A 237,078-nucleotide genomic window follows, 5' to 3' on the forward strand; every position below is an offset into this window, starting at 1 on the left:
ACAAATACAGATCTCTGCTTGGGATACGGTGTGTGTGTGTGTGTGTGTGTGTGTGTGTGTGTGTGTGTGTCTGTGATTGTTTAAAAACAAACTCGGGCACCTGGGTGGCTCAGTCAGTTGAGCGTCCGACTTTGGCTCAGGTCATGATCTCCTGGTTCACGAGTCTGAGCCCCGCATCGGGCTCTTAACTCTCAGGGTGGAGCCTGCTTCCCATCCTCTGTCCCCCTCTCTCACTGCCCCTCCTCCATCCCTCGCTTGCATGTGTGTGCTCTCTCTCTCTCAAAAATAAACATTTTAAAAAATTGAAATAAATAAATAAAAACTCCCAGCATAAAGTCCGTAAAATTTTTCGAATGAGGGCAAATTAACATTAATAATAAAGCGATTGTATTCAGGGGAAACTTGTACTCAGAGCTGTAGAATGCCAGGAGGGCCGTTATGAAGCTATAGAAAGACCCCTTACCTAGGCTTCAAAGCTTTGAGTTTGGGTTCTGGATCCACAAAGTTTGGCTGTGAGACCTCTAGCTATTGGCTTAATTTCTCTGAGTTTTGCACTTTCCTTACTCAACAAAACCAAACTTAATATGTTTTGCCAGCCTTCGGGGCTGCTAGGGGAATGAACGGACAAATGTGTAGGGAAACGATTTACCGCTAACAGAGTACCACACAAAAGTCAGGGGATTAACGCTGGGACCATCTAGTATCTTCCACTCCCTCTACTCACGGCTGAGAAAGTCTCCCCAGGCAAAAAGCATAAGGTCTTGCTCCCATCCCCCTCGTGAAGCATTTCTTCCGCTCGTCCCCGGGAGGGTTTACTCACAGATGCTCCCTGCCGTGGACAGAGACGCCGTGGGTGGTGGGAGCGGGGAGAAGAGCGAGGGCTCCGCCCGACCTTGGGGAAAAGCCGCACTTCCAACCCTCTGACTTTGCTCGTTTCAGGGGCAGAGAATGAAAGAAGGCATGTCGAATAACAGCACCACTAGCATCTCCCAAGCGCGGAAGGCCGTCGAGCAGCTTAAGATGGAAGCCTGTATGGACAGGGTGAAGGTGAGCACGCCCGAGCCGGCCTCACCCCCTGCCCCAAACCCAGCTCGGAACGGTCCTCCCATTTCCTTGCGAGAGTTAACACGCTACCCGGCAGAGCGGCCAGCCGGCCTTGGCAGCTGTAACATTTACAAATGAGTGTTTGCCTCAGAGTTCCAAGTGTGCTCAAGGATCGAAATGATGCAGAATACACAGTGTGCATGAATTCCGTAAGGAATGGCCAAAAATAGACTCATATTCGTCTCAGCTCTATTTAGCCCTGTTGTCATGCCAATAAGCGAGAGAGTTTAACGGTGAGATCAATCAGAGTTCTCCTGCCTGATCCAGTGACTTCGAGGTTAGGCAGTGTCGGGTGTTTTGACAGGGGCGCTGTTGAGAGTGGAGCACTGAACCGTGCATCGTGTTTGTCAAACGTTCCTTTGGGGAAAGTGAGGGAAGGTGCCAGTCGCCTCCTACCATGTTCATTTCGCTGCTCAGCGTAGGTCTGTTCGTGCTGGGAGAGCTGGAGCAGGATGAAGCCACCTATTCTCCAGATGTCACTTAGATTTGCAGGAGGCCGGGCAGAGCACGTCGCTCTGAAATAGCATTCGGGTCCATTGACTGTGATAGAGCTGGAACCCCGCCAGGAGTCTGACACTAGGAGGCTCAAGTCCAGCGGCCTTTGGGCACCTGGAATCAGGGGTCTCGCCCAGGCATCTGGGATTCAAAGAAGACAGGTTGCAAGGGGGCAACGGGTGACTCCTAAAGCCTTCTGCTGGCAGAGCAGACAGTCCGTCCCCAAGGTTCCCATCACCAAGACCCCCTCCCCCCCACCTCATGCTGCAGTTATGGCCAGCTAGCACCAGCTCCTGCCTCCATCGCGACAATTATTCCCTCCCCTGGGGCCTTGGGGTTCGAGCTATCCAAGGAGGCAGCGGCTTGCACAGAAAGTGACGTAATGATAGAAGACGAGGGGAGGGGGTCCAGCGTGATGCAAATTGGCATAAGTGGACCAGTATTATGGGCCACCTTGCACATTCTTTTTTTTTTTAATGTTTATTTATTTTTGAAAGACAGAGTGCAAGTGGGGGAGAGGTGAGGGAGGGGCAGAGAGAGAGGGAGACACAGAATCGGAAGCAGGCTCCAGACTCTGGGCTGTCAGCACCGAGCCCGACGCGGGGCTCGAGCTCGTGAAGCGTGAGATCGTGACCTGAGCCGAAGTCGGACGTTCAACCTACTGAGCCACCCAGGCGCCCCGCCGTGCACATTCTCGTACCAGCTACAGATGAGGCATCGCCCCTTAAAGTCTAGGCTAGAGGAGGGAGCGAGAAAACAAACCACCGGAAAGGAGGGAGAGCCCCGCCAGTGTAGAGATGGATGTGACAATGAGCGCCGCAGACAGTGAGTGCTCCGCAGGGACAGACATTTGCTGAGAGGAGGGGGGGGTGTTGGTGAGCCTCGCTCTTCTGATGAACGTGCCTGAATACCTGCTCTGCACGAGGCGTGGTGCGGGGATACGAACACGAGCGGAATGATGCCCCCGTCCTATCGCTCAGAGAGGCCTTTGCGGGGCTGGGAGCTGGTTCTGAGGGGATACCCGAGAAGGGAGCTCACCGGCGCTCATTTCCAGCAGCCGCACTTGGCAGAGAGCTGCGGGTCGTGCCGGGGAAGGCCGCTTTGGGCAGCTCGGGGGTGCCGGGTCCGCAGGCGCGGGTCACACAGCCGAGTGAGTGGGAAGCCTGGGCCGGGAGGTGAACTGACCTGTCAGCAGCAGAGGCGGTCGTCAGAGGCCAGGGGGCAGCCGGAGCTGCAGAAGCAGGTGCAGCGTGGAGCAAAGAGCAAAGGTGGAGGCCGAGAAGCAGACACCCAAGAATTGGGTGCGGAAGTCAGGCAGTCGAAATAGGAGACGCCAGGGAGCAAGACGTTATAACCCACCTGCAGAGCTCCGTGGCCAGAGACCGGAAAGACCGCGGGCACCGGTTTGGGCAAAGGGACGGTGGCCACGCCAGGGAGTCCGACCCCGGCAAGGAAGACAAATTCTGTAATAACAGATCCTCACTTGCGACAGTCACCAGATGTCCCCGCCATGAAGGGTCTCACTGGAGACCCATGTGCAGTCTCTGAAAGAATGAAGAGAAACCATAGGCCAACTCAAAGTCAAGTCTGTTAGATGGTGTTCAGGGGGGCAGGTCGTCCGGCTCCTGGGGTGACGACGCTGTGGAAATGTGGTCCCGGATCCCAGGAGGGGGCTTCCTGGAGGGCATCTTCAGACTCTGTGGTAACTCCAGGCGGGGGGCCACCGACTTTGCTTCAGAGGTGGCAGAGTTGTGTCATTGAGATGATGCAGGTCTTCCTGAGGGGAGAGGTGGCCCCGAAGAACCACATCCCTGCTGTGCAACCACGTGTGTTTTCTTGCTCATAAAACCTTCAACATTTATTATTTTTTTAACGTTTATTTATTTTTGAGACAGAGAGAGAGACAGAGCATGAACGGGGGAAGGGCAGAGAGAGAGGGAGACACAGAATCGGAAGCAGGCTCCAGGCTCTGAGCTGTCAGCACAGAGCACGACGCGGGGCTCGAAGTCACAAACTGTGAGACCATGACCTGAGCCGAAGTTGGATGCTCAACCGACTGAGCCACCCAGGCGCCCCTTCACACATGGTTTTAAGCACTAGACCCCCCCTTGCTTCTGAACACAGCTATGGCTTTGAGGAAAAATCTAGTTAATGCAAGTCCTGGCAAAATGAGGTGCGTATTGTTATCAATTAGCCAGACAATAAAGATGGAATCTGGAGAGAAAGAGAAGCCATCAAGGACACTCCAAACTGACCTCGATAAGGGCTTTGAGGAGGGAGGAAAGAGGAAGAGAGTCACCAGGGAAAAGAAGTGGCCTTTCTAGAATGGACAAGAGGTCACTGCAGGAGGGGGGAAGGAAAAGGGGAGCCTGGATGGTAAATGACAGAGGGAAGCCCCAGGGAAGCAGATGAGCAGGTCATAGAATTCGCTGAACTCATACAGAAAGGGACGGGAATTCCAGGTCCACGTGAAGGAGGAAAGGACAGGCTGAGTGTGTGGGGAGAACGCGGAAGAGGTGACTGGGCAGTGCCTTTCACGGGGCCCTGGAGAGAGGAAAGAACACGCTGGAGGGAAACCTCTGAAGGCTTCATGCAACTGCCATGCGACTGGGAAATCATTGCAACTGCCATCCCACAGAGCTGGCCCCCAGGTGGAAGCCTCCGATGACGACCGGAGGACAGCGTGAGCTCGGGCAGGTGTCGGGCACGAAGCAGGAAAGGACACGGCTGCCAAGGCACATAGGCAACTGTGGAGCCCACCTCTGGGCTGTGTGGTTTTACCGTGTTTGGGGGAGTGTCTTATGTGGAAGGAGAGGAAGGCGCGCTCGCGGTTCATGAGAATAAAGGAGAGGAGAGAAGAGAAAGTAACTGCATTAAGCAGCTGTTTGGGTTGCAAAGGTAAGAAAATGTAATAGCGTGAATTCAGGTCTGGGCAGTTCGTGGTGGAAAAATGCAGCCAAAATACCCACTATGGTCTCGAAGTCCTGTTTGTCCCCTAAAAACATCACCTGCATAAGAGCACTTGTGCGGGTGTCGGCTTTGTCCTAAATGATGCAGGGGACATAGGAGGGACGCTTTATAAAGGCCACAGCCGGGCCTCAGGCCCTCACACAGTTGGGTTCAGAGACCCCCTCCCCACCACGTCAGCGCCCTGTCTACCTTCATTTAATGTTTATTGAGTTCCTCCCCCCACTCAGCCCTGCTTCCCAGCATCCGTGGGATTCTTCTCTGTCCAACCTAGGAGCTCATCAGGGCATTTCTCAACAAACACGGGTGCTGTCTTTGAGAACCTGTATCAGCTACTAAGATTCCCCATGTATCACAAGAGCAAAGACGATTCACCGTAGAAGATCCAGCATAGCTTTTTGCCTCCCAAAAAGCGAAAGTCTTGGAAAATAATACTCGGGATCCTACAAAAGAAGTAAAGAACACATACAGATGACATCCTGGAGACTATTTTGGTCCTAAGGAAAAGAATACCCCATAGCCTTATTCTTTCGCTCACCCGTTAGAGGCTTACGCTATACAAAATTCTACCAGGAAGGTACATAAATGACATTGGTCACCAAACAGTGAGAATTTGTCGAACAGTTGGGGCAGATACAAGCTGAGCAAAGCATAAAAGGTTTAAGTGGAGAAAGTGGTCTCTGGAGCTGGCCGGTCAGCCCGAGAGGAGAGCAGCTGGGGAGAAGGTGTTGTCCCATGGGGAAAATACAGAGGTCCTGAGCAGGCTGGGTCACAGGCTCCCAGGAAGGCTTGTGGAAGCTGTCTCTCCACTGGGCACTGCTGAGGGTGCTTTGATTTCCCTGGTCCCGGGGGGAAAAGGAATTGCCAGGGGCTGTGACTTGGTGGGATCTGGAGGTAGACGACACCCTTTAGCAAACCTAACTCTCCAACGGGACCAGGAGGAAACAGCTGACCGACTTGCCGAGTGACGATATGCTCAATTGTCTGTCTGTCTGTCTCTCCCTTATTTGCCCTAAGGCCTGTGGCAGATGATTTTAAGAGCGATGGGATGTACTCACCATCCCTAAGGGGGCTGTCATTAGACTGAGATTAATTTTGTCAACACAAGCTTGATGTGCAGATTGCTGACAGATCAACGGGTTTTATGTCAACTTGCGTTCCATAGATGACTAAAAACAGGGCAGCGAGAACGTTGTCGGTTGATGAACGGTCCAAAAGACGACAGCAGGAGTAGATTAGTGTGGGAGGTTATTGACATGGAAGAAGAGAGAGTATATCATGACAGGTGATGACAGTCCTTCTCCATATCAGCGAGACTGTGAGGAAGTAGATGTAAGTGGCCTGTGCGGGAGGCCGTAGTTCCTATTTCGAAAAGAACAGCATTTTACTGTTCATGAAAATGGTATTCATTTACTTGCGAGAGTTTTGGAAGATAAAAGTATAAGGAAGAAAATGTGAATAATTTATAACCACTACATTTCCATATTCTTCCATCTACCTGTTGGCCTAGTTTTCTTTTTATAAAATTGCGGTTGTCTGGGGCGCCTGGGTGGCTCAGTCGGTTGAGCGTCCGACTTCGGCTCAGGTCATGATCTCACAGTCCGTGGGTTTGAGCCCTGCATCGGGCTCTGTGCTGACAGCTCAGAGCCTGGAGCCTGTTTCAGATTCTGTGTCTCCCTCTTTCTCTGACCCTCCCTGTTCATGCTCTCTCTCGCTCTCTCTGTCTCAAAAATAAATAAATGTTAAAAAAAATTTTTTTTTAAATAAATAAATAAAATTGTGGCTGTTACCTTTTGCAACCTGGTTTATCACCAAACAGTATATTGTGATGATACATCCAGGTCAGTAAATACTCTCCTAAAATGTCATTTTTTACTGTCTCTTCTCTTCCTCACCTGATGTACAATCATTTATTTAACTGGTCTCCTATCCTTGGACATTTCCCTTATTTCCAATTTTGCAGTATTTCTTTTTAAACAACACTGCAGCAACCACACTGGTAGATAAAATTTGCACGTTTCATTGTCTCTTTAGGATAAACTCCTATGGGCTGAAATTGCTCAGTCAAAGGATATGTTCTATTCTAAAGTGTTTGAATCCATATCAGATTTCCCCATGAAAAGTGGTACCAGTTTAGGAGCCCCTGAGTGGCCCAGTGGGTTGAGTTTCCAACCCTTGATTTCAGCTCAGGTCATGATCTCGTGGTTCATGGGATCGAGCCCCATGCCAGGCTCCAAGCTGACAGCTCAGAGCCTGCTTGGGTGGGATTCTCCCTCTCTCTCTCTCTCTCTCTCTCTCTCTCTCTCTCCCCTCTCCCTGCCCCTCCCCTGCTCCTTCTTTCTCTCTCTCTGCCCCACCCTGCATTCAAGTTCTCTCTCTGTCTCTCAAAATAAATAAATAAACATTAAAAAATAAAAAGAAAAGTGGTACCAGTTTAAAATCTTACCAGCAATGAAGTCTGTTCCCCAGACTCTCCTAGCACCAGACCATTTTGATTATGGCTACATATTCCCTTCATCTGCATTCCCCCCCTGCCCCCGCCACATTCAGAGAGCTAGGGAGTCAGTGGAGGAGGGGAGGGAAGCCTCCAAGTAGCCTCAGTTTATGCTTTTGCACACTACTCTGGAAATACATTTCTGTTTCAAACAAAATTTTTTGAAGATTTTATTTCCATTTTTTTAAGTTATTTATTTTGAGAGAAGGAGAGAGTGAATGAGAGAGGAAGGGACAGAGATAGAGGGAGAGAGAGAATCCCAAGCAGGCTCTGCACCCACGCGGGGTTCAATCTCACAAACTGCGAGATCTAAGTATTTCATTTCTAAGTAATCTCTACACCCAATGTGGGGTCGAATTTACAACCCCGAGATTAAGAGTCACACGCTCTACAGACTGAGCCATCCAGGCGCCCCCAAAGAATTTTCTTTAAATCTCATATTCAAATCTTTACTCCATTTTGAGTTAATTTTTATGGATGTTATGAAATAACTGTCCAGTTTCATTTTTTTTACATGTGGCTGTCTGCTCCACTTTAAGAGCACATTTTCTGTTGTGGTGCTTACTTTCTTATTGATTATACCATCAAGGTCTTATTGATTATACCATCAATAAGGTCCATTGATGTTGTTGCAAATGGCAAAATTTCATTGTGTGTGTGGGGGGGGCAGGCTGGGTAATATTCCATTGTACATAAATACCGTATCTTCTTCATCCACTTATCAGTGGAAACTTGGCTGCTTCCCTATCTTGACTATTATAAATAATGCTGCTGTAAGTATAAGGGTGCATATATCTTTTCAAATTTGTGTTTTGTTTTCTTGGGGTAAATACCCAGTGATGAAATTGCTGGATCATATGGTGTTTCTATTTTTAACTTTTTGAGGAGCCTCCGTACCGTTTTCCACAGTGGCTACGGCAATTTGCAGTCCCACCAACAGTGCGTGAGGGTTCTTTTTTCTCCACATCCTCACCAACACTTTGATTCTAGCCACTCTCACAGGTGTGAAGTGTGACATCTCACTGTGGTTTTAATTCCCATTTCCCTGATGATGAGTGATGTTAAGCATCTTTTCATGTGTCGGTTGGCATCTGGATGTCTTCTTTGGAGAAATGTCTAGTTAGGTCCTCTGCCCATTTTTTAATTGGATTATTTGTTTTTTGGTGTTGAGTTGTACAAGCTCTTTATGTATTTTGGATACTAATCCCTTATCAGATAAATCATTTGCAAATATCTTCTCCCATTTAGTAGAGTGCCTTTTAGTTTAATTTTGCTTTTTGTTTCTCTTGCCTTAGAAGACCTATCTTGAACAATGTTTCTATGGCTGATGCCAAAGAAATTACTGCCAATGTTTTCTTCCAGGAGTTTTATGGTTTCGTTTTCACATTTAGGGCTTTAATCCATTTTGAGTTTATTTTTATGTATGCTGTAACAAAGTGACCTGTTTCATTCTTTTGCGTGTAGCTGTCCAGATTTCCTGGCACCATTTGTTGAAGAAACTGTGTTTTCTCCATTGTATGTTCTTGCCTCCTTTGTCATAGATTAGCTGACTATATAAGCATGGGTTTGTGTTTTTAATTTTTTTAAGTTTATTTATTTATTATGAGAGAGAGAGAGTGAGAGCAGGCGGGGGACGGAGAGAGAGAGAGAATCCCCAGCAGGTTCTGCACTGTGAGTGTGGAGGCCAATGTGGGGCTCGGTCCCACAAACCATGATATCACCACGTGAGCCGAAATCAGGAGTCGGATGTTTAATTGACTGAGTCCCCCAGGTGCCCCAAGTGTGGGTTTATGTCTGGGCTCTTTATTCTGTTCTACTGATCTATGTGTCTATCTTTGTGCCAGTACCATACTGTTTTAATTACTACAGCTTTATAGTATATCCTGAACTCTGGCATTGTGATTCCTCCCTGTATCAAAAAACCTCCAGCTTTGTTCTTCTTCTTCAAGATTGCCTTGGCTATTCGGGGTCTTTCAGGGACCTATATTTACATAGCTCCATACAAATTTTATGGACCTATGTAAATATACTGCCAGAAAACGTCAGACTAGGCTATGGCATATAAAGGACCAATAAAGTATTCACGTAAGAAAAAGTTTTCTTCCAGAAAACCAAAGAAAACTTTAGGTAACTGTGTTATAGTCAAAAAATGTAAAACAAATAAAGAATCTATGAAACCCTAGCTCAAAGAAGAGAAAAAAGAATGAGTTGGAAAAGGAGGAGGTGGAAAAACTAAGGAAAAAGTTGACAGGGGAGAGGGAACACCATTAAACGCAGCAAAGAGTGTAACACACACTATAGAAAACCAAATTATTGACACAGAGCACAGGCTTAGGAAATGCCTACATAATGCAAAAGAAAAAGATGAACAGTCAGATAAAAGCAGTTAGAGAGAGAGTGATACAAATAAAGACTGACAGGAACGTTCCAAGATTTGAATGCTGGTGTTCCCGGCAGAGAGAACAAATGGCATAGAAAATACTCTTAAGGGTAGAATATAAAAAGGTTTCATTAGGGGCGCCTGGGTGGCTCAGTCAGTTGGACGTCCGACTTCGGCTCAGGTCATGATCTCGCGGTTCATAAGTTCAAGCCCCCCATCGGGCTCTGTGCTGTCAGCTCGGAGCCTGGAGCTGCTTCGGATTCTGTGTGTGTGTGTGTGTGTGTGTGTGTGTGTGTCTTTCTCTGCCCCTCCCTGCTCACACTCTGCCTCTCTCTCTCAAAATTAAACAATAAAACATTTAAAAATATATAAATAAATAAAAAGCTTTCATTAAATAAAGGAAGGCTTGACTCTGCATATGCAAACAGCTCATCGTGTTCCGGGAAAGACGATAATAGGAGATAATAAGCCCATAAACACATATACTGCTGAGGTTACTTAATCTCAACAGTAAAGAAAAAGCCCATTAAGTGTACAGGCAGAGTAAGCGATCATTTAGGACAAGTACCCCTAATTTCATATGTATTAAGTGCTTGAATCCTCACCCCACCCCTGAGATATTGGTGCTACTCCATCCTACTTCACAGACAAGAAAACTTTGGCTCACAGTTATATGATGAAGTGGGGATACCAACGCAGAACCTCAAGTCTTATTATTAAACTATAGGGCCCTACCTACCAAGGGCAGAAATATCGGTCTGAACAGCATTGCATCTCCATTCATTGCAGCCTAAGATTATGTAAAAATTCTCAAATTCTGCAAAGAATTCTCCACGTAGCCAAGCGGTCATTGATGTCCTAGGCAACAGAAAATGATACTCTCAATTAGGCAGAAAGTTAAATATAATGCAAATTTGTGCTTCTTTTCTTTAGCAGAATTATTTCATTGTATCCAATTGGGCTTCACTAAAGGAGATACAGATGTGCACAGTTTCTGTTAATTTATGCATAATAACATATATTAAGCCTATAAGACATTTTCTAGGGAAATTCTCACCGGGTCAGAAATTTCATCCAAGCCGGGGCTGAGTATCTTGTCCTTGCAATCCACACACTACGTGGGTCATAGCAGGCACTGGTCACGCTGAAGGATGGGTTTAATCTATTTAGAACAGCTGTCAGTGCAGAGCCTGCTTCAGATCCTCTGTCCCTTTCTCCCTCTGTCCCTCCCTGGCTCGCTCTCTCTCTCTCTCTCTCTCTGTCAAAGATAAATAAACATTAAAAAAGAAAAGAATCCATCACTGGTATACAAAGTCTTTACCAGGTTATGGTTTCTAGGTCAATATTCAGTCTTGGAATTCTGCTGGATATTAATGTGATAGGGTCACTCTTTTCAATTTTTACCCTTTATAGACTTCAGATTTGGGCATCAGAAAACATTTTTACTCCATTCGGTACCAAATGATTAAAGAGATCTCTGCCCATCTATGTCAGTTCATAGACTATATAAACATCAACAGCAGCAGCCAAAAGAATACTAGATGTCTTATGGTGTGAACGTCACCAGTGAGGCAGAGGGTGAACTTCTTCCATAGGAATGACCTGAGAGTCTACTTACTTCAACACTACCTTTCATTCCAAAAGTTAGACCCTAACATAGGTTGATCATAAGCAAACAATCTGATGAAGAACTTACACCCACCCATTATGGTTGTTCTTTTCTCTACTCCCAACCTTCGAGGTTATTCTAGTCATGTTGTGTATTTTTCATTAGATGGTGCTTTGGGCATCCTAACGTTTAACAGAATATTGCAGTTAGTTTGACCACACAGTTCTACCTAGAAAACAAACCATCTTCTCAAGCCCAGGTTACCAATGGGCTTTGGTTTACTGGATTGTATTACATTAATATCACTTGAGTTGAGTGTTATTGGAGACTAAGTTGCTTCAGCTGAATAGTCCACTTTCTCCAAATTTCTCCAGAGCTATTATGCTGTGCACTACTTGAAACTGTCACAACTCCAGCTCTAACAGGAATAGGACCCACCCTCTTTCCTGTATCAGCAGCCACGTCGCTCACAACTCTTCTCCCAATCGACTTTGACGCAATTGATTTCAGGGTCTACCGCTATCACTTCAGGTTTAATCCACTCACCTTCACCATTTCAGGTCAATCATTTGTAACCACTGGTTACAATATGTACAAGATATACATGAGGAAAAACTGTAAAACCTATGAAAGAGATCAAAGAAAATCTAAATAAATGAAGATATTCCATGTTCATAGATAGGAGGATCAATATTGTTAAGATGTTGGTTCTTCCCAACTTAATCTGTAGATTCAAGACAATCCCAGTCAAAATCCCAGCAAGTTGGCTTTTTGATACTGATAAGCTGATTCTAAAGTTTATATGGACGGGCATCTGAGTGGCTCAGTTGGTTGAGCATCCGACTCTTGATTTTGGCTCAGGTCACGATCTCAAGGTTCAGGAGTTCAAGCCCCATGTTGGGCTCTGCACTGACAGCATGGAGCCTACTTGGGATTATCTCTCTCCGTCTCTCTCTCTCTCTGTCCCTCCCCTGCTCCCATGCTCGCTCGCTCTCTCTCTCTCTCTCTCAAAAATAAGTAAATAAACTTTAAATTAAAAAATAATAATAATAAAACAGAATAGCCAACACGATATTGAAAGAGAAGAGGGGCACCTGGGTGGCTCAGTTGGCTGAGCATCTTACTCTTAATTACGGCTCAGGTCATGATCTCGTGGGTTGTGGGTCCAAGCCCCGCTGTCAGCACAGAGCCTGCTTGGGATTCTCTGTTTTCCCTTTTTCTCTACCCCTCCCCCACTCATGCTCTATCTGTCTTGCTCAAAATAAATAAATAAATAAATAAACATTAAAAAGAGACAGAGAGAAGAGAAAGATGGAAGGCTGACACTACCCAATTTCAAGACCTACTATAAAGCTGCAGTGGTCAAGACAATGTGATATCAACAAAAGAATAGACAAATAGATCAGTGAAACTGAATAGACAGGCCAGAAACAGGCTCACATAAATATAGTCAACTGATCTCTAAAAAGGCAAAAGCAATACAATGGAGAAAGGATAGTTTCTTCAACAAATGCCGCTGGAATAACTAAACAACCCCATGGAAAATACTAAATCAAGACACAGACCTTATACCTTTCACAAAAATGAGCTCAAAATCAATCATAGACCCAAACTGAAAGGCAGAACTAGAAAACTTCTAAAGGACAGCACAGGAGAAAATCTAGATGACCTTGGGTCTGGCAATTCGTTTCTAGCTATAACACCAAAAGCAAAATCCACAAAAGAAAGAATTGCTGAGATGGACATCATTCAAATTAAGAGCTTCTCTGTCAAAGACTCTGTGGAAAGGATGAGAAGACAAGTCACAGACTGGGAGAAAATCTTTGCAGAACACATATCTGATAAAGGACCGGTATTCAAAATATACAAAGACCTCTTAAAACTCAACAGTGAGAAAACAAACCACCCCGTTGAAAAAAAGAAAAAAGACCAAAGATCTGAACACACACCTCACCAAAGAAGATATACAGATGGCAAAGGCGCATCTGAAAAAATGCTCCATATCATGTGTCACTAGAGAACGACAAATTAAAATAACATTGGTATACCATGACACAACTATTAGAATGACTAAAATTTAGAAAAATGACAGTAACAAATGCTGACAAGGATATGGATGGTAATGCAAAAGAGGACAGCCACTTTAGAAGGCAGTTGCTTACAAAGCTAAACATAGTCTTACCATACGATCCAATTATATCAAAAATATACAAAGCAAAATTTGAAGAAATGTCAAGAAAGATGAACAAGTTGTGTAAGAGTGTAGTGTGTCTTTCCTAGTCCATGGCGGATCAATTAGACAAAAGAGAGGTAATCATATATTAATAATAAAATTAATTAGGTTGATCTGATAGATAGGTAGACAGATAGATGATAGGGTATAGATCTTTATCCAGAAAACAGTAAGAACACTTTTCTCTAAGCACCACTACATTCTAAAAAGTAAAAATGCTTATACCACATTCTTTGACCATAGGGCCATAAAGTGGTGGCCATAGTATGAAATAAATGTCAGCCTCAGGAACCTTTTCAGACTGTCTCTTGGGGCACCTGGGTGGCTCCGTAGGTTAAGTGTCCAGTTTAAGCTCAGGTTGTGATCTTGTGGTTCATGAGTTTGAGCCCCACGTCAGGCTCTCTGTGGTCAGCATAGAGCCCTCTTCAGATCCTCTGTCCCTCTCTCCTCTGCCCCTCCCCTGCTTGTTCTCTCTCTCAAAATAAATAAACTTTAAAAAATAAATAAAAATAAACTATCTCTTAGCGAAATTGATTTTGAGAATGCCATATGTAAATCCGTAAGACATATATATTTTTAACAAACACTCAAAACATAAAAGGGCATAAGACTTGAAAACAGGAAGGTAAGACAATTTGATTAAAGGGAAGTGTGCTTGTTCTTGAACAGGCAGAGTCTATATTGTAGAAATGTCTGTTCTCTGTAAATTAACATAAATTCAACATAAATCTAATCAAAATTCTATTTCTGTTTTTGGAGGAAGCAAACTGAAAACTATTCTAAAGTTCAATTAGATGAATAAATGGTGAGAGCATCCAGGAATATTTTTTAAGTATATATGTGCAAGGAGGAACATACGTAGAATTTTCCTGCCAGGTATTAGAATTTATTTTAAAATCAGAGCACTTAAAGATTTATGATTAGATAGATCAACAGAACATAATAGGAAGTCCTAAATAGATCCAAGTGTACTGGGAATTTGAAAAATGATCCAGATGGTATCTCAAATCAATACCACAGACTGTGTGGCTTAAACAACAGAAATTTATTTTCTCACAGTTCTGAAGGTTCAAAGTCCAAGATCAAGGTGCCAGTAGGGTTGATGTCTGGTAAGGCCTCCGTCCTTGACTTGCAGACAGCTGCCTTCGCATTGTGTCTTCACATGGCCTTCCCTCTGTGCTCAGGGGAAGAGAGAACTTTCTGGTGTCTGTTATTCTTTTAAACAGACCCAGTCCTATCAGATTAGGGACCCCCCCTTATGACCTCACATAACCTTAATTAGGTCCCTGAAGAACTTATCTCCAAATAGTCGTATTAGGGTTGATGGCTTCAAAATATGAATTTCACTAGACACAGTTCATTCCTTAACTTTGATCAAACATTTAAATATAACAAATATAGGGGTGCCTGGGTGCCTCTGTTGGTTGAGCGTCCGACTTTGGCTCAGGTCATGATCTTGTAGTTCATGAGGTCGAGCCCCACGTCCAGCTCTGTGCTGACGGCTCAGAGCCTGGAGCCTGCTTCAGATTCTGTGTCTTCCTCTCTCTGCCCCTCCCCTATTCATGCTCTGTCTCTGTCTCTTTCTCTCTCAAAAGTAAATAAACATTTAAAAAAATTTAAAAAAAAATATAACAAAGTATTAGGAAAATAGGAGCAAATGCTTTTATAAACATCTGAGAAGGCCAAACATACCACAAAAGTGGTTCCTAAAGTAAAAGTGGTTTCTTTTAAGTTTATTTATTTATTTTTGAGAGAGCGAACGTGAGTGGGTGAAGGGCAGAGAGAGGGAGAGGGAGAATTCCAAGCAGGCTCTGTGCTATCGACACAGAGCCCAACGTGGGGTGCGAACCCCTGAAGCCATAAGATCATGACCATAGCCGAAACCAAGAGTTGGATGTTTAACCAACTGAGCCACCCAGGCACCCCATAAATTAGAAACTTTGACCTTATTTTTTAAAATTCGAGATGGTAAAACCCCCCAAATTCACAAAATAAGAAAAACATCTGCTACCTGAGTAATAAAGGGTTAATTTCTCTAAACCTCTCTGAAATTTCTCTGGAAAGTCAGTAAGAAAATAAAATATCCTCTGTTTCTTTAATTGTACAAACAACACCAATGGGTAGTTTAAAATAGAGAAATATAAACATGGTCAAATACAGGAAGAGACATTTACCTCCTTAAATAATACAAGAATTACACTCCAAACAACACTGCGATCTACTCAAATACAGACAAGCAACACTGAGACCCAGACTGGTTTTGTTTTGTTTTGTTTTGTTTTTGGTATAGTTAACACACAATATTACATTACTTTCAGGTGTACAAAACGGTGACTCAGTTTCTCTATATGTGATGTCATTTCATACAAATGTAGCTACCATCTGTCACCACATAGTACTGTTACAGTATCATTAACTATGTTCCCTCCCCATTCCTTTTATTCCCTGGACTTATTCATTCCATAACCGGAAGCCTGTATTTCCCACTCCCCTTCACCCATTTTGCCCCCCTTCCCCTCTGGTAACCCATCAGTTTGTTCTTTATATTTATAGGTGTGATAGTTTTTGTTTGTTTATTCTTTTGTGTACTTAGGTTCCACATAGGAGTGAAATCTTGTGGTGTTCATCTTTTTTTAGACTGACTTAGTTCTCTTAGCATAATGCCCGCTAAGTCCATCCATGTTGTCACAAATGGCACGATCTCATCCTTTTATCTGGCTGAGCAATATGCCATTTGTATGTATCTATACTTATCTATACCACATCTTCCTTATCCCCTTGTCTATCGATGGACACTTGGGTTGCTTCCATATCTTGATTATTGTAAGACTGTCGATGTTTTTAATCTTTGATGAAATCCATTGTCATCCATCAGCTGTGAAGCAAAGAAGTCAGAGGCTTTCGATGGTCGAGGGGGAAGTGATAACACTCTTCCAGAAGGATAGTTTGGAATATGTATCAAAATGTTCATTGTGTCTATCTTGACCCAGTATTCTCCCTTCTAGGAATTTACCCAGAGACAATCTCACAAATAATGATGGGAAGTAAGAATTTCATCGGAGCACTATTTACAGTGTCAACAAATTATAATTTTTGACTGTCCATCAGTAGGGACTGGTTAAGTAAGTTACATAGAGACAAGGCTACACTATAATTATAAACAACGACAGACATCTGTGTGTACTGAGTGACAAATAGCATGTTACAGAACAGCATCTGAAATTGCATGTGAAGGCTGAATAGTAAGATACCTAAAAAGATGTTCACCAGAGCGCTGTCACCAAGTGGCGGTTGACTTTTGCTCCCAGCTTTGAACTTTTGGGGGTTATTTTACGAGCAAATAAGGATTATTATTGTAAAGATAATAAAGCGGTTTCAAAATTAAATTTCTTGGTAGGAATCACCCCTTCCCCAGAGATGCTACCACACCCCCAGGACCCAGTTACACACTCCCTCCTCTGAATTTATTACCATTGGTTTGGTATGATGCTACGTGAAGGGGGCAGAGGGTGCCATGGGAGGTGACCACATAGTGACCGTAAATGGAAAGGGAGACCCTTTCTGTTCTTTCTGCGTAGGTCCTCTCCACCACACCATCAACGTAAGCAACTTATGTGTTGACCCAGGAGGTTGCTTTTTACTCCTGTAAATTAAATTAAACAAATGTGATTGCATGCATGCTGTTCATTTTGTATACAATCTGTATCTTCCTCCTTATTCCCTTAGGCACCGATAGCCAAATGCAAAATAGGGCCATATTTTCATGTAAACACACTGCATAAAAATTATAAATGATATTCCAAATTGAAGTGTAAATTAGGCTGTGGTTATCTTTTCTACTGGTTTCTCCCAACAGCGTGGATAACCCAGAGCTATTTAGTAGAACCGAATAGTAAGTAAGTGTCCAGGCTTGCTGAGACATTTCCGTTGGGCAATCAGCCTTTTTGGCTGTTGCTCCTCATTTGTATTTGAGCCAGAGTTTTTCCTCATAGTCCTTCTAACAGGTAAGTATTTCACATGTCTTTTTTTTTTTTTTAAGTTTCTTTATTTTTGAGAGAGAGCGTGAGCTGGGGAGGGGCAGAAAGAGAGGGTGACACAGAATCCGAAGCAGGCTCCAGGCTCTGAGCTGTCAGCCCAGAGCCCAATGTGGGGCTCGAACTCACTGACTGCGGGATCGTGATGAGTTGAAGCCAGACTCTTAACCGACTGAGCCACCCAGGCGCCCCTCGTCTTTCACATGTCTTACCCTTATTTTTTTTTTTCTAGAACTTCCTAGGAGTCATGACAGTGCTGCTGGTTTGTGAGTTCTCTTAAAAGAACAAAATGTGTTCTTTATGGTTCCATTTTTTCCCCAAGATAAAACACATACGGCTGAGTTATCCACAGCCAAAAGAGAAAAGTCTAAAGCGAAAGCCATTGTTAAAACAGAAGATGAGCGGGGCTCAAATATCACAGTGTTCCCTGTGGAAAATGGAAAAAGAGCAAAATCAGGGAGCCCATCGTGTTCTGATAGGTCACTGACAGCTGATTCACAGGGTCCAGAGAAAGTCCAGGGAAGGGATATGATTAAGATGATAAATGATGTGAAGGTTGAAAGAATGACATTTCTAAAAGAAAATAAATACAAATGATGCCCTATGACCCAGCCAGAAGTCAAGGCAGTGCTTACCAATTTTGCCTTTCCCGTGTGCCTCGTCTGAACCCTGGTGGTGCCCCTCCGTTGCCCCACTTTCTGCTAGTTTAACAATTCAGCTGTGAGCCTTTCCTTTGCTGTCTCCTCCTCTCTCAGACACGTCCACGGATCTCCCCCGGACCGCCTTACACGGTAACTTTCTACCATCAGATTTAGAAATCAATTCAAAGAGAGGGGGGTGGGAATGAGCAACTCTAGAACAGCCATCAGATCAAGGGAGGAAAATCTTTGACTTAAAACCAAGAGAAGAACATTAAATAGTAGAACAAGAAGGCAAAAGGTGTCTTTTGAAAAAGACAAAAGACGCTTCCTGTTGGAGAGGACTCAGGGTCGGGGCACTGTGGGTATCAAATCGCCCCAATAATTTCGGAGAAACCTCCTCATGTCTGCTTCTCAGTGCCCTCCCAGGAAGTAGCCAGATGACCAATGAAGTAAGAGCCCACTGTGCGTATAACAGCATCCATTCTGTCACTGAGTCACAAGCCAGCAGGTAATGCTATCCCCATTTACAGGAGTGAAAACTGAGTGCCAGGGTGTTTGTCTTGCCCAGAATGACACAGCTCATTAGTGCGGAGCGCAGCTCCGTCAGAGAGGTCGTTTCTTGACTCACAACCCAGTCCTTTTTCTAGAAGAGATGCCGCTGGCTTTCTAGAATCCCTAGAGCCTAGAATCTACTTGTTACATTCGTCTTTCACCTCTGAGTAAGTCACAGAAACCTCTTCAGTGACTCACTGGTTCCCATCACCAAATAAATTACTCTTGTGGTGAACTCACAAAATGGTTGAATTATGGTTTCCTTTCTGGAAAATCGGGATATGTCAAAACTGAGAGGTAGTCGGAGTCATATAGGACGTGTACCAACCTCTTTCAAGGGGCGCCCGGGTGGCTCAGTCAGTTAGGCATCCAACTTTGGCTCAGGTCATGATCTCACGGCTCGGGAGTTCGAGCCCCGCATCTGGCTCTGTGCTGACAGCTCAGAGCCTAGAGCCTGGAGCCTTCTTCGGATTCTGTGTCTCCCTTTCTCTCTGCCCTTCCCCTGCTCATGCTCTGTCTCTCTCTCTCCCTCTCAAAACTGAATAAACATTAAAGATTTTTAAAAATAAAATAAAATAAAACTCTCGTTCAAGCATCTTGGATTTACCTCTCAATGTACAGTCAACTTTTCATGTGGAGGAAAAAAAAACCAGCTTTATGCTGATAATAGTAAACAGCAGCTAATCCAATATTATGAACATTGGACTTCAGAATTCAGAGAGGGCCTCTCTGTTATATTATTCACGTGTTCACACATACATCTTCTACTCCCTCTGGTATCCTCCAGGTATACCCTTACCCATCCCCAACTAGCTGCTATATCTGTGGCCTAGGACCCAGCGATAGTGTTGCCTATAATGAAATGGATCAACACAAGCCCCTGGAAGCCAAATACCTTAGTCAGCTCATGCTGCTATAACAAAGCACCGTAGACCCAGTGGCTTAAACAAAGAAATTCATTTCTCACTGCTCTGCAAGCTGGGAAGTCCGAGATCAGGCTGCCTGCAGGGTCAGGTTCTGGTGGGAGTTCCCTCCCTGGTTGATAGACGGCCACCTCCATGCTGTGACTTTACATGGCAGGTGGAGAGAGATCTCTCTCCTGTCTCTTCTTAGAAGGGTGCTAATCCCCTTCACAAGGGTTCAACCCTCATGACCTAATCACCTCCCAGAGGCCCCACCTCTAAATACAATTACATTGAGATTGAGGCTTCCACGTTTGGACTGGGGTGGGGGTGGGGGGGACACAGACATTCCATTCACAGCATCATAATATGGAAATTTCTTGAGTGTGTGCTTGGGAACCGGTGTGTTGATCCCAAATACTTCCCAACATTAGAAGAAAGACGAGATTCACAAGGATTCACCCTGCGGTGTTTGTTCAGACTTTAGAGGTGAGGTATAGAATGTGCCAAGGGCTCCACTAGGGAAAACAGGCACATGATTTCTTCTATTGGGAGTGTGCACCAAGTTTGACCTTGTCAAAGATACTGTTGCTCCATGGGGGCTGCAACCTGGCTGTGCCCTCGACAATTAATCCTGCTTTGTTTCCTTGGGGTGGAGGGAGGAACAGGCAGAGCCAAAGAGGCTTGAAATTGATTCCAAGTAGTATTGTGAAATAGACCAGGACTGCTGAGAACTAGGTGTGAGTGCTCCGCTTTGGATGCAAAGGATAAATGCAGTGGGTGTCACAGGCAGAATAGTAATTATGTCATCTGTCTTGTCGAAGAATTTGACTATAGTAATTGCAACATTTTCTCCCATCATTGAAGCTTGTAATTATAGTGCAACTAACAGGATTATGTGCTAACTTGGGCTGTTTTAATCACCTCTTTTACTCTGAAATGCAATGGTAAAATTCCACAGTTGTTCCCAGGCTGCCGATTCTTTTCAACATCTGTTGTCTTATAACAGTTCGGTACGAAGGAGCAGAGATGTTCTGGGCATTTCATAATAGAGGACTTTAGGTAAAGCAGACGTGAGGCTTGACGAGAAAGCGTAAACAGCAAGGGAGTTTTCAATTTCCAACCCAAATAAAATTTTCTCTTTGAAAGCAAATCATTTGGTTTTTTTTGTTTCAAAGATGGCAGATGTTTTATGCAATTTGGCAATGGCTGCAGCCCATACTTGATATGCGTTGAAGGAAACTTTCAGCTATAAAAATCAACCTAGGACTGATTAAGAAAACCCTCCCGCTCAACCTAATGAGCAGGTTGGGGTTAATTAATGCCTAGATATTAAGCTGTGTGTCAGGATGTCACCTTTCACGTGTAAGGCTCATTAAGATGCTCGTTACGGATGTTTATCTTTCCAGAGATCCCATAACAAACTCAAGGGTTATCCAAATACTTTGTTTATACAGGAATAAAGGAACATTGGACACTGTGTGAAATACGGGGGCTGATGGCTGAGGTAGAAACCTCCCTTGATTCTTCCCTTGTAACATTCTTTTAGAGTGTTGTTTCAATAAAACGAGGGCTTCTAGGATATTAATATTACATGGAACCGACCCAGATCCACACATCTGGTCTGAAAGTGGGCGCTTACTACTTAGCTCCAATACAGGCTACATTCCATATTCATTCCTGTTGTACAGATGCCCAGAGAGGACTCTGCCGTCCGGAGGAGTGTAGTTATAACTCAGCAAGTGCATTTGTGATCCTAAAACAACAGCAGCAAAAGGAGGCAATCGAAGAACAGCCTGCTTTCCTGAAAGGAACATTGTGGAATAAGTGCAATATCACCTTTAGAGGTGATAGAAAAATCCCTAGATTAGATCTGCTTAAAACTAGCAAGGCCAGACATAAACAACTTAGTTGTCAGGGTGGTGTAGACAAGGAGCTGTGTGGCAGCAGATAAAATGATAGGAGACGGGAACACGGCCCAGCCCCATCTCTCCCTCACCCAGCTGTCCTACAAAGCCTCATTTTTTTAACTGAACTATAGCTGACGTACAACGTTAGATCAGTTTCAGGTATGGAACGGATTCGACAATTCTATACATTACAAAATACCACAATAAGTGTTATTATCATCTGTCACCATTCAGTGTTATTAAAATATTATTTGTATTCTCTGTGCTGTACTTTTCATCCCTGTGACTAGTTTATAACTGGAAGCTGGTACCTCCAAAGTTACATGTGTGGGGCCCCTTCCCCCAATGCCTTGGACAGATAGACTGGTTAACTATGCAGCAGCCCCCAGCGAGGCGCCCCCTTGCGGTCGCTTTCTGGAAATTCGACTATTCACATTTGCCAAGGAAGGATGTTGACAAACATCTGAGCAAGTATGATCCAGGGGAAGGAAGCTGTGATTATAATTTAGCAGGCTAGCTTCAGGCCAGCTGGATCGTGTCGTTAAAAGGTAAACGGAGGCACGGTCAAGGTTTTCAAGCGTTTGTTTGAACATACATCGATTCAAATGAGGCAGCACAAACCAAAGTGAGTAGGAGTGCTCAACCCACAGGAGCTGGGACAAGGTTTCATAGAGAAGATGCTGAAGCAAAGCAAATAAATTGTTTGGTCATGTGGGTTCCCAGATAGCTGGTCTCCAAGGAGAGTGTGCTGGCCCAGTGGAACATTCCAGTCCACTTGGCAGTTACAGTTTGATTATCAATCAGGGGGCTACTGTGGCATAAAAATTCTGTGGCCAGACAGCTTAGCTTCAAATCCTGGCTTTCTCGGGGCACCTGGCTGGCTCAGTCAGTCAGTTAAGTGTCCGACTTCGGCTCAGGTCGTGATCTCAAGGTTTGGGAGTTCAAGCCCTGCGTCAGAGCCTGGAGCCTGCTTCCAATTCTGTGTCTTCCTCGCTCTCTGCCCCTCCCCCACTCATGATCTGTGTGTGTGTGTCTCTCTCTCTCAAAAAATGAATAAATACTAAAAAAAATTCTGGCTTTCTCTCCAAGGGACCTTGGGCAAGTTTTTTAACTCTTGTGCCTCAGTTTTCTCATCTGTGAAGTGGCTTTAAGAATATTACTTAAGGGACACCAGGTTGGCTCTGTCGGTTAAGCATCTTACTCCTGATCTCAGCTCAGGTCATGATCTCACGTTCCATGAGTTCAAGCCCCGCGTTGGGCTCTGTGCTGACATCGTGGAGCCTGCTTGGGATCCTCTCCTTCTCTCTCTGCCCCTCCCCTGCTCTCGCTGTCTCTCTCAAAATAGATAAACAGTTTTTTAAAAAGAAGAAGAATTTCTGGAAAAAATTGGAAGCTAGGTCAGTTTTAAAAATCCGTAGGGAATGTATGTGGCTTGTATACGCTGGAGGCTCTAAAACATTTTTTTCACTCATTTGTGGAATGTTTTTAACATTCTACGGAAGATTAAGACCTTGAATGTACGGAAAGGACCTCATCTGCCTGCTGTATACTTACCCCGCCTATAGCCCATAATAAGCACTTGCGGGCAGAACCACGTAATTGGCAGGAGGCATTAATGCACAGGCCGTTCATCTGCCCAGCACGTGACCCAGACTTTGGGTGAAATGAGCTGGGAACTTCATCTTCCTGTTAGCCAGTGTATCTCAGCCCTCTGCCGCCTCCCACTTGTCTCGTCCTCGAAAACCCCTGGGCTTGAACGAGGGAGATAGTTCAGTGCGCAACTGCCTCGTGTCAGCAGGGCTTCAGGGAAGAGTGGAAGGAACGGAGGAGAGGGAGCATTCTGGTCAACAGCAACTCCCTGCACAGGGGAGTGGCCGCTGTGAGTTAAAATGTGTGCTTAGAACTGCTAGGAATTTACCTAAGGGACACAGGAGTGCTGATGCATAGGAGCATTTGTACCCCAATGTTTATAGCAGCACTTTCAACAATAGCCAAATGATGGAAAGAGCCTAAATGTCCATCAACTGACAAACGGATAAAGAAGATGTGGTTTATATACACAATGGAATACTACGTGGCAATGAGAAAGAATGAAATCTGGCCATTTGCAGCAACGTGGATGGAACTGGAGGGTATTACAGTAAGTGAAATAAGTCAGGCAGAGAAAGACAGATATTATATGTTTTCACTCATATGTGGATCTTGAGAAACTTAACAGAAGACCGGGGGGGTGTGGGTCTCTCTTAACAGAGACCGGGGGGACTCTTAAATACTGAGAACAAACTGGGGGTTGATGGGGGGTGGGGGAGAGGGGAAAGGGCATTGAGGAGGGCACCTGTGAGGATGAGCACTGGGTGTTGTATGGACACCAATTTGACAACAAATTATATATAAAAAGATAATAAAATAAAATGTGTGCTTAGAGGAGCACCTGGGTGGCTCAGTCAGTTAAGCATCCTGCGTCTTGATTTTGGCTCAGGTCGTGATCTCACGGTTCATAAGTTCGAGCCCCATGTCTGGCTCTGCACTGAATGCATGGGGCCTGCTTGGGATGCTCTGTCTCTCTGTCTCTCTGTCTCTCTCTCTACCTACCCCTCCCCCACTCGTGCTCTCCCTCTCTCTCTCTCTCTCAAAAATAAATAAACAAGAAAAGTGCACTTAGAGTACATAACTTACGTGTGTGATACAAAATGTGCTAATAACATGTGTTCTGTTGAGGAGTATGAACTGACTCACTATGTGGTCATGAGAGGGGAATTGCAATCAAACAATTCACAATAATAATACTGAATACAATCCCACTGGCCTGCCCAGGGCCAGCACTCGGCTTTACCCGCCTAGAAGTGGATTAGCAGAGTAATGAGAAGCTAGCGGCCTGGGGTCTCCACTCATCACGCAGTGGAGAACAGAACAGCGATGTCTGGACCTTCCCTGCTGGCTCCTCCTTCCTCTCTGGAGGTTGATCCGCCATCCCTGGGCCACATCCCTTTCCCCAAAGGCACATTTGAAACCCGGTCTCCTCTGGGTTTGCACAGACCCCGTCTCTCCGGGTCGGGAACGGCCTGTCCTTGGGCTGGTCCACCCGGCCGCCTCTGCTCCGGACCCGCGGGAGCTGGCCCCTAACCGACACCTGTGCTGTGTCCCCCGCAGGTCTCCCAGGCAGCTGCGGACCTCCTGGCCTACTGCGAAGCCCACGTACGCGAAGACCCTCTCATCATACCAGTGCCTGCGTCAGAAAACCCCTTCCGAGAGAAGAAGTTCTTTTGTACCATTCTCTGACTCCGTTCGTTATGAAGCGTCTCCTTGTGCACCAGGAAACTCCCCGGTAGAGCCCGCATGTTCTTAGCGTTGGGGGTTCCAGTCACCCCCGTCCCCGGCCTCTCTTCATCGGTTTTCTTCTCTGCGTTCGATTTCACTACTTCTTGCCCTTCTCGTGTTATTTGCGTCACCGGCAAAGAAAATCGACGTTTTTGTAACAAATAACAAATAAGTATGGGTTTAAGGCTTGCATTTCTTTCTAAACAGCAACTCCCGTATTTAAATACATCGAGCTAATACACTGTACATTCAATACTACAGTATTTATTGAATAAGATAATTTATTGAAAAGAAAAACCGTACTTGGCAATCCCCCCTTCACAAATAATTCACTATCGAATGAGAGCAGTTTGACCAACTAGAACACATGGGCAAATGTTCCTCTCTTTCCATCCACCAGCTCTATGTTCCCTGCTTTTCCGTCCTCCTGTTAGGAAGGAAATGACCCACAGCGTCAAAGGGTTTCCCTAATATGTGTCTCACTGGGACCGTGTGGCCCGAACCCCGATGGGTACGCAGGTCCCCATTTCCCCCTGATTATCACGGGCCACTTGGGAGGTGGGCCTCCTACGGATGTGGACACCGGCTGAACATTGCAGCAAGCTTAACTGTCAATGTGCCCCAGCTGGGGCTCCCCTCTCCATGGGCCACCGCTTCCTTCTCCCCTTTTCTGGCTCCCTCTCAGTCGTCCTCACGTGGGCTGCACGGGGCCCCGCGGGGTTTCACCAGGGCGGCCCAGCACAGTGATCCGCAGGGACAGCAGCTCACTAACGCGCTGTCCGCTGATCTGAGCGTTGACCCGTGTTCACTTATTCCGTCCTCCGGCGATCCGTAAAACGCCACGAGGGCATGTCTGTTTTACAGAGAGGAGGACGGAGGCGCGGACAGATTCTGTGCTTTCCCCAAGGCGATCGTTAGTAAGCAGGAACACCAGGGCTTGAGCCTGGCCCCAGCGCTCCCTGAACCCCCGAGCCACGCTGCCTTTCGGCTCCACCCGTCTGCGGGTAAACAGGCCTGCAGAGCGCCTGTACCACAGGCTGCGCGGCACCTTCGCCGGGCCCGCTCTGCAGCAACACCTGTCCCCCCACCTTTGCCAGGAGGAGGCATGTGGGTGCACGTAGCTTACGGACGGTGATAGATATGCGATGCTCCAGCGGCAGGCCGGACGGCTCTTGGTTTTTCTGAGTCAAACTTGCAGACCCCGCCTGAAACAAAAATGACAGAGGAGAATAAGCCATGGGGACAGAGAGCTCCTTGTCCAAGTTTGTGAGGTTCCTCTTGTGTAGAAACTGCCTCGCTCCCTGGCGCTGACAGCAGCTGGCTGTGTGATGCGGGGCAAGCCGCTGTGTGCCTGGAAGGTTCTGAGCTGCTAATCGGGGATAACGGTCATTGCTCCTCCTGCCTTTCTATCTGGGAGGGCACGGAGAGGTGCTCCATGGATGGACGCTCTGATGTATCATTTAAATAAATTACTAAATGCCGCAATGTAATAGTGGCAGGAAAGCAGGACTTCAACGAGGCCCCGGTTCGGCCGGAGGAATACTGTCAAATTGCCCACAAAAAGCCAAATATAATTTCAGATCAGTGAATAACTTGCCACCTTGCAAATGGCTTTAGTGCATTTTTATTCTTCGCTTCTTTTCCTGAAAGCTGCTCTTTATTTCACTAAAGCTCACTCACACAACTAGTGAGGTCAGAAGCTGTGTGCTCAGACTGTGCGGAGTTGTATGCCGTGTGTGATAATAAGACTTCAAACCCTTCTGTATCTCGGTTTACGACCAGGATCTCTTTATTCCGTGGTCCATGTCAACATCATTAACCTGATAAAGCAAAGCACAATTCATAAAAGCGCATCAGAGAAACCGAGAAAGTGGGGCAGCACGGAGGCTGGCTAAATCGGGTCAGGAAGAAAACTGTGCTTCTAGGCTTCCTCTGAACTTTCTCTCCTTTGTGTTTAACTTTCACTGTCTCTCCTTTCTCCCTCTTTGTCCTTTTCCTCCTCTCTTCCTTACCTTCCTCCGCGAGATGCTTTTTTGTCTTTGTACTCACACCTTTTCCTCCCAAACTTGCGGCAGTGTGGGTGGTTTGTCCCTTGTCCCTTCTAAAGTGTCCCTGAACTCAGTGCCATCTTCCTAAAGACAAGATCATGCACGTCAAGGTCAGGTCAGGCTTTGAGGCAAGGTCAGTTCAGGCTATGAGATACACAAACATGTGAATGAGCCCTTCGCCCCGCTAGCAGTCACCGGGGAGTGAACAAAAGGGGGTGCCTCTGCAGTGGACAGTTGTCACTTTGTGATCGCAGTCCGGCCAGCATCTGACCTCCTTTCCTATAGGGGGAGATCACCCCCTACACATAAACTTAGTGGGGTGCAGTAGAACTCCCATTCATTGTGGATGCTGGAGGGGGGACGTCTTCCCTGTCTCTCAGGGGCACCCCCTTTCCAGCACCAGACTGGCCAGGGAGGGGCCAGTGACCTGACGCGAACTGCTAGGACTCCTTTGCCTGGGCCTATAAGCTCAGAGCAAATGGCACAGCAGTGAAAAGATGCTGAGATTCGTTTTATGGGATCTGCGGCGGTCCAGCAGGGAGGCATCTAAGACGGGCAGGGATTCTGTGCCCACTGCTAACAGTGTCCAGGGATGGCAGAGTCCTGAGTAGACCATTCCTGCTCCATTGCTTGGTCCCACAATCCCCCACAATCCCCCACAATCGCGCCCCTCCCCCCACATCCTTCTAGGTCCCCTTTCTAGCTCCTTTCTAGCCTCCAAGCTCCATCCACTAAATTTCTTATTCCTCCATGAAATAGCCTGGGTTGGATGTACCTATCCTATGATCTAAAAACCCCGTATGTCAAGGGCAAAACCCAGCAAGCTGATCTATGCTGTTGCAAGTAGGGGACTATTAATTATTCTTTAGGGGATGGGAACCAGAAGGAGCACAAGGGGAGCTTCTTGGGATGTTCTGTTCCTTGACCTGGTTGCTGGTGACCTGGGTGTGTCCGGTGTGTGAAAATTTTTCGAGCTGTACCCTTCTGATTGTGCGCTTTTCTGTATGTATGTTACACTTCAATAAAAACTTAGTTTTTGTGGCTAGCAATCAATCCTACTGGGTTCTTTTGTTTTGTTTCGTTTTTTGACACTTCACTCAACTTTTTACTCCTCTTTAGGTAGAACATCATTAATGGAGCATTTACGAGTGTATTTGACAACATTTTGAAATTTGAAATACGTCTAATCCGCAGCTATCTGGCCAGAGAACCGGCTTTCAGCAGAAGGCAGATGGTTCCTTGGCAGTAAGATGTTCGAGTGCCATGCTGTGCCAGCCGTGTCTTTTGGGAAAACAGTGAGGAATCCCGCTGAGAATTCCCACTTGGATCAGCCTCTCTGTAAATGAGGCCGGTGACATCCCTCCCGGCCCCTCCTGCCTCCTGACCATCAGGAGTGAATGCAGGGGGTGGCCGGCCACAAAACCCTATTCTCAAACACCACCTCTGAAGGAAGGAACGGCAGCAAAGGCACCAGCTGGCCCCACGACAATGGTGCATCTTCCAAACGCAGCCCCTGGCCGCCCACCCCGTAGACACACGGAGACAAACATGGACTTTTCAACTGGGCTCCCGCTTCAAGGTCCCCTTCCCAGCCTCTGATTGCTTCTGAGGGTCCCCCAGCGCTGTCTCCTTTGCTCCCAGCTACCACGTGGCCAGTGTCCTTGCAGAGAGTGAACGTTGAGTCCCAGGGTGATCACAGACTAGCTTCGCGCTGGGACTCCCGCTACACAAGTCAAGACATCTTCCTGTTGATTCTGAACTCCAGCCCCCACGGAACACAATGCTGAGTCCAGGAATTGTCAGCAGCCTCCCTCCGAGGAAGCCACGGGAGGGGCGCAGACCAAGGTCGAAGGAATTTTGTTCTGGTGACTCTTCAAATTCAAGATGAAAATAATAATAATAATGGCAATAACGAACATTTTGACCTGGAAAGAATAGGGACCGTGGAGATAGCTCAGACTATTCACACTCCCATTTCCTTCAGCTCTTCAGGATGTTGGGAAGATGCCAGATCATGGGTATCTTTTATGGAGGACCACAACGAGGCTCCCTACCCTGGCCCGGGAGCTTCGTCCCCTGGGGGACATGCCGCTCGGCCCTCCCCGGGTTTCACAGCCGGTAGTGGACCATAAACTAGGCGTGTGCCCAGGTTCAGTGTTTCTGGAGATAAGTGTGGATGAGCCAGTGTCAACCCCCATGGGTCAGAACCGAACATCCCATCCGGGTTCTGATTAAACCCTTACACCTGATTCTGTTTTAGCTGTAAGTCACTAGTACTAACTTTTAAAATTTTCAAGCCCGTGTATGGTAATTAACCACACACTGATGTTACTCTAACCGCTTACCTTCAAGGATTCTCATTTGAAGGAGTGGCCTCTATCAGCCCAGCCTGCCCTGGCCTCCAGTAATTCCCCAGAGTGGCTTTCACACCTCACTCCCCCTCCAAACCCTGTGCTCATCCACACTGGCCATTATTCAAGCCTACCTCACAACCCTGATCCCTGCTGCCACAGGGCCTTTGCACCTGCTGCTAACTCTGCCTAGTACACCCTTCACTCCTCCCTTTGCCAGGTCTACTTACTTTTTAGATCTCAGCTTGAACATCAGTGAGGGTTCAAGCTTTCCTGACCCCTCCGACCAAGTCAACGGTGTTTATAGGTTCTTACTGTGCTGTGGAGCTCTCCATACAGAGCTTTTTTTTTTTTTTTTTTTTTACGTTTGTATATGTGATCACTCTGCCCATCTGCTTCCCCAGCTACACTGTAAACTCCATGAGGGCAGGGCGTTTATTCACATGTAGCCCCAGCACCTACCATATCTGCTGACACATGAGAGGCACTCCATAAGCATTATCTACATAAATGCATGCAAGTCCCTGCTAGTCGTTTCTCGACACCAAGTGCTTCTCTTTCAGGGTTCTCCAGAAGCTGCTAACTCCTGAAAGAACCCTCCGAAGACCCCGTGAAACAGAACCCAAGGGAGGGAGGGAGGAAAGCCGTTATTTGTTGAGTGTTTACATCTGCCAGGCACCAAGCCAAGGAGTTCACTTTTTAATCCTCTTAACCACGGTGTTGTGAGATTTACTGCCCTTATTCTGTACATGTCTATTCCTCATATGTATTTGAGGAAGCTTAGTTCAAACGAAGGAACTTGCCCAAAGTCAGACAAGTTCTAAGGGGCTGAATTTGATCCCAGTCAGTGCCCCTGACTTAACGCCTGCATACTGCTGCCTGGAGTCAAACCAAAAGCCTCAGAGACAAGTCTCCAGCTCCTCCATCCCACATTAGAAAAGATACATAAAAGTTTGGGACACTTGGGTGGTTTAGTCGGTTAAGCATCCGACTCTCGGTTGCGGCTCAGGTCACGATCTCACAGTTTCATGAGTTTGAGCCCCCCATCGGGCTCCATGCTGACAATGCAGAGCCTGCTTGGGATTCTCTCTCTCTCTCTCTCTCTCTCTGCCTCTCCCGCACTTGTGCTGTCTGTGTCTCTCTCAAAATAAAAAATAAAAGCTACTAGGAAACCATGAAGCATACTCTTGACTTTATAGAATGGTCACGCTTTCTGGCTGTTTAAAAACCATAGAGCACCTGCATGCTGAAAAGGCACCCTCACCCTGCACAGCTAAAGCGGGTTCCATTGCGGTAATTAAGGTCAGGGTAGGGCTGCTGCTGGATCAGCAAAGAAAGAAGGTTTGAGGAGGAAGGAAACATTGTTTCGTGAACCATGAAGGTTCGTGAAGGTCACGTTGGTCAATTTAGTTCACTCCTAATACCCATTGTTTGGAGTAGGGGGTATTTGAGTGTTTCAGTGAGAAAAGCAACCTATTATTAACCGTGGCCAGGTGCGTGTACAAGTATTCATTGTCTGACTTTTCTTTCCAAGTTATTTGGTAAAATTCTTATCATTTACTTGGAGCTTTTACATTTTTTATTATACTTTCTTTTTCGCTTTTAAGTTAGACTTCATTCAACTCAAGAATAAGCCAATCCTTAGGGCAGAATAAAAGAAACCATTGTCCCTGATGACGTCAGTGCTTTGCAGCTGACGCTGCTCTTACACTCCCTGTTTTCTGATCAAGTAACTTGTTTCATCTGAGCCCTTTCTGGTCTCTGACACTGGAAGTACGATCCACAACGGTACATCTTGCTTTGGTGAAAATGACATAGGAACGAGACAATGCAAGAAGAAACGAGGGGCCCGCTTGGTAGACAAGTAATGATCAAGCCAGGAGTTATTTTAGGAGATTAAAAAAAAAGAAAGCAAAACAAAACAAAAACAGAGTACTGAGGAACCTGACTCTGGAGTCAGAGGGACTCGGGTTCAAATCCTGGCTCTGTCACTTACTAGCCCTGCCGTTGCTCTGAGCTCTCATTCCCTCTAGTGAACTGAAGATAACACCACTCGTGAGCGTTCAGTGAGATAGCATGACTAGTTAGCATTGTCTGGAATGCAATACATGCTCAACAAATAGGGGACTAAATATTTACCCTGTTCACAATTATTGTGGAAACAAGACCAGACAGAGACTCGGAATTTACAATAAGACTGTCATTTACAATAATGCTTTGAAAGAAAGAGAAGGTAAAAACTTATCACCCTGTAACTGGGCATCCATTACATTCCAAAACCTTAACACATCAAAATTACAAGTTTTTTTTTTAAGTTTATTTATTTATTTTGAGAGAGAGAGAGCATGAGACAGGAAGGGGCAGAGAGAGAATTCCAAGCAGGCTCCATGCTGTCAGCACAGAGCCCGATGTGGGGCTCAATCCCATGAATGGTGAGATCGTGACCTGAGCCAAAAAATCAAGAGTCAGACGCTTCACCAACTGAGCCACACAGGCACCCTGGCTGGTATGTATGTATGTATTTATTTATTTATAGAAAGAGAGAAAGAGAGCATGAGTGACCAGGGGAGGGTCAGAGAGAGAGGCAGAGACAGAATCCCAAGCAGGCTCCATACTGTCAGCACAGAGCCTGAGGTGGGGCTCGAACTCACGAACCATGAGGTCATGACCTGAGCCAAGATTAAGAGTGAGACACTTAACCAACTGAGCCACCTGAGTGCCCCTATAGCCTGCTTAATACACGAAAACAACCAAGGACTTGCACATTCCAGAAACTGCTGTATGGGGCAGAGACCTCGTGATACGCAGGGAAGGCAGGCCCTCAGCGTAACCGGCAGTGCGGAGGGTGGTCAGGTCTGTTGGTGTAAGTTTACAAACTTTCAGATTGCTGTTTGAAAGGGAGATGGTAACATTCATTTGAAGGAGGTCAAAGTATTTGTCTGGTAAAACACTCAGACTTGCCAAAGTCACCTGACAGGAACAGGCAAGGCTGGGACCCGGGCAGTCTAATGCCAGAGTGCCTGCTCTTAACCACTCTGCCCTGCCGCCCCTTGGGGCAGGGGGGAAGTAGTCGATACTCAGGGATCCGGTGAAAATAGTGGCAGCTGAACAGGGAACCAGAGGCGTGGGGCGGGGGGTGGGGGCGCTTGGCAGGTGATGCCGAAGAATCCCAGTGGGTGGTCAGTCATCATGGGGGACAGGAGACATGGGGATGGGGGACCCGCAAAACTTCGTAGCTGGAACAAAGCCACAGGACAGGGTCGCAGGGCCAAGCCCCAGTCGTGACGGGCCTGGCTAGAGCAAGATCCGAAACCACGGGATGTCTGGAGAACTAGAATGTGCCATAAAGAATTGGGGTGGAGACAATCGTAGACCCCTAATCCGGCAAAGTGGGACATACAATAGGGACACACTCAAGCCTGGAGACTCTGGGGCAGAAGCGTCGTGAGCAGAGCAGGTAGTGGGCAGTGTCCGGAACATCACCGTCTCAGCCAGGTTATGGGTACCACTTTCCGAGTCAGCCTTATCGGGAAGAGTGGGGACAAAACTCCTCAGGTGTGGCCAAGGGTACGTGAGCACGGATTGCAACTGACCGTATGGGACTCAGGAAACCCACTCAGGAGGCTGGAAGAAGCAGGAGCAGGGAAGAGTGGGGGAAAATTCCATGGGGCAGCCCCAGTATCCTCTGGGGATGTCCCTTCCTGCCTGAGAAGGAGGCAGTATCCGTTTTCCTGACACTTGTCGCTGACACTGAGCGCAACCCCACTGATGGAGAAAGGCTTGCAAAAGCTTCTCAGCTGCAAGGGGCGGATTTCCCAGGAGCGAAGTATTCGTTGATATCGGAGCATCTTGAAAGAGAAGGAGCTTCAATGGCCCGGGGTTCCAACTCAATGTTCCTTGGAACAGCATTGTCTTCCTACATGTTGGCATCAGCCATTTTTTAAAATATTTTTTTAATGTTTATTTTTGAAAGAGAGAGAGAGAGTAGAGGAGGGGCAGAGAGAGAAAGAGAGAGAGAAGCCCAAGCAGCCTCCCTACTTCAAACACAGAGCCCGACGCGGGGCTCGAACCCACGAACCATGAGATCCTCACCTGAGCCCAAGTCAAGAGTTGGATGCTTAACCGACTGAGTCACCCAGGCGCCCCATCATCTGCCATTTTTTAAACATCATACAAGCAGACTATTTTTGTTTTGTTGTGTTTTCTGAAGAGGACAGTCATTTGAAGGGATGAACTTCTAAATATCTTGGTTGAAGCGTTCTCCTGTACAATGTGTCCTGGGTGCAGAATCTGTCCTGATTTTGTTATGAACAACTATGCATTAATAACACTTTTCTTAGTGGGGAAAATGGGTGATGGGCATTGAGGAGGGCACTTGTTGGGATGAGTACTGGGTGTTGTACGTAAACCAATTTGACTATAAATTATATTCACAAAGAAATCATGACAGAAAGAAAGAGAAAGAAAAAAGCATTAAAACATTTTTCTAAAATAACACTTTCCTTCCTACGACTGTTAATGCTGATAAAGCTAGATTGAGATATATATACATGTTCCATTAATCATGAAGACTAGTAGAAAATAAGGCCCCCAAACCTGCTGGGGATAAATGAGGCACTCATTTAAGAAAACATTGAGTTTAGGATGTGAATCATGCATCGGTTTCAAGCTGTCAGCACAGAGCCTGGAGCCTGCTTTGGATTCTGTGTTTCCCTTTTTCCCTGTCCCTCCCCTGCTCGTGCTCTTTCTCTCTGTCTCTCAAAAATAAATAAACATTAAAAAGGGTTTATTTTAATTTAAAGTCAGGCACTTAATTAAAACAAAGAAAAAAACATTAAAAAAATTAAAAATTAAAAAAAGAAAGAAAACATTGAGTTTAAGCTTTACCAGCATAATATTTATATTTAAATACACACAAAGAATAAATTCACAGATGATCAAGATAAATTCATTAACAATCAGATATATATATATATACATATTTTTTAAACTATCCAGCAAGTTTTTTGACAATTGATATAGTATATTTTTAAATGAAAAATAAAACCTCACCATTGAATATTATTATTTGTGTCTGCAATGTCTAATTTCTCACATTGTTCCACTTACTCATACTATATAGCTAAAATACAATATAGGTTTTTTAAAGTAATTAATTAAAGTAATTAATATAAAAAGTGTGAACGATTTTTCAATATGGCATTTATATCTTAGCTGGTGAGTGTTTGAATATACTTTTCTACTTAAATAATATTTTTAAATTCCATTGTAGTTAACATACAGGTGAACAATATGGTGATTCAGCGCGATGAATGTGCTCCGTAATCTCCTCACCTATTTCATCCATCCCCCCCACCCCACCTCCCCTCCGGTGACCATCTGTTTGTTTTCCATAGTTAAGACTGTTTTTTTTTGGTTTGTCTCTTCTTGTCTTTGTTTGTTTTGTTTCTTAAATTCCTCGTATGAGTGAAGTCATATGGTATTTGTCTTTCTCCAGCTGACTTGTTTCACTTACATTATACTCTCTAGATCCATTCATGTTGTTATAAATGGCAAGATTTCATTATTTTTATGCCTAACATTCTATATATATATTTATATCACATCTTCCTTATCCATTCATCTATCAATGGACCCATGGGCTCTTCCATAATTCGGCTATTGTAAATAATGCTGCAATAAACATAGGGGTGCATATATCTTCTCAAATTAGAGTTTTGTGTTCTTTGGGTAAATATCCAGTAGTGGGGCCTAATATGTGATCTATTCTGGAGATTGTTCTGTGGGCACTTGAAAAGAATGTATTCTGCTGTTTTAGGATGGAATGTTCTGAATATATCTGTCAGATCCATCTGGTCTAATGTGTCATTCAAAGCTACTGTTTCCTTGTTGATTTTCTGTTTAGATCATTGTTACAGTCCCCTATTGTTATTGTATTATGATCGATTAGTTTCTTTACGTTTGTTATTAACTGTTTTGTGTATGTTGCGTGCATATACTTACAATTATTATATCTGCTTGTTGGATTGTTCCCTTTATGATTATGTGCTGTCTTTCTTTGTCTCTTGTTATGGTCTTTTATTTTGAAAGTATATTTTGTCCTATATGAGTATGCTACCCTGGCTTTCATTTCACTTCCATTTGCATGATAGATGCTTTTCCATCCTTTCACTTCCAATCTGCATGTCTTTAGGTCTGAAATGTGTCTCTTAGAGGCAGCATGTAGGTGGGTGTTGCCTTTTTAAAAAAAATGTTTATTTATTTCGAGAGAGCACAAGAGCGCACACACGTGTGGGGGGGATGCAAGCGGGGGATGGGCAGAGGAAGAGAGAGAGAGAATCCCAAGGAGGCTCCACTCGCAGCACAGAGTGTGATGTGGGGCTCGATCTCACGAACTGTGAGATCATGACCTGAGCGGAAATCAAGCGTCCAATGCTCAACTGGCTGAGCCACCCAAGTGCCCCTGGGTCTTGCTTTTTTATCCATTTCATCACTGCCATGTCTTTTGATGGGAGTGCTTAGTCTACTTACATTCAAAGTAATTATTAAGAGGTATGTGTTTATGGCCATTTTGGTTGCTTTCTGGTTGTTTTGGAATTCTTTTCTGTTCCTTTCTTCTTTTGCTTTCTTCTCTCATGATTTGCAAGTTTTCTTTAGTGATAGACTTGGGTTCCTTTCTCTTTATTTGTCATATATCTGTGACTGGTTTTTGATTTGTGCTTACCATTAGGTCTGTATATAACATCTTACACCTGAAGCAGTCCATATGAAGTTGATCGTGGCTCAAGTTTGAACCCATTCTTTACTTCTCTCCCCCCACATTTTAGTTATGTGGTGTCATAGTGTACATGACATGTACATAGACTGATGTGGATGTTATCTAGTTGTATCTGTGAGATGACGTAAGCTTAGGGTCTTCCTTCTCCCCAGAATCTCTATATGTTATATTTTTAGCACTCAGGTAACAGCAATATGTTACCAATTTATTTGCTCACCAAAGCCTTTATTTTTTAAAGAATTATCTAGGAGGGCGGAGCACCTGGGTGGCTCAGTCGGTTGAGTGTACAACTTCAACTCAGGTCATGATCTCACGGTTCGTGGGTTCAAGCCCCACGCTGGGCTCTGTGCTGACAGCTCAGATCCTGGAGCTGCTTCAGATTCTGTGTCTCCCTCTCTCTCTGTCCCTCCCCCATTCGTGCTCTCTGTCTCTCTCTCTCTCAAGTAAATAAAACATTTTTAAAAAAGAATTATCTAGGAGGGCATGAGTTTTTTTTTTTTAATGTTTATTTATTTCAAGAGAGAGAGAGAGCCAGAGAGGGGCAGACACAGAGGGAGAGAGAGCATCCCAAGCAGGCTCTGTGCTGTCAGCACAGAGCCCGGTGAGAGGCTCAGTCCCACAAACCATGAGATCATGACCTGAAATCAAGAGTTGGACACTTCCCCAGCTGAGCCACCCAGGCACCCCTCACCAAAGTCTTTAAACTGCACATCATTTGTGTGAATTTTCAGCACATTTTACTTCAACATAGCTATTTAATTTTTTAGGACATGTTTGTTTACTGAATTACCAAATGCTATAATAAACTATCTTTACAGTCTTTGCCTTAATTGGGAGACAAAGAATAGCTATTCCAGAAAAGAAACTCTTTCTAACATCTAGCCAAATGAAATGTGTATAGCAAAAGTAATCAGGGCTAAATTTAGAAGCATTCTAATTTTGTAATATATGCGTCATCACTGTCTGCCTCATAAACAACATCAGATCACACATTTCCTATCAATTATGAGCTAGTTGTTTTAAGGCCTTAATTAGCCTAAGTGATTTTTAAAAATGGCATTACCAATGTATCTGTTGGATCTGGATGATCTGGTGTTTGAAGTCATGGCAGAAAGGGGCACACGAAGCAGAAAGACTTTGGACCATAAAAATGGGAGAAGCACCAAAAGCAGGTCACAATTACTGAGCATTCAGCATGCACAAGTAAGCATATTTAACTTAACTCCCCCAGAATTTTCCATGAGGTATGCACTATTATGACTCCTATTTTATAGATAGGGAAACAACTGGGTTAGGGAAGGGGGCAGATACCAATCTGCAGCATTTGCCAATTTCCGTGTTGTAGCTATTCCTCTCAAGGCCAATTTCAAGTTCATCAATAGGCTTGCAAAATTCCTGAAAGTTTAAGGCCAATCAAGTCACTGACTCAAGTTCACAGAACACAATCGGTAAATACGAGAGCTGTGATTTGAACCCAGGAGGTCTGACTTTAGAGCCCGTGTTCCCAACTGCTATGTCGTCCAAGAATCCAAGAGGGTAGAAAGTACACAGAGAGGGGACCCACCCTCCCAGGGCTGCACCTGGGCAAGGGTCATGGTCAGGAGCAGACAAGTGTCCAAGTGCTCTAACATGAGACCTCAGTAAGAAAAGGGAAGAAAAAGCAACTTGCAGAATATAATGAACTCTCAGAGGAAGAAAAATTGACAAAATTTGACAGCTCTTAAGTTTGAGGGGATGCTCTCTCTCTCTCTCTCTTTTGATAAAAATGTCCTGTTTCAGAGAGATCCTCAGGTGGTAGAGCAGATAATAAAGCTGCATTTATTTAGTGAAGTCACCACAAATTCCTTCAAGCTCCAAGAAACAGGACAGAATATGCAACAGCAGCACTCTGCAGACACATGCCCGGGCAGCGCTTTGGAAATTCCTTCTTTTAAAAATTTTTTTAACGTTTATTTATTTTTGAGAGACGGAGCACAAGGTGGGGGGGGGGGGAGGGAGGGGCAGAGAGAGAAACACACACACACAGAGTCCGAAGCAGGCTCCAGACTCTGAACTGTCAGCACAGAGCCTGATGTGAGGCTCGAACCCACAAATCGTGAGATCATGACCTGAGCCGAAGTCGGCCGCTTAACCGACTGAGCCACCCAGGCGCCCCTTGAAATTCCTTCTTGGGCAGTGCCCACTCCTCTTCATTCCTGTCAGAGGTTTATGCATAGAATATCTTGAGAAACCTAAAAAACAGCGTTTCCCCAAATCAATTTATGCAGTGCATCATATATTCACATTTTTATTTACTACCTACTATGCATTTTGCACCTTGGCACTTGAAGGACAAAAATCAAATTCCTTTTCTCTATGAGTTTCAGGGCAAAGACTGTTGAGTCCATAGGTGCACAGGGGAGCATAGTCAGGGCTGTCCCAGGGGGTGTGGAATAAGTGGGCAACACATACAAGAGATCAAGATCCCTGTCTTAAGGAGTTAGGAAGACAAGATTGTCTACACTGAGACTCAGAAGTAGATTCAGATTTTGTGAGGCCCAAGACTTACACAACTTGGGGGCCCTGCTTAAAAAAAGGAATACCAGGTTACAAAATTAGGTATGAAGGCTTAGCACAGACCCTGAAGCTTAAGCTTTGTTAGTTTCGTGGTAAATGCTCCATTTCTGCTAAGACTTGAAAAGTACGTGGAATTGGCCATCTGAAAGAACTATAGGGACAGAGAGCAGGACTTGACACAAGGCAGGGGGAAAAAAAGCTTGGGAGAGAAGGTCTGGGAGCTGTAGGCAGCTCTGGAGTCCTGGACAAGGAGTTAGAAGTGGAGAGAAGTAGCAAAGGGCAGGCTGGAGAGGGTGATGATGATGAGGGTCCTGCTAAACTGACCTAGGGAGTTTGAACTTTTTGGAAGGGCAATAGGGAGGCATAGAAGGTTTGGGGAAGGAGTGTGACATCATCTGATTTGCATTCAGTCCAGAGCGGTCCTGCTGTCTGCCTCCTCCCTCCTGTGTGTATAAAAAACTGCCCCCCCCAAACATTGAGGAGGTTGATTGCAGAGTCTGTGACCTGTTGAGCTTTGAAACCCACCAAGTGAGTACTGTTAAGGAAAGAAAATAGTCATGATACTTGTTGAAGAGGTAAGGCAGATTTTATTCAAGGTAGAGGGAGGGGGGATAGGACCCAGGGCAATGGGATCTTGCAGTGGCTTAGACACATCGGGCTCTACTCCCTACAGCACGCGCAAGTGGGGATGCACAGCCGAGGAGCAGGTTGGGGGACAGTGGATGGAAATTACTGAGAGGAAACAACAGGGGTAAGCAGATTCTTGCTGAGGGCCAGCGGGGGTGAAGAGCCCTCATCTGGGGGTGGGGAGGAGGATCAGTTATGGAAGGCGATCAGATAACGAGGGTGGGGTGTCCTGGATAAACTGATTTAGTTGGATTCTTGCTGAAATGGGACAACGCAGACACAACGGGAGGTCCAAAAATCAGGCGTCGTCGAAAACCTGTTCAGGGGAGCCGGAGCAGAGTGGGATCACTGAGAGCATCTTTGTCAGGGCAAAAAAGGGAGCAACCTCCGAGCAAGGAAGGACCCTGGCTGGCACACGTGGCCGTGCAGGTGACCCGAGGAGCCTCTTCCCAGGAGGCAATGGGCGGGTGGCAAGCGGAGAGAGAAAAAAAATCAAAGCACCCACCACCTTCTTCCAGGGTTTCCACCTGTTGCGCAGGCGCGGCCGGGTGGGGCAGGCGGCGTGAGGCTGGTGGCATTGGCGCATGCGCGGGGCTCCCTGATGCCCTTCCCACCTGCCTCGGCGAGGGGCAGCCTGCCCCGTGGTCTTGTGGTCTTGCGGTCCCCGGGGCTCCAGGTGGAGCCCAGTGCGAGCAAGTCAGAGGCGGCCCCCTGAGCAAGGTGGGCTCAGCCAAAGAGGGTTGTTTAAGGGGGCTCAGCGGAGATTCCAAAACAAGATCTGCAAGGCCTTGAAAGCAGCAGAGAAGCGGAAAGAACGGGAGGTAGGAGCGAGTACCCAACCTGGGGAACACTGAGCCGTGACTTCTTTGTGTGTGTGTGTGTGTGTGTGCGTGTTAGAAAACATAACATAAATAGACCCTCTTAACAATTTTTAAGTATACAATACAGTTTTGTTGATTACATGCATTATTGTACAAAACCTCTCTAGAACTTTCTCATCCCACATGACTACAGTTCTATACTCCCATCTCCCCCACCCCAGCCCCTCGACCATCATTTTACTTTCTTTTTTTTTTTTTTTAATTGTTTTTAATGCTTGTGGTTTTTTTTGAGAAAGAGAAAGAGACTGTGAGCAGGGAAGGGGCAGAGAGAGAGGGAGACACGGAATCTGAAGCAGGCTCCAGGCTCTGAGCTGTCAGCACAAAGGCTGATGCAGGGCTGGAACTCAGAGACCATGAGATCATGACCTGAGCCGAAGTCAGACGCTCAACTGGCTGAGCCACCCAGGCGCCCCACCGTTTTACTTTTTGTTTACAGGGCTCTGCTTACCTTATGTACCTCATCTAAATGGAATCATACACTATCTGTCCTTCTGTGACTGTCTGATGTCACTCGTATCAATGTTCTCCGGGTTCATCTAGGTTGTGGCACATGATAGGATCCTTCTTTTTTAAGGTTGAATGATGTTCCATGTATGTATATACCAGAGATATATCCTGTGTGTATCCTGTGTATATCCATTCATCCCCGACGGACATTAGGTTGTTTCTACCTCTGGGCAGCTGTGAACAGTGCAGCAGGGAGCAGGCATCAAGATTCTTTTATGAGGACTCTAGGCACGTGTCAGAGCTGAGCGAGCTGTCAAGAGGTGTCATAAGTGTCAATGTCACTGTAATTGACGCATTATACTGTAGTGTGGAGTTCCTCGCTTTCTCTACCATGATCCACAAGGAGAAAAGCCTTTTATATCACAACTCAGGACCTATATAATGTGGCGGTCTAAAATTTTTGTATTCATAGTCATAATTAAAATGCTGAAATTATAACCTCCCCAAAGATGATTATTAGGAGGTGGGGCCTTTGGGTGGTGCTTAAATCACGTGGAGCCATCATGAACGGGTTAGTGCCCTTATAAAAGAGGCTCCAGAGGGATCCCTAGCCCCTTCCGCCGCAGGAGGGCACAACAGAAGTCACCGGCTATGAAGCAGGAAGAGGGCCCTCATCCAGCCGTGCCATGCCGGCACCCTCATCCTGGACTTCCCAGCCTCCAGAACTGTGAGAACATTTCTCTAGATTATCAGCTACCCAATCAATCTGTGGTATTTTGTTATAGCAGTCCACAGGTGCTAACAAACGTACAAGATTTTCCAAAAACCACCTTACCTTTATTCTGTGCAAGTTGCCCTGATCTTTTCGATTCTGTCGTAGTTCATTTGTTAAATGCTGGGCATGAAACACTACATTGCTTTCACACACGCACCAGCGGACCCTGGTCTACAGTTTGGAAACCACTTTTGTATTTATTATGTGTAATTGTGATGACTGGCTGCCTTTGAATGCTTCAAAAAGAACTCCATTCACACTAAGAGCGCCAGTGGGCGAGGTCAGTTTTGCTGGAGACTTCATAGGGGTGATGGAGGAGGGTTTTACATCCCCCCACGATTTTACAAGTCCCCTTGGATATATCTCTACCGTCAACCGAGGGTGCTTCTCCCCCACTCCTGCCGTGTGCCGGGCAGTGTCCCTTCCGTCCACCCTTCTCCCTCCCAGAACAGACACATTCTTCCTCATGTTTCACTCAGGGTAGTGTTCTTGGCTTCTTTCCACCCAGTGCGCCAATTCACTTACAAGTCTCAGTCCTCCCTTCAGAAAGGGAATATCGAAGTATTCACGCAATAAAACTGTACGTCTTGCAATAATGTGGCCCAGAGATGGACCAGAGAGGGAGAAGGAGCAAGCATGGGCCTCACCATTTCCGAGGTGCACGTTGTGGTTTGTGTGTTTGCTATTTCAGACTCAGCCAGGGCAAAAAGGCCTTCAGAGAAGGCTGGCAGGAGCCCCCGATTCTGTCTCCACTTTGATGGTTAAAGTCACTGGGGACATCTCATCTGTAAGGTAACTGTATTTGTTGAATTTAACGAGCGCCCTGGATATTACGGCAACACGTACACTGGTCCTTCTCAGATGAGGGTGCTGTAGTTTGGACCCATATCAGAACGAGACAGTGGCAAGATAGAACTCACACAAACGTTCTCAGACTTAGACCGATCACACCAGAAGTTAACAAAACCAAAAGCTATTCTATTCTTCCTATAATAATATTACAAAAATGCGTTCAAAATTATTGGCTTAGGCCAACATACAGAATCCCCTAAGTGGTTTAGCAGCCGAATTAATGAGTTAAATTTATGGGCTGAAATCATACAGAGGAAATGTCCAGTTCCTGGGTAGATGACTCAGCATCGTACAGCTGTGTTAAAGTGCACTTGTGATGAACGAGATAAGTGATTCAGAAAAGTCACTTATTTGACATGGGCCATTCTGTCTCCTGTCTTCTCTCAAAGTACTTTTATATTCTATTAACCTCCTCTCGGAGGATCTCAGTGACAGAAAGAAAGGCTGTAGTTAAGAGCCGGATAAAACATCGAAGTAACAATACATTTAACTGCTCTGAATTCCTTCAAAGCCTCAGGATTGTTCCTATGACATTTTAGTCCCCAGTCTAGTTAACACTGTAAAAACTCATCACAGTGAGAGAGCCCATCTGGATCCAACGATCCCAGTTCTCAGTAAAAACCAGAAAGAAATTCCACTTGTGTGCAGATGGCAGTAGGCATTAAGAGTGAGTGTTGCAGGGGCGCCTGGGTGGCGCAGTCGATTGAGCGTCCGACTTCAGCCAGGTCACGATCTCGCAGTCCGTGAGTTTGAGCCCCGCGTCGGGCTCTGGGCTGATGGCTCAGAGCCTGGAGCCTGTTTCTGATTCTGTGTCTCCCTCTCTCTCTGCCCCTCCCCCGTTCATGCTCTGTCTCTCTCTCTCCCAAAAAAAATAAATAAACATTGAAAAAAAAAAAAAAAAGAATGAGTGTTGCAAGGGGCTCCTGGGTGGCTCGGTCGGTTGAGCGTCCGACTTCAGCTCAAGTCATGGTCTCACGGTTTGTGAGTTCGAGCCCCACATCAGGCTCACTGCTGTCAGCACAGAGCCCGCTTTAGATCCTGTCTCCCTCTCTCTCTGCTCATCCCCTGCCTCTCTCAAAAATAAATAAAAATTAAAAAAAAAAGAACGGATTATGTTAGTAAAATGTTTAAATAGTTTGTACGTTAAAATGTTTATCATCTTGTAATACGATGAAGTGGGAAGATGTGACCGCCCACACTACCGTGTGGGGACAGCTATAAGTTAGCTGTGTGTCGTGGGTTAGCCACCCTGGGGTGGGTGAAATCGAAAGGTGTACTGAGTGCTAAGTACTGAAGTACAAAGTCAAGGGAGGTGCAGTGAAGTCAATTCTGAACCCAGATGTACAGTCACGTCAAGGTCATATGACAAAGTTGATGCATAGGTGACCCGGATCCCTTCTGAAGTCACACATTCAAATATCTCCCTCCTGCCACAGCCCCCCATCCTTCTAGCTTGTGGCTCATGCCAGCCAGACTCATCCTTCTTCTTGGTCCTCCTTCCTCGTCCTCCTGTCCCCCCTCCCCCACCCTGCACAAATCCCCGACTTCCTTTCTTGCCCCCACTTTGCTCCCTAATCAGGTTAAAGTCCATGGTCCGTCACGTCAGCCTCCTCTCGCTAATGCCCTCCATCCCCTACCCTGCTTTGTGTGAGCCCTTCAGTGGAACCCCAGCCCCACACAAACACAACTCTCAGCCTCCTTAGTGCCCTTGATCCTGTGGCTGCTGAGCTCCGCGGAAGAAACTCACGAAGCGTGACCTGTAGGCAATCACTGATGCAGTGGCAGCCTCCAGCTCACCACCCGGCAGCCTGTCCCAGAGGTCACAGAACGGAAGGTCACATAGACCAAGTTAAGAAGCTTGGACCACGTGGGGTATCAGAGCAATCTGAAGGACACAAGAAGAAGCAGGGGGAGACGTGAGGTAGGGTAGCACACCTTGAGTGGGATACAGGGCAGCATCGCAGCACTTGAACCGTGCCTTCTACCGTGTTGGGTGGTCTTTCCTCTCTTGTCCCACCAGCCTTCTTAGGATGTGGTTATGAGGAGCAGGTTTGGGGTCGGTGGCGGGGGGCGGGGGTCAACAGAAGAAAGGTGCCTGGATCCAGTACACTTCCCGTTCCAAAAGACTCGGGCAGCACATCCAGCCAGCTTAGCTCGCCAATGACCCGCTCAGCTTTCACCCGGATGTTGGGTGCAGAGCACACCCAGGGCAGAATAGGTGACACCAAATACAGCCGGCGTAGGAATGGCATTGCCATCAGCCTGGCAGTGGCAGCCTGTGCCTTACTAATGTCTACGGTCGATCTTGGAGCTTCTGTCTCTTTCTGGGCATAACTGACGCTGTCCTTTGCTCCGTGCTTTTTACCTGCGTGAGCCCGCACGTGCTTCATTCATTCTGTTCAACATACCTCCCACGTTATTGACGTAAGCCATCTTATGATCTCTGCCTCGGCCTCACAGGCTGAGTGCCTACTGTCTCTCCCATTTGCTTTTCTTGTTTTCTGTATGGCAGAATTGCACTTTCGTGTGTAATGCTTCACCCACACGCATGGGCCGTTCCGCCCTCGCCTCACCTAGCCGGTGCCTGCTTCCTCGGCCAGCCTTCCCCTGTGCTCCGGACAGGGTCACCCCCTTGCTAGAGGCTCACGTGGTGGAGGCCTCCGCCGTGGTAGCATGTCAGACTCTCTTGTAATGACAGAGCTCTGGGAGGGCAGCAGCCACGTCCGTCCCCTGCAGTCCCATGGCACGTGATGTTTGTTGAATGATTGAAAGGAGTTAAATCGGGGCGCCTGGGTGGCTCAGTCGGTTAAGCATCCGGCTTTAGCTCCGGTCCTGATCTATCTCACAGTCGTGAGTTCCAGCCCCGCATCGGGCTTTGTGCTGCTCTGCTTTGGATTTTGTGTCTCCCCGTCTCTCTGCCCCTCCCCTGCTTGTGTGCGCACTCTCTCTCACTCTCAAAAATAAACATTAAAAAAAAAGATTTAAGGGGTGCCTGGGTGGCTCAGTCTGACTTTGGCTCAGGTCATGATCTCGCGGTTCGTGGGTTCAAGCCCCGCGTCGGGCTCTGTGCTGACAGCTTGGAGCTGGAGTCTGTTTCGGATTCTGTGTCTCCCTCTCTCTCTCTCTCTCTCTGCCCCTTCCCCGCTCACACTCAATCTGTCTCTCTCAAAAATAAACATTTTAAGCAAATTTTAAAAAAAAAAAGAAAAAAAGATTTAAAAAATAATAAATACATTAAATAAATAAATAAATAAATAAATAAATAAATGGAGTTAAATCTGTGAGAAGTGGCCAGGAAACAGAGACCCTTTCCTGTGTCTACCACTGCTGAGTTTCTTCCCGAGAGGCATATAAACAGGGAGTATTACGAGTGAGTCCCTCTCCTTTTTTTTTTTTGTTTTTTGTTTTTTTTTTGTCTTTTTACATTTATTTATTTTTGAGACAGAGAGAGACAGAGCATGAACGGGGGAGGGTCAGAGAGAGGGAGACACAGAATCCGAAACAGGCTCCAGGCTCTGAGCTGTCAGCACAGAGCCCGACGCGGGGCTCGAACCCACGGACCGCGAGATCATGACTTGAGCCGAAGTCGGTCGCTCAACCGACTGAGCCACCCAGGCACCCAGAGTCCCTCTCCTTTTTTGCCAGCCAGACCACTATAAAACATTTCACCTTTTTCTCTTATGATCTAGAACTCGTGTTTAACTCTCATTCCTACCTTCGGGGGTCACACCTCCTCTCCGGAGCCTTCCTTCCCCTTCCCAAGGCTTCCCAAAGGTTCCTAACCCCTCCTGTGTGTTCCAGCCACACCCGGTTTCCTTTTCCCATAGCGCTGATCACGCCGTTTGGTGATGGCTTATTAGTCCATCTCTCCACTAGTCTTTGCCTCACTAATTTTCCACCCAGCGCCTGCGACACAGCAGATGTTCCGGTCGACATTTGTGGATGACAAGATGAGCAGAGGCAGGATCTGTGTGTCGGTTAATTTGTAGTTCACAGGAAACAGATATTCACCACCCGTCTCCCCATAAGTGTCACTTGATAAATGCGTGTTAGAGCAGAGAAGTTATTTTCATCATCCTCACTTGTGTTTGGGGGTTTGGGTTTTTTTTTTTAGATCAGACTCATCTGACATTGCAGGGGATCCTGTGCTGTGTCAGCCTCACTGTCCCTCTGCTCCTAGGCTGCAGGGCGTTTTATTAGCCTGGCTTGGACTGTCCAGTCCCCATGCTAGGAGGTCTTGGGGCTGTTTCTGCTTCTCTGAGAGACCGTGTGTCTTCCCTCACTCTTATCCTTCCTGTGTCCATGCCGTCTGCGTATGGCTTTGCAGTTCCTTCCACTGGACGTGGTAAATATTTCACCGCACCTTGGACGTCAGGCTTGGCCAGTGGGTAAAAGTGACATCACAACAGGTCTGAGCCTCAATCAGAAGAGGCCGCGCGTGGGCTTGGTCAGCCCTCCTGCACTTCTGTCTCGACCATAACAAGAACACGTAGCAGTTAGTGACTGTCCCATCGGCGTGGGCTCCGGGACAACACAACCAAGGTAGAGCCACCCTCGCGACTCCCAGTCAACAGCCATGCCCCCAGCCAACTTGCGGCTGCGTGAGCCAGAATGAACCCTGAGTTTTGGTGTGGTTTCTTACACAGCGGCAGCTGACCAATACAGCTCTGTGCCTCTTCCTTCCTCTGGCTTGTAGAAGGAAGGAAACTGACATTTTCTGAGCACCTGCTACCGCCAAGTACTTTCACCTTAGTATTACATTCCGTGAGACAGTCGTTATTTTTCACATTCTACGAGACAAGGAACCTGAGGCCCAGAGAAATGGAGTAGCTTACCAAAGTTATAATTTTAGCAAGGGACAGAGTTAAGACCCCAAACCGGGTCCTCTGACTTTGTGAGGAACACGACTTCTGCTGCCGAATGCTTTCCGGAGATCAGATGTGGTTGCTGGAATCACCACCTGCCGTCTCCGTGGAGGGTAATTATAGGTTTTGTACCCCAACACCGGTTCATCAGGGGAAAGAGATATTCACCTCATATATAAACCAGAAGGAAAAACTGTCCAATAGTGGGTGTGAGTGGGATAGGATCTGAGACTAATCTCATAGAGGAAACTCACTTGAATGCTTCTACCAATATGGATGATGAACCCCGTGCATAATTCGCTGTTTGGAGTTCCCATTCTGTCTTTTAAGATCAAAATACAATCCTGTCCTCTGACTCAGAATGGCTCTAAGATACTCTTGCTGGGGCGCTTGGGTGGCTCAGTCGGTTAAGTGTCCGACTTCAGCTCAGGTCATGATCTCGCAGTGAGTTCGAGCCCCTTGTTGGGTTCTGTGCTGACAGCTGAGAGTCTGGAGCCTGTTTCAGATTCTGTGTCTCCCTTTCTCTCTGCCCCTCCCCTGCTCATGCTCTGTCTCTCTCTCAAAAATAAATAAAAACATTAAAAAAATTTTAAGGGGCGCCTGGGTGGCTCAGTCGGTTCAGCATCCGACTTCGGCTCAGGTCACGATCTCGCGGTCCGTGGGTTCGAGCCCCACGTCGGGCTCTGTGCTGACAGCTCAGAGCCTGGAGCCTGTTTCAGATTCTGTGTCTCCCTCTCTCTGCCCCTCCCCCGTTCATGCTCTGTCTCTGTCTCAAAAATAAATAAACGTTAAAAAAAAAATTAAAAAAAAATTTTAAGATACTCTTGCTGAATTAATGTAGCATCACTTTGGAAGCCTAATGCCACAATCTGCTGGCATTTCAAATTAATTTCTTTTTATTTATTTATTTTTTTTTTTTTATAAATTTTTTTTTTTTAACGTTTATTTATTTTTGAGACAGAGAGAGACAGAGCATGAATGGGGGAGGGTCAGAGAGAGGGAGACACAGAATCTGAAACAGGCTCCGGGCTCTGAGCTGTCAGCACAGAGGCCCGATGCGGGTCTCGAACTCACGGACCGCGAGATCGTGACCTGAGCCGAAGTCGGCGCTCAACCGACTGAGCCACCCAGGCGCCCCTCAAATTAATTTCTTATAAAATAGTTCTGTAGTTTGCCACAAGGCTTCTCTGTACACATTCTGGTTAAAAAGCTTTGAAATGATTTTAATAGTGTGTCTTGGGCAAATATAAAAACAATGTTGATTTTTAACCTATAGAAAAGACAACAGTATGAGGAAGCATGTTATTTTTTTTTTTTCTTTTTCTTTTATCTCCAAAAAGCAAGAGTCCTAACGGAATGAGCAAGGAGCAACAAGATGAAAACATCAGTGGAGACAAGGGTAGAAATGAATCCCTTTCTATGTGTATAAAGCCAGATCACTCTCAGAGTGTTAATTTATGGAATTTTGCTAATTGGAAAATGTGTGGTTGTGAGGAGTGTTTAAGAGAAATTCTTCATATTTAACATGATATAGTTAAAAGGAATATTAAGAACAGATCTTAATATAAGCTTTAAGATGAGCAAAGGTGGAAAGGCCCAGAAATTTTCATTAAAAGGGATTTAGTATGTAAAATCAATTAATGTGTCAATTAAAGACAATTAATTAATCAATCAATTAATTAATGTGTCAATTAAAGACAACTGAGCACTAATGAGAAAGAGACCAAATTTTATTTAGATTTTTTAAACTTGCTCCTTAGGACAATCGATTTCACTTTTTAAAAGTTTTTTAGGGGCGCCTGGGTGCCTTAGTCAGTTGAGTGTCCAACTTCAGCTCAGGTCTTGATGTCCTGGTTGGTGCCCCGCGTTGGGCTCTGTGCTGACAGCATGGAACCTGCTTCGGATCCTCTGTACCCCTCTCTCTCTCCCCCTTCCCCGCTCACACTCTCTCAAAAATAAACAAACATTTTAAAAAGTAAAACATAATAATTTTTTTTTTCTAATTTGCTTTAGAACCCTACTGCTAGTTACAACATGGAAAGCCTCTTCCGTGTCACAGAGCAAATGATCTTGGATGTTCCACGTTGCTGGGCATCCCAGTGTGGTTTGCTTCCCAATGTCATGGCTACATTCTTCCTCGCTTACTGTCCATGTTATTCCTGTTCCTTCTAATCAACCTCGTGGCTTTCAGCTAACTTCACCTTAGTTCGTTTTACTCCCAGCCGCTGGTCTTCCTTGGTTTCTGCAGTCGTTCACCTCTGTCGTTAGCTGTTTCTGGGCTCTGTGTGGCCGCCTTTACTCTAATCAGCCTCTGGGGTACAACTCCGAGAAGCAGGCATTCATGCCACCTGACGACTGAAACTGAGCCCGCGGAAGAGGCTGGGCTGCCAGTCGGATGCACTAAGACACCATGTGCAGGACAAGCTCATGGAAAGGCAGCGATAGCAGGTGTTTACTTAGCCACAGGTATGAGGGCTTCTGAGCAACAGTGGGAGGCTAGCTCATTATTAAAATTTTGTTTAGGGGGCGCCTGGGTGGCTCCGTCGGTTGAGCGTCCGACTTCAGCTCAGGTCACGATCTCGCGGTCTGTAAGTTCGAACCCTGCGTCGGGCTCTGTGCTGATGGCTCAGAGCCTGGAGCCTGTTTCCGATTCTGTGTCTCCCTCTCTCTCTGCCCCTCCCCCACTCATGCTCTGTCTCTCTCTGTCTCAGAAATAAATAAACATTGAAAAAAAATTTTTTAAATAAATAAAATTTTGTTTAGGTACAATTATAAAGGTTTATTTTTAAAATTTTTATTTTAAATTTATTTTATTTTTAAAAAATTTTATTTTAAATTAAAAAAAATTTTTAAATGTTTATTCATCTTTGAGAAAGACAGGGTGTGAGTAGGTGAGGGGCAGAGAGAGAGGGAGATAGAGAATCTGAAGCAGGCTCCAGGCTCCGGGCTGTCCGCATAGAGCCCAACGGGTGGCTTGCACTCACGAACTGTTAAGATCGTGACCTGAGCCAAAGTCAGACACTCAACCAACTGAGCCACCCAGGTGCCCCTATTTTAAAAAGTTTCAAGTTAATTTAATTTTTTTAATGTTTATTTATTTTTGAGAGAGAGAGAGAGAGACAGACAGAGAGAGAATGTGAGTAGTGGAGGGGCAGAGAGAAAGGGGGACAGAGGATCTGAAGCAGGCTCCATGCAGAGAGCCCAATGTGGGGCTCGAACTCATGAACCATGAGATCATGACGTGAACCGAAATCATGAGTCGGACCCTTAACTGACCAAGGCACCCAGGTGCCCCTAAAGGTTTATCTTTTTTTTTTTTTTCAACGTTTTTATTTATTTTTGGGACAGAGAGAGACAGAGCATGAACGGGGGAGGGGCAGAGAGAGAGGGAGACACAGAATCGGAAACAGGCTCCAGGCTCCGAGCCATCAGCCCAGAGCCTGACGCGGGGCTCGAACTCACGGACCGCGAGATCGTGACCTGGCTGAAGTCGGACGCTTAACCGACTGCGCCACCCAGGCGCCCCAAGGTTTATCTTTTTAAAGACATTAGGTGGCAGTGCTGCCATTTATTCATTTCAGTGGGAGACCTAGCTGTGCAGACCACAAAGGCAGGAAGCTAGAAAGGGTAGCTGTCCACATGGTGGCAACAGCATATCCTGAGTTTGAGCAAGTCTGGGGAAAATTCACAGCCTTTTTCTGTGTTGACTTTGTTTGTTCTTTGTGTGTCTCCCTTACTAGAGTGGAAGTTCCCTGAAGACAAGAATCAGCTTGTTTCATTCTCATTTGTAACTTTAGTGGTACTATGCATACATAAACACCTAATAAATATTTGTCGGAAGAGAAAAAAAGGAGGGAGGCAAACAGGGATGAAGGGAAGGAGTAAGAAAGACAGATGTTTGTGACTGATGAGCTTTGCTTCCATGGTGCAGTCGGTGGCCCATGTTTTTTCATGTCCAGTGGTTTCTCAGTCATTTCCAGCACCCACCTCCCACCAGCCTTGATCCACATACTTCTCTGTTTATCATATTCCTCAAACTCATTATAAATTCTAGCCATTGGATGTGCAAGGACTACAGGGTTGACCAACTAATCAACAAATTAGTCTAGGACATCCCATGCTCATGGATAGAGAGAACCAATATTGTTCAAGTGTACTACCCAAAGCAATCTACAGATTTAATGCAATCCCTATCGAAATACCACCAGCATTTTTCACAGATCTAGAACAAACAATCCTAAAATTGGTATGGAACCATAAAGGACCCCGAATACCCAAAGCAGTCCTGAAAAACCAAAGCAAAGCTGGAGGCATCATGATTTCAGACCTCAAGCTATATTACAAAGCTGTAGCCATCAGGACAAGTGTGGTACTGGCACAAACACAGACACACAATCAATGGAACAGAAAAGAAAACCCAGAAATGGATCCACAACTATATGGTCATCTAATCTTTGACAAAGCAGGAAAGACTATTGAATGGAAAAAAGACGGTCTCTTCCACATATGATGTTGGGAAAACTGGACGGCAACATGCAGAAGAATGCAACCAGACCACTTTCTTAACACCATACAAAAAAATAAATCCAAAATGGATGGATGATCTAAATGTGAGACCTGAAACCATCAAAATCCTAGAAGAGAACATAGGCAGTAACCTCCTTGACATCAGCCATAGCAACTTTTTTCTAGATATGTCTCATGAGGTAAGGGAAACAAAAGGAAAAATAAACTATTGGGACAGCATCAAAATGAAAAGCTTCTGCACAGTGAAGGAAACAACCAACAAAACTAAAAGGCAACCTATGGAATGGGAGAAGAGATTTGCAAATGACATATCTGATAAAGGGTGCGTGTCCAAAATATATAAAGAACTTATAAAACTCAATACCCCAAAAACAAATAATCCAGTTAAAAAATGGACAGAAGATGTGAACAGATATTTCTCCAAAGACATCCAGATAGCCAATAGATGTATGAAAAGATGTTCATTGTCACTTACCATCAGGAAGATGCAAATCAAAGCTACAATGAGTTATCACCTCACGCCTGTCAGAAGGGCTAAAATCAACAACACAAGAAACAACAGGTGTTGGCGAGCATGTGGAGAAAAAAATACTCGTGCACTGTTGATAGGAATGCAAACTGGTGCAGCCACTGTGGGAAACAGTATGGAAGTTCCCTCAAAAAGTCAAAATAGAACTAGTCAAAAATAGAACTAGTCAAAAGTAGAAACTAGTCTAGGATCCAGCAATGACACTACTGGGTATATACCCAAACGATACAAAAACACTAATTTGAAGGGATACATGCACCCCTGTTTATAGCAGCGTTATTTACAACAGCCAAGATATAGAAGCAGCCCAAGTGTTCCTCAATTGATGAATGGATAAAGAAGATAGGAATATTATTCAGCCATAAAAAAGAATAAAATCTTGCCATTTTCAACGTTTATTTATTTTATTTTTTTGGGGGGGGGACAGAGAGAGACAGAGCATGAATGGGGGAGGGGCAGAGAGAGAGGGAGACACAGAATCGGAAACAGGCTCCAGGCTCCGAGCCATCAGCCCAGAGCCTGACGCGGGGCTTGAACTCACGAGTCCGCGAGATCGTGACCTGGCTGAAGTCGGACGCTTAACCGACTGCGCCACCCAGGCGTCCGAAATCTTGCCATTTTCAATGACATGGATGGAGCTAAAGGGTATAATGCTAAGTGAAAGACAAGTGCCATATGATTTCATTCCTATGTGAAATTTAACAAAACAGACGAGCAAGTGAAAAAGAGACAAACTAAGAAACACTCTTTTAAAAAATGTTTTCTTTATTTTTGAGACAGAGAGACAGAGCACGAGCAGGGAAGGGGCAGAGAGAGAGGGAGACCCAGAACCCGAAGCCAGCTCCAGGCTCTGAGCTGTCAGCACGGAGCCCGACGCGGGGCTCGAACCCACGAACTGTGAGATCATGACCTGAGCCGAAGTTGGACGCTTAACCGAATGAGCCACCCAGCCGCCCCAAAACAGACTCAATTATAGAGAGCAAACTGATGGTTACCAGAGGGGAGGTGGGGGGCGTGGGTGAAATAGGTGATGCGGATTAAGGAGTGCACTTGCTATGATGAGCACCAGGTGTTGAATCACTATAATGTATACCTGAAACTAATATTACACTGTATGCTAACTAGCCGGAAATAAAATAAAAACTTAAAAAGCCAGCCACCACCACCCCCAACAATTTAGTCCATGATATCAGCAGAAAGCCACAACTACCTAGTATTAAGGGCATCTTAAGGAGTCTTACAGAGTCATCAGACACTTCCTGTTTGTCGTCAGTGCCATTAGTGACTCTAGCTTTGCCAACTCCCTTGGCCAAAGGGTGTGTCTGCAACCATGACCTCTGTAATGTAGCAAGGCCCCCACAGCAGGTAGGTAGACTCATCTAGGACTGAGACTACCACCCAGGCTATTTGATATGTCGATATTGGGGATTGCTTTTAGCATTTCCATTAAGCTAAGAGGGAATGGAGGAAGTTACACAGTAATAGACTTCATTAAATGAAAAAAAGGCAGAAGACTCAGCAGAAGGAGTTGGAATGCTGGCCCTAATCCAAACAATGCCAACTTTTGTCCCCACGTTCCCTTGTAGGGAAATTTCTCCGCGTGTCCAGATGTACTTGAACAATTGGAATCTGGGATGTAAAGTTGAAAAACTACCAAATTAAGGTATGCCTGATCCTTTTGCTGCTTGTTTGTTCGTTTTAAAGCTATTGGTAGAATTAATTTCATTTTTGTGATGTATTTTCCAAAGGTTAAGTTTGCATATGCCTACTTTCATTTATTAATTTTTAAATTTTGTAATGTTTATTTATTTTTGTGAGAGAGAGAGAGAGCATGAGAGGCAGGGGGGCAGAGAGAGAAGGAGACATAGAATCTGAAGCAGGCTCCAGGCTCTGAGCTGTCAGCACAGAGCCTGACGTGGGGCTCGAACTCAGTGCAAGATCATGACCTGAGCTGAAGTCAGAGGCTTAACTGACTGAGCCACCCAGGCGCCCCTACATATGCCTAATTTTAATTTAGATGCTTTCATTTTCATGTCTAGAGGAGAACAAGAAACTAACATTTATAGACTTTACCTGTATGTTTTCTCATTTAAGATTCAAAACAACTCACTGAAGTATGCCCTGTGAGTCTCATTTCATAGATCAGGAATCTGAAACCTAAAGATGTTAAGTACTTTCTTTGCTGAAGGTCATATAGCTAATCATATAGCAGATCTGGGTTTTGAATTCAGATTTATCTGATGGACTTGCGGAGAATATTCTCCTTTTTTCTCTTACAGAGTTTTCTGACTTTTAAATTTTATGACATTAGATTCTGCCAAGATTGCCTGAATAATGTGTGCTCTTTCACTGTGCCATTCTGAACTTACAAAATTTTTTATCTTTGGACATCTCTGGTCTTATCTTTGATAACAAGAAATCTGGCATCAGTTGTAATAGTTTTGAAATATTTACAGTGTTCAATAGCAAGGTTCCCCAAGATGTATCGAAATTGGACTTGACTAAAAGTTTGTATTTACAAATAAGGAATGTGTGTGTGTGGCAATGCATGGGCTGATCCTGAAGTGGTAAAATTAATAGAAATTATTCTGTATTAGGAGAAAGACAGAATTTCATCTGTTTTTTAAAGTTTATTTTGAGAAAGAGAGAGAGAGCGCATGTGAGCAGGGGAGGGGCAGAAAGAAAGGGAGAGGGAGAATCCTAAGCACAGGGCTGGAATTCACCAACTGTGAGATCATGACCTGAGCCAAAAACAGGAGTTGAACACTTAACCAACTGAGCCACCCAGGCAACCCAAGAATTTCATCCTTTTTTTTAAAATTTTTTAATGTTTGTTTATTTTTGAGAGACAGAGAGAGCATGAGCATCAGAGGGGCAGAGAGAGAAGGAGACACAGAATCCGAAGCAGGCTCCAGGCTCTGAGCTGTCAGCACAGAGCCCGATGGGGGCTCGAACTCACAAACTGCGAGATCATGACCTGAGCTGAAGTCAGATGCTTAATGACTGAGCCACCCAGGCACCGGCGAATTTTATCTTTTAATGGTAAAAGGAAAGGTGCCGTCACCAAGGTGGTGACATAGGTTGTTCTTGACTTTGCTCCCCCTCGTAAGAAGAACAACCAATAACTATTCAAGAAGACACGTCAGGGACTCCTAGAACCTGGAGGTGAGGCTAAAGCACCCCTGTGCTTCAGAGACCAAGATGCACTGCGTTATAAGGGTAAAGAAATGGCTACACGTTGACCATGTTGCTCCCCCCAGGCCAGGGCCACATCACACAGAGAGGTAGTCTCTGAGCCCCCAGGTGTCTGGCAGGAAAAGAGAACCCAGGAGCCACAACCAGCCCCCACCAGCTCCTCCCTCTGAAGGAGCCCCGACTCTAACCTTGCACCACCGGGATTGCGGGGCAATCTGCTTAATCACTGGGAATCTGACTGTGATGGAGAAAGGGGGGCAGGACTTGCAACAACCAGCACACAGATCTTCGCAGACCAAGTGCCCGCCTGCGGTGCCTCTGTAGTAATCCCCAATTGCGGCTTTGTTCATCTGCAAGTCCGGGGTGCACTCTGACCAGGGGGCTTGGCAGGGAGCCGAGCTGCCTGATCCCGATCCCCAGACGAGAAGTTGCACCAGCCCTAGAGCCCAGTTTGCCCACGCCCAGGCAAAGTGCTGAGTCACAGCCCCCCTGCTGTGGAGAGGGTCTTGAGGTGGGGGGGGGGCCATCCAAGCAGGCAGCAGACGACTCACAGAAGCTGTGCAGCCCAGCAGTGCTTGAGCCGAGAGAGGGGCAGGCAGAGGCAGTCATCCCAGAGCAAACCGGTGTCCCTCTTGAGCAGGGAACTTGGGATGCAGGGTGGCTGAAGTTAAGACAATCATCAAAGAGCTTTACCAGTTTTAGAGCTGCTTCTCCCATAGCCCCGCTCAATGCTGGATAAGGCCGTCAGCTGGCCCAACCAGGGAACTTTACCAGAGCACACAGGGAGCTGTGAAGCCCGTTCAGCAGCCCTACACGCAGTAGCCTTTGAACAGAGGGCACAGCCCGTGGCTTCCCCATCTGCAAAACAAAACTGGTGGTCTCACCTGACCCGGGAATTCATTGCATGCTCTTGCCTGATTCACCAGTCAGTCGTACAGGCCCTGGGGCTCATCCTGCTGCCCAACCAGGGCAGGGAGGCTAATGCATAGCCCCATCCACCCCTGAATATAGTACAGTTCCGACCATCTAGTAAGTCTGACCAGAGAGTCCAGGCGACTTACAGCCTCGCTTGGGAAGGGAACCAAGCCCACAGCCCTATCCACTGATTCTCAGCCACTGGCTCTCCCCACCCTCCCGTCCCTGACCCCAGAGCTTGCTCTGCCCCAAAATAGACCGTAATAGCAGGCCCCACTTGCACAAGGACATTACCAGCATACACACCCAGAAACCCAAACTGAGCCGACTGGTGAAGAGCTCTGTCTCTGCCAAAGTAAACCTATAAAGTCCAGAAGAGGAGCCTGATGACTCAACTGTGTAGGCAGCAATGTAAGGAATCAAGAATTGCAAAAAACCACTAAAGGAAACTAATAAAACTCTAATAACTGGTCTTAAGGAAATGAAGATCTATGAACTGTCAGACAAAGAATTTCAGAATAATCCTTTTGAAAAATGATCCACGAGAACACACAGAGACAGAAAAGTTGGGGAAACAGTGTGTGAACAAAAGGACAAGATCAAAAAAGCAATAGACACCATAAAAAAAAAATCCTACAGCTGAAAAATACAGTAACTGAACTGGAAAATTCAGTAGAATTTCAAAATAAGAACCATGCAGAAGAAAGAATCAGCAGCCAGAAAGATAGGATATCAGAAATTATGCCGTCAGAGGAGCAAAAAAAAAAAAAAAAACAAAAAAACAAAAACAAAAGGGAAAAGAATGAAAAAGAGTAAAGAAAACTGCAAGATATATGGGGCACAATGAACAGAAGCAACATTCATATTATGGGAATTCCAAAAGGAGAAGAAAAAGAGGAAGGGTCAGAAAATCTATTTAAAGCAATAATGGCTAAAAATTTCCCACACCTGGAAAGAGAAATGGACATCCAGATCCATGAGGCCCAAAGGACTCCAGACAGGTTGGACCTAAATAGGGCTGCCCCAAGATACATTATAATTCAATTGTCAAAACTCCAAGACAAAGAAAGGAGTGGAAAAGCAAAAATAGAAAAAAGAGAAGTTACCAGGAAACCCTTGTCAGACTATGAACAAGTTTCTCAACATTTTGGCCCAACAGAAAATAGGTTGGCCTAATCAAAATATTGGAGGAAAAAAACTAAACTGTCAGCCAAGAGGGGCACCTGGCTGGCTTAGTCAGTGGATTGTGTGACTCCTGATGTCAGGACTCTGACATCCTCTTCCGGACAATATGGGTTCAAGCCCCATATTGGGTGTAGAGAACACTCAAAAATAAAATCTTAAAAAAAATGAATAAAATTGTCAACCAAGAATACTGTACTCAGCAAAGCTGTCCTTCAGAAATGAAAAAGGAATAAAGACTTTCCCAGGGATGCCTGGCTAGCTCATTCAGTAAAGTGTGCAACTCTTAATGTCAGGGTTGTGAGTTCAAGCCCCACATTGGGCATGGAGCCTTATTTAAAAAAATATAAAAAACGAAACAAAACCCCTTTCCCGAACAAACAAAACTGAGGGGGTTCATTACTACTAGATCTGCCTTACAAGAAATGCTAAAGGGAGTTCTTTAAGCAGAGATAAAAGGACACTGGGGCGCCTGGGTGGCTCAGTCGGTTAAGCATTCGACTTCAGCTCAGGTCACGATCTCATGGTTCATGAGTTCAAGCCCCACCTTGGGCTCACTGCTGTCAGTGCACAGCGTGCTTTGGATCCTCTGTCCCCATCTCTCTCTGCCCCTCCCCCGCTCACATGCACGCATGTGTGCGCACTCCCTCTCTCTCTCTCTTAAAAATGAATAAACATTAAAAAATAAAAGAATATCGGGGCGCCTGGGTGGCTCAGTCAGTTGAGCGTCCGACTTCGGCTCAGGTCATGATCTCACAGTTAGTGAGTTCGAGCCCCACGTTGGGCTCTGTGCTGACAGCTTGGAGCCTGGAGCCTGCTTTGGATTCTGTGTCTCCCTCTCTCTCTGCCCCTCCCCTGCTTGTACTCTGTCTCTCTCTCCCTCAAAATAAATAAACATTAAAAAAAATTTTTTTTAAATAAAAGGATACCAATTAACATCATAAAAACAGAAAAGTAGTAAAACTCATTGCAATAGTACATTTATGGTCAAAGTCAGATTCTGTAATTTGGTAATGGTGTGTAATTCACTTATTCATTAACATAATTCTATGTTAAAAGCTAAAACACATGGGGGTGCCAAGGTGGCTCAGTCAGTTAAGCATCCTACTCTTGATTTTGACTCAGGTCATGAACTCATAGTTTGTGAGTTCAAGACCTGTGTTGGGTTCTGTGTTGACGGTGCAGAGCTTGCTTGGGATCCTCTCTCTCCCTCTCTCTCCGACCCCTCCCCTGTTCACTTGCACGCTCTCTCTCTCTCTCTCTCTCTCAAAATAAATAAAATAAACATTAAAAATTTTTTTAAGTTAAAAAACATGAGCATAGTAAAAGCAACCATAACTACAATACTCTGTTGTTAGTTACACAATATAAAAAAATGTGTAAATTGTAACAGCAGTAACCTAAAATGTGAGGGGGAGGAGAAGTATAAGTATAAAGTTTAGGAATTCTACTGAACTTAAGGTTTATCAGCTTAAAATATGGGGTTGTAAGCCTTATGGTAACCACAAGGGGAAAACCTATAGCAATTATACAAAAAAAAAGAAAAAAGATAAATCAAAGCATACTGACACCAAAAGACATCAACACACACACAAAAAGATAGCAGGATAAGAAACAAGGAACAGTGGATCTATAAAACAACCAGAAAATAATTAATAAAAGGGAAAAAGTAAGTCCTTACCTATTGGTAATTACTTTAAACATAAAATGATGAAGTTCTCTAATCAAAAGACATAGAAAAGGGGTGTCTGGGTGGCTCAGTCAGTTGAGCGTCTGACTAGATTTCAGCTCAGATCATGATCCCAAGATCATGGGATTGAATCCCACATCAGGCTCTGTGCTGAGCAGAGCCTGCTTGGGATTCTCTCTCTCCCCCTCTCTCCCTCTACCCCACTCCCCTGCTCATGCTCTCTCTCTCTCTCTCTCTCTCTCAAGGAAAAAAAGGCATAGAATGTCTGAATGGATTAAAAAAACAAGATCCAGTGCCATGCTGCCTATGAGCAACTCACTTTAGCCTTAAAGACACACACAGACTGAGAGTGAAGGGATGTAAGAAGTCATTTCAAGGAACTGTAACAACAAACAACAAAAAAGCAGGGGTAGCTATACTTATTTATTTTTGGGACAGAGAGAGACAGAGCATGAACGGGGGAGGAGCAGAGAGAGAGGGAGACACAGAATCGGAAACAGGCTCCAGGCTCTGAGCCATCAGCCCAGAGCCCGACGCGGGGCTCGAACTCACGGACCGCGAGGTCGTGACCTGGCTGAAGTCGGACGCTCAACCGACTGCGCCACCCAGGCGCCCCTAGCTATACTTATATCAGACAAAATAAACTTTAAACTCAAAATGGTAAAAAGAAGCTCGTTACGTAATGATAAAGCTCTCGATCCATTAAGAAGACAGAACAGTTGTAAATATTTGTTCACCCAGTGTCAGAGTACCTAAATATATAAAGCAAAAACTAACAGCTAAAAGGAGAAATAAACAGTAATACGATAATAGTTGGGGACTTTAATACCCCACTGTCAACAATCGATAGGTCATCCAGAGATTCAGTAGGGAAACAGCAGGTTTGAACATCACTGTAGACCAAATGGACCTAACAGACATATCCAGAACATTCCATCCAACAGCAGCAAAATACATGCTCACGTAGAGTATTTGCTAGGCTAGACCGTGTGTTAGCCACAAAAAAGCAAACTCAAGACGACTGAAATCATACCAAATATCTTCTCTAACTACGACGGCATCAAACTAGAAATCAATAACAAGGGGAAAACTGGAAAAACTACAAACACATGGAAATGAAGCAGTATTCTTCTGAACAACCAGTGGGTCAAAGGAGAAATTAAAGGGGAAATTTAAAAGTTTCTTGAGACAAATAGAAATAAAAACACATATGCCAGAACTCATGGGATGCAGCAAAGGCAATTCTAAGGGAAGTTGATAGGAATAAACACCTACATTAAGAAGCAAGAAAGAGTCCCAATAAAAGCCTAACTCTACGCCTCAGGGAACAAGAAAAAGAAGTTCCTTTTAAGACAAAGTTAGCAGAAGACAGGAAATAATAAATATTAGAGCAGAAATAAATAGAGCACAGAAATACAATAGAAAAGATTAACCAAACTAAGGGTTGGTTCTCTGGAAAGATAAACAGAGTGGACAGACTAATCAATTAGCTAGACTAACTAAGGAAAAAAGGGAGAAGACCCAACACAAAATTATAAGTGGAGAAGGAGACATTACACCTGTTACCACAGAAATACAAAGGATCATAGAGGCTACTGTGAACAATTGTACACCAACAACCTAAACGACCCAGAAGAAATGGAAAAATTCTTAGAAGCATATGAATAACCAAGACTGCATCAGAAAGAAATAGAAAGTCTGAATAGACCAGTTATTAATAAGTAGATCAGGGGCGCCTGGGTGGCTCAGTCGGTTAAGCGTCCGACTTCAGCTCAGGTCACGATCTCGCGGTCCGTGAGTTCGAGCCCCGCGTCGGGCTCTGGGCTGATGGCTCAGAGCCTGGAGCCTGCTTTGGATTCTGTGTCTCCCTCTCTCTCTGCCCCTCCCCCGTTCATGCTCTGTCTCTCTCTGTCTCAAAAATAAATAAACGTTAAAAAAATTTTTTTAAAAATAAGTAGATCAAATCAGTAATCAAAAATCTCCCAGCAAAGAAAAGCCCAGATGGCTTCACTGGTGAGTTTTACCAAACATTAAAAAAATTGATACCAATCCTTCTCAAACTCTTCCAAAAAAAATTGAAGAGGAGAGAACATTCCCAAGCTCATTCTATGAGGCCAGCATCATCCTGAAACTAAAACCAGACAATGACATTATTAAAAAAGATAGCTACAGCCAATTCCTTTCATGAATATAGATGCGAAAATTCTCAATAAGATAGTAGCAAATTGAATTCAGCAGCACATTAAAAGGATTATTCATCATGATCAAGTGGGGTTTATCCCTGGGATGCAAGGATAGTTGAACATACCCAGATCAATCAATGTGATACATCACATTAATGGAACGAAAAAGATCACATGATCATCTCAATAGAGTAGAAAAAGCATTTGACAAAATCCAACATCCGTTCATGATAAAACCTCTTAACAAATCAGGCATAAAAGGAACATATCTCAACAAAATAATGGCCATATATGACAAGTCCACAGCTAACATCATACTCAATGGTGAAAGGTTGAAAGCTTTTCCTCTAAGATCAGGAACAAGATAAGGGTGCCCACTCTCACCACTCCTATTCAATCTAGTACTGAAGTCCTAGCTAGATCAGGCAATAAAAAGAAATAAAAGGTATCAGAGCTAGAAGGAAAGAAGTAAAATTGTCTCTATTTGCAGATGATATGATTTAATATACAGGAAATCCTGAAGACTCAACCAAAAAGCTCTTAGATCTCATCAATAAATTCAGCAAAGTTGCAGGATACAGAATTTACATATAAAAGTCAGTAGTGTTTCTGTACACTGACAATGAATTTGCTGAAAAAGAAATAAATTGATCCCTTTTACAGTAGCATCGAAAACAATGAAAGATTAAGGAAGTGAAAGATCTCTGCTCTAAAAACTGTAAGACATTACCGAAAGAAATCAAAGAAGACCCAAATAAATGGGAAGGTATCCTGTTTTCATGAATTAGAAGAATTAATATTGTTAAAATATCAATACCACCAAAAGTCATCCATAGATTCAGTGCAATCTCAGTGGTATTTTTGCAGAAGCACAAAATAACACTCCTAAAATTTATGTGGAAACTGCACAAGACCCTGAATAGCCAGAGAAATCCTGACAAAGAAGAACAAAGTAGGAGTTATCTCACTCCCTGATTTCAAGCTGTAGTATAAAGCTTTAGTAACCAAAACAGTATAATGCTAGCATAAAAAGTCAAATAGATCAGTGGAACAGAATCAAAAGGCCAGGAAAAAAAAAACACCCAAGCATATATGGTCAACTAATTTTTGACAAGAGAGCCACCAAGACTATTCAGTGGAGAAAAGAGTCTTCAATAAATAGTGCTGGGGTAATTGGATCTTCACATGGAAAGAAATGAAACGGGACCCCTATCTTACACCACTCACAAAAATTACCTCAAGATGGATTAAAGGCTTAAATGTAAGATCCAAAACCATGAATAAAGGAATAAAGCTCCTTCACATGGGCCTTGGTAATGATGTTTTGGTTATGACACCTAAAGCACAAGCAACAAAATAAAAAATAAATGGACAACATCAAACTACAGAGCTTCTATACAATAAAAGAAGCCATATATCTGATAAGGGGTGATATACAAAATATATAAAGAGCTCATACAACTAGATAACAATAATATAATTATTATTATATACAATAATATAATTATTATTATTAACCCAATCAAAAGAATAGGCAAAGGACCCGAATAGACATCCTTCCAGGAAGATCTAGGAAAGGGCAACGGGCACGTGAAAAGATGCTCAACATCACTCTTCATCAGGGAAATGCAAATCAAAACCACAATGAAGTATCCCCTCACTTCAGTTAGAATGACCATCATCAAAAAGACAAGAGGTGGGGGGCGCCTGGGTGGCTGAGTTGGTTGAGTTTCCAACTTCGACTCAGGTCATGATCTTGCAGTTGGTGAGTTCAAGCCCCACGTTGGGCTCGCTACTGTCAGCCTATCTGTGCAGAGCCTGCTTTGGATCCTCTGTTCCCCTCTCTCTCATCCCCATGAGGATGTAGCGAAAAGGGAACCTTTGTACACTGTAGGTGGGAATGTGGATTGGTGCAGCCACTATGGAAAACAGTATGATGGATCCTCAAAAAAAAAAAAAAAAAAGAACTACTAGGAACTACTACGATCCAGCAATTCCACTTCTGGAACCATATCCAAAGGAGCAAAAACACCAAAAACATATGGACCCTCCATATTCACAACAGCATTATTTATAACAGCCAAGACATGGAAACAACCCAAGCATCCATCAATGGGTGAATGGATAAAGAAGTTGTGGTATACACACACACACACACACATATATATATATACATATATATGTATGTATATATATACATATATATGTATATATACATGTATGTATATGTATATATATATATACAGAATGTGCAATGTATTGTATATTTATATGGCATAACATATACACAATATATAAATATACACACAATAGAATATTCAGCCATAAAAAATGAGGAAATCTTGTTTGCAACAACATGGATGGACCTTGAAGGCATTATGCTAAGTGAAATAGGTAAGACAGAGAAAGACAAATTATCTCATTTATGTGTGGGATCTAAAAAAACAAACTCATAGAAAAAGAGATCAGACATGTGGTTACCAGGGGCAAAAGGTGGTGCCCGGGGGGGAATTGGACATAGGGGGTCAAAGGTACAAACTTCTAGTTATAAGAAAAATAAATACTAGGGATGTAATGTACGGTGTGGTGACTATTGCTAACACTGCTGTGGGTGTATAGGAAGGTTATTAAGAGAGTAAATCCTAAGAGTTCTCATCACAAGAAGAAAAACATTTTTTTTCTTTTTATTGTATCTATATAAGATGATGGATGTTAACTTATTGCAATAATCACTTCACAGTGTATGTAAAAGAGCCATCATGCTGTGTGCCTTAAACTTGTACAGTGAGGTATGTCAGTTATTTCCCAATAAAATGGGAAAAATGGATAAAATGATTAAAAAGAAGAAAAGAAAAAGTGACTCCACGACACAACTAATGTTATTTTATAATTGCTCACTATTGTTTCCTCTTTGAGAGCCAAGAGAGATGCTTCCTTTCGAAAAAGGTACAAAATGAATTTTCCCAAGTAAAATCTAAATTGAAGGCTCCTATTTTGAACGTACAGCCTGTGGCTAAACTAACTTTTATCCATATTTAGTTGCCATCCACCCCTTACCCCTCCCCAAAAAACCCCCAAGAGGCAAGCTTTTTGCTGCCACCTACAGTTAGAAAATGTAATCGCCTGCTGAGTGCACAAAGGAATGATGATGGGCAGAGAACCTGAGCTTTGGAAAGGGGGACCATGTGCCCTGGTTTACTGGTTTACTGTAACGTTTCCTGAAAGTCCCTGTTGTCTTGGGATGATCCAGCCAATGTAGCATTTGTCCTGTCCCCTTTTTCTCTCAAAACTCTGATTTGGTTGATTAATTATACAGTTCTACTGGTTCTTTCCTTGCATCATTTAAAATACTCAAGTTTGGGGCTCCTGAGTGGCTCAGTCAGGTAAGCATCTGACTTTGGCTGGGGTCTCAATCTCAGGGTTTGTGATTTTGAGCCCCGCCTCAGGCTCTGTGCTGACAGTGTGGGCAGCCTGTCTCTTTCTCTCTCTGCCCCTCCCCCGCTTATGCATGCACTCACGCTCTCTCTCTCTCTCTCTCTCTCTCTCAAAAGTAAACATTAAAATAAGTAAAATATTCAAGTTAGCCTCATCTCTCCCACCTAAAAGCACACACACACTTCTCCAGTCTGAATCTCCTTCCAGCTCCAATCTTTCTCCTTCCTATCCTTACAACTAAGCTTCTTGAAAAAGGGATCCATACACTATTTCTACGTCACTGTGCCGTAACCTTCCTCTCCTCACCTCACAGTACCACAGGCCCCTCACTTCTGCTCTGACTACTCCTTGAAACTACCAGTGACCTGCGAACCACCCAGTCCCTGGACACTTCTCTGTCTTTGTCTTAGCCGGTGGGCACCGCTATAAGAGTACCACAGACTGGGTGGCTGATGAACAACAGAAATGTACTTCTCTCAGTTCTGGAGCCTGGGAGTCTGAGGTCAGGATGCCAGCTCGGTTGGGTTCCAGTGAGAGCCTTCTCCTGGGTTGTAGACGAGCCAACTTGTCGTATAAATCATTAAAAGGGACTGACCCAGTTCTATGGCCTCCTGTTGTAAGGACACTAATCCTACCGTGAGGGCTCCACTCTCAGGACCTAATGACCTCCCAAAGGTCCCACCCGAAAGTCCATCACATGTGGGATTAGATGAATTTGGGGGGAGGACATTCATTCCATAAGCCTTTCCCTTGCTTCATATATTGACAACACTGTACCCAGTTGCGTGTTCCCCCCTCCCAGCTCACCTCTTGTCTTCTGTGACACCACCTCCTGTTTTTCTCCTGCATTCTGGCTTTTTCTCAGTGGGCTTTGTAACCTCTTCCTCTTGCACCTAAATGCTCACGTCTCTGTCCTTGCACACTCTCCCTGAGTAACCACACCCCGTGAATTCTACTACAATCAACTTGATAAGGGCTCCCAAACTCATTCATTCATTCAAAAAAATGGTATGGATCACCCACAAAGTGCCAGTCACTGCTTCAGATTCTGGGATATATCCATGAACAAAATGGAGGGGAGAATCATAGATGGGTAAACCATAGACAAAATAAGTAAACTGGACAGTATGTTAGAGGGTGAGAAGTGATAAAGAAGAGAGTAATGGGGGGGCACCTGGGTGGCTCAGTCGGTTGAACATCTGACCTCGGCTGAGGTCATGAACTTGCAGTTTGTGAGGTCAAGCCCAACGTCGGGCTCTGTGCTGACAGCTCAGAGCCTGGAGCCTGCTTCAGATTCTGTGTCTCCCGCTCCCTCTGTTCCTTCCCTGCTCGCAGTCTGTCTCTCAAAAAGAGCTCATTCAAAATGGGTAAAAGCAAAATGCATAGATAATTTACAGAAGAAGAAATAGAAGCAGGTAATAAATATAAAATACTCAATTTCATTAATGAAAAAATGTTTTGTCCTTAAATTAGGAAAGACTTTTAAAAAAATTTTAATGTTTATTTATTTTTGAGAGAGAGAGAGAGAGAGCAGGGGAGTGGCAGAGAGAGAGGGAGACACAGAATCCGAAGCAGGCTCTAGGCTCTAAGCTGTCAGCACAGAGTCCGATATGGGGATCGAACCCATGATCCGCGAGATCATGACCTGAGCCGAAGTCAGACACGAAACTGACTGAGCCACCCAGGAGTCCCAGGAAAGACTTTTTTTTAAATGCTAGGTTATGTGGGATGGGATAGAAACCTACTTGTTAGAGGCAAACGTACATATTGACACAATGCCAGGAGGAACAAGGAGCCTTAAAATAATATCTTAAAAAGATGTCATCTGAAATGTGGGTGAAGTTTTAGGCGTAGAAGTACTAATAATATTTGTTATACTGGAAAAATGGAAACAACCCATATGTCCAATAATAGGGGACCAGGTTAGAAATTATAATATGAACAAATGATTAAATGATTAAAAGATATTTTCTAAGACTGCTAAGTAAATGTGAAATGCTTATTTGTTAGGTGAAATAAATGGATGTAAACTCCTATTTGTAGTATGTTTGCAAAATTTTTTAATGAAAATGCCAAAAAAAAGCATATAGTTTTTATGTGGTATGATTTCGTTTCTTCTTTATATTTTTCTATACTTTCCAAATTCCTTTTTATCATCACGTATTAGTTTTGTAGTCAGAAAAAAAAAAATTCATCCCTAGAGTTTTCCAGATAAAATCCAAATTCCTTAGCATAGCACATGATGATCTGGCCTGTTTTCTGATCGCCTTCTCCCCATTTCCCAGTCCTAACTCTCTTAGGGTCATGCCACATTGCTTGCATTTTCCTAATCATGATGTCATCACTATCTGGGGAGTGTTTGTTTTAATTACTTACTTATTTTTGCCTAGGTGTTCTCAAATGCCATTCTTGCCCTCTGGCCTTCCTAACAGGCCTGTTTGATTTCAAGTTCCAGCCCTGTGTTTTCAAAGGATGACCTTCCCTGGGACGCCTTGGGCTTGGTCAGATACCTCCTGCTTTGTGCGGCCACGACTCTGTGATTCCTTTCTCTGGTTACACAGAAATGCAAGCTGGGTGACCAACAATACTGGTCTGCCCTACCCTAATCCTAATTCTCTGCTTACCCCTTCACATCTTAAACTAGGAGTACCTTGACTTAACAGGCCCTTTACATCATCTTTTTTTTTTTTTTAATTCTATTCTTTCCATTCTGCACATTGTCTCTCTTATGATTTTTACCCACCTTAGTCTTGAGTTTATTAGGGGATAGTAGACACCAAGCAAGTGGAAGGGTCACTGGACCTATGGAACAGGTGATAGAACAGCTCTCACTGTGGTGAGATGGGAAGGTGCTAAAAAGTTACTCAAAACGCTATTATAGGCTTGTCAGTGAGGTTCCCCCTGTAGGTCAAAGCATTTTGGTAATTGAAGGAACAGCACCTGAATTAGTGCCGTGTGTTAGGATGGTTTTATTTAGCGCACATTGTAGCTTTGAACAGTTGTTTAAATACTGTTTAAGATTGCAATCTGTCCCATTTCAGTGCTTCATTCCCATCTTCCCTACCCTGCTCCACTTCTCCTATTTTCTGTTAACACTTACCATCATCTACATGCTGCTAAATGTATTCCTTTATTAGAGCTATAGTTTACAGTTGGCTCCACGCCATCACCGGACAGGGATCTTTGTTTTGTTCATCGATTTAACAAAGTACCTACCACAGTGCCTGGCACATAATAGATGCTCAGTTAAAGATTTGTTGAATAAATAGATCTGCTTAAATAAGGGGGTTAACTCATTATAATTCTCTAACCACAAAATGAAAATGTTAGGATATCAGCAGAGGCCTTTTACTACCCTTCTTTTTTTCTTTCTTTCATTATTATTGTTTAATGTTTATTTTTGAGAGAGAGAGAGAGTGTGTGTGTGAGCAGGGAAGGGGCAGAGAGAGAGGGAGACACAGAATCTGAACCAGGCTCCAGGCTCTGAACTGTCAGCACAAAGCCCAACATGGGGCTTGAACTCATGAGCTGTGAGATCATGACCTGAGCCAAAGTCGGATGCTTAACAGGCTGAGCCACCCAAGTGCCCCATTTTTCTTTCTTTTTAAAAATTTGCTGCCCTGGGGCCCCTGGCAGCTTTCCCCCAGGTACCCAGAGGCAGGGCACCTGCTGGCAGAGCACAAGAGGTCAATCTGTGGGGCTGCGGCTGGTACTGCAGCGACCCCACCCGTGTGCCCTGAATGCTGCCAGCCATTTACCACCCCAGAAGTTGGGGATTCTGCCTACAGGGTGGCATTTTATGTGAATCAGTGTGCCCCTTCTACTACCCTTCTTAAAGATGAAAAGCTGGACACCCCTAGTAACAACCAATTATTACTTTAACAATTTCTTTCAGTAAAATGTAGAGAGCAGGGGCACCTGGCTGGTCTAGTCAGTGGAGCACGTGACTCTTGATCTTGGTGTTATAAATTCGAGCCCCATATTGTGTGTAGACATTACTTAAAAATAAAATCTTTAAAAAAATGTAGGGAGTAGGTAGGCATAGTTTCTAAAAGAATTTCTAACAAGAAATCTACACATTACACACCCTCCTTCCTTATTGCTACATGTAAACATTCTGGGAAAGGGGCACACAGAATTTGGGGACATTTGCCCAAGAACCACCAAGATCACAGCCTGCTAATTCTGTTTTCCACAAGAAGAAAATACCGTTCTTTCTTGTCCTAGGAGTATTCAGGGGTCATGGTGAGTAGTAGGGACCCCTAAAGACTCCCCACACTGTTTAGAGACAGTAGTGTTTCTCTGATTTGCATAATACACTGTGGTAGCCAATCTCTAACATGACCCCACAATGGTCCTTGCTTCCTGGTACTCACATCTTTGTGTGGTCCCTCCCATAGTGAATCACAGTTATCTTTGTAACCAATAGAACACTGCAGAAGTGCCAGTGTGTGTCTTGCAGGGATCCTTCATAAAAGGCATCACCACATCTGTGCTGGTCTCTTGGATCTCCAGCTCTTGGGGAAGCAAGCCACTATGGTGTGGGGACATTAAAGCATCTTGTGGGAGAAACCCACTCAGAGAGGAACTCAGGCCAAAAGGCAGAGCCACTTTGCTAACCATGGAAGTGAACCACCTGGGAAGCCGATTCTCCAGCACCAGTCAAGCCTTCAGATGACCACAGCCCCAGCAACTTTACGGGAGACCCTGAACCAGAACCTAGCCCCCAAGTTCCTGACTCACAGAAATTGTTAAGAGATAATAAATAATTATTGGTGTTTTAAAGTGTTGGAGTGGGGTGCCTGGGTGGCTCAGTTGGTTAAGTGTTCAACTCTTGGTTTCACTAAAGGTCCTAATCTCACCTGTTGTGGGATCAAGCCCTGTCTGGTTCTGCGTGGAGCCTGCTTGGGATTCTCTCTCTCCCTCTCTCTCTCTGGCCCTCCCCTGCTTGCATGCACTCTCAAAATAAATAAACATTGTAAAACAAATAAGTTTTGGAATAATTAGGTAGCAATAGGTTAGCTAAAAAATATACAAATCCCTTTAAAGGGAAAAAGATATTTCACACCCCACATTCATTAAATTGTTTTTATTAAGTACAGACGTACAGATTTTATACAACTATTAAATCAAAACAGATTTTAAAATTAAATACAAACAACATTACAAAACATTTAAATACAAAGTAATTTTAGGGGCGCCTGGCTGGCTCAGTTGGTAGAGCGTGTGACTCTTAATCTCAGGGTCTTGAGTTCAAGCCCCACTTTGGGTGTGGAGTCTACTTTTTAAAAAATGTGATTTTAATAGAAGGTGGTTTTGCTGCGATTACATTGCCACTCAATAAGACTCCGGTACTGCCAGACTCCTCCTGAGTTACTTGAATAAATTAGCTTTCCCCCCCCCCCCCTTAGGCGTGTTTGAAATGGATTTTCTATCGCTTTCGACCAAGACTTTACTCGACAGCACAGTTACCTTCTGGTGCCACAACTTGTGGGAATTGAAAAAAAAAAAGAAAAAAGAAAAAGAAAAAAAGGAAAAACCAAAAACGAAACGGAAAAAAAAAAACCCCAACCCCAGGTGTTCCTTTTCATCCTTCCCTCCCCTTTGTAGCACGTGCGCCCCGACCGCCTCGCGCCTCAACCGAGAGCCCTGGCGTGTCTGTCCGAGCGCGGGCTCGGGGGTTCCTGCCCCCGGGGCCGCGCTGCACGACGCCGGGCAGGGCCCGGTCTCCGAGGAGGGCTGCTCGGATCCTTCCCACGGGACCCGCGCGGCCCGCGCCACGGCTCCGTCCTGGGGGAGGGGCCGCCTTGCCCCACTCCCCCGTCTGAATCGGGAGCACGTGGAATTTCACCTCCTACTGGACCGTAGCTGTCCTGCCCCACAGCTGGACCCCGGGGTGCGGCCCCAACCAGAGCTCCCGGAGGACAGGGCCGGGCAAGGAGCCGGGTACACAGCGCACCAGCACTAGCACTCGATGGATGATTCACCGCTGAAGACACACGCCTCGGACTGCCTCGGCCTGCTCTCGGGCAGGATCCCAACTCCCAGGGAAGGTCAGCATTCGCACAGTGGAGCTCCGCGTGCTCTAAGCCTAGCGTCACGCAGATCTTTAAATCCGAGGCAGCCGGGAGCCTTCGCCTCGGCAGCTGTTTCCTTCGGCCGGTGCTGTCAGTCAGCCTCTGAGCACAGGGGCCACCGGCACCGCCTCCCCTCGGCCGTCGGGGGGCAGTAGGCGTTGAGAAGGGATGCGCATGCTCCCTGTGGGGCTTCGCGCTTCGCCTCCGCGACCGCCGAGTGACGGAAGCAAGTGCACGCGGTTATGGGAAATGTGGTTTCCGAGCCTCTGGATCACTGGGGTGAGCCCCCTGCCTGGGCCCAGAGCGGGACTTCAGCTCCCGACCGGCCCGCAGGCGCGGGAGGGGACGCGGGAAGGGGGCGGGGCGAGTGAGACGAAAGGTGGGCGGGCCCGGGGGGGGGGTAGGCCAAGCGGAGGGGGCGGGGCCTGGCCGGCTGAGCCGGCGCCGCCCGCGGTTGGAGGAACCTGAGGCGCGGGGCCGGAGCCGCCAGGAGTCTGGACGGCGGCGGGCGCGAGGGCAGGCGTGCCCAGAGTGGTCGCGCGTGCGTCGGCCGCCGCCCCTCGGCCTTTCTCTTCGCCGGTCCCCTCCCTCTCCGCCGGGACGCGGGAGAGCCCGGCGCGCGGCGGGGGCGCGAGGTGGAGCCGGCGGGGGCGGCCAATGCGAAACTGGCTGGTGCTGCTGTGCCCGTGTGTGCTCGGGGCCGCGCTGCACCTCTGGCTGCGGCTGCGCTCCCCGCCGCCCGCCCGCGCCTCCGGGGCCGGCCCCGCAGGTGAGGTCCTGGGGCCCGGCGGGCCGAGAGGCCGCGAGGGGCGGGAGGCCGACCCCGAGCCCCCCCCCCCCCCCGGGCGGCTTCCTCCGCGGAGCCCCGCCGGGAGCCCCGCAAGGGGGGGACGGGCCGAACGCGACCGTCCCCACACGAGACAAATGGCTCTTTTCATCCTCGGGGCGTTGAATCGGGCAAACTTGAGGGCGCGTTTCTCGGTGCGTGTCCCCGCCGCTTCTCACCTCCCGCTTTCCTTTATGGGCACCGCCACCGCGAGTCCTTCGTCTGTCCCCCAGGCCTGGTCGGAGTCGTCCGCCTCCTGCCCGCTGGCCCTGGGAGCAAAACCTTGTGTCCTTCAGCCGCAGGCGGCGGCTGCGTGCGCCCGGGCTCGGGTGCCAGGCTGCCTGCTCCCTCCACAAGCTGTGGGACTTAACTCGGTCTAGACTCGGAGGTCTTAGTGTCATGGGCGATGCCTGTGCGTGTCTGAAAAGGCTGGGTCTTGCTTTTCACGGGAACTTTGCCTTAAGAGTATACTCCTTTTTGTTTTCTTTGAAAACTATGATGCAAGTCGGTGAAACAAATCTGGACGTGAAATAGGGCATGGATACGAGAGGAATTGTTTCTGTGAGTTTGGCTCGCAAAGCCTACTAATGAAGTATACGTGAACATAGAAAATTCTCTAGCGATCGTATCCACTTGTTCTAAAGCTTACTGTCCCAGGGGAGTGAAATCTTGATCATTTCGCAGCCCAGTCGAGTGCTTTGTCCATAGTTGGGACCCAGTGGGCTTTTTTTGTTAATGGGTTTCCTTTTTTATCTTGTCTTCTTTTTTAAGGGCTTGCCTTAGGACATAGAAAGAAACCTAGAAGGCTGTTTTTAAACTGCGGTAATAGTTGTCTTGTGTTCTAACTACTTGGGGAGTTTTTTCCTTACCACTTCTCCCCAAAACAGCTGTTTTCTTATCCAAAAGTTTAAAGAATTAGAATTGAGTATTTGCAATTCTGAGACGGGTCTGTGCCTTAACTTTTTAGTAGAAAGCATAGAAACTAATTGGGCAATCCTCAAAGCAATCTTGTTGGAATTGGGGTTCTTTATTCTGGTAACAGTCTCTTAGAATCTTTTCCTATTAGGCAAACCACAAGCTCTTTGAAAAAGCTGTTTGTGTGACCTGAATAGAATTAAAATACTGTTTAAATTATTTAAGGAAAATAAAGTTGTTATAGGGCATTTTATCTGTTAACAGGTTGGGGCTTGGGGTTTGTTGGTTGGTTGGTTGGTTGGTTTAGGGTTTTTAAACTGATCTAAGGAAAGGGTGCGATAGATATAAAATACTTTGTAACGTCTGTTAGGTTTGTGTTATACAAGTTTCTTTCCTTTTTTGTATGATGAGGGAGCACTACTAGAATTTACTTGCAGAGCATTCTTAGGATATTTATGACCTTAGTAGTCTTTTGGGGTGCAAGAAACAAGCAAAAAGTCGGCTTTCAAGCCTTTTTTTTTTAAGTTTATTTATTTATTTTGAGAGCGATAGAGCATGCGAGCAGGGGAGAGGCAGAGATCTAGAGAGAGAGAGAGAGAGAGAGAGAGAGAGAGAGAGAGAGAGAGAGAACGGATCTCCAGCAGACTCCATGCCATCATCACCCAGGGCTCAAACCCACGAACTGTGAGATCATGACCTGAGCCGAAATCAAGAGTCCCACACTTAACTGACTGGGCCACCCAGGCACCCCGTCAAGCTTTAAACTTAGTAAGCCAGCCTGGCAATTTCTTGGTTTAGTGAAGTTTTTCCTATCCCTGTAGTGTTTGCATGATGCACTTATCTGCTGTGAAGTTTGACTAAGCTAGATTAGGAAACTAGGATGTAGGCCATGAAAAGGAGCAGGCTGTAGGTGAAGAAATCAGTACTAGTTATATAAATTAACTTTGACTTTAGATGGATATTGTGCCTCTGGTTAGATGGTAAATTAGGCATTTTAATCTAAATGAAACCTGAAGGACTCCTAACTTACTTTTCAAAACTAAAGACAGTAGAAGCCTATCGATTGCTAAAATTTCCTGTGGCTCCTTTTCCCATTGTGTTACCACCATGCTCAAACTAAAACATTTGAACATTTTTACATTTCAGCTCTTACACCGTAAGCCTAAAGTGAGAGAGAAAACCCAAGATTTTGTTTCCTCCAGCAAATTAATGTTTCAAGATTTGTTTTTGTTCTCTTTTCTGCCTCTTTGTCTTCAGTCTCATTAAGTTGTGGCAGTATTTTTTTTATAAAGTATTTTTTTTAATGTTTATTATTTTTTTTTAAATTTTTTTTTAACGTTTATTTATTTTTGAGACAGAGAGAGACAGAGCATGAACGGGGGAGGGGCAGAGAGAGAGGGAGACACAGAATCGGAAGCAGGTTTCAGGCTCTGAGCTGTCAGCACAGAGCCCGACGCAGGGCTCGAACTCACGGACCGCGAGATCATGACCTGAGCCGAAGTCAGCTGCTTAACCGACTGAGCCACCCAGGCGCCCCATGTTTATTTATTTTTGAGAGAAAGCGAGCACAAGCAGGGGAGGGACAGAGAGAGGGAGAGACAGAGGATCTGAAGCAGGTTGTGAGCCCAATGCGGAGCTGGAACTCATGAGCCGTGACATCATGACCTGAGCCTGTCGGCTGCTCAACCAGTTCAACTGACTGAGCCACCCAGGCATCCTGTTGCAGTATTTTTTTAAAGGGAGATTTACCTTCCCTGAATATTAAAAAAGAACCTCTGATTTGTAGTCGATTGAGCAAATATCTGAGAGCCTATTCTGTGCCCACCCCTGTTGTAGGTGTGGCATTACAACAGTAATCCAGATCAAGTCCCTGCTGTCATGCAGTTTACAAATTAGAAGGGGAGATAGAACATAGAAAATAACTAGTAAATATCATAGGGGATACTGATAAGTGGGATGACAAAAATAAAGCAGTGTCAGAGGCTAGAGAATGGTATACTGCTGTTTTAACTAAAATTGCTGTCTTAACTGCTGTTTTAACAACTAAAGTTGAGGCAGGGACCTGAATGCAGTGAGGGAGTCCTGTTAGTACCTGGTACTTTTTTTAACATAGTGGCTCACGTTAGACACCTGAAATATGGTCACCAACTATTGAAGAGGAAGCGGGTCTGTTGTGAAATGCAGCACGCCTGGGGGTGATGAGGAAACTGGAGACAGAGACACTGGATTGGAGAATATAGATACAGGGTATATCTAATAAACATAATTCATTTGGGGTAATGCCTTAGCAGGAATTATTTAACAATAAATTTAGAAAAATGATGAGATAAAAGAAGCCTCCTCTTTCTGGGATGTTTGGAGAGAAAGAAACCAAAGAGAAAGGAAAGAAGCATATCGCTTGGAGTGCTAGGTACGGTTCTAGACGCACAGTCCCTGCTCCGAGGTCCTCACAGTCTGTCGAACTGAAACAGACATGCAGCCAGTAGAAGGCCAAAGACAAAGTGCGCTTGCTTTGCAGGCTTGCCTAGCGCTGGTTCATCCAAAATTATCCCTTTATGTTAATCTTGTCTCCGTGCTTTGGTGTCCTTATTTATAAAATGATGATCTCATAGGGTTATTGTGAAGACTGAATTCGTAAAACACCCAGAAAAGTGCCTGATTCATAGTAAACATTCCCATGAATTGTAAAGAGGAGGAGTAGGAGAGTGGTGGCTGGTTCTTGTGCTAGTGAGGTGTTTGGGGAGGTTTCTGAAATTGGCGAGAGCATGCTGATTGTCTTCATCAGTAGATCTGTGATGAATTTCCGTTTCCCTCATTTTTAGGATTTCTGCTTATTTGTGATCAATCTGTGATTGATTCGTCTGAGAGGGTACATGTGAGAACAGAAATTTTGGTTTGATTCTTAGGAATCCTTGGGCATAGGGGCACCTGGGTGGCTCACTGGGGTGAGCGTCCGACTTCGGTTCAGGTCATGATCTATCTCATGGTTCAGTTCATGAGTTCAAGTCCCGTGTCAGGCTCTGTGCCGACAGCTCAGAGCCTGGAGCCTGCTTTTTTTGGATTCTGTGGCTCCCTCTCTTTTTGTCCCTCCCCTGCTCGTGCATGCTCTCTCTCCCTCTCTCTCTCAAAAAGAAATAAACATTAAAAAAAAAAAAAAAAAGAATCCTTGGGCCTGTTTTAAACATTTTTTTGAGGTCAACCTCCCTTGGTCTAATAAACTTTTGGATGTCCACTCCCAAGTGCAGAGCCTAGCAGATTGCCAGACCCTCAGGATATATTACATACTAGAGAAGAGAAATGTCCTCAGGGAGATTGTGTGGGGTTTGAATGATTCCTGACATGAAGATTTGTTTGTTGCTATATATCTACCATCTAGAAGAGTGAATGTAGGAGAAGTGCTTAGTAATTGGGAGGAATGAATCAAGAGAATAAAACTGGGAAGTATGCATGATTTTGTCACCTATAGATCATGTAATCACCTTCCGTGATGACCCTATGATTTAAAATTTTGTCTTATAGGAGCAAAACAAGTTCTTTGTAGAAAAATTGGAATTATTTTTAAAAAACAGGAAAAATGATCTATATTACAGTTTTTGAATGCACATACTTACAGTGCATGTTTGAGGGAAATTAGTATTTTTTAAAAATCGTGCTGATGTATCATATACGTTCAGAAAAGTGCGTGTAAATGTTTAGCTTGATCTAGTTTCACAAACTGAATACAGCCAGCTAAGACAGCACGCTGGAAGCTCCCTTCATGCTCTCTTCCATCACTGCCAAGAGTGGTAACCACTCCCCTGATCTCAAATGGCAGATATTTGCCTGTTTTGGGCTTTATATAAATGGGACCACGCTGTGTGTACATAGTTCTTACAATCTACTTAATATGGTGAAGAACCATGTAACGTAATTCTACGACATCATTTTAGTGGCTGCGTAATATTCTGGCATATAGATACACTGTAATTTAATCCCTTATTCCTGGATGTATGTATTTTGAACTTTTTCACTGTTGATAAATGATACTGTGATGAATAGAGATCTTTTAGTGCATCGCTGGTTTTTTTTTTTTCATTTTTTTTCATGTTTATTTATTTCTGAGAGAGCACAAGCGGGGGAGGGGCAGAAAGAGAGGGAGACACAAAATCCAAAGCAGGCTCCAGGCTCCAAGTTGTCAGCACAGAGCCCAACGCGGGGCTCGAACTCATGAGCAGTGAGATCATGACCTGAGCCAAAGTCATACTTAACCAACTGAGCCACCCAGGCGCCCCCCCATCGCTGATTATTTCTAAAAATAAGTTCTTAGACATGGAATTGCTGGGCAGAAGTTATACAGTTCTGAGGTATTTCCTGTGTATTGGCAAATTGTCCTGAAAAAGATGACCAAATTACATTCCAGCAGCGATGGAGGAGAGGAGCCATTTCCTTGAAATGACTCTCACCACTTCCTTGACATACCAATTGTTGAGGTATTATTTAAGAAGATGTTTGTCGGTCTGAATGTAGGCAAAAATTGGTATTTTATTGCTCTCATTCAAACTTGATTCCGAGTGAAATTGAACACTTTATCGTAGGTTTGTTGGCTACTTGCATTTTATCTCTGAATTATCTTGTGTCTTGTTGTATCATGTTTACTTCTTAGTTTTTCATTTCTTCTTTTCCTGTCTTCAGACACCAGAATCAAACAGGGCACTTGCAACATATAGCAGAGGGTGCTGAAAGTGTAGAGGCCAGCATTGCTCAAGGGCGTTAGGAACTTGGGCATTCTTTCACAGGTATTCATTGAGCATCCACTGTGGGTTTTCTGCCTGGGAAAGCAGTACTCACAAGTCTTTTGGACTGATTTACATTGCTGTTATGTGATAGAAGAAACCTGTTATTTTAATTGAGATATAATTGACCTACTACATGAGTTTCAGGTGTATGACATTGATTCAGTATGTGTATATATTGCAGAAGGAACACAATACGTCCATCACCACACAGTTACAATTTTTTTCTTGTGATGAGAACTTTAAGATGTACTCTCTTATCTTAGCAACTTTTAAGTATGCATTATAGCATTATTATCAAGTGTAGCAACAAGGTGTATATTACATCCCATGACTTCTTTATTTTCTTAACTAAAAGTTTGTACCTTTTGACCACCTTCACCCATTTTAGCCACCCCCCACCCCCACCCATCTGTTCTCTCTCTATATATGAGTTCAGTGTTTTATGTTGTTAAGATTCTACATAAAAGTGAACCCAGGGCCCCCAGGGTGGCTCAGTTGGTTAACACCCAATCTCAGCTCAGGTCATGATCTCACAGTTCGTGAGATGGAGCCCACCATCGGGCTCTGCACTGACACCATGGAGCCTGCTTGGGACTCTCTCTCTCTGCCCCTCCCCCATGCTTTCTCTCTCAAAAATAAACTTTTTTTTTTTTTTTTTAAAGTAAGACCGTACTGGGGCACCTGGGTAGCTTAGTCAGTTAAGCGTCCGACTTCGGCTAAGGTCATGATCTTGCGATTTGTGAGTTTGAGCCCCGCGTGGGACTCTGTGCTGACACCTCAGAGGCTGGAGCCTGCTTCAGATTCTGTGTCTCTCCATCTCTTGGCCCCTCCCCTGTTCATGCTCTGTGTCTCTCTGTCTCTCGATAATAAATAAACATTAAAAAAATTTTTTTAAGTGAGACCGTACTTTGTCTTTCTTTGTCTTACTTGGTTCACTTAGCGTAACACCCTCAAAGTCTGTCCACATGGTCAGAAATGGCAAGATTTCCTCCTTTTTATGGCAAATAATATTCCGCTGTATTTATATAGAACACATTTTCTTTATCCATTCATATCTGTCAGCGAACGCAGGTTATTTCCATGTCTTGGCCATCGTAAACAGTGCTGCAGTGAACATGGGGGTGCAGGTACCTTCTCCAGTGACTGTTTTCGTTTCTTTCGGATAAATACCCAGAAGTGGAATTACTGGATCGTGTAGTAGTTCTATTTTTAATTTTTTGAGGAACCTCCGTGCTGCTTAATACGATGGTTACAACATCTTATAGTCCCACTGACGGTGCAGGAACCTTCCTTTTTCTACACTTTGTTACCAACACTTGTTGTTTCTTGTCTTTTTGATACTAGCCATTCTGACAGGTGTGAGGTGGTATTTCATTTGGTTTTGATTTGCATTTCCCTGATGGTGAGTTATGTTGGCCATCTTTTCATGTACCTGTTGGCCATCTGTATGTTGTCTTTGGAGATATGTCTATTCAGATCTTCTGCCTATTTTTCAATTGGACCACTTGGGTTTTTTGTTATTGAGTTGTAAGAGTTTTGTTTTGTTTTGTTTTTTTACATATTTTCAGTATTAACCCCTTATCAGACCCATGATTTGCAAATATTTTCTCCCATTCATAGACTGCCTTTTCATTTTGTTTATGGTTTCCTTTGCTGTGCAGAAGCTTTTTAGTTTGATGTTTACTTTTGCTTTTGTTGCATTTGCTTTTGGTGTCAAATCCAAAAAATCATCCACAAAACCAGTGTCAAGGAGCTTACCACCTATGTTTTATTCTAGGAGTTTTATGGTATCAGGTCTTATGTTCAAGTCTTTGATCCATTTTGAGTTGATATTGTGTATAGTATAAGGTAGTGGTCCAGTGTCATTCTTTTGCATGTGGCTGTCCGATTTTCCCAACACCATCTATTAAAGAGACTCCTTTCTCTATTGTATAGTCTTGCCTCCTTTGTAGATTAATTGACCATATAATTGTGGGTTTACTTCTGGGCTCTCTATTCCATTGATCTGTGTGTCAGTTTTTATGCCAAAACCATACTGTTTTGGTTACTGTATCTCTGTAATACAGTTTGAAATCAGGGAGTGTAATGCCTCCAGTTTTTTGTTTTTCAGTTTTTTCACCTGTGACTCCACCTCCCTTCTGGCAACCACCAGTTTGTTCACCGTATTTAAGAGTCTGGTCTGGGGCACCTGGGTGGCTCAGTTGGTTGAGCACCCAACTTCAGCTCAGGTCATGGTTCATGAATTCGAGCCCCACGTCAGGCTCTCTTGCTGTCAGTGCAGAGCCTGCTTCTAATCCTCTGTCCCCTTCTCTCTCTACCCCTCCCCTACTGGCATTCTCTGTCTCTCATTCTCTCTCTCTCTCAAAAATAAACATTTAAAAAAAAAGTCTACTTTTTCATTTGTCTCTTTTTTTCTTTGTTTCATCATTTGTTTCTTAAATTCCAAACATGAGTGAAAGCATGTGGTATTCATCTTTCTCTGACTTATTTCACCTAGCATTATACACTCTTGGTCCATCCATGTTGTCACACATGGCAAGATCTCATCCTTTATGGCTGAGTAACATTCCATTGTGTATATATAGCACATCTTCATTCATCTATGGATGTACACTCAGACTGCTTCTGTATCCTGGCTGCTGTAAATATCATGCAGCATTAAACATAGGGGTGCATATATCTTTCAGTCGTGTTGATTTGATTTGCAAATACTGAACCACTCTTGCATCCCTGGAATAAATCCCACTTGGTCGTGGTGAAAGATTTTTTTAATGTATTGTTGTATTGTCGGTTTGCTGATATTTTGTTGACATTTTTTGCATCTGTGTTCATCAGAGACATTGGTCTGTAGCTTTCTTTTTTTGTAGTGTCTTTTTCTGGTTTTGGTATCGAAGTAATGCTGGTCTTGTGGAATAATTTTGAAAGTTTTCTTTCCTCTCCAATTTTTGGAGTATTTGAGAGGACTAGATATTAACTTGTCTTTAAATGTTTGTTTGAATTTACCTGTGAAGCCATCTGGTCCTGGACTTTGTTGGTTTTGGGGTTACTGATTCAATTTCATTGCTAGTAATCAGTCTGTTCAATTTTCTTTTTCTTACTGATTCAGTTTTGGAAGGTTGTATGTTTCTAGGAAATTGCCCATTTCTTCTAGGTTGTCTGATTTGTTGGCAAGTAACCTTATATGTTCCTATAATCCTTTGTATATCTGTCGTGTTGGTTGCTGTTTCTCCTCCTTCATTTCTGATAGTATTTATTTTGAGTCTTTTCTCCCTTTTTTGATGAGTCTAGCTAAAGGTTTATCAATTTTGTTCATGTTTTCAAAGAACCAGCACCTGGTTTCATTGATGTGTTCCATTGTTTTCTTAGTCTGTATATCTTTTTTTTTTTTTTTTTTTTTTTTTTAAGTATGCTTCACACCCAGCACAGAGACCAAGGCAGGGCTTGAACTCATGACCCTGAGATCAAGACCTGAGCTGAGATCAGGAGACGGATACTTAACCAACTGAGCCACCCAGGTGCCCCTAGTCTGTATATCATTTATTTCTGCTCTGATCTTTATTATTTCCTTCTTTTTATTGGCCTTGGATTTTGTTCTTCTTCTAGCTTCTTTAGGTATAAGATTAGATTATTTATTTGAGATTTTTCTTGTTTGTTGAGGTAGGCTTGTATTGCTATAATCATCCCTCTTAGAATAGCTTATACTGCACGATGCCTCCAGCTGTGTTCTTCCCCAAGATTGGTTTGGCTATTTAAGGTCTTTTGTGGTTCCATACAAACGTTAGGATTGTTTGTTATATTTCTGTGAAAAGGGCCATTGGAATTTTGGTGGGGATTGCATTGAATCTATAGATTGCTTTGGGTAGTGTGGACATGTAAAAATTCTTCCAACTTGTGAGCGCAGAATAGCATTCCATTGATTTTCTGTGTACTTCAGTTTCTTTCATCAGTGTCTTGTAGCTTTCAGTGTGCAGGTCTTTGACCTTCTTGTTTAAAGATTTTTTTTTTTTCAACGTTTATTTATTTTTGGGACAGAGAGAGACAGAGAATGAACGGGGGAGGGGCAGAGAGAGAGGGAGACACAGAATCGGAAACAGGCTCCAGGCTCTGAGCCATCGGCCCAGAGCCCGACGCGGGGCTCGAACTCACGGACCGCGAGATCGTGACCTGGCTGAAGTCGGACGCTTAACCGACTGCGCCACCCAGGCGCCCCTGACCTTCTTGTTTAAATTTATTCCTGGGTGTTTTATTCTTTGTGATTCTATTGTAAATAGAATTGGTTTCTTTTAGAAGTTTTTGAATTTATTTATTTTGAGAGAGACAGAACACGAGAGCAGGAGAAGGACGGAGAGAGAGAATAGCAAGCAGACTCCACACTGTCAGCATGGAGCCTGATGTGAGGCTGGGACTCACAAACCACAGGATCATAACCTGAGCTGAAATCAGTTTTCTGACTCTTAACTGACTGAGCCATCCAGGATTCCTTTCTTAATTTCTTTTCTTTGATAGTTCGTTATTAGTATATAGAAGTGCCACTGATTTTTGTAGATTGTATATCTTGCAACTTTACTGAATTGGTTTATTATTTCTAACAGGTTTTTGGTTGAATCTTTAGAAACCTATTTTTCAATATATGTGGGAGTAGAAGGTTTTAAAAAACATTTTTTTAATGTTTATTATTTTCGAGAGAAAGAGCATGAGTGGGGGAAGGGCAGAGACAGAGGGAGACACAGAATCCAAAGCGGGTTCCAGGCTCAGAGCTGTCAGCATAGAGCCCGACTCGGGGCTCAAACTCACAAACCGGGAGATCATGACCTGAACCAAAGTCGGACGCTTAACTGACTGAGCCACCCAGGCGCACCAGGAAGTAGAAGCTTTTTTAAAAGGCCAAAATCTCCTGTGTACTTCTCTTTTGCTAGGAAGGGAGAAATGCATGTGAACGAAAGCAGTTCAACACAAGCAGCTTAGACCTGGATTAGAAGAAGAGAGGATTGGCAGTGGCAGAGAGATCAAAAAGTAATTTGCAACCAGAAGCCATGGGATTTTCACCTGCCACATGGTTATCTTTATTATTTACTTATTTATTTTTAGAAAAATCTTGTTTGGCCTGATAGGAAGAAACCAGGAATAAGCTGTTGGGATAGCCCTGGAGTTTCTTGGGCTTTTTTTTTTTTTTCAATATTTTAAGTTTTTATTATGAAAAGTTTAAGACATACCCAGAAGTAGAAGATTATAACTATTAATATGTACTCATACACCTACAGTTAAATATTTTTCACAAACACTCCTACCCAGTTCTTCCCACAGGTTTATTTGGAAGCAAATAACAGATAACTTATTCTCTCCGTAAATATCTTAGTATATTATCTCTAGAGATAGATGTTAAAAAAAAAACATGACCGCAAAACCATCATCACAATTAGGAAAATTAATGATGCCTTCCAGTATCTAGTGTTCGAGATTTCCCAATTATCTTTTTTTTTTTAATTCCAGTGTAGTTAACATATATACAGTGTTACATTAGTTTCAGGTGTAGCATGCAGTGATTCAGCACTTCCATACGGTACTCAGTGCTCACTGGGTAGATGCCCCTGTCATGGTCCAGTGAAAGATCAGATTCTGAATTGAAGCAAGGGTAGAGTTAATGAGCAAGGGACAGATTGGAGAAATTTTTCATGAAGACTTTTCCACCAAGAACAGGTGAAATTATGTTTTAGGTAATCCATTTCTCTAAGATTTAATTATCTACCAAAAATGAGGCAGCAGTATTTGGCATGTAAAGGGTTGTTTTAGTGACTTTATGATTTTACTTTTGTGCAACAACCTTGTTTTCTGATGATGTCAGGTAAATGAGGCGTTTAGGTTAAATGTGATTTTGCTCTTCCTTAGCTTTTAATCTTTCCGGAAGACATATTGAAACAGATGAAATAGACTCGCCAAAGAGTTTTTGGTATCAGTTTTTTTCCAGTTAGGAAACCGAGGCAAAAGGGATTTAAATACCTTGTTATCAATCCCATGCTGCTTGTTGGTTGTGGAATCAATGTCAGTTACGTCTGGTTACTAAATTCACCTCATTTCTGTCACTAAAATGTACTTACCATCAATATTTCTCTGAAAAAGTAGGGGGTGAAATGGGATATCATTGCCAATTTTGCACAAGCGTTTAAACTGTTCTCCACATTCAGACTCATTTAGAGTTAGTTCCAGCAGTAGGTACAACTTCCAGTGTACGGTTACACGTATCTGAGAAAGAATGTTCCTGGGCCATGAATTTTTAAAAATTAACATGCTAACCGGAATTTCCAGTGATCTGCTTATCATTAATTCACCGCTTGAACTGGTGTTACAAATACAGGATCGGAATTTAGTTTCAGATGAGCTACATCAAGCTGTGTTGTTAATAGAACAGTGATAAAGAATGGAGTTGGGGTGCCTGGGTGGCTCAGTTGGTTGAGCGTCTGACTTCGGCTCAGGTCATGATCTCACGGTCCGTGAGTTCGAGCCCCGCGTCGGGTTCTGTGCTGACAGCTCGGAGCCTGGAGCCTGTTTCAGATTCTGTGTCTCCCTCTCTCTCTGCCAATCCCCCACTCATGCTCTGTCTCTCTCTCTTTCTGTCTCTCTCTCTCTTTCCCTCTGTGTCAAAAATAAATAAACATTAAAAAAAAATTAAAAAAAAAAAGTCAGACTTTGGCCCAGGTCACGATCTCGCAGTTCATGACTTTGAGCCCTGCGTTAAGCTCTGTGCTGACAACTCAGAGCCTGGAGCTTGCTTTGGATTCTGTGTCTCCCTCTTTCTGCCCCTCCCCCGCTTGTGCTCTGTCTCTCTCTGTCTCTCTCTCTCTTTCTCTCAAATATAAATAAAAACATTAAAAAATTTTTTAAATGAAAAAGAATGGGGTTAAATTGCCTGGGATTAAACCTTAGCCTAGCCGTTTACTAGTTGTTTGACTTAGCAGAAGTTACTGAGTTCTCTGTGCCTCTTCTCCGTTTAATAAGGAGCCAGCCCCACCTACCTCATGGGGTTGTGAGCATTAATGTGATACTCTGGGGGCTTCTGGGTGGCTCATTCAGTTAAGCATCTGACTCTTGATTTTGACTCAGGCCATGATCTCACACACAGTTCATGGTATTGGGCTCAGCGCTGACAGCACAGAATCTACTTAGTATTCTCTTTCTCCCTCTCTCTGCCCCTCCCTCCTTCACTCTCTCTCTCTCTCTCAAAAATAAATAAACTTAAAAAATTAAAAAAAAATGATACTCTGTACATATAGGTGTACATTATAGGTGTTCAGTAAATGTCCATAAGCAAGCTGGTCTAGGAAGATTTGGATTTACATAAAGATAAATTCTTGCCTTTAAAAAAGAATTCGTTTCACTACAGGATTCACAGTAGGCTAAAATAACAAGTATCTTTATTCCATTTAGATTGATTTTTTTTTTTTTAGAAACCTATATCTATTGTGGAAAATAAGGTATCTACACAAAAATTCTTGTATTCCTAGAATTGTTTCAAGGTAATGTCCTTAAAGTATCCTGTTGTCTGTCCCCCAGATTTTCTTTATATTATTTTAATTGGTCCTTTGAAAAAATAGTATTATGTTTTTGCTGACTTTTGACTAAATACCTAGGTCCTGTGGCATATAAAAACATTGCACTTCATACAGTAAAGATCTCTGGCCTTCAAGAATTTATTTTTGGAAACATTTTGGATCAGTTCCCACCATTGGAGGAAGAGATAGAATGGATCCCTCATCAGAGCTATATATGAGCTTGTAACTCTCCAGCTTTGAAACTGGTGATAAAAAACAAAGGATCTTTCCCTGCTGTCTTCTTTCTAAGGACAGTTTTTGGGTTTTGGTGTTTTTTTTTTTTTTTTTTTTTTTTTTTTAACGTAATCCTGCCCATCAGACCTTACAGCAGTAAAAAATGAGCCGTTTGCATGACTTCTCACTTGATTGTTTTTTGCCTCACTGGAAATAATTGCCTTCCTCTTTGATTCTTTGGAATATTTAGCAAGTGATACAAGGTCTGCCGGCTGTGGAATTTATTGGTGTTAATAAGGGTTCTGATACCTTCCAGCATTCGTTTCCCAAAGTTACTAACTGATGGTAACATAGGCTTTCACCTTTGAAAGCACATATTTGTTGTGGTTGTTGCTTTTGGTCTCTGTTGAGTGCCTACTATTTGGGTACCAAACCAGGACCTTTATACACATTATCTCATTTAATTTTTACAACACTTCCATGAGAGTTACTGCACCCCTTTGTTGTTAGGGAAACTGAGGCTCAAGAAGTTAATTAACTTTTCAGGGTGCCTGGTTGGCTCATTCACTGGAACACAAGACTTGTTATCGCAGGGTCATGAGTTCAAGTCCCAACATTGGGAGTAGAGATTACTTAAAAAAATTAAAAAAATAAAATCTGTAACAAAAAAAGACAGAAGTTAAATAACTTTTGTAGGTCATAAAAAAGAGCCAGGAATCTGCCTGTGGCCTAACAGACTCTTACTGCCGACTCTTGCGTGGTTTATGCCATGGCGCCTTTCCAGACCGATTCTCACGTCTTTCCAAACCAATTCTCACCATGAACATCTTGTTAGTTTTAAAGAATTTATGTACTTATGTGAGCACAAGTATATCCATGTGTGTGGAAGACAAAAAGACTGCACCAAAAATGTTATGAGTGGTTATCTGGATGGTACATCTCTGGGTGCTTTTTAAATTTTTCTTTGGGGTGCCTGGGTGGCTCATTCGGTTAAGCGCCCAACTGCAGCTTAGGTCATGATGTCACGGTTCATGGGTTAGAGCCCTGCGTCCGGCTCTGTGCTGGCAGCTCAGAGCCTGGAACCTCTTTGGATTCTGTGTCTCCCTCTCTCTCTAACCCTCCCCTGCTCACGCTCTCTCTCAAAAATAAATAAACATTAAAAAAAAAAACATTTTTTTCTGTGTATTCCTTTGTATTTTCTACACATATGAACATACGTTCTGTAATAAAATTTGTATGTTACGTGCTGAACGTAGTAATTGACACAGGACATTTCTAATTCATTGTTGCTTATTTCTAGATCAATTGGCCTTATTTCCTCCATGGAAATCTCGTCACTATGATGTCGTAGTTGGTGTGTTGTCAGCTCGCCATAACCATGAACTTCGAAATGTGATAAGAAGCACCTGGCTGAAGCATCTAATGCAACATCCATCGTTAAGTCAACGGTAGGTCTGCTCAGTCGGCACCTTGCCCGATTTACTGAGTAAGAGTTGTGAAAAACCTCTTTGGGGATGGTCAGAGATGCCAATTTAGGCCTGTGGCCTTTCTCCCTGGGAGAAATGGCCATTTCATTTTGCCTTCCCTCCATGTAACTGAGTCACGAAAGGAAATTTTTCTTAATGTTTATTTAGTTTTGAGAGACAGAGCAAGTGTGCACATGAGCAAGGGAGGGGCAGAGAGAGAGGGAGGCAGAGGATCCCAAGGGGCTCCGCATTGACAGGAAGCCCGACGCGGGGCTCGAACTCATGAACCACGAGATCATGACCTGAGCCGAAGTCGGACACTTAACTGACTGAGTCACCCAGGTGTCCCACAAAAGTAAATTTAACTGAGGCTCTTAGCCAAAAGATAGTTGGGGGAGACTATATTCATTGGTTAACATACCTGCTATTTATAGATACCTAGTTTGTTTTATTTTGCTTTGTTTCTGCTTTGATTTAGAACAGTAATTTGTAAAAGGTTCTAGTCCAGAAGAGTTCTCTGCTTAGACAAGTTTGTGTGTGAATATGCTTTTCACTAACTTCCCAGAGACGCACTTAGTTTTTTTCCGTTCTGTGGTCTTTTTTAAAAGTTGTGTGATCTGCAGTGTGTGTGGTATGCCATGCTCTTTTTCCTGACTACCCTTCCAGGGTTGACCTTTGGTAGCACATCTGTTGATATTAGATGGCTTAGTTATTGGTTAGGAGCCCAAGGCCTTCGTCTTCTCAGGGAGACCAGCCTCTGAAGTTACAGAGTGAAAGGCTAGTGGAAGAGAAGCGTGGGAGGTTGAACTCTTAGTCATGTGAGGACACTGAGGTGATGACCAGTTCTCAGAAACTCTCTCAGGATTGCATGAAGCTGGCATGTTTGGGACTGAGTAGCTATACAACTGCAGAATTTTCTTATCATCGGCAGTGAACATTTGCAGATTTCCTATCTTATGCATAGCAGCTTTCATTCTTTTTCAAGACCAGTTTCTTTCATTCATGATTTCAGTGATAATAGAACCCATTACCTGGCAAATGAAAGGCCTCAGACTCATCACTACTAATCAGAACCTCCTCTAAAACCTGTACTTCCTACGTAGTCTTTCCCATCTCGGAAAATAATGACCCCTGGGCGCCTGGGGGGCTCAGTCAGATGAGCGCCCGACTTGCCGAGGTCATGATCTCGCAGTTTGTGAGTTCGAGCCCCGCGTCGGGCTCTCTGCTGACAGCTTAGAGCCTGGAACCTGCTTTGGATTCTGTGTCTTCCTCTCTCTCTCTACCCCTCCCTCCCTCCCTCCCTCTCTCTCTCTCTCTCAAAAATAAATAAATATTCAAAAAAAAAGAATGTCACTAGGTCAGTCAGGAGAGGGCAAGAGGGAGAACTCTTGGCAGGGACCAGCCTTGTCACTCTGCCGTCGGGTCACCTGAGCACAATGCTCATAGCCTGTTTGTGAGGATGTTGAGGCATCAGGAAAATAGAAGTTTTAAAAATAAAATGTTGTTATCTTCATTTCTTCTTTCTCTCACATGCCACATCCAACCCATCAGCACCTTTTCTTGGTGCTACCTTTACGTCACCTCCAGAATCCAGCCTCTGACCACCTTAACCGCTGCTCTCGGCACCCCAGTCCTCTTACCATCAGCCCACCGCTGCCTCTCACCTGGATGATTGCAGAAGCCTCTATCTGAATTTCCCGCATCTACCTTTGATCCTCTGTATTTTATTTTCCATACAGCAGCCAGAGTGCTTCTTTTAAAATTAGTCAAATCGTGTCAGTTTTCTGCTCATATGCCTCCTATTGATTTCTCTTCTCAGAGTGAAATACTAAGTCTTTACTGTGGCCTTTGACCTTATCTAGGTCTACTTCCCCTACAGTGGTCACCATCACCGTGGTTCAGTACACTAATTGTGCTTCTGCCTCAGGGCCTTTGCACTTACTATCTCCCCTGTCTTTATCCCTCTTCCACTGGATATCCTCATGGTTCCCCGGTCTCAGGTTTTTCAGATCTCTGCTTAGATTAGATGTCACCTTAGCAGCCCCATATTAAATAGCACCCAACCCCTTTCTGTATCTTCCCTTACTTGACTTTATTTTTCTTTCTAATACTTATCACCAACTAACATGTTTATTATACTTAGCTTTATATATATAAAGTGTTTGTCTTTCTCCGTTAGAATGTAGTTTCATGAGTACAAGGACTGGCTCTTTTCACTGATGTATTTCTGATACCTGCAACCTAACTTGGCCCGGGGGAAGGCACTCAACAGCTATTGAGGGAATGACTCAGAACTAAATGTCATGAGGAAAATTGACCTTCAGATATTCACCAGTAATTAATTTGTCATCATAGCATTCCTGCTTTAAATTTAGTAGGTTGGTGATTTGTTTTATAAAAATGATGGGATAGCTGTATAAAAATAGATATTAGCCCAAACTCCTTCCTGGGGCAGAGTAAGTTTATGGATCTAGTAAGAGTATTTAAGATGGCTTTAAAAAACTAACTTGGTAAATATAATTAATTAGCAAATTTATTCATTTCTGTGTATACTTTTATTATAATCTTTTTATTTTTGAGAGAGAGGGAGAGGGAGAGTGCTTATGAGCGGGGGAGGGGCAGAGAGCCAGGGAGACACAGAATCCGAGGCAGGCTCCAGGCTCTGAGCTGTCAGCACAGAGCCCGACATGGGCCTCGAACTCACGAACTGTGATGAGCTGAAGTCAGACGCTCAACCGAGTGAACCACCTAGGCACCCCTGCACTCTTATTTTAAATGCTAGTTGTTTATAAATGGTACTCTGCCTTAATTGGCCATTAGTAAAAGAAAGTGTTTGCATTTCTGTGGCTGTGGCTTACTTTCAAATCTTGCATTTCACTGAAGGAGCCAGGCTCCACATTTATTTCCAGGACCTTGTTTAATTACAAGCCTTTGTAGTAAAATAAATAAGTTGTCAACTTCACAACGTATCTTCTGCACGGAGGTAGTGTACTGCTTGTGGTAGAATATAAAGATAGTCACAGTGTAGCCTGGGTCTTTATGGGGGAAGTTTAATGGAAGGAAGTAGATGTAATAGTGTAATAAAATGTTATATGTGCTGTGATATAAAGAGATAGAAAACAGCCTGGAGTGTTTGGGAAGCCCCGAACAGTTCCATGTAACTGGAACACGTGGGGTAGGGGCTTGTGGGCAAGAGTGAGGTGAAGCGCTGGAGAAGGAAAGAGAGGCGGAGAGACAGGGATGGTGAGGTAAAGAGAGCAGGGCAGGTGTGGAACCAAGGGGTAGGCAGCGGCCGGGTCACGCACAACAGCCGTGGGGACAGGCCGAGGGGCTGAACTAAAGCGTGACCTTCGAGGAAAATGACGTCAGTAGGTGGGGGGAGGAGGAGGAGGAGGATTGCTAGCTTTTAACATGGAGAATAGTGAAAGCATCAGTCGACACGAAAAATGCCAGATGAGAAAAGCAGGTGTCATGGGAAAGAAGTCCGCTGTGGGTATGTGGAGTTTGTGGTAGCTCCTGGCGGTGGTGTGCTAATAAGTGTTTACCAGCTGGCTCTCTGAGAAATGAGTATGTTTGTATGTACATATATGTTTCCTGTAAGTTTTGTTGATATAAAGGATGTACAGCACACAAGCGACAGGATAACTTGTATGATACTCTTTATTACAAATGCTGTGTAGCCAGCAGATTCTCCTGTGAATGCTTTTATTGTTTTAGACTTGACTTATGCTTGCAACTGACAAAAGAGTGTAGTTCTGACATAAACGTTCCCTTTAAGTTAAAGAGTAAAACTAAAGTGACAACTGAGGGATGTACCGGAAGTTTACTCTCAGTCAGTGGAGTCCAGCTTCTTTGCTGAATCGGATAATAGGTTTTGGACAGTGGAAGAGTATTTCCTCAATTTTTTGTACCATTCACAGCAGGATGGCTACAAACACATAGCTTTTGTCTTTTAATTTTTACTTATTTTTAATTCAAGTATAATTAACATACAATGTTACATTATCTCAGAAGTATGATACAGTGGTTCAGCAGTTCCATTCAGTACTCAGTGCTCATTATGAGCAGCGTGCTCTTTTTTAAAGAAAAAAAAAATTTTAAGTTTATGTATTTATTTTGAGAGGTGGGCAGTGAAGGAGAGAATCCCAAGCCAGCTCCGCACCAGCAGCACAGAGACCGATGCGGGGCTGAAACTCACCAACTGTGAGATCATGACCTGAGCTGAAACTAGGAGTCGGATGTTTAACTGACTGAGCGACCCAGGCGACCCACGATAAGTGTGCCCTTCACCTATTTCACCTGTCCCCCCTCCCCACCTTCCCTCTGGTAACCACCAGTTTGTTTTCTCTAGTTAAGAGTCTGTTTTGTCTTTCTCTGGCTTACTTCACTTAGCATTATACTCTCTAGATCCATCCATGTTGTTGCAAATGGCAAGAGTTCATTCTTTTTTTTATGGCTCAGTGATATCGCATTGTATATCTATACATCTCCCTGATCCATTCATCTATCAGTGGCACTGGAGTTGTTTCCATGGACTGATACTGGCTGCGGTAAACATAGGGATGCACATATCTTTTCAAATTAGTGTTTTTGTTTTCTTGGGATAAATAGCCAATAGTGGCATTCCTGGATCGTATGGTAATTCTATCTTTAATTCTTTGAGGACCCGCCACACAGTGGCTGCACCAGTTTGCATTCCCACCAACAGCGCACAAGTGTTCCTTTTTCTCCACATCCTGGCCAACACTTGTTTCTTGTGTTTTTGATTTTAGCCATTCTGACAGGTGCGAGGTGATATCTCATTGTAGTTTTGATTTGCATTTCTGTATGGTGAGTGATGTTGAGCATCTTTTCATGTGTCTGTTGGCCATCTGGATGTCTTCTTTGGAGAAATGTCTATTCGTGTCTTCTGACTATTTTTAATTGGATTATTTGTTTTTTTGGTGTTGAGTTGTGTAAGTTCTTTATACATTTTGAATTCTATCCCCTTATTGAATATGTCATTTGCAAATATCTTCTCCCATTCAGTAGGTTGCCTTTTTTTAGTTTCATTGATTTTTTTCCTTCATGGTGCAGAAGCTTTTTATTTTGGTGTAGTCCCAGTAGTTTAATTTTGCTTTTGTTTCCCTTGCCTGAGGAGACAGATCTAGACAAATGTTTCTGTGGCCAATGTCAGAGAAATTACTGCCTTTGTTTTCTTCTAGGAGTTTTATGGTTTCAGGTCTCACATTTAGGCCTTAAACCATTTTGAGTTTATTTTTGTGTATGGTATATGAAAGTGGTCCAGTTCATTCCTTTGCATGTAGCTGTCCAGTTTTCCCAGCACCATTCGTTGAAGAGACTGTCTTTTCCCATTGGATGTTCTCACTTCCTTTGTCATAGATTAATTGACCATATAATTGTGGGTTTATTTCTGGGCTCTCTATCCTGTTGCGTTGATCTGTACAGACATGGCACATTTTTAAGTTTAATCTGCATTAACTTTTCCTCCAACATTTACTTTTTTCCCTCCTCCCATCACTTAAAGTCAACAAAACAATAAATAAAACCCTTATTTGTAGTGTTTGCTACCTTCCATGGTGTAAATACTCTCACCGTGACCACTTTGAACTAACTAATGCAACATCTCTGAACATAGAGTTGGGGAAGGTATGTATTAATTAGCACACCATTATATTTCCATCACATGGATAGAATAGATAAAAATAACCTCAAGAGCATAGATAACAGTGAAATAATTAAGAAATGATTAACTCAGGTATTTTCTTTGTTTTTAATGTAATGTATTAATTGTAAGTTTATGTAATTTAATAAAGGCCGGGCTTAATAACCAGCCCACAGAATTCCCAAACATTTAGCGGTTGGCTCTCTCAAGCCAGTGGGCACAGGCTCCAGCACCTGTCACCTGTAGGCCATCTAGGTGAAGGTGTCCAATGAATGTAGGGATCTTTTACTTAGAAGATGGGTCCAAACTAGAGACGCTAATTCAGAAATCATTCTCAAGCCAGTTGAAGCCTCAGGAGTAAACCGTGTCCAGGGAGAGCAAGCGAGAAAGAGCAAGAAGAGTCAAGGGCAAAGCCCCGCTTTAGTATCTCCCCTAACGGACAAGCTGGGGAAGAGCCAGTGAGGGGACTGAGCCGGCTGTGTAACAGAGGGGAGAGAGCCCTGTCCAGAGACCAGCGCTATCGAACCACAGGTTGAAGGGTTGAAAAGCATCTGTTGATTTAACAGCGAATCGGTGGCTACATTGGGGTAAACATCTCAGTGTAAGTGTTGGTTATCAAAGTTAGAATCTCTGTTTTATAAAATGAGTGGGACATGAGAAATTAGAGCCTGCAACTTTAGTTAATTCCTTTGTAGGACTGTAAAGGAAAGGGTAGAGACAAGGAAGGGATGGCAGGTATACAGAAATTAATACCAAGACTTCGTCGGGGCACCTGGGTGGCTCAGTCGGCTAAGCGTCCAACTTTGGCTCAGGTCATAATGTCATAGTTCATGAGTTGGAGCCCCACGTGGGGCTCTGTGCTGACAGCTCAGAGCCTGGAGCCTGCTTCCGATTCTGTGTCTCCCTCTCTCTCTGCCCTTCCCCCACTAATGCTGTCTCTCTGTCAGAAATGAATAAACAATAAAAAAAATTAAAAAAAAAAAAACCACTTCATCGTATTTATAATGTGTAGGGAAGGGACCACACGGTACAGGTAACCGGTGAAGAAAGGTGTAGGAGAGGACCTCCTCTTGCATAGACAGACTGATCTGGAGCAAAAGGAATACCTTCTGACATAGAAGGAAGCAAGTCAAGAAGATTGCAGACAGAGATATGTTTGTGGGTCGGGGCATGAGAAACTGGCTTTACTGTAGGTTTGCTCATAACTGGTGTGAGCGTCTGCTGGCAGCCAGGCCGAACACTCAGACTTGCTTTAAAACAGCACGACAGTAGAGGGCTTACGCGGAAGTCACTTGGTGGTTGGCGACTTTTGGGTTGCTGGTTCTTTTGCTGGACTAGAAAAGGAAAGTTGGAGTGAATCGTCATAAATACTTGTGTCTCAAAGCAAAAGCTCTGATATGGATGTGAGAAACGTGCGTGTGCAAAGTAAAGATCAGTATCTGATGTTAATGCCAACGTCTCTCTCAGTGTGCTTGTCAAGTTCATAATAGGTGCTCGTGGCTGCGAGGTGCCCGTGGAAGACAGGGAAGACCCTTACTCCTGCCGACTGCTCAACATCACGAATCCAGGTGAGTTGCCTTTTTCCTCAGCCCTGTCACTCCGTGTACAAGTCTGGTGTGGACGAAAAGCTGCTAAGCTCCCTAGCCCCGTGGTCCATTTTTATTTAGCAGACTAAAATTCAGCTTTCATCCAAGTGTAGCTTTCATCTTTTTTGACAGTTGACTGATCACTGTTGGTATCTGTGAGGAGTCTGTATAGATACACATAACTTCAGGATCCAGGAGAGTTAGCTGCTCAGCGTGATTCAGATGCATCTGCAGATTCCTCACACCTAGATAAGTACTGAATAACGGAATCTTGAACTTGGAGATAACTGCTCACTTCACTGTCTTGTCGAGTTAGAGTGACCTTGGTACAAATACTGTGAACCGGCTTTCTCTTAGGATTATTGTCTAAGCTTCTGCAAAAGAAAGAAATGGCAAAAAAATTAAAAAAAAATTTTTTTTAACATTTGTTTTTGAGAGAGAGAGAGAGAGACAGAGTGGGAGCGGGGGACAGTCGGAGAGAGGGGGAGACACAGAATCCGAAGGGGGCTGTAGGCTCTGAGCTGTCAGCACAGAGCCCGGTGCGGGTCTTGCACGCATAAACAGTGAGATCAGACCTGAGCTCAAGTTGGACGCTTAACCAACTGAGCCACCAGGTGCCCCCCAAAATTTTAAATATGAGTAATATTTCGCATTCCTTATAGTTCAAGATTTCTGGAAGTTCTAATGAGGCAGAGAGATGGTCCTGATTGGGTTCCCTTTGTTACCAGGGAACTGATTTTAGGTAATTGTGGATTGTATAACAGTTTATCTTTCTTAATCCACATTTCCTATTTTCAACTGTGTTTCTAAGGAAGATTAAACTTTTCAGTCTTAAATGTGCTGATTATGACTTCTGGTATTTTGAGATTTGTCAAACCTGTATGATTATATACACCTCGCTTTTATAAGTAGCGATAGTTAAGTGTGTGGGCTTTGGAGTCTGGCTTCATGGCTTTAAATCTAGGCTCTGCCTTTTCTAGGTGTGACCTTTGATCAATTATTTACCCGTTTTGTGCCTCAGTTTCCTTTTTTTTAATGTTTATTCATTTTTGAGAGAGAGAATGAGCGAGCTGGGGAGGGGCAGAGAGAGGGAGACACAGAATCCAAAGCAGGCCCCAGGCTCCGGGCTGTCAGCACAGAGCCCGACAAAGGGCTCGAACCCACAAACCATGAGATCATGACCTGAGCCAAAGTCGGACGCTTAACAGACTGAGCCACCCAGGCACCCCGTGCCTCAGTTTCATCATCCACAAAGTGGACATGAAAGTTCTTACCACATAGGGACTGACTGGATGAAATAAGTTGGTATATACGTATAATATTTAGAATAGTTCCTGGGACGTAGTAGGTAGTTAATTTTATTTTAAAGAACCTGCCTTTTATAAAGTTCAGTTTCAATCAGCTTTTTAAATAAATTGTACCGTATTTTCACGTCTGTAGCGTAAAGCAGAGGTTTCTCACTCCCAATCTTTTAGTTAATGTTGCAATTACAATTTCATGGGCAATTGTGTTTCTCTGGAGAGAAGGTCCCTTCGCTTGCACTGTAGTCCCAGAGGGACCATGAACCTAATAAAATGTATTACCGATGATGTAAGAGTAGCCTAGAACGAATTACATTTGAAATCCAAAACCAAATCAAATTTTTAAAAATCTCACCTTAAATTAACCAGGCTTTTATTATTTTAAGGGTTACTATTCATTAATAGTACAAGAATGGAGCTGTCGATTAATAGAAGATTTTCATATATGTAATACTTAGCTTACAGATTTTTAGAAAATATGAGTAACTAAATTTATATTGAATCTGATTTTATCGTTTTTGATGACTCAGACAGCATTTAGGTTTATTTTAATACCTTAAGGTCATCATGAGCACTAATCATCATCATGATACTCTGGCTGTGTAGAAGAGTTGATTAATAACATTATCAAAGCAACATAGTTTCCTGTGTCTAGGTAGCCTCAAGTCCAAGGTCCATCTGTTTTAAATAGATACGTAATTATGTTATAATATGCTTAACCTGTTGGCCTTTAACATACATGCTTATATTTTGAATATCTTAAATTTACCGAGTGTATGAAAAAGAAAAACTTCTGCCATCATCCAGTTTATTTAGCGTCTAGACTCCCTGGCCAGTGTTTGCCCAGCTCATGATAAAAAGTGTATCCTCCCTTTTCACCCTCCTGCTCATGTATGTAATTGGGTAGGAGCAATTGATTCCACTTAGTCACATTTTATTGAGCATCTGTTAAGTGTAAAAGAGCATTCTAGAAATTCTTAGGTAGGGATCCATATGATCCACTGGGTGTCAGAAGAAGACTGAATTTCTATTTAACTGAAAATAAAACGTAATATTTATAAAGACTGAGCACACTGGTAACAGTAATATATGTGCATATTTTGTAAGTAAATATATGAGTGTGTATACAAATGTGTTTAACTGATGGGGTTGTGTGAGCAGCAAAATTGGAAAGCCACAGCTCTAAAAGATACAAAGGACTTTGAGAAAATCTTGTAGAACAGGTCTTTATATTACTTCACAAAGTGGCACCGATGTTCTCAGCCATGTGAACTCCTTCATGTAATCGGGCCTGATTCATTTATGGTAATTAAAAATGCTATTTGAAAAGGACAGTTTTTGGCTTTGATTTAGACCAGGGAGTGTAAAGTGCACTGAGTTCAAAGTCAATAAACCTGGGGTTGATTCCTGGCTCTGCCACTTTCTGTGACCTTGAGTGAGTCACTGAAATCACCAGGCCTCAGTATCGTAACCCACGATGCCAGATAATGCCATACGACGTAGCAGTTGTGAAGATGTAAGTGTGATGGGGCCTGGTGCATGGGGTGTGATGAAATGCTTACTGTGTGTGATGTGCTCCTCTTTTACCAGTATTGCATAGGGTTTTTCAGCGTTACTGGAAGTGATTTCAAGTACTTTTGTCTTACGACATCACAAGTATTTTGTTTTTTTATTTTTTATTCATTTTTTAGTTTTTTTTCTCATGTTTATTTACTTTTGAGGGAGAGAGAGAGAGAGAGAGAGACAGAGTGCTAGTGGGGGAGGGGTAGAGAGAGAGGGAGACAGAATCTGAGCAGGCTTCAGGCTGTGAGCCATCAGCACAGAGTCTGACGCGGGGCTCAAACTCACGAATCGCAAAATCATGACCTGAGCCGAAGCCGGGTGCTTAACTGACGGAACCACCCGGGCACCCCAGCGACATCACAAATATTTTAAATTGCCCAGCAAGAAATAGGGATTTTGGAATTTGCAGAGCAAGACTAAATTTTCTCATTATTTATGAGTGCATTAGGTACTGTTTTTAATATCCCTGTTTATCCAACCTTTCCTGATAGATAGATGCCTTTGATAATATTCCTCTGTGGCGTTTGGACATATATATGCCCACATGTGTATACAAAAACTTACTAAAGTTGTTCTGATGAATAAATATTTTACCAAGATGTGGGTGAGAACTTCATTCTTAAATTTCAAAATAAGTTTGTTTTTGTTCCTGGAAGCAGCCATATTTCTGGAGAGTTTTTTTAATTACTGTCATTTGTGAATTATAAGATTATATTTCTTTGGTTACGTAAAACTCCTTTTCTCCTTACATCCTTAGTTTTGAACCAGGAAATCGAGGCATTCAGTCTTTCTGAAGACATCTCATCAGGAATTTCTGAGGACCAGGTTGTCAGCGTGACCTTCCGAGTCCTCTACCCGATTGTTATTACCAGTCTTGGGGTGTTTTATGACGCCAGCGATGTGGGTTTCCAGAGGAACATCACTGTCAAGCTTTATCAGGCAGAACAAGAGGTATGCACTGTTTTGGTTTTTTTTTTTTTTTTTTACAAATTTCCCCCAGTTTTCTTTTTAAAAAACACCAGCTTTTTCCTCATGGCATATAGCAGATTGGGAGACTACATAATTACCTGTGGTTGGAAGACTTCCCTTACTAATTGGATACACGATAGCATAATATATTAATATGCTGGTTTGGGAAGAGAATACCAATGGATAATAAACGTCTTGTATCTAGAAAAGAAAAAAATTGGACCAGATTAGAAATTCCCAACCGAAAATCCCCTAAAGCCTAAGGAATTACAAAAGTTGATAGTGAACGTAAAAACTTTGGGACTCTGGGGTATAAGCGAGTATTATTGTCTCTGTTCCAAGCCTGAAAGTCTGTCGCTATAATGCAAGGCTGACAGCTGCTTCAAAGGTCTTTTGTAATGAGGATGTAGAGGGAATGAAAGTTTAAAACAGCTGGGCTTACTGTGTTCCTGATATGTGGGGAAATCTGATTTGTTCACAGAGCATATCTGAAGGAGTATGTCAGTGAGGAATTGCATTTGAAAAGATCCATTTGTGGGTTTTAAACTATAGAAATCTTGGCGGAATTCTACAGTGAACACCCATGTATCTACCTAATTTCTACAGCAGTTAATATTTTGCTGCATTTGCTTTATCATGTACATAGTTGCTTCTCGATCTTTTTTTTTTTCCTTACTGAATTTCAGAGTCAATGTCAGGCATCAGTACACTTTGGCCCTAAACACTTCAGCATACATGTCATTAATTAGACTTTAATGTTTGTTTGTGGTTTTTAATTTTTATTTATTTACTTTTTTAAAGTTTATTTAAGAAATCTCTACACCCCACATGGGACTTGAACTCACGACCCCGAGATCAAGAGTCACGTGCTCTTCCGACTGAGCCAGCCAGGCACCCCTCAGTCGGTTTAAACTGCATAAGGTTGTGTAAACCAAACTCCTGTCCCCTTGTCCCTTTCCTAGAGGTAGCCTTTTTTTTTTCTTTTCTGTTACCATTGACTAGTTTTGCCTCTTGTAGGATTTTATATGTAAATAGAATCAAAAAGTACTCTCCTGTGTAAGGCTTTTTTCACTCAGCATGTTTTTGTAACCCATACATGTTCTTGTATGTATTAGTGAATTTTCCCTTCCCTTTTACTTTTTTTTTTTAAGTGAGCTCTATGCCCAATGTGGGGCTTGAGACCTGAGACCAAGAGGGCAAATTCTGCCAACTGAGCCACCCAACGCCCCATCCCTTTTCCTTTTTTTTTTTTTTTCTGAGTTGTATTCCAGCAATATGTTTTCTGTTCTCCTGATAATGGGCATATAGAATGTTTCCAGGGTTCTTATTTATTTTTTATTCTGTTAGTGGGATGAATTACATTTTTTGGTTTTGAAATGTTAAGCCAACCTCCTATTCGTCTTGGTCAAGATATATCTTTTTTTTTTTTTTTTTTTTTTTTTATGTTGCTAGAAATTGTGTTTCTTGAGGATAGCATGTAGTTGGGTCTTCCTTTTTATCCAGTCTGAGAATCTCTACTTTTTTACATGGAGTGTTTATCCATTTACATTTAATGCAACTCTTGAAGTGGTTAGATTTCTGTTTTTCATTTTGCTGTTTGTTTTCTGTTTGTTCCACTGTTTTTCATTTCTCTGTTCCTCTTTTCCTGCCTTCTTTGGGTTTGAATATTTTTTAGAATTCCATTTTAATTTCTCTGTTGTCCTTTCAGCTACAGTCTTTGTATTACTATTTTTGCGTGTGTGTGGTTGACGGAAAGACTATAATACACATCTTAAACTTTTCTTTGTTGTTAAAATTAATGTGTACCCTTTCATGTAAAATATAAGAACAATACAGCGTTACAACTTCTGCTTTAAGCAGCTAAATGTGGGAGCGCCTGGGTGGCTCAGTCGGTTAAGCATCCGACTTCGGCTCAGGTCATCATCTCACCGTTTGTGTGTTCAAGCCCTGCATCAGGCTCTGTGCTGACAGCTCAGAGCCTGGAGCCTGCTTTGGATTCTGTCTCCCTCTCTCTCTGCCCCTCTCCAGCTCGCACTGTCCCTCTATCTTTCTCTCAAAAACAAGTAAACATTAAAAAAAAAATACATTTAAATGTGTATGAAAGTAATTTAGAGAAGGTATAATCTTTTATATTTGCCCACACACATATTTACCTTATCCGGTGCTCTTCATTCCTTCCTGAATATTGAAGTTTCCTGAATATGCAAGTTTACTGGTAATGAATTTGCTTAGTTTTCATTTTTCTGAAAATGTTTTTATTTTGCTTTTATTCTGTCCCCCCCCCCTCCTTTTTTTCTTATGGAATATTTTCTGGATATAGAAATTATGGATTGATTTTTTTTCTCTTCAATATTTTTAAGATGTCAGCTCAGTATTTTCTGGCCTCCATTGTGTCTGGTGTTCGGCCAACTAGCTTTCATACTGCCCCCGGGAGGATATATGTTATGTGGTTTTTGCCTGCTTTTCCTGGCTGCTGTGAAGATTTTCTCTTTATATTTGGTTTTAAAAGCAGCTAGATTGTGTTGCACTTTGGTGTGGCTTTCTCTTTGTGTCTACTCTGCTTAGGGTTTGCCAACTTTCTTGAATCTGTAAGTTTGTCTTTTACCAAATTTGGGAAACCTTCAGCTATTACGTCTTCAAAAAATTTTGCTCAACCCCATTTCTCCACTGATTTCGGGATTCCGATTACGTGTGTGGTAGACCTTTTTCTGTTTTTCAGATTTGACCATTTGCATTAATCTGTATTCAAATTCGCTGACTCTTCTGGCATCTCAAGTCTGCTGTTACGCCGGTGAATTTATTTTAGATCTTGTCCTTCTCAGTTCCAGAATTTCCCTTTAACTCTCTTTTGCAGTTTTATTTCTCTGAAATTTCCTGTTCATTCATATTTGACCATATTTTCTTTGCAGCTTTGACCTTAGTTATAATAATGGCTTTAAAATACTGTCTGTTTATTCTAGTATTTGAACCATGTTGAAATCTGTCTCCATTGATTACCATCTTTTCTCTTGAGCATGGATAACATTTTCCTTGTGTATCTTTTCTCAAGTAACTTTGGATTATATCCTAGATACTGTGAATAATTCATTGCAGGATCTCTGGATCCAATTATATTCCATGCGGAGTGTTGATTTTTGTTTTGTTTTGTTTTGTTTTAGGCAGGCAGCTACATTGGCTGAGAGAGACTTTAGACTTTTTCTCCTTGGCAGTGGGCAGCAGCTGAAATCTCTGTTCACTTCTTTGGGACTTTGATGGGCTACTTGGATTCCGCTTTGAATGTGGCTGTCATGATTCTGAGTCAGCCACAGATTTGGGTAGAATTTATATGAAGAATTTAGGATTCTCTCTTTTTGACCCTTTACTTTTCAGGATTTTCCTCACTTTGTAGCTGGTGTGTTTATCCCAACTCTGTCCTTTGATTTTTTTCAACCAGAATAATGGCAGTTTTTAATTAGAATTTCTAGTTGCCCTTGCAAGGTGTGCCTTCAGACTAAGAACCATTTAAAAAATGTTTTGTTTTTTTTTTAATGTGCCATACTTCCTAGTATTGATTTTCCTCCAGTTTCAGCCTGTTCACATTCCAATGCCTTCAGATCTTTTTTTTTTTTTTTTTTGGTTTTGTCTAGTGTTCATTATTGTTATCTATAGAATTGTTATCTATAGAAGAACTCAGTTTTTTTAGACATCATTAAACTTACTTTTGTATTATTTTGAACGTTAATTGTTAGTAACAGATACGGTGTTAGAGAGCAACCAGTAAATATGTAAATCAATTTAAGATTAGATTTATTTTTTTTTGCATTTTGTCCTATTCCTGCCTTTTCTAAAGAATCTGTAGTTAGTGAATGTGCTTAATTACATAAATGTAAGCAGGAGGGAACAAATCCTACTAATGATTCCAGCCATTATGATTACAGTGAGAGAGCTTTATGAAATGACTCAGGTATGGGAGTTTATGTTTTATTGTGGTTAAGTTTCACTGATACAAAAACTCAAAACACATAACTAAAACAGCAGGTCTCTGGATTCCACTGTTATCCTGATCTAGAAATTAGGATTACTTTTGGATTTTTTTAACATTTTTTTAAATGTTTATTTATTTTTGAGAGACAGAATGAGTGCAGGAGGGGCAGAGAGAGCTGACACACAGTATCTAAAGCAGGCTCCAGGCTCTGAGCTGTCAGCACAGAGACTGATGTGGGGCTCGAACTCAGGAACCGCGAAATCATGACCTGAGCTGAAGTCGGATGCTTTAACCAACTGAGCCATCCAGGAGCCCCTAGTTAGTGTTTTAGAACTTCATGACAACTTTCGTTATCTTAAATACCTACTTAATAACCACGATGTCACTGGAAAACGCAAATGATGTCTAAGTGACAGGAGACCTGTATTAACTGTGGCTGGGCCATCGAGAATTATGCTGACCAAGACAGAAGATGTTTGCAAACTTGCTGCAGATGAACTAACATGAAGTCTTTTCTTTTTGTTTTTTTCCTATTTCTTGCCTCCTCCTCCCCCACCCCCCCATTCGTAGGAGGCCCTCTTCGTGGCCCGTTTTAGTCCTCCGAGCTGTGGTGTGCAGGTGAACAAGCTGTGGTACAAGCCTGTGGAGCAGTTCATCTTGCCCGAGGTATGGGGGATAAGGAAGAGGCTGTGATACCAGTTCAGTCCTTCATAAGGCCAGGTTACGTTCTGCAGAGACAGGCACTCTGTTTTTTGTTGTATGAGGACAGCTCTCCAGAGTGTAGGTGAAGCTACCGCAGTGCGTGTATTATGTACAGAGATGTGGCTCTCTGCATCGGACTGCCACGGAGCTCCAGGATGCCCCAGGGGCTGCCAAACCACACTCTTTGGAAAGCATTCATGTTACCATGGTTTATTTAGCAGAGTACGGCATGACTGTTTTAATGCCAAAGGATAATAATAGGTACGGGCTGATGGAAACACCAGATGCAGACACTATTTGAATAAGTCAGGTAGTTTACTTAATCTAAAGATGGGGGTGGTGAGTGCAGACAGGATAATTGCAGAGAAATCGGCCACAATTCCAAGACGAATAAAGCTCTCCAGGTTATGGAACATGTCTGAAAAGAGCTGTCCCCTTCTAGATCCTTCTAGGTCCAGTCTTAAGCACGTGTGTTCTTGAGATCCCCTCACCCACCTGCCAAGCGCCTCATCAGTCCTGCGGTGAAGCCACAGTTTGGCTGCTGAGCCTTGCACGGTTGGGCACGAACAGATCGCTCATCCGTCAGCTTCAGCCTTTCCAGGCTGGTTCAGTCTGTTCTGAGTCCATTCCTCAGTTCAGTGCTTTGGAACCACGGTAGGGATCAGTTTCCCAAGCATCTCTGGGAGTCACTTTAGATCTCCCGTAGAGTTCATGCCGCAACGTCAAAGGCGAGCTAAAACATGGAAGCTAGACAGCTGATCGGTTCTGCAGGCTAACCAAGAGACATTTTCCTACCACTGGTCTTGTGGGTTCTGTTTACTTTTGCAACACATCTTACAGTACGCTGTGGATCTTTCGAGTTAAGTACAAGTAGTTGGAACTATCTATGTAAATTCTGTAGATGTGAAAGGGATCTCCTTCATTTCACCTGTACATGAACTTCTGCTTTAAAACATTTTAAATAAAAGCGAAACTAAAATGCACCGGGAAAAAATTTCCAATTTCTCAGTGTTACACAACAACCAGTAGCAAGCATCCTCATGCTCCTTCCTCTTTGGTGTACGTAATGTTCTTTTCTTAGAGTAAGTTGTTGGTTTGGACTTTCTACGAATTTTTGAGGCATACGATTTCTTTCTGGAGGGCAGCTTAGCAGTTTGTATCAGTTTGAGTCATCATCAGCATTATATGAGAATGCCTATTTTCCCGTGTCCTTGTATTCCTTCTAATTTCATATATGAACTTTTTTCTTTGTTACATGATGTACCGTAAAAGGTATCTTCTAATTAAGAGTAGTGGCTTAGCTATGCTACGTATTAGATCTCAGCTTTTGAGGAAGCCATTCTTTGGTTTGTGTTTATTTATTTGTTTAATTTTTTTTAATGTTTTTATTTATTTTTGAGAGAGCACAAGCAGGGGAGGGAGTGAGGGGAGACAGAGGATCTGAAGCCGGGCTCTGTGCTGACAGGCTGACAGCAGCAAACCCGATGTGGGGCTCGAACTCACTAACCATAAGATCACGACCTGAGCCAAAGCCAAGAGTAGGATGCTTAACCGACTGAGCCACCCAGGCACCCCTGACCCCTTCCTCTTAAAGAGTTTCTAAATTTTGCCACCATCAGCAGTTTGAGCCAGATAATTCTTTGTTGTAGGGACTGTCCTGTTCATGAAAGGAACATCGGGCTCCTCGCTTACAGCACGGAGCCTGCCGGGGATTCTCTCTCTCCCTCTTTCTCTGCCCCTCCCCTGCATGCACTGTCTCTGTCTCTCCCAAATAAATAAACTTTAAAAAACAAAAAGAGGAGGGAGTCACAGTGTGGGGCAAAGAGGAAGAAAATAAGCTTTGATACTTCAGGCTAATCAGTTTTATGGAGTCTGGCCCATTATCTTGGTCAGCTGGAAGGAATTAAGAATTTTTATTAGTCCACAAAAATTACTACTTTCTGTTAGAATGAATGTCCTTGTTCTTTGGAAATACATGTTGGATGTCATGATGTCCACATTTTGTTTTGAAGTTTTTCAACAGCAAACAACAAAAAAATGCATGTGTAAACAGAGATAAAGCAGATGTGGCCAAATGTTGACACCTGGTGAGTCTAGGTGATTTGGGTGTTAATTTCAACTTTGCTGTAGCTTTGAAGTTTTTCAAAATAAAAACTGGCCTGAGGTCAGGATGGTGATCTAGCAATAGGCACTAAATGTTGGGATGGTGATTGGGGCGCCTGGGTGGCGCAGTCGGTTAAGCGTCCGACTTCAGCCAGGTCACGATCTCGCGGTCCATGAGTTCGAGCCCCGCGTCGGGCTCTGGGCTGATGGCTCAGAGCCTGGAGCCTGTTTCAGATTCTGTGTCTCCCTCTCTCTCTGACCCTCCCCCGTTCATGCTCTGTCTCTCTCTGTCCCAAAAATAAATAAAAAAAAACGTTGAAAAAAAAATAAAAAAAAAAAAAATGTTGGGATGGTGAGTGGCCATCTTAGTTAAGATTTAAAAAAAAAAAAAAGATTTTTCATCTCCATGGCCTGGTGATCCTTGTCACTTTAAGGTTCAAGCAAAATTGACTTTTTACTTTTCACTACTTCTAAGTAATATTTTTTTCTTTTAAAACATGCATGGGACGCCTGGGTGGCTCAGTTGGTTAAGCGTCCGACTTCGGCCCAGGTCATGATCTCACGGCTTGTGAGTTCGAGCCCGTATCAGGCTCTGTGCTGACAGCTCGGAGCCTGGAGCCTGCTTCGGATTCTGTGTCTCCCTCTCTCTCTGCTCCTCCCTGGCTCACGCTCACACATTCTCTCTCTCTCTGTCAAAAATAAATCAACTTAAAAAAAAAATTTTTAAAGCATGCAGTTATTTAACAGTGGCTATACCTCGTGGTGAGGAGGTAGGATTATGGATGACTTTTATTTTCTTCTTTTTGTGTATTTTCTAAGTGTTCTGTAATAAATACATATCAGCTTTATAAAAACAAAACACTCTTTAAAAATTCTGTCCTTTTATACAAACTCCTGTTTTTGTTGAAATCACGTTTAATTGTGCATAGATACTCATTTTTGTTGCTTCAAGCCTAATTAGGCTTATTAACACAGGAAAAACGATAGCGATGAATGGTTTGCCTGCATATCATCAGCACAGAATGACAGAAGAAAAACATCATTTGTGCCATTTTCGAGAGAGTAGAAGATGATTTGTTCATCATCTTATTCCCTCCACACTTGAGTCTCCTGGAGTAACGTGTCAGCAGTAGAGCTTGTCAAGTAAGCAGGTCTCCTGTAATGTCTTCATTGTGTGACTCACTAAAGCATAAATCTCAGTGGGAGTCACAAATTTAAATGGAGACTGCTATGTGCTTCTCTTAAAATACTTCTCTAATTTCGTATTTTCGTTAATAGTGGAGTTGAAACCTGAAACTAATTTCAATGAAAAGACTATTTTTGTTCACCTGAGTCACTAGAGACATAATTGTTAGCAGTTTGGGTACTTACACACTTCCTGTTTATGAAAGTTGAAATTCTTTGGCTGTAATCATTTCTCCAGTCCGTAAGAAAATTGTTAAAGTTTTTTACAGGTGCAAAAATACTATAGATTTAAGCCCATCTGTTGGTTTGGAGGGGAAGTTAGAAACAGGACAGAAAAGAATTAACACGGAAAAGGGGTTGTAGAGAGCGTGCTAGCATTATGGGTGAGATGACGTACGAGATCTCACTTTTCCAACTTACGCCATGCAGTTTTTCCTAGCTCCTGTTTGGGTTTTAGGGCTTTTGCAGGGAATTGCCATAAACAAGTTGTTTCTCACCTGAAGAGATCCCTGGCTTTCTGATTCCTTTGTATCAGAGCCAGGAGGGCATGTGAGAGAAGCCAGAGGTAGAAATTGAGCTGTGACGTGGAGGAGGAACAGGTGCAGCAAAGGGGGAGAACACACAGCTCCCCACTTCCCTGGTAACCGCAGGGTTGTGGAAGTTCAGCGAATGAAGCAGGATCGTTTTGGGGGCCAATGAGTTCTTCTGGCAAGTCCTCAGTGTAGTCCGCACTGTTGCTGTTGTTATCATAACCCAATCCCGGGGGTGCCCTTGGGTGCCAACAGGAGCCACAGGAAACAGCAAGGCACATAAACGTCAAGTGTCCGTTGAGCGGACAGGACAGAGAATCACTTGTTTTGTCATAGTTTCCAGATATGTAGCTTCAAGGAGAAGCGTTCTTATTTGGTCGTTATAGCTTTTAGTTAGGATATGGTTCATCTGAAACTGCAGTCACTAAGATTCCAGGGACCCAACTCCAAGGCACACTTTCTGTCCTTAGCTTACCTGACTGCATCTTGCTCTTTGCTTATATGATACACGTGCTTCTGGTGCAGCCACATCCGGCCCAGTCCTTCTTCCCTGGGGACTTCATTATCTCCTCCCTCGTTTTCCTCTTTTTAAAAAAGATTTTAAGTGATCTCTACACCCAAGGTGGAGCTGAAACTCACAACCCCTAGGTTAAGAGTCTCACGCTCCACCAACGGAGCCGGCCAGGTGCCCCTCTCGCTTTGCTCTTAATCGTTCGGATTTGATACCCAGCTTTCTGTTTGTTTTACTCCTTCTTCCAAGGCAAACTCTATCCATCACCACCTGTTTGCTAATGGCTCTTAAATCCAACTATAGCCCACATTTCTCTTAGGTACATACTTCTGCCAACTGGACTTCTCCACGTGAATGTCCCAGGGGCATTCTAATGGTGATGTCATAATAGTAATAATATATACAATTTATTATTATTATTGTCATATCCTCTCCATCCCATCTGTTCTCCTCTTTCCCTGTATTTTCAGTATTGGGTACTAGTATCTTTTTTCCAAGGCACCCCAACCAGAATTGTGGGATTTATCCTCAACTCTCATATCCAGGCACTCACTAAATCCTATCAGTTCTTTCTCCTGAACAGATCTGGTATCAGTTCTTCCAAACTTTATCACTATTAAAGTTCTGGAGGAAAGTACACCAAGGGCAAGAGACTATTTTGCCAGGAAAAAGACACATGATTAACCCAGAGCAGCCTCCCGTTGCCAGGGGTCTCACAATTAGCTCTCGGGTCTAGTCCTGACCTTCCGGTTAGCTCACTCGGAGATGCTCAGATTCTCACTGAGTGACACTGAATAAATTCACAGAAGATCAGTTTGTAAACCAGAATGTCCATTCATTCATCTTGAATGGGTGTTAGCTTATTTAATTTGAAAGTCATGACCCCTACCTGGGGATCTCCTAACTGGGATCTCAGGCACCAAAAAACCCAAATCTGAACGGTGCTTGCTTGGTTTGATCATTGAATTCGATTACAACAGTGGGACGTGGCTCATTCAGGTAGGTTGTGATAGGATGCTTTATATCTTCCAATTCCTGTGTCTTTCTCCCACTGGACATTGCTACATTGCCAGATTTCTCTCTTCACCAGCTTTTTTGGGTTTGGCCACTTGATACATTGTTTTAAGGTATTGATTTTACCAGCTTCAACCCCAGAGCACATCTCAGTTATTAGAGACATTGTTTCCTTTAATGTAAGCATTTCATTCAGCTCAGAAGCCAGTCTTTTTTTTTTTTTTTTAATGGAGATGTAATTGACATATAACGTATTGGTTTCGGGTGTACAACATAATGATTCAGTACTGCAAAATGGCCTCACTAAGCCTACTTCACGGCCATCTCCACAGTTCCGTTTTTTTTTTTCTTGTGATGAGAACTTTTAAGATAGACTCTCTTAGACATCTTCAGTTACACATTACAGCATTATTAACTGTGGTCACCGTGCCGCACATGATTACATGCCCAGGACTTATTTATTGTATAGCTGGAAATTTGTACCTTTTCACCCCCTTCTGCCGTTTTGCGCATCCGCCCAGCCCCTGCCTCTGGCAACCACCCATCTGTTCTCTGCATCTATGAGCTCAGTGTTTTGTTTTTGGCTTTTTAAAAAAAATTTAGGTCCCACATATAAGTGAAATCATACGGTATTTGTCTTTGTCTAACTTACCTCACTTACGCATGATGACCTCAAGTTCCATCCATGTTGGAAACGGCAAGGTTTCCTTCCTTTTTATGGCTGAATAATATTCCTCTGTGTGTGCATGTGTGTGCATGTGTGCGCATCACATTCTCTTCATCTGTTCACCTGCGGACACTTAGGTTGCTTCCACGTCTTGGCTGTTGTAAATAATAGGCAGTGAACATGGTGGTGCAGATATCTTTTCAAGTTAGTGTTTTCATTTCCTTTGGATGAATACCCAGGAGTGGAATTGCCGGATCGTAGGGTAGTCGTATTTTTACTTTTTTCAGGACCCTCCATACTGTTTTCCACCATGGCTACAGCCACTGTTTCCCTTTTCTACACATCCTTGTCAACACACTTGTTCTATTTGTCTCTCTGACGGTAGTCACCACTCTAACTGGTGTGAGGGGATAACCTCATTCTCTGACGGTGAGTGATGTGGAGCATCTTTTCATGTATCTGTTGCCTACATGTTGTCTTTGGAAACGTGTCTGTTCAGATCTTCTGCCCATATTTTAATTGGATTATTTGGATTTTTGCTATTGAATTGTAGGAGTTCTTTATATATTTTGGATATTAACTCCTTGCAAATATTTTCTCCCATTCATAGGTTGCCTTCTCATTGTGTCAATGATTTCCTTTGCTGTGCAGAAGCTTTGTGGTTCAGTGTGGTCCCACTTGTTTATTTTTGCTTTTGTTGCATTTGCTTTTTTTTTTTATTTTTTAAAAAAATTTTTTTTTTCAACGTTTATTTATTTTTGGGACAGAGAGAGACAGAGCATGAACGGGAGAGGGGCAGAGAGAGAGAGGGAGACACAGAATCGGAAACAGGCTCCAGGCTCTGAGCCATCAGCCCAGAGCCTGACGCGGGGCTCGAACTCACAGACCGCGAGATCGTGACCTGGCTGAAGTCGGACGCTTAACCGACTGCGCCACCCAGGCGCCCCTTGTTGCATTTGCTTTTGTTTCAAATCCAAAAAATCATCGCCAAGACCAGTGTCAAGGAGCTTACTACCCATTTTTTTCTAGGAGTTTTATGGGATTAGGTCTTATGTTCATGTCTTTAATCCATTTTGAGTTGATTTTTGTGTATAGTACAAGGTAGTGTTCTAGTGTCATTCCTTTGCACGTGGCTGTCCCGTTTTCCCAACACCATCTATTGAAGAGACTGTCCTTTTCTCCCATTGTATATTCTTGCCTTCTCTTCTGTAAATTAATTGACTGTATGTGTGTGGGTTTATTTCTCAGCTCTCTCTTCTGTTCCGCTGATCTTTGTGTCAGTTTTTTGCCAAAACCATGCTGCTTGATTACAATAGCTTTATAATATAGTTTGAAACCAGGAAGCATGATGCTTCCAGCTCTGTTCTTTTTTTTTTTTTTTTTTAATGTTTATTTATTTGAGAGAGAGAGAGAGAGAGAGAGAGAGGGCAGGGGGGCAGGGGAGGGGCAGAGAGAGAGTAAGAGAGAGAATCCCAAGCAGGCCCTGCACTCAGCACAGAGCCTGATGTGGGGCTTGATCCCACAAACCGCGAGATCACGACCTGAGCCGAAATCAAGAATCGGACGCCTAACCAACTGAGCCACCCAGGTGCCCCAGCTCCGTTCTTAAGATTGCTTTGGCTATTTGGGGTCTTTTTGGTTGGTTTCGTACAAATTTTAGTATTATTTATTGTATTTCTGTGAAAAAGCTGTTGAAATTTTGGTAGAGATTGCATTGAATCTGTAGGCTGCTTTGAGTAGTACGGACATTTTAACCCCATTAATGCTTCCAGTCTATGAGCTTGAGTATTTTTCCATAGATTTCTGTCTCCTTCAGTTTCTCGGAAGGCAGTCTTACTTGTTCTCGCCTGGACTCCTGTGATAGTCCCCTTCTCCCTGCCAGCCGCTCTGGGGCTGTGCTGCTGCCGGAGTGACCTTTCTAAATTGCAGCTATGACGTGTCACTCTTGGGCTGGCAAACTTAAGCGCCTCCCACCGCCTTCGAGATGAAGGACAGACTCTCCATTACAGCAGCCACAGGCGACCTTAGGCTGCCTTTTACCTCTCCTTCCCTCAGCCTTGCGCTTCAGCAATACTGAAGTACTTACCACTGTTCTGAACATGCGGTGCTCTTTCAAGTCTGCCTTTTGGTGTGTTATTTCGTCTGCCTCTCACTTTTCTGACTCACATGCCTTCAAGACTTAGCTCCGTTGGCACAGTCATTTGAAATTTTGTCCGAACTCCTCGAGCAGGATGGCTCTCCTTTGTTACTGAACCTGTCGTGGCACATCGCGATGATCTGAAGACACGAGCGATTGCGTTTCTTCAAATCTTCGAATAGCCCACAGCATGCTACATAGTAGACATTCAAAAACTTAAGGAACGGCTCATGCCTGAAAGAAGATTGACCCCAAGTTTATTTCGTGATATACATTTGTTTAGCTTAAAGTTTTTTTCCCTGATCATAAAAGTACGAAAACACATGAAAAGAATACATATTCACTGTTGAAAACTTGACAGAATATAGAAAAGCTAACAGAATATGATGTTATCCATCCGTTTCCCAACATATTTGGTGTATTTCTCCCCGGTCGTGTGTTTTTCTTCTGTGGGGTTGCTGTTTATTTTTACAGAGTTGAGGTGCAATGTCAAGTTGAATAGAGAGTTAAGGCCACCCAGGGAGAACACAGAAATTATCTGCACCTGTTTCCAAGATAAGACAGTGAGATCTTTAAAGGAGCACGTCACTGCCTGCGTTCCTCCCAGGGGTCATAGAGTTCTGTTGTGCTGAGCAAAGACACTGTGCTGCGCGTGCTGTCACCGACCCTGCGCACAGCCCTGTGAGGTCGGCACCGCTTTCTCTTTTGTCACGGGCAGGCAGTGATGACCCGCAGTATGAGTGTGGGCCTGCTCTCAGGAACCCTGGAGCTGCTCAACGTATATCAGGAGTCTCACCAACAATGCAGAAGAAGGATCCATTAGCTGAATATAAGGTGACACACTGTGCGGGGAATCCGGACTCTGTCAGTGTTTTTATCTGTTCCCACAGAAAAGCTGTAATGCTTTAAAAAAAAACAAAAAAAAAAACAACTTTCAAACCATTGGCCTAGCTTGTTGGACAAATTCAGTTTCGTATAGTTTCCTTATAATCCTGGATAACTGAGACACTAAAGCACTTAATTTTAATATGTGAAAAAATTTAAAGAATATTAAAGCTGTATCTTTTGTCTCGTGCTCTAGACCAAAATTCATTCCAATTAATTTTGAGTTCAACACCTGAGTGCATGTTTTTCAGGTGCCTGTTGTATGTCAAGCCATTCTAGGTGCCAGGGACCTAGTGGTTGGTAAACGGACAAGATCCCTGCTCTCATGGTGCTTGCATTCTAGTGGGAGCAGTTAGTTTGACAATAGGGACGTAAACAAGGGAGAGCAGAGTGGTAAGTGGTATTAGGAAAAGAAGGCTGATGCGGTAGAGAAGAGGTGGCAGCTGGCTGCCTTCCGTTGGATCTCTGGAGCAAGCCTCTCCGGGGGGCTGACCGTGGAGGTAGCCTGAGCAGTAGAAGGGAGCAGCTGAGCACCCACTGAGAAATTAGAAGACACTGGAATGTAAATGTGTATCAAACCTTGGGGCAGGGGAGTGTAACTCTCTAAGCCCAAAAGTTAATAGTAATAATCACAAAGGAAAAGCTTGTCAATTTTGACAAGATAAAACTTATGGACCTTTTAACTTAAAAAGAAGAAACAACAACCCATAGTGTTAAGTGGCAAACAATTCTGAAGAACTGTTGTAGCATGTAATATATACACAGGATTATTGATTACAAGATAATACAGATTAATAAGAAAAATAGAAAACTCAGCAGCTAAATGGCAAAGAAGTATGAGTCAGGAATTCCCAGAAGAGACTATATAATTTATAAACATCACTAGAAATCAAAAGAAACACAATTAAATGAGGAATCACTTTTTTTAATCTACTAAATTGATTTAAACTTCTTTGCTTTTACCAATATCCCATACTTGGAAGAATACAGTGCAGTTGGTATTTTTATAAATTGGGAAAGATGCTATCAATTAGTATAATTTCCTTTTGAAAAAACAGCTAGGCATTGTGTCCAAAATCCATACAAAATATCTCTATTTCTTGTCCCTGTAATTTCACCCCAGAAAATTTACCTTAAAACAAAACAATTGGGGCGCCTGGGTGGCGCAGTCGGTTAAGCATCCGACTTCAGCCAGGTCACGATCTCGCGGTCCGGGAGTTCGAGCCCCGCGTCAGGTTCTGGGCTGATGGCTCGGAGCCTGGAGCCTGTTTCCGATTCTGTGTCTCCCTCTCTCTCTGCCCCTCCCCCGTTCATGCTCTGTCTCTCTCTGTCCCAAAAATAAATAAAAAAACGTTGAAAAAAAAATTTAAAATAAAAAAAAAACAAAACAATTAGGGAAAAATAAACATTTACACCAAAACGTGATTTATTAGCTTTTTTTTTTTTTGATTTTTTGTTTTTAATGTTTATTTTTGAGAGAGACAGTGTGAGTGGGGGAGAGGCAGGGAGAGAGGGAGACACAGAATCCAAAGCAGGCTCCGGGCTCTGAGCTATGAGCTCAGAGCCCGACGCAGGGCTCGAACCCATGGACCATGAGATCATGACCTGAGCCCAAGTCGGAAGCTTAACCGACCGAGCCCCCCAGGCACCCATATTAGATATTTGATAGAGCCCAGATGTCTGCCAGCAGGGAGGTGTTTGACTCGGGATGCATGCATGCAACGGCATGTTAGATACATACGAAAAAGGATGGTTGTAAGAGCTGCGGTAGCTTCAGGAGATGCTTCAGTGTAGTGGGAAATGCAAACAGCAGTGTGCAAAATTGTCTCCACACTCTTTGTACTTGTTTTTTTCAGATATGCATGAAAAAAAAAATGACTCGAGAGTATACACCAAAAAATGTCCACAGTAGTGTCGGAGTAGCTGGGATAAACATTTAACCAATAGGTCTTAGGAAAAAAACTAATTTTTCTTGAAAAACATACTTAAAACCTCAATGACAACAATAAAGAAATTGACTCTACTTCATCTTTCCACAAAAAGAGCTTTGAAGGTACAATCGTGTGGGAGAGCCAAGACCTCCAGGGCCTCGTGTCAAGAAATCTGCACAAAGTGACAGTAAATGATGGCGGGGGAGTTCTCAGAGTCATGACGGTAAGCCCTCCTTCTTTCCTGAGGTTGTTCGGCATACTTCAGCATTTTCTAATACATGAAGTGTTTCTAAATTTACTTTTACATCAACCCCGGGAGTATGGAACAGCGAATCGTGTGTATTTTAAAGCACGTACGGCAGAAAGTGCCGAGTCACCGTAGTGAAATTGAGCAGTTCCAATGTTCTACGATCGTGTGACCCCAACCAAGTAAATACACAGTTCTGCCTTAGGATAGGTGCCTTTCTATTTTGTCTTAAGTTTATTTATTTTGAGAGGGAGGGGGGAGAGCATGAGTGGGGCAGGGGCAGAGAGGAAGGGGGAGAGCATTCCAAGCAGGCTCCGTACTGTCGGCGCAGAGCCCAGCACAGGGCTCCATCCCACAAACCGTGAGATCACAACCTGAGCCGAGATCGAGTCCGACGCTTAACCGATTGAGCCACCCAGGCACCCAGGATAGGGTCCTTTTTAAAACGTGTGATATATTATTTCTCAATAATTTTTAAGCTAGCGTTCTTGAAGGACACTTGCTCAGTAGTATTCAGAACATTCACTGTCAGCCCACAGTAGGTAGTTAAAATAGCACAGATTGGGGGCGCCTGGGTGGCTTGGTCAGTTAAGCGTCTGACTTCAGCTCAGGTCATGATCTCACGGTCCATGAGTTCAAGCCCCGCGTCGGGCTCTGTGCTGACAGCTCAGAGCCTGGAGCCTGTTTCCGATTCTGTGTCTCCCTCTCTCTCTGCCCCTCCCCTGTTCATGCTCTGTCTCTCTCTGTCTCAAAAATAAATAAATACATAAATAAATAAATAAAAATAGCACAGATTGAAAATAAGAGGGAGCGTTCGCTTTCATTTATAGTGCTGGAATCTCTGCTTTGTGTTTTTCTTTTATTCAGATTTGCTTCAAATTTAAAACAGTTGACAGGTGAATTTCTCAAAGTAAATATGGGATGATCAGGTGTAGGCAGACCTAAAATGATAAGCTTTCAGTAAACAAGTGGTGTTTGTGGTGGTGTCAGAAACACAGTCTTTCATTCTCCTTGATGCTGTGGTACAAGGATTAGGAAAGTACTTGGCATTTCATTTCAGAAGCTTAGTATATTCTCATTAATGTTAATCTTATTTACGTGAATTAATTCCTGAATATGAAATGAATATTATGTGGTATGTTGTCACCTGTTTAGAAAACCACTCCTGGCCCACCATGAGACTTCTACTCCAGTGAGGAAGAAAGACAATAGATGGACAGATCCACAAATTCAAATATAATTACAGATTTAGCCTTGTGGGTCATGTTTAGGATCTCATTCTTTATTACAAAAAGTCCTTTGTTTAAGATACATGTTTTATAGAATTTAATTATAGCTTTATTTTTTTCTTACCTTATTTCCAAGGCAAGTGCCTTTCATATGTTGCCTGCTTGGGGCACCTGAGTGGCTCAGTTGGTTAAGCATCTGACTTAGGCTCAGGTCATGATCCCTCAGTTTGTGAGTTGAACCCTGCATCAGGCTCTGTGCTCACAGAGGCTGCTTCGGATTCCGTGTCTCCCTGTCTCTCTGCCCCTTCCCCACTCGTGCTCGCTCTCTCTCAAAAAATAATAAGAGTAAATAAACATAATATATATATATATATATATAGTATATATATATATTATATACTATGTTTATATATATGTCATGTTGCCTCCTTTTCTATTTATGAAACTTAAAAATATCCAAAATGTGTTGGAATTCTGTAGTATTAAGTTGGTTACACAAAAGGAAACAGATGACTTCTGAGTTGAGGACTAGGTTCAAATGTAAAGACTCAAACGATCCATGTTGGGGGTACATATAGCTGTAGAGAGCTAGAGAAAGCCTAAACACTGAGCTAACCTTAAAAAAAGTCCAGTAACTTAGTAGTGTGTTCTAGGAAACCCCACGTACAAAATTAAGGTTTTCATCGTAGATGCAGAAAGCTCGAAGCTTCCATGAGTCTTGCTCCCTTGCCAGCAAGTGACAATGTCAGAAACTTTTAAAAGCCAGAATAAAAGCCAAGCTGTGACCTTTTAGATAGAAGTTCATAAAAAGTACTAAAACAATGTAGGGTACGCGGTGAAAAAATGGAGAGTCTATCTGTATTAGAGAGTATATAATAGAGAGCTTTCATAGAACTACAAAGCTGGAAACTGTAGCATTCACCTTCAGTGGTTTCCTCCACATGGAACTACAGACCGTATCGTAAATTAAATGGCAAGCTCCCGCAGTCAGCTCAGGACAGTGTCTGTCTGCGGCCCTAAAACACTGCCCTGTAGCGCACAGCTGCTGAAAGGTCCGTTGGCAAGAGGACCAGCCAGGCGGCCGCCGTGCCTATAGAAGCAGTGCTGTGAACTGGCCCAGGTGGGAACACGGCGACTGCCGGGCGGGGGCTGTGCCACGCAGGTGTGCAGCACGCAAGAAACCCCGCACCCTGGGCAGGGGCATGGGGGGACTTGTGAGGTGGGGAGAGGTAAACTTTGATTCATAAGGGTCCTCCAGGGGCACCTGGGTGGCTCAGTCGGTTAAGCATCGACTTCGGCTCAGGTCATGATCTCATGGATCATGAGATCGAGCCCCACACCGGGCTCTGTGCCGACAGCTCAGAGGCTGGAGCCTGCTTCGGATTCTGTGTCTCCCCCTCTCTGTCTGCCCTTCCTCCTCTCATGCTCTGTCTCTCTCTCACTCTCAAAAATAAATAAACATTAAAATAAAATTTAAAACATTTTAAAAAAATAATAAAAAGTCCTCCAGTCCTCAGAGGCAGAAAGGACCGTCGCTGACGGCACTTTCCACCACATCAGAAATCGGTAGGGCTGCATCTGAACGGTCTGTTTAGGGGGGCTTTTCTCTGCATGGTGGAGCCGAGGTTAAAAATGGGCGTGGGTGCATTTGAATTCATCAGTTTTCCTCTCCAAGAAATCAGAGGTGGTAATAATTTTTTTTCCAGCGGTAGGGTTGGGATGTAAAAGAAGATTGGTTTTTATACTCTTACTGTAGCGAGTTCAAGAGTATGTGGTCCTGTGTAAGTTGGAGTCTGAACACTGTATGGACTGCTATGTGCCCCTGATGTAGTATTGCGACTGGATGACAAAACGAGGAGAATACTGAGGTCGTCCCGATCGTGTAAGTCTAGCGCATCAGCTTCATAGGTGGATTTAGCTGCTGTGGCGTCAATTACCGATTTTGCCAGATCAGTTTTAAAGTAGGAGAAATGTATTTTTAGCATTGAAACGCTGAGCACTTGTGTTCTTGTTTCTTCCAGGCTGGGGAGGGCGCCTTGCCTCATGGATTCATGGAAGGTGTGGAGGGAGTTGCAGGTGGTTTTATTTACACTATTCAGGGTAAGTGGGCTGCTTGAAAGCTGAAGAGGGCCCTGATTCTTATGTACCTAATCTTCATACTTTGACATAAAAGCTGATTTTTTTTTGTCATTAAAAAAAAAAAAAAGCTTTATTGATCTATAATTCACATTCACTTTACACTTTTAAAGTGGTTTCCAGTGCACGAGAGTCCTGTAGGTGTCTCCACTAACTGCAGACCGTTTCCGTCACTCCACAAAGCAACCCTGTGCCCGTTAGCAGACACTGTCGTCCTCCCCTCGCCTGGCCCCTACCAACCATCACCTGCTCTCCGTCCTTTCTGACCTTAAATGTAAGGATTTATTTCTGGGATCTCAGTTCTAATCTATTGATCCATGTGTCTGTCCTTATACCAGTACCGTGCTGTCTTGACTGCCCAGTAAGATGTGATGTCAGAAGTGTGAATCCTTCAACTTTGTTCTCTTTCGAGATTGTTTTGGCTCTTCTGGGTCACTGCCTTTCCATGTGAACTTTAGGATCGGCTTGTCAGTTTCTGCACACAAGCCAGCTGGGATTTTGAAAGGGGTCGCAGTGAACGTAGATTGTTTTGGGGAGCGTTCCACCCTGACAGTCTCCAATCCATGAACATGGTATCTTTCCATTTGTTTAGGTCTTACTAGAGTCCTTTTAGTGGTTTTGTGGCTTTCAGAACACAAGTCTTGCATTGATTTTGGTTAAATTTATGCTTAAATATTCTTTTTGATGCTATAATAAGTGGAATTGTTTTTTACATTTCATTTCTAGATCGTTCATTGGTAACATGTAGAAACACAGTTGATTTTCATATGTCCCTCTCATGTGTTGCAGTTCTGCTGAATTCATTTATTGAGTTACTAGTTTTGTGCGTTCCTTAGGATTTTTCATATACAAGATCATGTCTTCTGCAAAGAGATAGTTTTACTTTTTTGTTTTTCAAGCTGGATGCCTTTTGTTGATTTTTCTTGTCTAAGTGTCGTGGCTAGAGTGTCTAGAACAGTGCTGAGCAGAAGTGGCAGAACAGACACCCTTGTCTTGTCCCTGCTCTTAGAGGGAAAACATCCAGTCTTTCACCATAAAGGTGATCCTGAAAAATTAGTGGCCTTGGACTTTCTTGGCCCCGTGTGGCTGTCTTTGGTTAATCCTCCAGCCAGGTGGGGACTTCTGCAGAACTGCTAGACCCTGGCCGTAGAGCTGTCGTGGGCTCAGTGCTGCTTCTCCGTCAGAAGGGAAGAAGCTCTGTTCCCCTGATCCAGGCGTGGTGCCCTCTTTTGGAAGGGGTCTGTTGGACTCAGTTTCCCCTCCTGCTTCACGGTACACTTTCTCCTCATAATGTGAGTATTTAAACATACGCTGTCTTTCAGAGTACATGTTTCTCAAATCCTTCGCCTAATAGATCTCGTTTCAAGGATGGGTTTGTTAGGAGAACTCCTTTAAGACTTGGGGTCAGAAGCATTCACTTAAAACTCTAAAGGGAACTTGTTATGATGGAGTTAGTGGCTGTGTCTGTCTTGAATGATGCTTATTTCATATCCATCTATGAACTCTAGAGAATTCTATGTCTGTGATCTTTAAGAAAGAAAAACCATTGTTGAGGCAGTTGCTATTGGCCACTGTGCTGAACATCACTTATGGAACAAAGGTGCCCGGTCCTGTTTCTGCCTTGACGTCCCAGAGCTCTGCACACCGTGGGTTCCTATAAAAGAATTAGGACCTGGCTTCCCTGAAGGCTCTCAGTGACCGGGGAAAGCAGGGGCCAAATTCCGAGGGGAGAGTCTGCGGGGGACCCCTCAGTAGCACGGTGTTGAGGATGGGACAGACCCCCAGTTTGAGGCCTCTGCGTGCTGTTTCCATGCAAATGGGCTGTGGCTTTTATTTTTCCGCCAAACGCATCTTTATTTACAGTGTTTCCTCATAGAAGTAGTTGTATTCTTACATCACCCCAAAGGATAGGCTGGGACAGGTACATAGGTTTGGCCCATAAACTTGCCATTAAAAAAACAGCGATTTAAGGTAGATCTATTTTTAATTTTTTGAGGAACCTCCACACTGTTTTCCAGAGTGGCTGCACTGGTTTGCATTCCCACCAACAGTGCAAGAGGTTTCCTGTTTCTCCCCATCCTCTCCAACATCTATAGTCTCCTGATTTGTTCATTTCAGCCACTCTGAATAGCACTGCTAAGAATTTACCCAAGGGATACAGGAGTGCTGATGCATAGGGGCACTTGTACCCCAATGTTTACAGCAGCACTTTCAACAATGGCCAAATTACGGAAAGAGCCTAAATGTCTATCAACTGACGAATGGATAGAGAAGTTGTGGTTTATATACAGAATGGAATACTACGTGGCAACGAGAAAGAATGAAATCTGGCCTTTTGTAGCAACGTGGGTGGAAATGGAGAGTGTTATGCTAAGTGAGATAAGTCAGGCAGAGAAAGATAGATACCGTATGTTTTCACTCTTGTGTGGATCCTGAGAAACTTAACAGAAGACCATGGGGGAGGGGAAGGAGAAAAAAAAAAAGAGAGAGAGAGAGGGAGGGAGGGCGCCAAACCATAAGAGACTCAAAAACTGAGAACAAACTGAGGGTTGATAGGGGGGTGGGAGGGTGGGTGATGGGCATTGAGGAGGGCACCTGTTGGGATGAGCACTGGTGTTGTATGGAAACCAATTTGACAATAAATTTCATACTTAAAAAATAGCAATTTAAAATTTAGAGATCCTTACTTAATTCCAGTCCAGAGATTTTACATAAAACTAGGAGACTAGTCTGCCCAGGGAGGCGTCTGCTCACCAGGAAGCTAGTCCAGCCCCGGGGAAAGTTCAGATAAGGAACTCAGGCTGTTTCCTAAAGGGCTCGCACACCATCTGACTTGAATATCTAGCACCTTCCTTTCTTTTACCAGTTCATTCAAGTACGTACTACCAGGAGCCTTTAAAAACCCGTTTAAGGGGCCCCTGAGACTTCTGTCACTAAAGTGTTCTACAAGGAGCAGCCACTGTACTCTCGACAAAAGTTTGTCATTTTTTTTTTTGTCACGGAGGCTAAAGGAATAAGGTTTGGGTGAGGGAAAATTTCTTTCAAAAAGAGTGAAACAACTCAAGTTTTAGGCTAAAGAAATGAAAACGAATAGATTGCCTTCTCCTGTACTGGGTATATCTGAAAATCTGAGTATAAATTAATTTTTAAAAATCAGGATCTAAGTGCTATTCAAAATAGTCACGTGGCGCACAAATTCTTAAATTTTGTTGGGTGTTAGCATCACCGTCTGGGCCCTACCTCAAGCCACGGAGTTGAAATCTTTAGGATTGGAGCTCAGATGTCTGTGTCTTTTTTTTTCCCCCCTAATGTTTACTTATTATTTTGAGAAAGAGAGAGACAGAGCACGAGCGGGGGAGGGGCAGAGAGAGAGGAAGACACAGAATCCGAAGCAGGCTCCAGGCTCTGAGCTGTCAGCCTAGAGCCCGATGCGGGGCTCTAACCCATGGGCTGCAGACCGTGAGATCATGACCTGAGCCAAAGTCGGACACTCAACCAGACTGAGCCACCCAGGTGCCCCCAGATATCTATACTTAACAAACTCCCTAGATAGATGTGATGCTTCCAAAGGCTGAGAGACTATAAACTCTGTGGTTCTTTTAAACAGGTCATCAGACTTAAAGCACACACAGATCTGTTACTTTATTTTTCAGATACATGCAATATAAAACAAAACATGTGATCTGTCCATCCAAAAGGCCTATGTTCAATTTCTGCTCTTGCATCGTTACAGCCATTCTCCTGTTCCTTCAGTTTTCTGACACTTCACTTTCCTTCCAGTGTTAAATTGTGTATGTTTGTCTTTCAGTTAAAAGCTATTACAGTAGAATGTAAGAGCTGGAGGGGACACAGGGTCATTTCGGCCTGTGTCTCTCAAAGGGCAGAAGTGTGTGTGGTCTGCCCGCGTCAGTTCGAGGAAGACACGTGTTAAAGATAGAGTCTTGGGCCCCACCCCAGACCTGCCGAATCTTCAGGCTTAGGCCTGGGGATCTGTATTTCAGTGAGTGGTCCGACAGTCACTGACGTAGCCCACCTCCTCCTCCTGCCGACGAGACTACAGGCCCAGAAGCATGGAGCTTGACCAGCAGTCGGAGTGGCAGAGGCAGAAATCAGGTTCCGACCTCCAGACCCCCTTGTGGGCACGGAAGGTGGACTGCCAGATTACTGTGCTGTTTCTCGTCCTCACCCCTCAGCCACTCACTTTGTTTGTCACGAAATTTTCTCTGATTTGATCAAGACATTTGAAAAAATCCTGCCCTGGTAAAAAAAAATTGCTGCCTGAAATTGACAGAAACAGAGGACAGTCCCTGCCCAGATGTGACAAGTGATTCATGAACTTGGGCGATAGTAAATAAATGTCTTCTAAGCACATTTTTATCATGAGATAAATACACCAAAATACACCAAATACACCAAAAATAGAGAGTGCTATAAAAAACGTCCACGTACTGGGGTGCCTGGGTCGCTCAGTCGTTTAAGTATCCGGCTTCAGGTCATGATCTCAGTTAATGGGTTCGAACCCCACGTTGGGTCCTGTGCCGACAGCTGGGAGCCTAGAGCCTGCTTCGGATTGTCTTCCTGTCTCTCTGCCCCTCCCCCACTTGCATTCTGTCTCTCGCAAAAATAAACATTAAATTTAAAAAAAAATCCATGTACTTATTACTCAGAATTAACAAATGTTTATTTTTGTCATATTTGCTTTTTAAAAAAATTTGTTAATGTTTATTTTTGAGAGAGAGGGAGAGAGAGAAACAGAGCACAAGCGAGGGAGGGGCAGAGAGAGAGGGAGACAAAGAATCTGAAGTTGGCTCTAGGCTCTGAGCTGTCATGTCCGCACAGAGCCCCATGCGGGGCTCAAACCCACGAGCTGGGAGATCATGACCTGAGCCAAAGTCCTACGCTTCACTGACTGAGCCGCCCAGTCACCCCTGACGAGAGTGTTTTAAAATTGATTCTGTGGCACCAGATTGTACATATCGATTAGCAATAAATACACCTTTTCCTCAGCGCCATTTTTCAGTGGCATTCATCTCAACATGCAAGATCAGGGTAATTTTTTTTTTTTTTTTTAACCCTAGTGATTCCTGAAGACCAGCATCCATCCAGTCTGTTCTGCCTTTTTTTTTTTTTTAATGTTTATTTTCTTATTTGGAGAGAGAGTACAAGGGGGAGATGGGGGCGGGGGGCAGAGAGAGACAGAATCCCAAGGGTCCACTCTGGTCAGCACAGAGCCTGATGCAGGGCTCGATCTCACAACCATGACATCATAACCTGAGTTGAAATCGAGGACGCTTAACCGACTGAGCACCAGGGTAATTTCTTTAACTGCTGTACTCCGTGATGCGGATGGGCCATATTTTCTGTTACCAACAGTGCTGGGGGGGAACATCCTTGGGAGCACATGAAATACTGCCTCTAGTGCTGGGTCTGAGTGGCCTTTCCCGGTGTGCGCGTCTTCCGCCCAACAGGCCGCATTGCTCTCCACGGAGAGCGCGTGCGCTCATCCTGGGCCGCGAGGAGAGTTCCTATCAGCTGCTCTCCGTTAGGTGTCTCGGGGAAGGAGTGCAAGTGCACATTATGTTCCACGTTCTGGGGCTGAAGTTTACAGTGGTGTTTTTCTCCAACTCCCGGCTTTTTCTTTGTAGAAGGTGATGCTCTCTTACAAAACCTTCATTCTCGCCCTCGAAGACTCCTTGACCATATGAGTAATCTCCACAGGGAAGATGCCTTACTGAGGGAGGAAAGCAGCGTCTACGACGATATCGTTTTTGTGGACGTTGTTGACACTTACCGAAACGTTCCTGCAAAATTACTGAACTTCTATAGATGGTAAGTTGTAAAAAACGTCGGGCAGGTAGAATTTGTTTTATTGTTCTTTGGGTGTAGAAACAATTTATCAACATTAGACCACTGAATTTTTAAGTTTGTTTATTTTTGAGAGAGCGCATGTGCAGAAGTGGGGTAGGAGCAGAGAGAGAGAGAGAGAGAATCTGAATCAGGCTCTGCACACATTGTGGGAGTCAACTGATGTGGGACTCAAACTCACAAAACATGAGAACATGTCCTGAGCTGAAGTCAGATGCTTAACTGACTAAGCCACCCAGGCTCCCCCTGAATTTATTTATTTATTTTGAGAGCGAGCGGGCTGGGGAGGGGCAGAGAGAGAGGAAGAGAGAGAGAATCCCAAGCCAGCTCCTCACTGTCAGTGCAGAGCCCAACACGGGGCCCAAACTCAACGAACTGCGAGATCATGATCTGAGCCGAAGTCAAGAGTCGGATGCTTAACCGACTGAGCCACCAGGCACCCCTGAATTTTTTTTTAAACAACCCTAAGGCCCCTGAACACCTGGGATGTGATCTGTTGTATCCTGGTTCTTTGCGAGAACTTTTAAAATTCTGCTGTTTTCTTATTTACATAAGCAGAACCATGACATGAATGATCTTTATCACAAACAGGGCAAAAGTTGGTTTCATTTTGAGTCATCTGCTCTTGGAGTCAAAATCGGTCCTCTGAGTCACTGTCTTGGTGGTCTCGAGCCAACGTCAGATGAAAATCTGTGAGTTTGAAAATGGCCCCTTTTCAGTTGTGTTCATACCCACCGACCTAAACATCCCGAGTATAGTTTCCTCAAATCCAGGTTAATGATCTGAATTCTGTTCAGCTGAACATCCACATTATATTTCCATCCTCTTCTCCATGCACTTAAAAACTAATTGCCCTGGGGCGCCTGGGTGGCTCAGTTGGTTAAGGATCCAGCTTCCACTCAGGTCATGATCTCGCGGTTTATGAGTTCAAGCCCCGCATCGGGCTGTCTGCTGCCAGCACAGAGCCTGCTTCAGATCCTTGGTCCCTCCCACGCTCACACATTCTCTCTCTCTCAAAAATTAACGAACATTTAAAAATATATAAATAAAAAGAAAACTACTTGCCCTAATTCCAAAACTTTTATGTAAGATGAAATCCAAACACACTTGGAGTCTGCCATAACTTCCCCAACCTTTCCATATTTCGTAGACCTTGGTTGTAATTCCTACCTTAATAATAATAATGGCAATAACAACTATTTTATATATATATATATATATATATATATATATATATTATATATATATATATAGACAGAAAGAGAGAGAGTTAATATTACTAGTTACTCCAGGGTCCCCTAACGTGTCATTGAGCCCTTGAACACTGTCCACCCTAAGTGCAGAGGTAACACCTGTCTCTGTCTAAACCCATAGTGTTTTCACATCTTTGTCCTTACAAATTTGTCAGTGAGCTTGTTTCCTGGTGAGCCCCAGAGTCTGTTCCTGTCCCCTCTGTTGTCCTGGGCAGAGTGGGAGGTGGTCAAGCACTCTGTGGACACAGTCCCCTGGTCCTGAGGGGGAGACGGCCTGATTTGTTTATGGAAGATGATGTTTCCTAGCTAGGGCAAGTTAATATAATTTTGGGGTCACCTGGTGGGCAGAGGGCAGATATAAATAAGGGTTGGAAATTGGGGCGTGTCTGGAATATCAGGGTTTTGTTTGGATAACTAGAGTGAGAAAGAGAACTTTCTTTATTTAGCTCAAGGCCGATAGTAGGGGTTCCTGTGGTAGGGGGGCCAAGGCAAGAATATAAAGAGGCAAAGAAAAGGAGTGGAGGTCCAGGAAATGGGAAATCCGGATTGTGGAGTTCTAGGGCTTTCTACAGGGAGCTGATTGACAGTTGTGGAAGTTGAGTTGAGTTGAGATACCGCCGCCAGTTTTAGCTTTGTCTCCGGTGCTCCAAACAGGTCTCTGAGGTCTCGGCCTCTCCCCTCAGTCATTACTGCCACTGTCTTGGGCCATCGTCTCCACCTGCACCGCCAGTGGTGGGCTCCCGGGGTTGTGCTGGGGGACCTGTTCCCAGCTGCTCGCCTGTGCGCCCTCTTCCTTCTCTGTTCAGTTGCTTGGTCAGCGACCGCAGTGTCCTTTATCAAAAAAGTTCCTCCTAATTAGCAAATAAATAGCATGTGTGCCCGTGCTGCTAATGAGAAATAAACGTTAGAGCACAGGGTTAAGCAATTTGGTGTGGACCTGTTGTTGTTAGATTCACCATTGTTGGGCTTAATGAAACTTTCTCCAGATTTCCTTTCTTCAGATTTCTGTCATTTGGTTCCCTAGCAAGACTCTGGGTATTTTGTTTTAATCAAAGATGCATGGGGTTGGCAGGGTGAGACGAAGTCAGTTTTCTACTTGCCCTCATATGTCTAGGTAAATGAAGTCACCCTCCTGGGCCTCCTAAAGGTCATTTATAATAGTTTAATAGCTGGAAATCGTTTCCAAGGGGAAATATATTTCAGTGTCATAACTCTTTTAAAAACCATAAAATGTGAGTGCAGCATAAATAGTGGCACAGAACAGAGCATCTTGTACAACAGCATTCTGTGTGTGGGGCCTCATATGACACCTGTCCCCTCATCCTGGGCCCCTGTCACAAACACACGTTACGAGGTTTGAATGCTGAATGGATTTGGTGGCCTGGCCGGAGCAAGGCCAGTAAAGTGTTGTTTGAGCATATGTTCGCTTAAGGCATCTTTTTTTTTTTTTTTTTAAATTGTGTTCTTGTTCTTTTGTTCCTTTTATATTTTTTTATGTCTGTTTATTTGTGAGAGAGAGTGTGTGTGTGAGCAGGGAAGGGGGAGAGAGAGGGAGACACAGAATCCCAAGCAGGCTCTGCACCGTCAGCACAGAGCCCGACATGGGGCTCGAATTCACAAACCATGAGATCATGACCCGAGCTGAAATCGAGCCGCACGCCTCACACAGCCACCCAGCGCCCCTCTTTTGCACCTCAAGTCAGCCTGGTACTTCTCTGTGTTGTGCCACTTAGTGAACATCCAGCAGGGACTGCGGTTGGCAGCAACTTTCTGAGCAAATGTTCTCAACATCGAAGGAACAAGAAGCTGAAAAACTGTACAGGCAGCTCAGGGACAGCTTTTCGTTAAAATATTAGCGGTGCCATCGCCTTGGCGTCGCTGTGTCTCCTTGTACGGACGCACTGACTTCCGTGTTCCCTTTTGCCAACAGGACTGTGGAAACAACCAGCTTTGATTTGTTGCTAAAAACAGACGACGACTGTTACATAGACTTAGAAGCTGTGTTTAATAGAATTGCCCACAAGAATCTGGACGGGCCTAATTTTTGGTGGGGAAAGTAAGTTAAAGCTTGTTAGCCACTTGGCCTTCAGGTACCTGATCCAATGGGATGAATTTATAATGAAATACATACGCTGTCTTTCACAAGCAAAACATGGTTGAGCTGGGAAACCCCCCTCCTAGGCTCCTGGGTTACTACTGTATGTTGTTCACCAAGTAGAGGGAAATTCTTCGAAATGAGAAACCTCAGGCTCGTGTAATGAAGGAGGAGAAACGGTAGGGCTTTTATCCTCGTGGCCCAGAAAGAAGTGGTTAGAATAAATTTGTGACACATTTCTTGAAACTGCTGCTTCTTTAGAATACAGTATGGATTAATGAGGGGTTTTTAGTGTATGTACACAAGATGGTCTGGCACTTTCAGAAACCCCACAAATGTAACCCTGGGAGAATCCGATAGACCATTCTTTTATACGCCACACCTGCCAGCTAGAGAATTGCTTTCCTTAGACTAAAAAAACACTTCTCATTCTTTCCTCACCTTTACAGCTTAGCCCTCTGTAGTGATAAGAAAGGGGTGCGGCCTCCTAGTGGTAGGACAGGGGTCAAACCAATACGAAGAGACCAACTTGTTTTGAATCTCAGTTTCAGACTGAACTGGGCAGTTGACCGAACCGGCAAGTGGCAGGAGCTGGAATACCCCAGCCCCGCCTACCCGGCCTTCGCCTGCGGCTCGGGGTACGTGATCTCCAGGGACATCGTCCAGTGGCTGGCCAGCAACGCGGGCAGACTGAAGACCTATCAGGTGACTCGGGATTTCTGACCCAAGAGTGTACAAGCTTCACCCAGCCCAGGATTCCATCGCTGACACAGAGCCGGCGTTCCCCAGGGAAAGCATGTTAGTCTTTCTGGGTAGGATTCACCCTCAGAGGTCAGGGATGCAGCCCTCGCCTCCAGATCCTGGCCCTAAATTCTATTCCTAAACCTTTTCTTGAGCCTGCTTGTTTTCAGACTATATTTTATAAGTATAGTCCCTGGAGGAATGGAAGGCTTGACATTCATAAGAAGGAAGACGATACAGCAAGTGTTTGCTTTCTGTGGATTCCGGTGACGGTGGCAATGAACAAGCCGCCCGGCTCTCGGATCCACAGCGTCCTTCACACGGTCGTGCTGGAGGTTTAAGGCCCATGAGAAGGGCGGACTGGACACTTGCTATATTGTCTCTAGTCTTCTCCTTGCGATGTGCAGTTCGCGGCCGCTGGCTTTTACTCTGTGTACAGGTGTTAATACGGTCTTGGCATTTGCTGGTAGAATAACGAGAAAACAAGTAGAAAGAGGATTACGAGAACGTGTGGCATCCCATTTAAAGATGATACAGCATTTAAACTTTTGCCTTTAAACTTCACGGGGTACGTACAGGGTGAAGACGTGAGCATGGGCATCTGGATGGCCGCCATAGGGCCCGCACGGTACCAGGTAAGCAAGCCTGACGGGGGACTGGCCCCGGGGCACTCGGGAGGCGAAGGTCCTGTGTCAGACAGGCACAAACAGTGAATTGAGGATGATTCACAGAGCTGCACTCTTGATTGAATGCACAGTGATCCACATAGGTTCGCATACAGTATTTTTCTGAGTTTAAAGTAAATATTTTGTAAGTTTTCCTACTCAGAGAAGAACTGGGTTTTATACGTTTGGTCAGAAATTCTTTGCCGCTTTAAAACTTGAGGAACCAGGCGCCTGGCTGGCTCAGTCGGTAGAGCATGCGACTCTTGATCTGAAGGTCATGAGTTCAAGCCCCGTGTTGGGCACAGAGATTACTAACAACAACCAAAAAACCCTCAAGGAATCAGCTGGCTTAGGTTTCCAGCAGTGGTGGTTCAAGGACCCTTCAGCCCCTCTGACGGATAGAACTAAAAGACTGTAAGGTGTCTTTTAAAATAAACTGGTCAGTGAGCCAGGAAAAGAAATGAATTTGCAGACACCAGAACAGAAATAGCCCTGAGAAGACAGCAGGTATAAAGCTGGGGTTTGCCTCCAAGAGTTCTGTTGAATTTTGGATTCTTGCGGCTTCCACTTTGGCCACAGAAGGTGGGGGGCAGAGGCACGTGCAGGGTCTGCCGGACACGACCTCTGCGTGGCGCCCCGGCCCCAGAGCAGGGCACCCTCGCTGCAGGGGTGAACGGGAATAAACCCCCACCTGCTGGGTCAGCTTTGACAGTCTGTGTCATAGTGAAGCCCAATCTGACTTAACTGAACACTGAAGCTAATTTTCTGTATCTGCTAATTGTACTGTCCGTGGTCTCTTTGGGCCTGAGTCTGTAGTTTGATGTTGCTTATGGAGCTTGTTTCTTGATGTGCTGAGAGACCGGTGTGCGTGACCTCATGTTCCTCGGAAATGGAGGTCTGTATTTAAAACTCCTTCCACAGAGGGCCTTACCGTCTACTTGACTGCATTACCAACGAATGTGACTCATGCTGCACACCCACCCAGGTGCAGGCGGGGTTCTAGACGCTCAGGGTCAAGGCTGAGACCCAGGTTTTGTTTTCTAAATTACACACACACACACACACACACACTTTCTCCTTCCCTCCCTCTAGGGGGTCCTGGCTGTGTGAGTCCCCGGGCCCGGTGGCCTTTTAAAACCCAGCAGGGCCTTTGGGTCACACGTGGACTCTAGCTCCTTTCCTCTGCCACCAGTTCAAACATGCTGTGAAAAGACTTGATTCTTTCTAGCATCTTTATGTTCTGAGATGGCAGGGGTTTCTCAGGCTCTGTTGTATCACTGGGAAGTAGCTGGTGGTTAAGAGTCAGTCCTTCCTGTTCACCTTGCCGGCATCCGCCCACCTTTACTACCCTCGCCGTGACTGACCTTGGGCAAAGTACCGCACACTCAGTCTCTCAACCGTAAAAGGGAAAGGATTCCTACCTCACAGGTTTTAGGAGAATTCACTAGTATTTATTTATAAAGCGCCCGCTGCCATCCCCAGAATACCGTGCGCTTGCATGGGAACAGCTGCTGTTACCTCTTCTCACAGCCGCTGGGAAACTTTCCGTTTGCGCTTCCCAGGCTTTCTGGTCACAGAAATCCCCCCGCTGCCGCCCCCCTCCCGCCCCCACCTGCGGGGGTTTCGGTGGTTCGCACGCAGGTGTCTTTGAAGGCCTCTGCCAGCTTTCGTGTCTGATCTTCAAATCCGTTCCACGGCTCCCAAGTTCCCCTTTGTTTTTCTCCAGGACGGCCTGTGGCTGTGTGAGAAGACGTGCGAGACGGGAATGTTGTCCTCACCCCAGTACTCCCCGCAGGAACTGACCCAGCTGTGGAGGCTGAAGGAAGCGTGTGGAGACCCCTGTCAGTGCGAAGCGGCCGCAGGAGGAGCGTAACTCGCGGTGTGTGAGGCTGAGGGTGTGTGCCGGCGAGAGTCTGAGGAGAGCCTACGGTTTGGCTGTCGAGTCCATGTGTCTTTCAGGATTGTTCTAGGTTGGCACTTTTTACCTGTAACCAATGTGACATTTCTAAATGTGTGCACAAAATTTCCTTTTTAAAAACCGACTGCTACTGTAGCATAAGAAAAATTTTATTTCTGTATTGGAAGAACATTTGAGAAATACCAAATTGTTTTATAAAACAAAAAAGTTTCTAAAAGCTGATGTATCATTTCTAGTTTATAATTCATTACTATCACTTTTGGTTAAAATTTGGCCTAGTTCAGAAATCTTGAGTAATGACAGAGAATGTGAATTTCAACCTGGATTACAGAATAGTTCCATAAAGCATAATGAGGATAATTAAGGGCCAAAAAGAACTCACAGAATGCTGTGTCGTCACTGATACCAAAGCTTGGGGTTTCTGGAAATGTCTGAAGTGGGCAACTTGAACTTGAAAAGGAACCAATCCACTCGGTTCAGGACTTTGGTTTTAAAGTTCACTTATTAAGTGGGCTAATTCAAGTTTTCTTTTGCCATTTAACACAAATCCTGAAGGTCACAGTCTGGTACTATTGAAAAAAAAAAAAAACTAAAATGGGGATATAAGTCAAATACCTCTCAGGGTTTTAGTGACATAGGGAAGGATACTGCTTAAACAGTTGACACTTCAAATGAGTTTTGCTTTCCTCCTGTCATTGCCCGATGGTTCCCTACTACACGTGAATTCCCATCAGAGCTGGTCGTCATCTGTAGAAGAATGTATGCCCAGTGTAGGTGCAGCTGCAGGAAAGAGCATGGGATTCATTTTTGCAAGTACTCTAAAAATAGTGCAGCAGAGAAGAGAGATCATAGCATATGCGTTACACACAGAAGAGGTGCCTCCCTGAGTTCAAGGGACAATTTCCAAAATGACCTTCCAAGTCCTTTTGGTAACTTTTAAACTAGTAGTAACAGTGGAATTCCATTAAAACTGGTCTTATGCTGGACCTTAACTGTGTTCAGATTTCATTAGACTAGCTAGGTTCTATTTAATATTTAAAGTAGCCATGAACTATAAATACGAAATAAAATCAGAAAGTCATTAGCAGTAACCAAGGCTTTGCACCTACTGTTATACATATGCCTAGAAATGGTCTCTTCCCAATGAAAAATACCACTTTTTCTCTACTTAGGGCAAGTTGTAAAACCTCTTCTTCTGACAGAATTGTTCCAGAGAATCATTCCTTTCCAGTGAACCCCAGTCATGATAAAACAGTGGAGTCTCTGAACTTGATTAGTTGGCTGTTACCATCGCACTAACAGGTAGTCTCCGTTTTCCACAGAATAGAACTGTAATGACTGCTGGTCATTTTCTAGCTCAATCTCTCTGCCAGGCATCTAAAAACAGAACAAAGGGTTAATACATCAAAGATGTCTGTTTTTCACCGAGAATCCAGCCGAGTCACAAAAGCCCCAGCTGAATGACATGTCTTACGGTGGGGCGGGGACCTAAGCTTGACTCTGCGTTTCGCTGGGCAACTTACTTTGGGACTTTCGTAGGACAGCAGAAGTTCTGACACAGGAACTTTGAGAAGACGTGACAGCAGTCCCTTCACCTTCTGAATGGTCATGGAATCTGTCAAAAGACACACCCTCAGTTCCCTTGAATAACAGTTCCGTGTAAAACGAGCTCACGTGACAAGCCCACAGTCGCAGTGACTCAGTGTTCCGTCATTAGGGAAAGGCTCACCTGCCCCGGGGCGGCGAGAGCCGGGTCCACACCACCTACTGGACATTCGGGAAGCTGTGGGAAACGGAGCCAATGTTTGACCCAAGTGCCCTTGACAATGGCTTTTCATTACCATCTCAGTGGTGTTTAATATTTCCTCCTTACTCTGAAGAAACCGGAAATCCTATTCTCTGCACAGAGGAGTAAATGTGAGTAAAACCCTGACCTTCCTAAACCTCTGTGATCACTCACTTCTGGATGGCTGAGAGAACGCTGGGGCGGGGCGCCCCGAGGACGTCTGTCCGTCCCTCTGCCTTGGTTTCCTCCCTGGGGAGTGAGGGAGGCCCAAGTGGTCTATAGACTCCCTTCGAGCGCGCCCAGTCTGTGGGGATTATGACGTGTAAATGCGCTTGACATGCGAGGGGGATTTACTCAATGAGCAAATGCTTTGGTTCAGAAAACGCTATGAACTTCTTTCCAAAGATGGGTTGTGGTAAATACTGGATATTTTGGTGATGAGAAATAGTTTCTCTGAAGCTTTAGCTGGAGGTACAGCAATAGTGTGGTGTTCCTACAAATATCACATGTATTCAAATATTTTTCTATCAAAAATGATTTTTGTAAAAGCTGTGTGTGTTTTTATGCAACTTGTCATAATAAATGTTATCTTTATTTTAGAATAAAAACTGGCCTTATTTATGTGTTGAATATAAACACTTAATTGACACTTGTAATTTTAATGAACGTAACTTGTTCTTTTACGTGTGAACCTGTGTAGATAATCTTGTCCTTTCAAAAGCCTTAGGTGGACCGGCTTTCCTTGTTTGGAGGGTGATCAGCGATGGGTTAACTCCTCCACAGCAACAGGGAAGACACATTCCTAACTCACATCAGAAACAGAAAGTTTGGTCACAAAACAGTCCTAAGAAGAAATCTGCCTACTCGCACTGTGTCTTTAGAAAAACAGCAATTTGCATGTAATGCTCTAAATAACAATACCATTTTTAATGTGAAAGTAACACGATTGTCTTCACATTTAGAAAACGTAGAGATGGTTAACTGTCCCTGTGCCTCCCCATGACCACTGTTAGAATTTTAACGGGTAGGGCGCCTGGGTGGCTCAGTCGGTCAAGCGTCCGACCTCAGCTCAGGGCATGATCTCATAGTTAGTGAGTTTGAGCCCCACGTCGGGCTCTGTGCTGACAGCTCAGAGCCTGGAGCCCACTTCGGATTCTGTGTCTCCCTCTCCCTCGGCTGCTCCTCTGCTCGTGCACTCTCAAAAAATAAAATAGAACACTAAAAAAAATTTTTTTTAAGCTTAACAGGTATACACTTCCAGGCGTTCCTCCGTTTCTAGAAGGATGGACAGGTTTCACCTGCAGTGGTCCATCTTTCATCTCTTCACGCCAGTTCCTCTAGACCTGCACAGCCCAGCACAGCCGCTGCGTGGCTAGTGAGCACCTGAAGTGCGGGGAGTACGACTCAGGAACTGAATTTTATGATTTCAATTTAATGCATTTAAATGGTGGCTCGTGGCGGCCATCCTGGACAGTGCGGCTCTAGACCTACTTCATTCTCTTTAAAGATCCGTGATACGGCCACGCGTGGCCCAGACTTACTCAACCACTTATTTCTCCACCGGTGAACATCTGTTTTTAATTCTACCATCACAAGTGCCACAAGGTAGAATGCTCGGTCGTACCGTATACCCATACGTATGGGCAAAAGACGATGTTGCAGTCCTTTACATTTCCTTATTTATCACGTTTTGAAGATCAGTTATGTTGGTGGTTGAACAGTGGCAGCATGTGGCGTAAAAATCAATAGCAAGAACTGTTGTAATCTGCTGGCTTGCTGCCAGGTTTCGAGAACACAGGACTCAGATTCTGTACTGCTTGAAGCAGTAAGTATTACATATAATTTCTATGGATGATTCTGCTCTCTGCTGGGTCCATCTGAAGATGAATACAAATCAGTGCATGAACATGGTGGGTGTTCCAGGGGGAACCGCATCTCAGAAGAACTGGGACACAGGTATAGAGGGTGGAAGAGGAGAGGGTGAGGCCACACTGTCGCCATCGGCCTAGAGCCACAGTCACACGCACACCCAGCCACAGTCCTTGACGGATGGAGCTTGGTGCCCTTCCCCAAAGAAGCCCTTGAACAGAAAGCTGAACTCAGGGCTGACAACATTCTTGAGCAAATATTCCTCAGTAATAACCTCCCCAGGAGTTGATTTTATGGATCTGGAAAGTAAAGGGAAAAACAAACACGATCCAAAGCCTACTACATTAACAAAAAGCTCTGGGTCTCTCACTGGTCTGTCCCCATGAGTGTCTTTACCGACAGTACTTAAGTCTGAAAACAGAATAACCAAAGGGGAGCCACTACTTTGAATTCATGGTGATCTAACAGCAGAATTACAGATCACAGGAACAGAAGTTAGACTGCTAAGGAAAATGGAGTAATACTGGTATTAAATGACAGTTACCAGTCAGAAAGGTACCCCTGTGAGTACAAACCCTTCCATAAGCGATACTGTGAGCTTGTGGGATTTGATAAAAAATTAATTTAAAAATAAATGTGAATTGACTGCACCGACAGGCAAACAAAGAAAAGTCTTTTACTAGAGTCATTTATGGTGATCTACATTCCATTTCTTGGGCAAATCCTCACTGTTCTAAATTTAACCTGTTGATATTACTATTTAACTCTGAATCAAGTTAATCTTGAGAATTCACAGTATACTCAAAAGATGGGCTGTAATTTTTTCTAAGTTTAAGGTCACTTAGAGCAATCTAGTTTGTTGACACAGAAGTATTTTCGGAATAAAATGAATTCAGTTCCAGCAACACTAATGTTTAGACAGAGTTCCGAAGTAGCTTTTCCAAAAGAAAACCATTTCAGTGTTTCCGTTAAACTTTCCACAGGGACTCTCGATCGGTAAGGAGTCGAGCGTATGAGAAGTCACAGATGTCCAAATAATTCACAGTTCGGGTCACTAAGACACATTTCCTGTTTTACGAAGGGATGGTGAGACGGACCTCAAGCCCGGTGAAACAGTCTCTCTGGACCAGAGCAACAATTTGAGAACTAAACCGAGGTGGATGCAGGAAAGGCCAAGCCAGTCCAGCACTAATGACTTTGGCTGAAGATGTAAATGTACGCAGGGGCTTCTGGTTTAACAGGACTTTCCTAGATAAGCTGATATGGTTACAGGAGACTCAGGCTTCCGGGAAGGGGTTGGGGCGGGGGGGGGGGGGGGGGGGGGGAGGACGAGGATGCTGGCACGATTAGTTGTATTTTAGATCATAAAAGATTAGTGAAAACCTATCAACTCTAGAAGTTCCGACACTTTGCTTCCAGCCAACTCCTAGGCCAGCAATTCATAAGCGCAACGAGTGGAAAAGCCTGTTTTTCTTACCTGGCAGTTGTTTTTCTGTGACTTTCTGATCAACCTGATTAGGATATTTTATCTTCAGTGCTTGAAGGAAAAAAGGAAAGAGAGTGACTGAGACCTACTGTAATAAGGATTTAAATTACACACACACGTTAACAGCAGCTGACAAATGATAATGGCTGTTCAGTACAGCTTGGCTCAAATCCTAGTAAAGGGTCTTACCGATGTTGAAAATCCCTTCTGTTAATACTTCACAGAATTACTAACAACAACAAAAATGGCTGGACCAACGTTCTAATGCCATCCCTTCTCCCCTTAATAGTCCTTTCCTGAGAATTTGGCTGTGTGTTCCAGTGTAAGAAAAGTCACAAATTTACAAATCACAGGTCCACTCACTTCTCACATACTGCCCATTTATAACACCATTAGGTGAATTGAAAGCATGAGAATTGCCAAAATGTCCAATGTAAGAATTAAAATTCTTTTAAAATGTTTATTTTCGAGAGAGAGAGAGACCAGGCATGAGTGGGAAAGGGACAGAGAGAGGAGGAGACAGAATCCGCAGCAGGCTCCAGGTTCCGAGCTGTCAGCACAGAGCCTGACGCGGGGCTCAAACCCATGAACCGTGAGATCATAACCTGAGCCAGATTCGGACACTCAACCGAGCCACCCAGGCGCCCCCCCAATATAAGAAGTTAGATAGGCTTGAGAATTCATCATTTCTCTAAAAACTGAAGTACTCACTTAGTACTTACTTAAGAGAAACAATCCCTATTAGCTCATCACTATCTGTTTCCGCGCCTAAGGACGCGAATACAAATACGCGGTCTTTGAGTGTGAGGTTCTTACTTAGTAGCTGGTTTTTGAGCAAAAACGGCTGTCGTGTTTTGAGTTCCCCGTCTTCAGGTGCACCATATTCTGCGGAAGAAGAAATAAAAAAGGATGAGTGATAAGCCTTAAGCCACCGGAAGCAAAAATACAAACAGTAAGTGTCTGCATAGCCTTTTCCCTTCGGGGATAAACCTCGCAGCGGCTGCCACGCTAACCTGGCAGCAGGGTCCTTTTATCCAGTTACTGGTTTGCTTGTTTATTTTTAGGAAGGGTGGACGCAACTGCTTGCAAGCCTGGGACCCTCCATCACTGATCCTCACAGACGGCGCCCCGACTCGAGCTGGCAAGAGGAGGCTGGGCTTTCAGACACTTAGGACACTTTTTATTCAAAGTTTCACCTTTGCTAACCGTTCCCTCGCATTCTGGGTCCTGAGAGAGGAGCCTGGTGCCATCTGGGACACAGCTCACGGGACACCTTCGAGTGTCGGCCAGAGTGCGCGACACCAGGCTGGGCGCTCAGCACCTCCCCCTGCCTGGGAAGGGGATCCCATAGGAGGACATCAGAAAAGCTGGAGCCTTCCTGCTCCAACTTCTGCTGGGCCAACCAGAGACCGCATTTCTAGAAATACCCTCAAGTATCTGTGCTTTTGTCTCATAGCGTTCTCAGCCGTGAAATACTGGGCCGTAGGCATAGGAATGCGTTAGAATCTTCCCTTCCCGTCACCTCCCCCAAGTGCTGCAGAATTCACCTAAGGTGGCCAGGAAATTGGGCCAGCTAATAGAGTGATTTGAAAGCAATTCCCATAGGCAGCTTTTCTTCCTCAAAGATCATGTTCCAGCCTGAAGCGCTTATGCGGTGAGCTTCTTGCATTAGGAAATATATATTAAAAAAAAAAAAAAAAAAAGAAAATCACATAAAAGTGAAATTTGGAATAATAATGAAGTCAAAACAAAATGGAAAGTTACATCAGGGACTAAGAATCATGAAGTCATGGCTTCAGTGCCTGAGGACCCAGGCTGGCGAGGGTGAGGAAGTACCTTGTGTTCCCAGTGCCCAAACCAGTAGGGGACATGCACACGGGAGCTCTCAGGACAGAGCGCTGAGCAAGTACCGTGCACTCGACTGAACTTTCCTGGACGTTAGAATTAGCTGGGGAGCTTAAATGCCAATGCCCAGATTCTACCTTGACATCTGTGTGTTTTTTTAAGTTTACTTATTTTTGAGAGACCAAGAGAGAGTGAGCAGGGGAGGGGCAGAGAGAGAGAATCCCAAGCAGGCTCCACACTGTCCGCACAAAGCCCGACATGGGACTCCAACTCACGAACCGTGAGGCCACGACCCAAGCCGAAACCAAGAGTCAGATGCTTAACCGGCTGAGCCACCCGGGCGCCCCTTAATTTTTAAAATGCCCTCAGTACGTTTCTGGGGACACACACCCCAATGTTTATAGCAGCACTATCAACAATAGCCAAAGTATGGAAAGAGGCCAAATGTCCATCGGTGGATGAATGGATAAAGAAGATGTGGTATATATATACAGTGGAATATTACTCGGCAGTCAAAAAGAATGAAATCTTGCCATTTGCAACTACATGGATGGAACTAGAGGGTATTATGCTAAGCAAAATTAGTCAGAGAAAGACAAAAATCATGACTTCACTCACATGAGGACTTTAAGCGACAAAACAGATGAACGTAAGGGAAAGGAAACAAAATATAAAAACAGGGAGGGGGACAAAACGGAAGAGACTCATAAATATGGAGAACAAACTGAGGGTTCCTGGAGGGGGTGTGGGAGGGGCGATGGGCTAAATGGTTAAGGAGCACGAAGGCATCTACTCCTGACATCACTGTTGCACTATACGCTAATTTGGATGTAAATTAAAAAAAAAAAATTAAATTAAAATGCCCTCAGTACAACCCGAGTCGAGATACGCTGGAGTGCCTCCTGCCCCCCTTAAAGGAGGGAGAGTACTGCCTCCTCGAGCAGGGAGTCGGGTGAGCACGCAGACGCGAGAACTTCCACGCACAGCTGCTTTCCGTCCCGAATGCCGACCTCTCTCTTCCGGGAGCGCACGCCCTTTCCCAGCTTCCTGCCTGCTTCTCTTTCCTAAAGGCAGCGGTTTAATTCTTGCTCCCGACTCGCTGGAGCGGCCCCAGGAAAGCACCCGTCAGCTATGCAGAGGAGTACGTAGAGACCCAGAGGAGAAAAACGGTGGCACCGAGGGTCCCCTTTGCTCCCCAGCTGTTCTAGCTGCAAGGCCGCTGGCAGGGAGGGGGGTGGGGGTCGCCGCGCGGGGAAGGCTCCGGGCCTCATGTACGTACTCAGGCAGAGCGACTGGTATCTGGGATGGGCTGCAAGAAATGCTTCATTTGGCCTGTTTTTGTCTGCATCCTGATGTCCGCCAGCCTTTTTCCATTCATTTCCAAATGCTTTTCGGTAATCAAGCTCAGCCCCACGCCTTTCCTCTGGTAGAATCTATATTAATGTGAATAAAAACAGGTCTGTTAAGGTGGTTTTTTTTTTTTAATGTTTATTTTCGAGAGCTCATAAACAAGGGGGAGGGGCAGAGAGAGAGGGAGGCACAGAATCTGAAAACGGGCCCCAGGCTCCGAGCTGTCAGCACAGAGCCCGACGCGGGGCTCGAACTCATGACCCAGGCGATCGTGACCTGAGCCGAAAGAAGCCGGCTCCGCTGAGCCACCAACTGAACCGCCAGGCGCCCCCGTTAAAGTGTTCTTCTAGTGAGTGTTTGCATTTTGTACCCTGTCCTTCCTCCACTCTTCACACACACAGAATAATCACATCGAGAGGGACAACGCTTCGTATGGCTTTACCTTTCCTCGCTAACACGGACAGAATTCAAGAGTTTACTGAAGAAGAAAAACCAGTTTCGGTCTTACGCTTTTCTTCATGAGAGTATTTGTCCACCTGCCGGCGTGTGGGCTGCGGCAGGTGCCCTGGGCCCCTGGGGGCGCTGACACCACAGGCGAGCGGCCCCACCTGGGCAATCGCTGAGGAGAGGACAGGCTCTGCGGTTCTGTGTCCCGTCTGCCTCTGCCCCCTCAGGAAAAGGAGCAAGTGCCCAGAATCCCCCGCCCCTCCTCAAGGGGCAGCTAGGCAACTTCTGTCCTCACCCGAGTAACGCCGCCTCCCGAGGAGTCGGAAAGAAAGACTTCTTAGTACCGCACAAGGGTAGTATTTTACCAGATGGGGGAAAAGCTACGTCTGAACCCTTTACAAGATTCAGGGGCGCCCGGGTGGCTCAGTCGGTGAAGCGTCCGACTCTTGATCTTGGCTCCGGTCCGGATCCCATGGTTTGTGAGGTCGAGCCCCGTACAGGACTCTGTGCTGACAGCGTGCAGCCTCCTTGGGATCCGTCTCTCCTTCTCTCTGCCCTTCTCTCATTCACGCACTCACATGCGCTCTCTCAACCAACCAACCACAAAATACCTCATCGTGCTACTAAGCGCCCACCTCACATTTGTTCAGGGTCTTCAGCTGACCGATTCTGGCGATGATGAACTGGCGTGTGGTCTGTGGTCCGCTGCCTCCTTCCGTCAGGGGGTTTCTTACGCAGGACAGAGCACGCAGACTCTGTAACTTATCCAGCTCGTTGATAAATGACCACTGAAACCCAACGGAAAAAATACGTGAATCTAAGCATGTTTCAGGCTACTTTCCTAGATGATTTGAACTAGCCAGAGAAAAGCATGAATCTCCAGTTCCAATCGGAGGCACTGGATCTCATCATGCGCCAAGCACCCACTAAGAAGACCGTGCGCTTTTACTCTAGAACTGTGCCGTGTAAAATGACCGTCTGCTGACGGGTGAATTAAACTAATTTCTCTGTTAATATTTTTGGGTTTTCTGAGGACTTTCACCCTGAGGAAGCACTTCTCTTTCAATCTAAAGTATCTTTTGACTACAGCAAAATAGAAAGCTTCTGCAGAGCAAGGGAAACCATCAACAAAACTAAAAGGCAACCTACAGAATGGGAGATCATCGCAAATGACATATCCAATAAAGGCTGAGTCCAGAATATGTAAAGAACTTGTAAAACTGAACGCCCAAAAGACAAATAGAGTAAAACCTTGGAGGGGCGCCTGGGTGGCGCAGTCGGTTAAGCGTCCGACTTCAGCCAGGTCACGATCTCGCGGTCCGTGAGTTCGAGCCCCGCGTCAGGCTCTGGGCTGATGGCTCGGAGCCTGGAGCCTGTTTCCGATTCTGTGTCTCCCTCTCTCTCTGCCCCTCCCCCGTTCATGCTCTGTCTCTCTCTGTCCCCAAAATAAATAAATGTTGAAAAAAAAATTTAAAAAAAAAAAAAAAAGAGTAAAACCTTGGATTGTGAGTAACTTGTCCTGCGAATGTTCCGCAAGATGAGCAAACTTTTCTGATAAATTTAACTTGATAAACGAGCAACGTCTTGCAATACGAGTACTACGTGAGGCCGAATGTCACATGATCACAACCGAGCCAGTGGTTCTTGAAATTCGCTTTGATATACGAGTGCTTTAGAGTATAGCTTGCCTCCGGAACAAATTATGCTCATAAACCAAGGTTTTACTGTGATTCGATTAAAAATGGGCAAAAGCAATGAACACATTTCTCCAAAGAACACATCCAGATGGCCAACAGATACAAGCAAAGATATTCAACGTCACTCATCATCAGGGAAATGCAAATCCAAACTACAATGAGGTATCATCTCACACCTGTCAGAATGGCTAGTATCAAAACCACAAGAAGCAACAAGTGTTGGTGAGGATGTGGAGAAAAAGGAACCCTTGTGCATTGCTGGTGGGAATGCAAACTGGTGCAGCCACTGTGGAAAATGGTACGGAGGTTCCTCAAAAAGTTAAAAACAGAACTCCCTACAATCCAGTAATCGCATTACTGGGTCTTTACCCCCAAAATACAAAAACACTAGCTTTGGGATACATGCACCCCTATGTTTATTGCAGCGTCGTTTACAAGAGCCAAATCATGGAAGCAGCCCAAGTGTCCATCGATAGGTGGCTGGATAAAGAAGACGTGGTGTGTATGTGTGTGTATGTATACACACACACACACACACACACACACACACAGTAAAATATTACTCAACCCTCAAAAAGAATAAAATCTTGCCATTTCCAACAACATGGATGGAGCGAGAAAGTATTATGTTACATGAAACAAGTCAAAGACAAATACCCTATGATTTCACTCACGTGGGATTTAAGAAACAAATGAACAAAAGGAAAACACAAGAGAGTGAGACAAACTAAGAAACAGAATCTTAACTCTAGAGAACAAACTGATGGTCACCAGAGGGGAAGGGGGTGGGGGTGAAATAGGTGATGGGGATTAAGAGCACACGTATCACGATGAGCACTGGGTCCCGTGGGGAGGTGTTGAATCCCTGTATTGTACACCCGAGACTAATAGGACACTGCATGTTAACTCTACTGGAATTAAAGTTAAACACTTTAATAAAGAATAGTCTTAAAGTAAAGTATTTTTTAATAGAAGGAACCTGCAAACTCCATCATAAGAGTGGAAGTGAGGATACAGTGTGCACATTGTGAAGAAGCTCTTACTTGCGAGATCTGATTGTCATTTACTACAAGGTACTGCAAGGAAGGAAACATTGATGTTTTGCACCCTGGAAAAAAGGAGAATTAAGTCACACGGCAGCAGTGAAAGAAAGAGCAGAAGTATGGGCTACCGGGCGGGGGGAGTAGAGTTAATCTCAAATACCAGTTCCTGCATCCGGAAAATGTATAGAAGAAATTCCGACGTCAGAAAGGATTAGTTGTTCTAATCTGAAATTTAAAATGTTAAATTTGATTACAAGGAACAATATAAAATGCTATAGGCGGTCAACCAGACTAGATTTGTAATGCTCTTCCCCCACCCTAGGTTTTTGTGCCCCATGAAATGCTTAGAAACCACAGAGTCTGGTTTAGGGCGTGCAGAGAGGACTGTTCATGCTACGTTGTGAGGGCTCCCCAGTCACCTAACTGCTCCTGGTGCCCGTGGCGGTGCCACGTGTTAACAGGTCTCCAAGAGCAAACAGACATGATCTGACTTCCGTAAGTTTAATGAATGAAGACTTCTGACATTAGCACCGGGCCGAATTACCCTTTCCTCAATGACCTAGTACAGACACAGACTGCGCACTATGTGGTCTGCAAACACCTCCTCTACGTAAATTCAGAGAAAAGTTTCCCAAAGGGAATTCGTGTGTGAATTCCATCTGAGCAAGTACACACAGCCTACGATCCATTCACTAAAAACCTCCTAAGCACTGCTGTAACGGCATTTTAGGAGCAAATTACCTGGGGAGATACGCTATGAGAAACAGCTGATTTTCATCAATTAATGGATTAGAGGAAAGGTCTAATAACTTGACCGTCTGTAGAACATCCGCCGGCCTGTGTGGAAAATCAAAGTGTGTCAACATGAATTTAATCTGACTTGTCTTCAAAGATACATGGCTTTTAAAATACCTGCATTTGGTGTAAAGGAGGTAAAGGGAGCAGGAGGCGAGGGGACAGGACTGTGAAAGGGCAACAGGAGGGAGGGACCCTTGCAGTGCTGGAAATGTCCTCTATGTGGATGGACCAACGTCAGGATCCTGGCTGTGGTATCGCACCCATGGGAGAAAGTGGGTGATGGGTACAGGGGAGCTCTGGGCATTATTTCTTATAACTGCATGTGAACCTCAAATTATCCCCAAATAAACAGTTTCACTTAAAAACACCTGCATTCACCTGTATAATAAGTCGTTCCATACAGTGAAGTCTCATTAGCTTGAATCCTTTCATTGGGGGAATGTATTATAAATTTGCCCACGTTTAATTTCACATAGTAATTTAATGATATCAACAAAAGAGGCAAGACAACGTATTTAATTTACTCAAGGAAAATAAGCTTTTCCATAGACTCAGTACATCAATCTTACACACACAGTGCTACCTACAATGCAGGATTTGATCCGTAAAAAGCATTTCCTCTAGAACCTCCATTTAGAAACAGAAGTTAACTGTATCTCTATGAAGCTACTAAAGTTCTGGTCTTCAAATATGTTTAATTCAAGGCTTACAATCCGATGGGCTGTGAGTAATTTGTGAGTAATAAGCATTTTCCCATTCTTATTTGCAAATCCTTAAAAAAAAATAATGTTGGGGGCGCCTGGGTGGCTTAGTTAAGTGTCTGATTCCATTTCTGCTCAGGTCATGATCTCACGGTCTGTGGGATCAAGCCCCACATCAGGCTGTATGCTGACAGTGTGGAGCCCGCTTGGGATTCTCTCTCCCTCTTTCTCTGCCCCTTCCCCCCATACTCTCTCTCTCAAAATAAATAAATAAAATTGATGATGGGTATAATGGAGATCATGTGTTTATTCAGGATGGCTGAATGGTGACACACACGTGGACATGAACCCTTGTTACCTTTCTGAAATGGAGATGTCGTTAGACTTGAGGTACAGCTCCTCCAGGACGGGCCACCCGGGGGCGCACCGCAGCACCTAGAAGGGAAACTCCTGTCAGGGCGAAACAGCCTCTACTGGTCCTTCCTGTGTGTTTACTACTGTACCTTCCCCATCAATTCAGTTCAGTTACTGTTTGGGAAACAAAGTGCCCTACGGACATTTCATCGCAGACTCTAATTCAGGCCAGGAGTGCTAGTGGACGGGCGGTAACACTTAAATGTTAAGAGCTGTGTTCTAATGACACGGCCGCGTAGACATCAAGCACTCTAAGCTACGAGCGGGCCGTCCAGGGGCGTCCTGAACTGTACAAGGCTCCTGCGAAGTAGACTTGCGGACAGGACAGTTTGCTTAACCAAAAAAGGAAGGGACTTGAGGTCCCCACCTGTCCTCGATTCTCAATGCCAACCCGGGTTTGCGAAGAAGACGCTAATTGGACGGTACTCCGCAACCATGGTTTCTAAATTTCCCCACTTGCACTTCATCCCCAGCATCTCCATCTCCAAGTGCCCTTCCTGTTCTGATGCTCAATCTGAACCCACTCACCAGGAAGGAGCCCTAGGACACAGGCGCACCAGGCAGAGGTGATTCGTCCCTAAGGGAGGTGCCTCGGTGGCATTTCATAGACGAACCACTTGGCTGGGGATATACTTATCTGCACTTGGTTCGAAAAAGGAATATTCTGGGTGTGTGAGGTCAGTTAACCTCAAACAGAAAATAGTAGTGCCAGCTATAAATCCCAAACGTTGCCGGGTGAAGGACCCCCGAGTCCACTTTCGAGCCCAGCTGTATATGATGAACGGCGGCTTCCAAGAGCCAAACTGCAAACAAGAAAAGGATGCGAGAATCTTTCGGCAGCTGCGCCTCGGAGCACTTGCGGGAAAACCCAGCAAGCTAAAAGCCCAATCCACAGCTAACTTGGGGGCTTTCTAGGTTCAGCCTGTGTGAACTGCACAGCATTATGGAACGCCACCGTCTAGAACGATGGCAGGACAAAACAGAAGGAGCCGAGAGAGAGAACACCGATCCCAAGATAGAAAATTCTACCTCACTACAACAATTTTGTAACTCCTTTCTGTGAGGCAGTTTAAAGGATCCTATTATTTGGATAATATGATTAAAACGAAGGCACAGTTGTGCCTCAATTGCCTATCAAGCCAAGAATTTAAAATTTCTTATCTCTGGGTAGTAAACTAAAGAAACATGATTACCTCAGCCCACGTTATTCCTGTTCGGTTAAGAACTAAAACCTTCAGTGCAGGAAATGTTCCAGCTAGAGATGGTGAAACCGAGGGAAAGTGTAGTTTATTCTCACTGTGTAGAAAAAGAAGACACAATGTGCTGAATGCTTGCTCTCCAGGAGGCCCGAGTGAAAGTCATAGAAAGCAACAATTTGGGATTTAATATGAGGCGCGTTTGGTTTGTTTCCACCTTAAAATGAAATTAAAGGTGCCTGGATGGCTCAGTCGGCTAAGCGTCCGACTAGGTTTTGGCTCAGGTCATGATCTCACGGTTCATGGGATCGAGCCCTACATCGGGCTCTATGCTGAGTATGGAGCCTGCTTGGGATTCTCTCTCTTTCCCTGTTTCTCTGCACCCCGCCCCCTGCTCATGCTCTCTCAAAATAAACATTTTATTAAAAAATGGAATTAATTAAAAACCAAAGGAGTCCAGACTATCAGTCCTACTGATACGCTACACCTGAGGCTGTAATTTTGCTTCTCCAGAGTCTCTAAACCCCTCTTTTCCATTAGGATGGATCAAATAAATCACCACCTTTTCAATTTTCTCTCATGATCCTCATCTCAGGACTCAATCCTGATGGTCTTTTTTTTTATTTACTTAAAAATCTTTTTTCAATGTTTATTTTTGAGAAACAGAGACAGCACGAGCAGTGAAGGGGCAGAAAGAGAGGGAGACACAGAATCGGAAGCAGGCTCCAGGCTCTGAGCTGTCAGACAGAGCCCAGTGTGGGACTCAAACCCACAAACTGTGAGATCATGACCTGAGCTGAAGTCGGACGCTTAACTGACTGAGCCACCCTGGCTCCCCCGACAGTCTTTTTGAAAGAAGATACCATTAAAACATGTTAGCCCTTATTTCCAGAAGAGGAGACACTGTGGGTCAACTTACACCCTTTGCTCTATTTGAAGCACGATTAATTTAGGCCTGACCATCTACTATAACTGAATCTGCCTGAACCAGGCACAACCCACCTATCTATGTAAAGCTGGCTCGAGTATGAAAGGGGATGCCTGGCTGAGGCCTTGGAAAATAAGGTTCAGAGATTGAAACTAAGCAAGAATTTGAAAAGGCCTGGAAAATTATGGCATTAGTGAAACACGTATCTTGATGGAAAATCCTTATCAGAACTGAATGAAACAGCAGTCCAGTGAAATTATTCATTCCTAAAGCAATTAAATGCTAGAAACTTCAGAATGGAGAAGCACCTTTTTCTTTTTTTTTTAAAGATTTTATTAAGTAATCTCTACACCCAGCGTGGGACTCGCACTCATGACCCCAAGATCAAGAGTTGCACGCTCCAATGACTGAGTGAGCCAGGGTGCCCCCAACAAGCACTGTTCATAGCACCTCTCCAATTCTTCAGTTAAATACCAACTCCTCCAGATGGCCCATCCTTCATGGTTAGGCTCACGAAAAATATGGAGATCTTGCTCAATAGGCCAACCCACGCCAGCCAATCAAAGGAAAACACATTCCACCCCCCCACCCCAAAAAAGGGATACCTGGCTGGCTCGGTCAATAAAGCGTGTGACTCTTGATTTCGGGATCGGGAGTTGGAGCCCCACATTGGGCACAGAGACTAAAAGTAAGTAAAACACACCCCTATAGTGAGTCACCTCGTGTGACCATTTGAAAAACTACAATAACCAAGGAATATTAAATACTAAGTCAAAGACAAAGTTAGAGTAAGTCTTAAATTCCAGTAAGCTGTCTCCCCCCTCCTTCCCACAGCGATGTCGTGAGGGAACGAGGAAAGATCAGGAGTTTTATACCAGGTGACAAATGGACGTCCAAGGGTTCATACCTGAGATTGAGAACTTCCAGGTGTTTGAGCTGATCAGCAATACTTAGGACTTCATCCCATGAGGACAGCAGGTTTCTTGACAAATCTACCCTTCTGATATCTCAAAGCACACATTAAGAAAGAGTGATATAGAAAGATTCAGACAAGACATAACAGTAGTTACCTCTTAATTCTGGAGCATGAATTTTTATTTACTTATTTATTTTTTACCTTACACTCTCTATCTTGCTTGGAATTTTTTCCTTTTCTTCCCTTTACTTTTCCCTTTATTTATTTTTTTTTTATTTGAGAGAGAGAGAGAATTTTAGCAGGTTCCACGCTCAGCATGGAGCCTGACATGGGGCTCAATCTCACAGCCCTGGGATCATGATCTGACCCAAAATCAAGAGCCAAATGCTCAACCAAGTGAGCCACGCAGGTGCCCTACTTTTTACCTTTTTAAATCACACAACTCTTGCTTCAGATCTGTGTCTCCCTCCCTCTCTGCCCCTCCCCAGCTCATACTCTCTCTCAAAAATAAATAAACATTAAAAAAAATATTTTTAAAAGGAGGCACCTGGAGAGCTCAGTCCATTAAGTGTCTGACTTCGGCTCAGGTCATGATCTCACGGTCCGTGAGTTCGAGCCCCACATCAGGCTCTATGCTGACAGCTCAGGACCTGGAGCCTGCTTTAGATTCTGTCTCCCTCTCTCTCTGCCCCTCCCTAGCTCACACTCTGTCTCTCTCTCTCTCTCTCTCTCAAAAATAAATACAAAAAATTTTTTTAATTAATCACCCAATTCCTTATTTAGAAATGAAAGTTTATCATATACTGCAAACTTAAGACAAACATCTACAATCGAGTAAATAAGAACCAAATGTTATAACCAATGCTAAACCATCCTGAGGATGTCCAACAAAAAGAGAAAAGAGAACCGTGTTAGTGACTGATTTATTAAGCACCTAAGGTGTACCCGCAGGCCTTGTCCTGGGCACTACCTACGGCTGCGGCCTCACGGCAACGCACACGCCTTCTCCTACGGTGCATCATTCTGCTCTGCAGGAACCTCCAAATCACGAGTGGCATCCCCAGGACACGCAACAGGGGTTAGCATGGACAAATGTCCTAAAGTGCTACGGAGGATTTGGGAATTCAGGGGATAAATTAGGAGGACGGAAAGAAAAAGGCACCGAGCTGAATCCTGGAGGGGAGTGCCATGCCGTCCAGAAAGGCACAGCTTAGCAGAACCCCCGGGGACAGAGAAATGGGAAGAGAAGCTTGGAGCAGGACGGGGCGGCTAAAGGAGAATCTTGCATACTACTCTGCTACGGAGGGAAATTATTCAGCTCATCCATCTATCCCGCAAGTGTCGGGGCCCGGAGTATAGCAGCGAATACTGGGGGAGACGGCGTTAAGCACGTGGCTCTGCAACATGCCAGGTACAGACACAGGCTCAGAGTAACAGAGCAAAGGACAGAGGAAAGGGGTGTGTGGGGGCTGCATATACACTGGTGGTGGAAGCCCATCTTCTCTGTGAAGGTGCCACTTAAGCGGAGCAGCTCAGCAAATGAAGAAATGCCATCTTGGAGAAGAGCATCTGGGCAAAGAGAATGATACAAGCAAAGGCCCTATGGTTATAGAATGCAGGTGACCTACGACAGGGACAGCGAGCTCCAGTGTGCCTGGGCGGAGGGGGTGCAGGGTGCTGGAAATGCGGTCACATGGGCCGCAGGGGCCAGGCCACATCACCAAGGGCCCCGCAGGCCACTACACAATCTCGGCTGGTCTCTGACTGAAACGGGAGGTACTGGGGGGTCAGGACCCTCCTGCAACCGCTGAGCTGGGTGCTTTCACACCCCATGGTCAAGCTCTAGCCACCTTTCATTTCCATGATGCTGCTGACTAGGGGCTGTCGGGGTTCATTAGAAGCAGTGAGTCCAGTATCCTTCCCTCAAAGTGTAGGCCAGGATCATAAATATACCCGCTAGTCTGCCCAGAGCACATGGACGCCTGCATTCTGAAATCAACTCCCAACTCTAACAGTTTCACGCACCGCCCTCACGCACGTGCACACACATGCACTGCCCCTCGTGCACGCACAGTCCAAGGAGCTCCTGGCGTTGCACGGTGCCTGCTCGCAGGGACAGACCCTGTGCCCCATGCAGAGTCAGCTGCTTCCCAGCCCGTCAAGCTCAGGGCCCCGGCACTCCTGCAGCTTGTCGTCTGGACTCAGGGAGGGACCTCGGAGGGGGCCACCGAAAAAGGATGACTTAATTACACACAGGCAAAACTTCCACTTCAGGCGGGAATTCAACCAGGAACTGTGAGACATTCATCACCACATCTGCAAATATCAGCCGTGACTTGATTATCTCACGAAACCTCATTGCTTCTAGTCTGGGGGACGCTTTCCTCCCAGGAGAGAGCCACGTAAAAAAAGCAAGATGCTGCCTCTCTAGCACACTGCTGACAACTCTGAGCAATCCAACTGCAGACGTTCCCAAACCCATCTACTGGCCACATCTTTTCTGATATGTTGAAAATAAGTCTTGAGACACCCAATTCCCAATCTTCTCAAATCATTGGGGAGCCGGCTGGGCAGATCACAGAACGCTCCAGACGCTGCCGTGGCATCCCTACCAAACTACACCCTCCGCCTCAGTTCCCTTAACCAGGGAGGAAGGGACCACGTTGGTTCAGCCCACGGGGGCGATGGGAGGGGCTGCTCACAGGCAAGGTGACCAGGTCCCGACCGACCCGCAGGCTGAGGAAGTAAGACACCCAGACATGCTGGCCGGGAGCTCTGCTCTGATTTCGGTCACCATAAAGGATGCACTATAGGTGTAGTTAGAAATAGTTAGAAATAGCTGGCTAAAGGGGCGCCTGGGTGGCTCAGTCGGTTAAGTTTCAGGTCATGGTCTCGTGGTTCGTGGGTTCGAGCCCCGCGTCGGGCTCTGTGCTGACAGCTCGGAGCCTGGAGCCTGCTTCAGGTTCTGTATCTCCCTCTCTCTCTGCCCCCCTCCAGCTTGTAGTCTGGCTCTCTCTCTCTTTCTCAAAAGTAAATAAATATTAAGAAAAAATTTTTAAAAAGAAAAAAAAATTGCTGGCTAAAGAGAGCTGCTCATCTGCCGTCTCTTCACTCAGGGGACACGGATCATACACTGCTATCTTTGGTATAAATTATTATGGGGAGATTGGGCAGGCTTCAAGAATTGTGAGAAGACCTTTTAAAGTTAGAGAAAGTGGGGGCACCTGGGTGCTCAGTCGGTTGAGCATCCTTCCAACTCTTGATTTCAGCTCAGGTCATGATCCCAGGGTCTTGGGATTGAGCCCCATGTCAGCATGGAGCCCGCTTAAGATATTTCCTCCCTCTCTCCCTCCCTCTCTCTCTTGGGGAGCCCGAGTGGCTGAGTTGGTTAAGCCTGACTTCAGCTCAGGTCATGAATTTCATGGCCCCTGAGTTCGAGGCTCTGTGCTGACAGCTCAGAGCCTGGAGCTTGCCTCAGATTCTGTGTCTCTCTCTCTCTCTCTCTCTCTCAAAAATAAACATTAAAAAAAAATGTCTTTAAATATTCTCTCTCTCTGCCCCTCTCCCCCACTAACATGCCCTTTCTAAAATTAAAATTAAAATTAAAAAAATTTTAAGTTAACTCCCATTTGCCAGTGGGAGTTGTGTTTTTAAACTTATCTCCCATATTTTTAGTTGTGGGCATGAAAGCAATGTAGGGCAAACACACACACCCCACTTCTAGGAGAAGGTAGAAGAGATTACAAGCCCTGGAAAAGCCTGTTTGGAGGTATTGTGACAGATGCACGCAGCTGCCTGAAACAGGAGAGAGGAGTCTGCTCGCTCACAAGGTGGCGGTCCAGGGGCCCCGGGGCTGGTGCAGGGGCCCTGTGATGCGGTCAGGCTCCTCCACTGCTGGCCCAGGCCGTGCTGGACGGCCATCTTCACACCAGACGGTGGCTGGGCCCTGGGCATCCTGTCCACACTCGAGGCAGGGAGCAGGGCAAAGGCTCTGGGCAGAAGGCAGACGCCAGCCAGGTCTGGCCCCTCATAAGAAGCCCTGTCCAGAGACTTCTGCTTGACATTTCCTTGGCTGGGGCGTGCACACTGCCTCACCTGCAGGCAAGGGGGTCTGGGAAGGCGAATAACTCACCCGGGCAGCCACTGCACCCGGTGAAACAGAGATGCCCTTAGGAAGAAAGCTGGGGACAGCAGACACAGGGCAGGCGACTGGCGGGGGTGTGGCACCAGGGCCAAGCCCAGCGTCCGATACTCCGTGAAAAGGATACTAGGACACGCTTTGGCAATTGCTCCTTTGTCGCCAGCACAACTCACCACGCAGTTCCTCAGAGAAACTTCCTGCAGCTTGCTCAGCTGACTGCATGAAAAATAGAGTTCACACGTATGTACAAGCATGTACATGTCCCCTGGCTCTTTCAAACCTAAAAAGCATTTCAGACATATCAAAAGTCACCAAAAATAACAAATACCGGCACCCACCACCCACTTTAAGAAATAAAGCTTTAGGGGTGCCCGGGTGGCTCCGTCGGTCGAGTGTCCAACTCTTGATTTCAGCCCAGGTCATGATCTCACAGTTCATGAGTTCGAGCCCTGCGTTGGGCTCTGTGCTGACCATACAGAGCCTGCTTGGGATTCTCTCTCTGTGCCCCTCTCCCCCACTCTCACTTTCTCTCTCTCAAAATAAACAAATAAACGTTAAAAAAAAAAAAAGAAAGCTTTAAACTACAAAGAAAAAAAGCAAGCATCACACACACTACAAATAGAAATGAAGTCCTCTGCGTTCCTCCCAGAACATTTCCCTTCCTTCTCTGCTCCCTTTGGATAACCAGTATCCTACACTTGGTGTTTATTTAAACTTAACCATTGAGTAGTTTTACCACACGTTTGCATCCCCCTATTATAGTATTTCCTGTATAATGAAATTTGATATAAACGGTATCCTACCATATATGTCCCCCTCCAACCTTTTCCCCGTCAACGGTATATTGGTCAGCAGTGAGATTTAGCTCTACGGACCCATGTACTCTAGAGCCACTCATTTTTATACATTATAGACCACAAATAATTTATTTACTCCTCTGATTATTCCCAACCATGCTGTGTACCTGCTGCTTTCACACATGAAAGTCTCTCTAGGGTTACATCCTGGAGAGTGTGCGTCCCTTCAGCTTTATTACATAATCTCTGAAGCCACTTCTTAGGTGTAGAGAATCTGCGTTTTCTACTCAAAGAGCCCGTGTGTCTAGTCTCCGAAGAGTATCTAGAACATGAAATCTGGAGACCCATCGCCGGGGTTCAAATCCCAATTCCACTACTTCCTTTGGACTTCAAGAAGCTAAAATCCCTGGGCCTCCGATTCCACAGCTTTAAAATGCTGTGGCATACACACGTGTTTACAGCATCATTACCGCAGAAGCCCAAGGGTAGAAACAACCCAGGAGCCCATCGATGGATGAACGGATAAACAAAGGGCAGTGCATCCACACGGTAGAATACTACTCAGCCTTAAAAAGGAAATTCTGACATACAATACACTGTGGGCAAACTTGAGAACATGATGCTAACTGAAAGAAGTCAGTCACCAAAAGACAATACCGCACGATTCCACTCACGTGAGGTTCCCAGGAGTCAACTTTGCAGAGACAGAAAGCAATATGGTGGCTGCCAGAGGCTGGGGGTGGGGGGGGAGGGAAATGAGGTGCTGTTTGATGGGGACAGAGTTTCAGTTTGGGAAGGTGAAAAGGTTCTGAAGATGGAGGGTGCTGACGGCCGCACAACAATGTGAATGTAGTTAGCACCACCAAACTATACTTAAAAATGGTTAAGATGGGGGGCGCCTGGGTGGCTCAGTCAGCTGAGCCTCTGACTTCAGCTCAGGTCATGATCTTGCGGTTTGTGAGTTCGAGCCCCACGTCGGGCTCTGGGCTGACAGCTCGGAGCCTGGAGCCTGCTTCGGATTCTGTGTCTGGCTCTCTCTCTCTCCCTCCCCACCTGCTCATGCTCTCTGTCTCAAAAATGAATAAAACATTAAAAAAATAATTTAAAAAAATGGTTAAGATGGTATATTTTGTGTTGTGGTTTGTTTTTTTTTTTAAATAATCTTAAATGCTATAATTGGTGAGTTAGCATTTGTGAAACCTCAGAATACTGCCTGATACACAGTAAGTTATTTTGTAAGTATTTATAAAAATAGCGGTGCCTGGGTGGCTCAGTCAGTTGAGCATCCGACTTCGGCTCAGGTTGTGATCTTGCGATTCATGAATTGGAGCCCCACGTCAGGCTCTGTGCTGACAGCTCGGAGCCTGGAGCCCGCTTTGGATTCTGTGGGTCTCTCTCTCTGCCCCTCCCCAGCTCACGCTCTGTCTCTCTCGCTCTCAAAAATAAACAAATATTTTAAAAAATGTTTTTAATAAATAAGTAAATAAATGATAAACTGACAACCTTTGAGGGAAACACTCAGATGAAGACACAAGGCACATACTATTACAATCATCAGAATCTGGGGGAAAGGCAGCAGCAAAGGTCTAACACAGAACCTTCTAAACCTGCTCAGTTCACAGCGCTCTTGGTGTTTTAGTAATTTTTTCAGTGTGTCCCCGAGACAAACAAAACACCTCAGTTTCCATTTAGTAAGTAGTTAGGGCCAAACAACTTAACTATTTACATCCTGTGAACTTAGTGTCAGCTGGGCCCTGCACAACTTCCCAAACCCTAGAATCAGATTGGACATCACTCTCTCCATTTCTTGTTTCCATGATGATTTTCAGGAGATGCTTGCTTTTTATCACAGCCATCACCAAAAACCCAGCTTTGTAGGGATAGGACACCCACAAAAGGAACCGCAGGAATATCATGAAACTGAACAACCTCAAGCTAATAGCTTGCTCTGTGTCCAACAGAGGTCACCATTCCCCTCTAAAGTTAAAAATACCCTGCTGTGCCAGTGAGTTCACTGCAGTGCCCAGGGGACCTCACTCCAAAGCCAAAGCCATGTCCAAGAGAAATCCCACATACTGGTTTTTCTTTTTTTAATCCAATTTTTATAAGTCTTAGTGGTACAAACTCAGAGCTGGTCAGCTGGATATTATTAAGGAGGTAATATGATGGCTTAAAGTAGAGGTTTCTTTCCATCCTTAACACAGATGACTGAATTTCACTGCACAATCTCACTTGTTCTCCCCAGCAGCTCTAACAGCTTAGGTAATGTTTTGCAAATGAAGAAACTGAGGCTTAGAATGAGGCATACTAGCTCTAACAGCTAGAAAGTGTCAGGGTTAGAAGTTGGCTTAGCTGACATCTGAACCCAGCTTGACCCCATCATTGGTCATTTCCAAGAAAGTCACTGGCAATTATTGAACACAATGATGCTCAAATAGTAGGGTCATTCCCCCCCCACCCAAATTCTTGAGTTATACAGTTGTTCATAAGCCAGGGGAGAAAAATCGGTTTGCAATTTGTCAATATTCAGAGTCGTGGTATTCTCTGAAAGAGATTAACCAGTAAGAAAAAACTGTGCTTCTTTTGGGGTAAAAGATCCCACGATATGTGCATTTTTTCATTACTTGCATTTTAAATGGAAAAAAATAAAGCCAAGAAGTCCAACCCTATGAAGCACATAGTTCTTCAAATCTAAGTAAACCAGTAGGATAAAAAGCAAAAAATACTCATGACAGTTATCTCTCGGTGGTGGCATTAAGTCATAACCTCCTTTTGTTCAACTTATAGTTCCTAAATTTTCACCAATGAGTGTAAACTGCTTTGTGATTAACTGTCAAGTTGTTGCATTTTTAAAAATCTCAATTTACTCAAAGTTTTTTTCCTCCTTCAGTTTTATTTTTTTATTGAAAAAAATTACATATAGGAAAGTACGTGCATTAGCCTACGTATACATCAGTACACATCTCAGTGATTTTTAAGTGAGTTTGCACAGGTGACCACCACCCAGGTCAAGAAATAGTACAGGGTCGCCTGGCTGGCTCAGTCGGTAGAGGATGTGACTCTAGATATCAGGGTCGTGAATTCAAGCTCCGTGTTGTGTGTGGAGCCTACTAAAAAATAAAAAAAATAAAGTGAAATGATTAAAAAAAAAAAAAAAAAAAGACATAGTACATTCCCAGGACTCGGGAAGGCCTCTTTGTACCCCTGACACCTGCTTCTCCCTCCCCTTAAAACTGTCTATTCTGACTTCTAACACTATAGATCAGTTATGCCTGCTTTTGACCTTCGTATAGACGGCATCACACGACGTGTACTTCCTGGTATCTGACTCCTGGACGCTATGTTTCTGAGATTTCACCCACACTCTTGCACAGAGCTGTTGTTCGCATGTTCACTGCTGACAGTATGCCACCGAATGAATGCAACACTATTCATCCGTTCTAGGTTTACAGATATTTGGATTGTTCCCGTGAATTTTCTCTTGTTGTTTATGGGGGTCATCTATGCTACAAAGCAGAGGTATCAAAGAAATGAATTTATTCTTCAACACTGTCACCATGTACACTTTATATTTTGTATTATGTTAAATATTAACAACAAATAAGACAGCAAATAAACGTACTTTGAACAAAACCACAGTTTAATTCTTTCACTTGAGAAAGTAAAAGATTGCAGCTCTAATAAGCCACATGGCTACAAACCTCCTCTCCACAGCGGCCACCAGGGGTCGCTACGAAGTCACCTCATCCAGGTCAGGGTCAAACACCACAGCACTGACCATCACTTGACCTGCATATCCTGGGAGGTTCTTGTGCACTTGTGTCTTTGTGGGAACATGAGCTTCTACTCACTCTGATTCAGACAGTGCGTTGGAGCAGAAAGCCCCTCTGCATAGAACCACAGTGTCCAGAGAGTTTCAGACAACAGAATGTTTGCATGCACAGTTCTACAATGGATTCTTTAGTGCCCCTCAGACTGCTACATAATAATCTGAGGTCCTTCTAAAAGCAAAAGCCCATGGTATTCTGATTCAGGTTTGGAATGGGACCCAAGATTCTGCAGTTTCACAAGCAGCCCATGTGACAAGGGTGTGCAGGCAGAGACGGAAGCTAACTCCGTTCTAGATGGCACCAGCATGCCACAAGGCAGGTGAGGCCTCTGCTCCCATTTCTGACTTATCTCCGGTTAGAAATGTCACCATGAAATAAAAAAGAACCAAAATGTCAGTCTTAGTTACTTATCATACAAGACAGTTGGCATAAATATGAATAATGGGCAACCTAATGTTTCAATTCCATCTGGAAAAGCCCAACAACCCTATACCAAATTAAGAATTTTAGTTTCCCTGAAGACTTCAATCCTCAGATCCGTCTGATTTCAATTTGTGTTTGTGCAGGAAGGCCAGACCAGTTTGGAAGCAAAGTGTTGAGTATCAAAACACAGTCAGTCAGGTGAACTTCATTCAATCCTGACCGGTGATGAAATGGTCAAAGTCAGTTCTGCCCTTATCAATTCTACATACCTTTGCTGTTTTATGACAGAGTCAAAACCAATAGTTTCCACAGGTTTATTTCCAATTGTAACAGGTTGCTCTTTTCCATCTTCCTCTGGTCCATCTTCTAACACGTAGCGATTATTCACTGCAGTGAGAAAGTCTACTCCAAAATTTACTTTGTTTGGACGAACAAAGGATCCTCCTGTTGGGTGCCTGGGGAAAAAGGAGAAATGGAACAGATAAAATATCATCAATGTGGACCTTTAAACACAAGGACACATTTGAAAATCCTTTGTAAATTCAGTCTGCCAAGAATGTAAAATGTCTGCATTTACAAATTTGTTCACAAATATTTAGTAGCAAATAAAAGCAATCACACATTTTTTAAAGAATATCTTTTTCAGTAATCTCTACACCCAGTGTGGGTCTTGAACCTACAACCCTGAAATCAAGAGTTGCATGCTCTACCAACTGAGCCAGCCACACGCCCCAACAATTACATAATTTACAAAAAGAAGAGAAAGAGAATTTCATCCACCAGAATGGTCATAAATGCACTGTTCTGAAGGCCGGCAAATTTTTCTCTATGCCAAAAAATCAAAATCAGCATAAAAGGAAAATAATATACAAATGTATAATTGATACGATTCCTCAAAAAGGGTTGTGAGCTTATGCAAGCGTATCAAGTCCCAACAGGTCAACAAACAAGAAATAAGGAACAGACAATTCGCACAAGAGGAAACAGAAGTATTAAGTCCATAGGGGGAAGTTTCACCTTGCTAATTAAGAAATGCAAATTCAAATAATTAAATTATTCTCAACAAAACTGGCAAAAAATAAAGAAAAATCCTAACACCTCAAGGACTTCAAGACTGGATTTTTCATTGTATAATCCTACTCTAGGGAATTTGTCAGCAGACAATCATTTAAAAATAAAAACAAAATTGCATTTACAAAGATTCTGTATAATAGCATTTATTTGTGACTGAGGAACTCTGGACACCATAAAAAAGCCCAGCTGAATAAGAACTATTAATTCAACCAGACAGACGCAGTCATTAAAAATTCTAGCTATAACACTTAATGAAGTTACAAAATAATGTTGAGATTTTTAAAAATCAAACCAAATTGTACATGACACACCTATAGAGAAATCATATCCAGACAGAAAAGGACTGAATAAGGACACAAAGAAATGAAAACATTTAAAAAACAACTTGAACTAAATATATTTTAAAAAGCTTAAATATGGGGCTTAAACAGAGAATGTGGGAAGAATTCTACAGAAACACAGGATATTTTACCACAATTTCAGCTATTAGAGCAATTCTTAGTAATAACCTCTAGCAGGATTTAATGGAAAGACTAATTATATTACTGTGTGCAATGGCCACTCTGTCAGGCTTTCAAGAGATTCAAAGTGGATCTTTGGACCCCTTAAATGTCAGCATCCACTATTACATCATGGCAACAAGACCTTATTTTTAGGATAATCTAAGTATGCGCTATAAAACAGCTATACATGTTAATATTAATCACTTAAAAGAGTAAATGATGAAATACATGAATGGCCAAAAATTACAAATACTATTTCGGCTCGTTACCTTTAACTCTTTTTTTTTTTTTTAATTTTTTTTTCAGCGTTTATTTATTTTTGAGACAGAGAGAGACAGAGCATGAACGGGGGGAGGGGCAGAGAGAGAGGGAGACACAGAATCGGAAACAGGCTCCAGGCTCTGAGCCATCAGCCCAGAGCCCGACGCGGGGCTCGAACTCCCGGACCGCGAGATCGTGACCTGGCCGAAGTCGGACGCTCAACCGACTGCGCCACCCAGGCGCCCCTCGTTACCTTTAACTCTTAAAGAAATCGAACCTTCCTAGAACTCACCAGAATTTAAAAGGATGAAAACTTATACTGATAAATTTTGACCATATCAACACTTTTTTTTTTTTTTTTAACATTTTTTATTTATTTTTTGGGACAGAGAGAGAGCATGAACGGGAGAGGGGCAGAGAGAGAGGGAGACACAGAATCGGAAACAGGCTCCAGGCTCCGAGCCATCAGCCCAGAGCCCGACGCGGGGCTCGAACTCACGGACCGCGAGATCGCGACCTGGCTGAAGTCGGACGCTTAACCGACTGCGCCACCCAGGCGCCCCAACACTTTTTTTTTAAGTGGGGTCACAGAGAGCACCACAATGTCACACTTGTGATCCCCAGAAGTCAGAAGTGATGTCTCAGGGAAGCAGAAATGGCACAGAGGTCACTAGAGCGCCCCCCCCGCCCCCCGAGTGTGGTGTCCTGGAAGGCAGTGACGAAAGGGGACGTGTCCAGTGCTATGGAAGGATGTGAGGGGACGGCTGAGGCTGGCCACCAAACCTAGCAACTAGAAGGCGACCCTGGTGGGAGGACTGGGGCGGCAGCCTGGCAGGTGAGTTCCAGAAAGGGAGAGGACACTGGGCCCAATGGCTACTCTCGCCCAGAAGGGCTTTACCGCAAAGGGGAGAAGGGCACAGGGCAATGGCTGAACAGAGACAGGGGATTAAAAGAGGGAATGTCTTAACGATGGGAGGGTAGATCTGGTCTGTATGCTGTTGAAAATAATCCAACAGACAGAGGAGAATGGAAGACGCAGGAAATTAAATTTTCTGTTGCAGCAAAATCAAGTTCTGGGTCTCTACAGTATGTTGTGATATCAGAGGATCACTGACTACTGGAAGCTTCCTAGAAAATATTACATTTTAGCCTAGGATAGGTTCATGCTATAAAAAAAATGCAGTTCTGTTTTAAGAAGTGCAGTTACATTACTCAGCTAGAGAGCTCAAATACAGCTAGCATCATTTCTTAAAGAGTTCAAAGAGATCTTCTTTAGAGATTATCTAGGCTAGGACTCCTCAAACATAACCTAAAAAGCAGGGGGCCTGGGTGGCTCAGTTAGGTAAGTGTCTGACTCCTGGTTTCAGCTCAAGTCACGATCTCATGATTCGTCAGATTGAGCCCCACATTGGGCTCGGTGCCACTCTCCCTCTCTCTCTCTCTCAAAATAAATAAACTTAAAAAACAACACCTAAAAATCAGAAAATCACCTCAAAAATCTTACTGGATTCCACCCCGGGGATACTCATTCAGTAGGGCTGGGCTGGAGCCCAGGAATTTGTCTATTTAAAGCAATACTGAGGGCTCCTGGGTGGCTTAGTAGGTTAAACGTCTGACTTCAGTTCAGGCCATGATCGCACAGTTCGTGGGTTCAAGCCCCACACTGGGCTCTCTACTGTCGGCATGGAGCCTGCTTCAGATCCTCTGTCCCCCTCTCTCTCCCTCTGCCCCTCTCCTGCTGGTTCTCTCTTTCTCTCTCTCAAAATACATACTTCAGTTGAGGATCCTGGGGTCCACTGTTAGAGAGATCACGGCTATGACCCAAAATCTTGGATTTCTGACTACTGGTGCACTGCTATCCTCTCCCACGTCTCTGTCTGGGCTTGTAGATACAAATTAATGGCTTCTTTTGGTAAATTGAACACATTCCTTAAATTCCTAGTTAACCTATACATTCCTCAGATGGGAGGCAGGATCAGGATAGACTGGGAGCAGCTCTGGAGTCAGGCAGAGCTGGGATCCCCCAGGGCTCCATTACTCACTGGCTATATGACCTCAGACAACTGAATTTACATTCTCAGCCAGCTGCCTCAACTATAAACCCCTATCATCAAATGAAGTTATTTATAAGGATCAAATACACCATCACTACATTGCCCAGCGCAAGCCATCTGTCCTTTCCATACAGTACTGTATCTCATGTACCATTAAACATAAACCCACATGTTCTCAAACACTGGGATATCCCAGAAGCCATACTCTCTAAACTCAAGTGGCTGCCAAACTTGTTCAGATGGGCTCCTGCGGTGTAGAACATCAATGATGACATAATCTTGTGATACAAACTATGTAGTTTTGCTAAGAAAAAAAAATGCAGTTACTAATACATGCGAGATAAAGTTCACACACGACATCGGGCACAAAGCTGCTATCTACTGCTACATAAAAACTGCCCCCAAAGCATAGGGGCTGAAAACAATGATTTACAGGGCACCTGGGTGGCTCAGTCCGTTAAGTGTCCAGCTCTCTGGCTCAGGTCACAACCTTACAGTTTGTAAGTTCAAGCCCCACATGGGGCTTTCTGCTGTCAGCGCAGAGCCTACTTGGGATCCTCTGTCTCTCTTTTCTACCCCTCTCCCGTTTGTGCTCTCTCTCAAAATAACATGAGAAACAAATAAAAGCAATAGCCATTATCACGGCCTGTGAAGGAATGGAACTCTCTATTCGGGGCTCTGTCAAGTGCTTTGTATGTGTTGTTTAGTTTAAAAAAACACACACAAATTAAGAAACTGGAAGCAGCAAAACAAAAGGTTATTATAAAGGAAGATTAAAGGTTATTACAAAAAAAAAAAAAACAAGCAAAACCCTCCAGAAATATGGTATCATTAATTTGTGAATTTCTCATCTGTAAAACACTTAACTTGTGCATAAAAGTTTAGACACCAATGCTTTGAATGTTCCAAAAGAGCAGCATATATTGAGTAAGTAATATTACACAACTCAATACTTTGACAGTCTAGTAGGTGCTAAGAATGAGGCAAGGTGCTTTCATAGTACAGATATCTTCATTTGAATAGGCTCATCTAGAACTCTTAGGTTTACTGGCAAGATGCGCTTCCAAGAAACAGAAATGCGCCCTCAACAAGGAACACTCCATGCCTCCGAGTAAGAGGAAATGGAGACATGCACCAGGCTGGATTTCAAAACCATGCAGCTTACTATTGTCTGCTTCTCCTTCTCCTTTTTTTGAACCAGAATATCTACTGCAGTTACTCTGACCCTCTCATCACTGCGTGCTGGGTGTGAGGAGGGCCGATAACTTTTTACTTCCCAGACCTCTGGATCCAGGAGCTCCTGATGGGCACTTACACCAGAAAATGCATCCAAGGAGCCTCACTGGCACCTGGAAGTAGTTTGGCAACACCTTAGATTTCGAGCCAGGGCCAAAAGGGGTGAGACTCTTGGGGGTGAGAGGAGCGAATGTGACATGGGGAAGAGAGGTGAGTAATGGTGACAGCTGGTGAACTGTGGTAAGTTACTTCCACAGATGACTCCAAGCCCACATGCCCTTTGGCAAGGGGATTTTGCCACTTGTCCCATCAACAAAAACCTATTCCCCCTCCTCTTGAATCTAGACTCACCCAGTGACTTGCTTTTACCAAAAAGGAGTGAAGCCTGAGCCTTAAGAGGCCTCGCAGCCTCCATTTTCACCCTCTTGGAAAACAGACACCATAAAGAACCTCATGCTAGACTATGGTGAAGGGCCGTGGGAACAAAGAGAGAAACTGACCCATCTAGAGGAGTTCAAGCCCCACGCTGGGTGTAGAGATTATTTAAATAAATAAACTTTAAAAATATATACTCTTATGCCTCCTGAAAGGATGTGTATCACAAAAAGAACCTTGGGTCTAATGTGTATTCAACAAAGAAGGAGAATCTTTGTGGAATCTTGCAGGACAACCAATAGATTGGTAAAAAAGAATGGTACTTTGGTCCTACCACAGGCATCAAACAGGATCCTACGTGTAAATGCTTATGAAGATAAAGTAGCACAACAGAAGCAGTATTATCGAAAATAAAACATTTATGGAACTGTATAACATTTTCAATAAAATATTATGGTTGAAACAAATGCTTCAATAAAATATTATGGTGCTTTTTCTGAAGTAAATTGCAGAGATCGCTTTTGGATTATCTCCTTGCGTTTTCTGTCAGGGCAGCACACAAAGAGATCTTGTGTTTACTGCCAAATAAATGCTACTAATGGTAAACATCTCATGCGCACAAAGCTGAACGAAGCCCCAAGATGTAGTCAGGTGTTGAAATAACTCCAGACAGTTTAGGATAATAGTTTATATATCTCAATCTATCTAAATGTGTACAAACAAGTAGGTTTTGCATCTAAGCGACAGTTACGAGAATCTCACATTTATAAAACAGGTTTTAATTTACAAACTAGTGAAATCTGACATTCTAATGAAATGAAAGTATGAAATTTATCAAATAGTACTGGTTTGCCTTAAAGGAGTAACATGGGGGGGGGTGGAAATGGAGGAAGATTTGTCTTTTTTCTGTTTTTTGGAAGATCTATTTTTCAAACATTATGTGACTTAAATGAAAAAATAATCCTAGTGGCAGTAATCACATGAGAAAAAAATAATAAAAGGCACCCAAATTGGTAAGACAGAAATAAAACTGTCACTATTTGCAGACGACATGATACTATATACAGAAAACCCTAGAGAGTCCACCAAAAAAACTATTAGAATAAATCAATTCAGTAAAGCTGTAGGATACAAAATTAACACACAGAAATCTATTATGTTTCTATACACTAATAATGAAGTAGCAGAAAGAGAAATCAAGAAAATGATCCCATTTACAACTGCAGACGCAATTACCTAGGAACAAATGTAACCAAGGAGTGAAAGACTTTTACTCTGAAAACTGTAAGACACTGATGAAAGAAATTTAAGAGAACACAAACAAATGGCAAGATATCCCACGCTCATGAATTGGAATAATAATGTTGAGATGTCCATACTACCCAAAGCAATTGACAGATTCAATGCAATCCCTATCAAAGGACTGTCAGCAGCACTACACAGAACTAGAACAAACAATCCTAAAATTTGTATGGAAGCACAGAAGACCCAGAATAGCCAAAAGCAATTCTGAGAAAGAAGAACAAAGTGGATGTATCACAATCCCAAATTTCAAGCTACGCTATAAAGCTGAAGTAATCAAGAACAATAAGGTATTGGCACAGAACACATAAATCAGTGGAAGAGAATAGAGAACCCGGGGGGGTGAGGGGGGGGCAGAAGGGGGACTTCTATGACATAGGAGGCAAGAATACAATGGGGAAAGAGCAGTCTTTCAATAAATGATGTTGAGAAAACTGGACAGCTACATCCAAGAGTGAAACAGGACCACTTTCTTACACAGTGTGCAAAAATAAATTCAAAATGGATTAAAGACCTAAATGTAAGGCCTGAAACCATTAAACTCCTAAAAGGAACATAGGCAGTAATCTCTTTAACAAGATTTTTCTGGATATGTCTCCTCAGATAAGGGAAACAAAAGCAAAAATAAACTATTGGGACAACACCAAACTAAGAAGCGTTTACTCAGGAAGGAACCCATCAACAAAACAAAAAGGCAGGGCACCTGGATGGCTCAGTTGGTGAAGCATGCAATTCTTGATCTCGCAATTGTGAGTTCAAGCCCCACAGTGGGTGCAGAGATTACTTGAAAACAAAGTCTTAAAAACAAAAAAAAAAGGAGAAGGCAACCCACTGAATGGGAGAAGATATTTGCAAATGACATATTCATTAAGGAGTTAATATCCAAAATACATAAAAAACATACCACTCAACATTAAGAAAAGACAAATAATCCAACTAAAAGATGGGTAGAGGACTTGAATAGACATTTTTCCAAAGAAGACACACAAAGGCCAACAGACACACACGAAGACACTCAGCATCACTAATCCTCAGGCAATGCAAACCAAAACCATAAGGAGACACCAGTCAGAACAGTTACCACCAAAAAGGCACTAAGTAGGTGTAGGCAAGGATGTGGGGAAAAGGGAACCCCTGTGCACTGTTGATGTGAATGTAAATTCATGTAGCCACTAAAGAAAACAGTATGGAGGTTCCTCAAAAAACTAAAAATTGAAATACCAGGGGTTGCTGGGTGGCTCTGTTAAGCATCTGACTCTTGATCTCAGCTCGGGTCTTAATCTCAAAGTCGTGAGTTGAAGCCCTATGTTGGGCTTTTAAGTTGGCATGAAGCCTACTTAAAAAAAAAAAAAAAAAAGAAACAAAAGGAAATATCATACAATCCAGCAATTCCACTGCTGAGTAATTACCCAAAGAAAACAAAAAACACTAGTTGAAACACCCATATGCATCCCTATGTTTATTGCAGCATTATTTAAAATAAAGATACAGATGCAACCTAAGTGTCCATCCATAGATGAATCAAAAAGAAAGATGTGGTGTAGACAGACATACAAATACACAATGGGATATTTACTCGGCCATAAAAAGACTGCAATCTTGCCATTCACAACAACACAAATAACACTACGTGTTCACGACAACACCCTAAAGGGGACTGTGCTAAGTGAAATATGTCAGACAGAGGAAGACAAACACCATATGATTCCACTTATATGTGGGATCTAAAAAACAAATGAACAAACAAAATAAGAACAGACTCCTAAACACAGGGAACTGGTGGTTGCCAGCGTGGGGAGGAAGGTAGGGATAAGCGTAACAGGAGAAGGGGATGAAGAGGTACAAACTTCCAGTTAAAAACAGGTCATGGGGGTGACAAGTACAGTATAGGGAATATAGTCAATACTATTGTAGCAATAATACATGCTACATACGTGCGTCTGTAGGGTGACAGACAGTGACTGCGCTTATTGTGGCGAGCGCTTGACGATTGACAGCATTGTCAAACACAATGTTGTACACCCAAAACCAACAAAACACTACATGTCAACTATACATCAACAACAAAATACGTGAAAAAGCATAAGCACGCAAGTTTGAAAACTAGCACAGTTATAATAAGTGATAAAACAACAATGCAAAACAAATACCATGGTTTTCCTTTTTGTTCTTAAAAATCTACACTTTTTAAACAGTGGTAATGAATCATTCAAGAAGAAATCTTTATTACTCTTTAGTTCGGCTGCAGGCAGATGAAAGGAGTTGGAATGGTATGTATTAGGTAGTTGCAAAGTAGATGCTGTGCCCTTTACAGATCAAAGGATAACATCAAAGATCAGTCTCCTCTGGCACATTCCTGGAGGGTTTCTCAGAAAACAAAACGGCCCCACAAATAATGAAAAATGCCAGTTGAATGAGTGCCCACCAGTAATAATAAATCTCCAAAAATAAACCAATAACTTACATAGACTCCACAGAGATTCTAGATTAATATGGAGATGTTACAACCCAACACCAAAATTCTGAACCCTGTCCAAAGAGAAAACATATGGGGAAGGAGCAGAAGGAGGAGGGTCCAAACGTTTTACTCATTAGCATTCAGCATGTTCCAGTGCCTTCCTCTTCCTGCCCACCAAGTACAGATGATGCTAACAAAAGGACATCCTGATCATGGCCCTGGTAGAAGTGGAGACTCCCACAAACCCCTGTAATCGAGGCTCAACCTGTACCATTATCCCCAACGGGTAAATTCAGAATGCCAGTTAAATTTGAATTTCACCATGCATTTTGCATATTTATTACCTGCATCTGGCAATCTTCAAAGGTAAAGGGTCCTCAAGAGATTACAAAATTCTCCATAGGAAGCATTTTCTCATTGGGGATTTAGATGCTGCATCCTGGGAAAGGCTGGGTCCCTGGGGAGACTCCAAAAAATGTTGTTGATCTTCATAACCTGTTTGCTGCAGGCATGTTTAGAGCCTTTCAGGCAAGCTCGCAGAACTAACTGTTCAATTTCACTCGACCATGTATATTGCTGTATGTGAGAAGTGACCTGGCTAACTCATGTTCCCAATGGAAAAACACTCGGTTAGCTAAGCATCTTTTTGTAGACTGCTCCTGAGTGATGCAATTTTTATTTTGCCCTGATTTATGGGAGTCTTCCAAGTATGAAATTCCTCTCTTCTTCATCTTTTGCAAGCCATCAGTACATTTAGTGACTTTTTAAAAAAAATTCTTGCAACACTTTATACCACATCAGGGAAGTAGTTTAGACGGATTCATTAATGCCATCGCAAGAACCTCAAAATGCTTTACAACAATCTTTACGACAATCTTTATGGCACACACAGGATGAGTTCATCAAGATTCTATTTTGTAAGTTATCCAGGATTGTGCACAAAGCCTAAACAGTGTGTTTCCTCTGATGTCAGGTGTTAGATTCCATTCACTGGTGCCAAAGAAAAGTCACAATTTTTTTTTTAAGATTTTATTTTTGAGTAATCTCTACACCCAAAGTGGGGCTCAAACTTACAACCCGAGATCAAGAGTCGCATGCTCCACCAACTGAACCAGCCAGGTGCCACAAAAAGTCACACTTCAAGATTTCTTGCTCACCAGAAAAATTAGGTAACTGCTTGGAAAGAGGGTATTTTAAATAAAACCTGAGCAGTGGAATGCTGTCCCACACAGTTGTTTACAGTATACTCTCTAGGTTGAAAGAAAAAACTGGAAATCACTCTGCTATCTAAGGGACAAGGTGCAGAGAACATCAAGGTTCATCACCTTAATTGAATGCCTCTACTCCCCCAGAAACAAGAGACGGAGAACAGCACCCAGGAAAGCACTGCTGCCTGGTTCATAGCACAAATTCTAGGAGAAACCTGTAAACTAATATTAACTGGTAGTATCCCAAATATTTATTATGGGTAATAGCTCAGGAGATCACCATATTTACTGCAGGTTATATCAGAGATCAGAGTGACTACAGAGTCACTACAACTACAGAGTGACATGAAATGATCAAAACCCAGGTTTAGAGGGGGCCTTAGGAGGCGATCTGGTCCACTCCCTAATCCTCTTCTGACACACTCACACCAACTACTGGGGGTGGGGAAAAAACCCCACAGAACGATCTTATTTTTAGAGGCCTCCAATGAAGAGGAATCCACAGCCAGGATTTCATCAGCTCAACTAAAATGCTATCCTCATAACCCATTGCCATATTTGGTCATCAGTAAAAAATATTAATGACACCGGTCATAACAATCTCAAAGAGTCAGAATAAGGATCAAATGTGATAAAATATGGCGACACTATAAACTAACTGTACAAATGTTTATTCCCTGGGTTCAAGTGAAACCCATATTCTTCCGTCAGGTGATTATTAAAGGAGAGATTAGACCCTGGCAAATGTTATTCCACTTTACAGTGGAGTCTCATGAGATTAAGGTGAGCCGAGCTGGTCGTGGGAAAATCTACTGAGAACGACGTGTGCCATGAGTCAGGCCTTGAGAACGACACGGTCTCTTCTAAAAATCTGTCGTCGAGGGGCAGGACCTTACTCTGAACAGCAGAGCGTCAGTCATCCTACCAACCTGATGCTGGGGATGCGCACCAGAGCTCACCAAAATCCACTTCATACATCCTGACATCTTGCTTAAAATGCAAAGGCAGCAAACTTTTAGAAGATTTGAATTTCACCATGCATTTTGTATACTTACTACCCGCATCTGGCAATCTTACCCAAAGGTAAAGAGTTCTCAAGAGATTACAAAATTCTCCATAGGAAGCATTTTCTCATTGGGGATTTAGATGCTGCATCCTGGGAAAGGCTGGGTCCCTGGGGAGACTCCAAAAAAATGTTGTTGATCCTCATAACCTATTTGCTGCAGGCATGTTTAGAGCCTTTCAGACAAGTTCGCAGAACTAACTGTTCAATTTCACTCGACTATATATATTGCCGTATGTGCCAGAGCACCTCTCTCCATTGTTATATATGCAACACTAGCAGTCCCCTGATATTAACCCAGGCTTCTGAAGAGAGAAGGACCCGAGTTCTGCTAGAATAGGATGGCCTGGGACTCATTTTTCTTGTCGAAAACAGGTACACTACCATTTTGCCATTTACCGTAATATTTCACACGTTTATCATGAGAAAATTTGTGATCTGACAGCTTAAAATTGCTTCAGCTTCATGAAAATAACGTCTAAACATAAAGAAAAATGTTTACTGTGGTAAAATACTTGTCATTATGACTTTCCAAGTAGAATTTGCAATATAAAAAAAGACTGCAACGAATTTGACAGGGAAGAAGCACATATGACATATTAGGACGAGATCTGAATTAGTTCAATAACAAGTAACATGTAACATAATCTGTTTTGTCTGATGCAGAGATATTAAGATATTGGTATAAGCTTTATTAGTCATGTTCTAATTATACCAATATAAACATTAACAACTATACAGATCATTCCTTCACTCTAGGCAAGTGGTTCTCTACTACATCAGATCCAATGCTCCTCTCTGTACTGCCCAATAAATATCCTGAAATGGAATTCATAATTAACATTATCTACCCATATAGGGCTTCAAAGTCAACAAAAGGCTCATTTCAATGAAACGAAAGAAAAGTAGTTTATAGTAAGAGAAATGTCTGTAAATGCTCAGGCATGACTACACTAGAAGACATAATGAAATCAGGAAATGCTGCTCCAAGGGTAAGAATCCAAACACTGAGCCCATGTCCTTGAACCGAGGCCTCCTATCAGCGCATTAGGCAAATCCTAGATCTGCCAGGACCAAAAGAACCCTTGATTTCTATACTCAGAATAACTAAGACTGCAAATATCACTCTACCTAAAGACCACGAAGGACCATGCAGGCATGGCTCAGGTGGGTGAGGGAGCAACAGGCCAGGGTAAGAAATTTCTATTTCCACACCTCCCTAAACATATCCTCCATGAACTCTTTTTTTTTTTTTTAAAGTTTATTTATTTTGGGAGATAGAACACAAGCAGGGCAGAGGCAGAGAGAGGGAGAGAGAGAGTTCCAAGCAGGCTCTGCACCATCAGCACAGAGCCCGACATAGGGCTCGATCTCACAAACCATGAAATCATGGACCTGAGCTGAAACCCAGAGTCACACACTTAAACGACTGAGCCACCCGGGCATCCCGCCCTGCCCTCACCTCCGTGAACTCTTGACAGATTCTGAGCTGGCCTCATTCCATGTCTGCAATCACAACTGGCCTCCAAGGACATGCTGATTCTTCTATCCTGATATTCTAAAATTACAGACTGGTAGGCCGGGGAAACGTATTTTGCTATTATCTAATTTCAATCCCCATTTTAGAGGTTAATAAATTTAGTGCTGTTTGGGGTCATAAAGATTGTTAAGAACAGAGTTAGAGGCCTCTTGATTTCCAGGCCAGGACTGTGTTCACTGTACCACATTTAAGGAAAAATAAGCTTAATGTTAAGAGATCTTTTTGAGAACGGAAACCTAAAGAAAACAAACAAAAATTTAAAAGATTCTGCCTGAAATCACCCCACCATCTTTTTCAAAGCTTCATGCAGCTTCTCTGAAGTCAAGCAGTTAAAAATATTAATAGACATGCAATATAAGGTGTAACTCTTTCCATGATATAGTCTTTTTTAATGGTGGCCTAGCATTCTACCCTTCGGATGTTCTGTATTTTGTTCAATCAACTGCTTCTTACTAGATATCTAAGCTATTTTCTTTTTTACTACTCACTTAGTGGACTCACTTGTTAATGAATTGATGAGAAATGTTTATATTTATCCACTTAAAAAAAATCTGTTGGGGCGCCTGGGTGGCTCAGTCGGTTAAGCGTCCAACTCTTGGTTTCAGTCCAGATCATGATCTCATGGTCATGAGATCGAGTCCTACATCAGGCTCTGCACTGACAGTGCGGATTCTTGGGATTCTCTCTCTCCCTCTCTGCCCCTCCCCTGCTCTCTTCATCTCTCTCTCAAAATAAATATTAAACACTAACAAAAAAAAAGTTGTACAAATGGAATTGTTTTTAGAACACATCAAATTCTACATTGTAACTACCCCCAAAGCCAAACATTTCCTCTTCTCCACCTCCCTTTATTCAAATCTTAAATATTGTCCCAAATAACCATGCAAATTCATCATGACAAATTACCTGCATTTAAAATACACAATCCCTTCATGGCTTCCATCATGCTTTCCTCTCGCGGGATTGTCCCATTCCACTCCTAGCCAGAGTCCTAGCAGAATAAGAGAAACCAGGTAAGCAATAAGGGATGACAGAGATCATTAACACTCCTTTTCTCGGCAAGCCAATACAGTTTGTGCCAGGAACCGTATCACACAGACACCACTGGGGGAGGAAAAGTATCTTTGGAAAAGGACAAGCTAACCTCAGAGCCGGGACTGCAGTCAGCAGATACAATGGCATGTTTGGTTCAAAAGCCGACAAAAATTACAACTGCAGGAAACAACAAATTTACTAAGCACTTACTGAATGCCAGAAACTTTCTTTGCATTTTCTCATTGGTATCCTTACAACAGACATTTCAGCTTTGTAAAGCAGATTCTTCTTCTTACCTTCTTTTTACCAGTTCCCAAGCAAATACACAAGTTTTTTTTAGTCCTGGTCTAGTAATCTGCTTTTCACAAAATAAAAAAAATCTATATGTAAATGGTCTTCTTAGTCAACATAGGTAAAATAACTTGCCCGAAGTCAGACATCTTCAAAACCAGGTCATGCTAACTCCAGAAGCCAACTCCTACCCATCACACTGTGCTGTGTATAACTCACACCTTATATTTGTATAGCACCTTACAGTTTCCAGAGCATTTTCTTTCCTTTCCCTCTTCCCTTCCACACCAGATACAGCACCGTGCTAGGTGCAAAAGACAGAGAGTTTCACTTCTGGATCAGCCTTCTTGGTGAAAAATAGGAAAGCTAGATAAACTATTTTTTTACAGCACACTTTTAATTTTTTTTTTAATGTTTATTCTTTTTTTTTTTTTGAAAGAGGGAGACAGACAGACAGAGGCACAGTACAAGTCGGGGAGAGGGAGAGAGAGAGGAAGACACAGAATCCAAAGCAGGGTCCAGGCTCTGAGCTGTCAGCACAGAGCCCAATGCGGGGTTTGAACCCATGAACTGTGAGATCATGACCTGAGCCGAAGTTGGATACTTAACCAACTGAACCACTCAGGCACCCCTGGATAAACTCTTTTCAAAAATCATTTTACATATCGGAGCACTTCGGTGGCTCAGTCGGTTAAATGTCCAACTCCTGATTTTGGCTATATAAATAAAGAGTTCCAGGGGCACCTGGGTGGATCAGTCAGTTAAGTGTCAGACTTAGCTCAGGCCATGATCTCATGGTTTGTGAGTTCAAGCCCATTAGGGCTCTCTGCTATCAGTGCAGAGCCCACTTCAGATCCCTCTGTATCCCCCACCCCGCCCCACCCTTCACTCACTCACACTCTCCCTCCCCCTCACTCTCTCAAGGAGTAAAAAAAAAAAAAAAAAAAAATTTTTTTTTGATTAAAAAAAAAAATGAAGAGCTCCAAATAAATAGTAATGATGGATGCACAATGATGTGAATGTACTTAATACCACTGAACTGTACTTAAAAATGGTTAAAAAGGGGGTGCCTGGTGGCTGAGTCAGTTGAGCATCTGACTCTTGGTTATGGCTCAGGTCATGATCCCAGGGTCATGGGATCGAGCCCCACATCAGACTTTGCAATGAATGTGGAGTCTGCTTGGGATTCTCTCTCTCCCACACTCTGTCCCTCTCTCCCACTCATGCCCTTTCTCAAAACAAAACAAAACAAAACAAAACTAATGGTTAAAATGGTTAGTTTGGTCATGTACATTTACTACAATTAAAAAAATATGTATACATATAAAATATCTCTTTGAAAGCACCAGAGAGCTACTAAGGCAGTGAAGAATTACAAGGCTGATGTGGAGAAGAGGGAAACCCAAAGAGTTGAACTAATAAGCATGTAGAGCAATCTTTTCCCCTTGAGGCATCTGATAATTCTGATAGAAGAAGTTAAAAAGCTGAACAGACCTTTGGACAGATTTCAGGGGCTAAGAAATCAATATTGAAAATCACAGCCTCCCAGGGAAGGTGAAAGTTGCCGAGAAACTCTCTAGGATTTGTACTGGGCTCAAAATGTCTTCATTCTAAGAGTAAGGAGGAATCAACTCTAAATAAACTAGCCCTTGTAGGGATTAACGGCCAACTTCAAATAATCTCATTCTCAGATACGTTTAAAGTGATCTGGGATTGCTACTGACCCTAGCTACATGCCAGAGCAAATTTCAGTCCTCTCTGGAGGAAGATAACACTATTGTAAAGCTCAAATTATAAGTTTTCATAATAATTTCTGGCACTTAAAAAGTATCTAAGAAAAAGACAAAGACATACAAAAAGACAAAGACTATGTGACTGAGAACCAAGGAAAACAACAGCCAACAATAAACAGATTAATCAGGCATCTGCATGATGGAGTTTTAACTGTATTTAATGTTTGCAAGAAAAGCTTGAGAATTTTGCAGAAAAGTTTAAAACTCCATTTTTTAGAATCCTAAGTAAAACTCCAGAACTGAAAAACACAATTCAAATTATAATCTAATGGGTGGAGTTTTCAAATAGATTATCCTAGGGGCACCTGGATGGCTCAGTGGGTTGAATGTCTGACTCTTGGGTTTGGGCTCAGGTCATGATCTCAGTTTTGTGGGTTTGAGCCCCCACATCGGGCATTGCACTGGCAGCATAGAGCCTGCTTGAGGTTTTCTCTCTCCCTCTTTCTGTCCCTCCTCCACTTGTGCTGTCTGTCTTCCTCAAAATAAATAAACCCAAGAAGTTAAAAATAAAAAGAAAATAGACTATATCATACATTATTAAAAAACAGGTCAGAAAAAATATAGAGAATGAAGCCTAGTGATGTGGGATGAAAAACAAGGGCTAGAGTGAAAGAGACCTAAGGGCATAATGAAAAGGTCTACTACATATATAACTGAAGTCCCAAAAAGAGAGGAGAGATTGTGGAAGAAGTAATCTTTGAAGAAATGAGGACTGATAATATTATAAAGCTAAAGAAAGCCATTAAGCCACAGACTCAAGAAGCTCAAAAAACACCAAAGTACAAATGCAAAGAAAACCACACCCAAGCACATTAGGATACAATTGCCATACACCAAAGACAAAGAGAAAAATCCTAAAACAGCTGGGGGTGGGGGAGAGGAAACAGATTACCATCAAAGGAAAACAACCAGATCAACAGCTGACTTCCTCGTAAAGACAGTAAAAGCCAGAAGACAAACGAATGATTCAAAACACTGAAAGAAAGTAACTGGTGATCTGGAGCACTGTAATTGGTGAAAATATCCCTCAAAAAGTGAAAGTGCACAAGGAGCCCTGAATAGCCAAAACAATCTTGAAGTACAAAGTCAGAGGACACACTTTCCAGTTTCAAACTTACTACGAAGCTACCATAATCAAAACAATGTGCTGGCATAAGGATAGATGACATACAGACCAATGGAATAGAATTTCGAGACCAGAAGTGAACCCATAAATGGTCAACTGATTTTTTACAAAAATGCCTAGTCAATGGGGAAAGGACAATCTCTTCAACAAATCGTGCTGAGGCAGCTAGATATCCTCATACCAAAGAAAAAATGTGGACCCCTACCTCACATCATAGGACCCACATAGATTGCTAATATAAGGGCTAAACTCATATAACACTTGGAAGAAAGCTTAGAGATAACTCTTCAGGACCATGGATTTGGCAATGAATTCTTAGAATACCAAAGCACAAGCGACAAAAGAAATATAGGTAAATTGGACCTCACAAAAATTAAACACTTATTTGCAAAGGACATGGTCAAGAATGTGAAAAGACAACCTACAGAATGGGAGAAAATATTTACAAATAACTCATTTGATAAGGGCTTAATATCTAGAATATAAAACAACACCTAAAACTTGATAACAAATTGATTAGTTTGTAGTTTTGATTTGCATTTCTCTGGTGGTAAGTGATGAGGAACATCTCTTCATGTGTCTGTTGGCCATCTGCATGTCTCACACCTGTCAAAAAGGTTAAAATAAAAAACACAAAAGGTGCACCTGGGTGGCTCGGTCGGTTAAGTGGCCAACTTCAGCTCAGGTCATGATCTCTAGGTTTGAGAGTTCAGGCTCCACGTCAGGCTCTGTGCTGACAGCTCAGAGCCTGGAGCCTGCTTTGGATTCTGTGTCTTCCTCTGCCCCTTCCCCGCTTGTGCTCTCTCTCTCAAAAATAAACATAAAAATTAAAAAAAAACCACAAAAAACAACAGATGTTGGTGAGGATGTAGAGAAAAAGGAAACCTCTTGCACTATTGGTGGGAATGCAAATTGGCACGGCTATGTGGAAGACAGTATGGAGGTTCCTCAAAAAGTTCTAAATAGAACTACCCAGCAATCACGCTATTGGGTATTTACCCAAAGAATACAGAAACACTATTCAGAGGGATACATACATCCCTATGTTTATAGCAGCATTCTTTATAATAGCCAAGATATGGAAGCAGACCAATTGTCCATTGACTGATGAAGGGATAAAGATGTGGTATATATACACGATGGAGTATTATTCAACCATAAAAAAGAATGAAATCTTGCCATTTGCAATGGTATGGCTGGAGCTAGAGAGTGTAACGCTAAGCAAAATAAGTCAGAGAAAGACAAATACCATATGATTTTGTGGAATTTAAGAAACAAAATAAGCAAAGGGGAAAAAGAGACAGACAGATCAAGAAACAGACCCTTAACTATAGAGAACTGATAGTTACAGAGGGAAGGTGGGAGGGGGAAATGGGTGAAATAGCAGAGGAGCACTGGGTGATGTACGAAATTGTACACCTGAGAGCAAGACAACACTATGTGTTAACAGGAATTAAAACTTAAAAAAAAAAAAAAAAGACAACCCAACTGAAAAATGGGCAAAGGACTTAGACATTTCTCCAAAGAAGATATACAAACAGCCCAAAAACGTATAAAAAGATGCTTAGTGTCATTAATCATTATGGAAATGCAAATCAAAACCACAAGGAGATACCACATCATACCTAGTAGTACAGCTATAATCAGAATAATGGAAAATAAAAATAATAATAATAATAATAATAATAATAATAATAATAATAATGGAAAGTAACAAGTGCTGGCAAGGATGTGAAAAAGCGGGAACACTCCAACATTGCTGGCGGAAACATAAAATGGTGTTGTCACTGTGGAAACAGTTTGGTGGTTCCTGAAAGAGCTAAATATGACCCACCGATTCTACTTATAGCTATATAACCAAAAGCGTTAAAAAGGCTCAGATACTTATATGCCAATGTTCACTGCAGTATTCGCAACAGCCAAAAGGTAAAATAACCCAAATATCCATCAACAGATGGACAGATCAAATGTGATACACATACCAAGGAATACTCAGCCATAAAAAGGAATGAAGTTCCCATACATGCTACCTGGATAAACTTCGAAGACATCATGTTAAATGAAATAAGCCATCCCGAGAGGACAAACACTGTATGGTTCTACTTACATAGTGACTATTCTAGATACCTTATGTAACTATAAAACTTAAAAATGGCTAAGATGGTAAATTTTATGTATATTTTACCACAATTAAATATTTCAACAGGTTAAAACAGGGGGAAGGAGGAGATGGGATAGATGGAGCACAGAAGATTTTTAAGGCCGTGAACCTACCCTGTATGGTATGTGTCATTATCAATTTTTCCAAACCAATAGAACATACAACATCAAGAGTGAACTTCAACAGACTTTGAGTAATAATGATGTATCAAGACAGGTTAACCAATTGCAACCAATGCACACTCTGGTGGGAGACACTGATAACGGGGTGGGGTGGGGGGTGGGGGGTGGGGGTGGGACAGGAGGAAATCTCCCTACCTGCTATTCAGTTTTGCTGTGAGCTTAAAACTACTCTAAAAAATAAAGTCCAGGGGCGCCTGTGTGGCTCAGTTGCTTGAGTGTCTGACTCCTGATTTCATCTCTGGTTAGTGAGATCAAGTCCCATGTCAGGCTCTGTGCTGATAGTGCAGAAAGAAAATAAAGTCTATTCAAAAATAGGTTAAAATGGAAAGATTCGTTACATATATTTTACAACAATCAAACGTTTTTAATAAAGGGGCGCCTGGGTGGGTCAGTTGGTTAAGCACCCGACTTTGGCTCAGGTCGCAATCTCACAGTTTGTGAGTTCGAGGCTCACATCGGGCTCCGAGCTTACAGTGCTGAGTCTGCTTCAGATTCTCTGTCTCTGCCTCTCTCCCTCCCCCTCCCCCACGGCACACGCAAGCTCTCTCTCCCTCGCAAAATAAATAAACATAAAAAAAAATGTTTTAACGAAAAACGGTCAAGGGGCACCTGGGTAGCTCAGTCAGTTAAGCGCCTGACTTCGGCTCAAGTCATGACCTCCTGGTCTGTGAGTCCTAGCCCCACGTTGGGCTCTGCGCTGATGGCTCGGAGCCTGGAGCCTGCTTCAGATTCCATGTCTCCCCCTCTCTGTGCACCTCCCTTGCTCACATTCTGTCCCTTTCTCTCTCTCTTAAAAAATAAAATAAACATTAAAAAAAATTTAATGGTCAAAATCTTTTATATGCGTGTTATAATTTAAAAATTAAAAAAATTTTTCAACAAAGAAAAATTAATAGGGGTGATCTTAAGGGTAAAGAAATTTATCCCAGGGGTGCCTGGGTGGCTGAGTTAAGCGTCAGACTTCAGCTCAGGTCATGATCTTGCGGTTTGTGAGTTTGAGCCCCATATTAGGCTCTGTGCTGACAGCTCAGAGCCTGGAGCCTGCTTCAGATTCTGTGTTCTGTGTCTCCCTCTCTCTGCCCCTCCCCTGCTCACGCATGCACACGCTCTCCCTCTCTCTCAAAAATAAATGTTAAAAATATTAAAAGAAAATTATCCCAGATGAAAATGTGAAGATACAGAGGGGAACAAAAAGAAAAGAGTAAATATATGGATAACTCTAAATTAAATAAAAATATAAATAATATCAGCTCTTTGTGTTTAACAGGCACAAAGATTAAAATATCCAGCATATGCATTAGAAGTGGGCAAACAGAATTAGTACTCGAGTATTCCAAGGTCTTTGCATGAGTCCACAGGAAGAAGTAAAATTACTAATTAGACTTTTGTAAGTCAAAGATGCATGTTTTTATCTCTATGATAATTACTCAATAAAAAATGCATGAGTACCAAATTAATAGAAAGGAAAAACAGAGCTTTAAAAATAATCCAGTAAAAGGGGGGAAAGGAGGGGAAAAAGGACAGAGCACAGGCAAGACAAATAGAAAGCAAATAGTAAGATGGTAAATATTAACCCAAATTATCAACAAATAAATGAAACAAAAAATGACTAAATGTTCTAATTACAAGAGTCAGCAGAAATGATCACTGGGATTTTTACAGGGATCAAACAGAATCTGTAGATTGCTTTGGGTAGTACTAGACGTTTTAACAATATTAACTCTTCCAACCCAGGAACATATGATGTCCATTTACTTGTGTTCAATTTCTTCCAGCAATGTTTTATAGTTTTCATTGTGTAAGTTTTTCACCTCCCTATTTAATTCCTAAGTATTTTATTCTTTTTGACATGGTATATGCATGCAATGGAATATTATTCGGCCTTAAAAAAGGAAGGAAATTCTGCCACATGCCACGACATGGATGAACCTTGCAGACATTATGCTGAGGGAGATACACCAGTCAGAAAAGGTGAACACTACAGTCAAATTCCTAAGAAACAGTAGAACGGTGGTTGCCTGGGACTGGTGAGAGAGGAGGATGAGACATCACCATTTAATGAGTATGAGATTTCAGTTTTGGAAGATAAAAAAAGTTCTAGACATGGATGATGATGATGGCTGCACAACAATACGAATGTACCTAATGCTACTGAACCATACCCTTAAACGATGTAAAATAAAAAAAAAAATAAAAATAAAAAGTGGGGGGAGGGGCAGGGAAAAAAGGAGAGAGAATCCCAAACAGGCTCCGTGCTGTCAACGTAGAGCCTGACATGGGGCTCCATCTCAAGAACCATGAGATCATGACCTGAGCTGAAATCAAGGGTCAGATGCTTAACTGACTGAGCCACCCAGGCACCCCTAAATTAGGAAATATTTTGAACAGGGGCGCCTGGGTAGCTCAGTTGGTTGAGCGGCCGACTTTGGCTCAGGTCATGATCTCACAGCTCATGGTTTCGAGCCCTGCGGTGGGCTCTGTGCTGACAGCTCAGAGCCTGGAACCTGCTTTGGATTCTGTGTCTCCCTCTGTCTCTGCCCTTCCCCCACTCATGCTCTGTCTCTCAGAAAATAAACAAACATTAAAAATTAAAAAAAATAGGGGCGCCTGGGTGGCTCAGTCGGTTAAGCGTCTGACTTCAGCTCAGGTCACGATCTCGCGGTCCGTGAGTTCGAGCCCCGCGTCGGGCTCTGGGCTGATGGCTCAGAGCCTGGAGCCTGCTTCCGATTCTGTGTCTCCCTCTCTCTCTGCCCCTCCCCCGTTCATGCTCTGTCTCTCTCTGTCTCAAAAATAAATAAAACGTTAAAAAAAAATTTAAAAAAAAATTAAAAAAAAATATATTTTGAACAGAATGATAAAAATACTACACATTGAAATCTGGAGATTGTATCTATAAGTGGCATTTTGAGAGAAACTTATGGACTGAAATGTATAGGTTAGATAGAAGATCGAAAATAATCATCTATCCCAAATGCTGAGGAGAGAAAAACGAGCAAATTAAACCTACAGAAAAGTAGAAGGCAAGAAATAATAAAGAGGAAAAACAAATAGGATAGCAAAATAACCAATAACCAACAGTTTCTTACCATAAAACATCTCCAAGATTTCTAACAGGGACAGATGTGAAAACCAGCAGCCATTATATAAAGGAATAAATCTTGAAATAAAAGAAAGTACAGGTGATATGGAAGCATAGATAAGAAGACAGATAATAGGGCCGGTGGGTAGGAAAGACACGCAGAAAGAAGTACTAACAGGAGGCAAACCTTGAAGGGAAAATATGTGAGCCCAAGGCAGAGTGGAGAGTTCAGGACCTATTTAGGGAACCTCAAAAAAAAAAAAAAAAATCAAGCTACAGCTGGAGGTGGGGCCCAGGGGTGGGGGCAGCAGTCATAGCAGGAGAAAAAGACTAGCAGGGGTGAAGAGAGGCTCAGCCCCAAGGTAAAACCTTCGTACAACACGGTAAAGAGCTTCAACTTTATCCTGCTTCTCCTGAGAACCCCTATTTAAGCAGCATGGAGAGACAGGATCTCCATTTTAAAGATAAGAAACTGAAGCTGTGGGGAAATACGTCACTAGCTCAAGGGAAACGTTCTTCCTCTAATCTCACAGCACTTCTGAAGGCAGATGTGTGGGTTTTTCCTCACCACACAATTCTCCAATTCTTGGCAGACAAACTGGGTATCCTACAATTTAACTCAAAGCTGACACTAACTGCCTGGATCAGCGCGGACCCCTTGGATGAAGGGCTCAGTCCCCTAATAATGACCCCACTTCAGACACCAGTCCTAAGTCCCAGGTTGTCACCCGGACTTCTCAGCAACCAGTTATAAAATCAGGGGTTTCCACATCTGTTACTCGCGTCTGACAATTTGCTAGAACTGCTCACAGAACTCCAGGAAACCGTTACGTTTACCGGTTTATTATACAAGATAAAACAGAGAACAGATGAACAGCTACATGAAGAGGTACACAGGGCGAGATCCAGAAGGGTCTTGAGTGCAGGTGTCTATCCCTACGGTTTGAGGTACACCACCCTCTCACCAGACTAGAAACCCTCCAAACCCCCCAGTTTAGGGATGTTCACGGAGACTCCATCATGTGGGCATGATTGATTATTCATCTCCAGCCCCCCTTCCCTCCCCAGAGGATGGAGGTGAGGGATGCGGGGGTGGGGGGTGGGGGGAGGGGGGGGTGGTGGTGAAAGTTCCAAGCTTCTAATTAAGGTGTCTTTCTGGCAACCAGCCCCTACCCTGAAGCTACTTAGGGGACCCCAGTCACCAGTCATTCATTATCATACAAAAAGATGCTCATCACTCTGGAGATTCCTTCTTTAGAAGCTCTTGGTGTTGGGAACAGGGGTGGAAGACCAAATGTTAGAACATGTGAAATTTTACTAAAACGTAGTCAGGTGGTTTCACAGGGGGAGCACTCACGCTCTACCATCATTGGTAGTCAACTGCAGACAGGAAGAGAGGAACCGGACTTTACATGGACTTGACCTTGCACCCAGATCCTCCTCTATTATTCCAGCCAGAAGAAGAGACATTTTCTTTATCCCCTGGGCAACAGCTCAGACAATGAGTAGCCACCAGACTTCACATTCTCAGTTTCCTCCAATGGACTTAGTTTATTATTTTTTTAAATGTTTATTTACTTTTGAGAGACAGAGAGACAGAGTGTGAGCTAGGGAGGGGCAGATAGAGAGGGAGATATAGAATCTGAAGCAGGCTCCAGGCTTCGAGCTGTCAGCACAGAGCCCGACGTGGGGCTTGAACACACAAACTGAGATTATGACCTGAGCTGAAGTCAGATGCTGAACCAACTGAGCCACCCAGGTACCCCCAGTGGACTTAGTTTATAACAGACTTCCCAACTTACTCCTTTCCTCCTTAAAAAAAAGCATGCCTCTCCTTTATTCCCTTGGACTTGCCCATGGATTTTGCCACAGCTTATTTGTTCTGGACTACAATTCTCTTTTATTCCTAAGTAAGCCTATCTTTTTCCTTTTTTTTTTTTTTCAACGTTTATTTATTTTTGGGACAGAGAGAGACAGAGCATGAACGGGGGAGGGGCAGAGAGAGAGGGAGACACAGAATCGGAAACAGGCTCCAGGCTCTGAGCCATCAGCCCAGAGCCTGACGCGGGGCTCGAACTCACGGACCGCGAGATCGTGACCTGGCTGAAGTCGGACGCTTAACCGACTGCGCCACCCAGGCGCCCCTTTTTCCTTTTTTAAACAGACATGTTTTTGTTTAAAGTGATCGCTATAGCCAACATGGGGCTCGAACTCACAACCTTCAGACCAAGAGTTGCATGCCATACCAACTGAGCCAGCCAGGCAGGGGGTTTATTTTAGTCCTAAATAAGCCCATCTCTTGCTGGTAAAATAACAGGCAGTTTTTATTTTTAAGTTTAACAAAAGATGCTCCTAGCATCCCCTACCACACAGGAAATTACATGGGTTTGGGGGAGGAGTTTTAGGTCAGGAACCAGAGGCAGAGACCAAATATATTTTTCTTATTATGTCACACTTGCCAAAATAACACAGCAAAAAAGGGCCAGACACAATTCTTTTGAGTCTTAACCCACTTTTTGTCAAACAAAGCCCTTCACAGAAGAAATAAATACAACAGATGTTATTCATCATAAAAGTTGTCAGAATGAATGGAGCTGGTGGACGTCACTAGGAAGGATGCACCACACAAGGCCATTCTTTCACACTGCAAGGAACAAGTCACTTCTCAAGCTAACACAGGTGGAAAGCGCAAGTCCCTCACGCAACTGTGATCAGCTGTAAGTCTGGTGAAGCATACCTACTGTTTGCCAAGTTCTTATCCAGTCCATTAACGACAGACTAGCAAGTACAGAAATCAGTACAGATGGGAAAACGGACAGAAGTGGCAGCTGGGCAGGACCACGGCATCAGTCAGTCCCAACATTGTAAGATCCAGGCTTCTGCCTTCTACATGCCATGGGCGAGAAGGCCCTATTAGCTTCAGTCTACCAAATTCAAATGTGCAAAAGACTGAAGCAGATGCTAGAATATAGGTTTATTAGTTTACAATGATAAACAAAACTGTTATACAAACCAAATATTCTGGCCAGCATGGGCAGTTCATTCTCTTCCTGGACATCAAGACACATGAAAAACCAACTGCAATCAGAGCCTTCACTAAAATAACAAGAATTAAAAATGACTCCAATGAACCAGCAATCATATTGCTTCGTATTTACCCAAACAAAAGTTAACGCCCAGATATTTACAGCAGCTTTGCTCATAATTGCCATAACTTGGAAGCATGGACAAACTGTGCTATCTCCAGACAATGCAGTGTTATTTAGCATTAAAAAGAAATGAGCTATCAAGCCATGAAAAGACATGGAGGAAATTTAAATGCATGTTACTAAGTGAAAAAAAAAGGCAATCTGAAAAGGCTTCATACTGTACCATTCCAACTATAGGACTTTCTAGAAAAGGCAAAACTATGGAGACAGGAAAAATTATCAGTGTTTAGGGAGGAGGAAGAGATGAATAGGCGGAGCACAGGGAATTTTGAGCCAGTGAAACTACTCTATGTGATATTATAATGGTGGATGCAGGCCATTGTGCATTTGTCAAAACACATAAAATGTACAACACCCAGAGTGAGCTCTAATGTAAATAATGGACTTTGGGTGATAATGAGAAATACAGAGAATCTTCCAGCTCCATTAAGCAATACTGATAATCTGATTTATTCAGTGTCAATCTTTACAAAATTACTCGCAGAGAGGGCAGGTGTTTAAGGTCTCCTACTATTGACAATGGCTTATAGCTGAAACAAACTCAGTTTCAATACTTTGGGAGCTGGACTCATACAACTATAAGATTAGTCTAAAATGCCTCAAGTTCTTTGAAATTGTGAAGTAGGTTGTTTTTAGCACCATCCTAGGCAGTCTTGCTCCAGGAATATGCCAATGCCACTGGGAAGTAGTCTTGCTTTTGTAACCTGTAACTTGAGAATATCTAAAAAACATATGCAGTTCACTTACAATTGAAAAAAAAAAAAAAATGGAGGGGCCCAAGACGGCATAACAGCATGGAAGTTTTTTTTGTCTCTCGTCCCTGAAATGCAGCCAGATCAATACCAAACCATCTTGCACACCTAGAAAACTGATTTGAGGATTAACACAACAATCTGCACAACCTGAACCACAGAACTTAGCAGGTACATGGCGTGGAGAGGTGAACTGGGGGAGAGGGAAGCCATGGAAGGAAGGGAGCTGTTTTTGCTTCTGGAGAGAGGACAGAGACGGGGGGAGAGTATGGGAAAAGCACCCCCCCCCCACCCCTGAAAGCAGCTAGAGAGAAAGAGGAAGAGTGGAAACAGCTGCAAGGGACTGAACAAAAAAGGGAGAAAGGAGAAAGAAGAGTGTTTAAATTCCATTAAGGCTATAAATAGGGAGTGCAGAGTCTGAAACTCCGCAGCTTGATACCTGGTGGTGCTCTGGTGGGAAGGGCGAATCCACAGGAGCAGAGCGTGAGGTTTCAGGGGTCCTTCAACCACATGGGGAGAGGTGGTTCCCCTGCAGGGAGGACATTTGGTACAAGCTGTGTGGCCTCCCCACCGGCAGAGGTCCCAATAGACCCCAGAGATCAACCACATTCGCTGGTGTTGGAACAAGGACATCAGGGGTGAAGCCTGGCACCAGATGTGTGTTGTGATTTACCATAATCTCTGACACGCTGAGGCTATACAATCGTGCGAACTTTTTCTGGGGCAGGCGGGCACCCAGCCACTGTTCCGTGAGACCATTCCCCAGAGGGTCTGAGCAGGTCAAGGCCACAGTCCCTCAGAAAGTGAGGGGATGGGAAACACAGCCCCATCTGAGACAAAATTCAGGAGGGAGGTGCTGTCTGGCAGTCTGACGGCTTGGTCACAGACAATGCAGAAGCAGGGAGAGGACGGAAGCTGGAGACAATGGAGGGGCACTTGATTGCCGATCATGGAAAGCACAGAGTTCTGATACTAGAGCCTGGCTAGCTGGGTGACGCCATTTTCACCCCTCGGGGCGCATGCACATACACGCCTACTCACGCCACAACGATACACCCCAGTAAATTAAGCAGCACCATCTAGTGGAGAATGGAGCCGTTACACCAAGCCTTGGCCAACTGCGCCAATCGTGCTCTATAGAACATCAGTCTCTCCGCCTGCTTAGTTTACAGACTATAAAGTACTTCATAGTTTGACTTCTAGGGGAAACTGCATGTAATTTCAATCGTATTTCACTCTGTTTGCTGGTCCATCTGTTCAATTATTTTTTCTTTTCTTATTCTTCAATACAGAAAGAAAAAATTTAATTTTTATTTTTTGTTTTTATAAAAATGATTCTTAAATTTACTTTTTTGTAAATTTTTAAAATTCTATTTTACATTCAGTTTATTTTATTCTTTTTTCAAATTTTCAAATGTTTTCCTTTTTTTTTTCTTTTCTTTCCCTTTTTTGTCTAATCTATCAAGCTTCTTTCAACAACCAGACCAAAACACACCTAGGATCTAGCATCCTTTGATTTTTTGTGTGTTTTTTTTAATTTTTATTTATTTTTTTACTTTTTTCCTTTTCTTTCTTCAAAATGAAGAAACAAAGGAATCCACCCCAAAAGAAAAAACAGGAAGAAATGACAGCCAGGGACTTAACCGACAGATAAAACAGATACAAGCAAGATGTCTGAACCAGAATTTAAAATCACAATGATAATACTGGCTGGGGTTGAAAATAGATTAGAATCACTTTCTGCAGTGATAAAAGAAATAAAAGCTAGTCAGGATGAAATAAAAAATGCTATAACTGAGCTGCAATCTCAAATGGATGCCACAGAAGCAAGGATGGATGAAACAGAGCAGCCGCCAATCAGTGATATAGAGGACAAATTTATGGAGAATAATGTAGCAGAAAAAAAGAGGGAGACCAAGGCAAAAGAGCACGATATAAAAATTAGAGAATTCAGTGACTCATTAAAAAGGAATAACATCTGAATCATAGGGGTCCCAGAAGATGGAGAGAGAGAAAAAGGGGTAGAAGCTTTACATGAGCAAATCATAGTGGAAAAATTTCCTAACCTAGGGAAAGACGCAGACATCAAAATCCAGGAAGCACAGGGGACTCCCATTAGATCCAACAAAAACAGACCATCAACAAGGCATGTCATACTCAAATTCACAAAATACTCAGGCAAGGAAGAATCATGAAAGCAGCAAGGGGAAAAAAGTCCTTTACTTAAAGGGGAAGACAGATCATGTTCACAGCAGACCTATCCACAGAAACTTGGCAGGCCAGAAAGCAGTGGCAGGATATATTCAATGTGCTGAACCAGAAAAACATGCAGCCAAGAATTCTTTATCCAGCAAGGCTGTCATTCAAAATAGGAGGAGAAATAAAAAGTTTCTCAAACAAAAACTAAAGGAGTTTGTGACCACTAAACCAGCCCTGCAAGAAATTTTAAGGGGGACTCTCTGTGGTGAGAAAAGACAAACAAACAGACCAAAAGCAACAAAGACTTGAAAGGACCAGAGAATACCACCAGAAACTCCAACTCTACAGGCAACATAATGGCAATTAATTCATATCTTTCAGTACTCACTCTAAACATCAATAGACTAAACGCTCCAATCAAAAGACATAGGGTAACATAACGGATAAGAAAACAAGATCCATCTATATGCTGTTTACAAGAGACCCATTTTAGACCTAAAGACACCTTCAGATTCAAAGTAAGGAGGATATGGAGAACCATCTACCATGCTAATGGTTGCCAAAAGAAAGCCAGAGTAGCCATACTTATAACACACAATCTAGATTTTAAATTTTTTAATGTTTATTTAATTTTGAGACAGAGAGAGACAGAGCATGAACAGGGGAGGGTCAGAGAAAGGGAGACAAAGAATCTGAAACAGGCTCCAGGCTCTGAGCTGTCAGCACAGAGCCCAACGTGGGGCTCGAACTCACAAGCTGTGAGATCATGACCTGAGCCAAAGTCGGATTCTCAACCGACTGAGCCACCCAGGCGCCCCACACAATCTAGATTTTAAAATAAAGACTGTAACAAGAGATGAAGAAGGTCATTAGATCATAATTAAAGGGTGTTCCACCAAGAAGATCTAACAATTTATAAACATTTATGCTCCAAATGTGAGGGCACCCAAATATACAAATCAATTAATCACAAGCATAAACAAACTCGTTGATAATACCATAATAGTAGGGGACTTCAACACCTCACTTACAACAATGGAGAGATCATCTAAACAGAAAATCAACAAGGAAACAATAGCTTTAAATGACAGATGGACTTAATAGATATATTCAGAACATTTCATCCTAAAGCAGAATACACATTCTTCTTGAGTGGACATGGAATATTCTCCAGAAGACATCACATACTGAGACACAAATCAGCCCTCAACAAGTACAAAAAGATCGAGATCGTAATGTGCATATTTTGAAACCATAAGGCTATAAACTTGAAATAAGCCACAAGAAAAAATTTGGAAAGATAACAAATAGTTGGAGACTGAATAACATCCTACTAAAGAATGAATGGGCTAACAAAAAAGTTAAAGAGGAAATTTAAAAAGTACATGGAAGTAGGGACACCTGGGTGGCTCAGTTGGTTGAGCGTCCAACTTCGGCTCAGGTCATTATCTCACAGTTCATGGGTTCAAGCCCCACAATGGGCTGTGTGATGACAGCTTGCCTGAAGCCTGCTTCGGATTCTGTGTCTCTCTCCCTGCCCTCCCCTGCTCATGTTCTCTCACAAAATTAAATAAACATTAAAAAAAAAAAAAAAGTACATGGAAGTCAATGAAAACAATAACACCACAGCCCAAAACCTCTGGGTCATAATAGGGAAGTATATAGCAATCCAGGTCTTCCTAAAGAAGGAAGAAAGATCTCAAATACACAATCTAACCTTACACCTTAAAGAGCTGGAAAAAGAACAGCAAATAAAACCCAAAACCAGCAGAAGATAGGAAATAACAAAGATTAGAGCAGAAATCACTGCTATCGAAACCAAAACAACAGTAAAACAGATCAATGAAACCAGGAGCTAGTTCTCTGAATTAACAAAACTGATAAACCCCTAGCCAGTTTTATCAAAAAGAAAAAGGAAAGGACCCAAATAAAACCAAGAATCAAAGAGGAGAGATCACAACCAACACAAAAATACAAACAATAATAAGAGAATATTATGAGCAATTATACACCAATAAAATGGGCAATCTGGAAGAAATGGACAAATTCCTAGAAACATATAAGCTGCCAAAACTGAAACAGGAAGAAATAGAAAACTTGAACAGATCCATATCCAGTAAAGAAATTGAATTAGTAATAAAAAATCTCCCCAAAAACAAGAGTCCAGGGCTGGATGGCTTTCCAGGGGAATTCTACCAAACATTTAAAGAAGAGTTAACACCTATTCTTTTCAAGTTGTTCCAAAAAATAGAAATGGAAGGAAAACTTCCAAACTCATTCTACAAGGCCAGAATTACCTTGATTCCAAAACCAGAGACCCCACTAAAGAGGAGAACTATAGACCAATTTCTCTGATGAACATGGATGCAAAAATCCTCAACAAGATACTAGCCAACCGGATCCAACAATACATGAAAAGAATTATTTACCACAACCAAGTGGGATTTATACCTGGGATACAGGGCTGATTCAATATCCACAAAACAATCAATGCGACACATCACGTTAATAGAAGAAAGGACAAGGACCACATGACCCTCTCAATAGATTCAGAGAAAGCATTTGACAAAATACAGCATCCTTTCTGATAAAAACCCTCAATAAAGTAGGTATAGAAAGATCATATCTCAAGATCATAAAAGCCATATATGAAAGACTCACCACTAATGTCATCCTCAACGGGGAAAACAGAGCTTTGTCCCTAAGGTCAGGAACACTACACGATGTCCACTCTCACCACTGTTATTCAACATAGTATTGAAGTCTTAGCCTCAGCAATCAGGCAACACAAAGGAATAAAAGGCGTCCAAATCAGCCATGAGTAGGTCAAACTTTCACTCTTCGCAGATGACATGACACGCTATATGGAAAACCCAAAAGATTCCAGCAAAAAACTGCTAGAACTGATCCATGAATTCAGCAAAATCCCAGGATATAAAATCAATGCACAGAAATCGGTTGCATTCTTATACACCAATAATGAAGCAACAGAAAGAGAAATCAAGGAATCAATCCCATTTACAATTGTGTCAAAAACCATAAAATATCTAGGAATACACCTAACCAGAGATGTGAAAAATCTATACACTGAAAACTATAGAAAGCTTATGAAAAAAATTGAAGAAGACACACACACAAAAACAGGAAAAATATTCCATGACCCTGGATTGGAAGAATATTGTTAAAATGTTGATACTACCCAAAGCAATCTTCATATTCAATGCAATCCCTATCAAAATAACACCAGCATTCTTCACAGAACTAGAAAAAACAATCCTAAAATTTGTACGGAACCAGAAAAGACCCCAAATAGCCAAAGCAATCCTGAAAAAGAAATCCAAAGCTGGAGGCATCACAATCCCAGACTTTAAGATGTATTACAAAGCTGTAATCATCACGACAGTATGGTGCTGGCACAAAAACAGACACTCAGATCAATGGAACAGAATAGAGAACCCAGAAATGGACCCACAAACATGAGGCCAACTAATCTTTGACAAAGCAAGAAAGAATAACCAATGGAACAAAGACAGTCTCTTTAGCAAATGGTGCTGGGAAAACTGGTCAGCAACATGCAGAAGATGAACCTGGACCACTTTCTTACATTATACACAAAAATAAACTCAAAATGGATGAAAGACCTAAATATAAGACAGGAAGCCATCAAAATCCTAGAAGAGAAAGCAGGCAAAACCCCCTTTGATCTTGGCCACAGCACCTTCTTACTCAACACGTTTCTGGAGGCAAGGGCAACAAAAGCAAAAATGAACTAGAGGGACCTCATCAAAATAAAAAGCTTCTGCACAGTGAAGGAAACAATCAGCAAAACTAAAAGGCAACCAATGGAATGGAAGAAGATATTTGCAAATGACATATCAGATAAAGGGTTAGTATCCAAAACCTATAAAGAACTCAACACCCAAAAAACAATCCAGTGAAGAAATGGGCAAAAGACACGAATAGACAATTCTCCAAAGAAGACATCCAGATGGCCAACAGACACATGGAAAAATGCTCAACATCACTCATCATCAGGGAAATACAAACCAAAACAACAATGTGATACCACCTCACACCTGTCAGAATGGCTAAAATCAACAACTCAGGCAACAACAGATGTTGGCAAGGATGCAGAGAAACAGGATCTCTTTTGTACTCCTGGTGGGAGTACACACACACACACACACAAAGTAGTATTACTAGACAATCAAAAAGAATGAAATCCTGCCATTTGCAACTACATGAATGGAACTAGAGGCATCATGCTAAGTGAAAATTGGAGAAAAACAAATATCATAGGACTTCACTCATGTGTGATTTAAGATGCAAAACAGATGAACATAAGGGAATGGAAGCAAAAATAATATAAAAACAGGGAAGGGACAAAACATAAGAGCCTCTTAAATATAGAGAAATGAGTGTTGCTGGAGGGGTGATAGGAGGGAGAATGGACTAAATGGGTAAGGGGCAATAAGAAAGACACTTGTTGGGTGGCGCCTGGGTGGCTCAGTCGGTTAAGTGTCCGACTTCAGCCCAGGTCATGATCTCACAGTTCGTGAGTTCGAGCCCCGCATCAGGCTCTGTGCTGACAGCTTGGAGCCTGGAGCCTGCTTCAAATTCTGTGTCTCCCTCTTTGTCTGCCCCTCCCCAGCTCCTTCTCGCACTCTGTCTTTGTCAAAAATAAACAAACTTAAAAATTTTTTTAAAAAGAAAGACACTTGCTAGGATGAGTACTGGGTGTTATACATAGGGGATGATTCACTGGAATCTACTTCTGAAATCATTGTTGCACTATATGCTAACGTGGATGTAAATTTTAAAAATTAATTAATTAATTTTTAAAAATCAGGGAAAAGAAAACTAGGTACTGGAAGATCAAAAGCCACTAACCAAGAAGGGCAGGGGAAGTGGGGAATAAACATTTAAAAAGCAGAGAATCATTGAAAAAATAGCAATGTAGTACAAAACATTGCTCTGAGCTTCCTTGCAGCAAGAAAAAGGTGCAGTTCTCTTGACCAGTAGTAGAAACATCCGTTCATTAGAAGAAAACCATTTTTCCCTGTCCCTAAGCTAACTGTAAATTGTCACAGCAGTACTTGTATAAGGAGCATCAAATAAGATAATGACGGTCACACCCCACTTGGTAACAGCTTTATAACATTTTCACTGGTGTTGCACAAGTGGTTATTTCTTAATTCGAGCTTCAGGATAGAAAGCTTAGTTTTGTAAAGGCAGTTACAGAAAAGCATACAGGTTTATTTCTCTTTCTGATGATCTCATTTTCCACCTGTATATTAGTGCATCCTAAGGAATAAAAACGGAACCGTTCCAAAGTGTGGCATCAGAATCATCTAGGGAGCATGTTAAAAATGAGTCCTGGACACCTAGGTGGCTCAGTCTTTAAGCATCTGACTTTGGCTCAGGGCACGATCTCACGGCTGGTGGGCTCGAGCCCTGCTCCCAGTAAGCTCCGCTTCTCTGTCTCTCTGTCTCTCTACCCGCCCCCCCTCCCCCCGGGATTCTCTCTCTTTTTCTCTGCCCCTCGCTCATTTGTGCCCCCTATCTCTCTCTCTAAAAAAAAAAAAAAAAAAGAAGAGTCCTAAGCCCTAACTCCAACCTACTTAATTAGAATCTCTGAAAGCAGAATCTGAGAATTTATATTTTCAACAAGTTCCCCAGGCACACTGCATTAGACTTCCCTTTCTCAACAGAGGTGATCTCAGCTAGGTTTCTAATTACAGTGAAACGACAGCAACTCCAAACTGAAGTCACTTAAACTGAGGAGAAGGTATTATATATTGCCAATCCAAATACAAGGCACATGGTTGATAAGCATAATGGTTTAATGTATTAAAGACCATACTTTCTGGCTCTAAGGGCCATACATAAATTACAGGTTTTTATATTCATTACATCAGTTTCCTGACAAAGGACAATGAGTCCTCTAACTCTAACAAAAATCAATATTCTATGATGATTTTCCTATACATGGAAATGAAGTGTTCTGGGAAAGGAATACTTTTTCTTTCTAAATCACGACAATAACAGCAAAAACAGTAATCTTTAACATTGAAAAAGTTCTTACTTCCTGTCAGGCACGGTTCTAAATGTTTTATATATATATAAATCCTCTAATATAAATTGAATCCTCTAACAACCCTCTAAAGTAGAGGGCCATCCACTTCAGTATAATTGTGGGCTACAGAAATACCACTAACTTTCAGGAGCAAGAATGGTCTCTCAGGAAGCAACCCCACAGCTGTCCAAAGCCTCAACCAAGTATATGACTGAGCACCAAATTGTTTGTATCTATAAATATGGAAAAGATGACCGGGGGCCTAAAATACTTGAAGTTATAAATTACTGAATGCCTATTCCTCCTATAATAAAATTATAAGCCCTGCTTATAATTTTAAGCAGGGCTACATCCCAGTAATAAATAAGCTATAAAAAACACCCTGAAATAATTAAATGCATTACCTATTTAAATTACACTATTCACAATTTTTCATCTGAATACTATTACATGTCTGAGACCACAAATTGGTTTTAACGTAATGTTTGAATGTTCTTCTAGACAACAGTTATGTCAAATACTTTAGCCATTTCTTCCATCAACTCCCAGAACATGAAAACATATCCTGTCATCACCACATTTAAACACACATACGGGGGCGCCTGGGTGGCGCAGTCGGTTAAGCGTCCGACTTCAGCCAGGTCACGATCTCGCGGTCTGTGAGTTCGAGCCCCGCGTCAGGCTCTGGGCTGATGGCTCGGAGCCTGGAGCCTGTTTCCGATTCTGTGTCTCCCTCTCTCTCTGCCCCTCCCCCGTTCATGCTCTGTCTCTCTCTGTCCCAAAAATAAATAAACGTTGAAAAAAAAAATTTAAAAAAAAAAAAAAAAAAAAAAAAAAAAAAAAAAATAAACACACATACGCCTTTCTAAAGTCCAAGTATGGAAAGAGCTCAAATGTCCATCGACAGCTGAATGGATACAGAAGATGTGGATATATATACGCAATGGAATATTACTCGGCAATCAAAAGAACGAAATCTTGCCATTTGTAACTATGTGGATGGAACTAGAGTATTATGCTACGTGTATTATGCTACGTGAAATTGGCCAATCAGAGAAAAACAAATATATGATTTCATTTGTGGAATTTAAGATACAAAACAGATGAACATAAGGGAAGGGAAGCAAAAATAATATAAAAACAGGAAGGGAGACAAAACATAAGAGACTCTTAAATAAGAACTGAGGGCTACTGGAGGAGTTGTGGGAGGGAGGACAGGCTAAATTGGCAAGGGGCATTAAGGAAGACACTTGTTGGGATGAGCACTAGGTGTTATATCTAGGGGATGAATCACTGGATTCTACTCCTGAAATCATTATTGTACTGTATGTAACATGGATATAAAAAAGCAAAAAGCAAAAAACGGGGCTCCTGTGTGGCTCAGTCGGTTAAGCGTCTGACTTTGACTCAGGTCATGATCTCATGGTACGTGGGTTCGAGCCCCGTGTCAGGCTCTGTGCTGACAGCTCAGAGCCTAGAGCCTGCTTCGGATTCTGTGTCTCCCTCTCTCTGCCCCTCCCCTGCTCACACGCATGCACGAGCGCTCTCTCAAAAGTAAAAAAACAAAACAAAACAAAAAAACCATAAAATAAAATAAAAAAATAAAGTGCTTAAGCAAAAAATGAAAAGAAATGAAGTAAATAAGGTAAAAATATCAGCAATGTTAAATTGACATCACAAGTGTATACAGGTGTTCCTTATATTATTCTCTGTGGGATGTTTGAAACTTTTTTTTTTTATAAATTTTTTTTTCAACGTTTATTTATTTTTTGGGGGACAGAGAGAGACAGAGCATGAACGGGGGAGGGGCAGAGAGAGAGGGAGACACAGAATTGGCAACAGGCTCCAGGCTCTGAGCCATCAGCCCAGAGCCTGACGCGGGGCTCGAACTCACAGACCGCGAGATAGTGACCTGGCTGAAGTCGGACGCTTAACCGACTGCGCCACCCAGGCGCCCCTGAAACTTTTATAAAAAGTAATAAAAAATACACATATCCTCCTTAAATCTATTCTACTTTTAGGAATTAACTTAACGTAGAGGCTCTGTCAACTAAAAATGGCCTAGAAACGACGACCGACCCAATAGCAATGAGCACTGCAGTAACTCAGATTGCGGCCTACAAATGTTATTTCCTACTTAAAAAAAAAAAAAAAAAAAAAAAAAAAATCAGGCCCTTGGAGAAATGGCTGATTGTGACGTGGGACCAAAAATATGTAAGACGAACACCCTGCACATCTGATAGCTTCCTTATCATATCAGGAAGGAAGCTATCAGAAACCACTGGGTCACATCAAAAGTACTCAGGAGTCAATTTGAAGGGGTTCCTTCGGGCCAAATATGGGACACTTCGAGCATCAATAAGGAGGAGAGCAATGGACTAAAACTTATCAAATATGTTTAAACCCATGATTTTATAAAGATTTTTAAAATCTTTCATAGGTCTTCTAAGCGAATCAATTCATTATGAAGACTAATAAATAAGAGGAAAAAAAAATCAAACATTTCTCCTACCTTTCAATCATCCAATTACTTTGTAAAGCAAGTAAGTGACACAGGGACATTCTCCACAATAGAAGTTGCCCAGCTATTTCATTGATCAAAGGAATGATAAAGAAAATTATTAGAATTTCACCTTTTGACAATCCCCAAATGACCACTATAAACAATGGTCATCAAGAAATAACATCACAGGAGCACCTGGGTGGCTCAGTTGGTTGAGCATCCAACTTTGGCTCAGGTCATGATCTCATGGTTCGTGGGTTCAAGCCCTGTATTGGGCTCTGTGCTGACAGCTCAGAGCCTGGAGCCTGCTTTGGATTCTGTGTCTCCCTCTCTCTCTGCCCCTCCTGCACTCATGCTCTGTGTCTGTCTCTCAAAAATGAACAGACGTTGAAAAAAGTTTTTTAATTTAATAAAAATTAAAAAAAAAAAAAAAGAAATAACAGGGGCGCCTGAGTGGCTCTGTCGGTTAAGCATCCGACTTCAGCTCAGGGCATGATCTCATGGTTCATGGGGTCAAGCCCCATGTCGGGCTCTGGGTTGATGGCTCAGAGCCTGGAGCCCACTTAGGATTCTGTGTCTCCCTCTGTCTGCCCCTCCGCTGCTTGCACTTTGGCTCTTGCATTGTCTCAAAAATAAATAAATGTTAAAAAAAAAAAAAAAAGAACATCACAAAAAGAGATACAAGCAGACGTTATGTGTGCCTGAATGAAGTACACAACACTTACAGAGTATTTGTAAATAGAGAGATACCAAACCTGAATTTAATAAAGCCTATATAACTACCAATTTATAGGCAACAAAGACAGAAAAACATGTTAACGATATCATGTGGATGTAATGAGAAGAACCCAGAACATGGGAAATTTTAGAAGACAAACACAGTATTTTCAACGAATAAATTGCAAGGAAGAATAAAAGGAACAGAGGATCAATCTAGGAAATCCCATATCCAACCAACAGGAGTGCCAGAAAGAAAAGGCAAGAAAAATGGAAGGGTAACAACTATCAAAGTTAATCTTAGAAGAAAACATAACTGAAGAGGTACATGTGACCTCAATCAAATAGGCTTGTTTAAGAAAACACCTACAACAGTGGAAAAAAAACACCTACAGCTGGACACTCCTGGTTTTCATCATGAGCCTTTATGCACTAGGTGTTAACAGGTTCATGTATTATTTTAATAAATATTTTTTAAAAAGTAGCAACAAGGCTTCAATAATGGCCCAGAAGATTAATTAGCACTATTTACCCAATGACACTATAAGAAAATCTTGTTATATAGTATTTTAATAACAACACCATCTAAGATGTAAACAAAAATCTCCCTTGTTCATCATGGAAAATTACAATAGTCCTCTAAAACGCAAGGAAAAAAAAAGTCTGCTAGAACTCTTCCAATGAGCCGCAGAGATGTGCAGGGTAGAATCAGCCCCTTGGAGAGTTCAGGCCAGAAGCTGGAATTTGGGGGACCAGAAATTGGTACGCAGGTTTTGGTAAAAAGATGTGAGGAGTAGAGAAAAATACTAAAAAGCCCAAAAGCTGACTTCTAACTTTTCTAACTCAGCTGTGAGTCGCTGTTCCTTGATGAATTCGGATTTCTGTTTCAGTAGGTGGCAATGCATTTCAATCCCTACTTAGGATCAATAAACTGAATGAGGAATACAAAATGCCTCCATAAGAACTTAGAAGAAATAGATTTCTGCTTTTTTGTTTAAAGTTAACATTGTTACTTTGGGATAAATCGAACCCAAAATACTGTAGGGCTATTTAATTTAGTCACTGCATATAGGTAGGCAGTAATGCCAGATTTCAGTTACGATAAAACATATTATAAAACAATAACTAAGGGCAAAGAACCATGAAGACAATTGCCCAGGAGGAAATAAAAATACAATGTACATCAGGATTGATGTAAGCAACTCCAAGTATATGGATATGAGAATATCCAGTAATAATTTTTAAGCACACAGATGTATATTAATCAAAGGTCTACTTACAGTATTTCATTAATTAAATCAGTTACATTATCACTTTAAATCACATGATATGAATTAATTTAGAAAAAGTGCTTCCTCACTCCCGTTATTTCATGAAACCATTTTAATCAGACTCTTCAAACACAGTTCTAACATTAGTGTTTAACATCACTAGGGACAATTTTTTTTATTAAAAAAAAATTTTTTTAACGTTTATTTATTTTTGAGACAGAGAGAGACAGAGCATGAATGGGGGAAGGGTCAGAGAGAGAGGGAGACACAGAATCAGAGGCAAGCTCCAGGTTCTGAGCTGTCAGCACAAAGCCCGATGTGGGGCTTGAACTCACGGACCGCGAGATCACGACCTGCGTCGAAGTCGGATGCTTCACCGACTGAGCCACCCAGGTGCCCCACTAGGGACACTTTTAAAATACCTCACACAGGGGCACCTGGGTGGCTCAGTCGGTGAAGCATCCGACTTCGGCTCAGGTCGTGATCTCACCTTTTGTGGGTTCGAGCCCCGTGTTGGGCTCTGTGCTGACGGCTCAGAGCCTAGAGCCTGCTTCGGATTCTGTGTCCCTCTCCCCCTACCCAACTCACACTTTGTCTCTCAAAAAATATATAAACATTGAAAAGACAACTTTTTAAAATAAAATACCTCACACAATAAGCTAGGATATATCAGTTTCCTACTGCTACTATACAACTACACAAATTTATTATCTTACAGTTTTGGAGGTCAGAAGCCTGATGAGAGTCTCACTGGACTAAAGTCAAGGTGCTGCAAAGCTGTCTTCCCCTCTGGAGGCTCTAGAGGAAAAGCTGCTACCTTGCCTTTTCCAGCTTCTAGAGGCTGCACTCGTTCTTAAGCTTCCTGCCTCCCTTCCATCTTCAAAACCCACAATGGCCGGCTGAAACTTTCTCACATCACGACAAGTGCCAGCACTGCCTTCTTCTTCCACTTCTACTTCCAAGGATCCTTGGGATTACACTGAGCCCACGTGACAATCTCCCTATCTTAAAGTCAGCTGATTAGCAACCTTAATTCCACCTGCTACCCCAATTCTCCCTTGCCACGAAACTGAATAATGCTCCCAGGTCCTGAGATATCCTTGTTTGAGGGGAGGGAGCATTATTCTGCCCACCACAGCACATCATCTTTACTTAAAATAAACGTGTTTTAAAATCTGCATATGATGCTATCTCAGGAAATTACATTTCCATCCCCAAGCCATTTGCAAAACATTAGAACCGCTCTATTTCTTTTTTAAGTAAATTTTTAAAATGTTTATCTACAACAATAGTTAACACTACGCACCAGTAACTGATCCAAGTGCTTAAACATCTTAACTCGTTTAGTTACAACACATACTGAAGTAACACCAGGAGTAATTACTAAATCTGCATTCGATTTCTCCTATCTTTGTACCAATTCCACCTGATGACTTCTAAAAGAAATCTTAGGGGCACCTGGGTGGCTCAGTTGGATAAGTGTCTGACTCTTGCTTCCGACCCGACTCAGGTCATGATCTCATGGGTCTCATGAATTCGAGCCTCATGTCGGCTCTGTGCTGACAGTGCAGAGTCTGTTTGGGATTCGCTGTCTCCCTCTCTCTCTCTCTGCCCTGCCCCCATTTGCGTTCTCTCTGTCTTAAAACAAATAAATAAACATTAAAAAATTATTTTTATTTTTTTAATGTTTATTTATTTTTGAGAGAGAGAGAGACCAAGTTCAGTAGGGCAGGGGCAGAGAGAGGGAGACACAGAATTCAAAGCAGGCTCCAGGCTCAGAGCTGTCAGCACAGAGCCCGATGCAGAGCTCGGAACCCAAGAGCCGTTAGATCATGACCTGAGCCAAAGTCAGATACTTAACCAACTGAGCCACCCAGGTGCCTCCCCCCACAAATTTGTTAATAAATACATACATACATACATACATACATACATACATACATACATACATACATAAAATCCCAAAGTAGCATCTTTGAGGTAAAATAATAGAGAATGCGCTCATACAATCAGATAATTAATAGAGTAAATAAAGAATAGCTCCCTCTTTGCACAATTATAATTTCAGGTAAAAAACTGCCTGATAATACATACACGAAGGAAGTGTCAAACTCACAGGCAATTTAATAAATGAAAATATGTACTATTTCATATTCACTAAATTACCATGAAATAGCTTCCATCTGTATTATTAGATTTGGGATGCACTACTCTGAGCTGCCTTTACAAACAGAGCCTTATTCTCATCAGCTGCTGGGAATACTAGCTTCTAGCAACTATGGTCCCACTTTTAGAACCAAAAAAAAAAGTGCCTTGCACAAGCACATACACCCTTCCACATACCAGGATCCAGTGATGGATCATCACAGATGTAAATGCCCAGCCCCTCATCTCAACAAGGAAAATCTCTGAAGGGCCCCCTATCTATCTTCAGAATTGCCCACAGGGTCAGGTGAAACTTTTGTTTAGACGACATCACAGGGGCACCTGGCTGGCTCAGTCAGTGGAGTATGCAACTCTTGATCTTAGGGGTTTTAAGTTCCAGCCCCACACTGGGTGTAGAAATTACTTAAAAAAATAATTTTGAAAAAAAAAACAAAACTGCACAGCAAAGGAAACATTCAACCAAACTAAAAGGCAACCTAAGGAATGGAAGAAGATATTTGCAAATGACATATCCGATAAACGGCTAGTATCTAAAATATATAAAGAACTTATAAAACTCAACATACACAAAAAAACAAATTAATTCGATTACAAATGGGCAGAAGACATGAATAGACTTTTCTCCAAAGAAGATATACCAATAGCCAATAGACACATGAAAAGATTCTCAATATTACTCATCATCAGGAAAATGCAAATCGAAATTACAATATTACCTGACACCTGTCACAATGGCTAAAATCCAAAACACAAGAAACAGAAAGTGTTGGTAAGGATGTGAAGAAAAAGGAACCCTCGTCCACTCCTGGTGAGAATGCAAACCAGTGCAGCCATTGTAGAAAACAGTATGGGGGTTCCTCAAAATATTAAAAATAAAATTACCACCTGATCCAGTAATTGCACAACTAGGTATTTATCCAAAGAATATGAAAACACTAATTCAAAAAGACATATGCACCCCTATATTTACTGCAGCATTATTTATAATAGTCAAATTATGGAAACAGCCAATGTGTCCACCGATTGACAAATGGATAAAGATGTGGCATATATAAAAGGCAAAAATAAAAAAGGAATGAAATCTTGCCATTTGCAACAACATGGATGGAGCTAGAGAATATAATACTAAGCAAAATAAGTCAGAGAAATCATTTCACTCATATGTGGAATTTAAGAAACAAAACAAAAGAATCAAAGGGGGAAAAAAAAGAGACAAACCAAGAAACCGACTCTTAACTATAGAGAACAATCTGATGGTTATCAGAGTGGAGGTGGGGGTGGGGGGTGAATGGGTGAAAGGGGACTAAGAGTACACTTATCTTGATGAACACAGGAAAAATGTAAAGAATTGCTGAATCACTACATTGTACACTGGAAACCAACACAACAATGTATGCTAACTATACTGGAATTAAAATTAAAAAATAAAAATAATAATAAATAAATTTAAAAATAAGGGAATGAGGGGTGCCTGAGTGGCTCAGTCAGTTAAGCGTCCGACTTCGGCTCAGGTCATGATCTCACAGTTCATGAGTTCGAGCCCCACATCGGGCTCTGTGCTGACAGCTCAAAGCCTGGAACCTGCTTTGGATTCTGTGTCTCCCTCTCTCTCTGCTCCTCCTCCCTCCCTCTCAAAAATGAATAAACATTAAAAAAAATTGTTAATAAAAAATAAAAAAAATACAAGAATGATATTATATAAAAGGAAAAAAGTTATCACACCAAAAAGACTCTGTAAGTATGTATGATGATGAATGTTAACTAGACTTAACTTGGTGATCATTTTGCAATATATAAAGATATCAAATCATTGTTTTGTATACCTGAAACTAATATAATGTTATATGTCAATTATATCTTAACAAAAAATGTAAGGAAAATAATACTATAGAAACATAAATATATTCCAAATAATAAATGAAAGAAGACATCACAAATTGTATTTATATCGATTTAAGCTACTTTAAATACATATACATGTGGATTAATGACAAAAGAAATTTCCAAAAAATTCTTAGTTTTTGAGGGTAGGGTATGAAAATTCAAGATTATGAGTTGTTTTAAGTTTACTCAGAAGATATTTTAACATTCAATTAATATAAAATAGTAACACTAAATAATTAGATAAATGTAAAATGAAATAAAACCATAGATACCACAGGGTATTGTTACCTGAACAAAACAATGGTATATAAGAATATAAGAAGCATCTACAAATTGTTTGTTGTTGTTGCAAAGCACTATGGGGGGGGGGGGGTGGGGAGGAGCACTACAGAGAAGCCTACAAAGAAACAATCCAGAATAAATAAATACACACACCACACACACACACTTATAATTTACCTGCCACAGGAGGGACAACACCAGAAAAACGTACTGTTGCATGTTCTCCATTAACTTCAACTCGTCGACCAATGACATCTAAGGTCAACGTGTCATTCATGATAATATAGCCAGAATCCAAAATATGAGGAGATCTAGGAAGAAAATTACAAAATTGACAAGATCTTAATAAAGTCCTTAAAAATTTGTTTTTTTATGTATTGAGATATTCCTTTTCTTTAATGTTTATTTTTTGAGAGAGACACACACACACACACACATACACACACACACACACACACACACACACACACACACACACACACACGAGTGGGGGAGGGGCAGAGAGGGAGACACAGAATCTAAAGCAGGTTCCAGGTTCTGAGCTGTCGGCACGGAGCTCAACACATCACTCAAACTTGTGACCTGCGAGATCCTGACCTAGGCCAAAGTCAGACACTCAACCCACTGAGCCACCCAGGCACCCCTTCACTTTAGTGAGATATTCTTGAGGTCAACACTCCTGCAATTTAGTCTTCATATTTTGGTGAGGAGAAGGACCTATAGGTTTATGTGGCATATTCTCATAGTTTCATTTTACTTTACTTTCTAACTATATTTTGATAACAATGTTTATTTTGAGAGAGAGAGAGAGAGAGAGAAGAGAGCGCACACATGAGCAAGGGAGGGGCAGAGAGAGGGAGAGAGAAAATCCTAAGCAGATTCCATGCCATCATCACAGAGCCTGATGTGGGGCTTGAACCCACAAACTGTGAGATCATCATCATGGTCATGAGCTGAAACAGAGTCAGACACTCAACCAACTGAGCCACCCAGGCACCCCAATAATATGTTTTTTAAATGTTGCTCAACTCCAGTTAGCTCACATCACATAACTTGTCTATTCTGTCATCTACTGAAGGGGATAGGAAGGAAAGGAGAATAGAAGAGAGGGGGACAGGGGCGCCTGGGTGTCTCAGTCAGTTAAGTGTCAGACTTTTGATTTCGGCTCAGGTCATGATCTCATAGTCGTGAGATCAGCCCCGGGTAGAGCTCCATGCTGCGCACGGAGCCTGCTTGAGATTATCTTTCTCCCTCTCACTCTGCTCCGACTCCTCTCTAAAATAAAAAATAAATTAAATAAATTAAAAAAAAACAAAAAAGGAGGAGAAAAGTGATAGAGAACAGGACAAGAAAACAGGCAATATGGGCATTGTTATCTCTTGAGGATGGGAGAAAAAAACAGATCCATAGATATAGGAAGCAACACATACAATGAACAATAAATAAAAATTAAACTCTAGGGGCACCTGCCTGGCTCAGTTGGTGGAGCATGTAGCACTTGATCTCGGGGTCGTGAGTTCAAGCCCCACATTGGACACAGAGCTTACTAAAACAAAACAAACAAAAAACCATGAAACTTGGGAGCGCCTGGGGGGCTCAGTCGGTTAAGAGCCCAACTTTGGCTCACGTCATGATCTCATGGTTTGTGGGTTCAAGTCCCACATCGGGCTCTGTGCTAAAAGTCGGTTCAGAGCCTGGAGCCTGCTTCAGATTCTGTGTCTCCCTCTCTCTCTGTCCCTCCCCCCTCACATTCTGTCTCTCACTCTCAAAAAATGAATAAACATTAAAAAAAATAAAAAAACAAACAAACCATTAAACTCGAATAAAAAGACAGAACCATGAAACTAAAGAGAAGGCCCTAAAGGGAGACAGAGTGAAAAGTATCTCCTATCCAGGAATGGTAACTAGATCCACCTCCTACTTCACAGGAAAGCAGAAGACTGAGGAACATGTGAAGAGACACTGTCAGCCAAAATCCAGACAGTGGGGAACCCTACCGTCAAACAAGTTAGTTTCTTCAACACAAGGAGGACACAAGAAGAAAAAGAAAGACATGGAGGGAGAACAAACAGATTTAAAAACACTGAAGACAACCAACTGCAACATTGGACTTCGTTTGGACCCTAATTTTTTAAAAAAGTGTAAGTAACTTTAAAGTAAAAACTTGTGAGAATATTGAAAATTTGAACACTGACTAGATTTGATATTAAAGAAAAACTGTTTGGGGCACCTGGGTAGCTCAGTCGGTTGAGCAGCCGACTTCAGCTCAGGTCATGATCTCGCGGTCCGTGAGTTCGAGCCCCGCGTCGGGCTCTGTGCTGACAGCTCAGAGCCTGGAGCCTGCTTCGGATTCTGTGTCTCCCTCTCTCTCTGACCCTCCCCCGTTCATGCTCTGTCTCTGTCTCAAAAATAAATAAATGTTAAAAAAATAAAGAAAAATAAAGAAAAACTGTTTAAGACTCAATGAAATCCTTATCAAAATACCAATCATAGTTTCCACAGAACTAGAACCATTCATGCTAAAATCTGTATGGAACCACAAAAGACCCCAAACAGCCAAACCAATCTTGAGAAAGAACAAAGCCGGAGGCATCACAATCCTGGATTTCAAGTTAAAGACAAAGCTGTAGTAATCAAAACAGTATGGTACTGGCACAAAATTTAGACAAATAAATAGAACAAAATGGAGAGCCCAGAAATAAACCCGCACCAGTATGGTCAATTAATTGATGACAAAGGAGGCAAGACTACCCAATGGAAAAAGACAGTCTCTTCAATAAACAGTGCTGGGAAAAAAGGAGAGCTACATGCAAGAGAACAAACCTGGATCACTTTCTGACACCATACACAACAGTAAACTTAAAATAGATTAAAGACCTAAATATGAATCCTAAAACCACAAACTCCTAGGAGAAAACATAGGCAATAATTTCTTGGACATCAGCCTTAGCAACATTTTTCTAGATATGTCTCCTGACGTGCGGGAAACAAATGCAAAAATAAACGACTGGCACTACATCAAGATAAAGAGCTTTTGTACAATGAAGGAAACAATCAACAAAACAAAAAGGCAACCTACTGAATAGGAGCAGATATTTGCAAATGATATATCGGATAAGGAATTAATATCCAAAATACATAAAGAATTTATACAATTCAACACCGAAACTACAAATAATCCAATTAAAATGAGCGGAGGACCTGAAGAAATTTTTCTAAAGAAGACATACACATGGCCAACAGACACATTGAAAGGATGCTCGACATCACTAATCACCCAGGAAATGCAAATCAAAATCACCATGAGATATAACCTCTATACCTGTTAGAATGGTTAGTGCCAAAAAGACCAGAAATAACAGGTGTTGGTGAGGATGTGGAGGGGAAAAAAAAAAAAAAAAAAAAACCCAAAACCCTTGTGCCCTGTTGGTGGGAATGTAAATTGGTGCAACCACTGTGGAAAACAGTATGGAGGGTCCTCAAAAAATTAAAAATAGAAATACCATATGACGCAGCAATTCCACTACTGGGTATTTACCTAAAGAAAATAAAAACACTGTATCAGTTTGAAAAGATGTATGGGTCCTGTGTTTATTGCAGTATTACTTCCAATAGCCAAGATGTAGAAGCAACTCAAGTGTCCACTGATAGACAAATGGATAAGGAAGAGTGGTGTGTGTGTGTGTGTGTGTGTGTGTGTGTGTGTGTGTGTGTGTCAGACGAATATTATGCAGCCATAAAAAAGGATGAGTTTGAGCCATTTGCAACAACACAGATGGACCTAGAGGGTCTTATGCTAAGTGAAATAATTCAGACTGAGAAAGACCAATATCATATGATTTCATTCATATGTGGAATCTAAAAGCAACAACAAATGAATAAACAAAAAAAAGCAGAATCAACCTTAAATACAGAGCTGATATTTGCCAGAGGTGAATGGGGTGGGGGTGAATTGGCAAAACAGGAGATACAGGCTTCCAGTTATGGAATGAGTAAGTCACAGGAAGAAAAGTCACAGCATAGGGAATACGGTCGATGATACTGTAACAACGTTCTATGGTGACAGATGGTAGCTTCACTTGTGATGAGCAAAGCATAAAGTATAGAGAAACTGAATCACAATGTTGTATACCTGAAGCTAATGTACCACTGTGTATCAACTATACTCAAATAATTTCTAACAAAAATTCAAATGTAAAAAAATTTAAATGCTTAAATTTAACTATAATTATCCTAAAAAATAGTTTTCACTAGTTTTAAATGCCTTTTCAATTTTCATTAACATGTAAATAGAATTTTTTACAAGCGAAATAGATACGTAATTTCTATTCTACTTCTTTTATTAACAGGTGAACATTTTTCTATACAGCCACAGAATTATCATATTAAGTTCTTTAATGTTGACCTGTAGATCCACAATTAATCATTTCTATCCCTCCCCACCTCCCAAAAAACAGCTAAAAACATGGTTTTGTTTTTAAATTATTCTTGTCCCCTGAAGTATTTCCCTGGGAAAAATTCTTGAGACAATTATTCAAAGTAAATAAACATGTTTAAGATTCGAGAAAGCCATGGCCAGACTGTCCATCCAAAAACAAAGTTAAATACTAACACTGACACTAAAAGAAAATCTACTTGTTTACTTGTTTCTATAAAGTCTTATGAATTCCCATGAAGAACTTTTTTTTTTTAATTTTTTTTTTTAACGTTTATTTATTTTTGAGACAGAGAGAGACAGAGCATGAACGAGGGAGGGTCAGAGAGAGAGGGAGATACAGAATCAGAAGCAGGCTCCAGGCTCCGAGCCATCAGCCCAGAGCCTGACGCGGGGCTCGAACTCACGGACCGCGAGATCGTGACCTGAGCTGAAGTCGGATGCTTAACCGACTGAGCCACCCAGGCGCCCCTCCATGAAGAACTTTCAAGTCAGGTCTTCTCTATTCTATACTTGTACAACTAATTTTTTTAAACTAATCTCTACACCTAACATGGGGCTAAAACTCACGATCCCAAAATCAGGAGTTGTGCGCTCTACTGACAGAGGCAGGTGCCCCTTGTACAACTAATCATTGAAGCAGAACTTAACACACCATTATTCATGTAAATGCAGAACTTTACATTTATATATACTGAACATTGAACACTCCAACATTAATTATCTCTCCCAGCTCTGTCCTGTGCAATTTTTGTAAGATCGAAACAAAATGTGTATGTGTGTGTGTGTGTGTGTCTGTGTCTGTGTGTATTAGATATATGACTTTGACCAAAGACAGAACCCATACAAATTGTGTGTAAAACTTTTCAGTTATAAGCCCTCCTATTATCCAGTTCACATGCAAGAACATCATGAACTTTGTGAAATGCTCCCCTGAAATCAAAATAAACTGTCAGTCCCAGAATATACTGTCAATCAGAGGAATGGGGTAACTTAAACACCTCTGAGTTGTATGAATATTTTTGGAAGGAACAGTTGTTCCTTTGTGATTTGTTCTATTGACAATAATGAGTACGAGAAGGAAGATAATGATGATCAACAGAGAAAGTAAATACTGCACTGTTCTCTGCAAATTTCCCTGGCTTGTCAGGGAATTGCAATCCAAACAAACAAACAAAGGCAAATTTAGCAAGACTCGCTCAACTCTTCCTACTTCCTTAGGATTACTGCTTTTCTAAATGTTCACAAATATCTTTCCTAGAGGTTCTATTTCCCCTTGTTCATTACTCTTTAAAGATTACGGACAGGAATTTTTGCAATCGTATTTCCCAGTTCTTTCATGAATTACTACATGTAATTTCTCTTGGAATGCAGGCTAATTCAAAATGGCCAAACACTATACCACCTCCTTTTATCTTCAACATGCTTTTAAACAGGCTTTTTTTTTTTTAAAAGACAGGAATCATTTTCCATAGACACAACAAAAGATAAAAAATTGAGTCAATCTGTGATTTTTCTGTCATCTCTATGCGACATTAAATATATTTTCAAAAGATGAAGCAAAGGTGGCAAAATGTTAACAATCGCTAAATAAAGGCAACGAGTATCTGGGTGTTTCCTATGTTTCAAAATATTCAAGATTTAAACTAAAAGCCATATATTACTACACCCAAGGCATTTGTACTACTTTTTAGCCTAGATCAATCCTAGAAGCTTCTTTTCTTATCTTCCCATTTTTTCACAAATTGATTTGGAGGCTCAACCTTACCAGTACTTTTCTGAAGAGGTCCATTCAAGTGTCTCAAAGTCATTGTTATGCTGTTTCTTCTTCCATTTCAGGGATGCTCCTTATATTTTTCCAGATACATCTTTCTCACTTAATTTTTTTTCTTTAAAAAATTTTTAATGTTTATTTATTTTTGAAAGAGAGAGAGAGAGAGAGAGAGAGACAGAGCATGAGTGGGAGGGGCAGAGAGAGAGAGGGAAACACAGAATCTGAAGCAGGCTCCTGGCCTTGAGCTGTCAGCACAGAGTCCAACACAGGGCTCGAACTTGGGAATGGCAAGATTGTGACCTAGGCCGAAGTCGGACGCTTAACCAACTAAGTCACCCAGGTGCCCCTTTTCTTTTATTTTTTAAAGTTTACCTAACCATTTTGAAGGGAGAGAGAGAGAGAGACAGAGAGACAGAGAGAGACAGAGACAGAGACAGAGAGACAGACAGAGAGAGAGAGAGAGAGAGAGACGGAGGGAGGGAGGGGCAAGAGAGAAAGGGAGAGAATCCCAAGCAGGCTCCACACTGTCAGCGCAGAGCCCCAAGTGGGGCTCACACTCACAAACCATGAAATCATGAGCCGAGCGCAAGTTGGATGCTTACCCAACTAAGCCACCCAGATGCCCTTCTCACTTAATTTTTTAAATAGATGATACTCAAAAGAATAAAAGGGAATACACTAAAAGTTTCCCTTCCATTCCTGCTAGTCATTAGCTCTTTCCACTGGCAACAGTTTTATTAGTATCTTATAGTATCTTCCACACACATTTTGTGCTTATACAAGCTGATATGCTTTTTCCTTTCTTTACACAAATGATACCATGCTCTATATGGGGTTCTATTCCTTACATTTTCATTTAATAATATAACCTGGAAATTTACCCATAGCCATGTCAGAAGCTTTTACATTTTTTATGGCTACACAGTATTTGTATAGATATACCATAATTTATATAACCAGTCTTCACAAACTGATGGACTTAGGTTACTTCCAAGTCTTTGCTATTATAAATAATACTGCAAAGATTAAACCTTCTCAATTATTTTTTATACCTGTGCAAAAATGACTGTAGTAAACAATCTCAAACTGGGTATTGCTGAATCAAAGGGGAAGGGCATTTTTAATGTTGAGAGCTAATAACAAATGTCCCTTTTTAGGAACTGCACCAATTCACAATCCTACCAGCACTGTATGCAAGTCCCAGTATCATCACAACATTGCCCTTCGCAGAATAATCTTTGGTTACTTGTCAGTCTGATAAGTGAAATATACATTTTATTTACATTTCCTTTTATGAGGGAAGCTGAGCATCTATTCATTTTGATTCCCTTTTCTATGAATTACTTGTTCACATCCTTTACCCACTTTACTTATCTTTTTCTTAAGCTGTTTTTAAAAATATAAGCTGTTTTCTGGATGTTCTTCACAATGAGATGACTGCATAATTCCTCAAATAAAATGCTTTGAAAAGAATTGCAAGGAAAGGGGTGCCTCGATGGCTCAGTCGGTTAGGCGGCCGACTTCGGCTCAGGTCATGAGCCCATGGTTCATGAGTTCGAGACTCGCGTCAGGCTCTGTGCTGACAGCTCGGAGCCTGGAGCCTGCTTCAGAATCGGTGACTCCCCCTCTCTCTCCGTCCCCTCCCCAGCTCATGCTCTGTCTCTCAACTAATAAAGAAACATTAAAAAAAATTTTTTTTTAAAGAATTTCAAGGAAGGACACAAGCAGATAATTGTACAACCATGTTCACGGCGCTATTATTCACAAATAGCCAAAAGAGGGAACTAACCCAAATATCCGTTGATGGATGAATGGATCAGCACAATGTCGTATACACATATAGTCAAATATTATTCAGCCTTAAAAAGAAAGGAAATTCTGTCACATGCTATAACATGAAGGAACCCTGGGAACATCATGCTAAGTGAAATAAGCCAGTAACAAAAGAACAAATACTGTATGATTCCATTTAAATGAAATACCTAGAGTAGCCAAATTCATAGAGAAAGTGGAATTGTGGTTGTCAATGGCTGTGGAAAGGGGGAAATAGTGTTAATGGCTACAGTGTTACAGTTTTGCAAGATGAAAAGAGTTCTGGAGACATAGGAGTTAAGATTGCACAACAGTGTGAATGTACTTAACACTACTCAATTGCACACCTAAAATTGTTAAGAGGGTCTGGGGCACCTGGCTCACTCAGTCTGTGGAGCATGAGACTTGTGGTCTCAGGGTTGTGAGTTTGAGCCCCATGCTGGGTGTAGATTACTTAAAAAAAAAAAAAAAAATCCTCAAGGGATGCCTGGGTAGTTGAGTCAGTTAAGTGTCTGACTCTTGATTTCAGCTCAGGTCATGATCTAGAAGTTCTTGAGTTTGAGCTCCGCGTCGGGCTCCTTGGTGGCAGTGTGGAGCCTGCTTGGTAGTTTCTCTCTCCCTCTCTCTGCCCCTCCCTGCACACTCTCTCTCTCTCTCAAAATAAATAAATAAACTTTAAAAAACTGTTTTAGGGGAGCCTGGGTGGCTCAGTCGGTTGAGCGTCCGACTTCGGCTCAGGTCATGATCTCGCGGTCCGTGAGTTCAAGCCCCGAGTCGGGCTCTGTGCCGACTGCTCACAGCCTGGAGCCTGTTTCCGATTCTGTGTCTCCCTTTCTCTCTGCCCCTCCCCCATTCATGCTCTGTCTCTGTCTCAAAAATAAATAAACATTAAAAAAAAATTAAAAAAAAAAAACTGTTTTAAATATTTTTTAAAACTTGTCACGGCACCTGGGTGGTTCAATCGGTTAAGCCTCTGACTTTGGCTCAGGTCATGATCTCATGGTACATGGGTTCGAGCCCTGCATCAGGCTCTGTGCTGACAGCTCAGAGCCTGGAGCCTGCTTTGGATTCTGTGTTTCCCTTTCTCTGCCCCTCCCCCGCTCATATTCTGTCTGTCTCTCTCTCTCTCAAAATAAAGACTAAAAAAAGGTGAACATAAGGGCAGGGAAGCAAAAATAATATAAAAACAGGGAGGGGGACAAAACATAAGAGACTCTTAAATATGGAGAACAGAGGGTTACTGGAGGGGTTGTGGGAGCGGGGGATGGGCTAAATGGGTAAGGGGCATTAAAGAATCCACCCCTGAGGGGCGCCTGGGTGGCTCGGTCGGTTAAGCATCCGACTTCGGCTCAGGTCATGATCTCACGGTCCGTGAGTTTGAGCCCTGCGTCGGGCTCTGTGCTGACCGCTCAGAGCCTGGAGCCTGTTTCCGATTCTGTGTCTCCCTCTCTCTCTGCCCCTCCCCTGTTCATGCTCTGTCTCTCTCTGTCTCAAAAGTAAATAAACGTTAAAAAAATTAAAATAAAATAAAATAAAAAGAAAGAAAAAAAAAAAAAAGAATCCACCCCTGAAATCATTGTTACACTATATATGCTAACCAACTTGAATGTAAATTTAAAAAATAAACAAATAAAAAAGAATTAAAAAATTTTTTAAATAAATAAATAAAAATAAATTTAAAAATTTTTTAGTATTTTTAAAAAATTGTCAGGGTGCCTGATGGTTCAGTCTTAAGGTTAAGCATCTGACTCTTGATTTCAGCTGGGGTCATGATCTCACCATTCCCGATTTGGAGCCCTACATCAGAATCTGTGCTTACAGTGCAGGGCCTGCTTGGGAGTGTCCCCCCTGCCCCCACTCTGTCCCTCCCCTGCTATCGCTCTCTGTCAAAATAAACTTAAAAAAAAAAAAAACTATTAAGATGGTCAATGTTATCTGTATTTCAGCACAATTAAAAAAATAATATGAGGGGCACCTGGCTGGCTGAGCCCAATATTTCAAGTTTTAGAGAGCTCTGATTTGCTTCCACTTTAATTGGGACACTGAATCATTAAAATATGGTATTTCATAGGAACAGCCATATGCTTACCTCTTTGAAACTACACTACATATAATGCATCCTTCAACTGACCTCTTCATTAAGACAATTGTTTGGAGACTATAGATGCTGGTGAGGATGTGGAGAAACGGGAACCCTCTTGTACTCTTGGTGGGAATGCAAACTGGTGCAGCTGCTCTGGAAAACAGTGTGGAGGTTCCTCAAAAAATTAAGAATAGACCTACCCTATGACCCAGCAATAGCACTGCTAGGAATTTATCCAAGGGATACAGGAGTGCTGATGCATAGGGGCACTTGTACCCCAATGTTTATAGCAGCACTCTCAACAATAGCCAAATTATGGAAAGAGACTAAATGTCCATCGACTGATGAATGGATAAAGAAATTGTGGTTTATACACACAATGGAATACTACGTGGCAATGAGAAAAAATGAAATATGGCCTTTTGTAGCAACGTGGATGGAACTGGAGAGTGTGATGCTAAGTGAAATAAGCCATACAGAGAAAGACAGATACCATATGGTTTCACTCTTATGTGGATCCTGAGAAACTTAACAGGAACCCATGGGGGAGGGGAAGGAAAAAAAAAAAAAAAAAAGGACGTTAGAGTGGGAGAGAGCCAAAGCATAAGAGACTGTTAAAAACTGAGAATAAACTGAGGATTGATGGGGGGGTGGGAGAGGGGAAAGTGGGTGATGGGCATTGAGGAGGGCACCTGTTGGGATGAGCACTGGGTGTTGCATGGAAACCAATTCAACAATAAATTTCACATTAAAAAAAAAGACAATTGTTTGCAAGCGTGTGTATAGAAGCTAACGGAAATAGCTGTATGCTTAACTCATTAAAAATACATTGTTTTTAAAAAAATGAAAAAAAAAAGAATATGGTATTTCTTCCCCACTCTTCAAATTATACCTTCCTAATGCCCTAGGAAGCAGTTTGATTATATTCAACATTTTTTTCATTGAGAAGATTCAAAAATAGCTTCTTTTCCCACAATGTTTGAGGCTCTTTCACTTCACTTATTTCTTCCTCCTTGTTGATGAGAATTCAAAACAAAGGAATCTTTCCTCTCATTTTGTTTCTGCCAAGGAACTTAACAATGGACCCTCCCCACTCCACACACAAATCAGGTCTTTTCCAGAGAAAAGAAGCCTCTAGCAGAATTTAAGACAGCTGAAATCTTTCATCATTTATCTGATTTTTGTGCCTCTTTTATAATCTGTATTAGGAGGATAACCTTATTCTCTTTACCAAATGATATATAGCATAATCTATAGATCTCTTCTACTCCTCAGTCCTAGCATTGTCCCTTGTGCTTTCTACCCTAATGTCACTACTCTTCGCGCCAAACAAGTATGTATATCTTCCTGATATATACTCTTCAGCTCTCAAATCTTACATTGGATTGTTTTTAACAAAGACATGTATTTCCATTCCAATAATGAGCCCATCCCAGCAAATTTTAGTGGTATTCACGGTATTGCAGGTATCCTCCTGGAACGGCAACTTGAGACCACACGTTCAGGTACTATGCTTTTGCTACAATTTCTCCCTAAAATCTTTTGGCTGTCTCCTCCATTACTTTGGTTATATATAACACTCTTTCTTCTCAACAGCATCCAATTTCCATAGTGTCAGGAGCAATTTTTCCCTCTTTATAGAATGTTAGTATCCATTCCTCTCAATCACACTTTCTTAATTCCTACTGGGAACTATTTTTCTCAATTCCTCTGAGAGGCAGACTACTTTAGAATGAGGCTGATCATTACCTGGGAAGACAAGAAAAGAAATGGCCTAGCATCTGAGTTATTATCTATGCTTATTAGGAATAAAAGATGAGAGGGAATATATCTTCAGTGGTTAAGTCATGACCACCAGAAACTCAGACTAAAGGTAGGTCAAGGTTAGTACCTGGCCTTGATGGTATTCAAGAAAACATACATGACTATCCCAAAAAGTGGGGACTGCACCATAATGGGACAATGCAGGTGGATATTCCTCAGAAACCCAAAGGCTGCATCTAGGAAGCTTGGCCAAAGAAATATAGTATAGGTCATGTAACTGGGATCAGGGGTAACTAACAAGAATAGAGTAAGACCTCACTCAACTCCAGGTAGTTGGGCCACTGGGCTGATTACCTGGACAGAGCCTAAGGGAGGTGTTTTTTACCCTAAATCCATAGACTCAAGGTATCTTCTAACTGAAATTCGGCATTTTCCAAAATTGTGCACATAGGCAAAAAAAAAAAAATAGTTGATTAGCAGCACCTGTGATCCCACATCTATCACATTACAGCTAGTATAGATATCCCAAGATATATTTTACATGCATCACTATTTCAAAATTACAACATTTATTAGACCTGCCGCTAGATTCTGTCATTTAAAATATTAATGAACACACATTACATTACAATTTTTAAGTATTTTGATAACTTTATTTCACATAACTGGATTCTCGTCTAAAAGCCTATGTTTTTTTCCAAGCTTTATTATTTGTTTATTCCAATTTTACTAAATTCCAGTTAGTTAACATACAGCGTAAAATTAGTTTCAAGTGTAGAATTTGGTGATTCAGCACTTCCATACAACAGCCAGTGTGCATCATAACAAGTGCCCTCCTTAATTTCCCTCACCTATTTTACCCATCCCCCACCCACCTCCCTTCGAGTAACCATCAGTCTGTTCCCTGTAACTAACAGTCTGTTTTGGGTCACCTGGGTGGTTCAGTCAGTTAAGGGTCCAACTTCGGTTCAGGTCATTATCTCACAGTTCGTGAGTTAGAGCCCCGTGTCAGGCTCTGGGCTGACAGCATGGAGCCTGGAGCCTGCTTCAGATTCTGTGTCTCCCTCTCTCTGCCCCTCCCCTGTGCACTCTCTGTCTGTCTCTCTCTCAAAAATAAACAAACATTAAAAAAATTTTTTTAAAGTCTATTTCTTGGTTTTCCTCTTTCCTTCTCCCTGTGTTTGTTTTGTTTCTTAAATTCCACACTAGCGAACTCATATGGTATGTCTTTCTTGGATTTATTTCGCTCAGTGTTATACCCTCTAGCCCTGTCCACAGGGTTGCAAATGGCAGGATTTCATTCTTTTTTGTGGCTGAATAATATTCCATTATATACATATACCACATCTTTTTTATCCATTCATCAGTTGATGAACATTTGGGATCTTTACATAATTTGGCTATTGTTGATAATGCTGCTGTAAACATCAGGGTGCATGTATCCCTTCAAATCAGTGTTTTTGTACATTTTTGTATCCTTTGGGTAAATACCTCTTGGTGCAATTGCGGATCATAGAGTAGTTCTATTTTTAACGTTTTAAGGAACCTCCACACTATTTTCTACAGTGGCTGCGCCAGTTTGTATTCCCATCAATAGTGAGAGTGTTCTCCTTTCTCTGCATCCTTGCCAACACCTGTTGTTTCCTATGTTGTTAATTTTAGCCGTTCTGCCAGATGTTAGGTGGTATCTCATTATAGTTTTGATTTGTATTTCCCCAATGATGGGTAATGCTGAGCCTTTTTTCATGTGTCTGTTAGCCATCTGTATGTCTTCTTCGGAAAAATGTCTATTCATATCTTCTGCCCATTTCTTAACTGGATTATTTGTTTTTTGGGTGTTGAGTTTTATAAGTTCTTTATATGAAATTCTGTGTATTTTCTGTATTTAAAAACATTTTGGGGCACCTGGGTGGCTCAGTCGGTTAAGTGTCCGACTCCTGCTTTCGGCTCTGGTCATGATCTCACGATTTGTGAGATCGAACCCCACATCGGGCTCCAGGCTGACAGTGTGGAGCCTCCTTGGGATTCTCTCTCTCCTCTCTTTCTCTGCCCCTCCCCCCTCAAATAAAGAAACACTTAAAAAAAAACATTCTAGGGGTGTCTGGCTGGCTCAGTCAGTAGCGTGTTGTCAGCAACTCTTGATCTTAGGGTTGTGAGTTGACCCCCACGCTAGGTATAGAGATTACCTAAAAATAAAATCTTAAAAAAAAATTCTAAGGAGCTCACAGACTTTATCAGACTGCTAAAGGGGTCTTTATCCTAGATAAAGAATCAAAGAAAATTTGAGGACATGACAGGCATCAAAGTAAATTATTTAAACTAAATTACATAGCCCTTTACAAAACGCTTTCATTTTCCTTATTCACAATATTCATTCTAAATTGCCGACAATTTCTTTAATTCTTCTAAAAAACCACTGGTTTGTGTTTTTTTCTTAATATATGCAGGCGTCACGCCCAGCATAGAGCCCAACATGGGGCTTGAACTCACAACCCTGAGATCAAGAAATGAGCTGTTACAGTACACTTCATTCATCTTCTCCAGTGATAGATGAAGAAACGTCAAGGGACTTTTTCCTTATACTAAAAGGCATGTGGCATCTTGGCCCTGGTATCCTCTGGTGACAGGAACGCAGACTGAAAGAAACAGTTCCACTAGTTTGTTCTGCATTCCGTTTCACCTCAGTTTGTCTCTGGAATCCATGTTGCTAACACCGTGTGTTTGTTGTTGTTAAAAATAAAAAAAAAAAATTAATTAAAAAAAGAAATTAGCTGAGATCAAGAGTTGGATGCACAATTGACTGAGCCACCCAGGTGCCCCCAACTGTGTTATTTTCTAAGAGTGGAAGAATCTTAACCTGGGAAAGGCATCTGAAGAGTTCCATCTATACCATCAAAATGGTTCTCACCTGTTTTCTGCCATTTTTAGCCCAGCATCTTCCCCTTGTGGGAAGTGTATTTTCTCTGCCTGGTGGGCTGTCACTCACCCACCACAGGAGTGGACACATGGCCCAGGATGGCCAGTATAGTGACTCCTCACCTCTATTTCCTTGCATATAGCAACTGGTCCATACGTGAAGACCCTAACCCAAGCAGAGCCAACCTTTTAGAAAATGACATGGGCTCTTGAAGAGAGGATCCATCTCTCTCTTTCCCAAGACCTAAAACAAAAGGACCACTTAAACCTGGAATAACTGAGGGCACCTGGGTGGCTCAGTTGGTTAAGCATCTGATTTCAGCTCAGATCATGATCTCACAGTTCATGAGTTCAAGTCCCCACATCAGGTGAGCCCTGCTTCTCTCTCTCTCCCTCTCTCTCTCTCTCTGCCCCTCGCTCACTTGTGCCCTCTCTCTCAAAAACAAAACAAAACCAAAAAACGCTAGAAGAGCTGAGAGGTACTTCTGATACTATATGGAAAAAATCTGTGTGAAAATAAGGCCACAAGGGAAAGTGGAGTTGACCCAACTATGCGTGAAGCCTTTCATCAGCCCAAATGAAACAGTAAATTTTCTTTCACTTACATCAGTTTGAGCTGAGTCCCTTTCTCCTGAAACTGTAAGAATTCTGAAAAAATACACAAGAATTAAGATCATATGTGTTCCTATTTAATGTAATACGAACATTACATGCAGTCAGTCTGCTGGAAAGAAATTCGACCTCATCCACTACATGTTACCTATGGGAAACTGGATAATTGAACCTCTGTGTGTCTCAGTTTCCTCATCTGTAAAATGTATACTAGGAGGACCTACTTCACAGGACTGTTGTGAGAATTAAATGAGTTTTTATGCGTAGAAGTGCTCACCATCAACAGTTGATAAACGTTAGCCATTGGGGCACCTGGGTGCCTCAGTCAGTTAGGCATCCAACTCTTAATCTCGGCTCAGGTCACAATCTGATAGTTCTTGAGTTCGAGCCTCACATTGGGCTCTGCACTGATGGCACAGAACCTGCTTAGGATTCTGTCCCTCCTTCTCTTTGCCCCTCCCCTGCTTGCACTCTCCCTCTCAAAATAAATAAACTTTAAAAATAAATAATTTACTGGGGCACCTGGGTGGCACAGTCAATTGAGCATCATCCGACTTCGGCTAGGGTCATGATCTCACAGTTCAAGGGTTCAAGCTCCATGTCGGGCTCTGTGCTGACAGCTCAGAGCCTGGTGCCTGCTTTGGATTCTGTGTCTCCTTTTCTCTCTGCCCTCATCCTCCCCACCCACTTGCACTTGGTCTCTCTCTCAAAAATAAATAAAGCAGTTAAAAAAATAATAATAAATAAATGTTAGCCATTAACATCTCTTAATCACTAAGACCCTTAACATCATAAATTAGATTCTATATTTAAAATTTTTTTTTAATGTTTATTTTTGAGAGAGACAGGGCATGAACAGGAGAGGGGCACAGAGAGAGAGAGAGAGGGACACACAGAATCGAAAGCAGGTCCCAGGCTCTGAGCTGTCAGCACAGAGGCGGACACAGGGCTCAAACCCTCGAATCGCGAGATCATGACCTGAGCTGAAGTCGGACGCCCAACCAACTGAGCCACCAGGCACCCCTAGATTCTATATTTAGATAAGGAGAAAACACTCCATGAATTCAAAGAAATATACTACAAATAACAGTACCTGACATGGGGAAGTTTAATTGCAGTAGGCCCACACCACTCACAGGTATGGATTCTATCTCATTTCCCACCTTCTTAAACCACCAAGAGATCCAAAAAGATATCTGATGCACAAAAGAAGAGGTAAAAATACCGGCACTTTGCGAATGAATATTAGAAAAAAGATTTTTCAGTATGACTTCCATTACCTTTCCAAATATATGTCCCTCAATCTTTCCCTGTGTTTATTCAAAATTGTACCAAAATAATCGGTGTGAGGTCTGAAGATCGTTCACACACTGACACCTATCGAGTAGAAAACTCAACATCAATGGCAGCCACACCTAACTGAGATTTTGGAGCTCCAAGTAGTGATCTTGGCTCAGACACTAACAAGCTGTGAGTCCTTACGCTTATTAACCTGTTACAAAGAACACAAGGAGTTGAAAGACATGCTCTTAAAAGGAACTTATAGTCTAACTGGGAGAGATAACCAACAGCAAAAAACTAAGACCTAAAATTCAAAGTGCAAGGACCAAATTCAGTGATGGAAGAGAACCATGTGGGTTAAGAGGGAGGGAAGGCTCCCTGTGGAAACCACGCCCTGATGAAGCTGTCAGGAATGGACAGCAGAGAGTAAGGAAAATGAACTTTCTAGGTAGGGAAGTGTGAGAGGGTTTCTTTGATTGGAGGTTCATGTTGAGACTAGATACAGAACTTGAGAATCCTTTAAACATTTAAGGGCAAAAATATCATCTGCTTTTAACTTACTACCCAAAATGTAACAATTTCCAAGTACATAGCCCAATTTTTTTAATAAGCCCTACCCCCAACAAGGGGCTCAAACTCGCCACCCCAAGATCAGGAGTCATATGCTCTACCGACTGAGCCAGCCAGGCACCCTGCTATTTAGCACAATTTTAAACAAACCCACCTGCTGTCTCCCCCCCCCCCCCCCCCCCCCGTAGACCAGCATTCCTTTATTTTGGCTAAACGCATGCCTTGTTGTCTGCTCCCATTCTGTCAGCAGCACCTGCTAGGCTGCAAACATCGAAAGGAAGGGGGCTGGAAACAAGAGCCGTAACGTCCGCTGCCCTCAAGGACTCTATTAGATTTAAGCCAGAGAACAAATGCAAGGAGCCTCTTAAATGTATGGTTTCAGAGGTCGCGGGACATAGAGGTAGGCCGTTTATTGGGGCAAGCGTGACGGCACACACGGGCTTGAGGCATGCTTGTAAATCAGCTGTTCCGGAAGGACAGCCTTGAGCCTGCCCTTGCTGACAAGGCAACCAAAATCTGCTCCAGGGACTTTTTTTCATTTTTCTTTTTGCTTTTTTTTTTTTAATGTTAGGAAATCACGGGGCCCAACCAGTCGTTCAGCTCTTCCTCAGTAACAGGTTTTGATGTACCTGGTTGCTCAGACTCCACGTTTTCTTCCACTGCAGGTGGTTCTGCAGGACCTTCTTCTTGGACCACCTCCCCATCTGTCTCAGATTTTCGGTCCCGAGGTGTCTGGTCTGCTAAGATGTTCTCTCTTTTACAGGCACGTCTAAACTAAACGGCAGATCTACTTCTTCCTCCGAGTGGTGTGCGGCTGACTGCAGTGGGGCAGCGGGTTCCTAAGAACCCTACAAGGATCCAGGCTTGGGCTACCCTTCCCCAGGTGCCTGGGGCAGCCAGCAGCAGATTTCAGCTCAGAGACAGATCCCTTTCCTCCAGGCCCCAAGGGCCCTTTTAAGTGCCTCCCCAGTCCCTTGGTTTCATCATCTCTCTTTGGTTTCACCTGAGGAAGCTCCACAGGAAAGGTGGCCTGGACTGATTCAGCAGCAACATGGAGGTGGAGTGAGACAGGCAGTTCTCGAAGGGCTCCAACCAATGACTCACAGTCCACAGAAAATGAATTGTTTTGGACATAAAGCTTCACCACCCCACTCTTTCTCAACAAACCGTTACTGTGAGAATGAGTCCCCTGCAGAGCTGAGAACACCAGAGTCTGGCCCTGTGATTCTCCACTATCATTATCGACCTCTTTTTCAATATCTTAATATCCACCCCGGTTGGAAACTATCTTTCTTTTAGATCTCCGCATCACTGTCACCTTCAACAGGCACTCAGGCGCTGGGGCACCGGACTGCTCACGTCCCCAGAGCCCCAAGGAAACAGGTTGCCCTGAGCTCTGAGGTGCCACCAGCATCAGAGGCGGGCAGGGGGGGGAGGGGGGGTGAAGGTGGGGAGGGGAGCGCAGGATCCTTCCGATGTCCTTTTTAAAAAAAGGTTTTTTAGTTGTGGTAAAATACACGTAACATAAAATTTATCACCGTAACCATTGTGTTTTAAGTTTATTTTGAGAGTGAGCCAGCAGGAGAGGGGCACAGAGAACGGGAGAGAGAATCCCAAGCGGGCACCGCACAGTCAGCGCAGAGCCCAAGGGGCTGGAACTCATCCACTGTGAGATCGTGACCTGAGCCGCTTTAAAGTGTATGGTTCAGAGGCATTAGATATGCTAACACTGTTGTGCAACCAATCACCGAAACTTTTCTATCTAGCAAAACTGAAACTCTATACCCACTGAAGGACTCCCCACATCCCTCTCTCCCTAGCCCCTACCTTCCATTTCCATGAACTTGCCTCCTCTAGGTACCTAAGTGGAATCAAGCACTATTTGTCTTTTGGGACTGCCTTATTTCACTCAGCATGTCTTGCTGTCCTTTTATGCCTCATGTCAAAGCCTGTCTCCAAGTTGTACTCTGTCCTCACGGTAGTTCCTTTGTCTTCACATACTGAACTGTCTCATGTAATTTTAAGTACGTCCTCCAAAAAGTTTTAAGCATTTCCTAAGAGGCTATAGGAGGCACATGTTCTCTCTGAAAGAGGCACATCTCCTCTCTAAAACATCAATGACTTACATCTACACCAAACCCACAATTTTTCTGACAAAACTATATAAAAGAGAATAAATTAATAACTTTGTGCCCTTTCTGTACACACTTTCAAAAATCAGCAAATCTTCCCAAATCATTCCTCCACAAATTCATCCCAGCCACTCCTAATAACTGGCAACCTATAATGTTTCTCCTTTCTGGTAGACCTTCCTTACTTTCTGGGTCATATTCATTTCACACTGAATAATATGTCTACCTTATTATTTTTTAACGTACTCTCCATTAGAGACAATGCATTGTTGCATATTTCCCAACAAAAGGGTATGGTAGGGAAAGTACCATAAACTTTTAAAATAAACTTTGAAGTGCTAAGCATACAACAAACATTCTACTAAAGTATATGATAAACTGACTTTAATAAATCAAAAAGAAAAAAACAAAACCACCAGAAAATGGTAACAACTCTAGTTTTATTGTTGAACATTCACATCTTACAAAAATAATTAAGAATTGAGATGATCCAAGAAGTCTGTTTAAATCCATAACTTAAAGGTAAAAACAATATTGTTCTGCAGGGTTGAGATTCAATTAAGACTGGGACGCCTGGGTGGCTCAGTCGGTTAAGCATCTGACTTCAGCTCAGGTCATGATCTCACAGCCTGTGAGTTCAAGCCCCAGTCTGTGAGTTCAAGCCCCGTGTGGGGCTCTGTGCTGACAGCTTGGGAGCCTGGAGCCTGCTACGGATTCTGTGTCTCCCTCTCTCTGCCCCTCCCCTGCTCACACTCTCTCAAAGATAAACATTAAAAAATTTCAATTAAGATTGAATTACATTCAATTAAGTATTCATAATGAAATTCAAAATTAAATTTAAAAGGTTAACCAGGGCACCTGGGTGGCTCAGTCAGTTAAGCATCCGACTTCGGCTCAGGTCATGATCTCAAGGTCTGAGACACAAGCCCGGCATTGGGCTCTGTGCCTACAGCTCAGAGCCTGGGGCCTGCTTTGGATTCTGTGTCTCCCTCTCTCTCTGCCCCTCCCCTGTTCATGCTCTGTCTCTCTCAAAAGTAAATGAACATTAAAAAATAATAAATAAAATAAATAAAAAATAATTCTTCCTTAAAATAAAAAAAAAAGGTTAACTGGTATAAAGACAGAGTAATATATCTTCCAAAGAAGTAGAAAATATGGAGAGAGAAAACAAAACAAAATCCAATCTTAATCCAAAAAAAGTCAAGAAAGGAAGAGAAAAAAAGCAAAGAAAGTACAAAGTATAAAATGGTAGAAAAGGTCCAAATCCATTCATTCAACTGTTATATTATGGGAAGCCTATTGAAAGCCAGATACTGTTTTAGGCACTAGGAATACAGCAGTAAACAGAACAAAAATATCTGCCCTCATGAAGCTTCTATTCTAGTGGGGGGAACATAGTAAGCCAGATAAAAGAATAAACCACATGGCATGTCATATAATGAATGGGAAGCACAACGACAAAGAGGGCAATGGAGATGTAAGGGAAGGATATGTCAGAGAAGACCTCACTGACAAGGTAAAATTCCAAAAACTAGAAGGGAGGTAAGGGTCGGAACCATATAGACAGACGGAGGGACTGGAGAGACTTCCAGGCAAAAGAACCCCAAGTGCAAACATCCTGAGGTTGGGATGTGCTTGAGGAGGCTTGAGAAGTAGCGAGAGAGATCAGAGGTAAAACAGGAGGGGATCATACAGGACCCTGGGGGGGTCACTCTACCAGCTTTGGCTTTTACTCTTGAATGAAATGGGCATTCTTTGGACGATTTTTTTTTTTTTCTTTTTCTGTTTCTTTTTTAAGTAGCCCTCACACCCAGTGGGGAGCCTGAACCCACCACTCTGAAATCAACACCTGAGCTGAGATCAAGAGTTGGAGGCTTAACGAATTGAGCCACCCAGGCACCCCAGTAGTCCATGGAGGATTTCTTGAGAGGAGGGCAAAGATTTGATTTTTTTTTTTTTTTTTTTTTTAGGAGGATCACTCTAGATGCTGTAATGAAAAAAGACTGAAAGAAGAAAAAGCAGATTAGTTAGGTGGCTATGCAGTAGTCTGGGTGAGAAGGGACTGGGAGTCCCGGACAGATTCTGAAGGTGAAGCCCATACAATCTGCTGGTAGATCGTAGGTGTGGTGTGTGAAAGAGATGAGTCATGGATGGCTCCAAAAGTTTGGGCCTGAACAAAGGTCTCAGTAATGACAATGAATAAGTACAAAAACCTGCCTGTCAAAAGGCAGAGACTGTTGCCGTGGATTTTTAAAAATCCCCAGCGATAGCTGTTTATAAAAGCATACAGAAAGGTTAAAACTAAAACGATGCTGAGACAAATATCAAATGACAGCGGCCTTGGCTAGGTTAATGTCAAACAAGTCTGCTCCCTGAATCTTTATCTCCCCCGTCTCTACCTTAACAGTCTGGCATTTGTGAACCCTGTCTTCCAACGAGACTGTTGTTTCTTTGGGGACAGGAATGTCGCACCCTCCTGTGCACCCACCCACAACTCGGAACAGTCCGCAGTTGGTGGTAAACACTATTTCAAAATGTTAAATGTTCTCCACCTACCACACGTTATTCCTCCTCCTCCACAAATGTTAAATGATTCGGAACTTCAGGGCTGTTTCTCTAACCTGAGCTATTTCACCTCGTCCAAAGTGACCCGCCAGCAAGGCTTCCCGGTAAAGGGATGGACGGCGCTGCCAGTGCGGCTTCCTCTCCCGCTCGCCGGCCCGGACTCCCTACAGCCGGCGCGTCTGGGTCTGGTAGAGGCGGCAGGGAGCAGGCAACGCCCGACTCTTGACCACCTAAGAAGTTTCTAGGAAAGGACTAAAGGACCGAAGCATTGCAGGGTGACGCACCGGCCACTGGCCGGCCACGAACGCTTGGCTCCCGCAGCCCCTCAGCCCCTCCGAAGCTCACCTGCCGGCAGAGAACCCGGGGGGTCCGGACACCGACCCTCGCACGCGCCACGCAGCAGCGGAGCTTCCGGTCCTGGCCGGAAGTGCTTCCTTAGGGAGACAGGAAGTCCCACCTCCGCTGGGTGGGCGGTGGCAGCTGGAGCTTAGGCGTGGCTATAGCGAGCAAGGGGCTTCGGAGTCGGAGGTTTGGTCCACCCACCCAAACGTGGGCAAGCTCCCCGCCCCTCTGCTGCCCGGGTGATTCCTCTAAACTCAGGACGGAACAACCCAATGAACGTACATGTTCCAGCCTACTTGTGATTCACTTCCTTGTTTATTGAGAGTCTACCAAGTCGGAGGCGTGTGGTCACAGATAAGAAGATAGTGTTGATGCCTCAAAAACTAAGAGGATAATAATAATAATCAACCAGGTAAAATAGGCAGAATGAAAGTAAGTACAATCATAGAAAAAGCAAATTCCATAGGTTTGTTAATTTCTAAGCGTCAGGTTTCTATGTAATTAGCTCAGTGGTTTGTTATGAGGATCAAATGAGATGACACAAATAAACATTGAGCAATGGGGTCTGGTACATGATTACAGCACACATAGCTGTGGTGTTGGTATCATTGGTTGAAAATAAGAAGCCTTTATCCCCCCCCCCCCCCCCCGCACAAGGGGAAATGGAATAACAACTAAGGGAGGTAGCATTCATGCTGACTGTTAAAGTTGAGAAGAATTTCAGTACATAGAGAGGTATCCATTGTAGAATCTGTAAACAACTGCTTTTGTTGATTAATGAAAGGACATGGGATGAAAAACCTTGCTCCCTAAAACAGAACTCTCAGAAGTTTGTTGTCTGAAATCCTATCAGTGAGAATGGAACATCCCTCTCCTGCCTGGCAGAGCTGAGCCATGTGGATCATTTTGGCACTTTTCCAGTCCAGGTATAGAGCTTCAAATACGGGGTTTTCAGATACAACATTCCACGTTTATTTTAACTTTGTAGTTTTCAAGAGTTCCAGACCTTAGAGTCTGCTTCATAGCCCAGACCAGAGCCTGCTTAATTCTTACCTATACTGCACCCAATCCTATGCTATCACAGTCTCTTCCCCTGCCTCTGCCTTTTTTGTTTTGTTTTGTTTTTTAAGTTAGACATCCTGCCCCTCTGGTGTGTGTGTGGTCTTACTTGTTTCAGCAACTAAATAAACCTTTGTTAGACTATAGGCTTGCTTTTGAATGAACCTTATCACTATTGTGAACAAGGTTCTTAGACTCATGAAAGTTGGAGGACACTTTTATTTTGTTTTTAAGGTTTATTTATCTCTGAGAGAGACAGAGAAAGAGAACATGCAAGCAGGGGAGTGCGGGGGGTGGGGGGGGGGAGTAGATAGAGGATCTGAAGCAGGCTCTGTGATGTCAGTACAGAGCCCACAGTGGGGCTCAAACTCGAACCGTGAGATCATGACCTAAGCCCGAGACTTAACCCAGTCAGCCACCCAAGTGCCCAAAGAACTCCAAAGAATTCTTTTAGTCTCTTCTTCCTTCCGTAGAGTAAAGGAGTTCCTTACTGCTTTGCTCCCTCCGTGATTATCTATCTTTGCCTATCGTTCTTCTTGTGCTACCTACTCTCTCTGTGTCTACATCTACTTTCCTGATTTGTGTTATTGGAAGGCTGACAACTATTTTAATACAGAAATCATTTGGAGTTATGGGGTAACTTGATAGAAGATCAAGGTCAGGTAAACCCACTACATACCAGGAGATATATTTGATTTCATTAGTGTCTAAGTAGACAGCATGAAAGTTGAGTCTACACCCAGATATTTGGTCAAACACTCGTCTAGATATTGCTGTGAAGGAGTGTTTTAGATGACATAAACAGTTGAATCAGTACACTTTGGGCAAACCGGATTGCCTTCCATCATGTGGGTGGGCCTCATCCCATCACTTGAAGGCCTTTAGAGAAAAAAGTCTGACCGCCTCAGAGGAAGAGAGAATTCTGCCTCCCTGGAAGCACATGGCCATGAAACAGGGAGAAAGTATCAAGGTTCTTACCACAAGAAAAAAGCAAGGAAATGATTTCTGGCTAGGTAAACAACATCAGGCATAGATTCAATTCGATATCTTCTCAAATCTCTCCAATGATACTATTTAAGGTTATGGTTTGTCTTATTTTAAGGTTTTCTGTGTTCCCTTAATTATTCCTGTCCCGTCTAAATTAAATTTTTCTATATTTTCTTGTTTTGTTGTTGCTTCTTTTTTAACCTCGGTTTTCTCTGTTATACAGCAGGTACTCCATAAATGTGGGAGTTTCCAGCTGTCCATTTATATTACAGAACGAGGCAGTAGAAACGCTAAATGGGAGCAAGTGGGAGCTCAGCTCCTGTGAGCAGGGCTGCCTGATGGTAAGTCTCATTGTCATGTGAATGGGAAGGGAACAGCCATCAAACTTCCGGAAGGCTCTCAAATGCCCAGTAGAAGAGTGTGGCTCTTTGACACCAGCACCGCTGCCAGTTGCCCAAATTCATCCCGGAAGCTGACTTCTAGTTCTCTAGAGAAGATGTCTTCCTCTTTTGCTTAAGGACATATACCTGGCAATGATGATTTAGTTTCCCTGCTGGGCACAAGAAGGAGGTAGTGGTGGTGGTGGGGAGGTGTACATCCTTTTGTTTACAGACCATCAATTAATTTCTGTTTTCATCCATATTTATCCCTTCAAACCTCTGTGTTGACAAGTATAGCACTGTTCCAGTTAGTTTCCTATTGCTGCTCTAACAGATTGTCACAATCTTAGTGGCTTAAAACAACATATATTTATTATCTTACAGGTCTGAAGAAGTACAGCACTTCTCACTGGGCTAAAAGCAAGGTGTCAGCAGGGCTGTGTTGCTATCTGGAGGCTCCAGGCAAGAATCTGTTTCCTTGCCTTTTCTGGTTTCTAGGGGCCACCTGTATTCCATGGCTCATGGTCCCCTTCCTCCATCTACACAGTCAGAAATGGTGGGTTGAGTCCGTTCCACATCACGCTGACTTTGTTTGTAGTCTCACATTTTCTTTGACTCTCTCCTTCTGCCTCCTTCTTCCACTTAGAAAAATTCTTGAAATTACATTGTTCCACCTGGACAATTCAGGATAACCTCCCTGTTTTAGGGTCATCTGATTAGCAACTTAATTTCGTCTGCAGCCTTCGTGCCCTTTGCCGTATACCTACCATATTTACAGTTCTGGGGATGAGGACATGGACATCTTTGGTGGGGGCATTATTCTGCATATGGCTTTACTGAGCCTGTTGGATCCTGTGTCAGCCACAACCACTTCTCTGCATCTCTGCATATATTTAGCTATGGCTTTATCTGCATGGCTTTCATCAGTCAGTAATCTGCTGTGTGTATTCTGGAATCTCTCATCCACTAACAGAGCACTTCCTTTAAAAAAAAATTTTTTTGGGGGGCGCCTGGGTGGCGCAGTCGGTTAAGCGTCCTACTTCAGCCAGGTCACGATCTTGCGGTCCGTGAGTTCGAGCCCCGCATCGGGCTCTGGGCTGATGGCTCAGAGCCTGGAGCCTGTTTCCGATTCTGTGTCTCCCTCTCTCTCTGCCCCTCCCCCGTTCATGCTCTGTCTCTCTCTGTCCCAAAAAATAAATAAGCGTTGAAAAAAAAATTAAAAAAAAAATTTTTTTTAATGTTTATTTTTGAGAAAGAGAGAGAGAGAGAGAGAGAGAGAGAGAGAAAGTGCAAGTGGGGGAGGGGCAGAGAGAGAAGGAGACACAGAATCCAAAGCAGGCTCCAGGCTCTGAGCTGTCAGCACAGAGCCCGATGTAGGGCTCGAACTCACAAGCAGCCGTGAGATCATGACCTGAGCCGAAGTTGACTGAGGCACCTAACAGAGCCCTTCCATTCTCAATGTTATTTCGATATTTTTAGCCTTTTTATTTCTTTTACTTTCCTTGTAGCATTCTCCCAAATTGAAAAAAAGAATGAACACTAGCAGAAAAATTCATCTCAGGCAGACTTGGGGCCACTTTCCCAGCTTTTAGATTTAAGAAGCGCCTGAAGGCGTCTCATCTCCAAGCTTCATAGACACTGTTGACAGCTTTATTGTTAAAGCTGACAAAGATCCTTCAAAGTCTGACGTGTTTCTGCTTCCTTGCCATGGGAATGTTGCTATGAACATTTGTGTACGAGGTTTTGCATGGATATTTTTTTTTGCATTTCCCTTGGGGTAGTGGATTGAATGTGTCCTCAAAAAATTCATGCAGAAGGGATTGGGGATGTTACTGTCTGGTCCATCCTCTCTAGAGTCTTGCTCATCCCCAGGAACGTTACCCACAATCATGGGAATTTATGGTTTTCGCTCCCTTCCCAGAATCTCTCCTCTCTTCTTTTCTCTTTGCCCTGAAAGTCACTGCTCCTTTTTTCTGTACCCTTCTTCCCAGACACCTAGACTGACCTCATCAATAGGCTCAGGTTTCAGGAAAATTAATTCAGAAAAGGAAGTATCTTGCAAGAAATTTCTTTTAGTCCTAGAATCATAATACTTCCCAGAGGTGAAAAAGCGCAAAATGGCATGGGTACCTTTTTGGAAGTAAGGATGGAAAAAATAGAGGTGGAAGAACACAAGTATCTCAAAAAAAGTATTTTGTTAATATCTGTATCTGTAAATATCTATATCTACATCTATATGTCCTTGTAATATATAGTTTTGCTCCACTCAATCACAGAATGTGATTTAATCAACTTTTTTCTATTATAAATGCTGCTGCAATAAATATACTTTTATAGGGGCGCCTAGGTGGCTCAGTTGGTTAAGTGACCGACTTTGGCTCAGGTCATGATATCACAGTTCATGGGTTCAAGCCCTGCATCGGGCTCTGTGGTGACAGCTTGGAGCCTGGAGCCTGCTTTGGATTGTGTGCCTCCCTTCTCTCTCTGCCCCTCCCCTGCTTGTACTCCGTCTCTCTCTCTCAAAACTAAAGAAAAACATTAAAATATATATATGCTTAAGACTATATGCTTAAGATATACTCCCTCAGATAAATATATATATATATACTTTTGTATACATTTTGTACATCTGAGGGAGTATATCTTAAGCATATAGTCCCTTCTCAAAATGTAAAACAAGGTCAAAATATGAGTTAGCAATGCCACTTCTAGGATTTACCTGTTACTGTTGGCTTGAGCTGCTATAACAAAATACCACAAACTGAGTGGCTTAAACAACAGAAGTTTATTTTCTCACAGTTCTGAAGGCTCAAGTCCAAGGTTAAGGTGCCAGCCAGTTTGATTCCTGGTGAGAACTTCTCTCCTGGCTTGCAGATGGCTGTCTTCTCACTGTGTCCTCACATGACATAAAGAGAAAAAATAGTTCTCTCTGTCTCTTCTTATAAGGACACTAATCCTGTTGGATCAGGTCCCCACCCTTATGACCTCATTCAAGTTAATTACTTTCATAAAGACCCTATCTCCAAATACAAAATAATGGAGGTTGAGGCTTCAAAATAGGAGTTTTGGGGGAACATTATCCAAAAGAAATGAAAAAATACACCCACACAAAAACTTATATGCAAATGTTCCTAGCAACATTACTCATAAGAGCCAAAAAGTAGGAACTACCCAAATGCCCATCAATTGACAAGCGGATAAACAACATGTGGTATATCTATATGATAGACTGTTATTCAGACTTACAAAGAAATGAAATTGTGATACAACACGGATGAACCTTGAAAACACCATGTTAAGTGAACAAAGCCAGTCACAAGAACTATGTAATATATTGTATGATTCCACTTATATGAAATGTCCAGGATAGGTGAATCTACAGACAGAAGACAGATTTATGGCTGGCCAGGGTGGGGGCTAGGAAGTGAAGTGGACGGAAAATGAAGAGTGAATCGTAACATGGATGGGGTTTCTTTTAGGGAAGCAAGAATGTTCTAAAATTAGATTGTGGTGATGGTTACATAACTCCATGAATATAATAAGACCCACTGAATTGTATGGTGTGTGAATCAAAAAAGCAGTTTCAAAAGATACATATATTCCTAAAAGTGGAGTGTCCAGGGATCAGTGCAGAACCCACTAGGCCTAGGTGAGCTCATTCAGTCCCACGGCTCTATACATCATCTGCATGTCAGTGACACAATTCCAACTTCCTGCCTTGCTTGATCTCTCCTGTGAACTCTCTCTTGCCTTGTGCATGCAAATGCCTTCTTGACTTCTCTTCTAGGATAGCTCATAGGCATCTCTAATTTCCCCCCCAAAATGCTGTTCCTCCTCTGTCTTCCTAAATCCAAGTTATGGTACCGCTATCTACTCAGTTTCTTTAAAAATCCAGTGATCATCCTTGATTCCTCTTTTCATTAACTCTACATGCTATCCGCCAGTAATTCCTGTTAATTCCACTTAAACTAACCCCAGCTTGACCTCTTTGCACTGTGTGCCCTGCTCCCACCCTTGTTTTAGCTACCATTGTCTCTCATGGGATACTCTGACACTGTTCTCAGGGGTCTCCTTATGTCCTCTCATAGACATCTATAAATTCATCATCTACTCAGATGCCAGAATGGTCTTTTTTTGTTTGTTTGTTTGTTTTTTTTTTTTCAACGTTTATTTATTTTTGGGACAGAGAGAGACAGAGCATGAACGGGGGAGGGGCAGAGAGAGAGGGAGACACAGAATCGGAAACAGGCTCCAGGCTCTGAGCCATCAGCCCAGAGCCTGACGCGGGGCTCGAACTCGCGGACCGCGAGATCGTGACCTGGCTGAAGTCGGACGCTTAACCGACTGCGCCACCCAGGCGCCCCCAGAATGGTCTTTTATAAATGTAAATTAAATATAGTTCCTCCCTTTCTTGAAACCCTCTATTGGCTGCCCAGTTGCATTTAGATGGAAAGCTAACATCCTGAGGCACCTGGCTGCCTCAGTCGGTAGAGCATGTGTGCGACTCTTGATCCCGGGGTTGTAAGTTCAAGACCCATGTTGGGTGTAGAGATCACTTAAAAATATGGGGCGCCTGGGTGGCGCAGTCGGTTAAGCGTCCGACTTCAGCCAGGTCACGATCTCGCGGTCCGTGAGTTCGAGCCCCGCGTCAGGCTCTGGGCTGATGGCTCAGAGCCTGGAGCCTGTTTCCGATTCTGTGTCTCCCTCTCTCTCTGCCCCTCCCCCATTCATGCTCTGTCTCTCTCTGTCCCAAAAATAAATAAATGTTGAAAAAAAAAATTAAAAAAAAAATAAATAAAATCTTACCTCTCTCGACTCCACTTCATCATACTCAGTGTGTGGTTGGTGTATTTTCAGAGAGAGAGGCAGGCCCTCCTAATGCACTTCAGACCAGCCCGAGTGGCCTCTGTTTCTAGGATTACAACAGCTTCTATATGCATCAGGAGCGCTGTGTCAGATGAATCCACCACCCCCCTCCTGCTGTTTTCCCTTTTCCAGCCAAGGCCTCTTTTGATGGCATGTCCAAGACCTACAGCTATCTCACCCCTGGCCTCTGGAAAGAAACTGTGTTCTTCAAGTCTCCCTATCAGGAATTCAATGACCATCTTGTAAAGACCCATACCAGAGTCTGTGTGTGGAGGACCCAGGCTCCAGCTATGGCCACCACATAGTTCTATACTAGACAAATGCAGTGAGGGGCACCTGAGTTGCTCAGTTGGTAGGCATCTGACTTTGGCTCAGGTCATGATCTCGCAGTTTGTGGGTTTGAGCCCCGCGTCAGGCTCTGTGCTGACAGCTCAGAGCCTGGAGCCTGCTTCGGATTCTATGTCTCCCTCTCTGTCTGGCCCACCCCTGCTTGTACTCGTACATGCTCTCTCTCTCAAAAATAAATAAACATTAAAAAAAAAGGTGAATTAAAGCTCGTTAAAAAAATAATAAAATAAAATAAAATCTTAAAGAAAAAAGCTAAAACCCTTACTCTGGTTTACAAAGTCCTTCGTGATCTGGCTCCTGCATTATCTTGTACATATTGGCAAAGCTCTTTCTCACCTTAAGACCTTTGTACTCCTTTTGCTTCGATTGCTCTGCACCAGGATTATAGTATGGCTAATTTCTTGTCATTCAGAACTCAGCTTAAATGCTACTTCCTCAGAGAGGTCTTCCCCAAACACCTAATGTAAGTAGCCAGCTTTTAAAAATTATTTTATTGCTAATATTTCTTGTTTATTGGTGCTTTCATGACTTGTAAGATTTTTAATATTTGAATAGATAATACATTCACATGCTTCAAAAGTCAAAAGTCATACATGGGTGTACAGTGAAAAGTCTCTCTTGTTACTCCTATTTCCCAGTTTCTGTTCCTCACTTCCACTCTTGGGATAATTTAGTAAATATTTTTCTTTTATGCCATGCTTTTTCACACAATGGCAATTTCTTGTACAATCTCTTAAGCTACGTGGTGTCTTGTTTTTCTCTTTCTATAGCTTGAATATCAGCTTACCTTAAGAACAAAGGGAGGGGTGCCTGAGTGGCTCCATCGGTTAAGCATGGGACTCTTGGTTTTGGCTCAGGTCACCATCTCACAGTTCGTGAGTTCGAGCTCCACGTGGGGCTCTGCATTGATGGCACAGAGCCTGCGTGGGATTCTGTCTCCCTATCTCTCTGCCTCTCCCCTGCTCACTCTTTCTCGAAAATAAATAAACATAAAAAAAAAAAAAGAACAAAGGGAATTGCTTGAAGGAAGCACTAGGTTGAGGTTTAGGTTCTGGACAAATAACCAAGATAGAAAAAGAACCAGAAAAGAACTGTAATGGCAAGTACTGTTTAGTCATTTGGTCAGAGTCTGCTGCCAGATGAGTGTATTCCAACAGTTTTTTCCACTCAAGAATCCCCCGGAGACAGAATCCAACTGGCCAGGAGTAGGTCATGCATTACCCTTTGGCCGTAGCAGGACAGTAAGAGGAAGGACATAGCAGCCCCCTGGGACCCTTTGGCTTCTGTACTGGAAGGCAGGACGCTTTGGCTATATCCAACTGTGGAGCAGTAGTTTGCCAAAAGGAAACAAACACGATGAGGAAGAATTAGGGTGGGAGAGGGTTGCCGTGGCCGTGTGCAACTGCCACAGTTTTATCCCTGTGTCTAACTCCCTCCTCGGAAGCACTGCTGGCAGGACCTCCACTGGCTTTGCCCAGCACTCAGGGAGACCAACAAACAGGTGTTTGTCAGCTGTAACCATCAAAGCACAGACAGTGGCCAGTGGCTTCACGTTACCTGTAGAAAATACAATCAAGGAAGGAGGTGGCTTTCCCAGAAAAGTTCTGGGAGTGCCAGAAGTGAGGACTTGTAAGTTATGTACAATATACATTTAAATAAATGGATTGAGGGGTACCCAGGTCGCTCAGTCGGTTGGGCTCCTGACTGTTGATCTCAGCTCAGGTTTTTTGTTTTTTTATGTTTGTTTGTTTGTTTGTTTTTAATTTATTTTTGAGAGAGACAGCGTGAGTGGGATAGGGGTAGAGAGAGAGGGGAACAGGATCTGTGCTGACAGCGGTGAGCCTGATGTGGGGCTTGAACTCATGAACCCTGAGATCATGACCTGAGCTGAAGTTGGATGCTCAACCAACTGAGCCACCCAAACACCGCTCAGCTCAGGTCTTGATCTCAGGGTAGTGAGTTCAAGCCCTATGTTGGGCTCCCTGCTGGGGCTTGACACCTACTTAAAAATAAATCAATGGGACGCCTGGGTGGCTCAGTCAGTTAAGCCTCCAACGTTGGCTCAGGTCATGATCTCACAATTCATGAGTTCGAGCCCTGCTGTCAGTGCAGAGCCCCCTTTGGATCCTCTCTTACCCCCCCGCCCCCCTCTGCCCCCTTCCCCACTCACTAGTGTGTGTGCTCTCTCTCAAAAAAACAAAACAAAAAACCCCCAAATAAATAAATGATTGAATTCCAAAAACAACAATAAAGGCCTCCCCTATAGCTAGTTTATGCTTTGTTTTACATATGTAACACTATAACAAAAGTAACCTAGGTCAACAGTAGAGGCCCAGGATAATTGTTTTTCTTTTATTTAGTTAGTTTTTTGTTTGTTTTTCATTGGTTTGCCTTTTGTTTTTGTTTTTCTTTTAAAGGAGATGGTACATTATTCAAGTTGGAGAAACACTGTCATAAATTCCTACTAAAGAAATGTTTTCCGGTTGGCTTACAATGCAGTCAGCCCCTTACTATCAGTGAGCAACAGGTAGGCTGAGAATAACAAAGAGACCCTTTATTGAGTTAGTCCTATGCCTTTTAATGGCTACTTATTACCTTAGTTACCCAAAGACCACATTTAAGCTTTACTTTGTAAGGTCTCTACTAAGGTTTTGTAAGGTTTTTGGCAGGGGAATACAACTTTAAGTTGGAATTTGGACATAGAACAAATTTAATGGGTGGCAGAGGAACATTTCAGATACAAGCATATGAGTACAGGCTTCAGAGTGGGAATGTGGGGGCGCCTGGGTGGCTCAGTCCGTTAAGTGTGACTCTTGACTTGGCTCAGGTCATGATCTCACAGTTTGTGAGTTCTAGCCCCACATTGATCTCTCTGCTGTCAGTGTGGGGCTTGCCTCAGATCCTTGGCCTCCCTCTCTCTCTGCCCCCTCCCGCTTGTGTGCTCTCTCTCAAAAATAAATAAACACTAAAAAAATTATAAAGTGGATGTGTATAATGTTTGTAGGTGGGGGAGGACGAAATTGACGGGCTCAGGTTAAGTAAAGGCATAGTGGGAGATAAGTCCAGAAACTGATTATAGAGAGCTTTGACTGTGAAGCTGAAATGTTTGACCTATATGGATATGAGTTTTGGGGCACCTGGGTGGCTCATTTGGTTAAGCGTCCCACTCTTGGATTTGGTTCAGGTCATGATCCCAGGGTTGAGGGATCAAGCCCCCCACCTTGGGCTCCACACTGAGCGTGGACCCCACTTAATATTCTCTCTCTCTCTGCCCTTTCCTCCCCTCCCCTGCTGGTGCACACACTCTCTTTCTCTCCCTCTCAAATAAAAAAAAAAAAGGATATTATTTTTGAACAGAGACATAAAATGAAAGCAAATGATTAAGATTAATTTGGCAGTTGTGTGCAGCATGAGCTATAAGAGAGGGATTCCAAGAACACAAGTTAGGTGACATGAATTGTGCATATATATATTCCAAGCCAGGAGGAAATTATTGGTTTGATTTTTCATTTGTTGTAGCAGTCACGTAGCTCATTGTTACCCCTGTTGGAGCCATGATATAACACAGTAAATGGCAATAAATTCTTTCAACAACTTCCTCATTAAATTCATAGGCATATGTGACTTGTGGTCTCAATGAATTGAGAATTTCTTTTCTAAATTTTTTTTAATGTTTTATTCATTTTTGAGAGACAAAGAGAGATAGAGTGCAAGTGGGAGAGGGGCAGAGAGAGAGGGAGCCACAGAATCTGAAGCAGGCTTCAGGCTCTGAGCTGTCAGCACAGAGCCTGACACGGGGCTTGAACCCACAAACCGCGAGATCATGACCTGAGCCGAGATCATGACCTGAGCCGAAGTCGGCCACTTAACTGACTGAGCCACCCAGGCACACCTAAATAGAGAATTTCTTAGTATTAGTGACGTTCTTTATGGTGCTGAATCCTCTCGGTTTCCTCTGAACTATTGACAATTATATTCCATTTTTTTCTAAGCCTTCTAAAACTGTCTAAATTGTATATATTTTATATATTTAGTGCTAAGTCACTTAGCAAATGCTATTCTTTAATTTTTGTTCATCTTCAGTCCAGAACTTTACAAACTTCAATTGGCCAAGCTTAGGATTCAATAAATTAAAAAAAAATAAATTACACATTCAATTATTTTTTATTTTTTTAACTTTTTTTAAATGTTTATCTTTGAGAGAGAGACAGAACATGAGCAGGGGAGGGGCAGTGAGAGATCGAGACACAGAATCTGAAACAGGCTGCAGGCTCTGAGCTGTCAGCACAGAGCCTGATGAGGGGCTTGAACTCATGAACCATGAGATCGTGATCTGAGCCAAAGTCGGACACTTAACCAACTGAGCCACCCAGATCCCCCTACACATTCAATTCTATTATCAAAGCACAAATACATTTTCATAAAACTTATTGGAAAATCTATGAGTTTATCTCTTGGAATTACTACTTTGTTTCAAAGAACATATGATTATTTCTTTAAATGACCTGCTTTATTTTCAGTTTCCTTTACCTAGTCTCATGTTCAATTCTCTATGGTTGCCTTAATCTGTCAGGTTTTTAAAAAAATTTTCATTAAAAAAATTTTTTTTAATGGGTGCCTGCTCCTTCCCTGTTTGCACTCTGTCTCTCAAAAATACATAAACATTAAAAAAAATTTTTTTAGGGGCACCTGAGTGGCTCAGTCAGTTGGGTATTGTACTTTGGTTCAGGTCATGATCTCATGGCTCATGGGTTCAAGCTCCACATTGGGCTCCATGCTAACAGCACAGAGCCTGCTTTAGATCCTCTGTCCCCCCCTCTCTCTCTGGCCCTCCCTGCTTGTTCTCTCTCTCAATAAAGAAGTAAACTTAAAAAAAATGAATTTTTAATGTTTATTTTTGAAAGAGCGAGACAGAGAGTCAGAGAGAGGGGGAGACACAGAATCCGAAGCAGGCTTCAGGCTCCATGCTGTCAGCACAGAGCCTGCTGCGTAGCTCGGACCCACAAATTGGCAAGATCATAACTTGAGCTGAAGTCAGATGCTTAACTGACTGATCCACCCAAGCACCCCTAATTTTTAATAAAAAAAAATCTCTATGTCCAACATGGGGCTTGGACTCCTAACCCCAAGATCAAGAGTCACGTGTTCTACAAACTGAGCCAGCCAGGCACCCAAATCTGTCAGCTTTAATAAATCATTTCTTTCTTATACAGTGTTGACATCAGAGTATCATTTATTACAACTAAATCTCTTTAAAGTTTTTACTTTTCAAGTGTGTAACTATTCGCATTTTATAACTTCTAGGGGTCAGTGGGTTAAGCGTCTGACTTTGGCTTGGGTCATGATCTCATAGTTTGTAGGTTCGAGCCCCACATCAGGCTCTGTGATGACCATGCAGAGCCTGCTTGGGATTCTCTCTCTCTCTCCCACAGTCCCCACTTGCTCACTTGTGTGCCCCCCCCCTCAAAATAAATACCTAAACTTTAAATGCAATTTCTGGTAAGTGACCTTACAAGTTTCGGAAAGATTTACAAATTACTTTTGCAGCTCATCATTAGTACTACCTCGCCCACTGAGGTCCAGATATCTGCCATTATTCATTAAACCAATTCTCAGATAATCAGATGTTTTTCTTTCTCTATATACGGTAACAAGTGTAATTCAAGGATAATCAATTGGTCATTCTCCTAATGCATACAGTGTTTTATAAAGAATGCACATAATACAGCAGCTAGTGCTACAGATGTTTCCCAGACATCTCTAGGAAAACATGCTCATTGATCAATGGTCACAAAACATTCTACAGAATTAACTTGAACTAATGGGTTAACATAGAAATTTTACTAATATTATTGCTTATTGTGCTGTTAATATTTTTTTACCAGCCAGTACACAGTAAAAACATGCCATTACCACTTGTTAAGGTCCGGTATATTCAACCACATTAAATGTGAGGTTGCATTACTGTAAGGTTAATGGAATAACCAGAGAAAGTCTGCAGTTAGCCAACTGGAGATGGTGGGGGTTTAAGGAGCCAAATGCCAATTGGGTTATATCTGAATTCACATTATTGTGGGGTCCATTGTGATGAGTCCTTTTGTGTATTCTTACCACCAAATATCAGCCCTATATGTATGGCAATAAAGCCTGTTCTAATGACAGGGAGAATGCAAAGTACGGGTCAGATAAGAGACCTCTTAAAGGACAAATCTGTTGGACTTGGGAGGACTGGAGAGACAGAGGAGACGTGGGCAAATCAATCAAAAACACACTCCTGGTTCACTTGAAGAATAAAGATTGTGACAGAAAAGGCAGGGAGAGAAGTGGTTCCATTCCATTGTTTGAATTGGTAGAGGGATAGGAAGGGATGTATAAGTTGGTTTTAATTACATTATTTCAAGGTGACAACACAAAACTCAAGTGAATAGGCAGTTACAGGACCTGAATTTGAGGTCAGGCTTTGGATGAAATGGTAATCATGGACAAAACAGTGAGCAGTCTAAGAATCCTCTCAGAAGTGAACAGAACATTGAATAAGAGTCATTAGAGAAAGAATTCGAGGTAGAACCGCATTAACATAAATGCTAACATTTGAGGCTTATATCTTTTCAAATGAATACGTTATTTTTTTTTTTTAATTTTTTCAACATTTATTTTTTTTGGGACAGAGAGAGACAGAGCATGAATGGGGGAGGGGCAGAGAGAGAGGGAGACACAGAATCGGAAACAGGCTCCAGGCTCTGAGCCATCAGCCCAGAGCCCCACGCGGGGCTCGAACTCACGGACCGCGAGATCGTGACCTGGCTGAAGTCGGACGCTTAACCGACTGCGCCACCCAGGCGCCCCAACGTTATTTTTTTTTAAGTTTATTTATTTTGAGCTGGGGAGGAGCAGAGAGAGAGAGAGAGAGAGAGGGAAGGAAAGAGAGAGAGAGGGAGGGAGAGGGAATCCCAAGCAGGCTCCATATCAGTGCAGAGTCTGATGCTGGGCTCGAACTCAGGAACTGTGAGATCATGACCTGGGCTGAAGTCAAGAGTCAGATGCTTCACTGAGCCACCTAGGCTCCCCACTCACATGTTATTTTAATGGAACCCTTGAGAGGTGGGGGGTTAGTTTCAAGTATATTTATTCATTCATAAATATTTATTAAGGGCACCTGAGTGGCTCAGTCAGTTAAGTGTCCGACTCTTGATTTTGGCTCAGGTCATGATCTCACAGTTCATAAGTTTGAGCCCCACACTGGGCGCTGACAGTGCAGAGTCTGCTTGGAATTCTCCCTCCCTCTCTCTCTGCCCTTCCCCTACTCGCTCGAACTTTCAATCAAAATAAATATTTAAAAAATATCAAGTGTTTCTGGGAATACAGGGGTGAATATGTCACAGTCCTTGCCCTTAATGAGTTTCCAATCCAATGGGAGAGGCAGATAAGTAAACAATTACACCCCCCCCCCACCCCGTGCCACCCATTACAGCAGTAACAATGCTGTTTAATAGTTGGCTATTTACTTGCTAGCCTCCATCACAGAAAAATCACAGGGTTATGAAATGGTGTCTTTATCACTCTTATATCTCCAAAACCTAGCAAAGGATCTAGCACATAAGCATTCAGGAAATACTTCTAAATGAATTAAATGAAAATAGATGATGTCAGCAACAATGAGCAGTATTTTATGGCAGAGTAAACTGTTAGGAAATATGGTTATGGTGGGTTGGAGATAAAATTTTGGGAAGTCTTATGTATTATACCAAGGAATTTATAGGTGATGGTACTAAGGATTCAAAGAGAATATAAGCATGGCGATGACCATCACATTTATGCTTTAGAAAGACAACTCTGGTTGGAGTGTATATTATTACAATACACGAGTGGTTTCCAAACCTTTAAACGCATATAAACGTGCATACAGAATGAGAGGCCAGTGGGGTGCCTGGGTGGCTCAGTTAAGCGACCGACTTCAGCTCAGGTCATGATCTTGTGGTTCCTGTGTTTGAGCCCCGCGTTAGACTCTGTGCTGACAGCTCAGAGCCTGGACCCTGTTTCAGATTCTGTTTCTCCCTCACTCTCTGCCCCTCCCCCACTCATGCTCTCTCTCCTTCAAAAATAAATAAACATTAAAAAAAATTAAAAAAGAAAAAAAAAAAGAAAGAATGAGAGGCCAGCTGCCCAGAACAATGTACTTTGACCTATACTCAAGGGTCTGGCTCTGCTCAGCAAGTGCTTGAAGAAAAAAAACAAATCATCTGGTACCTGATAGGTACTTCATATATGTACATTTCCTTCCCCTTTTCCTTCTTCTCAACACACAGATTAAGAAAGAGCCAATGGGTGGGGCACCTGGGTGGCTCAGTCGGTTGGGCATCCAACTTTGGCTCAGGGCATGATCTCGAGGTTCATGAGTGCAAGTCCCTGCATTGGGCTCAGTGGGACTCTGCTTGGAATTCTCTCCCTCCCTGTCTCTCTGCCCCTTCCCCCCCTTGCTCGCTCTCTCAAAATACGTGAATAAACATTAAAAAAAAAAAAAAGAGCTAA

The 237,078-nt window shown here is 43.1% G+C and overlaps 3 protein-coding genes, 2 long non-coding RNA genes, 1 other non-coding gene and 1 pseudogene across 12 annotated transcripts; 5 read left to right on the forward strand and 2 right to left on the reverse strand.

Annotated features, from left to right (window-relative positions):
- The first annotated feature begins 948 nt into the window (after positions 1 to 948).
- GNG4 (G protein subunit gamma 4) lies at positions 949 to 27,726 on the forward strand. 2 transcript variants are annotated; one of them, XM_047088757.1, is made up of 2 exons: positions 949 to 1,047; positions 24,472 to 27,726. In XM_047088757.1, exons 1-2 carry the CDS (start codon positions 949 to 951, stop codon positions 24,598 to 24,600), a joined length of 228 nt encoding a protein of 75 aa, XP_046944713.1. In that variant the 3' UTR covers positions 24,601 to 27,726. The 2 variants fall into 2 exon arrangements, 1 of the variants encoding a protein (XP_046944713.1); XR_006963742.1 differs by lacking the exon at positions 949 to 1,047 and adding an exon at positions 23,422 to 23,461 and having other exon boundaries at positions 24,472 to 24,561.
- Positions 27,727 to 53,154: 25,428 nt separating this feature from the next.
- Positions 53,155 to 69,260, forward strand: LOC124518710 (uncharacterized). The gene is made up of 3 exons (XR_006963740.1): positions 53,155 to 53,240; positions 53,462 to 53,538; positions 68,938 to 69,260. It is a non-coding gene; the product is annotated as an uncharacterized LOC124518710 (long non-coding RNA).
- Positions 69,261 to 71,041: 1,781 nt separating this feature from the next.
- Positions 71,042 to 130,402, forward strand: B3GALNT2 (beta-1,3-N-acetylgalactosaminyltransferase 2). 3 transcript variants are annotated; one of them, XM_047088623.1, is made up of 13 exons: positions 71,042 to 71,321; positions 86,129 to 86,276; positions 93,427 to 93,527; positions 97,167 to 97,360; positions 101,913 to 102,008; positions 113,120 to 113,230; positions 116,505 to 116,583; positions 122,265 to 122,448; positions 125,668 to 125,793; positions 126,378 to 126,537; positions 127,152 to 127,208; positions 128,965 to 129,117; positions 130,329 to 130,402. In XM_047088623.1, exons 1-12 carry the CDS (start codon positions 71,210 to 71,212, stop codon positions 129,109 to 129,111), a joined length of 1,515 nt encoding a protein of 504 aa, XP_046944579.1. In that variant the 5' UTR covers positions 71,042 to 71,209; the 3' UTR covers positions 129,112 to 129,117; positions 130,329 to 130,402. The 3 variants fall into 3 exon arrangements, with proteins under 3 accessions (XP_046944579.1, XP_046944578.1, XP_046944580.1); XM_047088622.1 differs by lacking the exon at positions 130,329 to 130,402 and having other exon boundaries at positions 128,965 to 129,757; XM_047088624.1 differs by lacking the exons at positions 125,668 to 125,793; positions 130,329 to 130,402 and having other exon boundaries at positions 128,965 to 129,757.
- TBCE (tubulin folding cofactor E) lies at positions 128,668 to 220,983 on the reverse strand. 4 transcript variants are annotated; one of them, XM_047088616.1, is made up of 18 exons: positions 220,913 to 220,983; positions 198,801 to 198,934; positions 168,804 to 168,888; positions 155,093 to 155,278; positions 149,901 to 149,989; positions 145,624 to 145,723; positions 143,786 to 143,888; positions 142,537 to 142,613; positions 141,421 to 141,516; positions 140,840 to 140,904; positions 140,680 to 140,744; positions 138,575 to 138,727; positions 137,422 to 137,575; positions 135,114 to 135,182; positions 134,289 to 134,348; positions 130,680 to 130,771; positions 130,445 to 130,533; positions 128,668 to 129,936 (listed from the first exon to the last, which is right to left on the reverse strand). In XM_047088616.1, exons 2-18 carry the CDS (start codon positions 198,898 to 198,900, stop codon positions 129,900 to 129,902), a joined length of 1,620 nt encoding a protein of 539 aa, XP_046944572.1. In that variant the 5' UTR covers positions 198,901 to 198,934; positions 220,913 to 220,983; the 3' UTR covers positions 128,668 to 129,899. The 4 variants fall into 4 exon arrangements, with proteins under 4 accessions (XP_046944572.1, XP_046944573.1, XP_046944574.1 ...); XM_047088617.1 differs by having other exon boundaries at positions 128,668 to 130,533; XM_047088618.1 differs by lacking the exons at positions 168,804 to 168,888; positions 198,801 to 198,934; positions 220,913 to 220,983 and having other exon boundaries at positions 149,901 to 150,053; positions 155,093 to 155,177.
- On the reverse strand, positions 216,067 to 217,333 carry LOC124518624 (cell death regulator Aven-like; annotated as a pseudogene).
- Positions 220,984 to 221,085: 102 nt separating the features above from the next.
- Positions 221,086 to 224,377, forward strand: LOC124518679 (uncharacterized). Its single transcript, XR_006963731.1, has 3 exons — positions 221,086 to 221,835; positions 223,179 to 223,296; positions 223,720 to 224,377. It is a non-coding gene; the product is annotated as an uncharacterized LOC124518679 (long non-coding RNA).
- A 3,763-nt stretch (positions 224,378 to 228,140) lies between these two features.
- On the forward strand, positions 228,141 to 228,264 carry LOC124518923 (small nucleolar RNA SNORA64/SNORA10 family). The gene has a single exon (XR_006963935.1). It is a non-coding gene; the product is annotated as a small nucleolar RNA SNORA64/SNORA10 family (small nucleolar RNA).
- The last annotated feature ends 8,814 nt before the right edge of the window (positions 228,265 to 237,078 follow it).

This window comes from Lynx rufus, unplaced genomic scaffold (genome assembly GCF_022079265.1).
Source record: "Lynx rufus isolate CCGP_SWC_20201006 ecotype Redwood Valley unplaced genomic scaffold, mLynRuf1.p SCAF_25, whole genome shotgun sequence".
Lineage (NCBI taxonomy): Eukaryota > Metazoa > Chordata > Mammalia > Carnivora > Felidae > Lynx > Lynx rufus.

Excerpts from the sequence above, each read along its gene's own strand:
- B3GALNT2 (XM_047088623.1), top strand. The coding sequence starts at position 71,210 with ATGCGAAACTGGCTGGTGCTGCTGTGCCCGTGTGTGCTCGGGGCCGCG. Across the intron at positions 71,322-86,128 it reads CTCCGGGGCCGGCCCCGCAG|ATCAATTGGCCTTATTTCCT; the intron begins GTGAGGTCCTGG and ends GCTTATTTCTAG. Across the intron at positions 127,209-128,964 it reads TAGGGCCCGCACGGTACCAG|GACGGCCTGTGGCTGTGTGA; the intron begins GTAAGCAAGCCT and ends GTTTTTCTCCAG.
- TBCE (XM_047088616.1), bottom strand. The coding sequence starts at position 198,900 with ATGAATGACACGTTGACCTTAGATGTCATTGGTCGACGAGTTGAAGTT. Across the intron at positions 134,349-135,113 it reads GCTCAAAAACCAGCTACTAA|CACTGAAGATAAAATATCCT; the intron begins GTAAGAACCTCA and ends TTTTCCTTCAAG. Across the intron at positions 130,534-130,679 it reads TGTCCTACGAAAGTCCCAAA|ATGCCTGGCAGAGAGATTGA; the intron begins GTAAGTTGCCCA and ends TTCTGTTTTTAG.
- GNG4 (XM_047088757.1), top strand. The coding sequence starts at position 949 with ATGAAAGAAGGCATGTCGAATAACAGCACCACTAGCATCTCCCAAGCG. Across the intron at positions 1,048-24,471 it reads CCTGTATGGACAGGGTGAAG|GTCTCCCAGGCAGCTGCGGA; the intron begins GTGAGCACGCCC and ends TGTCCCCCGCAG.